Source organism: Phocoena sinus, chromosome 20 (assembly GCF_008692025.1).
Source record: "Phocoena sinus isolate mPhoSin1 chromosome 20, mPhoSin1.pri, whole genome shotgun sequence".
NCBI classification, from domain to species: Eukaryota; Metazoa; Chordata; class Mammalia; order Artiodactyla; family Phocoenidae; genus Phocoena; species Phocoena sinus.
Window position 1 is genome coordinate 56,927,901 of NC_045782.1, and position 213,218 is coordinate 57,141,118.

Sequence of the window (213,218 nt, forward strand, 5' to 3'; positions counted from 1 at the left end):
CGGACATATGAAGTCGCTAAAAGAATAAAGAAGGTCCTTGGAGCATACGTATCTTTGTATCTGGCTGATACCTGTTGTACCCTTGGGGTATATAGCTCTAGGGCTGTATGTGTAAAATACACAATGGATTTAACACATAATACAAAAAATATATAAATACCTCTAATAATTTTTATACTGATACCAGGCCGAAACTGTAATATTTTGGATATATTCGGTTAAGTATTAAGATTAATTTCCCTTTTGTTTTTTACCTTTTTAATATAGCTATTAGAAAAATTTTAATTTTCTCTATGACTCGTGTTTATAGTATTTCTGTTGGACATCACTGTCCTAACAGGCCAGCTGCTCCCCGAAATCCACCAGTATGATAAGGCCTCTGCTTATCAGAGTATTTCTTTTATTTAGTTGTGGTTATCCCTCCCCCTACCCCCCCACCCCCCCGCCACGGGCTTTCTGAAAGTCAGAGGAAGCATAGGCAACATCAGAAAGGCCAGATTAGGCCTATAAGAGGGGAATGTAGGGGGGAAGTTTCTTCTCCCACCTACGCCCCCATGGGACTTTCGCCAGGGATGGGTGGAATGGGAGATGAAAGGCACAGCCTCAGTCGTATATATGATTTCACCCTTGTCAGTACAAAGAAAGGCTAATTAAACTGAACCCTAAGCTGGCAAGCAGGAGGGGGAATTCGATAGCACTGAGCAGGCCCGGTCGCGTTCTGAGAAGAAAACACTGCGGTCGGATAAATCTGAGTTTGGTTTCAGGCTCTGCCGTCTCCGGTAATTGACTTAATCCCCGTGAGCCTCAGCTTCCTCGATCATAAAGGATGAGCAGGGCTGTGCTAAAATGAAGCAATAAAGATAATAACGGCACACAAGTCTATAGCACTTCCTGTGTTCCTGGCAGTGTTCTAAGTGCTTCACTCATACTAATTAATTGAATCTTCATAATAAACTCTAGCATCAGTATTATTATTATGTTATTGTCACGGAAGGAAGATGAGGCCTGGAGCAGTTAAGTGACTGCTGTGTTTCATACCTAGGCAGTGAGCCTAATCACTCCCCTTTGTAGCATGTATGTAAAGAAAGTGCCCAGCACAGGGCGGGACACAACAGATAAAGATTGGTTTGCTTCCCAGTTGCTCTCCCCTTCCTCAGGAGCTACCCACACTACTAGGTTAAGACTTGAGTTGCACTGTGTCCCATTCTCAGTGTTACCTTCCTAAGAGAGTCAAGACGCTTAGAATAGGGAAACCAGCAAGCTGGTGACATTGAGCCCGGTGCTTTGGGTGGCAGCTGACTCCGTGCTGAGGCCTGGCTGTGTGTCCCCATTCAGCTGCATTCAGGCACCAGTCCAGCCACGGGCCGTCGTTTCCTGTGTCCGTCGCACTCAACCTTGTTCTAGCTGCCAAATCCTCCTAGGCTGGGGCTTTGAAAGACAAAAAGGGAAATGTGCAGTAGATAGTTGAGCCTGGGGAGAGTTCACCGAGACAGCTGCTGCGAAAAGCCAAACAGCCTCGGTGGTTTCCAAACGCTGCGAATGCTCTTTCAGTGCAGACGGCCGTACCGCTGTGAGAATTTCAACTCATCAAATTCATTTCAGAAATGACAGTGGTTCCACCCTAGCTTGTGCGGTTTCCCCTTCTCCAGAGGACTTCTGCCCTGAATTCCAAGGTCTGTCAGCCCTTTTTTTTCCTTCTTTTTTTTTTTAAATCTGTGTCCTTGGAAAACTCCACAAAATGAGTTTCTACGGTAGTGGCGTCGTAAGTAAATTTTTCTCTTCAAAACAAAATTCCTTAATTGCTGTTACAATGTTTGTGAAACAAACAGCAGCAAACAATTTTAAAAGCAAAATAAACAACAGTTATGCATTTAGCAAGCAGAAGTTGAACTAAGAAAGCCAGTGTACATAAATAGAGACACAAATGTAGAGAACAAATATATGGACACCAAAGGGGGAAGGGGGTGGTGGTGGGATGAATTGGGAGATTGGGATTGACATGTATACACTAATATGTATAAAATAGATAACTAATGAGAAACGGCCGTATAGCACGGGAACTCCACTTCGCTGTACAGTAGAGACTAACACAACGTGGTAAAACAACTATACCCCAATAAAAAAATTTTTTTTAAACAAGAAAGCCAGTGTATAAAAGGAAGGAATATTTTGGCATGCCATTTCTTAGTGTTTCTTATGTTTAAAGTTTCCATTGGGTGAGGCCAGATGCACGTTATTTCAGGTTTCCAAGGAGGAGTTCTCAGACTATCACCACGTATTTGTGCTGAGTGTATATGCTTCCTGTGGAACCCAGGATTGTGGTTTCAAAGATAACCTAATTCCAGCAAGCATTCCAATGCAGAAGTCTTTCTGCTTTTCTCACTGGCAAATGTCCAGGGAGGAGCTGATGTTACAGCCTTGACTCTGAAGAGGGTCTGGAGGCCCAAATTCTTCCTCTGGGAACCTCAATCTTTTCTCTTAAGGCGTTTATGGAGGGTAATGTGCCTTACTTACAGACTACTGTTCTAAAGGTGAATCACGTCTAAAAAATACCTTCTCAACAACATCCAGACTAGTATTTGACCGAACACTGGGTACCAGGGACTCGCTAAGTTGACTCGTAAAAATTAATCATCGCAAGCGTGAGTCAACTCTAGCCCAGATATTTGTATGAATTTCTTCTGAATATTCTTCTCCCAGATATGGAGCTCCTATGCCTTTGCTAGTTTTAACTCATGCTAATCCGAAATCAGTAGTTCACAGATCTGGGGCTTTAAAAAAAATAGTGATGATAAGCAACCAGAATTTACTGTATAACACGGAGAATTCTATTTGATACCTTAAAATAACCTATAATGGAGGGCTTCCCTGGTGGTGCAGTGGTTAATAATCCGCCTGCCAATGCAGGGGACACAGGTTCGAGCCCTGGCCCGGGCAGATCCCACATGCAGATCCCACATACCGTGGAGCAATTAAGCCCGTGCGCCACAACTACTGAAGCCCGCATGCCATGCTCCGCAATAAGAGAAGCCACTGCAATGCGAAGCCCACGCGCCGCAGCAAAGACCCAACACAGACAAAAATAAAATTAAAAAAATAAATAAATAAAATAACCTATAATGGAATATAATTTTTAAAAAGCAACTGAATCACTCTGCTGTACATCTGAAACTAACACAACATCGTAAATCAAATATACTTCAATAAAAATAATTTTAGTCACGGTCTCCTCAGAGAAGCTCATGAAAACAAGGGCTTTCTTTCTCCCCAGAAAATATGCCAAGCATACACACATATGACATTTATCGTCTGATTTCAGTGGGTCCACAGATACTGACGCTCATCCATGCCTGGACGTCAGGTTCAGAAGACCTACAAGGTATTTCCTGAGCATACACAGGGCAGGCCCTAGATGCCTGGGATGCAGAGAAGGGGAAGGATGAGCTCTGGCCCCGCCCTCGAAAGCAAGGAGTACGATTGCTGTATCCTGTGGTACGAGTATGTTTACTTTTGTAAGAAACCTCCAAACTGTCTTCCGAAGTGGCTGCACTGTGTCGCGTTCCCGCCAGCAGTGACGAGAGTTCCCATTGCTCCACAGCCTCACCAGCATGTGATGTTGTCAGCGTTTTGGATTTTAGGCATTCTATCGGGTATGTAGTGGTATGTCGTTGCTGTTTTAATTTGCAGTTCTCTAATAGCCTATGATGTTCAGCTTCACTTTGTATGTTTATTTGCCATCTGTGTATCTTCTTTGATGAGGTGCCCGTTAAGATCTCTTGTCCATTTTCGAATTGGGTTGTTTGTTTTCTCATTGTTGAGTTTTAAGAGTTCTTTGTGTCTTTTGAATAAAGTTCATATAATTTTCACGTCACATTCTTTTGCTTTCTTTCGACAATTTTAAAATGTAAAAATTATTTGTAGCTTGTGAGCTGTACAAAAACATATCGTGGGCGAGTCAACCCCCAGGCCATAGTTTGGCAACCCCTACCTTAGAAGTTTGGGTTTTCTACTTGGAGCCACTGGGGAATCATACAATGGTCACATGCAGGGAAGAGACGTGGTCAAGTACACACTTTATCACTCTGCCTCTAGTGAAGTGAGGGCAGGCCCAGGGTGCATGAGGGAGCTTGGAGCAAAGACACCTGCTGGAGTTTGTTGCCAGAATCAGGTAAGGGGTGGGAATGGCTTAAACTAATAAAATTTTGATGCAAGTGAGTAGAGCCGGGCCTATTCCAGAAACACTAAAGAAATGGGAGAGACAGAACCTAGGGATTGATGTGGAGCTTCAGGAGGAGGGAGACTCGAGGATGACCCCTAGGTTTCTGTCGCAGCCAATGAATCAATGCTGCTGCCCTTCACTGAGTCAGAGAAGCCGGGAGGAGCAGCGGGGGTGGGCGGGGTGAGGGGCCGCGAGCCATCCGCGAGGGGCTGTCAGTTGTGTGCTGGTTGGAAGCTCAGGAGACAGTTAAGGGCTTTGAAATCATCAGCTTATTCATTTCAAAGCCGTGGGCATGAGTGACATCCTTCCCGGTAGCAGGTGTCGAGAGAGAAGCAAAGGGAAGCAGGAAGATGGCATGAGGAGGACCAAGAACAAAAAGATAAAGGGAAGAAGGGATGTTAGAAAGCAGGCGGCAAACCAGGAGAGAATGGGAGTCGCAGAAGCTGAGGGGGGCAAGTGTTTCGAGAAGACAGATGCTGCACAGACACAGAATAAGAAGTGAAGAGTCAGGGCAGTTCACAGCACTGGGAACCAAGATGACACTTCTGACCTGCAATCAAGGGGGAAAGGATGCTCAGAGTTGCTTTTCCACATGGACTCCTTTGCATGACCAGCCAGCAAGAGATTAGAGAATAAATAATCACGAGGCTGTTGTGCTGCTTAAAGCCGTTTGAAACCTGTATCCCTCGAAAGGCACAGGGAAAATACACAGAATGTCAAGGCTGCATTGTTTCCATTAACTGCTTTCCTACTCACATCCCGTGGATGGAATCCTGGATGGTGTTCTCACCCAACCAATCCTACACTGTGATTTCGGGTGTCGGCCCCAACTGGCACATTGCCAGAGCCTGGTTCTCCTGCCTTCCCAGAAGTGCCGTGAGTCACCCAATATACGTTCAATAAATTCCTTTTCTACTTATGTCATCAAGGGTTTGTTTCTTTGCTTACATGAAAGAGCTCTGAGTGATATGTCCCTTATCCTGTCCTGGAAAATAACAGTATAAAAATCTCTAGGCTCTTGTCGGATAATAAGGGAGTGACCTATTCGTTAATGGGCAGTCTTCATGTCAACCAAGAGGAAAAAAAAACCAAACCACTGGACAGTGACTGTGGTCACCCAGTCAAAAGTCACAACTGTGTGGAGAGTCCAGGCTGGCCGGCCACACTTTAGTCAACCCTTGATCCCACCCATGCCTGAAGGTGGCAGCCAGAGAAGCGAGCCCCGATCAGGGGCCATCACTGAACAACTCCTCACTCTATGGTGCAGGGGCCATCTCCACTGTAGAGGACGAACACAAAAAAATTCTCCTAAGATGGAGAAAAGCATGAAAAATTTTTTCAATGCCCATGCTGAGAAACCCTATGTGCCTTTTCCACTTTGAAATAAACATTCTACCTTTTTTTTTTTTTTTTTTTTTTTTTTTTTTTTTTTTGCGGTACGCGGGCCTCTCACTGTTGTGGCCTCTCCCGTTGCGGAGCACAGGCTCCGGACACGCAGGCTCAGCGGCCATGGCTCACGGGCCCAGCCGCTCCGCGGCATGTGGGATCCTCCCGGACCGGGGCACGAACCCGCATCCCCTGCCTTGGCAGGCGGACTCTCAACCACTGCGCCACCAGGGAAGCCCACATTCTACCCTCTTAGTCGTGGTTACGGGTGAGCTTTACTAAGCAGCTCTCATGGCTGGCCCTTCTGGACTGAATCCTGGCTTGCTTCCCCAGCCCCGCCTGCTCTTCGATCTGGATTCCAGGATGGAAATCGGTGCCCCACGTCTGAATGTTTTCTTATCCCTTCTTGCTGACTTGGTCGTATATCCTCAACCATCTCCTTCCTCTCTCTCCTGCCCCCATGATATGCCTGCCCCCTGCACGGAGTTCGGGATTCTGGATTTGCAGCTAGCTGGCCTCCTGGCCCATGTTCTTACAGACCCATCTTATCCTCCCACCCCCTTGATACAGTCTGAGTTCCTGTCCTGGCATTCCCTTGCTCTTCTCTATTTTTCTACCGCCCATCTCTCTTCGGCCCTAGTTGGGAGTACAAGGTGTTAGCATTTTATGCAAAGCACAAATTCCTGAAGACTGATCCTGAGGAAGGCTGCTGGGTGTTGTCGGGTACCAACTAAACTGGCACCACCAAGTGGCAATAGTATAAACAGAGCTTAGGATTCACTCCAGCTTTGAAATGCGGCAGGAACTTTAGGTCATTTTATTTAGATTTGCATCAAACTAACGCATATATTTTTGTCTCTACTATGCTTTGCCTTGACCACTCATTCAATGACAGTTTAATGTGAACCTACCCTGCCAGGAACTGTGATCGTCCTTACCTTACAAGGGTCCCAAACATGGTCCCTGGTCCCTAGGGGGAGAGACAGAAAAATACACACGGGGGCTTCCCTGGTGGTGCAGTGGTTGAGAATCCGCCTGCCAATGCAGGGGATATGGGTTCGAGCCCCGGTCTGGGAAGATCTCACATGCCGCGGAGCAACTGGGCCCGTGAGCCACGACTACTGAGCCTGCGCGTCTGGAGCCTGTGCTCCACAAAAAGAGAGGCCGCGACAGTGAGAGGCCCCCGCACCGCGATGAAGAGTGGCCGCCGCAACTGGAGAAAGCCCTCTCGCAGAAACGAAGACCCAACACAGCCAAAAATAAATAAATTTATTTTAAAAAAAAAGTGAAAGGGAGACAAGGTCATTTACATGGCTGTTATTGATAGAAAAGAGGAAGTGCACCCACCTGTCGAGAAACTTCTGTGGCCCTTGGCTAGCGAAGTTCTGACATGGGTTTTACAGCGGCCCTGCCCTCCAGGCCCTTAGCGCCCTCTGCTTTCCCAAGGCCACGCGCTGAGGTAGGTCACTGCCTACAAGCACACAGCTATCAGTCAAAATCCTGCCCAAATGTCAAAGCTCAGCGTAAGGAGTTTGGCACCCATGAGGTTGCCTCTTTCCTCCCTGGTCAGATGTTCTTCCCTCATGTAGTTCCCTGCCTTGTTTTCCCTTATTTCATAGCACTCAGCACATTCCATGTTATAATTCAATGTGTACATGTCTCATCTTACTGAGGGGCTTTGTGGTTAGAGTGACAACTTCACAGTCAACCTACCTGGGTTCTACCTTTGACACTGACAAGCCATGTAACCTCAGGCAGATCACTTCCTCTTCCTTAGCTTCGGTCTCCTCGTCTGTAAAATGGGCGTTGGAAGAACATCGTCCTTGTTCTCTTAGTAGGGTTCCTGGCACCCGATTATCGGCATCTTCATCCCCATTATTGTCTCCTCTTCTCTCAGCGCTGAGCCGTCCAACGCAGTAGCCACAGGCGGCTCTTTAAACTGAAATCAATTATAATTAAATAAAGTGTAAAAGTCAGTTCTTCACTGGCACTAGCCTCATGTCAAGTGCCACAGGTGGCTGGAGGCCACCATATTGGACAACGACAGATATAGAACATTTCCATTGTCGTAAAAGTTATATTGGATGACACGGGTCTAGAGCAAGGCTTGGCTCTCTTTCTTTTCTGTAAAGGGTCAGGCAGTAATTATTTTAGACTTTGCAGTCACATGGTCTCTGTTGCAACTACTCAACTCTGCCAATGTAGCATCAAAACAGCCACAGATAATGCGTGAGTGAACGGGCATGGCTACGTTTCAGAAAACGTTATTTATGGATGCTTAAACTGGAATCTCTGGTGTTCACACTTCACAGGATATTATTCAGATTTTTTCAACCACTTAAAAAGGGGGAAATCACTCTTAGCCTGTGAGCTGTTCACAAAGGATAGACCGTAGTTTGCTGACCCTTGCTCTAGCATGTAAGCTCCTTCTGGACAAATCTCCCATCTTTTATTTATTTTATTTATAGGTCCATATCCTGGAATACCTATTCGTGGGTGTCTCTTGGCAGCAGGCTCCTGTTCTACTTTGGAGGAGAGTCACGCAGAAGGTCACAGCCTCTGTACTGCAAGAGCTCACAGACTGTAGTCAGCAGAATAATGGCCCCCAAAGATGTCCACCTGCTACTCCCCAGAATCTATGATATTTTATATCACATGGCAAAGGGGAGTCAAGGTTCCACACGGAGTTAAGGTTGCAGATGACCTTAGGATAGGGAGACTATCCTGGATGATCTGAGTGGTCCCCATGTACTCACAAGGGTCCTTAAATACAGAAGAAGAACGCAGAGGAGCCGGTGTCAGAGAGATGCAACGTTAAGAAAGACTAGACCAGCCACTGCAGGCTTTGAAGATGGAGAAGGCTCCGAGTCAAGGAACGTGGGTAACTTCTAGACAATGTGAAATGCAAGAAACAAATTCTTCCCTGGAGCCTCCAGAAAGGAAGGCAGCCCTACCAACACCTTGATTTTAGCCTGGTGAGACCCACTCAGGACTTCTGACTTCCAGGACTCCAGATAAGTTTGCATCGTCTTAAGACACTAAGTGTGTGGTAAACTGATACAGCAGCAACAGGCACTGATACACAGACCGACAGCAGAGGAGGACCTGGGAACAGATGCGATGTGTAGACGAGCACCACCGAAGCGGGTACAGCGTACGACATTAGCACAAGCAGTCCAGGCAGATGGAAGAAAGGAGAAAAGAGGCCCAGCGTGCAAGTGGAATCATCTGGGTTTGTCCTTCGGAAACTGGCTTATTTCACTGAGCATGTAAAATGCCACTGCTAGGAGGAATCTAAACTGTCAAACTCGTAGAAGCAGAGACTAGAACGGGGAGGGGCTGGGGGAGGGGCACGTGGGGAGATGTCCTTCAATGGGTAGAAAGGGTCAGTTATGCAACACAAGTAAGTTCTTATGGAACAAAACACTGTCAGTCAACTCTACTCCAATACAAAATAAAAATTTTTTTAAAAGATGAGTAAATTCTAGAGATCTACTGTACAGCCTTGTGTCTAGTGTTAAAATATTATGCACCTAAAAATTTGTTAAGAAGGTAGAGCTCATGTTAAGCTTCCTTACCACACACGCACATACATTAAACATGTCACTTTTTTTTCTGGTATCAATTAGACGTCAATAAAGCTGTTGTGAAAAAAAAGAGAAAAAAGAGGCCCAGCATGGACAAAAGCACGGAGAGTAAAGACCATAGCGGGTCCAAGAACCTATAAGAAGTCCAAGATTAGCAGAGAGCTCAGTAGGAGGGGAAGGGAGAGAGGAGGGGAAACATAGGTGGAGCCAGATGTGGGAGGACCTCAGCCCTGCCGACCAGCTTTTCTTTGTCTTCTGGTATTCTAGTTATTGATCGCCAACGAAAGAATTAACCCAGCACTTAAAGCAACAGTCGCAGTAGGGCACCTCCTGATTTACGGATCAGGAATTCTGGCAGAATTCGGTTGCATGATTCTTCTGTCCCACGTGGTATCCACTGAGGTCGCTGGGTGGTGTTGAGCCAGAGGATGGGCGGGCCTGAAGGATTCAGATGGCCCTGCTCACAGGACGGACATCTCAAGATGCCAGACTTCTTCCACGAGGGCCCAGAGCTCCCGGAGAGAGAGTATCCCGAGAGAGCCAGGCAAAATCTGCGTGGCTTTTGATGAGCTAACCCGGAAGTCCCAGAACTTATTCCTGCCCCATGCTCTCGGTCAGACACAAGACTTCAGCCAGCCCGGTTCCAAAGGGAAGGGCGCTGAAGCCGATCTCTCAATGGAAGGCGTGTCAAAGCTCCTAGGCCATCTGTAATCTGCCACATCTAGAAACAGGGAGCTGGTAAAGGGCTTTTTTTTCTTTTTTGGGCTATGCGGGGTTTTTTAAAAGTTTTAGTGTGGAAAAATACAAAAAAGAACATTAGAAATCACCCGCAACCCCCACTACCCAGAAACGATCACGTACCATGGTGAAGAATTCCCTTTTAATATTTTTGACCCTTCATTTATTTTTTTACTTTTCCACTGAAGGACTTTAAACAGGAAAGAGACAGTATTAAATTTGCATGTTGAAATGTTACTTTGGCTTCAGTGTGGGAGGAGTCTGGCAGGGAGACAAATTGGGCTGCTTTTGACGTAATGGAGGCTATGACCCCCCAGGCTTGGCTGCAGAAAGCAGGGGAGGGGCCAGGGGAGGGCCCACTGATTCCAGGAGCTTCTCCCCACTTCGTTTTTGGGTACAGACAATATAACTTTTAAAAATGCTATACAAAGTGCTTTGCAAATGCAACTTCAGGACAAGCCCAATCCAGAAACAGCCTGGAAAAAGAGCCATATGAAAGTTTATTTCTCACTCACACTACAAATCTACCAGGTGGCCCGAAATATGGTTCCATATTATCTTCACACCAGATCTCAGTTTTTAAAAGTGGCCTCTTTCTAGAACATACTGGCAGCGGGACAGAAGCTTTAGCTCCTGAAGCTTCTGTAGAGGAAAGACCCGTATCGGTTCCTCTCGCGTTTCACTGGTCAAAGCAGATCTCAGGCCAGTGAGGTTGGAACTGGGGCAGAGAAGACTCACAGCAGCCTGCACGGCCCTCTGATCTCAGCCCTTCTGCTTTCCCGCCTGCACACCCTCCGGCCACGTCGTCGTCCTTGCTGCTGCTCAAACAAGGCAGATACTCCTCGGTGCTGGCTGTTCCGTCCACCCAAAACGCTGAGTTACACCCCCAGCCTCAGGGCTCGAGCCCCAGCTCCTTCGGGTCTGTGCTCACACGCCAGCTGACTGTCTTATTCCAAATGCAACCTTCCACCCACCTCCAACACGATGCCTATCCTACACACAATTACTCCATATTTACCACCGTATGACCTATTATATACAGTTTGCTAGTCTGTTTAGTCTCTCCCCCCTGCTTCTCTCTCTCACACACACAGAAATGTAAGTTTCACAAGAGCCAAGTTTTTGCTTTGATCCCTGTTGTGTCTCCAATACTTAGAGTAGCATCTGGTACACAAAAAGTGCTAAAAATACCTTGGAAAGAGTGTGATGAATGAATGACTACTAGAAAGATGATTAGCTCAGGAGAAAGTCAGAAAACGTTGACTAAACTGTAACTACATGCCTCTCACTACATAGCAGAGTGTCTGGTTAAATAAATATTCATTAACTCATTTGGCTGACCTTCATCTGAAAACCTTAGATGGTAAAAGTGTATCTGCAGGTAAAATGTATTTCCCAGCCATCGAATTATAGGTAGCTTTAGTTGTCTGTGTTTTTTGGATTTTTAATTAATAGCACAATATTTGGAGCTCTCACTATGTGCCTGGCACATATGTGTGAACATGAACGTCTGGTGAAATCCATATGACATCAGCTCTGGGCTGTAACTAGCCTGAGTACACCCATTAACACCCGGATAACTGGGGTGGAGCAGATGAGTGACTTCTGCAAGTTGACACAGCTCGTCAACGATGGGACCAGATTTCTAACTCAAGCTGTATCCTGGAGCAACAGCCATACCGTGTTGTTTCTTTCCACGGTGAGCGTGATTTATCCTTAGAAATGAAGAGGGAGGGGGAACTCTTATTTAAAAGAAGAAGAAAGAAAAAGAGGAGAAGGAAGAGGAGAAGGAAGAGGAGAAAGGGGGGAAGGAAGGGAGGAGAGAGGAAGAGGAAGAGAGAGAGGAAAACAGAGAATCATCATCTTAAAATCAAGGGCGTGCATCTCCTGACATCATAGCAGACTACGGCCCAGTGACCTTCACAGCACAGTCCCCTGGAAAGCCACTGACGCTCCCAAGACTCCATACTCATGAAGACATTTCAAAACCTCGCGGGGTCTTCTCTGCCCAGTCCCAACGTCAGCCTGACGAAGGTGAAATTGATTGCAAAGTTGGCTGGCTCCTGAGAGGATCTTTTCTCTCAGGCTGATCAGTTCACTGAATCACTAAATACGTCGGACTTGATCGCAGAGCTTCAAGAGTGTTTCCTGAGAATCAATGGAATAAACACAATTTTTACGAATGAAGCTCTTCTGTCTTTGCAAGAAGAATCAGAAGGTTTCTTCCTTTATCCCCACAACCTCTCATCTCCAAAAGCATGTGGATGCAAAGTGAAGTCTCTCTTTCTGTGGTTCAGGCATTATCACCATCTTACAAACACAGAGAGGAAAAAGTGGGGGAGTTGAAAAGGCCCTATATCCAGAGTAAAAGATCAAAGGGTCAAAAGAACAAGTGGTCACTAAAAAGGAAATATTTTTTAGAAGGCTTAACTCACTAGAAGTAACAGATGTCTTCTCCCTTTTACTCTGCCCCCCCTCTTTCACAAAGCGAACCCACTGCTGTATTAATACAACATAATCCACGGATATGCAGTCGCTCCGAGGTCTACGATGATATCCTGGTGCAGACGGCAATAGCTGGTTTAAGAGGTCACCCGGCATCCAACTCTTTGTGGAAATGAAGTTGGTCATGGTCTCCCACTCTCCTTCTCTGTTGAGCTTACCTTTGCCTCTAGGCAAATAGTACTGTGCGCATAAGTTACTGCTCTTCCCAGGATTTCTCCACGACGATTTGGTGGGTAAAAGAATCTAATTAGCGGAAAGGCAGCCCATCATCTGCCCATGAATCCAGCAAATCATAAAAGTTCAGTCATAAACGTTTGAGTCGTTGGCAAAACAGATGTATCTGTGATGTCTTCATATATTTCAGCAGTCTCTTACAAACTAGACCACTAATTTGTTAGTGCTTTGCTGCATTCTGGTGAAGGACACTATTCTCTTTTTTTAAAAATTTATTTTATTGAAGTAGAGAGTTGATTTACAATGTTGGGTTAATTTCTGCTGGACAGCAAAGTGATTCACTTATAATATACATACGTCCTTTTTCATATTCTTTTCCATTATGATTTATCTCAGGATATTGAATCTAGTTTCCTGTGCTCTACAACAAGTAGAACCTTGTTGTTTATCCATCCTATATATAATAGTTTGCATCTGCTAATCCCAACTCCAAATCCATCCCTCCCCCACCCCCTCTCTCTCTTGGCAACCACAAGTCTGTTCTCTATTGGAGGACACTATTCGGATGATCAGCCCTTTCTATCTAAGTTGATGAGCTTCTAAAACTGACCCAAGTAGAGCATCCTCAACCTGATAAAGCACAGTGCTGAAAAACCTATAGCTGGCACATAGTAAATGCTCAATAAATATCAACCATTATTATTTTCATATGTAAATTTTCAATTGTATGCAGTCAAAACCGTTAGTCTCTTTCATTATGGCTTCATCCTGCAAATGGCCACTCATTTTTCAAAATTCAACTTAAACATCTCCTTGAAGACCTCTTCTCTGCTCCCCTGGCAGTCTATGCCTCCCCACTGGAGCAAATGGCCCATGCCACACTGCCAGGACCTATTTCCTCAACCATCTCTGGCTCTGTCCACTCATTTAGAAAGTCGTTAAAGGTAGAGCTTCTCTCGCATTTTGTACCTCGGCACCTAGAACAGTGCCGGCCACACTGAGCACCCAATACACCTCGGTCTCTTTTCCCTTAATCTTCCCGATTCACCTTAAGTTCCGCCCCCTCCGAAAAGTTTTCTTCATCAACTCAAGCTTCTCTCGTCTCTTTTTACCCAGCTGCATTGAGGCATGATTTACAAATTTAAAAATTGCATATATTTAAGGTGTACACTGTGATGTTTTGCTGTAAGTATGCCTTATACAATGATTAAACAATCAAGCTAATTAACACAGCCATCAACTAATATAGTGACCGTGTGTGTGTGTGTGTGTGTGTGTGTGTGTGTGTGTGGTGACGCTGGGTTTTTTAAATTTATTTTTTGGCTGCATTGGGTCTTTGTTTTACTGCGCGTGGGTTTTCTCTAGTTGAGGCGAGCAGGGGCTACTCTTTGTTGCGGTGCGTGGGCTTCTCATTGCAGTGGCTTCTCTTGTTGTGGAGCACGGGCTCTAGGTGTGCGGGCTCCAGTAGTTGTGGCGCATACGCTTAGTTGCTCCGCGGCATGTGGGATCTTCCCGGACCAGGGCTCGAACCCGTGTCCCCTGCTTTGGCAGGCGGATTCTTAACCCCTGGGGTTTTATGTATTCTTGTCATCTTTGTACCGCCAGTGCCTGGCACGTATTAGGCACATGAATAAATGAATGAATGGCTGGAGGGATGAGTAACTATCGAGATGGAAGTTTATGATAAAAGGGAAAGTTTCTGATTATCATCACCCGGAAATTTTGGATCCCATATAACAACGTTTTTAATGTATGACTAAGTTCTCAATAAGGACAGGGAAACCTCAGGAGCCAAAACGTGACACAGGCAAACATGGCAAATAAAAAGTACAAACAGGGCTTCCCTGGTGGCGCAGCGGTTGAGAGTCCGCCTGCCGATGCAGGGGACACGGGCTCGTGCCCCGGTCCGGGAAGATCCCACATGCTGCGGAGCGGCTGGGCCCGTGAGCCATGGCCGCTGAGCCTGCGCGTCCGGAGCCTGTGCTCCGCAACGGGAGAGGCCACAGCAGTGAAAGGCCCGCATACCGAAAAAAAAAAGTACAAACAGAAAGAGCAGACCTGGAAGGGGGCGAGCTGATGCTATGACTGGCAGGGAGAGACAGGCTTTTAGACCTGGTAAACAGCGGGCTTAGACTGCATAGCCTACACAGAAATGGGAGGTGAAGCCTCAGACCTACATGAGGCAGGGAACTGAAACTAAGACCCCTGCATAAAAGCGAGGTCTTTGAAGGTCTACCCGCACTGTAAAAGGGAGTGAAACTATCCATTAGCTCAGAAAGACAATGCTTGTCTTCCCTGAGTTCTGGATAAAATGGAAAATTTCCCCTGAAACCTCCAGCCTCAAGTGGATTTGGGCCTCAAATGTATAGTAGCTGGGTTGTCTGGGAACTCTTGGACTGATCAATTAACCTTTTAAATAGTCCCAGAATCATGTTATCTGTGGGGTGAAGTGGTGCAGCCACTACGGAAAAGAATATGGAGCTTCCTCAAAAAATCAAAAATAGAACTACCTTATGATCCAGCAATTCCGCTTCTGAGTATATATCCAAAGGAAATGAGGACACTATCTTGAAGAGATATCTGCACCCCCATGGTCATTGCAGCATTATTTACAATAGCCAAGACATGGAAGCAACCTAAGAATCTATGCATGGATAGGTGGATAAAGAAAATAAGGAATATTAACAGAGAAAGACAAATACTGTATGATACCACTTATGTGTGGAATCTAAAAAAACGCAGCAAACTAGTGAGTATAACAAAAAAGAAACAGACTCACAGATATAGAGAACAAACTAGTGGTTACCAGTGGGGAGATTGAAGGGGGGAGGGGCAAGATAGGGATAGGGGATAAAGAGGTACAAACTATTAGGTATAAAATAAGCTATGAGACTATATTGTACAACACAGGGAATAGAGCCAATATTTTATAATAACTAGAAATGGAGTATAACCTTTAAAAATTGTGAAACACTGTATCATGCACCTGTAACTTATATAATATTACTGCACATCAACTATACTTCAATTTAAAATGTTTTTAAAAGAGGAAAACAAGGAATATTATTTAACCATAAAAAAGAAGAAAATCTTTCCATTTGCTACAACATGGATGGACCCATTATGCTGAGTGAAAAAAGTCAGACAGAAAAAGATAAATGCTGTATGATGTCACTATATGTGGAATCGAAAAAAACCAGAACAAAACACTCATCGATACCGAGCACAGATTGGTGGTTGCCCAACCAGGCAAAATGGATGGAGGGAATCAAGAGGTACAAACTTCCAGTTATAAGATAAATGCGGGGTGTACTGTCCAGCATGGCCATTATAGTGAACAGCGCTCTAGTGCACATTTGGAAGTTGCTAAGAAAGCAGGTCTTAAAAGTTCTCATCACACACAGAAAAAATTTTGTGACTCTGTGTGGTGACGGATGTTAACTAGACCTACTGTGGTGATCATTTTGTAATATATACAAATACCAAATCATGCTGTATACTTGAAACTAATATAATGTGGATATAGACCTAGAGATGATCATACTAAGTGAAGTAAGTCAGACAGAGAAAGACAAATACCATATGATACCACTTACATGTGGAATCTAAAATATGACACAAATGAATGTATCTGCAAAACAGAAACAGACTCACAGACAGAGAGAAACAGACTTGTGGTTGCCAAGGGGGAGGGGGTTGGGGGAGGGATAGAGTGGGAGTTTGGGATTAGCAGATGCTAAACTATTATATAGAGGATGGATAAACAACAAGGGCCTACTGTAGAGCACGGGGAACTATATTCAGTATCCTGGGATAAGCCATGATGGAAAAGAACATGAAAAAGAATGTACATATATATATCAGTATATAGTGTGTGTGTGTGTGTGTGTGTGTGTGTAACTGAGTCACTTTGCTGTACAGCAGAAATTAACACAACATTGTAAATCAACTATACGTTGATAAAAAAGTAAAATAAATAAAAATATATAATGTTATATCTCAATTACATCTCAATAAGAAAAAGAGGTATACCTAAAAATAACACTAAAAAGTTGAAAGCCAAAAATGGGAAAAAGATATATTAGGTAAATACTAGTCAAAGAAAACTAATACAGCTCTATTAATATTGGAGAAAAATACAGTAGTTAAGACAAAAAGATAGTATTAGAAATAGAGCTATATTACATAATGATAAAAGAGCAAAAAAAAAGAGAAGAGGTAATAATTCTGTACTGGTACATCATGAACCACATGGCCTGAAAATGTATGAAGCTGCGTGACAAAGACATGAAGGACCTGCAGATCAATTTAACAAGAAGCGTGACAGATCCACATGGAGAAAACTAGAAACACCCCTGAAGGACCCCACAGCAGCTCTGAACAAATGGAAGGCATCTCATTGTTCTCTGCAACATCACAGCAGTGTTGATGACCCTTAAATAAATTTCTAAATTTAACTAATAAAACCCACAAAGTTTTACAGTTTTGTTTTATGTCTTGATTTTGTTTTGCAAAAGTAAACAAACTAATTCTAAGGCTCATTTGGAAAAATTAACAATAGTCTAGCAAATAATGAGGGGGGACTGCCACTCCAGATATTAATTTATTACCAAGCACGGCCCATCGATACCCACACACAAACACATATCAGGGGTTCAGAATAGAAAAATATCAAAATAGACTCAAACATATAGAAATTTCACTTACAATAAAGACAGCATTTCAAATAGATGAGGGGAAAATGAACTACCCAATAAATGATGTTGAGACAATTGGCCAGTCGTCCAGAAAACCTTAAGATGATATGCTCATATCATAGAAACGCTTTCTCCAGACACACACAGGAATGACATAGGTGCAAGAATATTCATTAGAAACACTACAAAGAGCCGTTAATGGGAGATAGTTAAATAATACATATAAGGGGCTTCCCTGGTGGCACAGCGGTTGAGAGTCCGCCTGCCGATGCAGGGGACGCGGGTTCGTGTCCCGGTCTGGGAAGATCCCACATGCCGCGGAGCGGCTGGGCCCGTGAGCCATGGCCGCTGAGTCTGCGCATCTAGAGCCTGTGCTCCGCAACCGGAGAGGCCACAACAGTGAGAGGCCTGTGTACCGCAAAAAAAAAAAAAAAAAAAAAAAACATATAAGATACAAGACATATAATAACGTATATAATATATAAAAATATATTTTTTTCTCACAATGGAAAAAGCAGCCATTCAAAAGATGAGGCAAATACGGTGAGATTTTTTTTCACTGAACATCTCTAAAGGATTAAAAACAAGGTAGAGGGACTTCCCTGGTGGTGCAGTGGTTAAGATTGCACACTCTCAATGCAGGGGGCCCGGGTTCGATCCCTGGTCAGGGAACTAGGTCCCACATACTGCAACTAAGAGTTCGCATGTCACAACTAAGGAGCCTCCGAGCCTCAACTAAGACCCGGTGCAACCAAATAAATAAATAAAATAGAATAAAATTAATATAAAAAAATAAAAAATTTTTTAAAGTAATAAAAAATATAAACAAGGTAGAGAAGAGAGAACCATCTATATTGCAAGTGGTAATGACTATGTTAGACATGGAGAAAGGCAGACAGGCAATCTCTGGAAGGATTCACAAGAAATGGGTAAGACTAGATGCCCCCAGGGAGAGAGACTGGGGTTCTACATGTCTTTCTGTACTTTTAAATTCGGAACCATGTGCATATATTATCTATTCTCCCCCAAAAATCTCTCTTATAATCAAGAAGGGAGAAAACAGAGACTTCTACTTTCCCCAATGTGACAGACTAGATGTCCACAAGTCCTTTGGGTGACAGATACCTGGTAATGCTAAATGGAATGTGATGACAATTTATAGCCATAGCAAGTGATTTTTTCACATCCTGTCTCCTAGTATTTGTCGGATCAAGCAACCCAAAATATTAGCAAGAAAATACAAGGTTTGAGCAATTTCAAAGATTGATCTGATGAACATACGGAGAGATCTCTGGACCCAACAATTAGTGCACTCAGATTATTTTTAAATTTTATAAAACATTTACCAGAATTGGCCAGGCCACACACACACACACACACACACACACATACACACACGTGCGCACACACATACACAGATGCATTAAGCTAGAAGAAAACCAAGCGACCCCCAAATAAACATGACATTATCATATTCTCTGTAAAATTTGAAATCCACTTTAAAGATAGCAACAACAAATAAAAACTGGACATGCTTAGAAATTTTTTAGTATTCCTAAAATAGATATATATGTACATATATAAATACTAAAAAAGTAAAATTTTTAGCATTCCTTTAAATATTTATGTACATGTATACACACACATGCATATATATGACCATAATGGAAATGAGAACACGTTTTGACACGAGCAGGATGACAAGAATACGTATCGAAATGGCTGGGCTGAAGCTAAAGCAGAATTTAGAGGAAATGTTTCATGCTATGCCCAGGGCATGCAGGCCTGACTCCTAGGAAATTCTTGCCATGTTTATACTGTAAGTATGCTATTTGTTGGAAGTTTTTGGTAGATACTTTCTATTAGGTTAAGGAAATTCCCTTCGATTCCTAGCTAGCTGAGAATTCATATCCTGAATGAATTGGAAATTATCAATCGACCAGAAGATCTATCAAGAGGATTATGTTCCCCTACTCTGTCCGTTAATACGTTAAAATTGCATTAAGTGTATTCACTGATCTTTGAATGTGAAACCATCCTTTCATTATAGAAATAAATCCAACCTACAAAAACAAATCCCAAACAATCAACACATGGCACCAAGAACATACATTTCGATAATTACCTTAAATGTAAATGGATTAAATGCTCCAACCAAAAGACACAGATAGACTGGCTGAATGGATACAAAAACAAGACCCGTATATGGCCCACTTCTGATCTAGGGACACATACAGACTGATAGTGAGGGCAAGGAAAAAGATATTCCATGAACATGGAAATCCATAGAAATAAATCTGACTTGGATTTTGTAACTTTTTAAAAAAGACACTTTAAATGTTTTATTTATTTATTTAAGCAAATAGGAAAACTCAGGGGTTTTGAGGCAAAGAAAAGTATTCCTCTCCATTAATATTGTTCATTTGTTCTCAAAATGTGCTTCAAGGATCCCTGGGACCACTCAAGAATCTCTTGAGGCACCTGTGAACTCAAAACTATTTTCAGAATAATACCAAGGAATGACTCACCTTTTTCACTCTTGTTCTCTCATAAGTGCACAGTGGGGTTTGCTGAAGGCTACACGATATGTGATGCCACCACACGCTGAATGCAGAAGCAGCTATGATAATCCAGCTGTCTTCTATTAAACCAGACATTAAAGAGATTTGTAAAAATGTAGAACAAAGCCCCTCTTCCCCATTTTTTGTTTGTTTTGGAAACAGAAAAGAATATGGTGCTAATGTCAATATATGATGGGTTTATTATTTTGTAATGAATGAGTTAATAAATATTTTGAACTCTTCTCAGTTTTCATTTCTATTGCACCAAATAATGATAGATATAACCCACACAAACAATAGCCCTTTGGAGCCCTCAATAATTGTTGAGTGTCAAGGGAATCCAAAAATTTGAGAGCCACTAATAGAGTTAATTGACATTTGGTCATAATACCAATTAAATTTGGACAATATCATTGTTTAAGAGAGACAAGAAAAGATACTGATGATGAGTTAATGGAAAGTTTAACTTATTTATAAATTTATAAATTTAATTAATAAGTTTTATATGATTTTAAAATTATTGATTCTGTAAGTCAGTCATTCAACAAATATTTCATGAGCTCCTACTATGTGGTCAAGCATTGCTCTAGATGCTGGGAGAAGACCCTGCTCTCATGGAGCTTGCCTTCTAGATGGAGCAGATAGTAAACATGTAAACAAATAAACAAACAAGATAATTTCAGGTTGTGACAACTGCTCCGAAGGAAATACACAGGCTAATGTGATAAGAATCCCTGGGGGGTGTAAGGCATTGGGCTATGTGTTCTTGAGAAATTTCAGACCTGGGTCAAGAAGGCCTCAGAATCTATACTATGTTCATGGATTGGGAGAATAGGAGAATGGAAATGAACAGCCTACCATGCAAATCGTCCATGCATAAAAGGGTGCAAAGTAAATGACTGCTGTCCTTGGTGTGTGACAAATCTCTTTTTAAAAAACACCTCTCCCACCATTCCCTGGGAGTCGCTGAAGCAGGATTCTTTCAAGAGCTCGGGAGAAAGAGATCCCCCGTCAGGAATGCCATCGTCAGGAATGCCATCGGAGTGCATGTTGACATGCTGTGAAAATCAGAGGCAGGCAGAGCATTCCAGAGAGTGAGGTCAGACCACGGTCAACTGTAGATAGAGGCTGACTTAAACCGCCAAGTGTGGGAGCAGATCCCTGGGGAGAGACCAGAAAGGGAAGAACTGAGGACCTAGGAAATTGCCACTTTCAATATTTTAAGATACATCTTATCCACTTGATGTCTTTCCTTTAGGCTCTTAAATAGCTTCTGGAACCAAACTTCCGTAAGAAATTAGAACCCCACCAAACGATGTTTCTGGTGTCAGAGAAATCATGAAACGTCTAAAGCACACCCACTTCAGTTTTAAAAAAAACTCAGTCGTGTTTTTGGAAAACACACCAGCTTTTTATTCCCTGCGTCTATTTGCAATCCATAAGGAAAATAGGCGATCCTGCGCGGCACGTAGTTTCAGCCAAGGAGCGCTTGACAGTTCACATTTCCATTTATAACAGAGGTTCTCACTCATCAGCAATGTGTGACTTAGAGCTGCCCTGACCAGCTCAGCACGCAAGCCAGCCTCCCTCCTGATAGCGTAACTAAAATTAAAGGAATACTCCAAACATCAAACCAGGACATTTCATTCCAGTTCTTCACCAACTGACACATGTTCCATTTCACGTTACCTGATCTCATGGCTTCAGCCACTACCCCTTCACCAATGATCTGGTTCCCTCTCTCTCTCCCTCTGTCTCTCTCTCTCTCTCTCTCTCTCCATCCCATATTTCTACCCTATGCCTGGGATACAGGTAGTAGCTACCTCTAAGACGTTCCTTCTTTGATGTCACGCAGCATCTTTACAGCCAAAGGAACCAAAGGCTCTTGTTCCCAAAGCGATTTGTCCTCCTGTATCAGCTATGATTGGCACTACTTTCCACCCTAACAAGAAACCTACAGAGCAGAGATCCCCGGGCTGAACCAAAGCCGGGGTGCAACCATACCCCCCCAGCTTATCTGAGGAGTGCATCCCAGCATATCTGGAGAATCAGTGGTGCATCAAGAGGGTTTACCTGGAGAATAAAAAATCAGAATGGAAAGAATAGGCCAGAGGCGGCAGCGCAGGACCTGCTTCAGATATTGGTCCCTTGACTTGGCCCCGTGGATTCACATTTGAATTTATGTGTTGAGGCTGAACGACTTTCTATGTGACACAAAGCTTGGTTGCCCAGAGTGTGACCCAGAATAGATGTGGGAAACTTGAGAATATAGCGCAGCTTTGGCTCAGCTGGGGGATCCAGCACTACTTGGACGTCTCAGGTGTTTGCAATTGTGCAGACATGGCACAAAACTTCAGTGTTTTTCACATCCACGGGGCCTGCTACAGTAATAAAAAAAAAACAAAAAACGGAGAATAACAAGTGTTGGCAAGGACGTGGAGAAATTGGAGCCCTCGTACATTGCTATGGACTGTCAAATGGTTCCACATCTGTGGAAAATAGTTTGGCAGTTCCTCAAAATTTTAAACATAGAATTATCATATAACCCAGCAACTCCACTCCTAGGTCTATACCCAAGAGAATTCAAAACAGGTACTCAAATAATTACACGTACACACATATTCAGAGTAGCACTATTCACAATAGCCAAGAGGTGGAAACAACTCAAGTGTCCATCAGCTGATGAATGGATGAACAAATTATGGTATATCCATTCAATGGACTATCATTCAGCCATTAAAAGAAATGAAATACTGTACATGCTCCAACATGGATGAGGCTTGAAAGTATTATGCTCAGTGAAAGAGGTCAGACACAGAAGGTCACATATGGTAGGACCCCCATTTATGTGAAATATTCAGAATTGGTAATTCCATAGAAACAGAAAACAGGCTGGCAATGGCCAGGAGATGGGGGCAGGGAGGGTAGGAAGTAACTGCCTAATGGGCCCAGAGCTCTCTTTTGGAGCAGGTGGAATGTTCCAGAACTGGGTACAGGGGATGGTTGCACAGTAATGTGAATGTACTAAATGCCACTGAAATGTTCACTTTAAAAAGGTTAATTTTGGAGCTTCCAGGTTGGTGAACACGTTGAGGTGCTGGGAGCGTAGCGTGTGGAAAGGGTAGGGGAGCTCTGAGCCCCTTCCCACATGCCTCGCCTGAAGCATCTCTTCCATCTGCCTGTTCCTGAGTTACATCCTTTTCTAATAAATGGGTGACCTAACTCTTATGGCCCACTATATCTCTGATTAGATTGAAGTAATATGATGACGTAATTGAGAAGAAACAGTGAACAGCTTCATTTTTTAGACAGGACAACATGGATCAGAAATTTTCTGTGAATTCTGGGGAAAAAGTAGCTGCTATCTATGCCTCACAATAAGATGTTTCCCTCAGCCCAGAAGAGTGAGTCCATGTTCTGAGTAACCTCGGTTGTAATGTTACCATCAAAGAAAATATCACTCCAGGCCACTACTTTTTTTTGGTAATTATTTTTTTTATTGGAGTATAGTTGATTTACAATATTGTATTAGTCTCAGGTGTACAGCAAAGTGATTCAGTAATACATACATACATATATATAGATCCTGTTTCAGATTCTTTTCCATTATAGGTTATTACAAAATGTTGAGTATAGTTCCCTGTGCTCTACAGTAGGTCCTTATTAGTTATCTGTTTTATATATAGTGTGTACACGTCAATCCCAATCTCCTAATTTATCCCCTCCCTTCCTTCCCCTTTGGTAACGTTAAGTTTGTTTTCCATGTCTGTTGGGAGGGGGTGCTACTTGATGTCTGGAATAGAGATGGAGAGGATGGCATTTGTGTATTTGAAGGAAGGAAACTTGGCAAATGCCTTTGTTCTTTATAATCAATTTATTATCTTGTTTGTAGGAAGGTTTCCCAGGTATTAAGATTACCAGCAACTGTGGAGTACCTGAAAAGCAGGATATTATGAAGAAACTGAAGGAGATTGCATTCCCAAGGACAGATGAATTGAAAAGGGACCTTTTAAAGAACTATAACATGCAATATCAAGAATATTTGCAAAGCAAAACAAATAGCTGAAATTTTCAAAAAAAACTGACACCTCTGCGATTGACAGAGACAGAAAGGAAGCAAACTGCTCAGATGCGCCAGCAGGAGCTCGAATGGGAGCAGTTTGTGGTTTTTGAGGATCAACTCAAGAAGCAAGAATTAGCCCGAGGTTACAAGGGGAGCCGGGAACCGCACCCCCAAGCCCCGCACTCCCCGGACCCCGCTCTCTGAGAGCAGATTCACGAGCAGATTCATGGGACTGCTTTGTCCTGCTTTCGCCCACACCAGAACAACTCCTTGCTGAATGTATCTGCAGATCAGCGCAATAAAAGGGATGCGATCAATTCCACTACTCAGTCTCCTCCCCTAAACAGGGCCTTAAAGCAGCTGCTTGACTGAGTGCTGCACAGCCGCCAGCGTTGAAGGGCTGTGATGTGCAGTTTTATCACGAGATCTTGGCCACACATGCTGCAGCTGGCAGATCTAATGCAGCAGGAGGAACGGAAACCTGTGAAAACGGACACAAGATGAATTTACTGCTATCCATGTGGTCATGCCGGAGCAGTCTGCGGGACCAGACTATTGCAACATGGAGAAAATGGAAGAATTATTCCATGTTTAGGGTCAACAGGATGGATCCAGACACATTCCACCCAAACTGCAGTCTTGTCCCGCCCTGGTCGCCAGAGGCTATTGACGTTTGATTGTTCACCAAAGCATAAAGACAGTGACGCCTTCAGGCTCACCAGAGCAGCCAGCTGCTTGGGGTTTCTGCTTGTAAAAAGAACGGCTTTCATCCCCCGGGGACCCCAGGCTGTCCCGTCCCTGCAAACATGTTTGGTAAATGACATAAAAATAATTGGGGCCAACGCATGTGACACGTTCCAACAATTAGCACTGCCAACACCAGACACCTAGCCGTGAACATGTGGTCGCTGGATGATTCCAGAAATGGCTGGCATTTTATATGCACACATTTGTAGATCAGAAAGTTTGGTATTTATCGCTCTTGCACATTTTGAACTTTTCTTTTGGGGTTGCTCTGTCTCAAGAGAAGTCACAACGGTGTTAAATCCATGTCTAGTAACACACCCAAACGCTACGACCAGATAATAAATTGTGCTGCAAACAAACAAAAGGCTTAACCGAATGTGACTTTCACCTCAATTAAAAAAAATTAATCAATGTAGTTCACCCCATTAACCTAAGATCAGAGAAAACATAAATGACCATTTTACTAAAAGCAGAAAAAGTATGGGAAAAGAACAACGAAACTTTGGGGCTGTCACGATGGACACCAGCATCTGGTCTAATAGGCCAGTGAGTCCTGAAACTTCTACACCCCCCCCCCCCACACCCTGAGCTGTCACCTGAGTTCAGGTCTCATCACCTCAAGCTGGGATTGATGGACCAGCCTCCAGCCTGATCTCTGCCTCTGCTCCATCCTCGACTTCTGCAATGAGCTTTCTAAGGCGCAAGCCCGATTTTGCGAATCACCTTTGCGTACACTCTCCCTGTGACTCAGGTGTGGACATGGACGTGTTTGCCTAGAACCACTCTGCTCTTTCTCTGGACATCCGAGTGTTGTCTGAAAAAAGCCCCGGGTAGGAGGGGTGGGTATAGAGCCCCCAGTCAAGCCAAGAGGGTCTGTAGCACAAATATTCAGCCAAAAACGTTAGCAGCAGGAGGGACCGGACAGACAAGAGACAACTAATGAAAAGAATACCCACTCACTATTTCTAAAGTATTTGACAAAATTTTAAAATATTTGCCAGTCCTCAACCCTTTCATTGACCGCGCACTGTTTTGCAACGAGTACACAGGACATTTCAGGTGGGATGCGACGCTTCAGCTTTAGATTCGAGGAACTTCACTGTAGGAAGTAATCGTTCTGTCCAGCTCTTCTCCAACTTTACTCTACGAAACACTGGGGTCTGCTAACCGTTCGAGGTAAAGACCTCCAGGTTCGCCCAGTGTTGGTTTTATTCACTTACTGCAGCAAGGGCGGGTGTACACCAGCTGGGGTGTCTCAGTAAGAGGCTGCGTGGGAAGGGGCTTCTGTAGGACCCGGGTTTGTGCTGAGTGATTCTAAGGTGGGAAGCGCAGGGGAAACAGGAGTCAGGTCAGGGCTGGAGGTGGTCCTGAAGCGGCGTGCTTTAACCATTGGGTATCTCCAAAGTCTCTGTCCCGGGGGGTGAGAAGAACAAAGCACCGCTGGGGAAGGCGGTGATAAGAACACAGGAGCCACTCACAGGCACCTTGCAGCTGTGCTGTGGCCTCGCACTGGACGTGTTTATGACTACCGGGAACATCTGGGCTGGCTTATTGGGGCTGATTTTTACTTTCTCAAGCCCCACAAGTTAGTGAGTGTTCCTGGAAAACGAGAGATCTAACTAAGCCTGTGAAACAATGGTAAATAAACACAATACTGGGCTTTCGGGAGCTTTGAACACACTGAGGTGACTTGCGAATCTCCCAAGATACCGGCCGTTTATCTCAACACAGATGCCTGATTCTGTTCAGATGTACGTCAGAGCGTCCAGTGGTTTTTCGCACTTCTCCCACACCCCGGGCACTTCCACTCTGACCTCTTTGCCTACGGATTCTGCCCCCTCCTCTCTCTGTTCCAACCACCCTGGCCTCCACCGTGTTTCGTGAGCACTTCCCTTCCCTCTGCCCGGAATGCTTTTCCCCACGGGGCCTGCGGAAACCGTTCCCACCTCTCCTTCAGGCCTTTGTTCAAAGGGAATCTTCCAGGGAGGCCTTCCCTGCTTTCTCTCCGTGAAATCAACCCCCTCCTCAACTCTTCCAGACGCCCTTTCACTGTTTTATTTTTCTTCTCAGCACTCATGCCATCTCAGGTATTCTCCACTTTATTTTTTTCTTTGTGGTCTTTCTGCCTATGTGGGCTGAACTTTTTTAATTTTTAAAAAAAATCTTTAAAATTTTATTATTTTTTAAAATTTAATTTTTATTTTATATTGGAGTAGAGTTGATTTACAATGTTGTGTTAGTTTCAGGTGTGCAGCAAAGTGATTCAGTTACACATATACATGTATCCATTCTTTTTCAGATTCTCTTCCCATATAACTTATCACAGAATATTGAGTAGAGTTCCCTGGGCTGTACAGTAGGTCCTTGTTATCTATTTTATATCCAGTAGTGTGTATGTATGTTAATCCCAAACTCCTGATTTATTCCTCCCGCCCACCTTTCCCCTTTGGTGACCATAAACTTGTTTTCAAAGTCTGTGAGTCTGTTTCTGTTTTGTAAATAAGTTCATTTGTATCATTCTTTTTAGATTCCACATATAAGTGATGTCATATGATATTTGTTTTTCTCTGTCTGGCTTACTTCATTTAGTGTGATCATCTCTAGGTCCATCCATGTTGCTGCAAATGGCATGACTTCATCCTTTTTTAATGGCTGAGTAATATGCCATTGTATCAATACATATGTACCACACCTTTATCCATTCCTCTGTTGATGGACATTTAGGTTGCTTCCATGTCTTGGCTATTGTAAATAGTGTTGCAATGAACATTGGGGTGCATGTAACCTTTCAAATTATAATTTTTCAGGATATATGCCCACGAGTGGGATTGCTGGATCATATGGTAGTTCTATTTTTAGTTTCTTAAGGACCCTCCATACTGTTCTCCATAGTGGCTCTACCACTTTACAGCCCCACCAGCAGTGTGGGAGGGTTCCCTTTTCTCCACACCCGCTCCAGCATCTATTATTTGTAGATGGCCATTCTGACTGGTGTGAGGTGATACCTCATTGTAGTTTTGATTTGCATTTCTCTGATAATTAGTGATGTGGAGCACATTTGCATGTGCTTGTTGGCCATCTGTATGTCTTCTCTGTAGAGACGTCTATTTAGATCTTTGGGCAGGATTTTTTTTTTTTTTTTTTACGGTACGTGGGCCTCTCACTGTTGTGGCCTCTCCCGTTGCGGAGCACAGGCTCCAGACCCGCTGGCTCAGTGGCTCACGGGCCCAGCCGCTCCGCGGCATGTGGGATCTTCCCAGACCGGGGCACGAACCCGCGTCCCCTGCATCGGCAGGCCGACTGTCAACCACTGCGCCACCAGGGAAGTCCTGGGCAGGATTTTTAAGGATTTTGTCCCGTGGTGCATCCCCAGGGCCTGGAACCGTGGCAAGCACATAATAGACACCTGATAAACATTTTTCAAATGAGTGAATATGCAAACGCCTTCCAAACGTCTCCTCCAGCACAGGAAGTGGGGAGTGAGGCCTCTGTGTTTTCGATGTACAGACAGTAAAGAGGCTTTGGAAGAACACATGGGGAGCCTGGGGACTCTTCTTCCAAAGCTTTAGAATCAAATCCCCAGATCTTTCCCCTGAAGTCAGTCTTTCCTTCAAAATCCACCCACCAGCCTGGAACCGAATACTGTGGACCGCTAGATGGCGCTGTTCACCACGCATCGTTGGATTCTTAGCCGTCGCCCTGCCGTCCTAAGACCTCGCAAATCACATTTTTCCTAGGGACAAGCATTCCAGGGAATGGTTACCACTCCCTACGCCATCTCTCTAGACCAGGAAGAAACCCAGAGTCCTACAGCATCATTTATTAACTAGCCACTCCCACCCAGGAGCACAGGTTAACACTTTGCTTGAGAGCAAAAGATGTTTTTAGTGCAGTCGACCCTGGGTACCCACAGGGATTGGTTCCAGGACCCCTGCCCCATATCAAAATCAAATCCCTTACGTAAAACGGCATAGTATTTGCACATAACCTAGGCACACCCTCCTAAATACTTCAAATCGTCTCTACCTTGCTTATAATACCTAATACAAAGTAAGTGCTATGTAAATAGTTACTGACGTGGCAAATTCTAATTTTGCCTTTTGGAACCGGCATTTATTTCCTTATTTATTTAAATTTGGGGGGATATTTTCGATCAAAGTTTGGTTGAATTCACGCGTGCGGAATCCACTGATACAGAGGGCCAACTCTACTTGGAGTAGCACCCTGGCAAACGTTAAGCAAAGCTTTGGACCTTTTTGAAAAGTTGCAGGACTCCATGCCTCCCCTTTGAGCTTGACCAATGGCCTTCTTGGCACAATCCTGCCTTTTCCTCTCTGCCCTGCCTCTCTAGCCAATGAGGTAGAGCTTAAGATTCCAGCTCTGTTTCCAACCTTGAACTACAGCAATGCGAGAGGCAGCATGAAATGGTGACCCGAGAATCTAGTGGAGGGAACTGAGTGAAGACAGCATCTCCTGGGACCCTGAGAAACTTATCCAACGTCTCTCAAGATGGGTTTACACGGCCGCACGATGGGGATAAAATGTCCTGGACAGAACAGAGGTGGTGAGCATTAAATGAAGCTGTGTGAGGCTTCAAGCCAAGTTTTCCATAAAGCTTTGTTTTCCATTTCCAGATACTCTAACACTGAAGCCAGGGTGATTGGCTGATCTGATGAACCCATGTCTGTAATCTCGGCTGGTCTTCACATGTCCCAGGGAACAGAAACTCGACGGTTGAACCTCCCCACATTGTGTTGAATAATAGACCATTTGCTCAAGGTACGTCTGCAAATGCAGGCATAGAAAGCTACTGTCTTTGTAAATGTCAGTTGACCAGCAACTATCTATGGAGAACTTGTGATTTGCTTTGGTGTTTTAGGAAGATTATTCTGGAAGCCAAAATATGACAGATTGGGGAGGGGGATGAAGACAAAGACACCAGTTCTTCAGTGAAATATCATTGTTTCTTACCCTTGAGAGGAAATACGTAAGTCAAGGAATATTAGAAAGGCTGTTAGTTTTTGCTCCCTGCCCTCCCTTTTTTCAGGCAAAAAACCCAGAAATAACGGTTCCGTTTGGGGAACAAAGGCACATCCCAGGGGCTGTTCACTCACTGCAGCCGTGCTCTCCCACCCAGACGGTGCCCACGGTGAGTAAGAAGAAAGCCCAGTTGTGCTTTTGCTCAGCCAGGCCCTTGGCTGGGGACTTCCTGATTGCCAATCCCATGGGACCATCTCCTTTCCCAGAAATCACCCTTCAGCCCGTTCCCTCCTCTCCTACTTAGAACTGTGGGGCTAACTTCTTGAGCTCCCTTCACATCATAACCCATCGCCGTTCCCTCTCCGCAGCCCCTAAGGCTTACCTATTTTCTATTGCCTCTCCCCCTCTCCTCTGTCCTGCAAGGACCACCATACACCCTTCTCCGTTGTGGTTCTACTCTTCCTCAGCTCACACTCAGAGTGTTGAAACACATCAACAAGAAGAGAAAGGAGATGATTCCCTGTGACTTGATTTTATAAAAATAGAATGGATTTTATAAAAAGAAGCAGCAGCCAGGAGCGGTATGCACTCACCTAGTAGTTACTCTAATTATAGATGGTTGGGTGTCACAGGCAAGCATATTGAGTGACCGGAAGCTTGCATCAGACAGGATTTCTCACTTCCAACTTCCCCTGTGTATGCCCTCATCAGCATCTTTAAATTACAACCTGATTGTTACACAAATAGGAAGTCTTCCCATTAGCTGAATTGTGGCCTGCAATTTTATCTTACAAAGGATGTTTGATTCCCAGACCCTGGCTTGATTCTCCCAAGATTTTGCTGACTTACTGTTTCCCTAGAAAGAATGGACATTTTGCCTGGGAAAAGATGGACATGTAGGAATTCCAATTGGGAAAAAGAGAAAGAGTCAAAATCCTGTTCCCATTTCAGTAAACTGTGTGTTCTCTGCCCCTCCCCCAATATTCCTTTGCTTCTGATATTCAGCCTTGAAATCTCTGTTCCAAGAATGTGGAAGGATTAAGATGCCATAAGCCTGATGTTCAAATCAGGAGTTTCCACTCCTATAGAACCTAGACACGAGCTAGGACTTAAAAAAAAGAAAAACCAGCCTGGCATTAAATGAATTCAGCACCTCTGAATTTATTTATAACCTTTTCCTTGGCCTTTTATCCAAACGGATTTCTGGGATTTTTTTTTTTTTTTTTTTTGAGGGTGGAACCTCTCAAAGTGGCTCCTTCTGCCTCTAACAGAAGTCATACACTGGCCCTCCACAAACCACATCCAGCCAGCTGATGTATTTAGTTTGGCTCACATAGTGTTTTTTTAAAAAGAAGAATTAGTTGTCAGCGTTTAACATTTGTACGTAAAAATATAGGCTTCTATGAAATAAATATTTCTATAAATACACATTTACATAAAATACAGATTTCTGTATTGTCTTGGGAAAAATAAAACCAGATGAGGCAGCCCTGGGATGTTATTTCCACGTGGGTCCTTGGGGGATGTGAACCATTAATCCAGTAGGAAATATACAAGGGAGATCATTCATAGGAAAAAGTGGGGCTGGGAAGGTGACCTGTTTTCCTCCAGATCTACATCTCTAGGTCTGAATCTTAACTCCAATGAGCATTCAGTTCTACCACCTCAATGTGTCTGAAACTAAATGCAGCTTCCTAAATACCTGCCAGACATCTGGTTTCTGAAAGCAGCACATTGCGCCTTCTGACCGTGCAATCGGCTTTATTTAAGTCTTCCAGTCTTCTTCCCTGGCACCCCTCTTTCCCCGTCAGCCGCCATGCCCTGAGGCTTATGCTCTCAGAAGTCCACTGGGCAATAAGATAGCTACCAACCACGTGAGCACCTAAAATGTGGCCAGTGCGAATTGAGATATATACCGTAAGTGAAAAAGACACACGGGATTTTAAATATTTATGCTAAAAAATAATGATAATCCAAACTGGCTGATGAATAATTTTACGTGGATTACCGACTAAAATGATATTTTTGATGTACTGGGTTATGTTAAATAGTATTTAAATAGTTAAATATTATTAAAATTAACTTGCCCATTTCTCTTTACCCTTTTTAACATGGGGCCTAGAAAATTCTAAATGACACGTCTTGAAAAGTTTTAATCACATTTGGGGTTCACATCATCCTTCTAGTGGACAGCGCCCTTCAAAACATCTCTTCGCATGACATGATGAGGTGCTAATTATCGCTACAATGGCAGTCATGTTAAAACATATAAATGTATGAAATCAACACGTTGTACACCTTAAATTGACACAAAGTTATATGTCAAATACATTTCAAGAAAAAAGAATCTCTCTTGGGTTTGTCCTAACCTTTCTGACCTTGCTGCCAACCTATAGCCTAGTTTCTCACATGCTTTTTGCTCCTAAAATTTCACATTAGTCTAGGCTTTTCTCCCTTCTAATCTGCTCTGCACACCCTGGCCGAGTTTATCTGCCTAAAACACTACTTTTATCACAAAACTCTCCTGCTCAAAAACTAACACCAGCTCCCATCTCTACCCCATAAAGTCCAAATTCTTGGTAATAACAGCTTCCACTTTAAAAACCTATTGTGCACATTATGTAATTCTCCCAACAACCTACCACCTAGAATGTCAGACTTTTTGCTTTCTAAATAGAACAAAAAGGACTGCAGCATTTGCCTGAGCTGGGAGGGGAGAGAGAAAGCACCTCTGAGCTGAGACGTTACAAGGATAACACAGTTAAAGCATCCAGGTGGCGGCTCCTTCCCTTACGATGATTTTTACAACACCTCACAATCAACTAAAGAGCAATCGACATCTGTAGATGTGTTAGCTGAACTATTTTTACATCAGTTGAGAGGAAGAATAATAGCACTGAAAAAAGAAACTGTTATATTTGCATTTCAGAAAACCAAAACCAGGAGTCAACCAGAAAAGCTTAAGAGAAACAGTTCTCTTCACTCACCCACTGTAGGTCCAAGTTTCCTATATACATATATACAGTTTTGTCACAAAATAGAAAATTTGAATTATACCAGTCTGAAATGCAGTGGTACAACAATAAAATATCATTTCGTCTCAAAATTTGAAAAGCAGGACTTAAAAATTCGTCAGTAATTATATACATCCAAAACTAGCAGAGCTACTGATTCATTAGTTGTGTTGATAATTCTACATGGCAACATGTATTCAACTTGGGAAGAGAGACCGTTTGAATTCACCTCGAATTACATGAGGTTTTTACTGTGCTGTCTTCAAGACTTCATCCTTTTCATAAAATACAACATCCTCAAAAAAAAAAAAAAAAAAAAAAAATACAACATCCTCTACCCATTTTCTTTCATTTTTTCAGCTACAGATCAGATAGGTTTTGCCAAAAACTGTCTAGCCGCCGAGTCGTTGGTGCACGGGTTTTGAAATCAGACAAAACCACATTTTACCACTTATTGTGTTACTTCAGGCAGAATTGTCTAGCAGTTCTGTGCTTCAGTTACGGCTTCTTTAAATTGGGCATAATTACGCTTTCCTCCCAAAGTTTTGTAAGAATTCAACGAGATAATACACATTGTTAACACGGTGCTTGACCTGTGGTAAGAGTTCTCAACGGACAATGGATAAGGCGGACGTCCTACCTATCTGGCCTCAGCATCCTCCTGTTAGAAACAGTCTTCTAAGCAGCTTGAAGACTCTACGAGAGGGTGGAGCTTTGGCGTCCAACGCTCTCTACTAAACTGTAAGTTTAGTAGACGGAGTGTTACCCAGAACACGGGGCTGGGTGGGGTCGGAACGAGCGCGCCCGCCTGTGTGCTTTGCCGCGGCCGCGACGCAGACGCCGGACCGGAGCCTGCAGGCAGGGCCCAGCTGCCTGGCCCTCCCCTCTTCCCGCTCTGCCGGGCCGCTCAGGCAGTGAAAACACCGCCACGTGGCCTGCAGCCTTCGCGTCACGCGCCTTCTCCCAATGGCAAGCCGTGTCTCGGAGTTGGGGGCGGGTCGCCAGCAGGGCGGTACCGCCTACAGCCGTCGCCAATTGGCCGAGGGTGAGCCGGGGCGTGGGCTCACGACCAATGGAGGCCGGCAGTGGGAACCCCACCCTGTCGGCGTCTGGGTCCGCGGGACCCGCAGGAGGGGGCGGGGCGGGGCGGAGCTGAGCGAGGAGGGGCGGGGCGATGCGCGGCCCGGGCGGGGCCCGGGCGGGGCCGGGGGCGGGGCCGGGGGCGGAGGGGGCGGGCAACCCGGCCCGCGGGGTCGGCGCCAGCGGGCTGCTGAGGTGGCTGTCGCTCGCTCGGAGCGGCGGCTTCCCGGGTCGAGCCCCCAATGGAGGCCGGGGCCGCGGATGGCCCCTCGGGCGGGGTCGAGGAGGCGCTCAGCTGCTTCTCTTTCAACCAGGACTGCACGTAAGCCGAGGCGCCTGCCCTGCCGGGAGGTGGGGGTGAAAAGTCGCGATCGGGGGTGTCGTCCAGTTGGCAACTTGTGCAGGAGGCGCGGGCCTACGTCCCCAGAGGCCTCGGCGGACGGCCGGTGCTGCCCGGACTGGTGAGGGTCCCCGGGCCGCCCCGTCGGCCTCCCCGTCCTCCAGGAGGGGGCTGAGCACCCCCGTCGCCCGCTGCCGGCCGAGAGCCAGGAGGGCCCGGCCGGGGGGAGAAGGACGGAGTTAGCCGGGGGATTGGGGCTGAAGGAGACCAAGGAACGTGGGGGGACGGGGGGGCGGGGTAGTGACCAAATTGGGGGTCTGGGGAAGGAGGGGCAGAGGCCAAAGCAAAGGAGATGGGAGAGGACGGGGAAGTTGCAAGCTGACCCAAGGCGAGGTAGTTGGAGCCCAGGAAGATGGGAGTACAGGAAAAACTTTCCCATTTGTCCTTGAGCATCTCAACGTGGCATCTGGGCAGGGCCAATGACTCAGAGGCAGCCTATCCCTGCGGCCAGGCCAGCCCCGGTCCCAGCCCCAGCGCAGGGCACCTCGCCCGCCGGATCTGGGTGTCAGGAGCCTCTCCATTGCTCTCACTGTGTCTTCCCGTAGCCCACTGGAGAGGCCGAGCCTCCTCCTGGGAGTCCAGACGCCCTTTCCCCGCCCAGGCTGCCTTCCGGGAGAAGCATGAACTCCACTCTGTTGCCTTTTGACTGGATTTTTAACGTTTCACCTTGATGTTCCCATTGGGACTTTGACCAGAGAGCCGGGAGTTGTTGAACTGCGTTTCAGACAGCTGGAGGGTGTCCCTTAGGAGCAAACTGCTGCTCCCTTACCTCTTCTCATGGGATTGTTAGACACCAGCTCTGGGCACCATATGGAATAATCTCTTTGGAATGTGCACCCAGAGCATTAGGCAGTGATGACCTCTTCCCAGTTCCCCATTTCCTGCTGTACCAGTCTCTGTCGTGCTCCCTGTTTGGAGTCGGCTTCAGGTGTGTGTTGGCCGTCTGTGCCTGGGCTGTGCTAATATTGAACATTCAGTGGTGTAATTAAGGCCATCGTGTACCATAAGCAGCCCTGGCTTCCATTCCCTTTGTGTTTCTGTTTGAAAACACCCTCTGCCAAACAATATACCTTTTTTCGAAAAAGCTGTATGTGTAATCATGTAATCCAGTAGCTGGACAACTGGGTTAGAAGCGGGACTTTCAAGCTTCCCTTGACCACAGCCCAGAATAAGAAATACATGTTACAGCATTACCCAATATCCAGATATAGATGTGTGTCTATACACGCACACACACACACACGTATAATATCACTGAAAAGCAATTCACAACATGCTCGTAATGTGTGCAGTACCCTCTGGTATTTTGTGTTTCTTTTTTTTTTTAAGCCATTCGTGACTTACTAAATTATTTTCTCATGGGTTGACAGCCACAGTTTACAAAAATGATGGTCTAGATTCACTTCTGATGTTTTGTAAGAAACATTTTGCAAGAGAGGATGGCTGTTGAAATGCCTGGGTGTTTGCCTTCCCAGCTGAGAGCAGGTTAACGAGGGGAGCTAGGGCTAGTTTGCTTCTTAGTAGGAAATGTTCTCAATTCTGCTTTGTAGCATTGTTTATTACATTTTTTAAAAAGGGATGTTAATTTTTACTCTAGGCAAGTCCCAGCTTTCTATAGCGGTTGGATAAGAATGTTATTTTCAAAACCGTAGGGTGCTCGGGAAGATACTGTCCTTAGTCCCTACTGTCAGTTCTGTCTTCCTGGCTCTGCTGGGCAGCTCTGTCGCACCTATAAATAAAAGTTTTTGTCACAGTCAGTTGCTTTGAGCCTCAGAGGGTATGGCATTGGATTTTAAAATAAGTCAAGCCCCTTGCCGAATACATTTCGGAGTGTCAGCGTGTCTTTTTCTATAAGTATAGGCCAAATTTAGGGTCCAGGCTTCCCTGGTGGCGCAGTGGTTGAGAGTCCGCCTGCCGACGCAGGGGACGCGGGTTCGTGCCCCGGTCCGGGAAGATCCCACATGCCACAGAGCGGCTGGGCCCGTGAGCCATGGCCGCCGAGCCTGCGCGTCCGGAGCCTGTGCTCCGCAACGGGAGAGGCCACAACAGTGAGAAGCCCGCGTACCGGTAAAAAAAAAAAAAAAAAAAATTAGGGTCCAGTTTTTCTGGAGAAGGTTAGTTAGAAGACAACTAACCTTTAGCAGTCTTCACTCATCCTTCATGCTTGGCCCTGTGCCAGACAATTTGGGTGTGTTTTTTTCACTTGATTCGTGGTATGTATTTGTCGCAAATCCCATTTTCATGAGAGGTGATGAGAATTTTTTTTCTTCTTACGGAAAGGGCTTATGAATGAAATACGGTTTTAATCTGAATTCCTTGATTCAGAGTTTTTTGTGGTCATTGATCAACCATTTAAAACACAACAGTGATCACACTGCCATTTCCCATAGTTAAAATTCTTGTGGAGAAGGGCATATGTTTGAAAGTTATTTTAAGTTGCCAGTTAATATTTTGGTTAATATTATAAGACTCTAATTACAACATTTTTTCCCTTACTTGCAAGCTTTAGAAACCTTGGTTTGCAACTAACTGCACACATATTTATGTGAAAAAAGTTTATGGGAAGAAGGTTTAGAAACAGTGATCACTATGGAGTATGTATATGTTGAAGTTTTAAGATGCGGCTGGCTGGCCTTTCGAGTTTGTTGTTATTAGAAGCCAAGCCCCAGTTCTGAGCGCACTGTTGCTTGATGCAAACGTCTAATCCCCCAGGTTAGCTGCTCAGCAGGTCGGTTGGGGGCGGGGGCGGGGGGGGTGGGGAGTAAAGAAGCAGAAGCAGCCACCTTGCTGATTAAAAGTCAACTGCCATTCCAGGGAAGAACAAATGTTAGGGTAGAAAAAAAACAAAATTCCAGGGAGAATCATATGACCGTCTCTCTTTTAGGCTAGTGAAACAAGAGCCTTGGCCATCCAGGCTTGTAGCAGTAAGCTGCTTATTTTAGTCTATGTCTCCCTGTGAAGAGCTGAAGCTCGCCTTTTCATATGTTTATTTTGAATGAGGGAGTTGGACTAATTGTTAGGTCTACGTAGGACCATTTTAAGGTCCATTTCAGCCCTGGCATCCCATTTCCCAGGGGTCAGGGTCTGATGGCTTATTCTGAGGGTGCTCTGGGTAAGATTTTGGTCATCACTGAGGTGTTGAGGGCAAAGCAGGAGAGAGCTGGATAGGAATTCTCAGCTGCCGAACAAAACTGACTCGTTTGCTTTCATCCTGGGGCCAAGGAAACATGGGTGCACACTCTGTATCTATCGGTTGAAGAGTGAAAGATTAAGAAGACAAGATTCTGGACTTCCCTGGCGGTCCAGTGGTTCAAGCTCTGCACTTCCGATGCAGAGGACGTGGGTTTGATCCCTGATCAGGAAACTAAGATCCCACAGGCTGCACTGCGCGGCCAAAAAATTAAAAAAAAAAAAAAAAAAGAAGAAGAAGAAGAAGAAGACAAAATTCTTTTAGCCCCCGTTGTCCCAGATAAGGTTTCGATTTTGCTCTGTTGGTAGGGTGCAGTGCTGGCTTTGTGAAGCAGGGGATAAAGCAGAGTTCTCAACCATGGCTGCCCATGAATGGCTGCCCGTGAAAGTACTTGAACTGAAAAAAAACAAAAAGAAGAAAGAAATCCAATTAAATAAAAAGCACAGGGCCGGGGGGAGCAGGGTAGACAGTCATCAGTATTTTTCTTAAAGCTTCCCAGGTGAGTTTAACGTGCAGCAGGGATGAGAACAACTGGTATAAAGTATCTGAGATACTTTCATGGAAAGCGATGGAAGGAAGCATCTATTAAATTTTGCCTGCTAATGACCCACTGTGTCTTCTAAGATCACGTATGTCTTTTTTAAGCAAGAAAGAAGGAAAGAAAGGAGGAAGGAAGGAGGGAGGGAGGGAAGGAAGAAAGTGAAGGAAGGAGAGAAGGAAGGAAGGAAGGGAGGGAGGGAGGGAGGGAGGGAGGGAGGAAAGAAAAAAAAATAATTTACCTCTTGGTAGCACTGTGATGAATATTGTCAAACATGCCATTTTTCCCATTTCTGCCCAGCTGGGAAAGCATGGTCTCTGGTGGGTCTGACACTTCATTTGACGATAGAGCCCATTCAGTTTCAGGTCTCTTCGCCATTTCACGTTTGTATGTAGCTGTCTTTGACTTCCTTTCAACTGGACCTGCCCACCTGACAAGGCATGCTTGCTTCTCCATCTAGAAAGTGATCAAATGTCTTGACTCCTGAGGCTGTGTGTTTATCTGAGGCTAGAGGGACGGAGGGTGTCTCTCTTCAGACACACCTGTGGTTGGACCCAGTACCTGTTGTCATTCCCAGGCTGTCCTTGCCTTCACAGATCCCTCGCGATTGGAACCAAATCTGGTTATAAGCTGTTTTCTTTGAGCTCCGTGGAGCAGCTGGACCCCGTCCACGGAAGCAGTAAGTGTGTGCGTGTGAGGACCTCAGGGCACCAAATCCTCCCTCTAGACTCGAAGCCGGGGTACTGCTCAACTGTCTGCATTTCCCTCCATTAACCGCAAACTTACAGAGTCAGTGTTTTTTCAGATTTAAATATAAATCATCGTTTCCACTTGCTTTAAAAAAAAAACCCACCATGAAACACTAGTAAGATTTGGCAATAGCTGAAGTAACATTCTCTTTTTACATTAAGAAATCCTTTGAAACTGTATTGTTGACACTTTTTCGTATACTCATATGCACGGTCATCAGTTCTGATAATTGTCAAACTGAAAGTTCACTTACGATTTTTTTTTTTTTGCCCTTTTATTGGCACTGTAGAATATTGGTAACATTCATTCAGTCATGGAAGTATTTTCCTTGTTTTAATAAAGCAGTAGTCTCCCAGTCACAGAATCCATATCGAAGACATTGAAGTACTTCTAGTGAATATTAAAAACAAGTCCAGCTTAGAAATGTGCCTCTCTCATTGTCTCAGGGAAGGTTGTTGTTTATGCCACCATGATATTGACGAAAACACACTCTTCGGATTTCCTGGGAAGAAAGTGGCTTGGCAAATAATATCTTAGGCTCCCAATTGACTTGTAAGATGTTATTTTTATTATAACATTTTTGTGAAAATTCTGCTCTGTATCTGTCCTGCGTTGTTCCCTATGGGACTTGCTGGAGCCCAAGAAAGGCAGACATGTGAAAAGACTGTTCCCAGAACGACACGGAGGCCTCCTGTCTACAGGCGCTCGAGAGGCCTCCTGATTTACCTTCTTCCTGGGTACAGAAGGACTCCCCTGGTCATAAAACAGATGTCCGGGGTATTATCAACAGGAAAGGGATTCCGGAGAGAGTCAGGGAGCACAGCAAGACGGGCAGGAGGCACAGAATTCACTGTTCCTGCCCCCTCCCCTCCCCCATCATGGTGGCACCTGTACCTTTTAGCAACAGGGACCAGAAGAATTCCGAAAGCAGAGCCTCCCGACAGAGTAGTTACCCCTTTGCAACCTCCCATGGAGGAAGAGTGGATTGATCCAAACCTCCCAGATATGCTCTGCAGAGAGGACAGCGGCCCCGGGGGCGGGGCTGTGATTCCAGCCGCAGAGGGCATCAGGGGATGCTCTGGAAAGCCCGGCTTGAGGTTCTGATCTCCGGGGTCTGCCTGACTGTCCATCGTGGAAAGGGCTTGGGAACTTGGGAAACGGGTAAAAGTTCACTGTCGAGGGAAGGGGCGGGGAATCTCTGCAAGCGGGCGGCAAGGGAGGGAGGACCCCGAGGAGGCCGGCGGGCTGACGTCTGCCTGCCCTCGGCCTGCCCTCGGCCGCCTCCCCACCCCCTGCCCGCAGATGACATCCCCGACGTCTGCATCGTGGAGCGCCTCTTCTCCAGCAGCCTGGTGGTGGTGGTGAGCCACACGAAGCCTCGTCAGATGAACGTCTACCACTTCAAGAAGGGCACGGAGATCTGCAGCTACAGCTACTCCAGTAACGTCTTGTCCATCAGGCTGAACCGGCAGGTAAGGGGCTGGCGCATCCCTCCGGGTCACAAGGCTCCCGCCGCTGGGGACCAAGGAAAAAGAGGAGCATCTCTCGGGATGGTCATCTCTCTCCAGCATCCAGCTCTGTCGGGGGTTTTAAAACTCAGGCCGAGGATTACGGGGACATGGTTTGAGTCTACGCCGCACACTTGTCTCGGTGGTGAGACGGCCCGCACCGCCCCCGGGCCCCGGTCCTTCCGCCTGCCGTGATTTCTCAAACATCCGGCTAGGCGAACGCTGTCCCCCTGGAGCCAAGCTGGGTGGAACCCTGGCTCAGAATCTGTCCCATGAGCCACCGCAGGGGCACCTTAAACCAGAGGGGCGCCCTTCTGCTTTGGGCCCTAGATGGTGGCATTCCTTGCCGGCTGGTGGTCACGCCTGTCAGAATAAGCTCCTGGAGAGAAAGTGTGGTACTCCTGGGTTAGTGCTGAAGCCAGCCGGTGAAACTGCCCCTCCTCTTGCTGGGACCGAGTCCCAGGCCGCTTTTCTTTCTTCCGGCTAACCCGTGAAGATGTTTCTGGTGGTGTTTTCTTTGTTGGAGGAAGGGTTAGTCTTATCTCAAACGTGCAGTATACATTCTTTTGAAAACTATAAGTTCCTGTTAAATAAGCATTTGGGGGTACTAGCCGAGTTTCCCTTGAATTATTAGATTTTAAATCCTATGAGGGCAGCGACTGTATCCGTTTTACTTGCTCCCGTAAGGCCTGGTAGAAAAGACGGTGCCCGGTAGAAAAATGCTCAGTGAATATCTGTTTCCCGGCTGCCTATTAAATACAAAAACAAATAAATCGGTTCTTTCTGTGACCGAGCAGATCTGTGTATTCAATTAAATATTCCCAGGGTGCTGGAGGTCTTTGCCTTCACCGAGGACATCGTTTTCTCCTTTGTACCTAAACTATTAAGTGCTTACTTTTTTTTTAAACAAATGAGACGAAGTGCTGTCTTAAGTTTATGAGAAGGAAGAGATTGTTTCTTTGGGTTGATCCACTATGCTGACTGCCTACCATTCAAGTCTGTATAAAGCAGGGTGGTAGAAAATGGCCTGAGAAATAGAATACGGCGTATTCTAGAAGCAAGGAGTAGCAGGGGATAAAGAAGATAAGCCCAGTTCTTGGCAAGAGAGGGAAAGGCAGTTTGAGGGTTTTCAACTTGAAGGCTTTTAAGCACAATTCTTGGCTCCAGTGCTGTCTCTGAAATGTCTTGGTTGCACATTAAATTTCTTTGCAGGACGTTTTATCTTTGCATACGTTGATAGCCAGGGTATAAAAATTAAGACTGTTTAGGCAAATGTCCCGTAAAGGTCAGAACCCTCAAATGGTATCCACGGTATTTATTTGTATAATGTCCCTCGCTTGCTCTCTGATATTTTCATCAGCAAATGGGACTGTTAACCTTTAGGTGCCACCCTCTCCTCAATAAAACACATATTCACTTCAAAGTTCCCCGGCCGCATTTCCTAAAGAACATCACGGCACCTAGAACTTCTCCGCTGTTCACGGCCAAGCCAGCTGGACCCCCGGCCGAACAGGGCTCTCTTCCTTTAGCATGTCTTCTGCTAAGAAGATGATTTGAAACAGGTCTGGGAAGTCTTCGGGGTTTGCTTCTCTTAAAAACATTCAGATTTGGGACTCTTCACTTTTGGTTTACGGGGCTGCTGGTGTGCCCTCCCTGCCGGGCCAGGGTCCTGCCGCTCCCCGCCCCCGAGGATGTGAGAATAGAGGCTGCTCTGTCTATTTCATCAGGTCCTCAGGCTGTGCAGTTCCTTTCTGAAAAACAGGAAAAAAGTCCAAGATTTGTGTGGGGAATTAAGAAGAAAGAAAACCCCTATTATCCTCTGAATCTGTAGAGAGGAAGAATATTCAGTAATTGGGATCTGTTTCGTTTTTAGTTGCTGTTAATCCCCTTCTACTAATAGAGGAAAGGTATTCTGTGGAATAAAGACAATAAACCAGATGTATTTGGATTTGTAAATGTCCACAGTTCTTTGACCATCTGTTCCGAGGGTCCTCTTACCCAGATGGAGATTGATTGGATGGAAGCCTCCAAGGGCAGACGCCGTAAAGAATTTTCTAGTTGACAAAAGGAGTTTTTACTTCTAGGACCTAGACAAGTAGATGAGAGCCAGGGTGACAGGGAATGAGCTGAGCTGGAGGCCAGCCCAGGGTTCCGCTGAGACTGCAGACTGATTAGTAAAGGGAGCCATTGCCAGGGTTGCGCTCATCCCAGGAACGAGCCCTCATGTGAAACACAGACGAAGTGCCTCCTCTTTGCCCCTCACTGTTCTCTCTGTGTTTCCCTTGGGCTGGGTGGGGGGGGGGGGGACCTGAAATCCGGCGAGTGGACCACAGAGCAGGTGGTGCTCTAAGAGCTGGTGGGGAAAGATGCGGATGAGGCCAGAGAAGCTAGGAGTGGAGGCTGCCCCTGCAGGAAGGGGCATGGTGAAGACCCCGTATTCTGGGGTCGCACGCGGGGCTGGGGGTGGGGACACAGGAGCGAACCCGAACCCACAAACATCAACAAGCATAGAGCACTCTAGTCCAAACGGTAGTAAGTGCAGGCGAAAGGCAAAGCGGTGCAGTGAATCAGCAACTTTTTACTTTACGGAAAAGCACTGATACATGCCATCAATTTGGAGGCCCTGTTAGAATCTTTTTTGTCAGCCCTCTGCACCCAGCGCTGTGGCCACAGAGCCTTAAATAAACCTGAGAAAAGTGTTTCAGTGTTATCTTTCCGCTTGGTTCAAGTGACAGTCTCCCGAAAAATTCTGAGCTGGGAAAACAGCATCGCAGGCTTTTCCCAGAAGGGGAACCCACCGCTTCTTAGTGGTATTTTTAGGTTCCTTCCTTTCCAAGAGTTGTTCCCTGGGATGAAAGGATCTGGCCTGGGAGCAGTGGTCCTCACGTCTGGGGTCCGTGTTGAAACCCCCCTGAACGAGGGTCTCCAGGCAGAGCCCAGGCCTTGCCCAGGGATGCCAGGTGCTCATCAGAGTCTGAGAAGCGCCAGCCTGAAGGAAGCCGAGGCGGCGTCTGATGGGAAGGGGAACTGAGAAGTTTACCCGGAAGTGTCTTCACTGGCAAAGGGAGTCTGATCAGGAAGTGTCCAGGATTCCCTGGACTGAGGAGAGGGAAAAGTACAAAAACGAAAACAAAAACAAGAAGGAAATCTCAATTTCTAAATGGAATTTCCAAAGATCCTGTATTTAGTGCTTCTGTCCAGGTGGATGGTGATGTATACGCGGCTGTGCGCACATAACGTAAGCTTCAAATTGATCATGAAAATTCCTCCCCCTTTTGGCTTAGAATAGAGTTAGGGTTCCCAGGAAAGAGGCGTGATCTCGGGATGGTCGGGCCCCTTTCCGAGGAATCAGCCCCGATGGGTTGATGGGTCTGTGTGATTTCAGAGGCTGCTCGTTTGCCTGGAGGAGTCCATTTACATTCACAACATTAAAGACATGAAGCTTCTGAAGACCATCCTGGATATTCCTCCAAACCCGACAGGTGAGCGCCCCAGCCCGGACCAGGTGCCCCCAAATCTCGTGTCTGGGTGCTCCTTTTGCACCAGCTGTGTTTCCACCCAAATTGAAAACCCGAAGCAGCGTTTGTCCTTCATTGCTTTATAAATCTTCGTGGTGTTTGCCTTGAAGCTTTGTCTTAACGGCCGCAGATTCAGATTATCTTAGGCCATGCGTCCTGCAGGAGGGCCGTGTGACCTTCCCTGCAGCCTGGGAGAAACTCCTTTCCCCTGGGACCCATTCCCAGCAACCGCGTCAAAGCATTTAGGCAGACACATAAGAGATGTCCTGCATCTGACGTTGCAGGGTGCTCACCCCTAGCTATCTTTGCTGGTTGTTCAGTATAGAGCAGATGTCATAATCAGAAGTGGGTTCTACCTGACTGGGAGACAGACAATCCAAAGCGAAAAGAAACGTGTTTTCTTTCGTTGCAGACAATGCTCTCTACGTGGGTGATATGCTAGGAGGTTGGACTGTATTCAGTTCTCAGATGTAACACTTTAATACATTTTCCTGATTTAACAATGGGAGCAGCTGGGATTGGTCAGGTTGAAAAGGCAGACGATGACATTCCGTGAATCCCTGGCGGCAGAAGGAAGTTGTGTGGTTGGACAGGAGCCACCAAACCAGAACAGTGTGCGGATCTAATGATTCAGGGCAGTATTTGTAAATCACACTCCAGCTTAGTATCGTTAAATGATTGCTTCAGTTCACTGCGGTTTTCTAATTCATTGACTTTCACTGAATTTCAATATCCCTGTGGCCCGACCTCCGTCACCTAGACTCTTTGAGCCTCAGTTTCCTCACCTGTAAAATGGAATAGTAACCCCCGTCTCACAGGGGTGGCGTCTGTGGCGGTGAGCTGCTCACGGCCTGCTGGGCAGTAATTCCTCCTCTGGCCTCATTTCCTTCTCTCCATCTGAGTTATACAGATGGCCCTTGATGTTGACTTCAGTGCTTTAAAATTTCAGCCCTGACAAAACGGTACTGTATTTGAAAAGATCACAGCCATTGAGGCCGTTAGAAAGCTCTGTGGGAGAACGACTTTAAAGCCTGTTTTGCAAGTGGAGGGTGGTAAGTGAAGGAACCATGGCCGGGGACGCGGTGGGGGATTAGCTTCGTTTTGTGCTGTTTTTCAGGAATGACAGGTTGAACTAACCTGGAAAAGTGTCTATTGCAGACATGCTACGTGCCCGGGACCATCGTAGGCACTGTAGGTACAGACCACACGCCAGGAACCCCAAACCCTTGGGACATGGTGCACAAGGGCCCTGGCGTCTTTGGAAGGTTTGGGACCCAGGGGGTGACAGCTGAAAGGAAGATGTGCTCTTCTGACAGGGCGAGGGAGGTGAGTGGGGTCTGAGCAGAGCCCACTGGAGCCGCGGGCCTGGGCTGGACCCTGGCAGCTTTGGACAGAGGACATCTCAGGGGGGCAGGGGACATGCCAGGTGGGCAGAAAGTTCACAAGCTGCCTGTGACTCTCCGTTTCTTTGAAAGGCGGGGAGCCGGGCACCGTCAGCGGCCTTTCGAGCAGGCGTCCCACGGGTTAGGGCAGCCGGCAGCCCCCTCACTCCTGCGGCCACACCTCAGCCATTCAGCCCAGGGGACGGTGCTGCCCGCCTTCAGGGCCAAACCTGTTCCTCCTGCGAAAAGCCCGTCTCTTCTTTGAGCAAATGCAGCCATTTGTCTTAGCTCAGGAAACGCACGGATGGCCTCAGTTTTGCACTTTAAACAGGGAGGAAGGCGGTTTGCAGGTGTAGGGCCATCTGTGCTCCCTGTTAGGTTGTGTGCGCCTCACAGAGGGAATGATTTTATCTCAAGACAACTTAGAAATGATGGGAGGAGTCCTCAGGTAAACATTACCAGTGGGCTGGGGGAGAGATTCAGCCTTTCCTTCTGAAAGACCAGGGATGGGTTGAAAGTCCAAAACGTGTGTCTTATTACAGCTTTGACGTTCTTTGGAGAGAGAGGCCAAGACAGCCTCAAATGCTGACATTTATAATCATCCTCTCAGCTTCCCCTGAGCCCTTCCTACGTCAGTAAAATGGGGGTGAGCCTTTTTACCCCCCAGAGTTCTTACGGGGAGGACTCCCCGAGGGCAGGGAGGGGGTGAGAGCGAAGTCCCATCTGCTGGGCACACAAGGCTCGGCCAGGCTCGCCCGCCGGCCGGTTCCACGCATCCTGTCCCTCTGCAGCCAGGAGGGCAGGTTCGGGACAGGTCAGGGCTTCCCTGCAGTGACATGACCCCAGCCAGGAGGGCAGGCTCGGGACAGGTCAGGGTTTCCCTGCAGTGACATGACCCGCCCCTTGCTCAAGGACCCCCAGCAGACTCTGAACGTCCAAAACCACGTAGATGAGATCCTCAGAGGCCAGGAGTCTCCTTCATTTGTTCCCACCCTCTCATGTATTTTCTGAACAACAAACTGTAAGATGGAAACTCTGGCCCTGATGTGATGCATCTTCATGGGTCACAGGGAGACGGGGCCTCTTGGCTGACAGGCTCAGCCACACAAATTCTGAATGTCTTTTGACTTTGTGAACTACGAACACATGATAAACACAGAGTCCTGTCATTGCTTCATGCTCAGTACCGGCCGTGGCTGTAAATTTCCTTCCTTCTGTCTGTTTGTGTCATGCCCATTCCTGTTGTGTCAAAGACTGCAGGCTGCTTCCTTTAAAGGGTTTGGCCAGACGGTGCTCGAAGTTAATTTCCTGCTAGCACAGCAGTCTGTACCCTGAGCAGCTGAAGGTGGAAATCTCCATAAAAAAATCCGCCAACCGCAGAACTTGGGGATGCTGTCAGTCTTGCAGGCTTTCACGGAACATTGGGGGAGCAGTCTACACCACACAGCAATGTATATAATGCGACAGAGTAGCCGTTTATTCCCCAGCGAGCGCTCTTTCTGAAAATGTAATTCAGGTGGGGTAAATGGTAGCATAGAGCATCTGTAAGTACAGAGACGATTTCTCTCCTTTCTATTTTTAAAAACTGGAAAGCATATTCCATTAATCAACCCAGAGGGAACTGCATTTTATAAATCACTGTTAACTTGCTTTAATTTTGACACATAATACTATAAATACCGAGGTAAGAATGATTTAGAATCACAGGACTTCCTTCTAATTCCAGCCGATGGTGCCATTGGTTCTTGAATGGAAATCAGGCATTTTTCTTCTCCAGCTGCAGAAGGATTACAGCCAAACCGTTTCAGTGGAATTATAGCTGACCATGATTTATGAAAATGTGTGTCCAGTCTGAAGTCCAAAAGCCACATCAAAACCTAACTCCTTATATTTTAAAAAAAGAAAAAGGCCCGAAGAAAATATTCTCAAATATTGAGCACAGTGAAAAGGCTCTGGGTTTTAGAATTCTGCGTGCTTTTTTTTTTTCTGTTTCTTTATATTTTCTGGGCTCTACAAATTCTTTATACTATCACTTTTATATTATAAAATAATATCAAAGAAAAGGCTGGGACTTCCCTGGTAGAACAGTGGTTAAGAATCCACCTGCCAATGCAGAGGACACGGGTTCGAGCCCTGGTCCAGGAAGATCCCACATGCCGCGGAGCAACTAAGCCCGTGTGCCACAGCTACTGAGCCTGTGCTCTAGAGCCGGCGTGCCACAACTACTGAAGCCTGCACACCTAGAGCCCGTGCTCCGCAACAAGAGAAGCCACCACAATGAGAAGCCCGTGCACCACAACGAAGAGTAGCCCCCGCTCACTGCAACTAGAGAAAGCCCGCACGCAGCAATGAAGACCCAACGCAGCCAAAAATAAATAAATAAATAAATTTATTTATTTATTTAAAAAAAGAAAAGGCTCATTTCCCTTCCTATACAGGGTTTCAGGGGACATTTGTGACAGAAACAGAAGACGAGTAGAACGGGAATATCTAAGCCTATAGCAAAGTCTTCCTACTTTCCTTGGGGGCTTCACAAGAAATAAAGTGCATTCTTAGAGCTGGGTGGATTTGTCTGAGAATTGGACCACAGGAAGCTAAAGGAGCTCACGCTCAGCATTTCTGGGGACCGTCATTAAGTTGCAAAGGTTGGTACGCACGGCCCCTTGGCTACATTCAGGTGGGCTGGCCGAGGTGCAAGCCAGAGGCAGAGCTCTCAGGTACGTGGTTACGTGGCAGGGTGTACCTGCCCTCGCCACCATCCTCGGTCCCTTCTTGTCAGACTCTCGTGTCAACTCACTCTCCATTGTGTGTTACAGGAAGTTCCATGTTAGCCGAAGAAGTTTAAGCTTCCTTCCTTCCTGGAAACATTTACATTTTAACATACAACTCTGAAGGTCACCTCACACCTATTAGAATGGCTTTTATCAAAAAGACAAGAGATGGGCTTCCCTGGTGGCGCAGTGGTTGAGAGTCCGCCTGCCGATGCAGGGGACACGGGTTCGTGCCCCGGTCCGGGAAGATCCCACATGCCGCGGAGCGGCTGGGCCCGTGAGCCATGGCCGCTGAGCCTGCGCGTCCGGAGCCTGTGCTCTGCAATGGGAGGGGCCACAGCAGTGAGAGGCCCGCATACCGCAAAAAAAAAAAAAAAAAAAAAAAAGACAAGAGACAAGTGTTGGCGAGGGTGTGGAGAAAAGGGAGCCTGCGTGCACTGTCGGTGGGGATGTAAATTGGTGCCGCCACTGTGGAGAACAGTGTGGAGGATCCTCAAAACACTAAAAACTGAGCTACCTTATGATTAAGCAATCCCACTTCTGGGTATTTATCCAAAGAAAATGGAGACGCTAACTCAAAAAGATATCTGCAGCCCGATGTTCATTGCAGCAATATTTACAACAGGCAAGACATGGGAACAACCTAAGTGTCCATCGATGGATGAGTGGATAAAGAAGGTGTGGCATATAGATGTAATGGAATACTACTCAGCCATAAAAAAGGATGAAATCTTGCCACTGTAATGACGTGGATGGACCTTGAGGGCATCACACTACGTGAATTCAGTCAGGCAGAGAAAGACAAGTACCATATGATCTCACCTATATGTGGAATATTCAAACAAAACAAACAAGCTCACAGATGCAGAGGATAGACTGGTGGTTATCAGAGGCTGGGGGTCAGGGGGAAGACAGGTGTGAAATGGTTGAATGGGGTCAAAAGGTACAAACTTCCAGTTAAACAATAACTCATGGCGGGGGGGGGGCTTCCCTGGTGGCACAGTGGTTGAGAGTCCGCCTGCCGATGCAGGGGACGCGGGTTCGTGCCCCGGTCTGGGAAGATCCCACATGCCGCGGAGCAGCTGGGCCCGTGAGCTATGGCCGCTGAGCCTGCGCGTCCAGAGCCTGCGCTCCGCAATGGGAGAGGCCACGGCAGTGAGAGGCCCGCGTACCGCCAAAAAAAAAAAAAAAAAAAAAAAAGTCATGGGGGTGTAACATTCAGCAAAACTGGGAAGGCATGAGTGGTCTCTTCTGAGGCTGGGTGACCCTGTACAGGCGAGAGGGCTGCAGTGAGCCTGCAGGACAGGGCGCTGGGCTGTCACCCTCCTCCCACAGCTGCCTGGCAGGTGATAAGGGCACAGCCTGGTGGGTCCTCGGCAAAGCCCGAGCAGGAGGTCGGACCTTGGTTCCCGTCCTCGACGTTTGCTTTTGTTTTAACCTCTGCTCTGCCCCCGGCAGATGAGGGTCAGGTCCATTTTAGCCTGATCTGAAGTTTCTCTTATGCTTTTACAAGAAACCCATTTAACACACTAACTTGTAACAAAGCTACCTTTTCTATTTAAAAAGGGCCTCTCTTGCCTGATCTCCAAGTTCTTATTCTGGTAATGCTTCTGGTTCGGGTAATTCCGTGAATTCACTTCTATCACGTACACCCCTATGAATGGAAGCCATTGTTGTGAAAATCCTTTTCTTAAATGCTATTAGGATCCTCCCCCGCCCCTCCAATGCCCGTGTAAATAAAAATGGCTTTTAGGTTTGGTTCAGTGGTTTGACTTGGTGTTTACTCTTCCAGAATATTGTTGAAGCCTCTTAAATCCAACACGTCCTGTTTCTTTAGTTTGTCCCGACGGCAGACACACCATCTTCACTGCCCTCAAGTGAATTTCCCCTCTGGAGGCGCCGATTTCCCTTATCGAGGCAGGACGTTTGGCTCTGAAACAACTTCTAAATAGGTCCTCCCCTCAAGCCACCCAGCCTCCCCACCCTCCAATTTGAAATGACATTTAATTCCCTGCAGAAAGGCCACCACAAGCTGCCCTTTATTTCAGTTAGGAGCTTGTAGCCCAGAGGGTAACGGAATTGGAAGAGAAGTAGATGTTACTTCAGGGCCCTGGGGCACAGTGCGAAGAAGAACGTTTAAAATAGTCTAACTTCTGACCTCTCAGCTGTGGCGTGGAAACGGTCAGCGTCCAATCACTAGGTCGTCCCGGGAATTTACTTGATCAGGGTCCTTGGATTAGAAGAATCAAGAGTCGAGGTCTGCAGGGCCGCTCCTCCCCTCGCCAGCAGGTGGCGCTGTGGTCGTGCCGTGTCCAGATGCCCTTCCCGGGCGTGGACGCCGGCTTTTCACGTGCGGTTTGCTGTCCCCCAGGTCTGTGTGCCCTGTCCATCAACCATTCCAATTCCTACGTGGCCTATCCTGGGAGCCGGACGACAGGCGAGATCGTGCTCTACGACGGACACGCCCTGGTAAGTTGGCGGCGACCCCGCCGGCCCAGCCCCCTGCCTGGCCGCGTGGTCAGTTTCAGGTGAGGGGCGGGCTCGGTGGCCGGGGGGGCGAGGTGCAGAGGCGCAAGCAGCTCCGGCCACAGCTGTGGGGTGTGGACGGGAAGGTCATGCCCTTTGCCCTCATCGCCATCCGTCCACGTAGCCACAAGGCAGCCTGCCAGGCCCGGACAGACGCCGTGGCAGCTGGGGGCCATCGCGGGGTTGAGTGCGTCCTGCCGGGCCGTGGCGCAGCCTGCGACAGCGTGCAGCCGTGTCCTATGTCCTGCCCTCTGCTCTCCGAGCTTCACAGAGCGGGCAGGATTGCTGCAGGAAGCCGGGCCCTAGAGCCGCATCACGGAGAACACAGTCACATCACCGCACTGGCCACACGGGTGGTCGCCCATCTCCCCGAGGGCAGGAAAAGGGACAGAAACACAGCAGCCCTTGCAGCAGCGTCTAGATACACCGGGAAGCGACGTGCAGCTTCTATGCATACGGCCTGGTGGAAAGAGGGAAACAGGGAACCCAGCAGAGGAGTGAGGGTGTCTCGGAAGGAAAGAGGAGGGAGAGGAGACGAAACGCGTCCTCCCTCTGCCCCAGCATCAACCTCCGTTTTCCCTTTCTCCAACAGAAGACAGTCTGCACCATTGCTGCCCACGAGGGGGCGCTGGCCGCCATTGCCTTCAACGCCTCGGGCTCCAGACTGGCCAGCGCCTCCGAGAAAGTGAGTTCCTCAGGGGCTCGCCTCCTGCCGGGGTGGTTGGGGGGGGGGGGTTCCGAGGGCCCTGGGCCCCAAAGAGCTGGCAGAAGGGGCCCGGTGACCCCAGCGCTCAGACCTCACTCCGGAGGGAGGCCTTCCGGCCCCTGCGTGAGGCGCTGCATTTATTAACTCGGCCGACCAAGGGCCTCTGCTGTGCAGGACACAAGCCGCTTTGCCCAGAACCTTGCGGTCTGATTAAGAAACGTGCGTGCCCATCATCACAGATACAGAGAGATGCCACGTTCCATAAACACAGTAGAAACAAAATGCTTGGCTGTTCAGCAGGAGAGACTGACATCTCCTGTCTGGAAAAACCAGGGAAGGTGACCGAGTTGAATTTCAGATGCCACGAGAAACAGGTGTATCTTTGACGGGCAGAGATTGAACATCTGAGGGGGCCACAGCAGACTGACGAGCGCGCCAGCGCCTTGGGCTGGGGGGGGGAGGAGCCGGGAGACGGAGGCTGTTCAACTCACCTTTCAAGAATGGTTTATACAGCACACATACAGAAAAGCCTCTGTGCACAGCCCTCTGTGCTTCCTCTCCTGAGACAGATGCTCAAAACCAATCAAACAAGCTCGTCTCGAAAGGGACGTGTCTGCCTGAAGCTGTTCACGGTACGAAATGCCTACCTGCTTTCTCTTCCAGGGCACTGTCATCCGGGTGTTCTCGGTTCCCGATGGGCAAAAGCTCTATGAGTTTCGGAGAGGCATGAAAAGGTCTGTGCTCATCGTAAAAAGACACTGTAGAGTACGCACAGGGGTCCTGCAGTGGACGGCTGGCAGCCGTCCGGGGAGAGGACAGAGGGGCTGCGTGCGCCCCTCGCCCTGCCCGGGAGGAGGGATGATGGTCCTTTCTCAGGTGACTGACTAGAGGCCCGCTGAGCACTCAGAACACCCGAGAGCTGAGAGGGCTTTGTGACCTGGGCCTCCAGCCTGGGGAGCCCTTTCTTGACGCGCCCAAGGGCGGCCCGTCACGGAGAAGTGAGACAGGCGAGGGAGTCGCGGCCCGAAAGTAACTGCTGACCCTCCCGCGGAATAGAAAAGTGTGATGGTCTGGGTCCTATCCGCTGTAGGGCTCACAGACGGAAGACGTCCAGTGTGACGGGAAGGGGCGATGCCTGGTTTCTTCTCACCTGAGAAGCGACCCAGTGTGACTCTTTCCGATGTTAATTTCAAAGTATGAATGATACAGTGTTGAAGGGATTTTAGAAAACACAGGCAGACCTCGGAGATAGTGTGGGTTCCATCCCAGACCACCACAGTAAAGCCAGTATCACAATAAAGCGCGTCACGCACATTTCCTGGTTTCCTCGTACCTGTGAAAGTGACCTTTACACTATCCTGCAGTCTGTTAAGTGTGCAATGATGGCATGAGTCTAAAAAAAAATGCCCACGCCTTAATTTAAAAATGCTTCATTGCTAAACAATGCTGACCATCACCCGAGCCTTCAGCGAGTCGTAACTGTTTGCAGTCATCACACCAAAGGTCACTGATCACAGGTCACCACGACAAATAGAATCATCATGAAAAAGCTTGAAAAATGTTGGGGATGAACGTGACCCAGGGGCGCGAAGCGAGCAAAGGCTCTGGGGAAAACGGCCCCGACGGACTTGCTCGAGGCAGGGCTGCCACAAAGCTTCAGCTTATAAAAAAAATCGCAGTATCTGCGAAGCATCATGAAGTGAAGCCCAGTGAAACGAGGTCTGCCTGTGCTCAGACCCCTCGGGTACCTTTAGGTGTTCTTACATATGTATGTGAAGCTGATTTCTGTACTCTCAGGCTGTTACCCTCAGTCCCCGAGCTCACCCGTCCCTGTGTGGCTGTGTTTGCAGGTACGTGACAATCAGCTCTCTGGCTTTCAGTATGGACTCGCAACTCCTCTGTGCTTCGAGCAACACGGAGACCGTGCACATCTTCAAGCTGGAGCACCTCGCCAACCGGTAGGACACGAAATGCTCGTTACACTAGAAGAGTCAGATCCTGGTTGTCTGGCCGGCGCACATGACTTCTCTCTGTCAACGCCACGGACTTGGCTTTACCTGTTCTGTCCCCACCAAGTGGGGAGTGAGTGTCAGCAAAGACTAGGTGATGTGAGCTGGGGTCGCCCTCCTGAGTTTGCAGCCCGGCTCTGCCCCGTGTGAGCGGCGAGACCTCAGGCAGGTGATCTAATCTGTCTGAACTTCTGTTTCCTCGTCCGCCAAATCTAAAATATTGATGATCATGTATGCATCTTGGGCCTGTGGTGAGTGCCTGGACTGAAAGCACGCAGTGTAGTGCCGGGCACGGGGTAAACCCTTGAGAGCGTTTGCTAGCTCGCTGCAGACACCGCGATGCACAGGCCAACCTCGTGCTGTTGCTTCGAGCTTGGCTGTGCTTCGAGGGTACTGCGCTTTTTACAAACTGAAGCTTTGTGGCAGCCCTGCCTCGAGCAAGTCCGTCGGGGCCGTTTTCCCCAGAGCCTTTGCTCGCTTCAGAATTAAGGTATGCACATTTTTTTTAATCAAATTGAGTTTATTTGAGACGGGGCTCAGATACGAATCTCCGTAACCTGGCTCCGAGTACTGTACTTTGTTTTCTGGCCGTGCTGTGAGGCACGCAGGAGCCCACGCCCCCTGCGATAGAAGCACGGAGTCCTCACCACCGGACCACCGGGGAAGTCCCGCACGTTGTTCTTTAGACATCATGCCACTGCGTGCTTACCAGACTGCAGAGTAGGGTAAACATCACTTTTACATGCACGTGTGCGACATGCTTTATCGCTGCGATCTGGAGCTGACCCCGCAGCGTCTCCGGGGTCCGCGTGTATTCGTCACCCCCAGCACTGAGGGCCTGGCGGGTCCTTCCAGGGCCGCTGCCGTGCCCGTGAGAGGAGCGGAGCGGGGTCGACAGCGTAAAGCGTGTGCTGGGCCGCAGCCAGGGGTGTGCGCATGTTCCCTGTCGCTGCTGCGATAGGGCATCGTAAAGCAGCGCACGCGCGCGGCCCCATGGCGCTGCCAGTCAGGCTGGGCTGCCCCGGGGTGGCAGGGCTCGGTCTGCACTCGGGGTCGCGAGGCTGCACTGCAGGCGCTGCCCGCTGTCTGCCTGAGCTGCCCCCGTCCCGGTCGCTGGCGGGAATGCAGGCCCTCGCGCTGCAGCAGCGAAGCCCCTGCCCCCGCGATGGCCCCCAGATCCCCGTCCCTCCTCACGCGGCCTTCAAACCAGCAAGGTCGCGCCGATTCCTTCTCAAGCTCCTGATTTCTCTGAATCTCCCTCCTGCCTCTGGCTGGGCAAAGCCCCCTGCTCTTAAGGCCCGTGTGATTGGCTAAAGCCGTCCGGATCATACCCCCTCGACAGCCACCTGGGCCGTACGACATGACACAGTCACGGGGCTGCGGTCTCCTCCCTGGCACAGGCTCCGGGGACCAGGCCGTGGCACCCTGGGGCCCCTCCTAGGGACTCCGCCCACTGTCGTGTGGGCACCAGTGCAGGCGCACAGGTGTGCAGCCCCTGTTTCTCCCGGGAAAGCAGTGAAGGGTCTCCTCCACGCAGGCCTCGGCCGTGGCAGTGTCATGTCACCCAGCCTGCCCCTGGGGCCCAGACCCTGCCCCGCGCAGCCCAGGACACGGCTCACACCTTCCTAGGGGTTCTTCAGACACCGCGTGTCTCCTGACACCTCCCCCTAGGGTCGCTATAGGAAATGGAAACATGAAGTGTTAGCGATTAGCTCAGGGACACCCAGAAAGCAGCGGTGGCCTCGGCAGCACGGCCGCTTGTCCGGGTCCCGTGCTTCTCGGTCCGTGGAGCCTCCCGACACTCTCCAGCCCCTGGTTGCCCACGCGCTTCCAGAAGGCCGGCGGGCTGGGAGCCTCACGACTGAGGGAACGGGTTCAGAGGAGTTCAGTGTCTCGCCTGGAGCCGGCCTCCGTCTCCAAAGCCAGGGTCCACGTGAAAGCGCCGCGTCTCACACCCGCCAGGCGGCACCTCCAGCGACAGCTCAAATCCGTGTCCCAAGCGTGGTGTCCTCTGCTGGGCCTCGCCTGGTACCAGGAGAGACAGGCTCCTCCCCCAGAGTGGGACTTCCACGGGAAGACCCCTTCTACCCGCTCAGGGAGATACAGAACCCGGCCTCCGTTGTGTGTGCCAGTGTGTGTGCTTGTGTGTCTGTGCCTGTGTGTGTGTGTCTCTGTGTATGTGTGTCTGTGTGTGTGTCTGTCTCTGCGTGTGTGTGTGTGTGTCTCTGTGTGTGTGTCTGTGCCTGTGTGTCTCTGTGTCTGTGTGTGTCTCTGTGTCTGTGTGTGTGTGTGTCTGTGTGTGTGCCTGTGTGTGTGTATCTCTGTGTATGTGTGTCTGTGTGTGTGTGACACGGTGCCGGCCTCTGTCCCACACCGTCTGGAGCTCCCTCCCTCCCGGGGCACCCAGTGACTGTGGGGCCCTGGCTCCGGCCGCTGGCCAGGGGCTGCTCTCACGCCCTCTGAACCTTGGCCCCGCAGGGCTGTGAAACACTAGACGCTGCCCCTCCACGCTGCTCACATGCCTGGAACCCTTCCAGCACCCGACCCCGTGACCCCGTGGGCCCCAAAGCACGCTGCTTGCCCTCTAAGCTTTTAAATAGATGTCATCTGTCTTCTGGACGTTTCTATCCCTTCTCGGACAGCCTCTATACCGTAGGACCCGCTCTCTGCCGGAGCTTTAATCCGTCGTCAGTTGTGCTGGGTTCGGGCCCCCGTGGGCAGCAGAACCATCCGGGCACCCCGCCACCCCCAGGTCCCGGGATCCGGGGACCCCACGCCGCTGCCTTGGTGCTTAAGGTGGGAAGTGGCCACTTGGGCTCAGTTCCACCTCCAGGCTCACCTGCTTCTGTCCGTCTCAGGTCACCAGGAACACACCTTCCCGTCACTCTCCACATCCCCCCAGCCCACCCCGTCCGTGAAGCGGTAACTCGTACAGCACGAGATGACTCTGCCTCTGCCTCCGTCCCACCTCTCTGGCCACCGCCCTGAACCGGGCCTCCCTTCCTTGGTCTCACTCCTTGTAGCCTCTTCTGACCATCATACATCTTCTTGCTGGACTAACCCTTGGAACACGCCCCTCCGTCCTCAGACACCTTTATTCCCCTTTGCCCTCAGGAGTAAAGTCCCAGACCCTCCAGCCTGGCGTTCGAGGCCTTCCTTCCTTCCTTCCTTCCCTCCCTACCTCCCTTTTCCCAAACAACTAGAGGAATATTCCTTTGTCTTTGGCATTCACAACGTAATGGCTACAGATACAACACACTTAAAGATTTAATCTGCATTCTTGTTTTCTCAGTCACTGTAGAGATATCAAATACATGTTGAAGCATAGTGTCTTTTTGTTTGTTTTTTCGATTTTTGGCTGCATCGGGTCTTAGTTGCGGCACGCAGGATCTTTGGTTGCGGTGCGTGGGCTCCAGAACACACGGGCTCTGTAATTTGTGGCACGTGGGCTTCGTTGCCCCGCAGCATGTGGGATCTTAGTTGCCCGACCCGGGATCGAACCCGCGTCCGCTGCACTGGAAGGCAGATTCTTTACCACTGGACCACCGGGGAGGTCCCGAAGTGAGTTGCCTTACCATGCTGTGTTAGTGTCTGCTGTACAGCACGGTGATTCAGTTACACACACACACTTTCTCATACTCTTTTCCCTTCTGGTTTCTCCCAGGATGTGGAAGGCAGTTCCCTGTGCTCTACAGGCAGCCTTGCTCTTTCTCCATCCCGTATACAGAGTTTGCATCTGCTCACCCCCACTCCCACTCCATCCCGCGCCCTCCCCCGCCCTCGGCAACCGCCAGTCTCTGCTCTGTGTCTGTGAGTCTGTTTCTGTGTTGTAGATGAGTTCATCTGTGTCGCAGTTTCGATTCCTACAGATTGTCAGACTAGGCAAAGTGAGTCAGAAAGAGAACAAGTGCCGTACGACGTCGAGGCTTTTCTCGCCGCACCTTGCCTGAGCCGAGGCCTCCCTGCCTCTGCCCCTGGACCGGCCCAGCGTGGCCCTGACTCTCAGATGCTTGTCCAGAGCATCTGATGGGCCCCCCTCCTGCCCCCCTACCCCGCTCGGAGACAGACCTGCCTCGGGGCCTAGCCCGGCGACCAAGCCTCTTCAGTCCCGCCAGCCCCGGAGACGCCCTCTCATGAGACAGCACTCGCCGGGCGCCAGCCCCTGCGCCGTGCCGCCGCTTTAGTTCTCACGGGCAGGGGACCGTGATTGTCCCCGTGGCCCCCGGTGAGGACGGTGGGATATGAGGGGTGGAGGAACGCCCTCCGCCCCTCCCTCCTCTGTGGTCTTGGAGTCGCCCCGACCTGGGCCCTGTCCCGGGCACCCTGTCTGGAGTGCTCACGCGTCCTCCCTTTTACGTCTGTGCTGCGCCCCGCCTCGGATGCAGGACCGGGGTGTGGTTGGTACCTCTCGGTGACGCCCCACCCTTAGTGCAGCGCGCCAGGGCGAGCCGCGCAGGTGCGTCCCACGATGCTCAGGATGTTAGGGGGACGGCGGGAGCCTGGAAGCGCCCGTCGCCTCCAGACGAGAACCTCGAGACCCAGGGAGGTTTGTCCAGGCGGTGACAGGGAGGAATAAACCCCAGGGCTTCGGAGCCGCGGGCCGTGTCCCTCACCGGGATGCATCCCCCGGACGAGCGGCCTCTCGGCCGGGGTGCCTGGGGCGCATGCGGCCACCCTGGTCCTCGCCGGGCTGCTCGGCGCAGAGGCGAGCGTCCGCCCTGCCCACCCGCGTCTCACCACACAGCCGCCCCCCCTTGTCTGCCAGAGACCCCAGGATGCGGCGCGGGGACTGCAGGGGGCACACCAGGTCCTTTTGAATTCCCCCGACCTTTGTGCATTGCCAGCACCCACCCGGGTGGCTCGAGGGCTGTAACCAAACACCTGTCCAAGCATCTTGCCCGGAGGTTTGCTTCCCACGCAGTCTGGCTGGGAGGCCATGACGCTGAGATCGGCCTGTTCTTTTCTTCGGTGAGCCCAGAACAGGCCTGGGCTTAGGTTACAGAGCCCAGGGACTGATTCCAACTCACTCTCTGCCCAGCCCCCTTCCAGGAACCTAGAAATCAGGCTGATAGTCAGATTCAGCTTGCTTAATGCAGGAGGGCCGTCGCACTGGGAACCTCTTAACTGCCGTGCAATGGCTCTTCCGAAGGACACACGAGCCCTTGACGCCCTCTGGGTACGGCCGGAATGGCACGTCCCGAGCGTTCGGGTGGGCGGAACGTCATGCCCGGGCACAGTCCCTTCCCACTGCCGGGAGCACAGCTCCCAGCGTCGGCCGGGGATGTTGGACGGCTGCCAGGGGGGCGGCTTGGCCTCACCCTCGCCTGTGCCTTTTTCTCCCCAGCCAGCCAGAGGAGCCCTCGACCTGGACCAGCTACATGGGAAAGATGCTCATGGCTGCAACCAACTACCTCCCCACCCAGGTGTCCGACATGATGAACCAGGACAGGGCCTTTGCCACCGGGCGCCTGGGCTTCTCTGGGCACAGGAACATCTGCACCCTCTCCACGTACGTGCAGCGCCACCCCTCACCAGGCACAAACCATTACAGATTTGCTTCCCCAAAGCACAGGTTTACTTGCCCCAGACACACACGCACAGGTTTAAAAGAAAGGCAAGAGAAGGGAGCCAAGAAGGGCACGTAGGGTCAGGACCCATGGCACCCCGTGGCCGGCCAGCCGCTTTCCCGTCCGTCCGGCGGGACCCTTTCTCCGGGGGCTGAGAAGCTGAGCTGGAAGCTGGCATGGGAATTTTAACCCTCTCATTCCAGTGACACTGTCTTGAAGACAGTTCCCATTTTTACGGAATTATGTAAAAAGGCTCTAGTTCCAAAGTCTCGGTCCAGATACCTATGGGGTCGACAGGTGTTTTATCTAAGACATTAAAAAGTGTTTCTTAAAGCCGAACATTTGAAAAATTTTGTAAAACTAGCCAGCAAAGATGGGGGCCAGTTTTGCACCTGCCTCCTTCCTTCCGCTGTTAAAGGCAGAGACACACATAAGGCAGGTAGGCGGACGCTTTTGTTGGCAGGGGAACCTCACAGAGCAGCAGGGTGTATGCATATCCTTTCGTCTCACCCACACAATATGGTCAAAGACAAGAAGTCATCCTCAAGGTAGATCACTAGGACACATGCAAGGAAATCACCAGAAACCCAGACTCTGGGGTCAGCGGGCTGCGGGTTCATGGATGTCGGGACAAGATGCTGGTGATGTCCCCGGGGGTGGGGGTGGGGGGGGTGCTTCGTCCCTGGAAGCGGATCTGCCGCCCACGTACGTTTGCATCCCAGCACACGTCTTCTTGGCCCTTAGGATCCAGAAGCTGCCGAGGCTCCTGGTGGCATCATCCAGCGGACACCTTTACATCTACAACTTGGACCCTCAGGATGGAGGAGACTGCGTCTTAATCAAGACCCACAGGTGAGGAGACCGGTGTTCAGAAAGCCGGCCTTTCAGGAGCCGCCTGTGTCGTGTGCCCCTCAGCCCAGACGGCGACCAGCCTCAGCGCTCTCGCTTCCCTTCCTCCTTCAGGGGCGGGCCCAGGGGCAGAGCCAGAGGGGCCCTGCTTGGCGCTGGGCTCACGTAGGGCTCAATGACATGCAAAATGGGGTCTCCCTGCTGGGCCCTCCTCTTCCCGGGGTCCCTCAGGCATAACAGGCGCTCCAAGCCGTGTACCGAACTGAATTGAGACGTTCTCCTGACCTCTGCGGCCAAGGGCAGGGCAACCTCCTGCTGTGGACAGGATGCCCCGAGCTGCCGCTGCCCCGTCACCTGGGGCTCCCGGGTGCCCTTGCCCGCGCGTGCCAGGAGGAACACAGGCCCGATCTCGGTTTACTAAACGCCAGAGATGAGAAATCCAGTGATCGGCAGGTGAAGGTCACGCTGGTCCACGCTGACCTGGCAGGCCTTGAACCCCAGGGGCCCAGCACGGGCTTCCGGTGCTTTGCCTTTTGCAAGTGCCCTGGGCGTGAGGTGACCTTTTTGGCTCTTCCCTCCCCCCACGTTAGCTTGCTTGGCTCAGGAACTGCCGATGAGAATAAAGAAAATGACCTCAGAGCTTCATTACCTCAGTCTTACGCAGCAACTGTGGCCAGACCAAGCCCTTCTGCAGCCTCCACGGTGCCAGGTGAGCGGGCACGGGGGCCCTGTGTGACAGCGACCCTCTTCTCCCGTCACCACTGCCTGTGGACAGAGCACTCCCCCTGAACCACGTGTCTCCTCCAGACGCGGCCCTGGGCGTAGCCTTAAACGCGGGTCCCAGAGCGGGGCCGGCGGAGCCCCCAGTGGCCGCCTCCCTAACAAGTAGTGGGAACGCTTTGCCTCCTGGACGGTTTGTAATCAGGTGGAAAGCTGGAGGAGCTGGGGGCGGGCGGGTGGAGGAGACCAGCCGCCCAGGGGCTTCGGGCCGTAAACGCTGAGGATTTGCACTCGTGGGGAGCACAGTCTGTCCCGTGGGTCCCCGGACGCTCGCTTTGCTGAGGCCCGGCCCCGGGGTCGCGGCCTAGGAACAGACCCCATGGCTTCTCTCACGTCTCACTGTTGGTTTCCAGGTTATTCTGAGGATGGCGGGGCGCTCCGAGGAGAGGTCATCCCCGAACACGAGTTTGCGACGGGACCAGTGTGTCTTGATGATGAGAATGAGTTTCCCCCTGTGAGCACTGGGCACCCTTAAGAGCATCCAATCCGTGTGCTTAGACAGAACCCTCACCTGTGCACGAGGCGCAGTCCTTTCCCTGTTGTCTCGTCTGTCACAACTAATCCTCCCCTAACACCCGGGAAGCCTCAGACCCCACAGACTAGCCCACCTGACAGTGTCAGGATAACCGCGTACTTGCCCAGGGAGCCGTGGCGGCCTCCCCGCGTTCGGAGGCCCGGGCCCCTTGACTCTGCTTCCTTAGCACCCTCTGTGCTGCTCACAGGGAGAAACAGGTCCGTCTAAGCTCTTGTTTTCCTGAGGCTCCTGAGATGCTCTGAGCAGAATGTTGCCGCCCTTGTGATGCTAAAGGTGATGCTCTGACAGGGCTGGGCCCTCGCCCTCCTCCGGCTCTGACAGGACTGACCCCTGTTCGTTAACAGCCACTCGGAGAGCGGAGCGGCGGTGGGAAGCCCCCCGGGCACCTCTAGCCGGGCACCTCCCCGGCATTCTGCTTAAGCTGTCCTGGCAGCGAGGGCCCAGGCTTAGCTGGGCGCTGGGCATGGCTCCTCTCAGCATCCTGGGGTGAAGAGAAGCTTGTCCCCCTGGTTCTGGTTCTTCAAGCTTCCGTTCAGAGCAACACAGAGACCCCCTCTTATGAGCTTCAGTCAGAAAACAGCCCAGACGGTCCACTTGAAGTCGTTTCAAGATGGAAGCAGTGTTTAGGCCAAGGCTTGGAGAGTCAGGTGACTGTCCCTCCTGGAAGCAGAGAGAAGTAGCCATTGGGCATAGATCTTGGGCTGCATTGTTTTCTCTTGGTCATGATTTTGGGTCAGTTGGATTTCATTTGCCAAAGGATGGAGTGCGGGTCTGGCGTCTCTCTTGCAGAGATCCATAGGACAATCTAGTAAGTCTAGTAAAACAAAAACAAGAGCTGCTGTGGGGCCCTTCGTGCAGGACTGCAGGGCCGTGTTCCTGACTTCCCAAAAGGCTCTGTGGGTTGCAGCTTGGGATCGGCCTTTCTGGCTTTTAATAGACAGACTGTCAAATACAGTGCCAACCAGTAAAGTTTACATCTTAGGGGTGGAAAGCAGTCATTCTTAAAAATACCAATTACGCGTTTAAAAACGTCTCCCAGTAGACCCCTCCCAAGGGACCAGTTGTTTTGCTTTTGGGTTCTCCTGCCCCTACTCGCTATAGCGGGAGCTTTTCTGTGCCCCCCAAAAGTTGGTGGTCATTTATCTGAAGTCGTATCTTCCGGGAACCAGAGCAGGTCAGATGCAGTGGGCATACATGTGGAATCTAATGGAATCAGCAATTTTGGTAAAAGTCTGTGACTGCTATAAAAGATTAGATTGTTAGATACTTAACTGAAATCAGAGTAGACCTCGAAACCTCTTATATTTACAGAATTTGGATATCGGCATTCAGAAGGTGATCCCTTGCTAAAGAAAACCTGTATCAAATAATACGTACACCATGCAGATCATTTGGAGTTAAAAAAAAAAAAAAATTGGAGACGCTTAAGAACTATAGCACTAGAATGAAAGGTCTGTTTGCTTATTCGGTGCCAGGAAGCCTGGTACAAGCCATTCGTCTTGTCTCCCTCGTAAGGACCAAACGCGTGGAAGTTGGTTTAAACTGCGCCGATTTTTATTTATGTAGAAGGAAGGCTTCCTGCCCGTGACCGTGAGAGTGCCGATCACTGAATGAGCTTCCCCAGAACGGGCGCTAGGCCCTAGCAATTTCGGAGCAGCCCCCGTGTGCGGAGCCGGTGGTAGGGGTCTCGGAGACCATCAGACCCCAGCCCTGCCCTCATGCCTGCAGGCAGAGCGATGGGGTAGCAGGTGGGCTTCTGCACCTCAGTGCACAAGGATCGGGGCCTGAGTGCCCCTGGGATGTTCTTGCAAGAGGGACCATGTTAGTCGTGTCCTCATTGGCAGTGATGGTCCACTGGAGATGCTAAACAGCTTCCTCTCTCTGTCTCTGTTCTGAACGGTCATGCCTGTTGCAAACATCTGTCCAGAATCCTCCTCTCTACCCACATGCCTTCACACCTTCCAGGATCCTGACGGATCTTGGGGTCTCAGCTTCTCCCGGACACGAGCCTAGGTTTGCTCGGATAATCATCCGAGGTTTGCTGGGTCATCGCTACTGGTCTTCTTTTTTAAATATACTGACACTAACCTCGGTATGAGCCCTCTCATCTCCTTGGGATTGACTTTGCTCCAAGCACAATGAGGGAAAAGAGAATTGATCATTTCTGGTCCCTTAGAAAGATGCTGTATTCAGGAAGAGAGTAGCTTTGGTTTCGGTAACAAGCCAGCCTTGACAAGTCTGCATATATTCTGACATTCGTCTTACTCTTGGGACCAAGGGTGTTTACTGACTTTTTCATGGTGATTTAGCAGTCTGTGTTTACAAGTAAGATGAGCCTTAAAAAAAAAAAAGCAACCCGTATACATATCAATACACACATATATTTTTACAAAAAGTATTTTCTGAAACTGCCACCTCGTCTACACCTAAAGAAGACGGGTGACTCTTCCGTGACCACACGCGAGGGTCGGCCTGTGGACAGACAGGTGGGAAAGCTCTGCCGGGCCCAGCCTGCCCCCGCCGACCCCGTGTGCGCACAGGTCTGCTGACCGTGCAGCCGGCCCGTCAGCCCCTTCCCGGAAGGAGTAAGGCCGTTCTGTTTTGATTTCGGTAGATAATCTTGTGCCGTGGCGATCAGAAGGGCAGAACGAAGCAGTCATGGTGAACAGCAGGACCGCCCCTCTGTCAGGCAGTTTTGGAGACGACCAGGAAGGTGGATGCAAGGCATGCGGTTGTGTGAGCAGAATGGGGGTCAGGAACCCGGGACGCGGTTTGCTGCCCAGCAGGCTCGTCTCAGCCCCGGTGGCCGGTGGGTGCGGGAGCTGCTGCGAATCCACATCCTGCCGTTGCTGAAAGTGTGTCCCAGCCAGAGCGTCCACATGGACGAACCATCTTGGTCTATATAACCCTAATTTTATTTAACAAAGAGCATCCTTTCGAAAGCATATGCTGCGTAAAAATGTACTTATAGGAGAATCTCTCTGAACTGTATTTCTTGTATATGCGACATAGAGAGAGAGGCTATTTTAGCCAGGCAAAAGGTTTGTGCAGTGATTGGAATAAATCATTTATGACCTTTCAGTCCCATTTAGGACACTGATAATAAAACCATGGCAATGCACTTTTGAGGCTTTAAAACTTTACTTCTTTGTGGTTTCTGAAAGCAGGAAGCATCCCTAAAATCTTTAAAATACAGCCGTTTGACCTGTCGCACGGGGTGGTGGCAGGTGGGCAGGGCTGCGGGCTTCTGCGGCCTGGAAGCAGCTCTCACCTTGGCAGGTCTGCAGCCCCCTGGGGAGCTTCCCAGACACGGAGCGCCTCAGGCCCCCCCCAGCCCACCCGGTCAGAGTCCGCATGGTCACAAGCTCCCAGGTGATCTGTGCGCCTGTGAAAGACGGAGGTGCTGCTCTAGATGCCAGCCGGGATGAGCCTCTGTTCAAATGACGGGCAAAACTGGGTGCATTAAAAAAAAAAGGCAACTAGAACATATCGAGTGCCTGCTTGGTGTCACGTCGCGTGCCAGACAGGCACTTGCACGTATCACCTGTTTCCTCCTCAAGATCAGCTTGCGAGTTACGTTAAACAACTGCCCAAGTTCAAAGCTGGGGCTGGGACCTGGTCTGACTCCTGACTCCACAGCCCAGGTGCCTTTTCTTACAGCTCGGGCTCGGCATGCCCTCAAGCTGGCACGTGGAAGGGACAGCGGGGGACGCGGAGTGGTGGCTTCAAAACAAACTTCTGAGCCTTATTTTTAAAGCACACGTCACTGCGAAGTGGGCAAAACCGCAGTCGGCATGTGAACCCGCCCGTCTCGCTTCCCGGTGTTTCCGTCACGCGGCCTGGCAGCGGCAGGCGGTTTGGTGGGGATTACAGCAGGGGGTCACGGAAGGGTCCTGACTGTAATCCGCTCGGGAGGTGTTGTCGCCGGCAATGTCTTCAAGGACCTCCGAGAGAGCCGCTCTGACCTCGGGCAGCACCCTCTGGTACTCGGCACTACCCCGGTCCAGAGGCGCAGCTTCTGCGGCATCGTCATCCAGGTTGAAGATGAGGGGAGGCTCGTGGTGCCACTCGGGGCCGACGCTGCCATCACAGGCTCTGGCCCCACCTGGAGCGGGTGACAACAGAGACCCCGTCAAGCCCAGCACCGGATTACAAGTGAGTGCAAACATATCAGGACTCCAGTGTTCCAGTGACCGCTCTCCCTGCCACTGAGACACTGACTCAAGTTTCCTTCCCCTCTACCCTCTGGGAGTAAATGTGATGTGTCTTTTGAAAATTGATTTCTTGAGTCCACAGGACACTCAATTTGGCAAATTAGGCAGGGAGGCCAGGGAAGTCGTTTCACTTCGGGCTGCAGTTCAGTTTCTTGTCTGAGTCAGAATCTGCCTGAAGACGGGCGACGAAAGCGTTTGGAGCGATGGCAGCCTCCTTGGCTGTTAACGATTCAGATGACTTTTTTTTTTTGCCCCCTTTTCCGTACAAAAAGTAGTTAGGGCTTCTGACAGGAATGAACACAATATAATTATATCAACAAAAGGAATTCAGGCAGAGGACAGCCCTGGGACACACAGGCAATCCTGAACACTTCCTTTGCCTCTGGTCTCCTTAGCAGGGAAACATGAACAAGGTAGCCATTTACCAGCCACTCGGGGAAGCAGAGCCCTGAGGTGTGAGAGAATTTTTTCCACCGGCTCCTCCTACAGGATGGAACACTCGACAGCATCCTTATGAAAAGCACAGCTGTGTGATGAGGCTGGTCCAGCTGACAACTTTCTATCCCACCCTCCGCTACAAGCTGAGCGCCTGAAGCCCAAGGGCAACTCAGTAAAAGCAAATCTCCACGAAGGAGCCACAGTCACACCACGGGAGGACGCAGCTTTCATTCTGGGCCAATCTGAACAGAAACGTAAAATGTGAACCACTGAGAGGGAAGAATGGGCGGATCGCACAGCCTTTCGGAAGCCCCCTGTCGACGCTGCTCCTCCTGGGATGGATTTGTTTGTCCAACGAAAAGGAAGAGTCGTTGCCTAGTGTTTGGAGTTGAAGTTGGCTCTTCTTTGCCAATAAACAGAGGTGACGTGAGCTTTGGCAATCAGTCAAGCGAAGGTGGGGACTGACTCCTCTTATAAAAATTAAAGGCTTCCGCTTAAGGGAATAATGGAGTAGCTCACATAAAACTCATCCTCCCATAGATGACAATTTTCAGTTCTAGGCAACATACAGAAAAAAAACAACCAATTGAAGGCACCAGAAAATCATCCATGCAGGCAGAAAGGAATTTGATTTTTGAGAGCAGGAGGCCGCACGGGGTGGGGTCTGTGTTTAAGTGTTTTCCCCTGGGGACACCCCCCTACCCACCCACTCAGAGCAGCGTGGAGCAGCTAAAGCCCCAGGAGGGGGCTGTGGTCTCTTTGGCTTGAGGTGTCAGGGAACAGAGTTCAGAGCTGCCACCACAGATGCAAACTGGTGGGCAAAGTCCTGGGAAGGAGAGAGCTGGAGAGGGGAAGGCTTAAAGTCTGCAAATAAACTCCCTTCAGAACCTTGGCTGACCCCTGAACTGGGCATGCACAGATTCTAGCAACAGCTACAAGTCTGAAGAGCTCAGCACGCATGTCTGTGCTACCCAGTGCAGGGAAGGTAGAATTTAGAGTGTGAATTCTGTTAAGTTAGAAAGGCTTGGTAAACACTTCATATTTTCCATTGAAGTCCCAAAAGGTTCATGCTAGGAGTAAAGGCTGTATCCTGGAATGAAGGCGTTTACCTAAGATTAAGGATAAAATCCAACAGAGCCCAGTTCTGACAAAGCATAAAATCAAGCCTCCTCAAGTCTAAGGGGATTAGGCAGTAATTAAGTGCCCATGAGAACTGAAGTCAACACTCCTCAGACTGAAAGTCAGAATCTCTACAGTGCATCACACACAAGGTCCAGTTTTTAAAAACTACTCAGTAGGAAACTTCTAGTCTCTGGTCCAGCATTTGGAGCTCTGGAAGTCAGCCCTCCATCCTAACAAGTAAAAAGCTGAACAAACTACAAAGTCAATGACTTCTGAGATCCACCAGAGAAGTGAGGTCACAGGGCAAACCTCTGCTCCCCGAACTGGAGACAGACAGGTGAGAAGACAGAGAAGCACAACATACCAGAGCAGAAACCCACAAGCGGACATCTCTGGGAACCAGTGCCCTGGTAGGAAAACCCGAACTGTGATGAACGAACGGCGGGAGGCTCAGTGTGGATGAGTTTAAGAGTTAAAAACCCCCTGGGGGTCGGAGTCCTCTTTTAGATGAAAATCCTAAGAAAAAAGAAAAAAATAAACGCCAGTGATCAAAAGCACTGTGACAGAAATAAGAATAAGAATGCCTTTGATGGGCTCGTTCGTAGATTCCACGGCTGAGGACAGAATCTCTGAGCTTGAGGATATCTCAAAAGAAGCTTCCAAAGTTGAAAAGCAAAGAGGGAAAAAAATCTGCAAAACGCAGAGCAGAATATCCAAGAACTGTGAGGAAACTACAAAAAGTGTAACGGGAACACTAGAAAGAGAAGAATGAGTGAAAGGAATAGAAGAAATCTATGCAACTATAAGGACTGAGATTTCCTCCAAATTCATGTCAGACACCAAACCGCAGATCAAGGAAGCTCAGAGACCCCGAGAAAGACCCTGTCGAGAGAACAAGAAGTCAAGCCACGACTCAAAGAAAATATCCCACGAGGCACATCTGATAAAGGGCTGTTATCCGAAATGCACAAAGAACTCTTAAATCTCAACAATCAGGATGATGAGAATGAGAACCTGAACAGACACCTCAGCAAAGAAGATACACAGTTAGCAGACAAGCATACGAAAGGGTGCTCAATGCTGTACGTCATCAGTAGTTGCAAATTAAATCACAAGACCCCACGACACACCTAGCAGAGTGGCCAAAATGGAAAACAGTGGCAACGCCGAATGCCGGTGAGGGTGTGCAGCAGGGACTGTCATCACTGCCGGCGGGGACGCTGAACAGTGCAGCTGCTTTGGAAGACACCTTGGTGTTTTCTTACAGAATTAAATACACTCTAACCGTACGATCTAGCAGTCACACTTCTTGTTATTTATTCAAATGAGTGAATGTCCACAAAAAGACCTCCATGTGGATGTTTATAGCATAATTGTCAAAACATTTACTCCTAATTGGGAAGACTTGGAAGCAAGCAAGATTTTCTTCAGTGGGTGAATGGATAAATAAACTGTGGTACGTCCAGGCAATCGAATATTATTCAGCTTTGAAAACAAATAAGCTCAAGCCATGAAAAGAAGAGCCTTAAAGTGGTATTTTAGTCACAGCCTAGGCTGCCATAGCAAAGTACCATAGACCGGGTGGCTTAAATCGTAGAAATTTATCTTCTCACAGCTCTGGAGGCTAGAAGTCCAAGATCAAGGTTCTTGAAAATGTGGTTTCTGGCGAGGGTTCTCTTCCTTGGCTTGCAGACAATAGAGATACAAAAAACCCTCGATACGTACTAGCAAACTGATTTCAGCAGCTTATAAAAAGGATTACACACCATGTCCAAGTGGAATTTATCCCATGGATGCAAGGTTGGTTCAACATAGGAGAATCAGTCAGTGTAAAGCAATGTATATTCATAGAACAAAAGACCAAAAAATGATCATCTCAGTAGATGCAGAAAAAGCATTTGACAAAATCCCACACTCTGTCATGATATAAACACGCAAGAAACTAGGAATAAAAAGGAACTTCCTCAACCTGATAAAAATTATCTGTGAGAAACCCAGAGCTAACATCACACTTAGTGAGGAAAGACTGAAAGCTTTCCCCCTAAGATTAAGAACAAGACATGAATGTCCACTGTCACCACTTCTATTCAACATTGTACTGGAGGTTCCAGCCACAGAAATTAGTCAAGAACCAGAAACAGGAGGCATCCAGACTGGGGAGGAAAAAGTAAAACCACCTCTATTTGTTGATGAAATGATCTTATGTAGAGAAAAGCAAATAGTCAAAACTCGCCAGTTAAAAGGCAGAGCCTTATCAAACTGGATGAAAAAGCAAGATTCCTTTCCTTCCTGCCTACAGAGACGCATTTTAAATATAAAAGCAGTTGAGTTGAAAGGAACAAAATAGATATATCACACGAACAGTAAGCACAGGAAACCGGAGTGGCTATGTAACATCAGACAAAACACACTTCACGATGTGGAGTACCAAGATAACGAGGGATACTTCACGATATGGAGTACCAAGATAACGAGGGATACTTCACGATATGGAGTACCAAGATAACGAGGGATACTTCACGATATGGAGTACCAAGATAACGAGGGATACTTCACGATATGGAGTACCAAGATAACGAGGGATACTTCACGATGCGGAGTACCAAGATAACGAGGGATACTTCACGATGCGGAGTACCAAGATAACGAGGGATACTTCACGATGCGGAGTACCAAGATAACGAGGGATACTTCACGATGCGGAGTACCAAGATAACGAGGGATACTTCACGATGCGGAGTACCAAGATAACGAGGGATACTTCACGATGCGGAGTACCAAGATAACGAGGGATACTTCACGATGCGGAGTACCAAGATAACGAGGGATACTTCACGATGCGGAGTACCAAGATAACGAGGGATACTTCACGATGCGGAGTACCAAGATAACGAGGGATACTTCACGATGCGGAGTACCAAGATAACGAGGGATACTTCACGATGCGGAGTACCAAGATAACGAGGGATACTTCACGATGCGGAGTACCAAGATAACGAGGGATACTTCACGATGCGGAGTACCAAGATAACGAGGGATACTTCACGATGTGGAGTACCAAGATAACGAGGGATACTTCACGATGTGGAGTACCAAGATAACGAGGGATACTTCACGATGTGGAGTACCAAGATAACGAGGGATACTTCACGATGTGGAGTACCAAGATAACGAGGGATACTTCACGATGTGGAGTACCAAGATAACGAGGGATACTTCACGATGTGGAGTACCAAGATAACGAGGGATACTTCACGATGTGGAGTACCAAGATAACGAGGGATACTTCACAAGGATCCAGAGTCCGATTTTAAGGAAGACAAAACTAAAGGGAAAGATAGACAATCTACATCCTAAATGGAGATTTTTAAAACGCTTCTCTCAATAATTGATAGAACAACTAGACAAAAAGCCGGGAGGGATATAGGTGATCTAGACAGCTATCAACACCTCCACCTGATTGAAATTTATGGAACATTATACACAAGAACTTCAGAATACACATTTGCTTCACTTCCACATGGTGTGTTCACCAAGATAGATCATCTGCAAGGCCATAAAATAAGTCTCAATAAGTTTCAAAAGATTGAAAACTTTCAGAGTATGTTTTCTGATCACAATAAAATTAAATTAGAAATGACAAAGATAAGAGAGCTAAAAAAAGGCCCCCAAAATTTGGAAATTAAGCAACAGCTTTCTAAATGACCTATGAGTCAAGGAAGAAATTAGACAAGGTACTAGAAAATATTTCCAACTAGATAATGAAAGTAAAACATAGAATTTGGGAGATACAGATAAAGCAATGCTTAAAGGGAAAACTGTAGCTATAAACGCTTATATTTGAACATGAGAAAGGTTTAAACTTAATTATATAAATGTCCTCTTTAGTAAACTAGAATAAGGAGAGTAAAGTAAGTAAAGAAGGAATGGAAATAAAAGCAGGAATCATGACATAGAAAACGATAAAGGAAATTAACAGAGCTAAAAGTTGCTTCATTAAAGATTAATTAAAAGGATAATGAGGAAATATTATGAACAAGTTTAGGCCAGTAAATTTGACAACTCAGATGAAACGGACAAATTATTTTAACAACTTACCAAAGCTGATACAAGAGGAAATTAAAAATCTGAATAGCCCTATACCTATTAAAGAAATTAAATTGATAACCAAGAACTTTTCCATCAAGAAACCTCCAGATCCAAAGAGTTTCACAGATGAATTCAATCGACGTGAAAGAAATAATACCAATCTCCCATAGCCCCTTCCAGAAAACAGAGAAAGGAACACTTCCCAACTCATTTCCCAAGGTTAGCAAAACCCTGATACCTAACCCCGACACAGACATTGCAGGAAAGGAAAATTATAGACAAAATCTTGGCAGATCAAATCCATCAATATATAAAAAGAAGAATACATCACAATTGAGTTTATCCAGGAATGTAAAGTTGACCTAACATTTGAAAACCAATCGATGTAATTCACAGCATTAAGAGGGTCCTTATGCAAGTATATACATTTATAGGAACTCATCAGATCGTGCCGTTTAGGTCTGTGGCTTTCACTGTGTGTAAAGTTTCCCTCAATTACTCTTTTGAAAAAGGAAAAAGCAGTAAGATCACTTCATTCTAGGCCACACAGCGAAACAGACTCGCTGCCTCTTAAAGCTCCTCCTAGGACACGACCTCAGAAATCACAGCCTCATCATAGAGGGACACACACCTCTTTCTCCAATCTAATGCAGTAGATGTCAGTTCACCTCACTTATCCCAAAGCAGTTTTATGTAATTAGCATGCAGATTTTCAGGGACGGGGGTGGGGAAAAGGAGGAATCAGAGCACATCCGGGCTTCATCCTGTTTCATCCTACTTCATCCCATCTGTTGAGATTTCCATTCTTCCCTTGCTAACTTTCCTGGGAGTTTGGTGATGCCTCAGAAGAACAGACCTCCCCTGGGTATCACAATTCCTGTCTGACTGTGATCCCTTCAAACAGTCCTATCACTTCATAGTAGCGTTTATGATCCCAGCGTCACGATGACAAGGGCTTTCTGGCTGGGTTATGACTTCTGAAATTAACTCAGCCTGGAGAAACCATACCTCTGAGATAGGGTAATGTAAGGGCTGGCATCTGGACACTTTCCATCTGAAAGAATAACAAACATCTCACTGGTTTGCATTTTAGGTCTTGGAAAGTCGAAGATTCTTGTGGCGTTTTTAGTATCTTTCAAGTGATGAACTCAAAGAACTTGTTTTGGTTTTATGCCACATTTTCTTTGGGGGTCACTTATTCATCCTCAGGGCAAATAAATTTTTGTTCTTTATTATCTAATTCTTTGGAAAGCTCTAACTTTAAATAACTGAATCAGGACTTCCCTGGTGGCGCAGTGGTTAAGAATCCGCCTGCCAACGCAGGGGACACAGGTTCGAGCCCTGGTCCGGGAAGATCCCACATGCCGCGGAGCAACCAAGCCTGTGCGCCGCAACTACTGAGCCTGAGCTCTAGAGACCGAGAGCCACAACTGCTGAAGCCCATGCGCTTAGAGCCCCTGCTCCGCAACAAGAGAAGCCACCCCATGAGAAGCCCGCGCACCACAACGAAGAGTAACGCCTGCTTGCCGCAACTAGAGAAAGCCCGCGCGTAGCAATGAAGACCCAACGCAGCCAAAAATAAATAAATTAGATAAATAAATAAATTCATTTTTAAAAAAAGAAATTGAGTTAAAAAAAAATAACTGAATCAAATTGGAATCCACACCAGATCCCAGATTTGGGTGAGGGTTTTTTTTAGGGGGGGTGGCGCGTGGGGGGGAGCTTGTCTTTCATTCATTAAAAAAAAGTGTTAGGGTTCCTCAGATGCAAGATTCTGTGCCGAGCATGTCAAGACAACAACGATTAAAGAGCTTACAGAGGCTGAGCTTAGAGAGCTTAAAGCTACTAGAAGAAAGAAAAGATGCACTTAAATAACTGGCGTGTATGGCAGAATGTGGTAAGTACCGGAGTTCTCCAAGTCCTACCAGCTGGGAGGATGAGAAGCAGTTCTCAATCCAGGTGGCCTTAAGAGCCGAGAGGGAGTTTAACCTGGAGGCCCAGGAGAAGGACCATCGCTCTTGGAGAACTAAGACTAGGAAAGTACAGGGACCCAGGGTGGAGGGGGTCCGAATTCACTTGGAAGCAAAAAGCCACTGCAAGACTTTGAGAACCATGCTATCACCCTTCTAAAATATACGTTTAAGATGGTCACAGGGTGAGCCAAGTAGGAGAGAGGCTTGGTTTTGCTAAACAGACCTCTAACATCTATTTTCCGAAACAGTGTCTTGCTTGAAAATATCTCCAAGCTCCCACTGAATGTTCAGCCAGACTGGCATTGAAAGCATAACCGTGGGATGAAATGTTTTTCACGTGAAAAAGTGGACAGTGTGGATGTGCTGGACCAGCTCTGAGCTGGCTGGAGATCTAGGCGAACGGCAGAAAGGCCTTATTAGCGTACCTGCAGGTGCAGAGGGCCTGGGCAGGGCCCTCGCGTGTTAAGCCCTCCTCCTGGGCCCGGGTTTGGGGCGGCACCATCGGAGATGCTGAGAGCACCCTGAGAGGGGGCAGCCCACATCATCCTGGAAACTTGAGCGAGAGTCCGGGTGGGACAGGGCCCCTCAGTAACTCACCGGTGATGAAGAAGGCCTTGTACCGCTCCACGCGGACAGTCTGAAGGGCTCCGTCCTCTCCGGCCGCCCCACTGTTGGGGTGAAACAGCACCTGGGAAAGGGGGGCAGGGCTTACAAACAAGAAAACCATGCTAGAGGCTCCCTGGAAAGCATTCCTTCCTTTTTTCTTTTTTTTTTGGCTGTGCTGTGCGGCACGTGGGATCTTAGTTCCACTGGAAGCGCAGAGTCTTAACCACTGGACCGCCAGGGAAGTCTCAGCATTACTTTCTTTGTCGTGGTCCCTGTTCCCCATCACCCACCAAACCCACCCTCTGACACCCAGCCCAGCCCCAAACACAGACACAGGCCTGTGGTCTACACCATCCAACTCCCGGGAGCCTGTGTGAGAGAGCTCTTTTGCTGGTCAACTAATCGGAGTGGATTACAGCTCTGCTTGGATTCCTAGGCCCAGTACTAGCCATGTCATCTGCAGGGTCCAGTGCAAGATGAGAATGAGAGAAACCTTGTCCAAAAAGTAAGAATTTCAACTGTAGAGCACAAGGAATTATAATAAATATCCTGTGATAAACCAGAATGGAAAAGAACATGAAAAAGAACGTATATGTGTGTAACCGAATCCCCGTGCTGTGCAGAAGTTAACCCAACATTGTACATCAACTATCCTTCAGCAAAATAAATTTCCTTTTCTAAAAAAATTTTTCTTCATTTATTTTTGGCTGCGTTGGGTCTTCGTTGCTGCACGCGGGCTTTCTCTAGTTGCGGTGAGCGGGGGGCTACTCATCATTGCGGTGCGTGGGCTTCTCATGGCGGTGGCTTCTCTTGTTGTGGAGCACAGGCTCTAGGTGCATGGGTTTCAGTAGTTGTGGCACATGGGCTCAGTAGTCATAGCTCACGGGCTCAGTAGTTGCGGCTCGCAGGCTCTAGAGCGCGGGCTCAGTAGTTGTGGCGCACGGGCTTAGTTGCTCCACGGCATGTGAGATCTTCCCGGACCAGGGCTCGAACCCACGTCCCCTGCCTTGGCAGGAGGATTCTTAACCACTGTGCCACCGGGGAAGTCCCAAAATAAATTTCTTAAAAAGCTATTTTCTTTTAATTACTTACCCCCCCACCCACACACAAAAAATTAAGAATTTCAAGGTGGCCACAGCACATGTGCTTTAAAGCAAGCACAGGGTCCTTCTAAGTGCGGGTCCCTCTGTGACAGCAGGGGTCACCCACCCAGGAGGCTGGCCCCTGCCTGAGCCCCACCCCTCAGGGTCAAGACGGGGCCTGGGAACTGCATGTTTTAGAAATATTCCCAGGGAGCCTGACACAGATCGGTGGTGATCCTTGGATCTCTTAGAAAAACAGCTTCTTCAGCATCCAGTCAACTCTCCAACTCTCACGTGAGGGCGTCTCCGTGTGACTTCTCCAGAACCGTGCACGGCCTTCCCTCCAAACACAGACCACCTTTGACTCCATCCTACCACACTCAGACCGAGCAAGTCATCAATGAATGGAATCACCCTCCAACTCCACGCTTCCACTGCAGGGGGCACGGGTTCGATCCCTGGTCGGGGAACTAAGGTCCTGCAAGCCAAGTGGCGTGCCCCCCCACCCCCCGGCAAAAATAAAAAGAATACCCTTCAGAATGGAAACACCTAGTTCAGGGTTCCCAAGGACAAGGTTTGATAGAAAATAAATGAGCAGCATCCTTGGCAAGTTGGTGGCTTTGGGCTGGAAACGTGAGACCACCTTGGTATGAATCATGACCGATATATATCACTGGAAAGGCGCTTATGTGATTCAAAGTTTCCATGGAGCTAAAAAAAAAAAAAAAAAAATGAGAAACATCTGTTGGAGCGGTAAACAGCTGTCCCCCCAAGTTTCCCGGCTCTGAAAGGATGCCAGCGAGGGTGGGGCTCCTCCCACACCTGCTGCTTCCGTGCTCTCGTGACAGGGCCTGCCAGGTCCCCAGCCGGCGTGATGACAGCAGGCTCCTTCCAAACAGGAAGAGAAGTCGTAACTCAAAACCCTCACTTCTTCCAACCCTGAAGGAAGCCAAGCCTCTCACCACAGGAGGCTGTTTTGTTTCCTTCTGGAGAGGGCAGGAAGTGGGGGACTTGGGAAATCTATTGTCAACAGATCTAGGATGTACTCAGACATCCAGGAGAGGGGAGCCCAGGCCCGCAGGTTCGAGCCATTGACATTATGGCTCAATAACAGAAACAGAAATTCCGTAAGCGGCGGCTGCCGTGTGCAGGACATTCATTTGGTGTCACCAGGCGCCACTTCCAGAATCCAAGAGCAAGCAAAATGGCTCGCTCTCGGGAGGGCGGATGGATCTTGGAGAACTCGTATGTGCCCTGCTTTTCCCCTCTGAGCAGACTGATGATGGCGTTCTTGTTTATATCAACATAGGAAGGAGGCTGGCAAATTTACACATGAATCACAGCTGAAGACATTTCCTCTCCAGAGGACACCCGGTCCGAATTGCAAAGATAACTTTATCTTCTGCAAACACGTTGCATCTTCTTGGTTGCGTTTCTTACCTGTTTGCTTTGTTTTCTTTTGTTTTGCTTTTCCAACCAGGGAGCGTCTCCTTACCTCTCTGGAGGCTGGTGCCTGGGTAGCCTCCCCAGAAGGAGGGGTCTCCCACCCCTTCGGGTCTGGGTGCACAGACCCAGGTCTCCAAAAGCCGTCAGCCTCGCGCCAGCCGCTCCAGACAGCATCTTTTGCCACTAGGGGGCCTCCCTTATCCCTAAGAGAAGTGATCCGCGGTGCAGAGACCAAGACCCGACTTCCGTTTCTACAATGTATGGTCTCCAGGGATGGACCAAGCATTGTATGACTACACAGCCCCAGACTGGTCGTGACAGGACGGATGCAGAGCCATTAAGAAGCCTTCCCTCGGCTGACAACTTCTGGACTTGGTCATGGCAACCTGGGGCTGAGGTAGGACTTGACCAGCAGTGATGCTGCAACCTCCAAATTCCATCCGGGAAGCAGGCGAGCCTAGAGTGGGACGCTTGTCCCCAGGCCGTGCACCCTCTCCTGCCCGCTCCCCTCTCCCCCTTTGTGGTTGCCCTCGTTGCCTGGACACAGACCCCTCTAGATCAGAAGCAGAAGGGTCTGCAGGTGCAGGAATACACGGCATGGCATCAGCGACCCTAGCTGTCCATGAAGTGGGTGGTGAGACCGCTCACAGCAGGAAGACCTATAGCCCAGCATCTGCCTGTAAACCTCTCAACGCAGGACCTGGGGAGGGTGCCAGGGCTTACGTGGCCCTAGGTTGCTTCAGCTCTTCGACTTTCCGTTACTCGCTTGCAAAATAGGGAAGAACCCAACCGCTGAGACTTTTTGCATATTGTTTTGAGATGACGGTCTAGGAGTTACTTTGAGCTCCTTGAAACTGGAATGGTTTTCTAAACCAACCCCATACTCGAATCTTGTAAGCCCAGCGTATACCTAAGGGTGAACACAGCTGTGTTTATTAACATATATATGTGTATGCTGTGGGAACTAATCAATATATTCTAATTTGAGTATTAAGGAATGTTCCAAACAGGTGGCGATGTTTAAACCTAACCTTTAAGGCTGTTATACACAGTTGGATGCCCCAGAATGACACGGTGCCTTGCACGTGATAGTTACTCAGTAAATGATTACTGAATACCAAAACCAAAACAAGGGACTTCCCTGGCGGTCCAGTGGTTAAGACTGCACGCTTCAACTCTGGGGGCGCCAGGTTTGATCCCTGGTCGGGGAACTAAGATCCTGTACGCTGCACCAAAACCCAAAGGCAAAAAGCTCGCGAATACATGCACGTGTGTGTGTACCCACGTGTATATGTGCGCATAGGTATGTACATTTCTACAGTCACTCATACATTTTTCCCTCCTGGCCCTCCATCAGCAGACTCGAGACAACGTACTCCGGTCTCCGCAGCGGCTGAATCTGGGGCCAGCGGCGGCCTACGTTGAGCTCTAAGGTGTCTGGACTAACGCTGCAGGAGCCCAGCCCTCTGGGGCGCTGGGCCGGGCCCACAGGTGCCAGCGCCCGCGTGCCTCTACCCTGGAAGGTGCCACCAGAGCTCTGGGCGAACGGCGAGTGGCAGCTGTCCCCTCCCGGGACACGGGGTAGCCCACACACAGCACACGTCCCCACGAAAACCCCAGCCGGTGTTGCGGCTCGTATCTGCCTCTCCTGCCGGTCCCTGGGCCCAGCCCCCTGGGAGCCCAGACCAGCAACCGCGAAGCCCTGAAGCGGGGCCTCCGTGGGTGCGCGGAGAGCGGCAGCTTGAGAAAGGCGGCGAGCCCTCCGCCGTCTGGAAACGGAAGTTCCGCGCCCGGGAGCTCGCCTCCCCCCTGTGGACGGACAGCGTCAAGGCGCCCCCAGTCCTTGAAGCGCTTCCTGGTGACCCCGATCATTCTGTGCGCGGCCGTGGTCATAAACACGCGGGAGCATCTCTCCGCTGACGTCGTCGATAACCCCCCAGGGTCACATACTGCGAACTCCCAGCCAGAGGCGGAAGCCACCTTCCTGCTTGGCTGTCCTGCGGGAGCAGGGCTCGGCCTGGAAGGGTCTGCAGCTCCAGGGGGTCGGATAGGCCGGGAGCAGCCGTCCTGCTCTAGAGGCCACTCCGAGCATCGTCAAGAAGCCCTGGTGCCCGCTCAGGACCAGTGTGCCGGCCGTGGGGAAGGGCAGCTTCAGGAACTGCCCCAGGACATTTGACTCACTTCCGTGTGACCCGCGGTAAAGCCAGAAATAAACCCTTTTGATGTGTGGGTCCCTAACTGAGGAGCCGGGCTCACGGGGCCTTCCAGAAAGAGCTCCGGGTTCCGCCGGCCTCCTTCCTCCTCCCCCTTCCTCTTCCTTTTGGCAAAAGTAAAACACGCAGAAAGGCAGGGAAAGGCCATCCGGCCTGACATTTCCTGGCTGTCGCTGCCACCGAGTGCTTCACAGCACCCCGAAGAGGGGACCCTGGGGGCTGGAGAGCCGTGTGTGTGCTGAGCCCTCGAGGACCGGCCCTGCCACCCAGGGCATCTTTCCTTCATTTGTTTATTCATCCAGTCCTCGTTTACTGCACGCTGGCCGGACGCCAGACCCTGTGTTAGGTGTTCTGAGAATTCCATGGTGAGCTCCCTGGCCTTGGGAAGCTTCCGTTCTGGCCGGGGAACCCCACGATACACAACTCACAGACACAGGTCATGCACCCCATCCCCCCAAAGTGTGCCGCGTGCCTAGGGCATGTCAGAAAATGAAATGATGGTGAGGGGAAAAGTCATTCGGTACAGGGAATCGGCCCCAGTGCACGCCCACCCTACACCAAAACTGCTGCACAGAAGTCCGGACTGAGGAACTGGACTGACTCAGGAGGAAGAGGGGGAGAGGAAGGACAGGTTCATCTCAGAGGAATCACGCCTCGGCGGCTGACAGACTGGATCTCCAGGGGCCACTTGCAGGCGCCTTCTGACGATGGGTCTGTTCGCGCAGAGGCAGCCAGGCCCCGATGAGGGGCAGGGGTCCCACCTCTGGAGAAGCCCAGGTGGGACACGTACCACCTCCACTTACCCTGTGCCCAGCCTGCGCCCTGCCGAACAGCACCTCCGAGGCATCCAGACCGTCAAAGTGTCGGCCTTGCGGCAGGCTGGCCCCAGCCAGGGCCACCACGGTGGGGAAGATGTCCAGCACGCTGCGGGAAGATCAAGACAGTGTTGGCCCCAGCTGTCCCCAGGCTCTCTCCCTGGCCGTGCTGGGGTCAAGAGCCGCCCAGCCCAGCCCAGACCGAGCCCCGGCAGCCTCCCATACAGCCCGCCCCCTCTGCCTCCTGTCCTGCCTTCAAGCCCCACCCGGATTTCCTACAGGAGCAGCACCCAGGCTCTGCAGCCAGGTGTTGCCTGGGCTCAAATCTCAGCTCGGCCATCTACCTGTCTAGCCCTCAGTTTTCTGTTCTCTAAAATGGGCATGACAGGGGACTTCCCTGGCGGTCCAGTGGTTAGGACTCCGCACTTCCACTACAGGGGGCACGGGTTCAATCCCTGGTCAGGGAGCTAAGATCCAGCAAGCCTCGCAGTGTGGCCAAAAAACTGAAAATAAAATGGGCGTGATAGTAACAGTACCTGCCTCACTGGGTGGCAGTGTGGATGAAAGACGCAGGTGGTGCACGTAGAGGGCCTGGCACTCAGAGTGCTCGCCGGATGTCTGTTATAGTCACTCACAGGGATACCCCTGCAGACCTACCGAAGGACTAGGGGGCGCTAATAAAAAGGAATGAAATAGTGCCATTTGCAGAGACATGGATGGACCTAGAGACTGTCATACAGAATGAAGTAAGTCAGAAAGAGAAAAACAAATGTCGTACAATACTGCTTACATGTGGAATCTAGAAAAATGGTACAGATGAACTTATCGGCAAAGCAGAAATAAAGTCACAGATGTAGAGGACAAACTTATGGTTACCGAGGGGGGAAAGGGGGGGGGTGGGACGAAATGGGAGAGTGAGACTGACATATACACGCTACTACGTATAAAACAGGTGACTAACGAGAACCTGCCGTAGAGCACAGGGGACTCTACTCAGTGCTCTGTGGTGACCTGAATGCGAAAAAAATCTAAAAAGGAGTGGATATATGTATATGTATAATTGATTCACTTTGCTGTACACCTGAAACTGACACATTGTAAATCAACTCTACTCCAATATAAAATTCATTTAAAAATAAAAGTTAAAAAAAAAGAAGAACCAAGGGGCTCTACCTGTCACCACCTAGGCCACCGCCACCCGCTGAGAGGGAACAGTGTGTGACAGGTGTCTGCAAGAGAACATTTACTTCATTTTTCCCACCCTGGGTCTCCGTGTCGCAAATAGCTAGTCTTTGTCTAGAATGCCGTCATGTGTGACACGTTCCATCCGCTTTCATTTAGCTCTGTTATTCCTGTTACAAAATAGTCAGTGTTCAGGGTGGGAAAATAGGATGACATCCAGAAATACGAAGAAGCAGCACACACACAGCCCCCCGCCCGAAGGCAGCCACTGTGAACACGCTGGTGGATTTTGTGAACTTGATTTTCTTTGAAGTCACGTGGTACCACTTCCCTCTGCTCTAGGGCACATCTCCCTCCAGCCTGCTGTGCTCAGGTCAGACAAAAACTCTTCGGCAAGAACAGAGCTGTTTATCTGAGGGCCAGGCTAACGGAGAGTCGGTGGGACTCGACAGAACCGGAGGGCCAGGCCCGCATGAGGCTGGACATCTCGGGAAAGGGGGTCCACCTGAGGCTGGGCTCATGGGGAGGCCTCCAGGCCCCACCTGCTGCTTCCCCAGCCCAGAGTCCCGGAGCGGAGGCTCTCCCCCCAAGATGGGCCGCGGAAGGGAACTGCCGCGTGCCCGCCTCCCCTTCCCCTCTGCTCCAGGGCTCTGTCCACAGCCCCAAGCAGGATCTCTCTCTCGACTACGGTACAGAGCGTCTCTGGTCTGCCTCTGGCTTCCACAGTTCACAGAGCCGGTGGCTTATCTCTCGCAATGCACGCTCCAGGAGCTGGCACCCCACGTGCATGCAAGTGCAAGAAGTGCACAGTAAGCCCTTGCGGAGTACAGAACGGTCCAGAAACCTGTCCAGAGTCCAAGGTCCCTGCCAGAAATCAGGCAGCCCGGAGGACTGCAGTGCAGGCTGAAGAGGCCGGGGTGGCCGGCGCTGCTGTTTGGAGTTTTCTCTCCGTTGCACCCGTAAGAGAGGCGTGCCTCCCAGAGGAGTCAGGTCAGTGGCAGAAGAACAGGCTCTGCCTTAGATTGGGGGTGTGCGGTACATTTTCTTTTCCCGTCTTATTCCCCCCTCCGTCGTCGTGAGGCTTAGCATCCTCATTATACGGCACAGAGTCTAATGTTCATGGAGTCCTAGTGTCTCAGAATCGGGCAGGAACCTCCAGAGCACAGAGGAAAGCTCGGGTCCGCGACAAAAGCTTCTGCATCTCCAGGACTTGCCAGTCCAAGCTCAGGCTACCAAAGAGTCCTTCCTTACGTAAAGGAGGAAAACAAGCCCCCGAGGGGAGCCCTGGAGGAGGGAGATCCTCCCGGGACACAGAGCCCCAGACCCTGGGCCCCTGCGTGAACTTGGAGAAAGCATCAGTCCTGCAAAGGCTACCAAAGGGACCCCGCTACTCCAACGCCTCCCTAAGGAATTGGTCCCGGGAGTCTTGGAAACCTTGGGGAAAGAGACCAAAAAACCCCAAACCTAATTTTCAAATTTCCACAGTTCATTCTAATACCTGGGAAGGCGCATTCCGACTTTCATGGAACCTCAGTCCGTTTGCCTTTGTGGTTCCTTATTCCATATAAAATACTCAAAATTATATTTTACAATTCTGTTGACATAAAGATTATATAAATATATAAAGAGGAGATACTAAGCCATTTTTCTTCAACCTAAAAGTTTTTGTTTTCTCTTCTGGTTTCAAAGAAAATGAAAAGGTCGTGTGCCCCCAGCACTGCGCCTCCAGCCCCGATGGGCAAATCGGCCTTGGGTTCTGGAGGCCTGGGTTACGAGACGGGCTGTCGAGAGCCTGCTCGCGGACGGACAGGCACGGCAACCCAGAAGAGAGCCACCTGAGTGGGTCGGCTCCAGGGGGCACACACTGCAGGTTCTGTTGCCCATGTGAGAAGATCTTCTTCATGCGGCTTCAGCCAGCCCAAGGCGCTGAAGACTGTTCAGAGAAAGTGTGCATATTTGTGTTTTTATCCGAGGAATTGCCAACAGAACCTGCGTGTGACAGCGACTGGGCAATTGCGAGGAGGATACGGGGAGCTGCAGGGCTGCGGGGGGCTGGCCTGGATCTCAGGGCACGTGTCGATGGCACTGGGGCGCTTGCTGGGGTGCCGGGGGTGGAAGGGAGGCTGTTTCCTAGAAGCGCGGACATTACATCTGGGAAGTGGCCGGTGTGATCTGAAGACGGGAAGTGAGAAGGGCCAGGGCTGCTGGAGTGTAGGCTGGGGTGCGTGGGCCTGGACTCCGGGCCTAGAGCAAGCGAGAGGAGAGCAGAACCCCTCCAGAGCGTGGAAGAGTGGGAACGCTCCTGGATGTGGCGAGCGAGCTCTCTGGCCTCTGGCTGTAAGTTCCTTCCTGCGGGAAACTCACTCGCATTACCTCTGGGGAAAGCTAGGTGCCCACTCCTTCCTGGCCTAAGTCCCTCGGTGGAGACTGGAGAGGCTGCAGGTCCCCCTTGGAGACCAGCAGGGGCCGGCAGCAACTCTGCAGGGAGCATGGGGGGCCCACAGCACCAGAAGACCCGACACCGCAGCGCGCACGTCCGTTACACAGCAGAGCGCCGCAGCAGTGCGGGTGAGGGAGGGTCCGCTGCCCATCCCCCCCCCCCATAACCCACTGCCAGATACGGGAAGCAGTGGGGGGCAGGCCTTGAAAGCAGATGCGTGGCTGGGCCTTGCCCGGGGGGCGGTGACACCCAACCCACAGGACACCGACGTGAGCATCACCTCTTTGCAGATCCTACTTCCGGGACTCAGTTCTGTGCCTCAAGACAGCCCAGAACCAGCCGAATCCCCCTGCACATAACTGCCTGCCTTTGGGATATGGGAAGACAGCCTCGGGGTCCCCCAGCGGGTCATCCGCTCTCCGGGCGAAACAGACCTTTAGCTGTTTTTCAGATGAGATTATTGCAAGTCCTCCCCTCCCCTTCTAGTCGCTGTAGGCTTGCCCCAAGAATCTCCAAGAGAGCGTTCCTCTGTTCTGAACAGATATGGGGGCCTCCCAGCTCAGATGCAGAGCAGACACTCCCCCCCACCGCCGCTTTTTGTACATGACCAAGAGAAATCACTTGAGAGCTGTGATTCTCAACCAACATGCGTCTGTCCTCCCCAGGGGACACTTGGAGCCGCCCGGGGACATTCTGGTTGTCACAACTGGGGCTGGGGAAGCCATGGGCATCCAGTGGGTGGAGGCCAGGGGTGCTAGCAAACATCCTTAAACGCCCAGGACACGCTCCACCCCAAAGAACGGTCCAGCCCAAAATGTCAGCAGTGCCAAGGTTGAGATACCCCGCTTTAGAGTTTTAGGATCAAATCACCAGGCCCTTTTCAGACGTGCTGCCCTCCCGAAGGGAGGTCAGCTCCTCAACAACAGAAGCCTTCTGTCCGACGTGCCCGTTCTTACAGTCCCTGGAGCCATGCTTGACCCATAACTGGACCCAACAATTCATCTCCGTTGAATAAATGAATTTCCCCCATTCTGCAGTTGTGTCACTGGGCTTTGGGGTCAGGGCATCTGTAAGCCCTTTCTTTTGATCTTATCACGTCAGCTCGGTGCACACCTGATGATTAACACACCAGTTACGTCTAAAGGTAACCAATAGGCTTAGCGTGGACCCTTCTCCCCGAGCCCCTAACACACCTTTTTCTACTTTTTCCGTATTCACGTGAGTGTATCAACTTGTCTACTCTCTGGTGTCCGTGATTCCTTAGGCACTGGGCCTTGGTTTAAGGGATCCTGGCCTCAGCTCAGAGTGGCTGAAGGGAGTTATCTCTGATCTGGAAGGAGATGTATATCCTCTGGGGAAGAAAGTAGGAGACTAAGTGATAGAAGAGGTGATTAAGTACCTAATACGTGGGAGTGTCTGGCTGGGCTTCCAAGAACATGAAGCATAAGAGCCTCAGTTTCTTGAATACGCGTCGTACCACCCTTCCCCCGAGGGCCAACCCGGAGGGAGTCCTGGCAGTCAGGGCGCTCCACCCAAGTTTGCTCTCCATGGATTCACGTGAGAAAATGGCAAGAGGATGAACCGTACGGAGACAGACCGTCCTGCTGCAATCAGGACTAATTTAACACCAAAAACATCCTAAGAGGGGCTGACCCGCTGCATCGGTAGAGTGTCCCGGGAAAATTCCCAGCAAATGTTACCTCGTACCAAGGCTGGCTTCCTTTGGACACTCACCAAAGTATCCCCTGAGTCAGCTGGCACCTCTGAAGCCCGGAATTGTCAGCAAAATGACGCAATTTTATCACGGAGCCGTAGCTGACTGAAGGTGAGAACGCCATTCTCAACTGAGAAGCACGAGCTTGGTTTCCGGTGACGTCACTTGAGAGACGGCACGTCCAGCCCAGCCCGTGAACCCTTGGCCTGACTGCAGCAAGTTGGGCCCATAAAAAGCAGCCCGCCTGGCCCTCTTCCCGGCCAGCCTGACATCACAGGCTCCAGCCGGAGCTGTTGTTGTCACGCCTGCCGGCAGCACCCCGCCCCCATCCCCACCCCCGATTGTACGGGGCTGACCGGGAGTTCTCGGGGGCCCAGAGGCTGCCAGGGACAGTGCCTACTCACCCCCGACTTCGGCTGTCACCTATGTTCACCCTTCCTTTCCCCCCGGGGTTCAGTCTCCCCGCCTCCTCTCCATCACCTCCCCTCTGGGATGCTAGAGGAAACCAGTGAAGCCTGCTTTCCTCTACTGGGCTGTGTTCCCTAGGCCAGAACCCACTTGGTTAACGGTGAAGGACCTTTGGAAACAGGAAATTAGTCTTTAACCAGAATAAGGCCTCTGAGCCTGTGAGCAAGCACCTGTATCTACGGAGGGCCCCTCGTCCATGGATTCAGGGCAGAAGCACGCAGAGGACGGGCCCTCTGGGTGAGTGAGAAGCCCTCGTCATAAGTCACGGCTGCAGAGCTGCGTCGTGTTGCTTTCGGGATGGCACACCACAGCCAAGTTCTGTGCCGAGGAGATGGCCTCCTGGGCCTGCCTTCATAAGGAGATCAGAGTAATCGTGAGATGTGCTCACGTTTACAATCGTCCTTCCTTGTAGAAGCTTCTTTGCCAGAGGTAGGAAGAAGATTCTCACCCAAGGATTCATCCTTTCCTTCCCAGCCCGGTGGATCCAGCTTCCTTCTCCCTCCCCTCGGGGGCACGTCAACATCTAGACCCCTTTCTTGCGCCATCTGATGACCAATGACATGCTTGACGGAGCCATCCTCAGGACACCTGCCCTACCCCCAGAGAAGGGATCCTTCGGGCCCAATAGACCCGCTCCCGCACCCCCATCAGCTTGGCCCAGGCCACAAGTGGTGAGGACGCCCCTGGCCTTTTTGCAGCCACTGTCTCCTCAGTGCACAGCAGCACGACCCAGCACTGACGGCCACCCAGTGCCCTCTTCCCAGAGACAGCCCCCCAGAGGACGGCTTGAAAAGTGTCCCACTGCACTGTTGCTCCAGGCAGCTCCTCGCTGCTACAGTCTGAGCTCGGGAAGTATCTGGGGACACCTGGCCAGGGCAGGTGATGTGTGAGGTCTCTAGTCACGCAAGCATCCATGACTTTTTCCTACATCTCAAGGTAATTTGGGTCTCGTACCTTAGCAAAGCAGTGCTGGTGACGTTGACGGGGACCCTGCTGGGCCAGTAAGCCAGAGCTGGGACACGGTGTCCTCCTTCCCAGGTGGTCTGCTTGGCTGGACTTCCCCCTGTGAGAAGAGGGGAGACAGTTGGTTCTCTGGGAAAACAGTCCTTCTCCACGGGGACTCTCTAAGAGCTTCTGATAATTCCAACAGAGGAATGACTTCCTTTAGCAACGAGCTATTCTGATTCACGTAGCAAATCTCTTTCAATACGTTCTTTTATTTTACCGGATTCAACACGCGTAACTAGCTGTGTCCGTCCCTCTCTAGGGAATCACGTCACTTAATTTCTTCATGCCACTTTGGCCACTTCAGACCGTCTGGCTTGTTTACGGACCGGCATCAGTCCTGTGCACCCGAGACATAGTAGGCACTCAACAACTATCTGTGGAATAAATGAGTGAATGTGTCTCCTGCAGATCGCGTTTAGGATGCAAACATAAAACTATTTGAAATGAGATAAAGGCGGAAATTCCCACAGTTATTTGATCCGCCCAACAACCGATCACTCTGCTTTCCTTTTTTGTTTTCCTTTTTTTTTTTTTTTTTGAATGAATGAGCTCTTCCGATGTTGTGGTAGCTCCGACCTCCTGCCTCTCAGGGGGCGGTAAGAACAATCTACGAATTTCCACTGGGTAATTAAAGGAATTATTTTTGTAACCACCAAGTCAGAAGTGACCACCAGTGTAACGATGACCAGCAGGCTGGAAGGGATGAGGTCATGCTTTATGGAAACATCCTGAGTACGTGTTGCGTTGAATTAACCATGACCATGCCCATCCCTCCCACACACACCCCGACCTCATCCCAGCTGAGCCAGGAATTCCGCACGGTTAGCGTGTAGAGAGCCTTTCCAAGGCAAACGCTGTGTGTGTCTCACACATACCATGGTCATGCAACATCCTTATGTTTGGCTGGCGGAAACAACGATGGGGAGGGAGGGGGCGAGAAGACCAAGGCTGCCGCAGCAAACGGAAACTTTGATGTCCCTGGCCCAGCACGTGACACCAGAAATGCTCGGCATTCTTGGAATTTTCTCATAACCAGCTTTGGAGTCCCCCCAAGGGTTGAAGTCAGAAACGATACACAAAACAACTCGTGTCTATGGACCGTTTATGTTTAGGGGTGGGGCTCTCGGAACCAAGTGGAGTTGTGGGGGGTGCCGAACGGGAAACTCTCTGACTTGGCCCAAGATGTCTCACATACCTTCCTCCGGTCCAGAGCCACGCCGGCCGTAAATACCTAGAGCCCACTCCCAATTATTCACGCATATGGAACAGAGACTCCAGAGCTACAGCGAGCATAAATCGCACTCCCCCGTGGCCTTGGAATGCATGACTTACGCTTCAGCTGAAAGCGGGGAGGGAGCATCTAACACTGCATGTGCGGGAGCTCTGCAGATAATCCCCACCACCACCCACGAGGGGCGTTTCTATGGAAGCTTGGGGAATAGGTGGGTGAAAATATGGAGCCCATTTATTTGCAAGTCCACGGAGCACAAAATTCAGACGAACTTGCTTAGCCTTTGAGGCCAGATGCTAAGGAAAAGCGAAGGGTTCAATTCGAAGAAACAAGCCAATGGTTCTGAGGGTCGACCAGAAGGCCCAAGCTGGGGGCTGGCACTGTGCTAGGGCTACAGGTGGCAGAGTGCAGAGTCGGCACCAGGATTGCGTTTCCGCCTCCAGGGTGTTTCCAGAAGGGTACACTGGCCCCTGATTAATAAATCTGCTAATTGGTCTTCACCACTAGGGGTTCTGCTCATTTGCCATAATCTTTTTGTACCGTTCTTTTTTCAGACGATTAACTTTCCTAATTCGTTTTCAGAGAAAAATATGTCAATGCGTTTGCCTTATTTCAGCAGAGAGTTGAAAGCTGGAGAGGTTAGAAGGAATTCGGCCGGTTATAAAACATGTATACGTCAACAGAGTGGACAGTGCCCTGCAGAGAATCAGGAACTGGGACAAAGAGAGGAAAATGCTGGCTGAGAGAAGCGGCTCGGTGTGGACACTTGGGGTGCGGAGAGCAACCCCTCCTCTGTGTTGTCAACACTGGCCAGCTGGCACCTGGCTGTACCTTGGGCTCTGGCTTTACCAGAAAGACACAATTATATATTCCAGCCATGCCCACAAGGCTTGTACTCAAAAGAGTCCAGAGTGTGGGTAAGCAATTATAAAAAATATATCCCCCAGAGCGTGGACCTTCTCACTCCCTCTCACTCCAAATTCCAGGATCTCACGGGCACTGCTAGGGGTGGGCCAACTTTAAAAGATCCGCCCAGCATTCCCTGTGGGTCCCCAGGGTTGATGCCTGATAACCAAGCCTCTATTATCAGAAACGTCTAACAGTGTGTGCTGTGGCTTATCTGCCAGCACACACTGAAGCCCACAGCAGCTGGCCCTGGTCCCCTGATGTTCTCCAGTGATACCTGCTCCTACCGATGGAAACTCATCCTCCGTTAACCACAGTAGTAACAGTAACAATAATTTCTCCTATTGGTTGAGCCCTTCCTAAGCACCAAGCTAAGTGCACCTACCTATAATGCTAAGTGCTTCCCGGCATCATCTCCCTTAATCCTCAGGACAACTTTGTGAGCTAAGCCCTGTAATCCTCATTCTTCAGATGAGGAGGTTGAGGCTCAGAGAGGTTAAGTAATTTGCCCAAGGTCACACAGCAAAGAAACACTAGAGTCAGGATTTGAATCCAAGTCTAACCACACAGCCAGTACCCTCAGCCATTAAACCTTCTAGGACTTTTTAGGACAGTGGTTCCCATCCCCGAATGCATATTCGAATCACTAGCTTTTAAGAAATACCCACAGCCAAAGTCCCTTTCCCAGAGAATTGTGATTTAAATTGGCCGGGGGTGGGGCCTGGATACCAGTATCTTGTAAAGTTCTCCTGGTGAGTTAATGTAGAGCGCGCCCGTTCCAGGCCGAGGGTGAAGAGAGCAAGGAACAGAGTCAGAAAGTGGACACGATGCATCTTGAAACTAATTGTAGCTTATGTGCTTTTTAATGACAGGCTTTATGCGGCCCACAGCTTTATAACTTTACACCACCGGAGCGTGAATGTGACCCTACGTGTTATAGTGAGTGAGAACAATAGCTAAGTCCACAAAGTCAAACAGGCACTTTTTAATTTCAAAAGCTACTCGTTAGTTGAGAGCAACCTTCATACTTTGATCAGAGGCCCTGGCACATCAAAAGGGTCCATTGCGTTTGGCTTTCTGTTGAGAAACGCAAGTCTGATGGTCATGAAAACGCATTTCAGCGCACTTGCGGTTAGTTATGACTCTAATTAAGGCAGAACCTCTTACTTAAAGCAATAAATATTTAGCCTCAGCAACCAAAATATAAACAGAACGATGATTCATGGAACTGCTTTTGCTCGCTCTCCCCTGGCTACGGAAGAAAACGCCACTGCACGATGCAGGGAGAAAAGGGCAGCCGAGGAAGGCTCACCACGACCTACGCTTGGAACAGGGTCCTTCCCAGAAAGGACCCAAATGCGATGCCTGCCTGAGTCAGAAAGGCAGTGTGGCTAATACAGAGGTTGGCAAACTTCTCAGTACATGGAGCCGCCAGAAGGACACCCAGAGATGCTGATTTAGGAAGTCTGGGGTGGGGTCTGATTCCAAGTCATCCTGACACCAGTCTCTGAGGACCAGAAGTTGAGAAGTGTTAGTAAGGTAAATGGGAGGACGCCTTCCCAATTCTCAGTGTCACTGCACGTCCATCTCCTCAGCCGTGAAGGGGGAAATGACTGTACTGATCTCACGGGATGGTGGAAAAGTTACGCAAGATAATGTATATAAAGTTCCAAGCCAGGTCCTCTGGCGTAGTGCCTGCCACGGAAGCGCCCACTAAATGCCATCCAAAGAAACCCCTAGCAAAACAGAAACAAAACAAAATCACCTACAGATAGAAGACAGCAGAAGCTGCAACCCGGCAAAGCACACACTGAATTCAGCCCCCTGACAGTTTGGTTTGGCACAAATCGTATTTCTTTTTAAACTAAATTTGAATGTCGTTAGAGCCCTCGATCTGATTTACCGAGTCCCTAATGCTGGCCACAACGGACACAAACAAACAGTTGTTCGTTTATACTACCTGCCTGGCCCCTCAAGGCATTTACATTTGTGACTCGGATGGAACACGCGTGTTCTGAGGAGCACACGTTCTATAACCTTCTAAAGAAGCAGGCTTCGTTTCTAAATATAAACACATGCCTCTGCCAAGGCTGCCCGGAGCGCACACACTAGTTTTCTAGAAACACAGGGCAGCCAGGCCTCTGTTGGGGCGAGGGACCCTGGCTGCCCTGGGACGGCCGTGAGTGTGGGCATGGGGACTTCCAAGCCCGGCAGGGGACATCATTTGACTTCCACTGGGTCCCCAGTAGCTGGCCCTGCCCTCAGCCGGGGCCAAGAGCCCCTCCCTTGCCCCTCACTCCCTCCCCCAGTCCCCCCCAACCCCGACCCCTCTCTGTCCCACCCCCTGCCCCAAATGGACAGAAGGCCCAGGATGTAGAGCACGCTTCCCAGTGGGAAAGGTTATGTAACCACCTGATAGCATCAAGTTACAACCAAGGTCTCCTAGAAGCCAAGGATGCCAAGTTCAACAGCATGTTTCCTCATCACCAGGGGGGGAGGAAGGAACAGTTCTGCTCTTCAAATAAAACAAGAAAAGATTTTCCAGACAGAGGAGCCGTCAGTTAGGGCACAAACAAGGTGTTGGTTCTGTCCCGGAGAGGAAATAGGTCTGGAGCAGGGAAGGGAGGCCGGCGGCTGGGAACCAGGGGGGCCGCGGGCTAGGGGTCGGCAGCGGCCCTGCTGTGCCCCCTGGCCCCTGGTTCGGTCTCTCCTCACCCCTACAGGACGCAGGCCAAGCCCGGTGGAGCACCCTCACTCCAGCACGGGATGAAGGGATGACTGCAGGAGACGCTGCCTCACCCATCAGCTGAGCAGAGCGGCTCAGCCAGGAGGGGGGGTGGGGGGCGGCCCGGGGGCCCTGGGAACAGGGGAGGCAGCGTGTGGTCTGATGCGCTGGGCCAGCTGCGGGGAGAAAGCAGCAGGGCTCTGGGCACTGTTTGTCCTGCTCCATCGCGAAAACACTGACTGTCTTCTCTCTTTCACCAGCTCCCGAGGCTGGCCCCGTTTACAGCAGGATACACAGGCCTCCCGCTGACAAGGAACCTGCTCGAAGAAGAGCAGGCGGTCCAGAGGGACCCCCAGCCCCTCCCCCATGACCCGAGTCCCCTGGCCATGGCCCTTCCACCCAGGGCTCTGCCCGCCTTCCCAGAGCCCCCCGCAGTGGCCTGGGCAGTGAGGAGAGGTTGACGGGAAGCCAGTTTGGAGACTGAGGAAGGGGAAGTGTTTACCCCCCGCAAAGTGCGTCTTCAGGATCTCCTGGGAAAAGAACAAGGTAACCAGGTCCAGTCCCACCACGGATTCAGGTGCTGTGTCCCACAGATATCACATCCAGACCAGCGTTTGTGCAAGGCCCTGCCCCCCACAGAGGGTGTCGTCTCGACATGAAGGAAGTCCAGCCTCAGAGCAGTTTTCCAAACCACAGGCCCAGAACTCCTGGGAAGTGCTCCTCATGTCGCTTAAGGTGCCCGTGGGCTTCAGCAGGAAAATCCTTCTCGGGTTATTTCTTCCAATTATTCTCTTTGTGGGAACCCTCCCCCCACCCCGAGTTTGTTTCGGCTGGGAGTGAAGAGATGGAGTTGTATGGGGGTAGTAAAGGCCAGGCACCTCCCAGCCAGCGTCCCAGTTGGCCCTGCACCGTCCCGCGAGGCGGGTCTCCACTGCCCTTACTGAGGAGGACGCAGGGCTGGAAGGGGCCGCCGGGCACCAGGTCCTGAGCTGAGTCGAGAATCACGCTTCCAAAGCCCTCTCTCCATCTCTCCACTCTGCCTCCCATAGATTTAGAAAGACTCAGACTGTCACAGGGGCTAGTGAGGTTCTCTCTGACAACCATGGAGGGGGCAGAGAAGTAAGACAGGACGTTGCAGACAGCTGGGCAGTCAGTCGGGTATAACAGGGCGTGAGGATAGTGAAAACGTGGGTTGAGGAATGAGCCGGGTGGTGGTCAGAGCGTGTGGCCCCTCAGTCGATGGCCGGCCCCAGGGAAGCCCTCTGCCGCGCTCAGCCTCAGATCCCTCTTTGGCCAACAAGATAGTTGGAGTAGGGCTCGCTGGGGCCTCCCTGGCTGTTTGAACGCGGGGGTTCCTGTCACTCGCTCCCCTTTATTTATCATCTTTGACTCAGCAGAGACGTCTATATAGACATGCGCCACGTGTTCTTTATCCATTCATCTATACATGGACACTTAGGTCACCTCCATATCTTGGCTATTGTGAATAATGCTGCAATGAGCATAGGGGTGCGTGGATCTTTTGGAATTCCTGTTTTCATTTTCTTCAGATAAACAGTGGGATTGCGTGGTAGCGCTACTTTTAATTTTTGGAGGACCGCGCATACCGTTTCCCACAGTGGCTGCACCAACTTGCACTCCTTTTTGTCCACGCCTTCCCCAACTTTGCTTCGGATTCAGTAGGTCTGGGGTGAGGCCCTAGAATCTGCATTGCTAACAAGTTCTCAGGTGGTACTGATGCCGCTGGTCCTGGGACCTCACCTGATAACCCACTGGTCTAGATCTGACAGTTCTAGACTCGAAGGGCGCTAGATGTGGATATCCCAAATCGCTGGCTCTCAGAGTGGTCCCTGGACCAGCTGTATCAGCATCACCTAGGAGCTTGTTAGAAATGCAACATCTCCATCACCAACCCAGACCGACTGGGTGCAGGATCCCCAGGGGACCATCTACACGTTAAAGTCTGAGAAACGCTGCTCTAGACCGTCATTCTTTAAAGCCGGGGCTTTGTTGATCTTTGTGTCCCCAGCACTGAGCACAGTTCCTGGCACATAGTAGGTGCTCAACAAGTAGAAGGAAAGGAGGATACGCCCTGCTGATACATGTGTTTCTCATAAAGTTCTTCCCTCAAAGAATGGGCTACAGTCCACACCCGTAAACTGGTTCACTATTTTAAAACTGCCTCCTAAGGGGGAGAAGAGAAAAAAAGATAAGGCAGGTCCTCAGATAGGAGATCAGGGGTCGTCTTCTTAGGAAACAGAAAGATCCCCACAGAAGGGCCACTTACGGACAGATTTTTATCCCCTCAACCTTGGTCTCTGTGCCTTTAGGGCTTTTACTCTTGAGAGTAAAAATGATTCCAGGCTCTTCTAACTGAGCATTGAAGACGGCAGCCTGGCCCGAGGGTGCCCCAGGCTTTTCTAACTGAGCACTGAAGACGGCAGCCTGGCCCGAGGGTGCCCCAGGCTCTTCTAACTGAGCACTGAAGACGGCAGCCTGGCCCGAGGGTGCCCCAGGCTCTTCTAACTGAGCATTGAAGACGGCAGCCTGGCCCGAGGGTGCCCCAGGCTCTTCTAACTGAGCATTGAAGACGGCAGCCTGGCCCGAGGGTGCCCCAGGCTCTTCTAACTGAGCATTGAAGACGGCAGCCTGGCCCGAGGGTGCCCCAGGCTCTTCTAACTGAGCATTGAAGACGGCAGCCTGGCCCGAGGGTGCCCCAGGTACAGAGAGGAGGAATTATCATCAGCGAATGCAGAAGAACCACCCCCAGTTGGCACCATATTTCTCTAGGCTGTGGCTGCAGCTACCGGACACATTTCCACCCCTTGTGGTCCTAGCATCTTTTCCTGGTCCAGCTCTCCAGGAACCAGAACTAAATCACAGCGCTCTTGAACGAACTGGATGGGCCAAAGAGATCCACGCACAGAGGAACGCCACCGCCCAGAGGGATGAAGTGGTCTGGTCACTGGGCAGCACCCAGTTTCCCTGACTTCCACCACACATGTCCACGCACGAGATGTGGTCACAGCTCAGCAGCCACTCACCTGTAAAGTTCTCAAGGGATCTGATCCAAGGGACGCCAGGGTAAAGCACTTCCTTCTCACAGCTAGCCGTGGGACACACGAAAATTCTAGCTTCTAGGTAACTACGACTACCCTGCCAGACTCATCTGAAAGGGAATTCGTGTCTCTCCGACTTGGACACAGCTGGGGCCGCAGGTCAGAAGCCAGCCCCAGGGCGTAATCTTGCCAAGTCCACCTCTGCACCCCTCGGATACAAGCACCTTCTGAAATTTTTATTTTAATTTTTTCATTAAAAAAATTAATTAAAACAATTTTTCTAATTGGTAAGAAAAAAAAAAAAAGTGGGAATAACTACACTTAAACCCTTCCTCCCCTACCCAGAGGTAATCACTGCTAATCTTTTGTTATCAATACCTTTTGTTGCCTCTCTCAAGATTTTTCCGAGAATACATGCACTTAGTTTTATACAATAAAACCATACTTTACATGTGGTTTTGTGACCTGCTTTACTCACTGAAAAGTATTTAATGTAAGTGTTTCCAGGTCAATCATATGCGCCATTTTCAGTGGTTCCTTAGTGTTTCTTTAAATGCACGTATCATAATTTCTTTGCGCACTCCTCTCTTGCCGGACACTTGGGTTACGTCTATTTTTCTCAAGAAAAACCCACTGCAACGAGCATTCTTTTACACACAACATGGTGCACTTGGCTTATTATTTCCTGAAGACAAATTCTTTAAAAGAGGAATTAATGCATCGCCCAGCATGCACATTTTTCAAGACTTTGGTCCATACTGCCGAATTGTCCCCAGCAGGACTGCTCTTTCAGAGAGTGAGGTCCTTTTGGGGAAACCTTCCCGGCAGATGGGCGCTGAGCTGGGGGCTGAAGGGCGTTTACATAAAGAGAGGCAGTACGGTGTAGTGGGAAGATCCCCAGCTTTAACTTGGTAGCACGCCTGGCCCCGTCCTCCCAAACTGTGTGACTCTAGGCAAGTTACTTAGCCTCTCTCACTCTTCAGCTGTAAGTGCAGTGATTACTACCTGCCTTTCACTAAGGTTTAGAGCTAATGCATATAGAAACCTTGCACAGTTGTGCACGAAATATTTCTTGAATGAATGAAATGAATTAGTGTTTGGATGGGTGGAGGGATGACTTTTAAAAAAAGAAAGAAAAGAAAGCAAGGAGGAAGATTGAGGACATGAGGGTGAGGGTAGAGGCAAAGCATACTTGCTGGGCTGCCTGTCAGCGGGCCGACGCCCTGGGAGGGAAGGAAAGGGAACCCCCCGGGGTGAACACGCACTTTCTCCACTCCAAATTGTTTCTCTTCCGGGAGCTAGTGGCTGTGAGTAATCTGTCCCTATTTCACAATGATGTCCCAAGACCCAGCTATAAACTGGTCCTCCCAGAGGCCGGATCTCATGCCCCAGCCCAGACTCAGCACCCGCGGGGAGATGCCCCAACCCCAGCTGTGAGCCTCTACCTTGACGAGTTTGCCACGATCCAGTGAAGGGCCCCACGCTCCCTGCCAGCTCACACTTCTGAGCCCACGGGCCATTGTCTCCTAGAAACCAAAAAAAGCAACACGCAGCAGTCAACAGGCTGGAGGATGCTTCTGCCCGGTTCTCTCTCTCTCAGGTCCCACATCCCTGTGCACAGCAGGGGACTGGAAAGAAAAAGGACCCGTGAAAACAAATGCAACCCTACCCTTGAAGGACCTTTTAGAGGGGGCTGCCTCCGATGGGCTTTCCGGAGAGGTGGGCTCTCCTGCCCCGAGCGCGCCCCACGCTGAGGCTTCTGCCTTTGGATCTGGGCTCAGCAATTCCATTGCCACTATCTTCAGCCCAGCAACTTTTTCCTTTCTTTCCTTTTGTTTTTTGTGGGTTTCTTTTGGCCTCACGGCATGTGGAATCTTAGTTCCCCAACCAGGCATAGAACCCGTGCCCCCTGCAGTGGAAGCACGGAGACCTAACCTCTGCAGCACCAGGGAAGTGCCCAGCAACTCTCTCTTGAGCCCCTATGATGCACATATACGTTATCTCCTGATCCCCCAGTGGGCCATGGAATAGATTTCACTGTTAGCTTGATTCTGCCGATGAGGAAGGAGAGGCTTACAGAGGTTAAAGGAACTTTCCCGGCACTCCCCAGGTGGCACAGTGGTTAAAAATCCGCCTGCCAATGCAGGGGACACGGGTTCGAGCCTTGATCCGGGAAGATCCCACATGCCGCGGAGCAACTAAGCCCGTGCGCCACAACTCCTGAGCCTGCGCTCTAAAGCCCGCGAGCCACAACTACCGAGCCCACGAGCCACAACTACTGAAGCCCATGTGCCTAGAGCCCATGCTCTGCAACAAAAGAAGCCACCGCGATGAGAAGCCCATGCAACGAAGAGTAGCCCCCGCTCGCCGCAACTAGAGAAAGTCTGCGGGTAGCAACGAAGACCCAACGCAGCCAAAAATAAATAAATAAATTTATAAAAAATAAATAAAGTAACTTTCCCAAGAGTAGAGATTCAAACCCAAGTGTCCACCACTCTCGCTCCAGACAGGGCCCCGAGACCAGTGATGCCTGTGTGGGCCCTTTAAACAGCTCACTAGTCCAGCGCCACTCAGCCGGAAGATGTGACCTGCTGACCGGTGGCAACCTTTGGGATGGGGGAAGACGGTAAAGAAGCACTCTTGGAATTGCCCGAGGATTACAGAGGTCCACAATGTCAAAGTCACTCATTAACAATTAACAGCAATACCCAGATGGCCCTGATCAACACCCAAGGGGCCGGCAGGATACCCGCTCTCTCTGTGCAAAGCCTTTCCAGGGGCACAGTCCTGGAGGTCCCAACGGACAGGTGCTCGGCACGCAGGCCGACGGACGCGAGCAGGGCCCCCAGTTCAAGGCGAGCCCCCTGCCCAGCTGAAGAGGGTCACTCGCCCAGACTCTGCTCTTGTGTGGGGCGTGTGCGGGGTTATCCATTAGAGCCCAGTGAGGCTGGCTGGGTTTTACTACTTCACCTGTAAACCAAAGGAATGTGTTGTTTTTAGCTGTGAGGTCAACTTTGTCCTTGATCTGGCCCACGAGGCTGTCCATCTCCCGGAGAGCCGCGCTGTACGGCCTTCGACCCCCGGGTTCTGCTGATGGCAGGGTCCTGGACAGGGGCACGTGCATGTGGGCCAGGCCCACGTAGAGCAGGAAGGGTCTTCCGCTGGCACTGAAACGAGAGAGGCCGTGGTGACGCTCCAGAAGGGTCCCGTGGCCTCAGAGAAGAGCCCAGAACCCCTTCCACCCGGTGTGCTCAGGAAGTACACATCCGTCTACAGCCTGCAAAGGCAATGGGGGGATAAAGCTGGTTAAAGACTGAGAGTAGCTGTAATACTCGCCTCTGCCCTTTTAACATTTACCGGGAGCTTATCGAACGAGGCTCACGTTGCCTGAATTCAACCTCATGAAACCCCCAAGTTCCCTTTTCCGGATGAAGCGTCAGAGGCTCAGGGAGACTGAGACTCACCCAAGGCTAGGAAGCGACCAAGTCTGGGTTTGAACTAAGGTCTGGCTGACAGCAGAGCCCTGGCTCTTAGCAGCTTCATTCTAACGTCCAGTGCAAACGTATTTTTAAGTTCCAGCTGCTCTCTCACAGCATCCAGGCCATCGTTTCCATTCCCAGCCTTGGCTCTTTCTAGGAGATGAACGGATGACTGAAACGGACCACGGGGAATTCCAAGGCCATAGCTGGGAACGTCTAGATCAAGGTCCTGGTAGAGGCCAGGCTCCCGGCTGCCCCTACTCTGATCCTGCAGGTTCCCCTGGGAGGCCTCTGCTTCCTGCATGCCCCCCACCTGCATCCCCAGGCCAGGGGCAGGGTCAAGGGCAGCGGCAGGGACCCTCGGGGAGCCCCTTCCCACAGCCCACCCCTGTGGGGGGTCTTTCAGAGGACACAGGGAGGGCACGGGGGGGAACTTCAGGCAAGTCCATAGGCTGGCGACAGAAGTGCGGCTCTTTCACACCAGGCCACCTGGACACTCGACTTTCAAAATGGCCTGAGCGTTCTTGGCTGCCCCCGATTCACACCACCCCACATCAAGCTCTCTGAGTCCCCCAGCCTCAGCTCTGCACCAAACCTCGCCCTGGAGACGCCCCTGCGTCCCAACTCCCAAAGTCCCCTGATTGGGACTCTACTGCCCTCAGCTCTCTTTGAAGGACAGAAGATGCACGTCCCAGACGGGAGCTTCTCCTTCCCCATTCTAGTCCACAACTTCTCTGCAACATTTCACGAGCTGTATCGTCCATGTCCACAAGTCATGGGTGGCTATTCTGATTTCAATTCACGAACATGAAATAAAGCTAAGAATTCAGCGTCTCACATGCTATACCATGGATGAGGCTTGAAGACACGATGCTCAGTGAAATAAGCCAGTCACCAAAGGACAAATATGGCGCGATTCCCCTTATAGGACGTACTTGGAGTGTCTGCTTCATACAGACAGAAAGCAGCGCTGTGGAGGCCCGGGGCTGCAGGGAAGGGAAAACGGGGAACTGGTGTTTAACAGGTACAGAGCTTTCATTTGGGAGGATGAAAAAGTTCTAGAGATGGATAGTGGGGATGGTTGCGGAACAGTATGAATGTACTTAAAACCACAGAACTGTACACTTACAAAGGTAAATTTAAAAAATAGGGAGGGTGGGAAGGGAGGGAGACGCAAGAGGGAAGAGATATGGGGACATAGGTACGTGTATAACTGATTCACTTTGTTATACAGCAGAAACTAACACACCATTGTAAAGCAATTATACTCCAGTAAAGATGTTTAAAAAAAAGTGTTTTTTTAATTGAAGTAGAGTTGATTTACAAAGCTGTGTTAGTTTCAGGTGTACAGAAAAATGACTCAGTTATACATATATATATTGAAAAGGAACATTTTATGCTATGTATAGTTTACATCTATCTATCATCTATCTATTATCTATCTATTATCTATCTGTCTATCTCTCTCTCTCTCTCTCTATGTCTATCTCTTTCTCTATCCGTCCATCTGGTGTCTCAGCTGCCTGAGCCACGTCTCCAATGCTCAGGCCAGTGGCTACCATCCCGGACAGCACAGAGAGAACATGTTCTTCCTTGCAGAGAGCGCTATTGCATGGTGCTGATGTAGGGCGTCTGTTGCCTGATCTGACAAAGATGATCATGTACAGTTGTGTACGTTGTGCACAATTCCGGCATGCGGACATCCTGCTGAGAGAGCGAATGGGAGTTTAATGCCAGCCCACAATCCACTGGCCGAGCTGGGCGCTCTGGCACCGGTCAGCATACACTCAGCGGGGACGCCTTGTCGTAATCTGCAGGTGGATACCACGTGGCAGCAGCATGCTGGATGGAGCTGGCTCAGATTTCAGGAATTTTGCAAGCCAGTTGTTAAACATGGCTGCCATTAAAAATTGAATGAAATCAACTTACCGTTAAATAAATGATATTAAAAACAAAGGTGGGGGGGGAATAAATTGGGAGACCGGGGTTGACATATACACACTACTATATATAAAATAGATAACTAATAAGGACCTACTGTACAGCACAGGGAACTCTGCCCAATACTCTGTAAAAGAATCTATATGGGAAAAGAATCTAAAAAAGAGTGGATATATGTATGTGTATAACTGACTCACTTTACTGTACAACAGAAACTAACACAACATTGTAAATCAACTGGAAAAAAACCCAAAGGTAATAAACTTGCACGATTTATCACATCCTAATTATTCTACCACATTTTACTATTATCTGTGCCCTGCACTTTGTTTTGCGGCCGCTGAATCTGTGCGGTGGGAACACCGTATGATGAGGTGCTACACTGCACATCTCTCCAACCCTACGGTCAGCGACATCTCATCGGTATCTTGAATTCAGCCACGGTGAGAGTATTTACGCCACAGAAATGGGCAAATCAGAGCTTTTTCTCTGAGTGCTGGTTGTTAAACATTTATCAGCTCATAGCTACCTATGGGCTGGGGGCGTGGTCCCATCACCCACCCTCATCCCACCCCCATCATTATCCTGCAAACTCCCACCCATTATCAAAATCCTGTTAGCACCCTGGGCTGTGAAGATGAGGGAAGACGGGCATTGGAGACCCGCATCCGAATCCCTGGAATTTTATTTCGTGGTCGTGTGACCCTGGGCAATTCACTTAACCTCTGTCGTCTCCACAATGGGGACAGCTGTGCCTCCCTGATACAGCTGTGAGTATTTAATGCCATAGTAAGGTTTTCATAAGTGGTACCCTTTTATTAATAAGTATGAATAATACAAGCCTGCAGTAGTAAGCATCCATGGTACCCAGAGGAGCACCTCTCTCCCTGCATCCTGACACCATGCTAGAACTCGTAAAGATGGCATGTTGCAGGAACCGCACAAACTAGCTCCCTGGGGGCATCTATCCCCTGAACCACCCCTGTGCTGAATGGCAAATACAGAGTGGAGGATGGGCAGTTCTCTGGTGGCCTGGTGGTTAGGGTTCTGGGCTTTCACTTCCGTGGCCCGGGTTCAATCCCTGGTTGGGGAACTGAGATCCCACAAGTCACGCGGCCCAGCCAGAAAAAAAAAAAAAAAAAGTGGAGGAGACTTGGTGCTTTAAAAAAAAAAAGGCTTCCCTGGTGGCACAGTGGTTGAGAGTACGCCTGCCGATGCAGGGAACGCGGGTTCGTGCCCCGGTCTGGGAAGATCCCACATGCCAAGGAGCGGCTGGGCCCGTGAGCCATGGCCGCTGAGCCTGCGCGTCCGGAGCCTGTGCTCCACAACGGGAGAGGCCACAGCAGTGAGAGGCCCGAGAACCCGAAAAAAAAAAAAAAAAAAAAAAGGCCAGTTATAAGGCAGTATGATTTCATCTTTATTTAAATATAGATACATGCATGTGTGTGTGCGTGTGTGTGTGTTTATTCACCAGCACAGAAGGAGGCTAGAAGAACATGTTCAGATTTAACAAAAGGGGTTAAGATATCAGAGGAATTAAGACGCTGGAGGGGACATTCCAGCAGAGGGAGGGTGGGGCGTGGTGTGGAGATGCACAAAGATTGAGACCTGGGGAAGCCAAGTCTGGAGAAAATCTCCTGATCTGAAATAGAGAATGGCAAGTGAGGGATGCCCATCTCTCAGGAAATGTCCCCAGTGGGCTCCTGGCAGGAGAGCCAGGCCTGAAGGTGGCGGCAGGGCTGCCCTCGAGCCGGGCTCCCTCGGCTGCCCCTGCAGCGGCCCCCGGGGCTGACCGGTCCAGGAGGCATCGCTGCAATAGCCACTTGCCCCCGCCCCGTCCCAAATCTCACAGTCACCCTCTGGGCCTCAGCGTTACAGAGAACCTTCTGGAATCCAGACTGGACCTGACAGTTCTCAGTTCAGAAGCCCACCGGGGCTCCATGAGCCTGCGGGCAGTGCAAAGCCCTAGCCCGGCATCCGTGGCCTTCCCAGCCTTGCCGTCCTTCCGACGCCGGGGCCACCTCACGTCCTCCTGCGCCTGTTCACTCCTCTCCCGGCAGGACCCTGCCTGGTATCTTGCCTGCAAACACTTAATCCATTAATCCATTAAGATCCCACTCCAAAGCCATCAAGATCCCTCTCTGCTCCCAGCTCATAGGTGGCTTCCTCTTCCCTGGCCCCTTTTGCCCCTCCCTTAGAGAATCGATCAGTATTGACAATGCAGCCTATGCGAAAGCCAGCTTTTGAACACTATCTGTTTCCCCACTAGCCTGGGAGATGCTCGAAAACCGAAACAGATCTAATCCATGTGTGTATTCCCAACACGACACTGGCACACGTTTGGGGCCAGATCAAGCAACTCACTCTTTATTCACTCATTCAATGAATACTTATTAAGGGCTAACCAAGCCCCAGGCACTGCAGAGACAGAAGCAGGATTTCCACCTTCTTGGAGCTTCACATCCAATTGGAAACAGCAGAGGGAAAGATGCAACTAAGAAATGAATCAGGGCTTCCCTGGTGGCACAGTGGTTGAGAGTCCGCCTGCCGATGCAGGGGACACGGGTTCGTGCCCCGGTCTGGGGAGATCCCACATGCCGCAGAGTGGCTGGGCCCGTGAGCCATGGCCGCTGAGCCTGCGCGTCCGGAGCCTGTGCTCCGCAACGGGAGAGGCCACAGCAGTGAGAGGCCCGCGTACCGCAAAAAAAGAAAAAAGAAATGAATCAGATCATTATTACAAATATATAGTAGTAGGGATGATGGAGGAGAAATACAGGGTGCTGTGGAAGAGCATAACAGGGGACCCAAGCTGGGCGGGGGGGAGGGGGAGAGGGGAGACATCTCTGAGACAGTGTGGCCCGAAGGACGGGGGGGGTCCAGGGACACAGTGCATGGTCGCCCTTCAAGGCAGACAGAACAGCAGAGGGAGAGGCTGCAGGAGGAGGACGGCCGTCCCACTGCCCAGCGGTGCGTGCAATCACTCATGTCCTCACCCGTTATTCGTCAGAACACCCAAACAGGAGAAAGAAGAGAGGAGGGGTCAGGAGGACAGAATGATCTTCAGGCTGAACCCGGAGCCCTGATGTGGGTGGCAGGTGGTGTGCTTTAGGTGGGAGACGGGTGAGGACGGAGATGAGAAGGGGAAGGAGGCTTAGACCAGCAGGGGGAGAACGATGCAGGCGGAGGGGTTGAGTCAAGGAGAAGAAGGAATCAAGCCCTTGATGTGGGTCCCAGGCTCCAGCCCAGGAAGGCTGGGGCTTCTTTGTCCTCTGTGCCTCTCTAGGACCTAGTTCTAAGTGCACAATTCCCTGGAATGTGGACCATACACTCTGATTTCAAACATCCTCACACCTACCCCAATACGCTCAGCCCATCAAGCCCTGTATTCCCAACTCAGGTTCAATGTGCCGTCCTAGACCCTGTAGGGAGCAGAGGACCAGCCAGCTCCATGACCTAGAAGCCCAGACGCCCAGGCCGTCCGCTACCTCCTTTCTTTTTCTTTCTTTTTTTTTTTTTTTGCCAATTCGGAGCTTTGCCTCCTGTTTAAAAAACTCGAATCAGGAACGAGCTTTCAGGAGAAAGACAAATAACACCTGATACCACTTGTATGTGGAATCTAAAATATGGCACAAGTGAACCTGTCTATGAAACAGAAACAGACACAGAGAACAGACTGGTGGTTGCCAAGGGGGAGGGGAGGTGGGGGAGGGAGGGACTGGGAGTTTGGGATTCGCAGATGCAAACTAGTATATACAGGATGGATAGACAGCAAGGTCCCACTGCAGAGCACAGGGAACTAGATTCAATATCCTGGGACAAGCCATAATGGAAAAGAGCATGAAAAAGAATGTATATATATGTATAACGGAATCACTGTGCTGTACAGCAGAATTAAGACAACATTGTAAATCAACTCGACTTCAATTAAAAAAAATTTTTAAGTATTAGCCTTCAGCATCACTGCTAGGTCAGGGGTCTAAAATCAAGTGAAGCCCCAAGGAAAAACATTCAAAGAAGACCCTCTTGCCGAGCAGGGCAGGAAACCACGCTCCAGGGACTCCCGGTAGTTTTGACAAACAAGTCAAGGTGGCGTAAGGGCTCATGATGGAGAAAACAGCACAGATCTGGGGGCTTTTCTGCTGACACTTCAAAAATCATGGATGAACTGGCAAGGCCAGTCCTAAAGAAATCAGCATGCCTGAGGATTATTCTCTGTCAAGCAAAAAGCCAACAGGATTCATGTGACTTTTCACTTAATAACTAATTAATAAATTAGCAAACTCTTCCCCTCTTAACTATGATAAAGAGTTTGTTCGCTGATTTGTTAATCTTTCAAGTGGTTAATTAAGTGGTAGATGAACAGCACCATGTCGTCTTCAAAGTTAATCAGTGCCCAGCCGGCTGCCACCCGCTACCGTCCCCTGAGAACACTGTGCTCTCATTGCAAAAGCAGGGGTAGACCTTCCTCACCAGCCACAGACCGTCCACCTGTCGTAGGGCACCGGGGCCCGAAGCCATCCAGGGAGCATATACGTGCTCAAACCCCCAGGTGGGAGAAGGGGCTCTGTGCTTTTCATATCAACCATCTGAAAAAACGAAAATGAACAAACCAACCCAACAGTGTTTCTCAGAAAGCCCTGAGAAACTGGTCAGATGCAGTCTCTAAGCCCTAAGGGGCTGCTCTCAGAATGTGGGCCTTTAGCAGGCCGTGTGATCAAGCAGAAACGGATCTACTACATGGCTATACCTCCACCCTCCCAGCTGCCCTTCTGTCTAGAAAAGTCCAGCATGGTGGAGCGAGGGGCTGGGGGAATTCTTGCACTTTCAAGGAAATGATGAGATCCGTTATCCCAAGGTGGAGGCTATTTTTAATTCTGTGCAAGTAGACGGGTGTGCCGTACACGTTCTCCTGCCCACTTAGGCAAAGGCTGTGGAAAATACCAAAGGACCTGTTGGAAATCGTTCCCCGGCCCTTGAAGAGTTTGCAGTCTTGGGACTTCCCTGGCGGTCCAGTGGTTAAGACTCCACGCTCCCAACACACAGGTTCAATCCCTGGTTGGGGAACTAAGATCCCCGCATGCCGCATGGCGCGGCCTAAAAATAGGAGAGAGAGAGAGAGTTTGCAATCTTAGGAGAAAGGTGCACCAGTGCACATGAGAGAGGCAGCGGGTGGGGTGACCGTGTGTGTGCACACGTGTGTGTCTGAGCTTGCACCCCGCCACCTACGTACATACACCCCAAGGTCAGTAGTAGTAGCTGACTGTGGTCTCGCACAATCTACTCTCTGTGCTGATCTCTGATCTGACAGAGGCTGGAAGCAAGCAGCTCTCACACAGAGACAGCTTGCTAGAGACCCACTGTGGTATGGCTCTGGGGTTTCTGCTTTTTGTTATTTTCAATTAGTGGTTGCTAACAGTTAGAGATCAGGAGATCCACCAAGGGCCAGGTGGCCTGTCTTTCTTGAGAAATGGAAAGGCCTGACAAGCCAGGCCCCCGCTCCCACAAAGCAGCAGCAGGCGGCCTTAGATGGGACAGGTGCTCAAAATTCACCGCAGGCCCCACCACTCCCTACTGCCTCACAGTCAGCCTGCTTCCCGCTTCAGGTTACCTGGGCCCTGTAGATGCTGGACCCCTGTGTGTTATACTGAATACTGGCCCCCAAGGATGCTCAGGGTCTAATCCCTGGAATCTCTGAGTGTCCCCAAAGCGGACGTTGTAGATGCAATTAAGTTGAGGATCTTGAGATGGGGGATTATCTTGGATCGTTCCCAGTAGACCCTAAACGTAATCACAAATGTCCTTATAAAAAGGAGGCGGGGGAGATGTGACTACAGAAGAGGACAAGGCAAGTGAACCACAGAAGTGGAGATTCAAACGACGTGGCCAGGAGTTCCCTGGCGGTCCAGTGGTTGGGACTCCATGCTTCCACTGCCCAGAGTCCGCGTTCCATCCCTGGTCAGGGAACTAAGATCCCGCAAGCCCAGTGGTGCCGCCAAAAAAAAAAAAAAAGGAATGACGTAGCCATAGCCAAGGAATTCCAACAGCCACCAGAAGCTGGAAGAGGCAAGAAACAATCCTCCCTGGAGCCTCAAGAAGGAAACAGCCCTTCTGATAACCTTGATTTTAGCCCCATCAGACATATTTCAGACGTCCAGCCTCCAGATCTGTAGGAGAATAAATTGCTATTGTTTTAGCCAATAAGTTGGTGGTCAGTTGGTAACAGCAGCAATAAGAAACGAACATAGCCTGTCAACTAATGAACTCGACAAACACCTTGAATGCCCAGAAGACAGTGGATGGACCCTGCCCTCAGGGAGGTGATACGCTAGCAGGAGAGGACACCTGACAATGACGGGAGTGTGGTCTGAGCAGGGTCCCTGGGAATGTACCTGAGGCACTTGTAACCCAGGCCTGGAGACCCCAGGACAGACAGCTTTCTAGCTTTATTTCCAGGAGACATGCACGCACGCATCTTTGTCAGGTAATGGAGCTCCGCTGCGGTCTGAGCCGTGCTGGGGCCAGGGGACACGGGGGGGGGCGCTCACCTCGCCCGCTGGATGAACTGGGTGGCCTTCTCGGCATACTTCTGTGTGAGGCCGCTCAAGTTCACGGGCTGCTCCACGATGCTGAGGTTCTCATAGAGAGGAAGGGCCACGTCAGAGTGACAGTCCTTCTCAGGGTTCCTGGGTGGAAATCACAGACGGTGGAGCGTTCATTCCCACGACCTAAGTAGTCACGGAGTCAAACAAAACGCTTTGATGCAGTGATGCCCATAAATACAGAACACTTAATAGCCTGGCCTCAAGTGATTTTTCCAGTCTGCCATCTCCTCCAAGTGCAAGACCAATGTAACACCTTCTTCTATGCCCTTTGAATAGATGTGTATGCTCCTTGGACAAGCCTGGCCATTCTGTAAAGCTCATGACTTTTCTGAGCTATGGATATGATTATACCCATTTTGCTGGCAGAGAAACTGAGGTTAAACAAAGTACATTACACAGCAGAGTCCCAGAGGCAATCAGTAGCCCTGGTTTTTTCCACCGGTCCCCTTAAGTCATGACTTCCGTCCGTGGGGTACAACGCTTGGTATTTTCCCAAGTCGACAATCAGGACTTTGTGTGACAAGATGTCTGACGAGAGGACAGATGGCTAGGAACAACTTTGGAATTTCAAACCATGTTTGGAGAATTTGGGGAAACTTCAGCAATTGGAAAAAGTGGGGGTCAAACCTATTGTATCTCCTGGAAAAAAACAAACTCAGCCCTTGGTCTTACAGATGGAAATGAATCTGACATACGAATGACCCAGCAGCGCAGCTGAATCCTGACCCCGGCTGTGATCTCGGGTGAGTTACCTAAGCTCTCAGAGCTTGACTTTCCTTATGGGAAGTGCGGGGTTGCCCGGGCCCCTTACAGGGATAAGGAACGGTTAGCATTCACACTGCTTGGCACACTAGGAATGCAATAAAAACTCAAGCCCTCTGTCCTGGGGGACACAGAGAACTGGAAGAGGAGCTGAGGACAATGGAGAGAAAAGGGTGGTCACGGGGGGCCTCTTGGGCAGGGAAACTGTCCTCCTGCTGCAAGGAAGAATTTGGGAAGAAAGGAAAGCCCCCGTCACACATCTATGTGCACACAGACTTGTGCCGGAGGCTTGAGAGACACGGTCAGACTGGGGTAATCGCCAAGGACCACAGAGTTTTACAAAGAGAAAGAGAGCGCTGTCGCGGGTGTCACAACGCTAACCTCATCATTCGTGTCCAATCTTCCAGCTTTGGATGGTCTTGTGGCGGCTCTATCATCCCTAACCTTCTCCCCCTTTTCCTCCTTCAGCCAACACTTTTCTTCTATCTGATTTAACACAGACGGAAAAGGGGCCAGGCTGTGGTCATCGCACGAGATGGCAGGGGTGCCACACGTGTGAGCCCCAGGCGCCCGGCGGTGATGAGAGAGCAGTGGCCGGTTCTCACGTGGTGACGTCACTCCTCCCGCTGCCAACAGGCTCTTGCATCTCCTGGGCATCTCGTGAAAAGGCAGGCCTCTGGGAGGGGTCTGAACACCTGCATTTCTAGCAAGCGTCCAGATGATGCCTGCGCTTCTGGCCCAGCGACCACCCTCTGGGTAGTCAGGAGAGAGGGGACCTGGGCTCTAGACTCAGAGACCCAGACGGGACTCTCCATCCTTCCCTCTCATGACTCCACTGTGACCTGGGCCACCAGGTAAGCTTCCTTCCCAGGACAGTCAGGAGAAATGCTTGCCTCACTCAGAGGTCTGGTGGGTCATGGAGAAGCATGCAGAGCGCGCTTAGGATGTAACAATTTCTCAACAAATGGCCATTATGATACTAACTATTATTAATAAGCCCCCGAGACACGCTCTCCCCGGGCGGCTCAGACACCTGCAACGTTATAAACAATCCCAGTACACCGTCTGAACAGCAGGGCACCTGGTCTGGGCTGCTTTACTACCTGAATAAGGTTGATTACCTTTTCCTGATAATAAACGTACTGCATGCTCATTAGAGAATATTTGGAAAATACGAGAGAGGAAAAAACTGAAAACTCCTCAGTGCCACAACCAGAGCGAATGAACCATGGTTACCATTCTGGTGTATTTCCTTTAGGGCTCTTAGAGGCATAAATACAGAGGTAGTTCAGGTCACAGTGCTGATGATTTGTTTCCTGCTTTTTTCACTTACTATTCTATTGTGAGCATTTTCCCATTTCACTGAATACGTTTTTAAAACATCCTGTTGAGTGCCTGCACGGCATTCCAATGTCCAAACGCTAGCTTATTTCAGGGCGGGGGTAGGGCTTATAGAGAGCCCGGTGGACTTCTTCTCAGTCTAGCTCCCTCCTTATGTCTAGGGTCAGGGCCAGGTGAGTGGCCCAGGAGCAAAGCCAGCAGGCAGAGGAGGGAGGCCACCTGCGTGAGACCCTGGGTCGCACCAGCCTCTCCCCAGCTGAGCTAAACAGTCCAAGGAACCTGGAAAATGCCAATTAAAAAAATGTTCACCTCATCTTCATGAAAAGTGTTCTTGCACTCCATGCAAATAATGCACTTAAATTTTTTGCACTAAAGGTACTCGATCTTTTTTTTTTTTTTTTTTTGGCTGCATTTGGGTCTTCGTTGCTGCACACGGGCTTTCTCTAGTTGCGGCGAGCGGGGGCTAGTCTTTGCTGTGGTGCGTGGGCTTCTCATTGCGGTGGCTTCTCTTGTTGTGGAGCACGGGCTCCAGGTGCGCAGGCTTCAGTAGTTGCGGCATGCGGGCTCAGCAGATGCGACACGAGGGCCCTAGAGCACAGGGGCTTCAGTAGTTGTGGCCCATGGGCTTAGTTGCTCCACGGCATGTGGGATCTTCCCGGACCAGGGCTCGAACCCGTGTCCCCTGCATTGGCAGGCGGATTCTTAACCACTGCGCCGCCAGAGAAGTCCCAGGTACTTGATCCCTTTTTGCTATCGTAACTGTTCCCCGTGGGCCTCTCTCATTTCCTTCTGATGGACCACACCCCCAGGACTTCACCTGGCTCTGGAGCCCAGAGCCGACGCCTTGGCTAGGATTACCTTGACGGTCTACCGCCCCGTGGACATGCCGGGCAAGGGGGGTGGTTGTAGCCGGGGGTATCAGTGCAGCCCATGTCATGGCTGTACGGGATTCCAAAGTAGTAATCAAACCCTGGAAGAGAAGGAACGGGTTAGGCTATGAGCCTGCATTCTTACACCCAGGACAGAAATTTAATTTTCCATGATTTAATTCTGCAGTGTTATGGTGTATGTAATTAAAAGAGGATTTGATTAATAGCCCTTTGTAGTGTGCAAGGAAAACACTTTGCTGGGTTCTGGCTGCAAGACTAGATTTGCAAAACATCTTGTGATTAGCATTAACCCTGCGTGGAAGGAAGTGGGGAGAATGTCTTGAACACCTCCTGTTCCCAGTGCGATGATGGACACCGCTGGGAAATATCTGGTGAAAATCTACTACCTGCATGACACTCTGGGGGATAAAAGAATATACTCTGCCCTCAAGAGGGGGAGGATAAGAAGTAGAGATTTAGCTCTAAGCCCACAAGAGGGATCAGAGGATGAAGTTACCCCTGGATGCTGGGGGTGGGATGTGGTTGAGGCAGGAATCTCAAAATGCTTCTCAGAAGAGTTGGCATTTCAGCTGGACGCAGAGGGCTGGCAGGATTGGACTTGAGAGGGTGGAGGGGTATTGGAGGGAGGATGTGAGGGTCAAACTGAGACCTGAAAACCCTGTGTTGACTTTTTTCTGAGACCCTCCCATATCCCATCTCTTCTCCAGCACAAGCTTCCATGTGAAGTTTCCCACAGAATTCCCTACTCCCCGCCGAGCCCCTGCTTCAGTGAACCCATCAAACGATTTTTGCTTCTTACCACGCGGGGCCTCACGGGGGCCAAGTGTTCCCAGACACGTGAAGGACTGGGTCGAGGAGAACACTGACAGCCTCACGACGGGGGAGCCCGAAGGGTAGACAGGCACCAAAGAGGGGGGCCGGGAAAGGTGCCGGGCAAGAGGGATGTGCAAACAGAGGCAACCCTGGCACCTCAAACCCACCCAAGTGAGCCTGTGAACGAAGGTGTCCTGACTCAGGAGAGAGGTCCCTCAGGGGCAGGATGGCTTAAACATTTATAGAGTCCTTTTACACAGAGACCTTTATTTTCTGTTTCCCAGGTAACCAATCCTCCGAAGAATTCTTACCACGGAAGTTGGGGTGATAAGAGCCATGGTGTCCAAGATGCCACTTGCCTGGAGGAAAACGAGAGAGACAGAGAGAGACTTTGAGAGGAATCCCCATGGGGGCTCCCAGCCCCTTGGTGGAGCTGATCACACACTCAGGTCTCCACCAGCTTTGCCCTTTCCTGAGCACAAGCAAAGAGAGGCTCACGTGCTGTGTGACAGCCAAGCCTCGTTCTCTGGGACCGAGAGGGAGTCCCCAGGGAGACAGAAAGCAAGCAAGGATGACTCATGACCCAGGCAGGAAAGCGTGCGGGGGGTAGAGGGCGGGAAGACGAGCCATTACCGGGAGCCCAGAGAAGTTAGCAGGCTGAGCTCCTGCCCCCCAAAGAGGGTGCAGCGCCCACGGCAACGCCCCCACCCCACCCACCCCACCCCCCGCCAGGGCTCACCACACCTTCCGCTCGGCCCTCCTGCCTGGGGCCCTGCAAAGGACCCAAGGAGCAAGTGCACGGCCCAGACAGTCCCAGAGATGCCGCTCCCGCCTGCTTTCATCATGGCGCTCTGCAGAAGCTGAGCGGGGCGCCGCCTCCCTGCGCCGCCCGAGCCAGGCCCGCAACGAGGAAGCTCTGCCGCAGGGCTGCTCCTGGCGCTGTAAACGCGTTCACTGCGGGGCACGAGGCGAGGCTGGGACCCTCTGACCGGCTCATTCTCTGCTCTCCGGGTAAAGATCCCACAGGGAAGTCACCCACGAGGCAAGGGGAAGAATCAAAAACGCGGGGCAAAGACCAGGACGGCGGCAGCGTGAAACAACGCCAAGGACGGAAAGAAACAGGCAACCACAGGAGTCTGACTCAGTAAGTTGTCTCACGTGGCCTCAGTACAATACTTCCAAACCATCTTTTCAAGACACACGCCTGTGGCCAAAACGAGCAACGGTGAATCGAGGTGAAGGGTATATGGGGGTCTAGGAGTCCCTTCTTGCAACTGGTCTGTAGGTTTGAAACCAAATGTCATAAAAAGTTGAGGGAAGTGGATTAAGCTAAGTGGAATGCTTAGATTCAGCATGACGTGGAAATATAAAATTACAGTACAATTTTAAAATTGCTTCTAAAATTATAATAAGCGTGTAAAATTATATCACCAGGACATAGAAAATAATAGGAGGGGGAGAAAAGTAGGGCCGAGTGATGACATGTGCAGCTGGGGACAAACACAGAGCAAGATGAGGAGCAAACAGTGAGTGGTGTCAGTGGACTCGGTGTTCCCTCAGCGGGCTTCTCATCTGCCCTGTAAGCGCGCTGCTAGGAAGTTCACGATCTCAACAAGGAGCTACGCTTTAGTGCCCTCTCCCAGAAAAGCAAAAGGTGTCGTGAGAGGTGAACAGTCGACCTGTGATCAGTTGCCTTCCTGGGATTTAAAGGCCTGAAGAAGGAGGGGCACGTGAGATCGAACCCAGCTCGAGAAGCATCCAGTGCCCCTGATGCTGCATGAAGTGTTAGGGTCAGAGAGCCCAGGGACCAGAGCCCTCCCGCCCCCCGGGCTGGGAGTCTGACACGGATGCGGGGACAGGGCGGGTGAGGATGCTCAGCCCATAGTGAAAGCACCTCCGAGTATGGAGAGGAAGGGGTGAAAAGGAGAGCCGCTTGGGACCTTAATGGTCTCGTCCTCCCAGGACAATGAAGGCCACACTGCAGAGTCTGATCTTCTGCAAAGTTATGTCAGGCTCCTTGACCCAGAGGAGGAGCCAGGACGACACACCAGAAATGCCAGCTTCCTGAAGGTTAACGGGGAGCCCGGGGCCCCGAGGACAGCCCCACAGGGACCCTCGTTGCCACTTCACGTGGTGGAGGGAGGAGGGAACCCTGCTGGACCCAGCTCTTGGAGAGCCAGGACCCTAAGCACAGGCAGCCTGAAGATGCCGTCGGGAGGCTGGGTTGTCTTGGCCTCTGTAGGGGGCACCGGGGGAAACGAGTTCCACACATAGTTTAGTCCCCTGGCAGGTCGTTTCAGTTGCTTAGAGCTGAAAGCATTCCCAACTTCTACAGCAAGAAGTGAGCAGAAAAGCGGACACGGGCAGGAGAGGCGGTGGCTCTGCAGACACAAAGCAGCCAGCACAGAAAATGCAGGGGGGACGGGGTCCACGTTACCAATCAACCCGGTGACGTAGCCAGCCCGCTGTAGCACTTCGGCCAAGGTGGTCTCGTTGAGTGGAAGGCCCCCCACAGAGGTGACCGCAAAGTTGTGAGGGACTCCATTGCGGAGGCCAAGCCGGCCGGTGAGCAGGGCGGCCCGGGAGGGCGAGCAGGTGGACGCCGCCGCGTGGAAGTCCACAAACCTGCGCGGAGAGGAGAGCGATGGGGGTCGGCCTGGCCACAGAAAGCCGAGCCAAGAGAGGTTCAATTGCTGGGGTTCCAGCGCTGGGAAAAAGCTCCAGGATCAGCCAGTCGTGGGACAGGTAAAGAAAATGAAGCCCAGAGACGCGTTATGTGACTAACCCAAGGTCACACAGCTGATTCGAAGGGATTTAATCCAACATATGGAACGGATCCCCTTTATTTGCAGATTCCACATTTTATATTCACCTACTCACTTAATGCATCTGTAACCCCAGAAATCAACACTCGTGGCTCTGAAGGGATAGTTCACGGATATACGCAGACCTGTGAAAATTTGCACATTTCCAGCTGAGGTTGGACAAGGTGACCTTCTTGTTTGGGCTCTCACAGATTCAGTGTCCACAGGGACGTTATAGAACATCACCACTGCTGACACAAGAGCTGACTATCTATTACTCCTTACTGTAAGCCCAGCCCTTTTTCAGACACTATGGAGAAACAGAGAAGTCTAGCCATTTTCTTACCCTCAAGGAACGTGAGTAAATTGAATGTCACTAATGAAGGGGCAACCTGACTTCATGTGTCTCCTGATGGGATGCAACATGAATTCATAACACCAAGGATTCTTACCGAAAACGTTTAACCTGAATCTAGTCAGACCTAATCTCCACGTTACAGGGGAAAAAAAGCTAATGCAAGACCAAATTAAATGACCCCACAAGAAGAGACTTTACCAAACCATTCTCTAGACGTTCGATAAGACAACCAGTCCCATCTCTTCAAACAGTCAACATCTGAGGGAACAATGGGATGGACGGGGCGATACTGTGCAAAAGGGAAGACTAAAGAGAGAGAACCAAGTGCAATACATGAGTCTTACTGGATCCCAGTTCAAAAGAGCTGGCAACACACCTGAGGGCCAATTAGGGAGGGAAATTTAATATGAACTGGATATAAAATGATATTAGGGGATTATCGCTCATTTTCAGGATTATGGCCATGTGGGAGAATGTTTCTATTCTTTTCCTTCTGGTTTTAGTGAGATATAATTGACACATAACCTTGTACTAGTTTCAGGGGTACAACATCATAATTTGATATAAGTGCATATTATGAAATGATCACCACAGTAAAGTTTAGTTAACATCTGTCACCTCCCACAGTCACAAACTTTTTTCCCCGTGATGAGAACTTTTAAGATCTCCTCTCTTAGCGACTTTCAAATACACAAGACAGCATTGTCGACGCTCGTCCCCATGCTGTGCATTACGTCTCATGACTTACACCCAGAAGTCGTCACCACCTTCACCCATTCTTCCCCACCTCCGAAACCATCCTCCATACTGATGCAAATGTCCTTCCACAGTGGGAGTCGGATCACACCAGTCTCTTACTGGAAAACACAATCTCTCTCTGCCTGCTTCCCGGAGCTCAGCCGCTGCCCCCCTCCTGCCCTGAGCTGCTTCCTCACATCCTCCCAAGCCCCCACTTACTCCTGTCCGCTGTCCCTTTGCCCATGCTCTTCCCCCACTCCCCAAACCCTTCCCCTAGAGTCCCACCTTATCTTGACTGACCAGTCCCAGTCATCTTCAAGACGCCGCTCAAAGACTCAGATGTTACCCCCCCAGGTCACCCTCCCTGCCTCTCCCCCAACCCCCCAATCTGCACCTCCCCACCCCACGTGGAATCAAGGCCCCCTCTTCTCTACGTGATTATATAGCCTTTGGCATCTCCTTTACAACACTGAACTCTAATTCTTTGTTTTCCTGTTTGGGGCAGCTTCCAGATGGCCACGAATCCGTGGATAGGCCTCCCAGTGACAGGCGGGGCCTGAGGTCCCCCCGCCCTTGACGCTGTGAGTGCTTTGAGCCCCAGAGGATGTGAAGGTGACACTGCACCAGTTTCTGGGCTCAGCCCTCACGAGACTGGTAGCTTCCACCTCCTCCCTGAAAACACTCTGTGAGCCGCTGGGTGAGAAATCGACTCCCCCAGCACGGCCCAGCTGGACAGGCCATCTGTAGGTGCTCCGGCCAATGACCCCAGCTGAGGCCACTGCGTCTAAACGTCACACGTGTGCGTGAGGCCACCCTGGACCTCCCAGCGCAGCCATCTGCCTGCTGAATTTCACCAGAGCCGCCTTGGTCAACACAACAAGGTAAAGAATCACCCAACCGAGAGATGCCTGAATTCCTGACCCTCGGCATCGTGAGACGTGATAAAATGGTTGTTGTTTTGAGCTGCTGACTTTGGGGACGGCTTGTTACTCAGCAGTTCACCACCAGAGCAGCATCTGTCTCCCACTGGACCATCCTCTCCTGACCATTCAGTCCTCAGCCCAGCACGAGGTGGGCACCGCCCAGCGCATGTGGAGAGGGTGATGCCGCCGTACTCTGCTTTTGTACAACATGGTGAGTCTCTGCTAAAGAGACCTGGGCCTCAGTCCCAGAGGATGGGTGAATTCACAGAGCGGTGACACGCACCGAGAGGTCCCAGCAATGCCCGTCTGAAAGCGCTGGCCCAGCCCTGAAGCTGTGCTCTTCAAGCAGACGTGCGATGCCTCCATCTGACAGAATGAGGGCAGGGGAGCGAGGTGCTCCAACGCTCATGCTGGGTCTGCAGGTGCTGGGCGAGGCCTCCCTCCAGCCTCGGGGAGCTCCAGGGCCCCCAACTCTGGCTTCACACCCCTGCCAGCACTTCCTTCCTGTCCCTCCGTCCCCTGGGGCTGGAAGTAGCACGTGCAGCCTCCCTTCTGTCCATCGGCTGCTGGTCCCCTGGGTAATTTCCCAGGCACCGGCTTCTCTCACAGCATCCCCAGCTGCCCACATACTGGGGCCTCAGGGAGTTCAATTCCTGGGGCAAAATCCAGGATTCTGGATGTTGCATGTAGCTGGCAACCGCTACCCTTGGAATCCCAAACTGAGCTCCACTTCAATGTTCATACTTTTCTCCCAAGAAAACGTTCATTTGTACCCAGCCTCTTCTGTTCTTTTCCTCCCAAGATTAAAGCACAAACATCCTCCTAGATCACACTCCTAAATGTTCCTTATAATAATGACTACTGGGACTTCCCTGGTGGCGCAGTGGTTAAGAATCCGCCTGCTAATGCAGGGGACACGGGTTCGAGCCCTAGTCCGGGAAGATCCTACATGCCACGGAGCAACTAAGCCCGTGCGCCACAACTACTGAAGCCCACGTGCCATAGAGCCCGTGCTCCACAGCAACAGAAGCCACCTCAATGAGAAGCCTGTGCACTGCAATGAAGAGTGGTCCCCGCTCGCCGCAACTAGAGAAGGCCAGCGTGCAGCAACAAAGACCCAACGCAGCCAAAAATAAATTAAGATAATAACAATGACTATTACTATGACTAGATTACTGCTACGTTACTACACACCCGGCAGCTTTTATTACTCTCACAGCTAACGCTCAAGCTTCTAGAATCCAGGCACTTCTCTAAGTCATGAGCACCCACTGTCCCTGGACTCACTCTGGCTTGCAGGTGTAGTTCTGTGCGGGCTTATCCACAACCTCTTTATCCACAACAGTGGGAGCAGCTGCACAGTTTGCAGGCCCGGAGGAAAATGCAAATGCAAAGGCCCTGATTCAGAACCTACCAAGCATTTCAGGATGGCGACAGCAGAGCATTAAGCCACCATCCACACCGCGGTGCGGAGCTGAAGAGCACTCTACCCGCCCAGCTGCACGCGGCAGCCCTGCTCCCCATTTACATTTGCTGTCCCCAGTTCCTCCTCTCCCAGTTTTCCACGGGGCGGCCAAAGTCATCTTGAAAACTGTTTACCAGCTAACATTATTCCTGGCTGGAAACCCACACATAAGTCCTCATTGCAATTTAGGTAAACCCAAAGTCACGGTCGTGGTCTACAGGCTCTCCAGCAGAGCTTCTCAAGCAGGGAGCTGGAGCACACAGATACAGCCAAATATTGGTAGCTAGTAGGTTTTCTGAGATCCAGCTCCTCCCAGCCCCAGGGGCAGCCAGGCGGGACCCCGGGAAACGGGAGGTTCCTGGGCATCCGTGCCCTGCACAGTCCCAGGGAAGTAATCCCATTAGAGCAGAGAACGGAGAGAGCCCTGCAGGTGTGGCGCCAGGCATCCTTGTTAGAGTCCCACGCTGGCCACCTCCAACCACCAGCAGCCTGGGTGGAGCTCCTTGGAACGGGGTGCAAGGATCCTGACAGTGTGCGGAAAGGTGGGAACTCCACGCCCAGGGGATCTGGACCCAGGCATCATCATCCCTATTCCCACCCCGGTTCCCCCCAGCAGCCACACCACCCAGAGCGGCTCTACCTAGATCACCCCGAGCTTGTCCCTGCCCCAGGCCCTTTTCATGTCCCCTCCGTCTGGGAGGCTGTGTTCTGGTCTCCGCATGACGGGCCCCTTCTCTTCATCCGGGTCTCAGCTCTCATTTCACCTACTCAGGGAGGGCTTTCCTGACCTGACCCTTCCCCACTGCATCACTGTTCTATTCTGTCTTGAGCCTTTATCCACTCGGACCTCACCTTGCTCATGGACTGGTCTCCTTGCTTGCTGCCCGGCTGCCCCTCTAGAACGGAGTCCCCGAGAGCCTGGGTGTGTCTGCCTGCTCCCACCGCCGCCCCCGCCCCGGGTTCTCTGATTTGGGCAGCTGGAGTCCTGCACTCCACCAGTGAGATGGCTCTTCCCATCTTGGGGCTTCCTCGGCCGGGTTCCCTGCGGGATCCAGACTTTGAGACGCTCCCAGTGGACATTCATTCCTGCCCTCACCCATCTGTGCCTCTCGACAGATACGCACGCGCATCACCGCTCAGCCCAAACCCTTCACTCTGAGCTGCTGGTCTTAGTTCCACCAGCCATACCTGGCGGAAGGACGGCAGGGAGGGGACCACAGCCCTCTCCATCAGAGGCTTACACTTCAGCAGAGGGTCAAGACCTATGTGGGTAACCAGACAAAATAAGATGAGCCCGGCCAGAGAGACACAGTGAGTGAGGTATGGGTGGTGGAGCGGCAGGAGGGATAGAAGTGCGGGCAAACCGGCGTGGGTTCATCTCCGGCCCCGGCTCCCTCGAGTGTGAGACAAGACGGTAACTCCAGCCAGGTCTCAGTACCCTCATCTGCAAAGTGGGCACAACCGCGGCTTCACCGGGTCGTCGGAGGGACCTGACGGCGCGATACGCATCAAGCCCTTTAGCGGCGCGCCGGGGTCAGAGGAGACTTTAATTCATCGTAGTCTGCGTGATTGTTATCATAGCTAAATGGGGAGAAAGAGTGCATTTCAGGTGTGAGAGGGGAGCAAGGCATAAACGGATGGGATCCTAGGGGTGGTGGCACTTGGCTCCTGTCGGGACCACTCGGGCATCCTATGTGCTCCGCAAATCCGTACATCACAGGTCACTCCGGCCCCAACGTGCATCCTCCCCGCGAGAGCCCGCGTCCACCCGCTCCAGTCAACCTGGCATCACCTCTGAGTCCCTCTGCTGTCCCCGCACCTGAATCACTTCAGCGACCTTCCAAGAAGCCAGGTACGCTCTCTCCAGCCCGGGTTTGCCCGCGGGTGGGTCATGCCGGCCCCCGGCTCCCGGTCTTCAGTGACTTCCGGCCTTCAGTGATTCCTTCTGCTTGGCCACGGTAACTCACCACGCACAGGTCCAACCTCCCTCTCCAGCCCCTGAGCCACTGCTGCCTGCCTGCCTGCTATGGGTTGAACTGTGTCCTCCCCAAAAGATAAGCTCAAATCCTAACCCCCATACCTCAGAAGGCGACCTATTTAGAAACAGGGTCATTGCTGATGTAATTAGCTAAGATAAGGTTATACTGGAGTGGGGTGAGTCCTTAACCCAATGTAACTGGTGTCCTTAAAACAAGAGGAGAGAAACAAGGTCCTACTGTAGAGCACAGGGAACTATGTTCAATATCCTGCGACAAACCGTAATGGAGGGACTTCCCTGGTGGCACAGTGGTTAAGAATCCGCCTGCCAGTGCAGGGGACACAGGTTCCATCCCTGGTCCAGGAAGATCTCACATGCCGCGGAGCAACTAAGCCCGTGCACCACAACTACTGAGCCTGCGCTCTAGAGCCCGCGAGCCACAACTACTGAGCCCGCGAGCCACAACTACTGAAGCTCACGCGCCTAGAGCCCATGCTCTGCAACAAGAGAAGCCACTGCAATGAGAAGCCCACGCACAGCAATGAAGAGTAGCCCCCGCTCGCCTCAACTAGAGAAAGCCCGCGCGCGGCAACGAAGACCCAACACGGCCAAAAATAAATTTAAAAAATAAATAAATAAAATAAAATAATTTTAAAAAACATAATGGAAAAGAATATGAAAAAGAATATTATATATATATGTATAACTGAATCACTATACTATACGTCAATAAAATTTAAAAAAAAAGAAAAGAAAAGAGGAGAGAGACACAGCCAGGAGACCTGCAGGTCTCTCGGAGGGCAGATGGCCAAGTGACTGAGGAGACAAAGACTAGCATTGGATCCACAGGCGACGGAATGCCTGGGGCTACCAGGCGGCGGAGAGGGAAGGAGCTTCTTCTAGAGCCTCAGAGGGAGCGTGACTCAGCCAGCACCTTGACCCTAACTGCCAGCCTCCAGAACCGTGTGACAGAACATTTCTGCTTTTCAGGCCCTCCGTTTGTGCTCGGTCACGGCAGCTCCTGGAAACGAACACACCAGCCTACAAATCCCCGAAGTTCAACCCGACAGGACTCTTCTTCCTGGAACGCTTCCCATCCCCTCCCTGCCGTCCCGCACCCCACGTGCAGCGCGCCAGCCCGATGTCCCAGACTTGGCTGTATCTCAGCCTGCAGGCCCGGCCTCTCTTCCCGCCCCTCCCAATCCCTACCTAACCTTCAAAGCCTCCCATTGTCACAAAGTCTTCCCTTATTCCCCAGAAGGATGGCTCTTGACTCTGACCTCTGGAGCTCCTGAACCCTCCTGGCAGCCTGAATGCAGACACTCATCTGACAGTATCCGGGCGCCGACTAAAGGGGTTTCCGTGGGGCTGCTGACGCAGCCCCTGCCCTCACATCCACGCACCCCGACGTGGGCCCATCACAAAAGCACAGCCCTCTCCTCAATGATCGGGCCCACGACCTGAGCAGGGCTATTCAGAATAATCCAAAACTGGCATTTTCTGAACCAGGCAGAGAGGAATAGCTTTTTCTCCCCCCCTCGAATCTCAAGCTAAAATGATATAATCCCAGGAGGGCAAGGGCCTCACCTCTCACCCTGACCAGGAGCCTGAAAGAATGGGTCAACGGGCTCAGAAGGCCAGACAGAAGACCGAGTCTCTCCAGAGTTTAGTCCATGAGCCAAAGCTGTGCCCCTTTTGCGCTTAGGCTGGTAGAGCTGCGCTTCTGTTGTTTACAACCAGCCTCCTGGCTATATCTCACTGTAGCTGAAACAGGATAGGGGCCTGGAACGCAACAGGTAACAGAACAAGGTCAGTCTCTGCCCTCAAGCTGCACATGGTTCAGAGTCAGAGGTGGGTGTCCCCAGCATGTGAGAGGCCTCTGGGAATAAGTGCTCCTCAAACAAGTCACGTGTCAGCTGACACCTATAGATATATACGAAGCATAAATATCCAGTCTGTTCTCTACGTCTGTGAGTCTGTTTCTGTTTTGTAGATAGGTTCATTTATGCCATATTTTAGATTCCACGTATAAGTGATTGTAAGCCATCTATACTTCAATAAAAAAATAAATAAATACAGTATAACTATCCCTTAACTTTATGTGTGTTTGTCTTAGGATACTAAAAATAGCTACCGCTTACCACGTGGCTACCACCCTAATCATATTACAGGTATCATCTGAAACCATCAGCATTCCGTTTTACAGATCAGGAAGGTAAAGCAGAGGACGTAAGTAGCTCTCCCGAGACCACGCAGCCGACGTGAGCACGCATCTTACTCTGTCTGACCCCTGTTCAGTATCAAAGACCGTGGACCCCTACGCGTAGGAAATGACAGCGCCAGAACTTGAACCCAGGCCAGCCCGCCCCGCATACCACGTTCTTCCCAGGTCCCTTTCCATCTGGGAGAAGGCTGGCTGCAGCCGGGCTGGTCCACAGAAGGAACTACCTTAAAACTAGTCACTGGTCTCGGGCTGGGACAGTTCTGAGACTCATCCTTGCTGGTGCCAACCCTGAGAGCCTGACTCACATCCACGCAAGCCACGTGAGCTCGTGCGGGACACCGGAATGCCTGCTTCCCAGATGACGTCCAAGGGCAGACAGAGGAACCAGAGCGTCAGCAAGGTCAATGTGTCTTCTTCCTGCAGACAAAATCAGAATCCAAAGTCTGCCTTGGGGAGTGTGGAGTTAATGAACACAAAGGGAGTTCAAATGGGTCATAGAAAAAGGTTTTGTTTGCTAAGCTTAGGGGACTTCTGTTCACTGCAGCTTGACCTTTGCCAGTGGGTCTGGGATGCTCAAAGGCTGTGACCACCACTTCTTCTTGCCTGGTGCTACTGACTGAACGCTTGTGTCCTCCAAAACATACATATGTGGAAGCCCTTCTGCCCAGTATCATGGTATCTGGAGGTGGGGCCTTGGGGAGGTGATTCCCTTTATATGAAGTCCTGAGGGTTGGAGCCCCCATGATGAGATTAGTGTCCTTATAAGAAAAGGAAGCGAGACCAGAGATTTCTATCTGCCACGTGAGGATGGAGGGAGAAGATGGCCCTCTGCCAGCCAGCAAGAGGGCCTTCAGCAGAACCTGATCCAGCTGGCACCCTGATCTTGGACTTCCCAGCTTCCGGAACTGTGAGAAATAAATGTCTGTTGTTTAAGTCACCCAGACTGCTGTATTTGTTACAGCAGCCCGAGCTGACTGATACACCTGGGCAGTGCCAAAAATACCTTTCTTGGGTACCGTCATGCTTGCCTGTTTTTACCACCTGTGCTAAGCATGGTCTCTCCTTGAACATGTTAATGCCATCCTTTTGGAACAGCTATAGCATATTTCTATGGCAAGATGTAACTCTGAGTTCCTCCCTAGACTGTAGGTTCTACGAGGATGGGGCTTCGAGGGGCAACTCAGGCCCCAAACAGAATGCTTTGGTGGGACAGGGCCACCCCAGCAAAATCTGGTGAATGAACCAACAAAACGTGAAGAGAGAGGCCCCCGTCATCTGGTTGGAAAAAACACATTAGTCCATTTTCCACATAATCGCTTAAGCTGATGCTTTTAGGGCTCAGTTCCTTCCCCACTGTGAAAGTTTATAGCTTAACTCTCAGGAACAATCTTATGTCCTTTGTTTCCAAGTCTTTAGAGAGCCCTGGCTGTACCTCCTTCTCCAGAATACCGACCGACACCCCACGCAGCTCGATGCACTGACCTCCATGTCACCCTCCCCCCTTCCCAGCCCCTCCCTGCATTGGGCAGGGACTAATTCATAAGCAATAAAATAGTCTTGCTCTTTGGAAAGCTTCCTTTGTTTTTCCCCAAATCTATCTGGGTAGGCTCAGACCAGTTCACCAACAGGGGTCCTAATTAAAGTCTGAAACGACGTTGTAAAGCGAAGCTAGAAATACAGAGCCAGACATTACAGCAGCCCGTGAACAGGAAAATCAACGCAAATTAAGACACAGCCAGACAGAAACCAAAGCAACTGGCCATTGCATCAATTACGCATATTAGAATCCGGGAACGTAAGCGCAGGAAACGCCGCCCCGAAAGCCCCAGAGAGATACAACGTCGCGGAGTGAAGCGTGTCCAGCCTTCATTTATAAGGAATTTAAAACAAAGGATGAAGCCTGCTGTGGCCACTCTCTAAATTGCTATGTGACTGGAATAAAAGCTGTCTGTGCTCCATTCATAATTTAAAGGCTTGGAGGTGGAAATGGGTTTTTAAAATCATCTGAGGCCTTTGCATGCAGAGGGACACAGGTGGGTAGTGAGACCTGGAAAAGGCTGGAGTAGGACTTAGATGGACCAGCTCAGCTCAGCCTCCACGTTGCCTTCTGTTAAATGGGAAGGATGTTAAGTGAGACCATTGAGACAACCAATAGGAAGGCCCTTTGAAACTGCAAGCAGGGACCTCCCTGGTGGTCCAGTGGTTGGAACTCCACGCTTCCACTGCAGGGGGCCCGGGTTCGATTCCTGGTTGGGGAACTAGGATCCCACAAGCTGCACGTCCAAAAAAAACAAAAAAGAACCCCACAAACAGGCTTCCCTGGTGGCGCAGTGGTTGAGAGTCCGCCTGCCGATGCAGGGGACGCGGGTTCGTGCCCCGGTCCGGGAAGAGCCCACATGCCGTGGAGCGGCTGGGCCCGTGAGCCACGGCCGCCGAGCCTGCGCGTCCGGAGCCTGTGCTCCGCTACGGGAGAGGCCACAGCAGTGAGAGGCCCGCATACCGCAAAAAAAAAAAAAAACACACACAAACAAAAAAAACTGAAAGAAAATGTGGCAGCAAATAGCCAACTTGGTGTGACTTGCTGACTCATTCACTCATTCATCCATCCATCCATCCATCCATCCATCCATCCATCCATCCACTCCTACTCTTGTTCTTTTCAATAAAAGGGTTCCTGCCAGCCGAGCTTGGTATAATCCTTGGCAAGTCTCCCCTTTCCTTTCCACACTCTTGCGGTGGACATGGGTGCATTCACTCTCAAGGAAGGACACCAACAAGATATGTGACAACGAGATGGACGCACAGGCATCTCGGGGCCTCCTAGATGGGACACTTCTGCCCACTGCCACAACCCTGAGCTGAGCCCTTCCAGCCACCAGCACGGGCCTCACCTAGCGAGTGGCGCAGTCCATCCCAAATGCAGTCGATGAATTCAGCGCTCAGGGCCCCCGGATGTCTGAGGACACACAGGATGCCCTTCGCCAGCTGCTCAGTGCACGGGTCCAGCCTTAAAATGCCCCATCCCAGCCGTCCTCTCCCACTGGAATGCCAGCCAGACCCCGCAGAGCGAGGGTTGTTTACTGTTTGGATGCATCCACAGCACCTAGGACAGTGCCTGCGGGGTGGAGTCCCTCTAGGAATATTTGTGGAGTGAATGGCCACCTTTCAATGCTGGGTCTTTGCCCCTTCTTTTCCCTCTGCCTACAAGACTCTCTCGTCCCCCTTCTGGCTAATTCCTACTCATCCTTAAGGGCTCAGCGTTCAGGTCCTAACCAATAAGCTTTATGAAGTCCCTCCCGGCTTCCCTCTGGAGAAGCGGCCTTTCTTTCCTATGGTCCCACAGCACTATCTTTCACATGCTTCTTGCTGCGAGCTTTATCGCCCAAAACGTGAGAAGCCCAGCACGGACCTTTCTCGTTTGCGCCTGTGACCGATGTGTTCGTAATGTGCTAATTCTGTCCCCCCGAATGTCAATTCAATTACGTCCAACTCAGCTTATAAAAGCCCCAGGGGTGGGAGAGACAGTCAGGAGTTCCTGCTCTGCCTTCTAAAGGATGGCTTTCCTGTCTTTTTATCTGCCACCAGGGTGTAACCCTCTTAAGGGCAGAGCTGGCTGAGGTCTCCCAGTGTGACTCATGACCTGCCCTTAGTAGAGATCTGTTGTTGAATGACTGTAGTTAGGAGGCTTAAAGACAGAACAAATGGCAGCCACTGGACAGGCCATTCTGCACCGACACTTGCGAAGCAGGCTGGCGCCAAGGTCTCACTGGCGAATATCTCAGCTCCTCTTCTCTGAGATCGGCTGTGACCTAGATCGTCACATTCCTGCACGTCCCCGTCTGCTACACGAGGATAAAGCCCACGGTCCTCACCTTGCCCCAGTGGATAGGCGGGCATCATGTGACTTTTATGTCTATCTGACCTACTCACCCAAGAACCAAGAGGCAAAACCGCCCGTCCCGTGATGCTGAGCGTTTACAAGGGGAAGACAGGACGGGACGTCCCAGAGCAAACAGCTCCTCAGAGGTGAGGATCACAGACAAGAGGATTTCTCCCCAGTGAGGGTCCTGCACCCCAGACCTGAATTACTGTACGGGGTCAGGGGGTGGGGCGGACAAAGCTGTAAGGGGATGACATGGTGGGGGGAGGGCCTCTCAGAAAGTTCTTTCTGCCCTCGCCCTCGGGGCCTCTACCAGACCTCACTCCGCTGCAGTTTCCAGCGCCAGCCCGGCTCCTGCAAAATCCCAAAGGCGTCAGAACGGCTGAGAAAGTCCTGAGAGGTAACATAGTACGTGAATTTCTGCAAAAAGTCAATTCTGAAAAAAGAAGTCACACCCGGCTTTTGAGTGCACTGACAGCTCGCTTCCTTCCTCACCGGGGTCTTTTACAGAAACCGCCTCGAGCGCCTGGAGCCTCTGACCTACCGGGGTGGACACTGATCTCTGATTCCAAGCTCAGCCACTGCCTAGAACTCTCAGTGCTGCAGGGACTTGACTCAAAATTAAAATGAGGGCAGAGAAGGCGTGAAGCAGGGAGGAAGAGAAATCAAGGTACACAGTTAACAGATCACACATCAATTTACAGAAGGAAACGTATGTACAATATACTGTCACCTTCACCCCACGTTCATCGCAGCACTATTTACGATAGCCAAGATATGGAAGCAATCTGAGTGTCCATCGACAGATGAATGGATAAAGAAGATGCGGTACATACACGCCGTGGAATATTACTCAGCCATAAAAAAGAATGAAATAACGCCGTTTGCAGCAACACGGATGGACCTAGACAATATTATACTCAGTGAAGTAAGTTAGACAGAAAAAGACAATTACTGTGTGATTTTACTTATATGTGGAATATAAAAAGGAAAACAAATGAACAAGCGTAACAAAATGGAAATGGAGTCATAGATACAGAGAACAAACAGGCTGTTGCCCAAGGGGAGAGGGGATGAGTGAAATGGGTGAGGAAAATGAAGAGGGACAAACTTCCAGTTACAAAATAAATGAGTCACAGGTATGAAAGTACAGGGTGAGGAATAATCACTAGCTATGTGACACCTTTGTGTGCTGACAGAGGACAAATAGACTTTATCACGATGATCATTCTGATATAGAAAGAGCAAATCGCTGTGCTGTGCACCAGGAAATAACATAGCCTTGTAGGTGAATTACGAAAACAAGCAGGAACCTGTGGGGCACTCCTGGGCACAAAAGCCTTTCCGTGTCCCCCATATCTTGTTTGTAGGAAATAGGCTTCATCCAGCCTCCCTGACCTTCCCTGAGTTCCAAAGGTCAGATTCAAATAGCTGTTAATCAGGGAAGGGAGGGGATGCAGAAGCAAGGGAGGGGCAGTCAAGAAAGTGTAGTGCAGCCTTGGGGCAGGTCCTGGTTCCCCCTCAAAGGATACACATAACAATGTATCTTTGAGCTCTTCTGTAGGAACTCCCCCACCCAGCCAACTTCAGGCTGAGCACCAGATCCCTGGAGCCCTGCCCTGTTACCTCAACACCAACCAATCAGAAGAAAGCCACACACCTGCAGCCCTCATCCCGAATTTTGCCTATGAAAACTTCTCCCCCAGAACCATCAGGGAATTCGGGTTCTTTGAGCACGAGCCACCCGTTCTCCTTGCTTGGCCCTGCAACAAACCTTTTTCCGCTCCAAACTCTGACTCTTCCGTTGATTTGGCCTCTCTGTGTTTCAGGCATATGAACTTTTTGGTTGGTTTGGCCTCACCAGGCATCGGGCACACAAACTTGCATTCGGTAACAATTGTACTTCGAAAACAAACTCAGAGGAAAGAGATCAGATTTGTGGTTACAGGGTGGAGGGAGTGTGTGCCAAAGATTGAATGAGGGGGTCAAAAGGCACAAAATTCCAGCTACAAGATAAATAAGTGCCAGGAATATAACGTACGACGTGATCAATATAATCAGCACTGCTGTGCGTCACATACATCATGTATTTTGAGAGAGTAAAATCCTGAGTTCTCGTCACAAAGAAACAAATGTTTTTCTATTTTTTTTAATGTTGTATCTCTGCGAGATGCTGGATGTTCACTAAACTTACTGTGGTCATTTCATGATGTGTGTAAGTCAAATCGTTATGCTGTACGCCTTAAACGTATACAGTGCTGTATCTCAATAATACTGGAAGGAAAAAGAAAAAGAAAATTAAAAAAGAAACGATACACTGCCAACTTCATTTCTGAGCCAGGCTGGCAGACAATTTAAGTGAGTGGACAGTATCTGGGCTTAGCTGGTGGGGTCACTGCTGTCTCACTGTCACTGGTCATCCTCTTCCCTCCAAGACACCTATGGCTCATAACACCTCAGGTCCTCAAACCCCAGTCTGGACAGCCTAAGTCATTGCTTGAATCCAGTCACCCAGCCAGGAGACTTATTCAAGTTACTTCTCAACCCAAGAATTTTCAAGAAATACGTTGCTTGCTCATCACAGGTGAAACTGAAACCAGGCAACCTACATTGGGGCTTGGACCCACGTTCTTTCAACTGAGATCACACACCTGGTCTCAGGACTTAATGAAGCTCAGGCTCTGGATGTCTCATCGCAGAACGAGTTCAGTGAGAGACAAGGTAAGAAGTAAGAAGTGGGTTTATTCAGAGAGAAACACACTCCAAAGACAGAGTGTGGGCCATCTCAGAAGGCAAGAGCGGCCCCAGGGTATGGGGTTGTCAGGTTTTATAGGGCTGGGTAATTTCATAGGCTAATGAGAGGGAGGAGAATTCCAGCTATTTTGGGGAAGGGGTGGGGATTTCCAGGAATTGGGCCACTGCCCACTTTTTGACCTTTATGGTCAGCCTTGGAACTGTCCTGGCACCTGGGGGTGTGTCATTTAGCGTGCTGATGTGTTACAGTGAGTGTATACTGAGGCTCAAGGTCTAGTGGAAGTCGACTTGTCTGCCATCTTGGACCCATTTGGTTCTAATCAGTTTATGTCCTGTCCTCGGACTATGTCGTTCTTTCAAAGGTTTTGCCCTACCCACTTCCCTCCTATTTCAAAACTAGCACCAGCCTTTCCCTGGATGCTCTGTGGGCAAGACCCAAACTAGTGCTGCATTATCAAGCTCATCCACTGGGTTCTCGTAGAGATTTAAACATTGTTCAGACCACTTGAAATGCTGGCTGAGATGCCCGTGAAAGGTATTTGTCCTTTTCTCCTTTTAAAAGTATGAGCAATTCACTCCTCTAACCCCTATTGTGATGCAAGTTTTCTAAGTGCTTGAAAAGTTTAGGTTTTAGTCGATTACGAAGTCCCTGGCATTTTCACCGAAATTCCAACATTTTGATTTTCTTCTGGTTATCATATCATTTTTAAACTTGCAAATGTTCAACAGCACTGCCCAGCTCAGATCTGCACAGGACACTGGCAAAACGGGAGCCCACAATGTCAAAGGCAAGACATGCTGGCTGTTGAACCTACTGACAAGGGCAGGAGGCCTTGCTGCCCCGCAGTGCACATGTGGGCCATCTCTGGACATAGGGAGCCCCAAACAGCGATGCCCCCTGAGAAAGAGATGCGGCAGCTTTCATGTTTTTCACAAATAAATTGTTTACCGTTCTCTTGGTGGGAATGTAAGTTGGTGCAGCCACTATGGAAAACAGTATGAAGGTTCCTCAGAAAACTAAAAATAGAACTACCATATGATCCAGCAATCCCACTCCTGGGCATATATCCAGAGAAAACCATAATTCAAAAAGACACATGTACCCCAGTGTTCACTGCAGCACTATTTACAATAGCCAAGACACGGAAACAACCTAAATGTCCATCGAAAGATGAATGGATAAAGAAGATGTGGTACACGTATACAGTGGAATACCGCTCAGCCAAAAAACAGAACGACATAATGCCATTTGCAGCAACATGGATGCAACTGGAGATTATCATACTAAGTGAAGTCAGAAAGAGAAAGACAAATACCATATGATATCACTTATACATGGAACCTAAAATATGACACAAATGAACATATCTATGGAACAGAAACAGAATCAGGGACATAGAGAATAGGCTGGTGGTTGCCAAGGCGGGGGGGCTGGGGGGTGATGGGGGAGGGATGGATTGGGAGTTTGGGATTAGCTGGTGCAAACTATTATATACAGGATGGATAAACAAAAAGGTCCTACTGTAGAGCACAGGGAACTATATTCAGTATCCTGTGATAAGCCATAATGGAAAAGAACATGAAAAAGAATGTCTGTATATGTATAAGTGAATCACTTTGCTGTACAGCAGAAATTAGCACGACATTGTAAATCAACTATACTTCAATAAAAAATAAATTAAAAAGAAAAAAAAAAACCTCACCAAAATGTACTTCTAAAATGGGGCCATTTGGGACTTCCCCAGTGGTCCGGTGGTTAAGAATCCGCCTTGCAATGCAGGGGACGCGGGTTCGATCCCTGGTCGGGGAACTAAGATCCCACATGCTGCGGGGCAATGAAGCCCGTGCCACAACTACCGAGCCCACCCGCTTCGACTACAGAGAAGCCCGAACGCCGCACTGAAGAGCCCGAGCACCACAATGAAAGATCCCGCACGTCGCAACAAAGATCCCATGTGCCACAACTAAGACCCAACGCAGCCAAAAATAAAAAAAATTTTTTCTAAAAGAAAATAAAATGGGGGCATTTGATCATATGTAAACTAGACCTCATTAAAGTGGATCCCGAAAAATGCTGGTCAAGAAAAAGTTGTTTATCATCATCATAAATTGCAAGCTGGATAACCCGCACCCGCATGTCAGAGAGCTGTGACTGTACTAGTAGAAACACTTCATGTCTCTCTGGGCCCCAGTTTCCCCCACGTGATATGTGATGTGGACGCTCTTTGATCTGAGCTGCTGGAAATGAGTTCAAGGCCATGGGGTCTTAGGCCGCGATCCCTATTTTATCTCCATGGAACTGGAGTTTAGGAAGTCTGAAAAGGGACACCAAAATCAAGGCTCTGAAAATGTTGCTGCTTCTTTTTCCCCCGGCCGCACCAGGCACCTTGTGGGATCTTAGTTCCCGGATCAGGGATTGAACCCGGGGCCCCAGCAGTGAGAGCTCAGAGTCCTAACCACAGGACCGCCCAGGAAGTCCCAAATTTTGCTTTTCTTTCCCCAAGGATTCCTTTTTCTTGAAACCATGATGACATCATAATTATGTTGTGAATGGTGCCTCTTCTGACCACAAAATTGGCAAATTGCATCGACCATAGTCAGATGGAAAAAAACACGAATGGGGACTTCCCTGGTGGTCCAGTGGTTAGGACTCGGCGCTCTCACTGCTGGGACCCCGGGTTCGATCCCTGGTCCGGGAACTAAGATCCCACATGCCACGTGGCAGGGAGGAAGGAAGGGAAGTGACTTGGGGACTTGGTGGAGGAATGAGTAGAATCGAGCAGATTCCGAGAGGACAGTCGAGTCTCGCGGCCCAGCCTGGGGAAGGATGAGGGTCCAGCACAGACAGAGGGAGGAGCTTCCGGAACAAAAGCTGAGCCAACATGCTTGACCCTCCAGCCGAGGGAGGGGGATGGGAGGAGAGCAGGGCAGCAGAGCCAGAGGTTCAGGGGAAACACAAGAGCTCACGCCTACCAGGGACCTGCTGCTGTCTTACATGACTTAACCCATTTCCTCCTCAAAATGACCCACGATGATGCCACTACTGTCCCATCTTGGAGATGGTCAGACTGAGGCCCGGCAAAGTTTACTCACGAGCCTGGTGTCCCAGAGCTAGTAAGTGACAGAGTCCGGCAGCCTGGTTCCAAGTCCCGCTGCGGTTAACTTGCCTCTGCCTGTCCAGAAGTCCGAACCCAGACACACAGATTTTGTTGAGCAGCTACCATGCTCCAGGCATTGTTTTAAGCACTGGAGCCATGAACAAGATAGATTAGACAGCTCCTCTAGGGAGCTGACATTCCAGGATGAGAGACAGGCAATAAAGAAGTAAACAACGATCATGTCGGCGGAGATACGGGTCATGGAAACAAATCAGGAGAAAAAGTGAGAGACCCGCTTGGTGAAGGGTTAGGGAGGTCAGAGAGGCCTCCTCCAGGATGTGACATTGGAGCCGAGACTGACCGGCCACTCAGAGCCTGAGGGGAGAGCTTGACAGGAAGAGGGAAGGAACAGCCAGTGCAAAGGCCATGAGGCAGACGGAACGTGGGGAGGGGCTTGGAGATGCAGTCAGAGCCAGCACGGGGGAGATCGCAGGCGTCTGCAGCCTTGGCAACCACACATTCTCGGCCGGTGGAGCCTCCTGTCCAACAGCTGCATCGATGACTGACACCTCGACCACATCTCTCGGTTGCCTCTTCCACCTTCACGGCACAGAGGTCCTTTGTCAGCTCCAGAGGGACGAGAACTATCGAGACTCTAATCTGCACCTCCTTCGACCGCCTCCTTCCCTCTTCGTGGTAAAGCCAGCCCAGGCCTTGAAGGACACTCTTGGCAAATTCACCTCTACTTCCCAGCCCTTAACGATAAGGCTCTAGAGTGAGAGCACGTTGATTCAGCCACTCGCTAACTCTGGGCGAGTCACACCTTGATTTCCTCACCTGTGAAAGAAGAGAAGCGTCAGGTGGTGGCACGAGGTGAACGGGGCGATGCCCAGAGCCTGGTGCCTTGCAAGCACTGGTAAGGCTTAGTTACTGTCACAGCTGTGGGGTTGGTTCACATACAGCTGTTGGCCCGGCGTGCACCGGCCACGTAGAGGTTTACTGGGGTTTGTCCCTGGACCCCGTTCCTCATTCCGTGAGTTATATCACTTAGACCTTTCCGTAGGCAGAGTAGCAAATTCACACTGACAATTCAGATGGATAGTGCTTTCTCATAACAGTAACAAAAATAACCAGAGCTAACATTTATCTGCGTCTGTGGTGTGCCAGGCTCTGTGCTAATGCTTACATAGCTAATTCTTCATTTAACCCTCACAACATCCTATGAGGTGGGTGCTGCCATTGCCCCCCTGCAGAAGATGACAGCAAACCTCCGAGGAATGAGGTGGCCCGTCCCGGGCCATACAGGTGGAAATAGTAGAGCTGGGACTTGAACCCAAGCCATGCGGCACCAGAGCCTGCCCTCTTAGGCAGGATGCTTAATCTTCAAGGCAACAAGCATCTCACGAGTAGGTGCTGCGTTTCAGACTACACTAGGAGCAGAGGCACAGATATGTGTAGTAGAATGGCTAATTATAGTATTATGGGTATAGTACAAATTATATGTGTAGCAGTAATGTCTCTGGGTTGAATCGTGTCCCCCCAGATTTCATGTCATTCCAGAACCCGTGAATGTGACTTTATTTGGAAATAGGGTCTTTTCAGACGTAATCAAGTTGAGATGAGGTCATACTGGATTAAGATGGGCCTTAACGCCAATGACTGGTGTCCTTACAAGAAGAGGGAGGTTTAGACACACACGCAGGAGGTATGTGAACTGTGGAGGTGGACGGTGCAGGGCTGAGGCTGCAAACCAAGGGCTGCTGGCAGAGTCACCAGAAACAGGAGAGACGCCTGGGACGTCTCCCCTCCGGAGCCTCCAGCAGGACCAGCCCCGCCCGTGCCTCGATTTAGCACTTCCCGCCTCTCAACTCTGAGAGGATAAATATGACTAGTGGCCTATTTGAGGCCACTCATTTTTCTTATAAGTCTAGTTGATTGACTATGTTGTGCTAGTTTCAGGTGTACAGCAAAATGATTCAGTTATACATATATATATTCTTTTTCATATTCTTTTCCATCATGGTTTATCCCAGGATATTGAATACAGTTCCCTGTGCTCTACAGTAGGACCTTGCTGTCTATCCATCCTATATATAATAGTTCGCATCTGCTCATCCCAACTCCAAATCCATCCCTCCCCCACCTCCCCTCCCCCTTGGCAACCACAAGTCTGTTCTCTACGTCTGTGAGTCTGTTCATAAGTTCATTTGTGTCATATTTTCGATCCCACGTATAAGTGACAGCATATAGTATTTGTGTTTCTCTGTCTGGCTTACTTCACTTAGTATGATCATCTCTAGGTCCATCCATGTTGCTGTAAATGGCACTATTTCATTCTTTTTTTTTTTTTTTTTTCCCACACGTGGGAACTAAGATCCCACATGTGCAGCATGTGGGATCTTAGTTCCCCGACAAGGGATCGAACCCGCACCCCCTGCAGTGGGAGCACGGAATCTTAACCACTGGACCGCTAGGGAAGTCCCAATATTTCATTCTTTTTCACGCAGGCCACCTGATCTGTAGTAATTTGCTGCGGCAGCCAAGCACACTAATAAAAGGGAGACAATAGAAAAGATAGTTTCTCAAGTCACCCTTAGCCCCTGTTTGGCAATAAGCGTTCTTTCTGAAAGTCATGGTTCCCCACTGGTGGTGAGTAGGCAGCGAAAAGCCCGTGATGAATCAATCCCTGGCCTCACAGGAAGCTTGCTTTCCTGTCAACAAAGCACAGAGTGAAAAGCCGTCAACCTTGGGCCAGAGGGCTGTCTGCCTGGCCACTGTCACAAGGCTCCGAAGGAGAGAATATTTTCATCCAAGGGAGGAAAAAGTAGCAGAGCCCACCCAACTGTATTTGCCTCTGGTCCCCGAGATGCCCCTTCCACTCAGGCTGACAGCGTGCTGGCGGGGACAGCTCATAAGAAGAACCCCGAGGCTCACAAATCTCGGTTTAAATAATGGGCCAGATATTTCCCCACAAACCCTCGACACGAAAAGCAGAAGTTCTTAAGCACTTGGCAACCCAGTTCCTTTTGAGGACCTGTTAAATGCTCTGCATTAACTCTCAACCCGAGGGAGAAAAAAAAAAATCTGACATGCAAAATTTGGGGTGACATTTCAAAGCACCCTGAACTCCTGAAGCCCATTTACTGATGAACAAATACTTCTGAATGGCCCACTAGGTGCCGGGCACCGTGTTAGGAATACAAGGGTGGAAGAAGAGACAAGGCATTTTTCTTCCTGAAGCCCAGAGCTAGAAGGGCAGTGTATAATTTCCTGTGGCTGCCATAACAAACTACCAGAAGCTGGTGGCTTAACAATGATAGAAATGTATTCTCTCACAATTCAGGAGGCGAGAAGTCTGAAACCAAGATGGCAGCAGGGTTGGTTCCTTCCGGAGGCTCAGAGGAAGAGTCCGTTCCAGGCCTCCCTCCAGCTCCCGGTGGTGTCTTTGGCTTGCAGGCACACCACCCCATCCTCTGCCCCCATCTTCACGTTACCTTCTCTGCTGCATGGCCCTCTATGTCCCCTCCTCTTTTTACAAGGACACCGGTCGTTGGATTTAGGACCACTCTAAATCAGGTAGTATATCACAGAGGTCTTTAACTAATGACATTTGCAAGGACCCTATTTCCAAATAAGGTCATGTTCTGAGGCTCTGCGTAGACATGAATTTGGGGGTGACGCTACTGAACCCAACACAGGTGGTTAAGCAGTCACCATGGAGAGCAGCAAAGGTAGACCTGAGGCATCCAAGAAAGGGTTCCTGAGGACCTCATGTGGAATTAGGAACCGGATGGTGAGTAGAAACTAAAACAGGAGTAGTGGAAAGTGCATCAAGAAGAACTAATCACTATACGTATCAAGGCGATAGCTAACCAACAAGGACCTAGTGTACAGCACAGGGAACTCTGCTCACATTCTGTAAGAACCTGTGCAGGAAAAGTCTGAAAAAGAATGGCTATACGTATAACTGAATCACTTTGCTGCACACCTGAAATTAACACCACATTGTAAATCAACTATACTCTAATATAAAATAAAAATTAAACTTAAAAAAGAAGAAGAAGAAGAACTAATCACATAGGTGAGGCCCAAACAGAGGGAGGCAACCGCTGAAGAAGCGTTCAGACAGGAGGGGCCGTGCAGAGGACCGGTGCAGAGGATGGGCCAGGCTTGAACACTGCTCTTCGGAGTTTGGATTTTGTTCTTAGGGTCACCAAATGCCTCTGAAGGATTGGAAGCAGAGAAGTGCTTCTAGAAAGTTCACCTTGGCTGAGGTGAGGAGGATGGATTGGAGAGGGTGAGACCGGACGCAGGGACACCAAGGGTCACTATCTCAGGGGAAAGCTCCCGGCTTAAGGATGCAAGTGGCTGAAACTCCAGAGACACCCCATGTGTTGTCCTAACAGCTGGTTGGGATGATTCCCACGGAGCCAACAGGAGGGGTTTAACCCAGGCAGGTGGGATCTGAGCGGGCCAGTCAGATCAACGTCAGCCCAAGAAGAAAACCGATCTAAAATATTCATAAAATTTTGGCCAGTTCAGATATACACCTCCTCCCCTTTTGTGGTCCCTTAGTGTTAAGTGCACCAGTAAGTCCTGTCCGCTCACAGATAAGTAAGTCCTTTGGCCTTCATGTGCCCCACTGACTTTCAGTCACTCTTCAAGGGCACCTTCTCCCTTAAACCCCCAGGCTGGGGTCCATGCCCTCCCCACAGACTCCAAAAATTCCTGATGCAGCCTCTCGGACTCAATTGTAATCTGTACTTTCCTTTCAACCTGTCTCCACTACGAGAGCTTGAGGGCAAGGATTGTTATTTGTTCACCTTTGTGTTCCCAGCTCCTAATACACACACACACACACACACACACACACACACACACACACACACACACACAGAGACACTCACACAATAAGCAAGCGTTATCAGAATTCACTGGCAGTCCAGCAGTTAGGACTCAGCGCTCTCACTGCCGGGGCCCCAGGTTCGATCCCTGACCAGGGAACTAAGATCCCAACAAGCCGTGCAGCATGGCCAAAAAAAGAACAGTTATCGTATGGACAGATGGATGGATGGATGCATGGATGGATGGACTCCTGCACGATGCTGTACTGGCTTCAAACCAAATTCATCAATCAATTAATTAAATCAACATGGACCCATCAATTGCTCTTTAAGTGCTCTATGCGGCCCCCTCCCCCCAAAAGAGTCAGGATGAAATATCCAAAGAGATGCCGGCTTGACGTCTCAGACTCACCTCATTCCTTCTGCAGCCATCTTATCAAGGTTGGCAGTGTCCTTCGTTTCTGCCCAGTTTGCTCCCAGGTCACCCCACCCCATGTCATCTGCCAAAATGATCACGAAATTCGGTTTCTGTTCTCTTGTTTCCCCACTGAAGCTAAAATCCACGAGAGGATAAAGACATCCCAGGAAACTCACCCCCACCAACAAAACCTTTAGGAAAGGGCAGGCCATGGCGATCAGGGGAGGTTTCCAACTGTGTGCAGTGATGCAGTGGTGGAGTTTCCAAGAAGATGCTGGTGGTGATGGTGGTGGTGGTGATGCCTACAGGGATGGTGGGCGCTACAGAAATGAGGCCCGCGTCTGGAATCCTAATTCACGAGAGTCGGGAAACTCACAACCCTGAACTTGACTTTCTCCAGCGCAGCCCCGTAAGGTGACGGGTCGTGTGCAGCAATCAGACCTCAGTGTCAACAACTGCTCCCTGGCCACTTAGGAGGTGACCCCTCTGTGCTCAGAGATGTGAGAGCCGGAGCTCAAGCCTTGCATCTACTCGGGGCTCCAGCTGACGAGTGCGGGATAAGTTTTCACATCTGCAGAACACCTGGACGGTCTAGAAGCCACAGTCAGTCCCAGTCGAGTTTCTGAGTTCCAGATGGTTGAAGGCTTCATGTGTCTGTAAGGTTTCCTGAAAGAACAGAAATTGACGAGAAAACAGAGTTGAAACTGCCGGTGCAGCTGTGTTTTACTCAGTAGCTTAGGAAATAATCACTTTTCCATGCCGACAGATGTTCTCCTTCTTATTCGACTACTGAACGGGTTCATCGCTTTCTCCACCGGAGAAAGAGTGATGCTAATATTTGCAATAGACCTACAATTACAGGGTTGGAAGCAACAGTAGAGATGATCTCTCATAACCCGCTCACCGTATAGAGGAGCATATACCGAGGCCCCGTGTTCCGGGTGGAGGGGCAAAGGGACCGGCACCGCAGCACTCTGTGAAATCCCAGCGCACCCCACCTCCTGCCTCACGGTGCTTCTCTGATCCACAAGAAATTCCCAAACTAAGCGCGACCTTGTCAAAACCCACAGGGATCCTAGAAGAAAGGGTGAGACCCTTATTACCTTACTACCAAGACATGATTCTTTCTAACAGTCATGCTGTAAACTAGCATTTCTATATAAAATTCTTTTTCTTTCTTTTTGGTCGCACCTTAGTTCCCTGGCCAGGGATTGAACCTGGGCCCTCGGCAGTGAGAGTGCCGAGTCCTAACCACTGGACCGCCAGGGAATTCGTCAATAAAGGAGCAGTCTGTTTTTGTTTTTGCTTTTTTGCCACACCGTGTGGCATGAGGGATCTTAGTACCTGTACCAGGATTTGAACACAGGCCCCTTGCAGTGGGAGCTCGGAGTCTTAAACACTGGACCACCAGCGAAGTCCCTCTATATAAAATTCTTGATAGAAATTAATTGGGAAGAAAAGGAAAGAAAAAAAATCAGTTAATGGTAGAATCTAGGTGGACAGTCTAGGGAGCTCACTGCAGAACTCTTTCCATTTTGCTGTATGTTTGAAATGTTTCATAATAAAATGTTAGGGAAAAATGTCCAAAAAATGTTTAACGGAAATGTGTCCCTTTACATCTTGACAATGTAATTTTTAATAAGAAAATCTTAAGACATGCTCAACCGGTGCTTTTCACATTTAGATGTACATACAAATCAGCTGGAGATTTTATTAAAATGTAGATTCAGTAGGTGAGGCTGGGACCTGGGGTCTGTATTTCTAACGTAGCCGTGAGATCACATTTTGAGTAGCAAGATGCTTCGTTAAAAATATCCAGATTCTGGTCCGAGAAGAAAACTAACGTAACTGGAGGTGATTAACCTGACTGATACTTAACCTAACTAGAGACCTAACTAGAGATGATTCAGCTTCAGTGGAAAAACACAAAACAATAAATCAGGTTGAGTTCTGAAAGACAGAAATGGAAGTTATGCTTTCAACTGCAGGTTGCAAATGGAAACACAGAATAACTAAAACCGTATTTTACCCCCAGTTCACCTAAAAGCCCTAAACTGACTAGGCTAGTAAGGAGACAGAGACTTGAAATTCTGGATCAGATTTTAAAAACCTCCGTGGAACACCCAACCCATTAAAGGAGAACCAAGTTATTATAATATACAAAGATGCGGGACTTCCCTGGTGGTGCAGTGGTTAAGACTCCGCACTCCCAATGCAGGGGGCCCAGGTTCAATCCCCAGTCAGGGATCTAGATCCCACATGCATGCTGCAACTAAGAGTTCGCATGCCACAACTCAGGAGCCCGCCAGCCGCAACTAAGGAGCCCGCCTGCCGCAACTAAGACGCAGCACAACCAAATAAATAAATAAATGAACAGTCACATTCTTCAAAAAATAACAGTAATACTAATATATAAAGGTGCTAGTAGGGCTGGGGTTATGACAGATGCCGTTTCCAGTTGTGTATCCCTGCCCTTGAGGAAGGAATGCACAGCCGACCAAGCCGGCCAGCCAACCCAGATGGATGGGAGTGGTTGGAGGTATGTAAGTTCTGGAAGACCCAGATAAACTCAAGGATAGGCAGCTATGCACTTAATCAAAATAAAAGGAATTCCGAGTCAACAGTCATGGTCATCTGGAGGGCAATGAATCAATTGTTCAGCAACGCGAATTCTTCTGTTTTCCAAAAGGAAAGTTATTATTTCAAACTCAATTAGATTCAACTGGTATTTGTTGATCTTGAGGCCCCAAAGACTTCTCCCTTTCTAGAAGAAAGAGGCTTTGCACAAGCAGGGTGCCTAACAAACACTTGTTGACCTGCCTTATTCTACTGGCTTCTGACCATGAGCAACAGTTGCAGGAAGCTTTCCTTCCTAAAGCTACTTAGCTTGGAACACTAGAGCCTCCTCACTCTTCACCCATAATCCACTTCAGAATGACCCAACACAAAACGCCCCGGGGGGGGGAGAAGAAAACCACTTGAGAAGGAAGTTAAAATTAAGGTGGGAACATAAGTAAACAGATTGTTTTTCTTAAGAATTCTGTGGATAAAACATTCCTCTGAGGTTTTCAAAGAGAATCATTAATACTTAAAATTTTTATGGCATGGAAATAAGCTAATTTAGCCAGTACACCATTGCCCTAGCCTTCACGCCCACACCTCCAGGGAGACATTTAATCCTTTCCCCACTTATTGTTTTTAACTAAAGGGAAAAAGCAAGTCAGACATTCAAAGAATGGACTTCAAGCCACGGACCTTGATTAAGATCCAAGCTGACATTATGGAAAACAGTATGGAGGTTCCTCAAATTAAAACTAGATCAAACATATGATCCAGCAATCCCACTTCTGGGTATACATCCAAAGGAAGTGAAATTAATATCTTGAAGAGCTACTGGCACCCCCATGTTTATTGTAGCATTATTCACAATAGCCCAAGTACCCAGTAATGGGTGAATAGGTAAAGAAAATGTGCTGTGTGCATTGTACACACATAATGGAATTATTGGGCCTTTAAAAAGAAGGAAATTCTTCTCCATTCGTAACAACCTGGATGAACCTGGCGGATACTGTGTGAGGTGAAACAAGCCAGGCACAGAAAGACAAATACCACATGACCTCACTCACATGTGGAATCTAAAAAAGCAGAGCTCACAAGAGCAGAGAGGAGAACGATGGTTGCCAGGGGCTGGGGGGTGGGGGAGATGGAAGGGAGTTTGTCAACGTACAAACAACCAGTTACGTAGAATCAATCCCTTCTGGGACTTCCCTGGCGGTCCAGTGGCTAAGACGCCGCTTCCAATGCAAGGGGCCCAGGTTCGATCCCTGGTCAGGGAACTAGATCCCACATGCCTGCCACAACTAAAGATCCCACGTGTCGCAACGAAGATCTCACGCGGGGCAACAAAGATCCCACGTGCCGCAACTAAGACCTGGCACAGCCAAATAAGTAAATAAATATTAAAAAAAAAAAAGAATCAATCACTTCTGAGGATCTAATGTATAGCACAGTGACTAGAGTTTGTAAAACTGTATTACGTAGTTGAAATTTTGCAAAGAAAGCAGATCTTCAATGTTTCCACCACCAAAAAAATGTATAAGGTAACCATGTACGGTGACGGGTGTGTTAAATTAGCTTGATTGTGGTCATTTTATAATGTGTATGTATATCAAAACATCACGTTGTATATAATTTTTATTTGTCGATCCTACTTCAATAAGGCTGGGTCGTTGTGCTTTTTTTTTTAAAAGATCCAAGATCTTTTTTAAAGCTCTTTTTTTAAAGACTACCGGCTCAGTGTCTTATCTGAATTTACTCTCCCAAACTTTCTTTACACGTCACACTCCCCATCTCAGAAGGGAGAGTGGGGACTTCCCTGGGGGTCCAGTGGTTAAGAATCTGCCTTCCAATGCAGGGGACACGGGTTCGATCCCTGGTCGGGGAACTAAGATCCCACAAGCCACAGGGCGACTAGGCCCATGTGCCACAACTAGAGAGCCCGCGCGCTGCAACTAAGACCCGACACAGCCAAATAAATAAAAGAAGGGAGAGTGGACACAGGCAAGGAGCACTCCTGGGGGCTTAGGAAGAAGGGGGAGCATTTGACAAATAAAGCCTTTGCCCCTCCTTCCACTGGGCTGGAAGGTAATCAACCACCTTACTCAACGTGCACGCCCAAGGAAGGGCCATCTGAGCTGACTGGGATAGATTTTGCTGAGCACAGCACCAACCCCGCCCGTGTCCTCAGGAGCTCCGGCTGCCAATCAGCTCTGCGATGGTCTGTGCTCTTTTCCACGACCCCGCCGTAAAGCAAGGCCGCTGGGCCTGCTAACGTCTGGCCTCCCTTTGGGTTCCGGGCTTGCTGATGGGGAAGGGTACTCATCACGGAAACGACTCACAGGCGGGGCTGTGGGCCTTGGAAAGGAGGAGCTGCCCTGAAGATGTGCTCTGCAGGCTGCACACCCGGGCCGGCTGCCCATCACCTGACCCTGGCTCCCCGTGGGCCCCCCGTGGCCAAGCAGCCCGCAAGAGTGCCTTGCAAACAGCTGAAGCAACAAGACAGTCGAGCAGACCTTTCTGGCAGAGGGCTCTGTTGGTTTTCCAAAGACAAAGCTTCGGATGAGCTAAGGCCAAGAAAGACAAAGGCGCAGAGGGAGTGTGATCTCTGGTTGCAGAGTTCTGTGGTTTCACCCGCCCAGTCGGACCACGGTCACTGGGGGCGCTGGCTGCAGCCAGGAGTCACGCGGGGGTCCCAGGGCACCAGCTGCCCACGTCTGTCAGAAATGATTCCCCCCCCCCCCCACAAACCCCGTGCCTTCAGTGATCCATCCGGCGAATGGGGACCGAGGCACAGGTCTCGATCTGGGCGCTGTGCGTTCAGCAGTGAATGACACACAGACCCCACTGCCCTCCTGCCACTTACCTGCTGGGGGGAGGAGGGGAAGACGTGGACCCAGGAAACGCATCAGGGAGAAAATCACCACAGGAAGGGGACTGGGGAGAGCGAGCCAGTGAGCAGGGGCGAGTTAAAGGAGAAGGGCGGGGACCACCTCACTGACAAGGTGATCTTTCTAGGTGGATCCAGGAGAGAAGGGGAGGAAGCTCTGCGGCTCTGGGAGGTTCAGTCGGGAAGGGATGCCGCGGGCAGAGAACCCAGCAGGGCGCAGGGCTGGGGCACGTGAGGGCAGCCGAGAAGCCGCAGGAGAAGCCTCGGAGTGAGGAAGGGCGAGGATTAGTTGGAATCGGGAGGAAGACAGCCTCTCCTGAGCCAGAGGATTCAGGCAAGAGCACCAAGCTCTGACTTTCAACGTAACAGAATCCCTCTGGCTGCTCTACTGAGAGATTAAGAGTCCATTGTCACAGTCCAGGTGAGTCCAGGTGAGCCCAGGTGAGTCCAGGTGAGAGACAGTGCTGGAGTGAGGCAAGCCAAGCGCCCAGGGCGCAAAACTTAAGGAGGTGGCGCTGCAGCTCAGGTGCCCTGACCGCAAGCACAGCCCTGCCGGTGAGCACCTCCTTAAATTTTGCCTCGCCCTCATCCAAGCCCAAGGGCAGAGGAAAATCCAGTTACCTTGGCGGCCAACATCAGATGGTCATTTAACATCTATGTGTAATAAACATCCTCAAGGCCCCTTCCCTTTGCCTCTAGACCCCAACATGTCAGCTTGGGGCTGGCCCAACTCAGGAAGATTTCTTAGAGCGTACGCGCGGGGTCGCAGTCTTAGCCCAACAGGGGATGCACAGGACATCTGTTTTCTGTCATCTTTTTTCTTTTCATTTTATTGAGATATCTTTGACGTACAGCACCTGTGTAAGTCTAACGCACGCAGCGTAATGACTTGACACACATATATTGTGAAACGATGACCACAGTAAATTTAGTTACCAGCCATCATCTCATAGAGACTCAAGAAAATGAGAGACAGAGAAGAAAAACAAATGCTTTTTCCCTGTAGTGAGAACTTTGAGAATCTACTCTCCTAACAACTTGCAAATATTCCACACGGCAGGTTCACTATAGTCACCCTGTTGTACAGTACATCCCCTGACTCATTTATCTTCTAACTGGAGCAAAAGAAATCTTTCAGTACCTCCATCCAAACTGGGAGAGCAATTCCACTTAGATAATTTTTTTTAAAATGTTAAGCTTGAAGACCTATAGCCACACCCTGTTGGGAATATCAACCTCTGTGACCCCAGGGATGCCAGGAAACTCATCCACAGGAACAGATGACATCCTGCCTGGCTTTAGGCTGGAACCACTTGTTGGGACTGACCCAGAAGGAAGCCATGTGGCAAGAGCCAACTTGGGAAATCAGAGGTGACATCACACCACGCATCTAAAACTCAGTAGCCCTGCAGAAATTACATCTGGGTCCTTGAACACGGGTCAGAAAAACAGAGAGAGCAGGTGGGTCTCTGAATAACATCCTTCCTATAAAACTCCATCCTCCACTTGAGAAGAAAAATCATGAGGGGTGGGATCCAATGAAAAGGGCTTACAGTCAATTACCTGAAATCCACTCCCTTAAAGCCTGTTTGCCAAATGTCTAAGGACTTTTTACAAAGCGGTGTTTATTATTAAACTTTTTGTTATGAAAGTTGTCAAAATACAGAAGTTGAGAAACTCACACATACCTACCCAACATCTAGATTCAACAATTGTCAACACAGGGCCAGTCTGGTTTTACCCGTCTCCCCTCCTACTTGTCTTTCCCTCATCCTCCACTTATACTGGATTACTTGGAAACAAATCTCAGATATCATGCAACTTCATCAACAAACATTTCTATGTAGCTCTCTAAATTATAAGAATTATTTTAAAATATAATCACAGGGACTTCCCTGGCGGTCCAGTGGGTAAAACTTTGCCTTCCAATGCAGGGGGTGCAGTTTCAATCCCTGGTCAGGGAGCTAAGATCCCATATGCCTCGCGACCAAAAAACCAAGACATAAAGCAGAAGCAATATTGTAACAAATTCAATAAAGGCTTTAAAAAAATTCAAAAATTAAAAAATAAAATAAAGTATAATTGCAATTCTAGTAAAGCCCCCCTTTTTTAAATAAACCATCATTTGTTAGTATCATCAAAAATCTGATTGGGGCTTCTCTGGTGGCACAGTGGTCTAAGAATCTGCCTGTCAGTGCAGGGGACACGGGTTCGAGCCCTGGTCCGGGAAGATTCCACATGCCGCGGAGCAACTAAGCCCGTGCGCCACAACTACTGAAGCCCGTGTGCCTAGAGCCTGTGCTCCACAACAAGAGAAGCCACCACAAGGAGAAGCCCGTGCACCACAATGAAGGGTAGCCCCTGCTCACCGCGACTAGAGAAAGCCCACGCACAGCAACAAAGACCCAACACAGCCAAAAATAAATAAATAAATAAATTTGTGAAGAAAGAAAAAGAAGACTGATTGGGGTTCATGTGTCAAAGCTTCATTTTTTCCTGTCTCATTTTTGCATGAGAAGAGGGAAAACTTTCTCTTAAACGCTACCTACTGTCTCTTCTGTTTTTGCAGATTTATCCTTTCCCCAGATCTGTTGCACCTCTGCAATGAAATATGTCAGGTTCCATTATGGACTGAATGCTGGTGTCCTTTCCAAGTTCCTGTGTTGGAGCCTTACCCCTCAGTAGGGTAGTATTTGGAGATGGGCCTTTGGAAGACAGTCAGGGTTAGAGGAGGTCACTGAGGGGGCAGCCCTCACGATGGGATTAGTGCCCTTATTTGAAGAGACAGGGGAGAGCTCTCTCTCTTCTCTCTCTCTTCTCTCTCTCTCTCTCTCTCTCTCTCTCTCCTCCCCAAGAACCAAATCAGCCGGCATCTTGATCTTAGACTTCCCAGCCTCCAGAACTGTGAGAAACAAAGTTCTGTGTGTAAGCCCCCATTCTGTGGTATTTTGCTATGGCAGCCCAAGCCTGATAAGAGAGATTCGAACTAAGTTTGTTTTTTTTTAAATAAATTTATTTATTTGTTTATGTTTGGCTGCGTTGGGTCTTTGTTGCTGCGTGCGGGCTTTCTCTAGCTGCGGCGAGAGGGGGCTACTCTTCGTTGCGGTGCGCGGGCTTCTCATTGCAGTGGCTTCTCTTGTTGCGGAGCACAGGCCCTAGGTGTGCGGGCTTCAGTAGTTGTGGCACACGGGCTCAGCAGTTGTGGCGCACGGGCTTATTTGCTCCGCTGCATGTGGGATCTTCCCGGACCAGGGCTCGAACCTGTGTCCCTTGCACTGGTGGGTGGATTCTTAACCACTGCGCCACCAGGGAAGTCCTTGAGCTAAGTTTTATCTGAGAACCTCTGCGGCTGAAGCAGGGGCAGAAGTAAGGATAAGACCAAAACTTGGGGGAAAAAAAACGCTTAATTCAGGGAATTCCCTGGCAGTCCAGTGGTCCGGTGGTTAGGACTCTGTGCTCTCACTGCCATGGGCCGGGGTTCGATCCCCAGTTGGGGAACTAAGATCCCGCAAGCCGTGCGGTCTGGCCAAAAAAAAAAAAAAAAAGCTCAATTCAGTGAAGTAGTTACTTGGCAAATCTGCTTTTTGGAGAATTGGCTTTGGGGATGTGATGGCCTGTCTGCAGAAGAATATGTGTCCAGGATGCAGAAGAGTCATTTCCTAGCTGTGTGACTTTGGATAGGTTGTGGAATTTCTCTGGGCCTCAGTTTCCCCACTTACCTGAAAAACAGCCATAGAAAAGTTCCTCCACCCCAAACCCAGCATGAGGATGAAATAACCCAACACGAGTGCCTGCTCCCAATAAGTGCTCAGAGATGTGGACTCTTATTCTCCCCTCTCTCAACTGGCTTGAGGATAAGGAGATAACAGACATGAGAATGCTCTGAAAAAGTACCATATGCAAAGTCAGAGCGTTACTACAATTAATATTAAGCAAAACTGTTCCAAGTTAGTTGGTGAGACCAGACGCCCTCCAGCTCTTGGCTGACTCTTGGTCGTAACTGTCTGTCAGCATTCTTGGCTGTTGGATTCTGAACCCAGAAAAGGTAAAAGATACAAACACCATGGTTACAACAAGGCCAAAGGGAAGGTGAAGAGTCATCCTGATTTGCATTTTCAAAGCTCCAAACTATAGTTCCTGCTCACACAGTCCCATGGTTGTCGGTGCTGTTTTGGGAAAACCTGAGCTGGGTCCTTCTGTCCCGGGCAGACTCTGGTGACACCTAGCATGGTCCTTGGAGTACACTGCCTACCAGCAAACCTGGTTCTGGACAGCGTAGCAGTACGAGGTCAAGACGTAGAGGGGCTGTGAGGGAAACCGTCCTTTGCTGATGCTGCCAGTTGAAAGTGGGAATTACGTAACACCATTTGCAGCCACATGGACGGACCTAGAGACTGTCATCCTGCGTGAAGTAAGCCAGACAGAGCGAGACAAATACCACATGATATCGCTTATATGTGAAATCTAAAAAAAAAAAGGGGTACAAATGAACTTACCCATAACACAGAAATAGAGTCACACGCGTAGAAAACAAACTCATGGTTACCAGGGTAACAGGGGAAGGGATAAACTGGGAGATTGGGATTGACATATACACACTACTATATATAAAACAGATAACTAATAAGGACCTACTGTACGGCACCGGGAACTCTACTCAATGCTCTATAACGGCCTATATGGGAAAAGAATCCGAAAAAGCACAGATATATGTATAGGTACAACAGATTCACTTTGCTGTACATCTGAAACTAACACAACATTGTAAATCAACTATACTCCCATAAAAATTTTTTTAAGAAGAAAGTGGGAATTACATTTTAATATCAGAAACACCCAAAAGGATTACCTGTCCACGACACTGAGCTAACTGCTCCGACAAGAAAACACCACAACTCTAAGGTGTGAATTCCACGAGGGAAGGGATGTCTATCTGCTTCACACACTGTATAATCCGGTTACCCAACCCAGGAAGCGCTCAGCCCATATTTGCCAAATGAGCGCCTCTGACCTGAACCACTACGGCCGAGCCTCCATTCCACCCTGAAAACTCAGCTTCATCTCGTCACTTCCCTAAATTCAGATGACCTTTCTCAGTTCCCCTGCCTCTGAGATTCTCACTTGCAAAAGTGCCCTTGCTGACGTGCCGCTTTAGGTGACAATCACATATGTGTCCTCTCTTCTAAACTGGAGTAAACACTTTGAGAGTAAGGACCACATCCTCCGAGGTGTGGTTTTGTGGCCTGGGAAACTACTGCATTCGCCAGTGCGCATGAGTGGGCTGTGTGAGCAGAGGCTGTCCGGACAGAGGAGCAATGGACGTGGGCTGGAAGGACGGACGGATGTTGCCTGTACCCAGCCCCGACCCAGATCCCTACTAAGCATCTGAGCTCAACACAGAGGCCAGAGCCCTCCACCGACCACAGCAGGGCAGTGTCCCTCCTTGCCTCAAACGCCTAACACAGTCCTGGAGCATCCTTCTAGCTTCTTTGCCTCATCCCGCTAGCCACCTGGAAATGCATGGATGCACTGCTCTGACAGGGTTAAAATAGAAGCTTGACGGTGTGTATTGTTCCAGGGAGCAGCCGGACAGGCTGTGCGTGTTTAGACAAGATGGGGAAAGCTAGCTTCTCCCTTTAGGCAAGAAACATAGCAGGAGAGCAGGTTTTCATTCCTTGGACTTTGAGGAACATGATGGGTGGGACGTCAACAATTATCCAAAGGAAGTCTGGTTTGGTGGGGACAAAACCCAGTGGTCCCACACCCAGCACTTTCCAAAACTTCATGACTCACGACCGTGCCATGAGTCTAATATGACATGTATTTGTTCCTGAAAGCAATGTGATTAAAATTACTTGGTTCCGAGAATTTTAATTTTTGTTTTGTTCTGTTTTTAGGACTCTTGCAACAGGCTTGAGATCATTTATAGAGGCCTCCTCAAGGCCATTGTTCTCTCATTTTTTTTCTTTATAAGCAGTGAGAAGATGACAAAACTACAGGAGCAGTAAACAATGGAGACAAAAAAGGACAAATGTCAGTGTTAACATCCAAGTAAAAGTTACTCCAGAGTGAACGCAATGCACACAGTGATACATCAACACTGCCCAGAATGGTAACCAGGCGTGAGAGAATTCAGATCACCAGAGGCCCCTGGTACCCTGGGTGGGGAGGTGACCTCCCTGTCCCCGAATCCAGCATACTCTCCCCCCCCCACCACCTTCCTCTCATTCTCTTCATCCTTCTCCCCTCCGCCTTGCCAGTGCTTGCAAGAACTTTCCTACCCATTCTAGGCCCACCGAGCTCCATCTTCCTCAATGCCCCCAGCCTCTTACACAGGTTAATTCCGTTAACCTAGCAACACAGCACTAAGCTCCCCACACAACTACCCTCTGAGGGAGGTATTATTATTATTATTATTATCATCCCCCTTTCGTGGATGAGCAGACGGAGGTGGAGAGCAGTTAATTCGCCCAAGGTGACACAGCTACCAGGGCAGACCTGGGATTCCAAGTCGGGCCTTGGAGTCCATGTTCACATGCATCTTAACATTTATAGCATCTTCCACCAAACCTCTCAATTACACAGCCCCTTCCCTTGCCTTTCACAGTCCAGTGTGGTGACTCTTGGGTTTGTTTTCTCTCTCCAGGGAGATCAGGGAACCACATCTTTCTTGTCCTCATACTAATATGGATCCTCCTCATTGGCCTGCAAATGTCTCTGCTTGGGTTATCCACTGAAAGAATCTGGAAAAACAAAACACCCCTTCTGTATTAACTCAAGCTGCCATAGCAAAATACCACAGACTGGGTGGCTTAAAAAATAGGAATGTCTTTTCTCCTGGTTTTGGTGGCCAGAAGTCTGAGATCAGGGTGCCAGCAAGGTCAGGTGCTAGTGAGAGCTCCCTTCCTGGCTTGTAGATGGCTGTCTTCTCACTGCACCCTCACATGGCCTTTCCTCAGTGGGTGCTCACAGAGAGAGACACGGAGAGACAGAGAGATTTCTCTCTCTTCCTCTTCTTATAAGGGCACGAATTCCATCACATGGGCCCCACCCTCATGACCTATCTAACCCTAATTCCTCCCAAAGGCCCCATCTCCAGATACTGTCACATTGCAGGGGGGAGGGGGGAGGGGAGGGGGAGGGGCTTCAACATCTGAATGGTGAGGGGCACAAACATTCAGCCCCTAAAACCCTCACACAGGGTTAAGTTACCTTCATTGCTTCGTCACAATTCTAAATAGCTGCAAAAGTTATCACTTCGATTGTATCCATAAATGTTGACTTTTATAACAAAACGATTAAACCACGCTTTTCAATGTATCCCATGTCATATAAACACCAGAGCAATTGCGGGATCTTAGTTCCCTGACCAGGGATTGAATCCAGGCCCCAGCAGTGAAAGCGCCGAGTCCTAACCACCGGACCGTCAGGGAATTCCCACCATCATTCATTCAAAAATTACTTGAGAAGAGTTCTCATTAGGCTGGAAATTTTCTATTCTCTTTTTTTCAGAACTGTATTTCCATTCTATCTCAATATACTAGACCTTTATGTGCAGAAGTAGTGACTTACCTTATCCTACTTTTCTGGAACACAGACTTTGTGTAGAAATTGAAATTTAATTGCTTATGCTTTGCTCCAAGTGTAAAAAAAAAAAAAAAAATCCCTCCTGGGTCGAGCCACTATCCCTACTACTGTAAGTCATTGTTTCGAATCAAACAACATATATTATCAATTTTGACAAACTATTATTAAGCACAAGGTAACTTTCTTGGAAATGCATCTTTAACAAGATGCACTTGGGAGATGGGACACGTTGACTTGAAGAAAGGAGCTTTCCCTGACATAATATTTTGACCTTCCCCCCAGAGGTGTTTACAGCTAGAGCAGGGCACCCTAGTGAGATCTTGGCTCTAAGCAAGAGAAGGCCCACCAGGCAGGAATAAAGGAACAGCGGGCCTGCCCCATGCTGGATTCTCAGGCAAGTCAGCTTCAGGAAAGAGCTGATGTTCTGAAAAGCGATTCCCCCCAAACTGTGCCTCAGAACAGATCTTCCCATTGGGAAATCTTCACATTCTCCCCAAAACATGCATTTCTGTTTCCCTCAAACCGTCAAATGTCAGGGCTGGGGGAAATCCTGTAAACCTCAAGATAAACCCAGCACCTCCACCTCGAGAGTCAGGATTCCTAGAGGGAAAAGTCTGTGAAGTTCCGTGCTGTCCGGAGAAGCAGATATTAACGTTTTAAAGCGAGAGTTTGAGTTCATCGAATACTCGTGGTAAGACAGGCACATGGTGCCGAGACAGGGAAGGAGGAGAGCGGGCGGTGGGCAGGCTGTCCAGGGCTCCCCCTCTTCCTTGGCTGCTCTCAAGACCCAGCCCTTAAAAGCAGGCTTATAACTTCCCTGAGCTCCAGACAAGATTCCTTTCAGTCTACTTAGCCCAAGTTGAAGTTCTCACGGGCTGGTAAATGCAGGGAGCTTATTTGCAAGCCAGGGTCATATCTGCCTAGCAACCCAACATGCAGACTAGAAGGACTCGGAACGTCGACAGAGACCCGGCAGGCCAAGTCTGCACAAAGGAATCTGTTCTCATGCAAATGAGCCAAAACAGGAGGGCTAGAAAAGAGACAGCAGTGGGGACAGCTCTCGGGAGCCAATGCATTTCCAGAGATGTTGTGGGACTTTCTAAAGGCATCATTATAGCCTTGCCCCCTGTAAACGAAGGGCCCTAGGGGCTCTGCCGCCACTTGGGTTGCGACAGACACAACAGAAGAGGCTAAGAGGGGCGCTGAACCCTGAACTTAATTTCCTGATTTTTCTGGTTCTGTACTCCGGGTTCTAAAGGTCCTTTTGTTCGTATTTAGAACTAAACAGAGTTAGTTTTGTTTTTCTTTTTTTTTTGGGGGGGGGGAGGTAATTGATTAGCATGGTAATGCAGTGCTTTCCCTCCTTTGCTTTCCCTGGAAGAGAGAGAAAAACAGGGGTTTTCACACTTGGTCTCACTAGGATTCAGGGAACAAGGTGAAGCCAGCCTCTAATCATGGTGGGCAAATGTCACCAGTGTGTGGCTGGCAAGACTGGACAGGGGTTGGGTTTCCGGACACCTTTTGCTGTTATCCGAGCGCAGGTGGCAAATGTCATACTTGGAAGCGCTCTCAGTTGCAAAAAGAGCCAGTGTGTCTAAACCTTGGGGAAAATCCCTTCCGTGCTCTGTGCCTCAACCTTTCTCATCTGTAAAATGGAGAGGAGTGTCAACTGTAGAAGGTTGCCGATGGGCTTAAAATTAGATCACGTGAACCACACCTAATACAGGGAACAAAGCAAAAGTGCAAAACAAATACTAATAGGTATAAGTAATACTAACAAAATAGCACTACATTATTATTGTTATCATCATTACAGTCATATGCTCCTCCAACAGCTAGCCATCTCACCTGGTCATACACTCGGATGTGACCTTCCCAAACGTTCATTCACCCCTAGGGCTTTCTGCATTATTTGCCTAATTTTTAAAACCAAGAAGCTGAAGCACCAAGATCTTTGGTGACTTGCTTGGAGTCACTCAGCTATAGTTAATGGGCTGCACCCCTAGGTTCCTAAGCAGGTCTCAATACAGTATGTGCTGTGTCATGTTAAATGTGACATTTCCACACTCAGCAGGGACAGGTCCCAAGGCACCGTAAGATCCTAAGCTATATTTACAGGCATTCCTATTTTAGCATCAAGTGCTTTCATGCCGGTGGTTAAAGTCACATTCTAAATTTCATAACGTGTGGAGTCCTGGAAGAACAGCTCGAAAAAGGACCGCGTGCAGGATGTGTGCTGCAGTCAGCTGTTGGACTTGGAAAGCCACAAACAGCAGTAACAGTAAGAGCTACTGGCTAGTGAGGGCGTACCATACATAACGCCGGTCGCTGTGATCTGTCCTTCCCCGGCATCATCAATTAGATCCTTTGACTCTGGGAATACCATGATTGTCCCCAGGAAGCTAGGTTACTCGGGCAAGGTTGCGAAGCTCATCAGTGGCCCCCGGCTGTACCGTCCCGGTCGTAAGCAGGCACTCTGCGCCAACACACCTGCTCCCCGAACCCGCGCCAGAGCTTGTTAACAGCACAAAATGGCACTTAACCCAGTAGACCCGATGCCAAAATCACGGGAGAAATCAGGCAGCGACCGCAAAGGGCTTTTTATTACGATTCAGACCGCCGACTCCTCCCGGTGGCGACCCTAGGTACACGCACCCCCAAAGGAGGCTCTCCCGAGTTTCTCACATCAGAAGCACATTCTCAGAACCCAATGCGGGGAGCGGCTGGTGCCAGAGTCGGCAGGGGGACGCGGAGAATAAGGCATTCTGCTTCCGAGCAGTTCTCAAAGAGGCCCTGGGGACGTGAGGTGGACAGCAGGCGGCCGAGTCTGTGCCCCCGCGGGCTCCGAAACGCCTGGGACCCAACACACGGCTTTGTCCCCGTGATGAGCTCCTTACTGAGGCTCCCGAGCATCATCTGCTGAGCCCCCTGTGACCCTGGGGTCCGGGACTCAGGAATGAGGGGCACGCACCCCCTCGACGTCCGGGTCCCTCGCCCACCGGAGCTCCCCGCGAGTTCTGCGGCCTGGCACCTGTGTGGACGTCGCCTCCCGCTTGGCGGGGAGGATGCGCGCGCGCCCCGGGCCGGGGATGCTGACTCAGCCCGGCTGCTCGCCCACACCCCTCGCGCGCAACGCGATGCTGTCGCTTCTGCAGCAAAGGGGGGAAAGCAAAGCGCCCGTGACAGCCGGCCGCGAGCTTCCTGGGGCCCGCACACACACCCCCCCCACCAGGGGAACCGCTGGGGTGCGCGAGTTGACGAAATCGGGGGAAGCGGGCATGAGAGGAGGAACTCGGGGTCCGCGGCGCCGCGCGCGCAGCTCACACCCGAACTGGAAGGAACCTGTTCTGCCCGGGGCGGGCGCGGAGCCGCCACAGCCGGGAGCCCAAGCCCTGCGGGCGCGGGCGGGGCCGGCGGGAAGGGAGGCGGCCCGGGGACCCCGCACGTCCGGCCGGACGTGTCCGCAGAGTGGGTGCCGGCGCGCCCCGCTTACAGTGCGGCCGAGCGCCGGGGTCCGGTCGGGCCAGGCGCGCCAGGATGCGCGGGGCCGGGGCGGGTGGGGGGCGGCCCCGCAGGACCCCACAGCCGGTCTGGGGTCTGGCACGGCGAGGCCGTTACCTTCCGTGACCCACGGCCCCGGCCCTGGGCGGGCGCGGGCCCGGCACGGCCTCGTCCACGTGGGCCGGCGCGCGCACGCCGGGCCGGCCCCCTCCTTGGCGGCGCTCCGCGCTCGCAGCACATGGTCGGCGGCGCGCCCCCGAGGCCGGCGGAGACCGGCTGCAGCCGGTATAGGATAAGCAATAGGCAGCGACGCGGGGCCGGGGCGCGGGCGGCGGCACGCACGGCTCGGCGCGGCGCGGCGCGGGCGGCGGGGAGGGGGGCGGGGGGCGCGGCGCGGGGGCCCGAGGCGCGGGAGCGGGCGGGGGGCCGGAGCCGGGCGCGGCGGGGCGGGCGCCCGGGGCTCGCCCGCCGGAGCCAACTTGCCCTAGGCTCGGGCCCACGCCCTAAGGGGTTAATCCTCTCTCGTGTTCCCGAGCGGCTTATAAGGAGGGGGCGGCCTGGCCTCCGCCTTATTGGGAGCCTTTTGGGGTTTATTCTCTTCCCTTCTAACTTGGTGAGTTGGTTTTATCATTTTACATGTTTAAAAGTTTGATGGTGGGGTGTGGGTGGGTTTTTTCTTAAGCTATGTTGGGAGCTTTTGGGGGCTGGTGGTGGGGGAGGCTGGAGGGAGGAAGAGGAAACCACTTAACTGCTTAACATTTTGGAGAGGTTATTCCCCCAAATCTTCTCTGACAGTTGGGAATGCCCGGGGCCACCGGGATGGCGCGCTCTCACCATTGCGGGCAGCCGAGAGTTGCCTGTCGGTGGCCCGGGTACAGTCGGTGTCCGGAAAACACCTAAAGGCAGGTTTGGCCTTTGGGTGTCCCCCGGCCCAGGCGAGGGCCCCCAGGCTGTCGGGCGAGGGGGGCGCCGCGCTGAGCTCCCTGCACGGATTTTCCGCATGAAGTTGCCCGCGCGTCACAGGAGCGAAATGTCAGAGGTACCGTCCCCAGGCTCGCGCGCGCGCGCGCGCAGGGCGGCCCCGCAGACAGCGCCAGGGAAAGCGGGGTTCCCGGCCTCCCCCCGCCTGACACACGCACCCGGGGCGGCCGACGGGGAGGCAGGCATGTCCCCGCCGAGAGCAGCTCGTCCACCTTGACCGTCAGGGCTGTCAGCTGGTCCCGCTCAACTTGCAAGGTTCCCAGGGCTGCCAACCACGGGAAAGCGCCCGGGTAGCTGAGCGGCGCTGTAGCCAGGGAGGATGGTTTTGCAGAGGAAATGGGTTATTTCCTTCTGCTTCTTTCTTTTTCTTGTTTAAACCAGACCGCCACACTCTCCCACAGACAGATGACAGAAGTTTGTTAGGTGGCATGTAACATATCACCAAACACGGGGGGCGTCAGTCTTAGAGAAAAGCTCCCCGGAGCCAACCGGGGAAGAGCAAGCAATGACACCTTGTCATCCTGGAAGCTGGTTTTGTTTGCAGTTATAGCCACACCGTGCCAGCTCCTTCTCAAAGGAGACGGTTTCTACCTTGGGAATGGGATTTCTCGGTAATCTTACTATTTTGCAAATCATACTAAGTGGATTGGGTGGAGGGTCTTGTTTGCAAAAACAGTCCCAAGTGCTATGCAGAGATCTCTAAGTGATGCATCTACCCATGTCCAAGCACCAGTCCCTGTCATGGGTGGGGGCGGGGAGGCGATCAATGATACGTCCTGCCTGCCTGGTGGATACAGAAATACCTCTTCTCATCATTAAGAGTGTCCAAGATAGTTCCAGTATGTAAATAAACAGTGCAGCCAAGTGGAAAAGCTCCTTCTCTATGAGAACCACCAACCCTGAGTTTTCCTTCTGTGGTTTCCCAAAAAGGACTTTCCTCGGTGGAACTCCTGAGGACGACACTTAAATTAGGGGATAGTATTCTACATCACGATCTTGTAAAAGGGGGTGAATCGGTGCTCTCCAGGGATTCAGAGCAGCTGAGGCTGCCGTCCAGGTTAGGTTTGGGGGTTTTGTTTTTTTTTAAAATAGAGAATTGAAGTGAGCTTCACCTAAATACAGACTGGTTTTGACAACTAGGGCTGTAAACAACTTGTCAAAAGCTGTTCTCCAGGCTACGCCTTTAAGAAGAATGGAGATTGGCAGTGGCTCGCTGAGGCTTTGTTCACACCAGCCACACCAGCAGTTGCCACCGCTGCCCATCCAGAGCCTGCGTTTTGAACTTTGCTCTGATCTGACCCTGGACTGGCACCCTGATGGTCTATCATAGTCCAATATTTTGCATTCTTCATGCCTCCAGGGGACAGCTTTTCTCAAGAAATCAAATCGCAGTTGAGAGTCCCAGCTATAGCAGATTTCCAGGCCTTGGCAGAATTCTCATTTATTTAAGATTAGACAACCAAATGCTCACAGGAAATTACTCCAAACCACCCAGTGCATTTTGTCCGTTCTGCTTCCTTTGGGAGAACATTTGGAGGAAGGCGACATGGCTGCCAGGAACCCCCGTTCAGAATCGTAGCATTTTACCCTCCAAACCTCTGTGTCTCACCCCTGCTTTTAGAGGATGAAACTTAGGAACAAAGTCATGTCCCCATGAGCATGCAGCCAGTTAATGGTAAATAGAAATTCAACAAATAACGCACAAGGGCCTCACAGAGACAGACCTGTGGACCTTGCGCCAAAGGACTCAAAAATTAATTGAGAAAGATGAAAGGGTAACTTGGAGCAAGTGGGGGTCAAAGGCTATCAGAGAAATGTAGATTTTTAGGGCAGGAGGAGAACTGAGATCACCTCCGTCTAGTTCAACTCCCTTGTTCACCTCTTGACACTGAAAATCAAGGAGCAAGGTGATTCTCCCAAGGCCGTGGGGTCGCTCCTCGCTCGGCTCTATCCCCTACACAGTAAACGAATATCCCATCCCATCCGGTCAGAGAAATTCACATGCCCGTAAAACCAAAACATTATTTCCATGTTCTGGAATTCTTAGAGCCTTTGAAGCCACAGGCCTTTCTCTCTTTCGTTTGTAGAGGCCAACCCGTTTGTTAAGCCAGTCGTCCTGCTGAGGGGATGGTAGAAAGGAAAGAGTCCAGGGGAAGGATTGATTATGCAAGCAGGGACTTCCTCACTTGATGACTGGGCTTTAGGAGGCTAGAGCCGTGCATTGCTTCAGGAGTGCCCCAAGACGCATGCTTTGTTTAGTGAACTTTTATTGAGCACATACTAGGTGCCAGGCACACGGCCAGGCACTGGGTCTGGAAAGAGCTGCCGACTGCCCTGTGTGCAAGGCGTCCTCAACCGTATGTTACAGAAACCAGGTTATTCTATTATCATTCTGCACTGTGATCTTCAAAGCTCAATATACCAGGGCATGGGATGCTTTAGGATGATGAAGGCGTAAACTTGGGAGTATCAGTGGGTTCTGGGGTGTCACCTTTCTTTTACGATGATCCCAGGAAAAGAATAAAAAAGCTGTCCTCCCCAAACCTAAGAATGCAGGTGAGAGTTATATTTGGATCTAGCTTCAGGGGAGTAGCCCAGATGTAAAGTTTAAAGAAACAAGGGAATTGAACACCCAGAAGGAGCTCAGAGAGTAAACAGAAGGAAAGCAGCCGGACAGCCGCCGTCTTCGAGCCGGCTGTCCTAGATCAGATGTAGCCAACGTCCGGCTCCTTTACACCCACGTCTGTAAGAACCATCTGGCGCTTGCACTTTCCTCCCGGCTCCCAGGTCTCCTTGGCCACTAGGTTTCACCTGAGCAATCAGGTGGTTGAGAACTCAGTGCTGAATAACAGAAGTGTCAGCTGCCAAAGCTGGGGGAGCTTTAAGGGTTCCCAAAGCCAACCTCTTACTTGACGAGTGAGGCACTCTGGCCCAGAGAGGTGCAGTGACTTTCTCCAGGTCACACAGTGACGCGGTGAAAGAGTCCTCACAACCTCTACAGGAAATGCCCCCTCCCTGGCCTTCAGAATGCTGTTCTGCCTCCTGATACAGCGGGGCCCCGGGGAGACAGGAGATCAGATGCTGGACCATTTCGGTCCAGTCCCTTCCCCTCTCTGGGGGTCGGCTTCCCCATTTTGCAAAATGAGTGGGATTTTACAAAGAGGAGATGGACCCAGATGGGCTCCAAATCCCATTTTGGTTGTAACATTCTGTAATTCTAACTCCACCCACCCCGGGGCCTCCAGCCCCACCCATCTTGCACATTCAAACCACCGACGACGGCAACAGGCAAAGAAAGAGAGAGATGGGCACCCATCACCAGAACTGAAGCGCTGGCCTCGCCCAGAGCCTTCCCATAGTAGGTAACCTCGTCTTTCTACAAAAACTGCAGTCTAGTCTTGACCCTCTGAAATGCAACCCAACCAAAAGGTTCTGCACCTTGGTCCTGCCGTGCTTTTAGGCTAGAGAGGGCTTCCGTTTGTCTCTCTGGGGCCTTTATCAATTTTAGCCCAATGTGTTTTTATTCAAGTTGGCCCCGAGCCCTCTCTTAAAATGCTAAGATCTTATGGGCACCCTTCGTGCCAACGTGGCCTTGGACTTAGTCGCCACTGCTTGTCAGAAATGTCCTGAGCTCCGGGAGGACATGGCTGAATGGTTTTAAAATGTGATGGGATTTCAGTCTTAAGGTTCCTTATCATTATCAACAAACAATTTCATCCATGGAGGCAGAGGCCATCTCTGTATTGTCACTGTCGCCCCTAGCATAGGCCCTGGCACCCAGCAGTTACTTTGTTGGAAAGAATTAATTAAAGCTGTGTGCAAGGTACCTGGGCGGGGCGGGGGTGGGGGGCGGTGGGCGGAAGGGATGCAAAGAGAAATAGGCCCCAGATTTGTTTTCCGTGAGCTTACAATTTAACTGAGCAAATAAGATAAATGCATACAAGTGGACAGTAGCCCATTATTAAAGGGCGCCTGTCCCGTGAAGAGAGCTCCTTAGGTCGAGTGGATCAGAGGAAGCCTTATGCAGCAGGAGGATGTGGTGAAGCGGGCCCTTGCGGCGCCAGCCGTAGGAGGGCCTCCAGCCTGGGGAAGGGGCGCGCCACAGGCAAGGTGGCTGGCGAGTCAAGCAACAGAACAGGAAGAACTAAGGCTGCTGAGATCCGTGGGGGGCAGGGGCTTCCAATTAGGAAGGACTTAAAGTCAAGCTGATCTCGTGGATTTTGTCCTTCAGAAAGAGGAAAGCCACTGAAAAAGTCCAAGCAGAAAAATGTCATGACGATGAGGCATTTCAGAAAGATTAATCATACCAGACAGTTGAAAGACCAGTAAAGGAGTCTTGGGCTTCCAAGGCGAAGCTCAAAGGAGTGGCCCAGTAGGGGGGGGCGAGATGGGAGGGGGACCTGAGCTATGGACTCCCCCCCCCCCCCCGCCCCGCACTGCCCCTCCTTCCCTCCTACCCCGCTCCCTAGGGCTGAACACGGTTCCAAAGCCAACACTGGCATGTACTTTTTTTTTTTTTTTTTTCCTTCTCAATCTTAAGCCCACTACCATTGTCAGCTCCTCTGCCCCAGGTGCCTCATCTTGGGAGCAGACTTTGAAAGTCTTAACGGAGGAGGGGACTTGGGAAAACCTCAGCTGCTGGAGGGCTCGGGGTTCCCATGTTAAATCAGCTGCTTTCCACGTTGGGAACATGAATGACAAACTGGTCTGTAATTGTTAACCCTACACCCAGAGCCACTTAAGTGCTCTTCCCACCTTTGCCCTCAGCTCTCAGGCATGCCACACTGACACGCATCAAAATGCAGAGGGCTTTGCTGCAGGGAGCACAGCGTCTTAAAGCATCTTATGCCCTATTTATGCAACCAGATAGCCAACAGTAAGAGAGTAATAAGTGGGCATATAGTCCTTTCAGAGTACTAGGCCACCATGCTATCAGTAGGCTGAACAATATGAAATTAGGTCAGATTTGCTGCTTTGTAAGATTCTCAGAGCAAATTCCGAATACTGGATTCCCGTAGCAGAAACTGGGAAGTCTACTGTCGGGATGAGGTTTTGTCCTGTTATTTCTCAATTGCTCTCCATTTTCAATAAAACCTGCCTTCGTATGTGAACGTGACAACTCGTGGCTAGGCCATCCACGCATCCTGAAAATTCACCTGGCTACAACTGCATAGTTATAGAGAATTCTTAAACTCAAGGTGCGTTGCCATTAAGAGCGCAGAGACCACAGACTCATTTGTTATTTATAGGTATTAATTTTTAGTTGGGTTAAAAACACACATGACTGTTTCAAAGTGTATGTAATTGCAGAGGTTTTGAAAATGTCTGCGTTTTATGTGCTCGAGCCTGCCTCCAGTGTTAACTATAGTTTCCCCTTAGTGGTGATACGGCACAGGGATCTGATGTTCTGATGTTTGTTGCAACCTGAATGGAAAAGCATAGCAAGGTCAGGAGTAATTTGGTTTAAGTTCCCTGGCTGTCCAGACCCCACACATTGGTAGTGCCGCATTTGGTCATTATATCCTAGAGTACTGGTCCTGTGTGGAAAAATTCCATTCCTCATACACCACGTGGCGACCGACTTTGAGGACCCCGTTCACGCTACACCGGCACCGAGACGACAGAATCCCCAAATTTTAATGTGCAGTCACGTTCCGTTCACAGAGGTACAGCCATAGGGGACCCCAGACCATAATCAGAATGTTGCCGAGTAGGGGGTAGGATGGTCTGAATGACCAGGGGCACCAAGCAGAGATGCAGGATTTCTCCAGCACTTAGCTGCCCCTGCAAGGTGGCCTCTGAGCCTCTCTTTGCCGAGGCTTCATTTCTGATCCACATTCCTTACAGTCAATTCAGTCTTCCTTTACCTAACTTGTCTTCAGGTTCAAGGTCTGCACTGATTCTTGGTCTGGTGGCCATTCTTTGTCCTCCAAAGTGCCTCTAAATATTCTGCCCAGGCTCTTTATGTTTTTTTTGGTTAGTTTTTCCATTTAACTGCCATAGCTTGGAAGTCTGCCTTCCCAAAATCTTTCGCGGCTCCATATACGATACAAACACAGTTAGTTCATTAGATAGATACGACGGACAGATGATAGATGACAGAGACAGATAACGATAGATATAAATGTGATGACAGATAAAGGGTGACATAGATGTATAGATAGATAGATACTATTATTCAGAGACTTCATACTAACCGCACATGATTTAAATATTCATCAACCTAAGAAACGTAGTGAGTAGTTCTTATCTGTTGAGTGTTAGAATCGTCCACCCTCATGCCATTGCTGGTCTAATTTTTTTTTTTAACTTTTTCTTTTAGATTAAGAATGACCCAAAAGAAATCACAGCTTTGCTCCAGAGCCAATGTTTATACTCAAGTGCCTGATGGAGGATGGGGCTGGGTGGTAGCTGTTTCCTTTTTCTTCGTTGAAGTCTTCACCTATGGCATCATCAAGTCATTTGGGGTCTTCTTCAATGACTTAATGGACAGTTTTGATGAATCCAATAGCAGGATCTCATGGATAATATCCATTTGTGTGTTTGTCTTAACATTTACAGGTTAGTACATCTTCCAGCTTAAGCGCTATATAAGCATATGCCTCTTTCAGTCTGCCTAATTATGTAAGAGGCGCTGAAGGAAAAAGTCTACTTGCCAGACTTGACTGCCTTCATTTAATGCACACGTATTAAACGCCTACTGTATGCACTCTCTTAGGATACTGCAGATTATTTTGAGGACAATAGCAAACCCCGGTTCAAGGGGAATGTGGTCATTTCCTAAAGAAGCATTAAAAGTTCTTGGCATCCTGGGTCCTGGTCTCGTAAAAACATGCTGAGGAAACAGGTTGGGAACATGAAAATGTGACTACATGAAGGAGAAAGATGGCAGGTGTAAAAGGGTATATGGGAAAACTACCCATATTGCCCAGAGAGGATATTCTAAATTCCAAACACCTGTTTCCCTAAAGGACTTCACTGGCTAATCGGTCTGCCCAGCTCCCAGATCCAACAGCATCAGATGAATGGGACTGCAGTACAATTCTTAACATACTAATTTTCACTTGGTCCCATTCAGACCTAATTCAGCACATCTCTGAGGTCTCATGACTGTTCATCCATCTGTCAGGGGCCGCGCCAGGGTCGTCTGAGAAAGCAAGGCCGTTGAACTTACCGCGGACAGTTAACGGGGCTGAACTTCAGCTTCCCTAACTTTACCCTAATATCCTGTCACAGAACCATTGCCTCTGAAATTTTCTAAGCCTGTCTTTAAAGGTACTTAATTTTCAGCCCTATACTGTCTCACAAAGGTAGCTCCATTGTTCTCTGCTACCGAGTAAAGTCAGAATTTCTCCCGTTAGCCCTGATACCCTCTCCTACACGGTTCATGGAAGTACTTCTAGTTCCGGTTTGAGTATTAAGATACTTAATTTCTTAATTGGCAGGATGTTTACTTTCTTGGAAAGATAACTTACATGAATTAGAACCAAAATTTTACATTTGGTAACCAAAATAAAACGAAAATCCCAAAGCTGAACTTTTAGCCGTTTTCTAACCAAAGATAATATAGTCAACAAGAAATTCCCAGCTAATACTATTATACCAGAAGATAATTGCTCTTCATGCTGTTGTTCCAGTCATTAATGCCTTGAGTCTACACACTGCCTGAAGATGATCCTAGTGATTCCATTGTCTGCTATATTAATATATTAGTTCACATTCAGCTCACATAAGAGATAGGTATGCACCAACCCCAACACAATTTACTCCTTTTTTAGCTCTTTCTATCCAGCACGTACGATGTTGTTCTTCCTCCCCCCACTCTGGAGGGTTCCCTTATCTCGTTGTACTCAAGGCGGTATCAGTGGGAGCCTAAGTAGCATCTAACTAGGAAGCTCATCTTCCAGATTTAAATGTCCCAGAGGATACAGAGCACAGAAGCTACGCCAACTGTAATTCATCAGCCACTTTGAACCATCTATCCCATAGCTAGCCTCCTTTTGGTATGCATAACAGAATTCACCATACTTTCGTACCATTTGCAAAAAAGTCAAATGGAACTTAGCTGGAATTTGACCCTAACCGGAGCCTTTTAAAAAAGAATCCAAAGCAGTGAGTATAGAAAAAAAAAAAAAAAGTGCCTCGTACAATCATAGGAAAAGCCCATTTTTATTACAGAATAACAAATTTAATGCATATCCAATTTTATAGGGGCTCCTGGTGAGTCAAAATCTTTCATCGGAGACAAAAGATATGTTTTATACTCTGACTCTTGATTTCTCTTCAAGGAGCCCCCAAAATATATTGTCCAGCTTGTGCAAATAGTAAAATAAGTCCTGAACTGACTTAAGGAACCATTGCACAAAATGTATACTGTATCTTACATCATCACGTCCATGTTAAAGGCTTAAAAGACGGAATCTTACCACAGACTCACGTACACAGAGAACAAATGTGTGGTTCCCAGAGAACAAATGTGTGGTTCCCGACGGGGAGGGGGAGGGCGAGGGAGAGGGATGGGGTGGGTGGATGGGGTGAGCAGGTGCCAGTGAGTGTATACCGGATGGAGAAACACCAAGGCCCCACTGTGTAGCACAGGGAACTGCATTCTACATCCTGGGAGAAACCATACGGGAAAAGAATAGTTTTAAAACACGAGTGTATATACATGTACGTATCACTGAATCACTCGGCCGTACGCCTGAAACTAACACAACGTGGTAAACCAACTACACTTCACTAAACGTCAGAAAACGTAAAATTAAACAAGACAGAATCTTAGGGTATATGTAGAGCTGATTCACTCTGTTATACAGCAGAAACTAACACACCATTGTAAAGCAATTAAACTCCAATAAAGATGCTAAAAAACTTTTTAAAAGGAGTCGTCCTAGGGAGGCTAAGGCTTTTTCGCCTCTGGGAGCTGAGACCCTGTTATGCTCTTGCTGCAGCTCCTGTGTCCACCGTCCTGAGCATTGGGTTTGGACACCGTCTGGTGGTGATGGTCGGGGGGCTGCTGGTCAGCGTGGGCATGGTGATCGCCTCCTTCTCACAGAAGGTCTACCACATGTACATTGCCATCGGCATCATCTCTGGTAAGTGCTTCTCCTGGGCTCGCTCATTCTCCAGAGACTTAGCTTCTAGAACAATGCGGGGGGGGGGGGGGGCGGGTAGGGAATCAAATCCAAAGTGTGTTTCTTTCTCTCTTTCTCTCTTTTCTTTAAAATTAATAATGTCCCAGATCAGTGGTTTTGAACTGGTCTGTATGGGCTCCAGGATGTTCCCCTGGGAACCTCTCCTCAATCAATGCCCAAGACTTTTTGTCTGATTTTTTTTTTTTTAATATTTACCAATGAGAAAGAGAACTTCTCTTTTGTGATAGTTTGCAGCCCAAAGACATCATTTTCACAAAGCAAGGTTTGCGTTTCTTTAGCTGAGATTTCCCAAGTCAGGCTGTGAGGACCCTGAGCTGTAGGGGAGGGTCTGTGCCGGACTTATTCTTCGGGGTCTGAGAAAAATTTTTCCCTTTCAAAACACTTTAAATCTTTTCATATGTTTCTACACATACCAAAACTCATTTATTTCCAAATAGAAGTCTTAAATAAAAACTATATTCGATAAGAGTTCTGTCCACTGTGGATTATATAAATTGGGGGGGAAAAACATTGCAGAAAAGTACGGAAAAAAACCAGAGAACAGGTTTGTTTTTTTAACTCCTAGCTTTCCAAAACAGCTCTTGCAGTTTCTCCAGACCTCTGACGAAACCTGTTTTGTTTTTTTTTTTGCTACAGCACTATTTTCCAGAATGAATTTCTGGGCTCCCAGAACTTATCATTTTAAATATGAACACAAAAACCCCAGATCTTTGAATGCATTCTTCTGGCATCAATGAGGATGTGGTCCTTTCTATCGTTTTTGACTTTCCATCACAGGTCTGGGATACTGCTTTAGCTTTCTCCCAACTGTCACCATTCTGTCACAGTACTTTGACAGAAGACGCTCTGTGGTCACGGCTGTTGCTTCTACAGGAGAATGTTTCGCTATGTTTGCTTTTGCACCAGGTAAGTGGACAACTACAGTCTACGTGTTCACATGAACTAGCTCTTCTTGCTACACTGACTCTTGCCAACCATCAGTTAATAGACTGACAGCTTCGACTGCGTGCAGAAGGAAAGGTTAATTGTCTTCTCTTCTCCAGCACAGTTTCAGGATCTGTCTTCCCTAACCCCAATTTTAGGAATTCAAACATTTTCATACTGGTCCAAGTTTACATAAATAGGAATATACAATGGCACATATTCAGTGGTAAGGCTTGAAACAGCCATTCCAAAATAGATGATTGAATGATTTCGGATTGTTCCTATTATTCTATTTCTCTCCTTGGTCAAAAGAGCCATATTCAATGCGGATTTAAACTGTGCTAGTAAAGTCCCTTTCGTGAATGGTGTGTGGATAATCTCACAGTGTTTTTTTTGTTTTTTTTTTTTTTGCGGTACGCGGGCCTCTCACTGTTGTGGCCCTCTCCCGTTGCGGAGCACAGGCTCAGTGGCACGTGGGATCTTCCTGGACCGGGGCACGAACCCGCGTCCCCTGCATCGGCAGGTGGACCCCCAACCACTGCGCCACCAGGGAAGCCCTCAGAGGGAGATTTTTATCCCTGGTTTATTTCCCTATCTTAACGAGAACCTGTGAATTTCACTAGCCAGTGGTAGACAAATCACCTTAGAGACTTAGATTAACCTCTTACTCTGCCATTTCTTGGTGAATGTGTCAGTGGATCGTGGCGGATTTGTTCAAAGGAGATACATGTAGTAGTATTTAGGGGTGACGTGTCTTATCTGAAGCTTTTCAGATAGTTCAGAAAAATTAATGTATGCTTGCCTATAAATAGGCAGACAGAAAAATGTTAACTGTTGAAATTCGCTGAAGTGCGGGCAGGCAGATAGGTATCATTCTTCGCACTTTTCTGTCCGTTTGAAATTTTTCAGAACAAAACACTGAGGGGAGAATCAGTGGCCTGTGAACGCCCTGAAGGTAGAAACTGCATCTTGGTTGGCTTTGTTCCCTAGCCCATCCCTGGCACCTGGTAGGCAGGCACTCGAGGAATGCTGAGTTGGAGCATAGAAGAGCAGACCGATCGTTGCCAGAGGAGGGTCAAGCACTTTGAAATACCCAAGCCTGAAAGATTTTGCAATTCTGAGTTTCCCATATTAACAGGGGGAGAAGAGGTGTGAGCAAAGCATGCTACGACAGTAAATGGAGACCCCGTGCCCCGGAATTCGGGGCTGTCTTGCTAAGCTGATCTTCTTTCTCGGGAACCAACTTACCATGTCTCTTATACCTGACTGTCAGCTCTCAGAGAATGAGAATCTAGTGAAATGAAATTCTAATGAACATCATTTCACCTCTGTGGGATGATGACGGAAACTCCTGAAGGTCTCGTGGGGCCTGCATTATCCTCTTGTAACTATGGGTCCTGAAGCCCCCTTTGGCCTGACACCACCCAACCCCCAGAGGACCCCAGCCAGGGCCCAGTCCCCCCCTCCAGGCTGCCTCTGGGCTGGCAGGAAGGTAGTTAGAACGTTCCACAAAGCAAGCGGAGAACTGTAGCGATACTGCACAGGACCGTACTGTATCCACACGGTAACTGTCTTAATTCCAGGATAATCCTATGAGCTTTTAGATACTTCGTTTATCCTCTCCTTCATCTGTTACTACTAAGGGTTGAAGGAGTGGATGGAGAACGATCTAGCTCAGAGGGTGGAAATTCTGTCTTGAAGAGGCCAGAGGGGAAATATTTCAGGCGTCACGGGCAAGTCCTTGTGGGATCCAGTCCTCTCTGTGGTGACAGCACAGAAGCAGCCGTAGACGACATTAAAGAATGATCTCGGCTGTGTTCTAGTCAAGGTTTATCATCCAGTAACAGGCAGCGGGTTGGATCTGGCCCGCAGACGGCTGTCTGCCAAACCTCGATGTGGGTCACGGACTTGGTTCATCTCGAGTCTCTGCCTGGCGGAAGGCACCCACCAGAGCTCTCTCAGAGGCCTGGGCTGAAAATGTGTATCCCTGCTCATCCTTATGCACCTTCCTCCTTCTCAAGTCCTAAAAGCCCCCAAAACCTAGAAGAAAAGGGTAGTGCCTGTTGACTGCATTCGCACGGCCAAGTAACTTTTGTTTACCTGTTTCCCGGTCTGCGTTTCTTCTCGCTTCCCCCCACCCCCGCCCCCGGTCTTGAGTTCGTTTCTGACCTTGGCTTTTCTTTCTCCTTCGCTCCTGCCCACCCAAGCCATCACGGCCCTGAAGGAGACCATCGGCTGGAGGTACAGCCTCCTCTTCGTGGGTCTCCTGCAGCTCAACCTCGTGGTCTGCGGGGCACTGCTCAGACCCATCATCATCAGAGGACCCGGGACCCCCAAAACCACCGCCCACGAAAGTCGGAAAGAAGTGCAATACATGCTTGAGAACGAGAAAACCCGCACCTCGATAGATTCCATTGACTCAGGAGTAGAACTAACTACCTCACCTAAAAACGTGCCTGGTCACACGACCGTAGAGCTCGAGCCCAAGGCCGACCTGCAGCAGATCCTGGGCCAGCCCAGCTCCAAGCCCGGCTGCCAGAAGGCCCCGCTGCTGGACTTCTCCGTTTTGAAAGAGAAAAGTTTTATCTGCTACGCGTTTTTTGGTCTCTTCGTCACCCTGGGGTTCTTCGCCCCGTCCTTGTACATCATTCCCTTGGGCCTCAGTCTGGGCCTGGACCGCGACCGCGCTGCTTTCTTATTATCAGCGATGGCGATCGCAGAAGTGTTCGGGAGGATCGGGGCTGGGCTGGTCCTGAACAGAGAGCCCATCCGCAAGATCTACATCGAGCTCATCTGTGTCGTCTTACTGACCGTGTCGCTGTTTGCCTTTACTTTTGCCACTGAATTCTGGGGTCTCATGTCCTGTAGTGTATTTTCCGGGATTATGGTTGGGACGGTGGCGGGGACCCACATCCCGCTGCTCGCTGAGGACGACGTCGTGGGAATCGAGAAGATGTCTTCAGCGGCTGGCGTCTATGTCTTCTTCCAGAGCATCGCAGGACTGGCTGGACCGCCACTTGCAGGTAAGTTAAATACACAAAGTAAAACCCTTGTCTGCTATCCTTTTACAATATTTTACTTTTCCACGATGGTCTATCCCAGGATATTGAATATAGTTCCCTGTGCTCTACAGTAGCAGCTTGTTGTTTATTCACCCTGTATCTAATAGTTTGCACCTGCTAACCCCAAACTCCCACTCCATCCCTCCGTCATCCCCCTCCCCCTTGGCAACCACAAGTCTGTGAGTCTGTTTCTGTTTCGTAGATGAGTTCATCTGGGTCACAGTTTAGATTCCACCTGTAGTATACTGTCCTTTTATTAATAGTGCCAGCTTCCTATTCAAGTCGAATAGAAAATAAAACTTGATTTTTATACTTGCAGAGAATTTTAGAGGTGTCGGGATAGAGGTTACCCGAGCCACCTCTCTTGACTTAAATATGAGGAAAGTGAAAGCCAGAGAATGTCAGCGTACAGCCCAATGGTAAATCAGTGACCAAGTCAGGATTAGAACCTGGGTCTGCAGCCCAAGCTGCACGGGCTTTTTCTACCAGTTGGCCTTGAAAAATGCTCGCAGCGGGGGCGGGGAAAGCTTGGATTTCTGACCTCATTACCCTCTGACTTTTGGGATAACAGAACTAAGGGTCTTCTGTAAGCCAGCTTCCCTTCTAGGGAGGGGTTTTAGGGAACTGAACCTAGAACAGCACTCTGCAGAGCGCTTCACTAATCACTACAGAATATTTCTCTGTAGGAAGGACATGGCTTTGTTTTACATGTTAGCCCTGAAATAAGTCCTTGAGGTTATTGTGATTAGAAATCTTACCCCATGTGAAAAGATACCTGAAGTGAACTCGAGTGAAAATAAAAGAGCTCTTTCCTCTTAGGAGAGGATGTCAGCTTTCCAAAGGAGTGGGCATCTCACCATTCCCAAGTTTTAGATCAGCCCACAAAGAACATCTGAGTGACAGAATTTTCTCAGGTGCTAAGTAGGTTGTACGTTTGTCTACATCTTCTCTCCCGTCTAGAAAAGACTCCTACCTTCCACGTGCTTTTTTCTTAAAAACAAACAAACAAAAAACAGACAAAACAAGGAAGGCAAAGAGCCTGAGAAGTGGCTGAGTTTGGGGGAGCCTGGTGGGGGGGTCTTTGTGGCTAATGTGTTGACGCTCCCGCAGGGCTTCTGGTGGACCAGAGCAAGATCTACAGCAGAGCCTTCTACTCCTGCGCGGCTGGGATGCTTGTGGCCGCTGTGTGCCTCGCCCTCGTGAGACCCTGTAAAAGGGGGCTGTGCCGCCGTCCCCAAGCCGGGGAAGGGAAGGCCGAGAGTCACCGTGGGAAAGCTTTACAAGACATCCCAGAAGACTTTCTTGAAATGGACCTGGGGAAGACTGAGCACAGAGCTCCTATGAAAACGGAGCCCGTGTGACACGCTTGTCATTCACACCAGCCTCCCTGGGGGCTGGAGAGGGTGGGGGACAGGGGACCCAGGGCAGCAGAGATGTGGACCACCCACCCGCTTTCCAGACTACACTCTAAAGGGAATGTATGCGTGAACACCACTACCAACATCCTTTTTTTTTCTTGTAAGTTTTCCTTTTCGCTTGTTTTTTAAGCCAAAACAAAAACCACCGAACACCCTTTCCGTACATCAACCCGGCTGTATTCAGTAGCAATACGAAGATGCACAGGACTCTCGGGTTCGCATTCCGGTTTTAAAAGAGTGACATGAATTGGCAAAGTGGTTTTAAGAGCTCTCACATGTGATAAACTACTATCTTGGAAAAGGACATCTGGCCGAGGCCATTGCAATGAAATTGGCCATTACAAAAAAAAAAAAAAAACTTACATCATTTAAAACATTTCTCATTTTCAGAAATATGAACAAATTGTTTAAAACCCTTTGAAAAATACTGAGGTTTCCATTAACAAATTAGGGCCTCTGAATTTTCCACATAGTTCATGGAAATGAAGTACAGTTTGAGACCAAACATTTGGCTAGTAAACGGAAATTTAAAAAATATATGTAACTTGAACTTCATAAATGTGAAGATGACCACTTTTTTATGGCCAGTCACTACCAGAAGCATTTCGATACAGAACACACAGCACAGCATTCAAAAATGTGTTTCCTATTGCTTTTAATTATTCAGAAATATGTGATTGTAGTGTCTTTAATTTAAACCGCTATTTATTATTAAGTTATTCTAGAATGAATAAAGAAATCAAAAGAAAGAAAATCTGAGACATAAGCAGAATTTCTACCCCCTTTCTGCAATCCTTTACATGCCTCAAAGAATACTTCTTAACTTGTAAAGTGACTCTCGTAAAAGGCCAAGTTTAAGGATTCTTCAGTTTGATTAACGACAACGTGCGTCATTTCAAGGGGGGGGACGACGATGAGTAGCAAATCGCCTTAGCTTTTTTAAATGATTTGTTTTATCACCTAAGAATACTTGAGGATCTTCTTTGATCAGAATTATATTTCATTGAATTGTTGAAGCATTTCTGATTTTTTTTTTTAATCTCACCGTTGAAGCATTTCTGTATTTCACGTGGGATAGCAGAGACATTTATTTTACCATCATGAGTTATATCATATTAACCCTGATTGCTCTATGTTACCAGAGTTATTGGGTTAACTGGTCACTGGGTTTTTTTGGAGTTACATTACATGTATAGTATTTCTCATGTGCACATTTTTCTGTAAAAGGGCAAGTATGAGGGTAACAGGTTGGCTACGTACTCATAATGTCCTGAATCTCACTCTACAGGTGATGGTCAGTACCGCTGCTCCATCTTTATTCATTTACTGTTAATTTATGACAACTCAGGGGGAAAAAAAATATAACAAGCCTAGTTTGGTTACAGGTACACACAAGCTTGACTATTTCTCTGCACTGAAATGAAAGTGGCATAGTTCATCACCACCTGCTACGTTTCTGTACAGTGTTTGATCAGCCATAGAAATAGGACAATCTGTAAAACTTTGGGGAGGGGCTGGGGAGGAAATGACAACGTGTCTGTCAAAAACAGACACACCTAGAACAAGCTGGATGTAGCAAATCTCTGTCACTACCAGAGAAGGACTTGGAGCTTGTGGCACTTTTGCAGACTTCATGACTTCAGCACTTTACAGTCTTTTTTACTATGAATGTTCAATACAACTTAATATTTATATCTGGTTTCAGAGCGATCTGCTTAAGACGTCCATTCTGTTAATTGCATGGAAAATAAAATGTATGCCAGTTTCAGTACGTCAGTAATCAAGGGTTTAAATATTTGGCAGAAAATGAAAACAGGATTGCTGATTTGTTCTGTATTCTGTGACATTCTGGTACTTCTAGATTTGCAATAAATGTATGGCTTTTTTATTTAAAGAAAGTGATTCGGTTTTTTATTGACTCCTTGGCGTTCATTGTTGGATCCAGTTAAAGTTATAAAAGCTCAAGGAAGATTCATGTCAAATAACGTTTTTGAAAGCTTTTGTGCAAAATCTTTTAACTGCACTAGAGACACATAAACGTTTCCAAGACGTGTTAGTTGAACATCATTATTTCATAAATGAAAAATAAATGAATGGGGACTTCCCTGGTGGTCCAATGGTTAAGACTCCACACTCCCAATGCAGTGGGGCACGGGTTCAGTCTCTGGTTGGGGAACTAAGATCCCACATGCCACACAGCATGGCAAAAAATTAAAAAATAAATGAATGAAATGATATCCTGGTGGCCACAGAGAGATAGCTCAGCCTATCAAAAGTAATAAGTGAAAATAGTTAAGACTAACCATACGTAGTTACAGAACAGGCCTAAGAACTGCTCTAACCTGTAAGTAAACAGCACGGACTTTCCATGCCAGGAGTCTACAAAATCTTTTTCTGTAAAGGTCCAGATAGTAACTATTTAAGGCTTTGCATGCCACACAGGCTTGGTCACAACTATTCAGCTCCGCCTCTGTAGGGCGCAAACAGCCATAGACAAAATGTAAATGAATGAGCATGGCTGTCTCTATAAAAGTTTATTTTTGGATACTGAAATTTGAATTCCATAAAATTTTCACACACTATGAAATATTGTTGATTTTTTTCAGCCACACAAAAATGTAAAAATCATTATTAGTTTGCAGGCGGTCAAGAAAAGTCGGCAGTGAACTGGATTTGGCCTGTGGGCCCCAATGATCAGACAGGTACCACCAGTAGCAAAACTGTAAACTAGCTCTCCTGACTGATGGGAAAGGATCATCTTGGCCAAAGTGACCCTTAGATCACAGGTGCCAAAGATAGGAAAGATCAAACAGCTGCTAGCACATTATCAGGTTTCATTGCCTGTGATTAAAGAGATTTGGCTTCCACGTTACTGACGAAATAATTTCACTACAAATGTAGACCACTTCCCTTCCCAAAATAAAATCATTCCAGTTGTAAAAATGAGATAAGATCATGTGTTCTTTTAAGGCAAATGCATCCTTAACAGATACAGTGTTTCCAAGCTTTTGAACCAGGTTATCAATTTTCGACTCCAATAACGTGTAGGGTAGCTTTTGTACATTTATTTGCCTTTCCTTTCACTCAATACCTGGTGATAAAATATAGATTCTAACTCAGAGTTCCGTGGCCGAGTCATCCATTCAAGTCACTTGAGGTATTTATTACATTTAGATTTCTTTACTTCTCAAATATTATAAATCAGAAATGATCATGAATCCCTTCTTTTTTTTTTTCCTCTCTTCTTGGCCGCAACGCACTGCACAGCTTGCGGGATCCAGTTCCCCGACCAGGATTGAGCCCAGCCCACGGCAGTGATAGCACCGCATCCTAACCACTAGGCCACCAAAGAAGTCCCATGAATCCTTATTTTTAAAAGCTCCCAGATATGGGGTTCACTAATACGCCTAGAATTTAGAAGCCACTGCCCTTAAAATTTTAAATGGTTATGAGCATTCATTAAAACGACCAACTTAAAGACAATTCAGACATGGTACACGCTAAAAGATCACTCCTATAAGTATACATCGCACTGCAAAACGAGAAGCTGTCCTGGGTTTCAGGTTTATGGTTAATACAGGGGAGGCCTACAGTCTCCAACAGGTGGGCCAGACTCTGTTGCATAAGTAAGGAAACTAGCTCCCCCTGGTGTTCAGTGTCTGTCATGACCGCCTGAGGGTGCTGAACAAGAAAAGTGCCAAGGTCAGGAACTTGCAAAATTTCGTTTTTCACGTACGAAAAACTCTCACGGCCAAATCACAATGACCACAGTGACTATAGATCTCCTAGAGGGGAAATGGGACAGCAAAACTGATACCCCAGAACACTTTATCTATAAAGGCTTTTAAAATATAGTTCACCCAAGGTTATGGGAAAAAAATACAAATTGTTGTGGCCATGAATTTATATTATGTATCTACCTTTCCGGCAACTCAAGAAGAGAACAAGCTCGCTAACCATCCTAGCAACTTACTCCCCTAGACTTCGACCCAAACTCTACCTTCTCGACACTGGGGACTCTCTTGCTAAGTCCCCACTTCACTGCGGGTCTCCCGACTGTGTGAGGGCAGCAGGGCCATCCTAACCTGTCCTCAGCAGCAGAAGCCTGATCCTCTCCCCACATCCTACCGGCTCTGCTTGCTAAATATATCCAGAACCTGACTGCCTTTGCCAACTCCGCCAGCAGCCCTGATCCGAGTCAATGTCATCTTCGCTCCATCACTGCAATCGTCTTACAGCAGGTTTGCCCACTTCCCCTCTCCCCACACATGTACCCCAGCCCACCCTGGCCTTTGTTTTCCAGACAGAAGCCTTGTAACAATCCTTTTAAAGCATGAGTTGTACACGACCACATGCCCAAGTCTAGTACTTTCTGCCCGGCTCTTACTGCACCTGCTTTATTATTGTTCCTTGAAATCACACGCCTCAGGCCTTGGCATCTGTGGTTCCCTTTGCCTGGTCCCGCTTCCCTGAGATGTGCACATGACATGAGCCTTTAATTTGGTTCCCCCCGCAAAAGTCACCCCCCTGAGGAGGCATGCGTGAATATCCTATCCAAAACAGCACTTGTTTCTACCCCTTTACTCTGAGGTTATAAAAGTATTGTTTACTCACTTATTATCATTAAGGCATAGCAGTTTTTTGTTCACCGCTATATCCCCAAAGCTTTGAGCAGGGCCTGGCACATTGTAGGTGATGCTCCAAAAAAAATGGATGAGTTAATGAGTGCCTCATTTTTCATTGACATTTTCCAGAGGAAAAAAAAATGGTACCTATTTACGATTACACTCAAGAGTCTGGTGCTTCTACGAATCAGCTCGACGGCCTGAAAGCACGGTGCTCAAAACCTGCTGGTCCCAGGCTCGTCCCGCATTCTGTACCCCTCCCTCTCCCCTGCTTGAGTGAGTCAGAGCCCCTTAATCAGCTGCTTCTTTAACCCCGTCCTGTCTGAGGGAAGAACAGATGCCCTCAGGCGACCTACACGCACAGGAGAGGCCAAATCCAAAGCTGAACCCTAGGAGCTGTACGAACAAAGAAGAGAAAGGGAAATCTCTCCCAGCAGCCTCGGGAGCAGTGGATTAAATCTCCACAATCAACCTGATGTACCCTGCATCTGTGGAATGCCTGAATAGACAACGAATCAACCCAAAATTGAGTGGTGGACTTAGGGAGCAACAGTAGACTTGGGGTTTGCGTTCTGCATATGATTTGTTTCTGGTTTTATGTTTATCTTAGTTTAGTATTTAGAGTTTATTATCATTGGTAGATTTATTGATTTGGTTACACTCTTTTTTTTAATATTTATATATTTTTTTCTTTTTCTCTTTTTGTGAGTGTGTTTATGTACTCTTCTTTGTATGATTTTGTCTGTATAGCTTTGCTTTTACCATTTGTCCTAGGGGTTTTTTTTAGTATAGTTTTTAGTGCTTGTTATCATTGGTGGTTTTGTTTTGCAGTTTGGTTGCTCTCTTCCTTCTTTCTTTTATTACTTTTTAATTTTAATTTTTAAGTTTTTTTATTTTAATAACTTTATTTTATTTATTTTTTTCTTTCTTTCTTTCTCCCCTTTCTTCTGAGCCATGTGGCTGACAGGGTCTTAGTGCTCCGGCCCGGTGGCAGCCTGTACCTCTGAGGCAGGAGAGCAGAGTTCAGGACATTGGTCCACCAGAGACGTCCTGGCGCCATGTAATATCAAACAGCGAAAGCTCTCCCAGAGATCTCCATCTCAACGCTAAGACCCAGCTCCACTCAACGACCAGCAAGCTACAGGGCTGGACGCCCCATGCCAAACAACTAGCAAGACAGGAACACAACCCCACCCATCAGCAGAGAGGCTGCCTAAAATCATAATAAGGTCACAGACACCCCAAAACACACCACCAGATGTGGTCCTGCCCACCAGAAAGACAAGATCCAGCCTCATCCACCAGAACACAGGCACCAGTCCCCTCCACCAGGAAGCGTACACAACCCATTGAACCAACCTTACCCACTGGGGGCAGACACCAAAAACAACGGGAACTACGAACCTGCAGCTTGCAAAAAGGAGACCCCAAACACAGTAAGATAAGAAAAATGAGAAGACAGAGAAACACACAGCAGATGAAGGAGCAAGATAAAACCCACCAGACCAAACAAATGAAGAGGAAATAGGCAGTCTACCTGAAAAAGAATTCAGAGTAGTGACAGTAAAGATGATCCAAAATCTTGGAAATAGAATGGAGAAAATACAAGAAATGTTTGACAAGGACCTAGAAGAACTAAGGAGCAAACAAACAATGATGAACAACACAATAAGTGAGATTAAAATTCTCTACAAGGAATCAATAGCAGAATAACTGAGGCAGAAGAACAGATAAGTGACGTGGAAGATAAAATAGTGGAAATAGCTACCGCAGAGCAGAATAAAGAAAAAAGAATGAAAAGAATTGAGGACAATCTGAGACACCTCTGGGACAACATTAAACGCACCAACATTTGAATTATAGGGGTCCCAGAAGAAGAAGAGAAAAAGAAAGGGACTGAGAAGATATTTGAAGATATTATAGTTGAAAACTTCCCTAATATGGGAAAGGAAATAGTCAATCAAGTCCAGGAAGCACAGAGAGTCCCATACAGGATAAATCCAAGGAGAAACACGCCAAGACACATTTTAATCAAACAATCAAAAATTAAATACAAAGACAAAATATTAAAAGCAGCAAGGGAAAAACATCAAATAACATACAAGGGCATCTCCATAAGGTTAACAGCTGATCTTTCAGGAGAAAATCTGCAAGCCAGAAGGGAGTGGCAGGACATATTTAAAGTGATGAAAGGGAAAAACCTACAACCAGGATTACTCTACCCAGCAAGGATCTCCTTCAGATTCCACAGAGAAATTAAAATCTTGACAGACAAGCAAAAGCTAAGAGAATTCAGGACCACCAAACCAGCTTTACAACAAATGCTAAAGGAACTTCTCTAGGCAGGAAACACAAGAGAAGGAGAAGACCTACAACAACAAACCCAAAACAATTAAGAAAATGGGAATAGGAACATACATATCGATAACTGCCTTAAATGTAAATGGATTAAATGCTCCAGCCAAAAGACACAGACTGGCTGAGTGGATACAAAAACAAGACCTGGAGATTGGTTCAAGATGGCGGAGTAGAAGGACGTGCTCTCACTCCCTCTTTCGAGAACACCAGAATCACAACTAACTGCTGAAGAGTCATCGACAGGAAGACACTGGAACTCACCAAAAAAGATACCCCACATCCAAGACAAAGGAGAAGCCACAATGAGACGGTAGAAGGGGTGCTATCACAATATAACCAAATCCCATAACTGCTGGGTGGGTGACTCACAAACTGGAGAACACTTATACCACAGAAGTCCACCCACTGGAGTGAAGGTTCTGAGCCCCACGTCAGGCTTCCCAACCTGGGGGTCTGGCAGTGGGAGGAGGAATTCCTAGAGAATCAGACTTTGAAGACTAGTGGGATTTGATTTCAGGACTTCAACAGGACTGGGGGAAACAGAGACTCCACTCTTGGAGGGCACACACAAAGTAGTGTGCACATCGGGACCCAGGGGAGGGAGCAGTGAACCCAGGGGAGACTGAACCAGACCAACCTGCTAGTGTTGGAGGGTCTCCTGCAGAGGCGGGGGGTGGCTGTGGCTCACGTGGGGACAAGGATACTGGCAGCAGAAGTTCTGGGAAGTACTCCTTGCCGTGAGCCCTCCCAGAGTCCACCATTAGCCCCACCAAAGAGCCTGGGTAGGCTCCAGTGTTGGGTCGCCTCAGGCCAAACAACCAACAGGGAGGGAACCCAGCCCCACCCATCAGCAGACAAGCGGATTAAAGTTTTACTGAGCTCTGCCCACCAGAGCAACAGCCAGCTCTACCCACCACCAGTCCCTCCCATCAGGAAACTTCCACAAGCCTCTTAGATAGCCTCATGCACCAGAGGGCAGACAGCAGAAGCAAGAAGAACTACAATGCTGCAGCCTGTGGAACAAAAACCACATTCACAGCAAGACAGATAAAATGAAAAGGCAGAGGACTATGTACCAGAAGAAGGAACAAGATAAAACCCCAGAAAAACAACTAAATGAAGTGGAGATAGGCAACCTTCCAGAAAAAGAATTCAGCAGAATGATAGTGAAGATGATCCAGGACCTCGGAAAAATGATGGAGGCAAAGATCGAGAAGATGGAAGAAATGTTTAACAAAGATCTAGAAGAATTACAGAACAAACAAACAGAGATGAACAATACAATAACTGAAATGAAAACTACACTAGAAGGAATCAATAGCAGAATAACTGAGGCAGAAGAACAGATAAGTGACCTGGAAGACAGAGTGGTGGAATTCACTGCTGCGGAACAGAATAAAGAAAAAAGAATGAAAAGAAATGAAGACTGCCAGAGACCTCTGGGACAACATTAAACGCAACAACATTCGCATTATAGGGGTCCCAGAAGGAGAAGAGAGAGAGAAAGGACCCGAGAAAATATGTGAAGAGATTACAGTTGAAAACTTCCCTAACATGGGAAAGGAAATAGCCACCCAAGTCCAGGAAGTGCAGGGAGTCCCATACAGGATAAACCCAAGGAGAAACACGCCAAGACACATAGTAATCAAATTGGCAAAAATTAAAGACAAAGAAAAATTATTGAAAGCAGCAAGGGAAAAACAACAAATAACATAAAAGGGAACTCCCATGAGGTTAACAGCTGATTTCTCAGCAGAAACTCTACAAGCCAGAAGGGAGTGGCATGATATACTTAAAATGATGAAAGGGAAGAACCTACAACCAAGATTACTCTACTGGGCAAGGATCTCATTCAGATTTGATGGAGAAATCAAAAGCTTTACAAACAAACAAAAGCTAAGAGAATTCAGCACCACCAAACCAGCTCTACAAGAAATGCAAAAGGAACTTCTCTAAGTGGGAAACACAAGAGAAGAAAAGTACCTACAAAAACAAACCCAAAATAATTAAGAAAATGGTAATAGGAACATACATATCAATAATTACCTTAAACGTGAATGGATTAAATGTTCCAACCAAAAGACACAGGCTTGCTGAATGGATACAAAAACAAGACCCATATATATGCTGTCTACAAGAGACCCACTTCAGACCGAGGGACACAAACAGACTGAAACTGAGGTGATGGAAAAAGATATTCCATGCAAACGGACAACAAAAGAAAGCTGGAGTAGCAATACTCACATCAGATAAAATAGATTTTAAAATAAAGAATGTTACAAGAGACAAGGAAGGACACTACATAATGATCAAGGGATCAATCCAAGAAAAAGGTATAACAATTATAAATATATATGCACCCAACATAGGAGCACCTCAATAGATAAGGCAACTGCTAACAGCTCTAAAAGAGGAAATCGACAGTTATACAATAGTAGTGGGGGACATTAACACCTCACTTACACCAATGGACAGATAATCCAAACAGAAAATTAATAAGGAAAGACAAGCTTTAAATGGTACAACAGACCAGATAGATTTAATTGATATTTATAGGACATTCCATCCAAAAACAACAGACTACATTTTCTTCTCAAGTGTGCACAGAACATTCTCCAGGATAGATCACATCTTGGGTCACAAATCAAGCCTCAGTAAATGTAAGAAAATTGAAATCATATCAAGCATCTTTTCTGACCACAACGCTACAAGATTAGAAATGAATTACAGGGGAAAAAACATAAAAAAACACAAACACATGGAGGCTAAACAATACGTTACTAAATAACCAAGAGATCACTAAAGAAATCAAAGAGGAAATCAAACAATACCTACAGACAAATGACAATGAAAACATGACGATCCAAAACCTATGGGATGCAGCAAAAGCAGTTCTAAGAGGGAAGTTTATAGCTATACAAGCCTACCTCAAGAAACAAGAAAAATCTCAAATAAACAATCTAACCTTACACCTAAAGGAACTAGAGAAAGAAGAACAAACAAAACCCAAAGTTAGCAGAAGGAAAGAAATCATAAAGATCAGAGCAGAAATAAATGAAATAGAAACAAAGAAAACAATAGCAAAGATCAATAAAACTAAAAGCTGGTTCTTTGAGAAGATAAACAAAATTGATAAATCATTAGCTAGATTCACCAAGAAAAAGAGAGGACTCAAATCAGTAAAATTAGAAATGAAAAAGGAGAAGTTACAACAGACACCGCAGAAATACAAAGCATCCTAAGAGAATACTACAAGCAACTCTATGCCAATAAAATGGACAACCTGGAAGAAATGGAGGTATAACCTTCCAAGACTGAACCAAGAAGAAATAGAAAATATGAACACACCAATCACAAGTAACGAAATTGAAACTGTGATTAAATATCTTCCAACAAACAAAAGTCCAGGCCCAGATGGCTTCACAGGTGAATTCTATCAAACATTTAGAGAAGAGCTAACACCCAACCTCCTCAAACTCTTCCAAAAAATTGCAGAGGAAGGAAAACTCCCAAACTCATTCTATGAGGCCACCATCACCCTGATACCAAAACCAGACAAAGATACTACAAAAAAAGAAAATTACAGACCAATATCACTGGTGAACACAGATGCAAAAATCCTCAACAAAACACTACCAAACAGAATCCAACAACACATTAAAAGGATCATACACCATGATCAAGTGGGATTTATCCCAGAGATGCAAGGATTCTTCAATATAGGCAAGTCAATCAATGTGATACATCATATTAACAAACTGAAGGAGAAAAACCACATGATCATCTCGAGAGATGCAGAAAAAGCTTCTGGGGCTGCCCTGGTGGCACAGTGGTTGAGAGTCCGCCTGCCGATGCAGGGGACATGGGTTCGTGCCCCGGTCCGGGAAGATCCCACATGCCGCGGAGCAGCTGGGCCCGTGAGCCGTGGCCGCTGAGCCTGCACGTCCAGAGCCTGTGAGAGGCCAAAACAGTGAGAGGCCTGCGTACCGCACAAAAAAAAAAAAAAAGCTTCTGACAAAATTCAACACCCATTTATGATAAAAACTCTCCAGAAAGTGGGCATAGAGGGAACCTACTTCAACATGATAAAGGCCATATACGACAAACCCAGAGCAAGCATCATTCTCAATGGTGAAAAACTGAAAGCATTTCCTCTAAGATCAGAAACAAGACAAGGATGTCCACTCTCACCACTATTATTCAACATAGTTTTGGAAGTCCTAGCCACGGCAATCAGAGAAAAAAAAGAAATAAAAGGAATCCAAATTGGAAAAGAAGAAGTAAAACTGTCACTGTTTGCAGATGACATGATACTATACATAGAGAATCCTAAAGATGCCACCAGAAAACTACTAGAGCTAATCAATGAATTTGCTAAAGTTGCAGGATACAAAATTAACACACAGAAATCTCTTGCATTCCTATACACTAATGATGAAAAATCTGAAAGAAAAATTAAGGAAACACTCCCACTTACCAATGCAACAAAAAGAATAAAATACCTAGGAATAAACCTACCTAGGGAGACAAAACACCTGTATGCAGAAAACTATAAGACACTGATGAAGGAAAGTAAAGATGATACAAACAGATGGAGAGATATATCATGTTCTTGGATTGGAAGAATCAATACTGTGAAAATGACTCTACTACACAAAGCAATCTACAGATTCAATGCAATCCCTATCAAATTACCAATGGCATTTTTTACAGAACTAGAACAAAATATCTTGAAATTTGTATGGAGACACAAAAGACCCTGAATAGCCAAAGCAGTCTTGAGGGAAAAAAATGGAGCTGGAGGAATCAGACTCCCTGACTTCAGACTATACTGCAAAGCTACAGTAATCAAGACAATATGGTACTGGCACAAAAACAGAAATATAGATCTATGCAACAGGATAGAAAGTCCAGAGATAAACCCACACACCTATGCTCAACTAATCTATGACAAAGGAGGCACGGATACACAATGGAGAAAAGACAGTTTCTTCAATAAGTGATGATGGGAAAACTGGACAGCTACATGTAAAAAAATGAAATTAGAACACTCCCTAACACCATACACTATAAAAATAAACTCAAAATGGATTAGAGACCTAAATGTAAGACTGGACACTATAAAACTCTTAGAGGAAAACATAGGAAGAACACTCTCTGACATAAATCACAGCAAGATCTTTTTTGATCCACCTCCTAGAGTAATGGAAATAAAAACAAAAATAAACAAATGGGACCTAATGAAACTTAAAAGCTTTTGCACATTAAAGGAAACCATAAACAAGACGGAAAGACAACCCTCAGAATGGGAGAAAATATTTGCAAATGAATCATCAGACAAAGGATTAATCTCCAAAATATATAAACAGCTCATGCAGCTCAATATTAAAAAAACAAACAACCCAATGCAAAAATGGGCAGAAGACCTAAATAGACATTTCTCCAAAGAAGACATACAGATTGCCAACAAACACATGAAGAGCTGCTCAACATCATTAATTATTAGAGAAATGCAAATCAAAACTACAATGAGGTATCACCTCACACCAGTTAGAATGGGCATCATCAGAAAATCTACAAACAAATGCTGGAGAGGCTGTGGAGAAAAGGGAACCCTCTTGCACTGTTGGTGGGAATGTAAATTGATACAGCCACTATGGAGAACAGTATGGAGGTTCCTTTAAAAACTAAAAATAGAACTACCATAGGACCCAGCAATCCCACTATTGGGCGTATACCCTGAGAAAACCATAATTCAAAAAGACACATGCACCCCAGTGTTCACTGCAGCACTATTAACAATAGCCAGGTCATGGAAGCAACCTAAATGTCCACTGACAGATGAATGGATAAAGAAGATGTGGCAATGGAATATTACTCAGCCATAAAAAGAAATGAAATTGAGTTATTTGTGGCGAGGTGGATAGACCTAGAGTCTGTCATACAGAGTGAAGTAAGTCAGAAAGAAAAAAACAAATACCATATGCTAACACATATATATGGAATCTAAAAAAAAAAAAAAGATTATGAAGAACCTAGGGGCAGGACAGGAATAATGACGCAGATGTAGAGAATGGACTTGAGGACACAGGGAGGGGGAAGGGTAAGCTGGGACGAAGTGAGAGAGTGGCACGGACATATATACACTACCAAATGTAAAACAGATAGCTAGTGGGAAGCAGCCGCATAGCACAGGGAGATCAGCTCAGTGCTTTGTGACCACCTAGAAGGGTGGGATAGGGAGGGTGGGAGGGAGACGCAAGAGGGAGGAGATACGGGGATATACGTATACGTATAGCTGATTCATTTTGTTATATAGCAGACACACACCACTGTAAAGCAATTATACTCCAATAAAAATGTTAAAAAAAAAAAAAAAAAGCCCTGCTGGTCCAGGGACTTCCCTGGTGGCGCAGTGGTTAAGGATCCACCTGCCAATGCAGGGGACACAGGTTCGAGCCCTGGTCCGGGAAGATCCCACATGCCACAGAGCAACTAAGCCCGTGTGCCACAACTACTGAGCCCACATGCCACAGCTACTGAAGCCCACGCACCTAGAGCCCGTGCTCCATAACTAGAGAAGCCACCGCAATGAGAAGCTGGCGCACCATAACAAAGAGTAGCCCCCGCTCACCACAAGTGGAGAAAGCCCCGCACAGCAATGAAGACCCAACGCAGCCAAAAATAAATTAAACTAACTAAATAAATTTGTTCAAAAAAAAAACCCTGCTGGTCCAACATCTGAGATGGGTGTCAAAGGGCAGTAAGGTCCTATATGGGCAGGTCAGCTCTGAGGAAGAAAACATAAATCCATCAGAGACTAAACAAACAGTGGGAAGAAATCACCACTAGGGTAGGTATGTCAGTCTTCAGTATCTGCTGGTTCCACATCTGAGGAGCCACCCAACTGAGGATTGAAAACATCTGGGAAAAAAAGCTTCCAGAAAGTTCCAAAAATCAAAACTTGAATTTCCCACATGCCTGGCAACTATTTAAATAGCATTTACATTGTATTTACAATTCTTTATATTGTATCAGGTATTATAAGTGATCTAGGGATGATTTAAGGTATACTGGAGGATGTGCATAGGTAATATACAAATACTACACCATTTGGTATCAGGGACTTGAGCATCCACAGATTTTGGTATTGGGGGCCGGGGGCAGGTCCTAGAACCAATCCTCCTGCAGATACAGGGAGCCTGAATGCGAACGGAATGCTGTGAGTTTGAACATACACTGCTGGTGTAGAATTTGTTTTAACTTAACCTATTTTCCAGCAGACTTTTTTTTCATGATGCCTCCCCGCTCACCCGCAATGGACCGCACACAGCTTGTGGGATCTTAGTTCCCTGACCCCAGGCCCTTGGCGGCAAAAGCACAGTCCTAACCACTGGACCGCCAGGGACTTCCCTCACAATGCTTTTTTTTTTTTCCCCCAGTGGCTCAACTGGTAGCAAGTGCTTTTCTATATATTGAGCCTCTGTTTTTTTTTGGTGCTCAAGCAAAGCACTGTGATTTCTCTGACTTTGAGCAACCCCAGATGGCCCAACTTGAATAGAAAAGAGGTTGAAAGAAAGTTTAATCTTATAAGCTCTTCTCTAAACAATGTGAAAAAAACTGGTTAGGTGCCTGGCTTGTGGTATTTTACTTCTTATGAGGTCACACAGCACAGTGACCACAAAGCAGAACCTGAAATTGGGGAGACCTGGTCCCATTTTTGCCATCGGTGTAACTAACTACACAGGAGTTTACTTCGCTACTGCGGGCTTGTTTGCACATTAATACTTCCCAACTCTGCTTTCCAAAAGTGGAAAGGACGCACCAGGCCCTTCGCAATGGGAGGAGACAGTAAAAACTCCATCCGCCACAGGGAAAAACCGCAAGGCCCCTAGGCAAATCTACAGGGAATCCAGAGGCCCTTACAGTGTTCCCCACCTTTCAGCCTGAATGTGAACCCTCTCTGTACACACTGTCTGAAGACCCCGTGACCTTTTTCCTTTCAAAGCCTCACTCCCTTGTTACTTCAGCTTCACAGGGAGATCTTTGCATGCGGACTAGAAATCGGTCCGAACTGAGCTCCGCCCCGTCCAATACAGCAGCCAGGACCCGTGGGACCTGCTGACCACTTGAAATGCGGCCAATGGGAACTGAGAGGCGCTGCCCCAGTAAAATACACGCGGAATTTGAAGACTTAGTAGGTGAAAATAATGTGAAGTGAGGTAAGTCAGAGAAAGACTGATGCTGTATGCCATCACATACACATGGGCTTTACCAGAGCAGAACTGATACAAACAGGGAAGAGAATGGTAGTTATCAGGGGTTGGGGGAGGGCGAACAGGAGCGAAGGTTTAAGGATCCAAATTCTCAACCAGTAGATAAATAAATCCTGAAGATGAGTGCACAGTACCGGGATGACACAGACAACAATACCGTATTATAAACATCAAACCTGCCAGGAGACTAGGTCTTATTTATTCCCAGACACACACACACACATACACACACGCAAGGAATGTAAAATATGTAAGTCTTATACCCATCACCCGTTGGTAATATTCTGGACGTACTGGAGCACGCAGACTACACGATTACATTAATTTCACCTGCTTCTCTCTGCACGCGCTCACGGGGCTCCTAGAAACATGCCCTGCCACAGTGGCTCGTGTTACACCGGCGGGAGCCGCTCTGATCACCCATCTGAGCCGAAGCAAGGAATGAGGTTAAGGCTCCACAGGCCTCGGCACCGCTGGGTCCGCACGGATGCACTCACGGCTCTGCGCCCGCGTCCCTCGCCCGCCGGCCTCCAGCCCCGCCTGTGGCCCACGTGGCTGCGCTGCGCTCGGTCGTCCGGTCCCGCAGAAGGGAGGCCCGTTGCGCCCCGCGGTCCGGTCGGTCCGGACGGGGGAGCCCCGGGCGGAAGCTGCCGGGAGCTTCCTGCGGGGGAGAGGGAGGAGGAAGGAGAGGGGGAGGAGGGAGGTCGGGGGACCAGGATGGGAGCGCGCTCGTTCGCGGCGCGGGCATCTCTGCTGCGGGGCCGGGGCCGGGGCCGCGCTCGGCTTCCCGCTTTAGTCTCTGCGGCCTGAACTGAAAACGTAACCCTACCCTTGCCCCGAGAGACACTGCTGAGTCCCTGGGCACCACCGTGAACGCTCCAGATTCACTGTTTTCTAGAATGGTGTTCACCCGTGGAAAACTACTCTCTTTACTCCCAAATACCTTGTTCCTTCAGCACTTGCAGAGCAAAAGCTGCATAGGTTTCTGTTTGTCACTAAGTGAAAATCATTCTTAAAAACTACAAAGATTTACCTACAGTGTATAAATTTAGTTGCAGGAAACAAATTATCTAACTTAACCCTAAGAAATGTTCCAAAAGTAAATGCAATGCAATAATCGGTTATACATACTTCAGTGATGATTTCTGAGTTAAGCGTCCATGACCTAAAACTTCTGCTCATCCAGCTTGTGACAAGAGTGAATGATTTGTTCCAATAGACCTTTTTCCTGGTCTCACCGTGCAAAGGCGGTGCAAACAGGCTTCTATCTTGACCAAATAACTGTAACCCCCACTGACACACACAGCCAAATCTGAGTTCCTTTAGGCTTGTAACTAACGCTGACCTACACGACTAAAGCTGTGCTTACCCTGTAGGAAAAGGAAAGAAAACTGGACGGAATGGAGAAGAGTTAAAAGCGCATGACTCCAGGAAGATACACAACCCGTAATACAATCCACAAAAGTCCACGCTGCACTGGGTTCTCTCTGCAGTATTAGAATGACCAAGCGTCTGCCCTCCAGTTAGTTTTAACGGCAAACCACCATTTTCTAAATGACTCAGGGAGGTTTAATCGAGTAGGAGAGTGAATGGAAGAGAAACCGTTGGTTCGGTTCTAAAATGTGCTTTAAATCATACTGCAATAAATAATAAATGAAAGGATTTAGGCATCAAAGTTAAAAAATTACCTTTAGTTTCACCCTCAAGATTAAAGGAGAAGTGGGAATCTGCTGGGCATGCAGTCATGTGATTTGCTCTAATTTCTAGATTTCCAGGAGACTCGGATCCAGCTGAGGCAGGCTCTCCGGCTCTCAGGTCTGAGGTCTTCGCCCTGTTCCCCACGGTGGGAATCCAGCCCATGTTCCCAGCCGGACAGGCTGTCGTGGGCATTCCTAGCACACCCACGGGGAACCCCACCCGGCGCTCTCACTCAAAGAAACAATGCAACAGAAAAAGTGCAACACTCACAACCGTAAGGACCAGTATGTAAGAGGGAAGAACCAACCTGACTCCATACTGGATCTGTGTCTTTCACTTTAACCTTCCTGTTCTGCCACTTTGCTATCATTTAAGAATGTTGCCTAGAGCCTGAAATATACAGAAGAGCCCATTCTCAAGGCTCTGACCTTGAAGCGTGTAACACTTTTCCATTCATATACAGAGGAAAATATACAGAAGAGCCCATTCTCAAGGCTCTGACCTTGAAGCGTGTAACACTTCTCCATTCATATCCAGAGGAAAAGCTGCAGAAGAGAATAACATTTGTCTGGTTGGAGGTTCACAGGACCATCCTGACCTGACCTAAGGGGACAGCTGCAAGAACAAAGGATGCTGACACCAAGAAGTCTGCAACAACCAACCACGGCCGCGCCCCTTTTAGTATAAAAGCCTGAATTCTACCAACCACATCCCCGCCCCTTTTAGTTTAAAAGCCTGAATTCTAACTCCTTTGGGACACTAGTCTACCATCTTCTCGGTCTGCTGGCTTTCCGAATAAGGTCACTATTCCTTGCCCCCAAAACTTGACTTACTGGCCTGCCATGCTGGCCAGCGGGACAAGCTTGGACTCCGTGACAACTACAACAAATCATCTGCAAGACCCCTCACAAAGGGCTCTCTCTGAAAGCTGAGAACTGCAGTCCCCACAAGCATATGGTGCAGTGCAAGTGCCGCTGGCATTTTCACTGGAAAATATTCTTGAGAAGAGGACATGTTTTAAGCTGCTAAAAACTGAAGTGCGCTGTTGCTTCTTTCAGGGATGAGCTAACAACCAGCAAAGGAAAAAAAGAGGTAAGGCAGCCCCCAAGGGTGGAAAAGTTTGCAGAAAAGCAGAAGGGGTGTGTGAATGGAGAAAGTGACTTGGCCCGGTCAGCAGACGGGGAGCACCTCTTTCTAAAAACGGAACCAGAAATCATCCTCTGGAAATCATGTTCCTTGGAAACCCTTTCTCAGGACGGGGAGAGCTATTTTTACAGGACTCGTTAGTTACTAGTTAGGGCTGGCCCTGGCTCTCTCAGGAGACATAAACGTATCTGAATGGAAATGTCGTGCTTGCTGCCACACACCAGGCTACTAAGACAGAAGAGAAAGCATTTCGAATTGTTATCATTGTAAATGAGCCCCAGTTCCAAGTTCCAAGTTCCAGTGCTTTGAAAAAAAAGCCCACTGTTACTTTGACACAGCGCAGAGTCAGCGTTAACGGTTTATTCCAAGGCAGTACAGCACTCCACCCAAATGAAAGCATGGTGTGCAAACGTTTATTTGAGTTACTCCTATCTGGAGGTTCTTATGTCTGGAGAACAGCAAGGCATTTTGTTATCCACTCCTTCCATTCTTTAAAGGCTTCCACAGGTTTTGGCAAACTCAGAGGATCCTCACGGCTATGTTTTGGAGTAACTGTAGGTGTGTCGGTGGACTCAGCATCAACCCACCTCACCAGCGCCTTGAAAAACAGATTCATCTTTTAACAAATCCCAGCAAAACAGACTTAGGCAAGAGGAAAACATTAGCTTCCAAATCAAGTTATCTACATCGGTGACTTATGCTACCCCACGGAGATGTTCCATTTGACAAAGATGGTCACGAAAGTGAGACCACGCTTGTCAAAGGGCATGCACCAGAAACACGCCAGCTGTGAGCACCTAGGACAGTCATGAGGATGCACAGAAGAGAAGAATTACACTGAGTCCTCACAGTTTTCTGAAGGTGGGAGGATAATTATTTTCTTTTCTCAACTTGCTAAGTGTTCCACAAGGCATTATTATACCATGGTTGCAATTTGACGGGGATACGTATACACCTGTTAAGTGTACACATAGGCATGCCAGATATACATATGTGAAGACACACGTGTACACAGGGATTGCAGTCGCTATGTTTGTGGACACACATTCACTTGCACACCGAGATTAGATACTTTCCCTCCTTCTTAAAATCATGCCTTCCTCCTAATGAATATCATACCCTTGCCCCATATGTGGAAAGATAAATCGCTTCCACATATTCATAGTTTTGGGGGGTTTTAATGTAAATTTATTATTATTTATTAATTTATTTTTGGCTGTGTTGGGTCTTCATTGCTGTGCGCAGGCTTTCTCTAGTTGCTGCGAGCGGGGGCTACTCTTCATTGTGGTGCATGGGCTTCTCATCGCGGTGGCTTCCCTTGTTGCGGAGCATGGGCTCTAGGTGCGCGGGCTTCAGTAGTTGTGGCACGTGGGCTCAGCAGTTGTGGCTCACGGGCTCTAGAGCACAGGCTCAGTAGTTGTGGCGCACAGGCTTAGTTGCTCCACGGCATGTGGGATCTTCCCGGGCCAGGGCTGGAACCCGTGTCCCCTGCACTGGCAGGGGGATTCTTAACCACTGCACTACCAGGCAAGTCCCTTCATAGTTTTTAAACATGAACTTTCCCTCACTTATCAATATTTATTCTGCTCTGCAAAGTCAAGCTCTCTGGCCCTAAATGAACGGGAGACACAGAAACCTCTTCCACCATTTCTCATTGAATTCTAAGTGTAAGGCAAGTCAAAGTTTTTAAGGAAGATATTTCTTTGCACTTTTTTTAAACCCACAGCTTCCTGCTTACCTTTGCACTAATTTCCTCTGATAAATCACCTCCAGAGAAGGGCCTAATAGAAAATGGTAGTTTGCTACTTAAATAACCACTTCCCCCTTTATGGCTTCCCCCACTTACTTTGTATCTGTCTTTAAGGTGGAAGCCGACAGCACTCTGCAACTTGCGTAAACAGATGGGGCAAAGGTCGAGGGGACGCTGGTCAGCTTCTTCCAAGTGGTTGGAGCCTTGCATCAGGCATGCGAGCCACTGGCAGTGCCGAAGTCCAAAGATATGTCCAATCTCATGGGTTAAAGTCTGCAAGACATTCACGTGGAGGCTTACAGCGCCACGGTCATCAGCAACAAGGTACACCCCCTTCTTTGCATGCTCTTCCAAGAAACCAATTCACAGGAATGAGCTCCCTTACCATCACCACCAAAACCTCAATCTGCCCCAAGACTTAGTCCCTCATTTCCCTGAATGTCTTACTGCCTTCCTCTCTGGGCTTCAGTACTCCCCCACCCAGGGTTTCTCCACCTCGACACCACTCACACGTTGGACAGGATCATTCCTTGACGGAGTCGGGGTGGGGTGTCTTGTGCGCTGTAGGGTGTTGAGCAGCCCTGGCCTCCACCCACTAGACGCCAGTAGCATCTCCTCCCCCGCTGTGACAACCAGAAATGTCTCCAGACACGGCCAAATATTCCCTGGGTGGCAAAATCACCCCTGGTTGAGACCACTGCTCTGGACCAGTGGGATGCTTGCTAACATGTAGATTCCGAGGCCCTTCCCCCAGAGATGCCGAGCTGGTGGGCAGCAGGGGAGCAGCTTGACCTGCATGTTAACAAGCAGATCAATGCAGGGCACGTACAGCTGACCCTTGAACAAGGAGGGGTGGGGCACCGACCCCCCTGCAGTCAAGAACCTGCTCTGGCTTTACAGTCAGCCCTCTGCATCCGCAGTTCCGCGGGCCCTTGTGGTAGGGCAGTACCTATGGCACCAGTGAGGAACACTGCATGTAAGTGGACCCATGCAGTTTAAAGCCATGTCGCTTAAGGGTCGGCTGTACTCTGAACCCGTCATTCCATCAGGTGTTCTCTACCCCCGACACACAGCAGTGATGAAAGCAGAAAAGCCTGTCTGGCTATGAAGAAAGGGGGAAACGAGGAGACAGGCTTCCCACAGAGCAGGGCAGGGGGAGACACGAGGAACCAGCAGCTGCAGCAAGCAGCCTGGAGCCCAAGGGGAAGGCCCGTTCCCTGCCAGGAGCTACAGCACAGGGGTCCCGCAGGCCCCCGGGAGTTGGCCCGACTTGACGAGCACAGTGTCCCTACCTGCCCAGAATTCTGGAATTAAGCTAATGGTCAGGAGACGGGTACAGCCAAGGCCGCGTGTCACTAACAGGACAAAAAACCGTCACAGATACTGTACATTTCAGTACGAAGGTACCATTTACATTCTGGTTTTACTGATAACTTCAGTCAAGCAGTATCCACCAAAAGTATACAAATGACACAAAGTTATTTATAAACCTACCTTAAGGACTGTGGGTATATAAATGCAGGGGATCAAGATCTCTTAAAAAAACACTCCTGGTAGATTGTCTGAACAGCTCACCTTACAGGACCGAAGCAGCAAAACACTAGTCACTTCAGGAACGTAATAATTATCAAAAACCGAGTAGTCACTTGAAGACTTCTGGAGCTTCTTCAGTTTGCCTTCGTAGTGGGAGCTGTAAAAATCACTGCCGTACCTGGCAAAGCTGAATATCCCCACACCTAGGAAAAGAAGACAAGCAATGACGGAATAAGAGGAAGATTCCTGAAGACTGAAAAAGAGCCCGCCTGGGCACCTGGCTGGGGAGTGCCCGTCTGTCCTAGTGAGTGCCCGCAGCCCCAGTAAGCTTGGCTAAGGTTCACCCGGACAAAGGAGACTTCTGCCCCAGATTTCCCGATCAGAATCTTCTGCTAACCAACCTGCTCTGCTCTGTAAAACTTAATGATCTTGACGTCAAATTCTTGAGAAATTTTAAGTTCCACAAAGTTTTTTTCCCCACAAAAGAAGTCATTTTGGGGGGAATTCCCTGGCGGTACAGTGGTTAGGACTCTGCGCTTTCACTGCCGTGGGCCCGGGTTCAATTCCTAGTTGGGGAACTAAGATCCCACAAGCCAAGTGGCAAAATAAGAATAAAAAAAGAAGTCATTTTCTTAAATAGCCCAAATAAAGTACTCCAAAAGGAGCGACAGAGTGAATGAACCGCAGGCTCATGAGCTCACTCTGGAAGATCACGGTAAACAGGTCTCAGGGCCGTGCATGTCACTGAGGGTCCCGTCCTGCCCTCGTGCCCTGCTATACAGGAAGACATCCGGCCACTGCCCCACTGCCTTGGGGACCATGTTTGGACCCTGCCTTCAGACAGAAGAACCTCTCCTGTCCTCCCCGCTGTAAACTCAGCACAGCTCTCTCTGCAGCTGTGCCGGTGACCAGAACAAACCCCTGTAACTGACTTCCTGTGACATCTAGGCTAGTTTCAACCATCTCTGCACAGAGGACAGACTGACGCACCACTCGTTCTAAAGGGGACCGACTGCTTTATGATTCCGCTTGTTTACACTGTTGCTTTCACGTATGCCTCCTTCAGTTGCTCTTCGAAAGTAGTAAGGAACATTTGTGTTAAGGAAGTGAATTCGTAGTAAGTTTGTCCAACCTAATTTGATTCAAAAAGAATGCACCTCACTCCACCTTGGTATTTGAGATTTAGGGGAAGAGAGCATTCTAGAAGTTAAGAAAAAACTAAACCTACTCACATCACAAGTGACCTCCTCTGACCAAACAAGTGTGGGTATATTTCACTATAATACCTTCAGCAAGAACATTTTTTTCTTCTAATAATCCTACCAACAGATTATTTCATTTGGTAATTAAATATTTCTCAATTTTAAAATACCAATCTTTATAAACTTGGAGAGAATGAAGTCACTTGCAGTAGGATACTGTCTCACTGCACGGCAGATCAACCCTGCTCTCCTACTACATCTTCTCTTCCATCACACAATATTTAAGAAACTTACTGAGAAAAAAAAAAGAAATAGAAACATTTGGGGGGAGTGCTTCCTGACCTCCTCAAACGCATAAGATAGATTAGTTAACAATATCTAGATAAATACATTGTTTAAAATTTTTTTAATGGTTCTATCTCTATCAGGTTAATAATAAAAGGGAAAATAAAGATTTAGCTCATACAAATTTATTTCTGATAGAAAGCTCGTACAAAAGCTCAGGGGGACAGCAGTGACCCAGGTCTCTGAGAGAGTGGGTTAGTTAGTAAGGTCATGGGGGCAGGGGGAGTTGGCGCTGTAAGAATGTAAATGGAGAGTGAGGATGAAGGGGTGGGAGAGGATGAAGGTGTGGGTGGGAAGAAGAGGCTCCACAGCACCCTAGGCCCCCACCTCTAATGAACTGGGAGGAGAGGTGTGTCTCTAATAGGAAGAAACGTTTGTTAGCGAGAGCTCCCACCCCAACAAACCCTGGGGCTGATGTAACAGCCAGTCTATAACCTCTGTACTCGTACGGGCCCTGGTACTTGCTCCCCATACCTAGAACGCTAATGCACTACCATGCCCCTCAGTTTACTGGACTTTTCCCCTTGAAACCTGTTTTAGATCCTGGGGGCAAAGGGGAGAAAAATAAGAGCAAAAACGGAGGGGTGGGGAGAAGGCAAAAACAAAACCAAAATAGGCAAAAGTATGATCTGCTTCTGGGTCCTTCCCCACCCCCAGTGTTATCAAGCAGGGCTCGCAATGAGTCAAAGGTTATTTTACTTCAAGTCAAAGACTGAAACTGACCATAAATAAAATAACAAAATGTCCTGAGACACTGGATATGAAGCACACTTGTAAATCAGTCTACAGCTGCCTCATCTGTGCAAGAAGACTACTAAAAGAGCTGAAAAACGATCAGCAAGATTTTCACTTACATTAATGACAATTCAAATATCCTCATTTAATTCACCTTGCCACTGAATTACCTACACTCACCATCTGTTGTGCTGAATGCCTATATATGTGCCAGGCATACGTACACACTTTTTACAGATCAGCACTCTTATGTAAATAATCTCAAAATGACACTGCGAAATACGTATTATTAGCTTCCAGGTCACACAGGCGCTGAACAGCCAACCTGTGGAGAAACCCAGATCAAAGGGGTCTATCAGCAGCACCCTTCCCTTTACGGCAGGTGCCGCGCCAGAGATACTGTACAGTCTTAGGCAGCAACAACGTCAAAAAGGAATACCATCTGTCAAAGAGGCCTGTCCAAAGACAAAATTCCAGGAGTCTCTTGGGTAAAGATCGATCATTGTTATTCCCACAACACAAAAAGCATCTTCAGGTTTCTTCTTTTTTAAGAACTTCAGGATCTGCCCTATTTAAAAAGAAACACGCGTGTGATATATATATATATATATACACACACACACACACATACATACATATATAGCTCAATTCAAAGTGTAAAGCTGTTTAATTCACCTGCATGAATCTGTAGGTTCTGCGTGTTATCATTGATTCTAAAGGAGCACCTCGTTGCAGAGACAGGAACTGGTTCTAGGAGTTTTACTGTCAAGCCATAGAAAAATGCTTCACAGTAGCCCTTGAGCCATTTCACATATTCTTCACTGATACTTCTGGTGTTTCCTAGCAATCCTATAGCATGGAAGAAAATTTAAAGACAGACTATGAGATGATTAAAATAGCCGTTACCTCAGTCTACAATTAGAAATTTGGAATTAGACACAAACCAACTGTAAATTTTCAATACACCTTTATCGTTCACTGAGGTGGATACGAATTAGAAAGAAACAAAACATCCTCTTTTAAGGCAGTTTGGCTACAAAACTTCCACCTTGGGAATGAATGTCAAAAATGATTATAAAAACTGCCCGCTTAAATGAGATCGACACCCCAAACTATCCCTGGCCACAGCACCATTGCAAAACCAAACCAAATCCAATATATACCAATGCACTGTATATAAATACTGTGCTTCTGTGGAGAAGGTATCTTTCTGTAAGGATCACTGAAAAACTCTTCAAAGTCTTGGGGAGCCTCAGGATGGGAGGTTATCCAGTCTGACTGCGAATGCAAAGTAATGGGTCCAAAGAGATCACTGTCTGGCCGGAAGGCTTCGTCCATCAGACGCTTTTCCCCAGCATCTAACTTCTCATACTGTGACACAAGCGCTGGGTTCTTTGAGATGAGAGCTGTCCTCAGTGTGCGCTCAGAGTGCCGTACTGTTTGCATCTACCGGAAAGACACAAGTAGTCAAATATAAAATGCACATCCATACTGCTGACTCTAATCTATGTACATCCTCCACAGACATCTTTTATTTCTCCCTGGCACGGAATGACTGATCGATTGCTAATGCCTTGGAGTGATCACTCCAAATTACTGTTTGCTTTGCCCATTTCTAATCAATTTCTTGGGGAGGGTCTCTGAAAGAGTGAAAAGACAACCATGATATTCATTTCTCCATCTCTTAGGGAACCTGCTCCTATTATAAAAACTAGTGGAAACCCTAAGACATGACCTGATTTCCCATTTCCTTCTGCCATTTAGGTAATAATATTGTGAACTGACTCACTAGGGCCACAGGAGAAATACTCATCCTTTCCAGTGTGACCCAAAGATGTTCACCACCGAACGGAAAGAGAACTAATGTAAATCTCGCCGCTTCTGTAACTTAACTGCAGGCTAATAATATATCTCAGCCACTGAAGTTCATCGTCTCCGGGTCGTGTCACCCTGAGGAAGACACCAGGTGACTAAAAGCCAGACTCACAGTGACAGGCCTCTTCCATTCACATCGCGTGCCTGCGCAGAGATTTCAGCCTTCCCTTTGAACGGGGCAGACAGCTGTTCCACCGCGAGGCTGTGTTAGGGAGGAAAGGAAAAAAACTGGACGTCACTGTCTGGAACTACCATACTTTCTAATTATCTACATTTCCTCCAGTTTAATGATAGGCAATTGATGGGCAAGTTTAAGCGAATGGCTGTCCTGGCTGGACATCTGAACTCCAGCGTTCCAGCGTGTGGAAGAAGCCCCCCAAACGAAGCTCTGTCTTGTCAAAGCTCTCCTATGAGCAGAGGCTCGTCCTCACTGCTCCACAATGGGCCGAAATGCGACTTCTCCCCCAGGACAACGTCCTGTCGTTCTACCCACCTTCAGGGAGAGGACGGCTCCCTCTCAAGTTTCTGCCTCACAAGGACCGGCATGTCTGGGCCTGGGCGGGAGCGCGTGGTGCCTTCACCCTAACGGTAAAAAGGCGGTGTCAAAGGTCAGGAGGCCTCCCAGGTGGGGGTCACTTCGGGGGATGGGGGCCCGAGAGCTGCCGGCGCGCCGGGACCGGAAGCGGACGGCCACCCTGGCCGGTTGTCCATAGCAACTCGCTCCTTGGGCTCGGCCCCGCGCCAGCGCGAGCCGGCCCGGTAGGGGGCGGCCTGGGGGATCCCCGGGGACCGTCGCTTCGTCTTTTCCACCCAAGGAAGCCTGGCCTGGCTCTCCCGAGATACTCCCGCCCCCGCCGTCCTCCCCGCTTCCGCCACGGCTGCTCCTCCCACATCTTCCTCCCTCCCCACCGACCGCGACCGTCCTTATCCTCTACCAGCCGGCCGCCCGGCCAGGAGGCCCCAGCCCGGCCCCGCCACCCTCACCCCGTCACCCTCACCCCATCACCGTCATCCCGCCGGGCGTCGACGCCGCCCGCCCCGTGCCCTGCGCTGTGCCCTGTGCCCGACGCCGTGCCCCGCCCCCTCGCGCGACGCCACGCCCCACCGTAGCACGCACGCACCGTTGTGCCCCGCCCCTGACGCCCTGTCACGGCCCCGCGCACCATGCCCCGCCCTCGCTGCGCTCCACGCCCCGCCGTCGCGCTCCACGTCTGGCCGTCGCGCCCCACGCCCCGCCCACGCACCCCGCCCACGCCCCTTGGCGCCCGGTCACGGCCCCCCCACGCCGCGCTCTACGCCCCGCCCACGCGCCCCACGCTGGGCTCCGCGCTCCACGACCCGCCCGGCTGCGCGAGGCAGTCTCGGGGCCCGAGTCCTAGTGGCCGCCGTGGCCCCAGGTTCTCGGGCGAAGCGCGGTCACGAGGGGGCCACGAGGCGCTGAGATCAGCCCCGCGCTCGGCCTTTCCGCCCTGACCTCCCGGCGCGCCGCTCTCCGGGGCGCTCCCCGGCCGCGCCCGCGCCGCAGTGTTAGCTGCTCGTGCATGTGCTCGGCTGGCCGTGGGTGTGAGCAGAGCCCTCGGCGTGACAAAGTCCACCGGCGCGGAAGCGAGTCCGCGGCGGCCGCAGGTGGACTCACGGCCCGGCGCGGGTATGCGCCCACTGGCGGCCTCCGAACAAGCCCCCGCCTCCCACTCGCTCCTTTCTGTCCAGCTCCTGTCATTCTTCCCCAAGTTCGCACCGCGCTCACCAGCCTCTCTGTCCTGACGGCTTCCTAGGATGGAACCTGGGGAACACCTACCTGGCCCTTTGTAATCCTGTTTCCTCAAACCCTTATTAACGACCTCACCTAAAGGGACGCCCAGCTGCCCCCTGAGCCAGCCCCAGACATGACTCCTGCCCTCCCAGCCTTAACTCTAAGATACTCCTAAGTCCTGTTTTTCGTTCTAAGCCCCTGTCCTACTGCTGCAAAGCAACCTCTGGAAGAGGTTCTCATGTTTAGAATCATCCAAGTTATCCAAAAAGAAAATTTGTGGGCTTCCCTGGTGGCGCAGTGGTTGAGAATCTGCCTGCCTATGCAGGGGACACGGGTTCAAGCCCTGGTCTGGGAAGATCCCACATGCCGCGGAGCAACTAGGCCCATGAGCCACAACTACTGAGCCGGCGCGTCTGGAGCCTATGCTCCGCAACAAGAGAGGCCGTGATAGTGAGACGCCTGCGCACCGTGATGAAGAGTGGCCCCCACTTGCCGCAACTAGAGAAAGCCCTCGCACAGACACGAAGACCCAACACGGCCAAAAATAAATAAATAAATTTAAGAAATAATAATAATAAATAAATAATAAAAAGAAAATTAAAAAGAAAGTTTGTAACAAGATTAGAAGACTGCAGAACGGGGTAAAGAAATGCAAAGTATATGGCAGATGAAGGATTTTTAAATGACTCTAAGGAGATGGACATCATGACATGAAAACGAGCAAAGAACAGGTACTTTGAATGATCCATTAACATAAAAGGGTTCAACTTTACTCAAAATAAAATGAAAAACATTCCAATGCTTTTTTCTTATCGATCAAGTGACAAAACTGTTTACAGTTGACCCTTGAACAACAGGGGTTTGAACTGCAGAGATCCACCTCTGCACAGATTTTTTTCACTAAATACATAACAGCAGTGCTACAAGATCCTCGGTTGGTTGAATCCATGGATGTGAAGCTGAGGATACAGAGGGTTGACTGAAAAGTTATATGCAGATTTTCTGACTGCAAGGGGTCGGTGCTCCTAATGGCCCATGTTGTTCAAGGGTCAACTGTATTTTGAAAGAATTGCAAGCTTGGGACCTCCCTGGTGGCGCAGTGGTTAAGAATCCACCTTCCAATGCAGGGGACACGGGTTCGAGCCCTGGTCCGGGAAGATCCCACATGCCGGAGAGCAACAGCCTGTGTGCCACAAGTACCGAGCCTACGCTCTAGAGCCCGTGTGCCACAACTACTGAGCCCACGTGCTACAACTACTGAAGCCCACACGCCTAGAGCCCATCCTCCACAACAAGAGAAGCCACCGCAGTGAGAAGCGCACGCATCGCAATGAAGAGTAGACGCCGCTCACCCCAACTAGGGAAAGCCCGTGCGCAGCAACGAAGACCCAACGCAACCAAAAGTAAATAAAATCGATTCTTTAAAAAAAAAGAATTGTGGGCTTCCCTGGTGGCGCAGCGGTTGAGAGTCCGCCTGCCGATGCAGGGGACGCGGGTTCGTGCCCCGGTGCGGGAAGATCCCACATGCTGCAGAGCGGCTGGGCCCGTGAGCCATGGCCACTGGGCCTGCGCGTCCGGAGCCTGTGTTCCACAACGGGAGAGGCCACAGCAGTGAGAGGCCCGCGTACCACAAAAAAAAAAAAAAATTCTCGGTCTGTGATGCCGTTTTTGTCACCAAAAGGTGACACCTGAGCTCAAGGTCCCCTGAGAGAGGAGTCCTGTCGATACTGGCGGGTGGGGGGGAGGAGGGTGCCGTTCGTGAAGTTCAGCCTTATATGAATGGGACCCATGAGCACAGTACACGCGCACCCCGATCTTGCGATCAGCTGCGCACACAGGTATAAACCCGTACTACATCAGTGACCAATGACCTATAGAGTTCAGCTCTATTTTTACTATGGGCAAGCACAAAATAGGTATTTTTCCAAGTTAGCATTGTGTTCAGGCATATACTAAACATTCCTCCACGGGTGAAGGGTTTAACATTCATTTTTCGAACATTTTTAATTCAGGCAAGAGTGTATAGAAAAAACGGGGTCCCAGGTTGCCCCATCTCATTTTGGCCCCTAGAGCGTGAAAAAAGAGGAACACAGTGTGGTCTCTGCCTGAAGCTGGTTCCGTTAAGGGCCCTCCTGGGACCTGTCTCAGTAGAGAGGGCGCCCTTGCAAATCTGACTTGCCCAGGTGGGTTCGCTAGGGTGACAGGCAGCAAAATTAATTCAGGAAGGCATTTTATAAGACTATCCCCTCCAAGGGGGAGGAGGGTGGAGGAGGGACGGACTGGGAGTTTGGGATTACTGGATGCAGACTATTATGTAGAGGATGGATAAACAACAAGGTCTGACTGTAGAGACCAGGGAACTATATTCAATATCCTGTGATAAACCATCATGAAAAAAATATGAAAAAATATATAACATATATGTATAACTGAATCACTTTGCTGTACAGCAGAAATTAACACAACATTGTAAATCAACTAAACTTCAATAAAATAAATTTTAAAAAAAAGAATATCACCTCAAAAAGGAATTAAAGATGTAGCCATCTGGGAATTGTCTGGCAGTCTGGTGGTTAGGACTCCGAGCTTTCACCACTGAGGGCCTGGGTTCAATCCCCTGTCAGGGAACTCCCGCAAGCTACGTGGCATGGCCAAAAAAAGAAAAAAGACGTACACATCTGAATGCAAACATGCAAAACAAAAACTGGGGCGAATACTGCTAATTGTGTCAGTTTGCCTCTGTTTTGTGCCCTGTGAGCTACCCAGGAGGCTCGATCCACCCAGAAGAACGGAGAGTCGCTGAGGCTGCCTTAGGGGTGGGGAGTGAGGGTATGCACATCTCTTCTGGGAAAGTTTCCGGATGCAGTGTAGCTCTGGAGATTGGTTGCTCTGTCTCGTCTGTCTTTCTGTCTCTCGTCAATCCTCTCCACATTCTCCAATTCACTCCAGGGAGCTGCTCTGGTTAATCCAATTGCTCGCCCAGTAGGAGGGCACCCTGATGGGCCATCAGTCAGCCAGTGGATGGGCCCATTTTTGGCAGGCGCCCCTCACCCGTGCAATGAGTCATCCGGGAAGTGCCCAGTCCCACTTCCCTTGTACCTTCTGGGGGGCGGCAAGCATCACACCTCACGTGCCCAGAACACGTGTGTCAGGAGAGTGTGTTTGACTTCAGATCTTTGTTCTGGAGCATGGTCTTGGGTCTGCCTTAGATAGCGAGGGTCGTGTAACCAAGCCGGCATTTCTTTTCACATTTCAGCTGCTTAATTTGCTCCTAAAATATAGGGTGGGAACATTCTGAATTAGCTTCTGATTCTGGCTCTAACTTCAGGGACCAGCTTTAAGGCGGTGAACAAGCCACCGCCTCTTAGGGTCCCAGTTTGTTGCCCTGTGACATGTCTCAGGACATAGATGCTCAAAGCCCCATTACGGGACTAACAAGCTCTACGTGCAGTTGTGATACGTAGTAGCTTTATAACTTAGGGCACTGAAAGAAAAGGTACCACTTCCATCACCAGGACCTGCAAGCTTGTGTGGGTGTCACGTTTAGGCGCATGTGTTCAGCTGGGACAGAGGCCGGCGCAGTGGTTAAGAGGGTCACCCCTGGAGTCACCCACCTCTGTATAGCTCTGTCACTCGCCAGCTCTGCGACCTCTGAAGGGTTGTCCGACCTCTGTGCCTCATCTTCCTCCTTTGGGAAGTGGGGATTCTAACAGTCCCTGCCTCACAGGCTCTTCAGAGGGCTGAGAGATAACATACCCAAAGCACTTAACCTGGGGCCCAGGTGAGGGACCTGGCGGTGAGTTAAGAGTCCATGATTGAGGGGACGCCCAGTGTATTCATTTCCTGTGGCTGCTGGTAGAAATTTCCGCAAAGTCTTGGTGGCTTAAAGCAACAGAAGTCTTTCGTCTCAGAGTCCTGGAGGCTGGGTGTCTGAAAACACTGTCTCTCGGCTACACCCCCTCTGGCAGCTGCAGGGGTGAATCTGCTCTTTGCCTCTTCCAGCTCCTGGGGGCGGCCGCCGTTTCTCGGCTTGTGGCCGGCATCCCTCAATCTTCAAGGGCAGCATCTTCAAATCTCTCTCTGCTCCGTCTTCACATCACCTTCTCCTCTGGGTGTCAAATCTCCCTCCACCTGCCTGTTATAAGAACACACATGGGGCTTCCCTGATGGCGCAGTGGTTAAGAATCCGCCTGCCAATGCAGGGGACACGGGTTCGAGCCCTGGTCCGGGAAGATCCCACATGCCGCGGAGCAACTAAGCCCGTGAGCCACAACTACTGATCCCACGAGCCACAACTACTGAAGCCCACGCACCTAGTGCCCGTGCTCCACAACAAGAGAAGCCACGGCAATGAGAAGCCCGCACACCGCAACGAAGAGTAGCCCCTGCTGGCCGCAAAGACCCAGCACAGCCCAAAAAAAAAAAAAAGAGAGAGAACACACATGAGGGCATTCAGGACCTACCCGATAATCCAGCATATCTCCCATCTCAAGACCTTTACTTAATCACATCTGCAAAGACCTTTCTTCCACGTAAGGTAACCTTCACAATTTGGGGGGATTAGGACTTGGCTGTCTTTTTTTTGTTGGGTTTTTTTTTTGTTGTTTTTTTGTTGTTGTTGTTTTGCAGTACGCGGGCCTCTCACTGTTGTGGCCTCTACCATTGCGGAGCACAGGCTCTGGACGCGCAGGCTCAGCGGCCATGGCTCACGGGCCCAGCCGCTCCGCGGCATGTGGGATCTTCCCAGACCGGGGCACGAACCCGCGTCCCCTGCATCGGCAGGCGGACTCTCAACCACTGCGCCACCAGGGAAGCCCTTGGCTGTCTTTTGGGGGGCCATGGAGAGAATGGCTGTGATATTTTTGCCTCCACTGCCCATTTGAAGATGTGCCCTTGTCCCCTTTAAACTTCCCTAATGGCAAACATGTCATCTTTCCCCCCCAACCCAGCTCTCCCTTCTGACTTCCGGTTTCTGCTGACAGCTGCCTTATTTTCTCCATTCCCCGCCTCAGGACTGTCTTTGATCCTCCCATCTCCTTCCCTTCCTGACACCACCCTATCCACACTTGACATTAGTCACCAGGTCTCAGAGATACCAAGTCCCTGAGCACAGGGGAAACTTCTCCCCTAACACCTTTGATTCACGGACACAGAGCTGAGCCCTGCAGAGAGGCAGCAGCTTGCCCACGTCACCTGGCGATGTGATGCCCAGGCTGGACCAGAGCCCGTGGCCCGGGAGATGCCCTCCTACCACAGCTGCTCATCCTGGTCAGGTTCTTCCCGAGGACAATCCCCCATCCTTTCTCTGTGTCTCTATTCAGCAAACATCTATTGAGCATCTCTTGTGTGCTAGCTGCTGGACAGTCAGTGATGGGCCAGACCCAGGCCCAGCCTTGCATCGCAGTCTGGTCCCTATGCCACCTTGGCCTGGCCTGCTTGTTTTTCACCTGTCCTCCTGTCCCAGGCAGCATGTTCCTGTTTCTGCACCTTCGGGGGTGTCCCTGGGTGCAGAGCACCCTGCCCCTTCCTGACCCCGTGGAAGTGTAAGCTGCTTTCAGAGCCCCAGGCTTGCCCCTGCCCGGGAAGCCCTGGCCCCCAGTCCAGGCCCTAAATGTAGGCCCCATCCGGGTGGGTCCCCTCCTGCCACTCTCCGTCCTGCTTCCTGTCCTGGGGTGACTGAAGGAGCCCCCAGAGCTGCCTCTGCTGTTGAATAGGGTGGTTCCCCCCTCCCTCTACCCCTCCTCGCCTCCTATCTCTTTTCATTCTTGCTGCTTCCCAGGAGGTGAGGGCCCCCCGACTTGGTCCCCACCAAACCTCCCCAGAAAACAGCTCCCCGTGTCCTTGCCTCTCTGGGGGAGCACAGCGAGGGTCGAACAAAGCCGGGGTGGGTCCCTCAGCCCAGGGCTGCTGAGCGAGAGCTGAGAACCCCCCCGGGGGCTGTCACCCATTCCCAGCCCAGAGCCCAGGAACCTGCGGTCCTCAGGGAACTCCTGTTTGGTCCCCAGTAGGAAGTGCCCCTGCCTGTGGTTTAAACTGTACACATCCTTTCTTTTGACCCTGAGAAACCCGACCAGCTGGACAGCACAGATACCTGACATATTTTTGGGGGGGATGGTGTTACCTTCCTGTGAGTGTGGGATTTCATGACCCAGTGCTGTACCCAAAACATCAGAGCTGAAAATAGCGGCGATGCTATTTGCTCACAAATCTGTGGGTCGAGAATTTAAACAAGGCCATTGGGTGGCTGGTCTCTGTCTGGGTGGAACGTCTGAGGTGTTGTCTCCGCTCCTGTGTCAGGTGACCCAGAAGTGGAGGTGGGTGGGGACATGGGAGGGGTGGCAGGGTGGCCTGTAACAGGGACAAACGTCCAGCTGGGTCCTCGGTTCTCCACGGAGCCCAGGGCCTCTCCCTCTCCACGTGGCCTCTCCAACAGGATACAGGGTGCAGGCTATGTGGTAGCTCAGGTCTCCCAAGAGAGCAAAAGCAGAATCCCCCGAGCTTCCTTAAGATGTTGGCCTAGAGCCAGTCCAGAGTCACCCCTGTCCCGTTCTATTGCTTGAAGCAGCCCAGATTCAAGGATGGGTACCTTGCACATCAAGAGGCCATGAATACCAGGAGGTGTGCTCCACTGCAGGCCTGTAGTGTTCACTGTCACAAGCACTCTATGTGCCTTATCTTTCCAGGTGCATCCTAATTCTTCTGCGATGGAGGGCTGTTCTCCCCCTCAGTACACTTCCTATGGGCTGGCTTGCTCCTAGGACTTGCTTCATCTACATTGTCTTATCAAGAAGGGACTAAAGGGAACTGCAGGTGCCCTGGGGCCCTCTGAGCGGGACTGTTATCCTGCCAACCCCTCCCTCACCAAGAGCTTTCTTTTGGGTCAATTGGAGGAAAACGTAGTGATTTGGGCCACACTCCCATTTTACAGATGAGAAAACTGAGTCTCACCAGGGTTTTTAGCTCACACACTTGCTAAATTAAAGGTGACATAAGAAATGAGCAAATTAGGTTTGAGAGCCCAGGACGCTCGTTTTTTAATTGAAAAATTGGGAAATAAATTTACTTTTCAGAAATTCATTTCCTGGACAGCTTCTCTGGACTGTATCTAATCTGTCAAGCAAGCGATATCCATGTGGTCTTCCACGGCCACCTTTGCTTAGACGTCACTTGGCCAGACCTGATTCTCTCTCATACCTTTCGCTGGACCCCAGGAATGAGTTCACCCACAGAAGCAACCTTTTGTGAAAGGAACTCACTCTCAATGGGATGAAACCTTCTCCTCGAAGGACTAGGTAAGCCCCCACCTCCTCCTCTCCCAAGAGAACATTTGGGAATACTTCCTTATTTGAAAAGTATACGCACAAAAAGTTGGGGTGACTCTGGGTTCTTTCCTTGGCTTCTTTTCTGTGGTTCTTGAACCTCACCTCCTCTTTCCAGACTTACTTCCCCTTCTTTGTCTCTTGATGTCATCTACATTCTGCCCAAAGAAGCCACCAAGTATGCATGAAGTTCTCCCTCGACTTTGCATGCATTTAAGTCACTCCTTCCACTCAGTGACATCGAGGAGCATCTAAATGCCACCCCAACAAGGAGCCTTTCTCCGTATGGCCCCATCAAGCCAATGCCATGTCCTCTCCCCTGAACTGGGAAGGCGTGGAGACCTCCGCAGGGCTCTTGTGATCTGCTCTGGTTTTTGCGGTTAATTGCACTATGGTCTACTCTGCGAGCTCCCTGACGGCAAAGACTGTGATCTACCAGCCTCTTCTTTCCTGGAGCCACCCAGCAAAGCCGTGCCTCGCATGGGGAGATACTTGCTGTTTGTGTGGAAGTGTGTCTGTGCATAAAGAATGACCATGCTTACCTTTCCAGGACTGTGTATATGTTATAGAAGCATCTCCGAGGTCACCCCCTCCAAGAATTTGGAAACAGGGAAATAAGATTTTTATTTGTTTTATTTTTAATTATTTTTAGTTTTTATTTTATATTGGGGTAGAGTTGATTGACAATGTTGTGCTAGTTTCAGGTGTCCAGCAAAGTGAATCAGTTATAAATATACATGTATCCATTCTTTTTCAGATTCTTTTTCCATACAGGTTATTACAAAATATTGAGCAGAGTTCTCTGTGCTATACAGTAGGTCCTTGTTGATTATCTATTTTATATATAGATAATAACAATCTATTATTATCTGCGTATCTGTTAATCCCAAGCTTCTGATTTATCCCCCCACTTCCCCTTCCATAACCATGTGTTTGTTTTCTATGTCTGTGAGTCTGCTTCTGTTTTGTAAATAAGTTCTTTTATATCTTTGTTTTAGAGTCCACATATAAGTGATATCATGTGATATTTGTCTTTCTCTGTCTGACTTACTTCACTTAGTATGACAATCTCTAGGTCCATCCATGTTGCCGCAAATGCCATTATTTCATTCTTTTTCATGGCTGAGTAGTATTCCATTGTATATATTACCATATCTTCTTTATTTTTCATGTGTCGATGGACATTAGGTTGCTTCCATGTCTTGGCTATGGTAAATAGGGCTACATTGAACACTGGGGTGCATGTATCTTTTTGAATTATGGTTTTCTCCAGGTATATGCCCAGGAGTAAGATTGCCTACAGCCATACCACCCTGAATATGCCCAGCCCAAGCTCTTCTGATCTCAGAAGCTAAGCAGGGTCGGGCCTGGCTAGTACTTGGGTGGAAGGAAATAAGATCTCCCATGGACAGGAAGTTGCCAGATATATACAGCAAAGAAAAAGACAGGATGCCCAGTTCATTAGAATTTCAGAGCAGCAACAAATAATCTTTTAGTCTGAGTACGTCCCATCACATACTCATACATGAAAAATTATTCGTTGTTGATCTGAAATTCAAATGTAACTGGGAACCCTGTCTCGTATCTGGCAACCCTACCTGGAGAGTTAACGCATGAAACTAACACATGCAGATTCGAGCAAAGTCATCACCTTAAGAAGTCAGCGTTGGGTCCTTCAGCAAGACGATGTAACTGGAGAATACAAGAAAAGCATACTGACAAAACCACTTTAAACCTTCTCTTGTAACATAGCTTAGGAATGGGCCAGTCAGAAAGTGGAGGGTCAAAGAGACAAGCTTTGCTCACTATCTCCAAGTTTGTCCAGGAGAATCAACTTTGAGGTCCGGGGCGGCTCTGATCCCTCATGTCTCTGGGCGGCAGGGGCCACTGGGGTTGTCCAACGGATTCCCCGGGTTTCCCAGGAAGAATTGTTAGAATTTGGCTTCTTGTGCCTCGTGGGGAGTGAATACGCTGACCTGGGAACTATGACCTCTGAGGGAGGCAGCTAAATGACATTGGTTTTTCTTCCGCCCCATTCTCTCTGTGAACTTGACTCTGATCCATTCTCCACGCGCCGGGTCACCCCCATGGGACATCCAATGTCAGTAAGTCGTGTTTTACTTCAACTAGTGCCCTCTGTTTTCTGGGTCTCTGCTACAGCCGAGGGCAGCATCCGTTTCTTCAAGGTCCAAGGGCAGCATTGACGGAGTGCCTCCTTTATGCCCCGTAATCGTCACACTAACTCTCTATCCAGCTTCAGAGACAAAGAAATAGAGAGGTTTTGTAACCCCTCACAAGGGGTACAGCTGGGACTTAAACCCGTGGCTGCTTCCCATGGTTATTAACCATTATTAACATTCTGGCCAACATGTTTTTAGGACAATTTTCAAAATTTTTTATACAATTTTGAAAGGTCTTTCCATTTACAGTTATTACAAAATATTGGCTATACTCCCCGTGTTGTACATACATCCTTGAGCCTGTCTTACACCCAACAGGCTGCATCTCTCACTCCCGCACCCTTATATTGCCCCTCCTCCCAGAGCCCACTGGAAACCACTAGTTTGTTCTCTAGACCTGTGAGTCTGCTTCTTTTTTGGCAAACAACTTCTTGAAACACAGGTACACCCACGTTTTTACATAAGTAAGCTCAAGTTATATATATGTGTGTGTGTATATATATATATATATATATATATATATATATATATATATATATATACACACACACACACACTGTTTGAAACTTTAAAAGAAAATTCAGCCAGATCTTGGGGAATCTTCTACGTCTGTGCTTCTAACAGCCAGGCTACAGAATCCTGCAGAGAAGAGCCTTCAGTGTGATCCAACATCATGACAATTTGGAAAACAAGCTCAAGAAGCTTCCAGAGAGGAAATGCAAACATTTAGGAAGGAGAAATTTTCGCCCTTGAGAGAAAGTGACGTTCTCACGCCCTTTCCCACCTAGGCCCATCGACCGAAGCCTATTCCTTTCTGAGGTCCCTTCGTGGAGTCCCCTACTTTAAGTAGACTCTTCTCCCATTTGTGCTTTACAGGTGGACTGAACTTATTCGAACTGCCACTTGAAGTAATTTACCCAGGTTACCAGGCCGGATCCTGAATCAACAGAGGTGTGTACGTAAAAGAAAGGACTCCAAACGGAAGCAAATACGAGAGAAGGAAATTCAGGAAAGTCAGAGGACGGAGACCCTGGGACTTTATATTCACCACCTGGTGTTTCAGAAGGCTGTTACTTTCTGGACTGTAAATTCATCCTCCCGGATGAAAATGATTACAAACCACTGCTGTCTTTTCCCGAGAATGTACATGTCTGCAACCCATTCTTAGGAGAGACCTTGGCCTTGAGACTTAAACCACCCGGTGACTCATGTCAACAGGCTGTTTTGTCAGAGAGTTTCCATAATTAGAACCTGTGACTGACATGTCTGACCACGAGAATGTATCACAAGGACTTTTCGTGAGCGTGGGTTTTTTAGCAAAACCTGACCTGTTGAAATGTCAGGGCTTGGCGTTTTGGCCTTTGGGGTTTTTTCAGGCTGTCTGTCCTTCCTGGAATCAGCTTCTTTGGATACAACCTTCTCAGCAACCCTATGGGGTAAGGTTCTTATTGTCCCATTTTATGGATAATGACACTGAGGTTCAGAGAGGTAGTGTATTTCATCTGAGACAGGCCATGGCGGGGAGGCGGGGATGTCTCACCTTGAGCCCAAGTCCACTGACCCAGATTCTAGGTTCTCTCTCCCGTGGTGCCCAGGCCTGAGCCTCCAGGATATTATGAATGAGGTCGGTTGAATCTTCGTGCTCTCTACAGAGTCTCCGCCCGACACAACCAAGGTCAGTGTCCAGTGCCTCATTCCCTCAGGGCCCCAAGTGCCTGTATGGTTGACTGGAGCCACTGCAGCCCAGAGAAGACAGTGACCCAGAAAAGCCGGGAGGAAATTTCAGAAGGAGGGAGCGCTCCATGGTTTCAGATGCCAGGGGCGATAGGCTGACAAACGCACCTTCTTTGTTGTGACTTTGTGCCTTCCTTGGGGACGTGCTGTTCCCTCACTCCGGACTGTCCTGCACTGGCCAGTCCTCCTCCAAGACTCAGCCTGAAATACTGCCCACCCTCACAACGGAAATATCGTTATTGTTGAAGATATAACACAGTGTCATGATTTTATAAAAAAGCACCCACCATAACAAGTTTTTAAACTTGCTTTTAGGAATTTCCCTGGTGACACAGGGGTTAAGAATCCACCTGCCAATGCAGGGGACGCGGGTTCGGGCCCTGGTCTGGGAAGATCCCACATGCCACGGAACAACTAAGCCTGTGCGCCACAACTACCGAGCCTGCGCTCTAGAGCCCGCGAGCCATAGCTAATGAGACCGTGCGCCTAGAACCTGTGTTCCACAAGGAGAAGCCACCGCAATGAGAAGCCTGTGCACTGCAACGAAGACCCAACACAGCCAAAAATAAATAAATTTATTTAAAAAAAAAAAACAACTTGCTTTTATATACGTGTAAAGTGGATATGTAAATTTCATACTTAACCTTTGTAATGTATATATTTTTGTACTCGCAGATTATATATATAAAATATGCCAATTTGTGTATAGAAATGTTAAATACCAAAATGGTACCGTATTGTGTATAGGTTTTCTATCTCCTTTCACTCACTTTTATTTATTTATTTACTGGCTGTGCCGCATGGCTTGTGGGATCTCTGTTCCCTGACCAGGGATTGAACCTAGGCCCATGGCAGTGAGAGCCCCGAGTCCTAACCACTAGACCACCAGGGAATTCCCTCACTCACTTTATAGTGGATATATTTGATATCAGTAAGTATAGATTTACCTAATTTTTTTTCTCAAAATGAATAGTTTTAAAAAACACAAAACTAGTAAATGTTCCTTGCAAAAAATATGTGAATGGTACAAAAAATATATAAAGTAAACAGCCAGACAGTCCTCCTTCTGGAGGGAACCATTATTAAAATTTTGGCAAACATCCTTACACACACAGACACCCACGTTTTTATATGAATGGGCTCAAGTGATACATACTGTTTAGAAAACTTTTTAAAAAATTCAGCCAGATCTTGGCAACATCCTTCTATGTGAATCACAGCATGAGATCAATCTTTTTAATGACTGCATTCTATTTTACTGGGAGATTATAACTGCTTGACTGAAACACTGACGATGAACATTGGCTTTTCAGGTTTTCCGGATTATAAACAATGCTGTGATACACATCCTCAGAGGCAGAGAATTCTTTCTGGGAAAAGAAAGAAATGGATTGAAAAGCCAGTCTGTACCAGTTTGGAGGTCCCGGATGATTGCAATTATGTTGAAAAATGCACAGCACGAAAACGTCTGAAGGTTCAGCCAATGTTCGCCCAGGTTATTTCTGGGCAGAACCAGGAGTGATTTTCTTCCTCTGTGTACTCTCCTGTCCTTTCGAATGTTTCTATTCTAAGCACGTCTCACCACTGTCTTTCGTTACGTGGACTCCAGTAGAAATGTATTTTTACATGGCATAAGAAATGTGTGCTTTCTCACCACTCAAGCATCACCCTGGCGATGCCCTCTTTCCTGTTTCCTCTGCACCAGTCTTTGCCCTCCATCTTCACATCTGTCCTCTCCCTCAGAGGCTGTCAGTCCTCCTCTGTCCCTAAGGTAGCACCAGCTGCCCTCATGGCGGGGGGGCAGCTGTCTGACTTGGAGAGCGAGCTGGACTCGTGGTCCCCCTCGGATGGCACCTCCATGGGCACAGCCTGGTTTCCCCACGTCGGGAGCTCAGTGGATTGCAGCTCGTAGGGAAGAATCCTTGAGGGTCACACGGGGGCCAGAAGGCCTCCCCGCCTCGGGCACATCCGGCCCCAATGCCCCACGCACCCTCCCCCAGAGTTTCTTCTACCTCCAGGCAGGTGACCCCGATGACCTGGCCAGGAGGAAGCTGGTTGCTTCTGGGCAGCAGCTGCCCTCGCTCCCAGAAGGTCTAAGAGGACACAGAGGGTGTCCTCAGTATTTCCACCGAGGTCACTGGTCGAGTGGGGTGTTGGATGTCTCCTTAGTGCTGAGACACTTCCTCTTTCATTTGTGTCTCATTCATCCCCCACCCCCCCACCGTCTTGGAGACTGAAAAAGGGGAACGTGAAAGAAAAACTGTACATTTCAGATGCAGCTCCAGCACGGAGACTGTGTGACCGTCTTCAGCAGAGGCCGGGGCAGTGGGTGGGGTGGCCAGGGTGGGAGTGGGATCGCGGCATCCTCCAGGGGTCCCGAGGTCACTGGACCCGGCCTTTCTTCCTCCCCTCCTGTTCACTTTCTTAGCTCCCGCCCACGGAGTCCTCAATGCCACCCACAGGAGATCCTTGGGACCTCAATTCCTATTTTTCAGGGAGTGACGTTCTTAAAATGAAAGTCAAAGTCTGCGTTTGCTCATTTCACTGAGTTTACTATGTTCATTTGCAAGATAGATAGATATAGACACACATCTGTGTGTATACATATGCGTGCACGCGCACACACACACACACACACAGATTGTGGCAGCTTTTTGGAAACTATCTGAGGCTCAGAAAATAACTCGCCTGACAAGACATCAAAGAACTACAGAAAGAGGCCACGGCACCAGAGGCCGTGGCGACGGACTGCTTCGCAGTTCGCAGGGTGACGGATGATAAGCATCTATTCGCTCCAGCAAGCTGAAGTAGAGCTGTAACATTTTGCTTGTTCCGGGAAACAATAACCGAGTCACAAACCACAAATAATAGAAGTTAGAAAAATCCCCTTTTAACCTAATGGACTAAAAGATTTTAGCTTGCTTCTCATTTCTGCTAATGGCCTCTCTCCCTTGGCACTGCCGGAGCTGGCCCATTACAGGCAAATCAAGCCTTGGTTTGCAAGTAGGACAGGATCCAGAAGATCATTTATAAGCTGGGTGTTTGGGATGCAGGATGTGTTTCCCCTAGAAACTGTCTTCCCAGAGTGCCTGGGTTCTCAGCTTCACTACACAGCCCAACCCCCGCTGTACCTGGGCTGTGAGTTTTTTGTTTTTATTTATTTATTTATTTATTTTTGCAATACGCGGGCCTCTCACTGTTGTGGCCTCTCCCGCTGCGGAGCACAGGCTCCGGACGCGCAGGCTCAGCGGCCATGGCTCACAGGCCCAGCCGCTCCGCGGCATGTGGGATCCTCCTGGACCGGGGCACGAACCCGTGTCCCCTGCATCGGCAGGCAGACTCTCAACCACTGCGCCACCAGGGAAGCCCTGGGCTGTGAGTTTTTGAGGGCAGGTTGTCTGCAGTGCAGGAGAGAGAAAACAAGTCAGCTCCTTCTCTCTCCATAGAGCCCTGGCTCTGGGCACAGTTTAAACACAGGTTAACTTTCTTTTCCATCTTCCTAACTCCTCTGAGGCATCCAGGTCCCAGTGTCCTAATCTCCTGGATCACAGCATCCTCCCCAATCTGCCTTATCTGTTCTGGGCTGCTCTCCTGCTGGGGGGCTCTGAGACCTCAAACTCCCCACCTTTCCCCACCAATGCAGGGGACACGGGTTCGAGCCCTGGTCCGGGAAGATCCCACGTGTCACGGAGCAACTAAGCCCGTGCACCACAACTGCTGAAGCCCGCGTGCCACAACTACTGAAGCCTGCGAGCCTAGAGCCCACGCTCCACAACAAGAGAAGCCACCGCGATGAGAAGCCCACGCACCGCAACGAAGAGTAGCCCCCGCTCGCCGCAACTATAGAAAGCCCACGCCAGCAACAAAGACCCAACGCGGCCAAAAATAAATAAAATTTTTAAAAAATACAAAATAAAACAGTTATCATTGAGACTTAAGATAATGGCATGTTAATGAATCATATATAGGGAAAACAGACTAGACAGAACCATTAAAATTATTTACAGTGGCTGTGATAGCCTAGTAAGATTGGGGAGATTATTTTTCTTTTTACCAAAAGTTTTTGGTATTATATGGAGAAAGTTTATACCAAAAAAAGGTGTTAGACAGAAGATACTCAGGAGCTGCTGGATTCTTATCCCTGCACTGGTCACTGAAAACAAACAAAAAACAGGTCCTTCTTAGAGGGAAAAAAAGGCAGAAACCAAGCTGGATTGAAACCAATCCTGATGATGACTGTCATGGACTGAATATTCACATCCCCTCCAAGTTCATTTGTCAGAGCCCTAATCCCCATGTGATGGCATTTGGAGGTGAGACCTTCGGGAGGTGATTAGGTCATGAGGGTGGAGCCCTGATGAATGGATTAGTGCCCTTTGAAGAGGCCAGCTAAGTGAGGATAAGTCTGCAAACCAGAGGAGGGCTCTCCCTGGAACTTGATTCTGCTCAAACCCTGGTCTCTGACCCCCAGCCTCCCAAGCTCTAAGAAATGTATTTCTGTGGTTTGTAAGCCACTCAGTCTATGGTACTTTTTATAGCAGGCTGAACTAAGATAATGACCATAAAATGAATGAATCTGACCTTCACATATCTGAACGCTCCAGTGAGTTTTGGAGGCTATCAGATCCAGACTTTCAACACCTCAGAAAGACTAACAGCACACTCTTGAATATCTATGGCCTGTTACAAGGACATTCCCCATGAGGAAAAGAGTGCAGGAAAAAAATAACAACACACTGGGGGGGTCACTTTCCCAAAAACCTACTGAGTTCCCCTTAGGGTCCTCAAAGACATGTACTTAAAATTTTTCCCATAAAGTCCCTCTCTTTACTTTTTTTTTTTTCAGGAAAATTTGAAGACCTTATCATAGGAATTTTGTATTATCATTATTATTTTTGGCCTTGCCGAGTGGCTTGCGGGATCTTAGTTCCCCGACCGGGGATTGAACCTGCGCCCTCGACAGTGAAAGCCCCGAGTCCTAACCACTGGGTCACCAGGGAATTCCCAGAATTTTGTATTATAGACTATAATACTATATTACGCTATGAACAATTTTTGTTGCAAGTGGGAATATTCTAGAAGGCTTTCAAGAATCTGAAAGTAGTAAAGAATGTGGAAACCATTGAGCTCAAGCTCCTTATTTCCCAGATAATTGGTCTAATCTTAAACTCCTTAAGTTAGTGACCGTGCACTCAAGGGTCACTTGTCCACACAGTAGGGACACGTTCTCTCCACCCCTCCTCGGGCTGGTTCCACTCAGGCTCCCGTCACAACTGGACTGTGAGTCTCCTAAGGAGGAGACCCTGTGTTGGTGCCTCTTGGGAACAGTCAGACGTGTCAGCCGGGCCCACGGGGAGCTTAGCAAAAGCATCTGTGTAACGATGTCGGATTTGTGTCACCGTCGAGCAGAAGCATTAAGACGTGAACGTAAATCGCTCTACAGTAAGTGCCCTGGGAGAGGGGTAGGATGGGAGGTGCACACAGAGGAAGAAGCTGCTCCAGCCTCGGGGTGGTAGTCATCCTGCCATCCTCCTCAGAGCGAGGCCTTAAAGGGTGAGCAGGACTTGGCCCATGGCCAAGAGAACCAGAGAGGCGAGACGTGGGGAAGACAGCTACCTAGTTCAGCTGGCGCGAAGGAAACTGGAAGGGCAGGCTGGCTGGAGAGGGAGGTTGACGCCTTGAATGTCGGACAGGGGTTTGAACATGATTCTGTTTCATGCGCTTTGGAGAGGGCTATGCTGTCCGGTGCACCTGTGTTACGCTGACGCTCATTATTGCCACAAAGTTGGGCATCCACCCTTGGTCTGGAACGTCATCCTCCTTTACATTGATTTATAGCATCTTCCCCCAAACTATCACCGCTGCAGAAATGCGAGGGCAGCCGGGACAACGCTAGCTCGAATGTGGAATTTCATCAGGACCGCTGAGCCCTGGGTGCTGTGACGCTCTTCCTTTCGGGATAAAGTCTCGATATACTCATTCTGGCCTTAAATGAAACCAGTGATTTAAATCTCCAAGTCCACAAGCACTGGGATTTTCCATGGAGAATAAGAGAAAAAGAAAACAACTCTACTTTTCCTCTCCCGAGGTCAGTGGTGTTTGACCTCGTGGCATCTTATGAGTTAAGTCTCTCTTCTTCCACGTTTGACAGGGGAGGAAAATCAGGGCCCCAGTCTAAAGCAGCCGTGGACTTAATTACAAAAGAATGATCGACTTTTAAAAAGACTTTTTTGTTTTCCTATCATGTACCTTCATGGGGAAAAGATAAATCAACACACTCCTCCACTCAGTATAAATGTTCACTCTGGACATAACTTCCCTCTGTATCCTTGGGGCCAGCACAGAAGCTTAACCCTCTGCCCTGAAGAGTTACTCTGTATGGAACACTTGTCTGAGCCCTTCGTCATCTTGGTGGACTCGGAAAATGGATGCTCGGGAAGTGTAGGTGACAGTGTTCGGCAGATACCCCTTCCTCTAGCTGCGATGCTGTATTCCAGGGGCCCCACTCACTTCTGAGGGAAAGTTACAATATGTCTTTTAAAACAATGCCCAAGTCATTCCTTTTCTGAGGATTTGCCAAATTTCCCGTCACCAAACAAACCTCTGGTTTAACCTATGAACTGCGGGTTTCCTGCATTCTCAAGAGACCAAAGGCTCTTTTCTCTTTTAACAACCCACACTGTGGGCAACGGAACAGGTCATTTTGAGAGCATTTCATGCCAAGGCTCTGTGACGGTGCCCAGCACTTTAGCGGACAATAGTTTTTTAGCTGTTTCCGCCGACAAATCAATATTCTCTTGTTCTAACAATAGCCTAAGAAAAGTGTTTTTTTTTTTTGGTAAAGACTTCTTGGTTTCCTTTGGGGGATTCAAATGCTCAAGTGAGTTTAGTTTCCATTTTAAAAGATCTTAAGTCTAACGAAGGCTAATTTAATGACCTGTTTCCAATCTAGAAATTTGTAGGTATTTGTAGATTTGTAAATACCTCTAAGCCCCAATTTTTCTATCTCAGTTTTTCTTGGGACCAATAGTGAAATCTCACTGTAAAGGTCAGGACTTGGACACAATTTTAATTTTGCCAGAAAGGCCTGGAAGCAACCAGTCCTGGATTACAGCCATCACCACTGAACATTTATTCACACCTGCTTTGCAATTCTGATTGTGGGAAAAGGCCCTTCATTCTGCTTTGGGGAAGAGAAGTACGTGCTCAGCTTCCCGTAAACGCCACTTAAAGAAAAGGTATAAACAGACCAAAAGTTATTTAACAACTTCTAATTCGGCTGAAGTTGCAAAGGGAAAAGATGAGCGACGTGATTTCACGAGAGTGGTAATTTTACCCCTGTGGTCCCCACACAAGAGAATCCAGTCTGATCACAAGGAAAATACCAGGCTGATCCCAACGCACGGACAACCTACAAAATACCTGACCAGCATTCCTCCTTCTCAAAACAGCCGAGGTCATCAAAAACAAGGAAAGCCTGAGCAACTCTAATAGCCGAGAGGAGCTCAGACAGACAGGACAAATCAATGGAAGACGGTGTCCTGGAGGGATTCTGGAACAGAAAGGGGCAACAGGGAAAAACTAAGGAAATCTGAATACAGTATGGGCTTAAGGATAAATTATCAATGTTGGCTCATTAATTTTGAACCAATACGGTGAATTAGCATAACGTAAGATGTTAGTTAGGACGATGCGAGATGGTAAATGGGGAAACTATTGCCAACAGTGTGGAGTACAGGGAAACTACTATCTTTGCAATTTCTCTGTAAATCATCATCTCAAAGCTTCTTGA

General features: G+C 49.0%; 4 protein-coding genes, 1 non-coding gene and 1 pseudogene across 31 annotated transcripts; 3 read left to right on the top strand and 3 right to left on the bottom strand.

Annotated features, from left to right (window-relative positions):
- The first annotated feature begins 23,185 nt into the window (after window positions 1-23,185).
- On the top strand, window positions 23,186-24,747 carry LOC116746223 (annotated as a pseudogene).
- Window positions 24,748-33,904: 9,157 nt separating this feature from the next.
- WIPI1 (WD repeat domain, phosphoinositide interacting 1) lies at window positions 33,905-72,255 on the top strand. Of its 3 annotated transcripts, none has more exons than XM_032617946.1 (13): window positions 33,921-34,073; window positions 38,476-38,558; window positions 39,932-40,101; window positions 43,523-43,619; window positions 50,180-50,277; window positions 50,927-51,019; window positions 51,704-51,774; window positions 52,891-52,998; window positions 58,394-58,558; window positions 59,361-59,468; window positions 60,056-60,174; window positions 60,599-60,699; window positions 71,737-72,255. In XM_032617946.1, exons 1-13 carry the CDS (start codon window positions 33,994-33,996, stop codon window positions 71,770-71,772), a joined length of 1,329 nt encoding a protein of 442 aa, XP_032473837.1. In that variant the 5' UTR covers window positions 33,921-33,993; the 3' UTR covers window positions 71,773-72,255. The 3 variants fall into 3 exon arrangements, with proteins under 3 accessions (XP_032473835.1, XP_032473837.1, XP_032473836.1); XM_032617945.1 differs by lacking the exon at window positions 71,737-72,255 and adding an exon at window positions 63,395-63,923; XM_032617944.1 differs by lacking the exons at window positions 60,599-60,699; window positions 71,737-72,255 and adding an exon at window positions 63,395-63,923 and having other exon boundaries at window positions 33,905-34,073.
- On the bottom strand, window positions 40,108-186,953 carry ARSG (arylsulfatase G). Of its 19 annotated transcripts, none has more exons than XM_032617943.1 (12): window positions 152,497-153,056; window positions 134,818-135,489; window positions 111,777-111,964; window positions 109,651-109,698; window positions 108,495-108,606; window positions 105,477-105,614; window positions 96,482-96,678; window positions 94,957-95,037; window positions 85,537-85,645; window positions 78,767-78,887; window positions 73,214-73,304; window positions 40,108-41,888 (listed from the first exon to the last, which is right to left on the bottom strand). In XM_032617943.1, exons 2-12 carry the CDS (start codon window positions 135,033-135,035, stop codon window positions 41,869-41,871), a joined length of 1,323 nt encoding a protein of 440 aa, XP_032473834.1. In that variant the 5' UTR covers window positions 135,036-135,489; window positions 152,497-153,056; the 3' UTR covers window positions 40,108-41,868. The 19 variants fall into 19 exon arrangements, with proteins under 19 accessions (XP_032473834.1, XP_032473826.1, XP_032473815.1 ...); XM_032617935.1 differs by lacking the exon at window positions 40,108-41,888 and adding an exon at window positions 50,284-50,794 and having other exon boundaries at window positions 152,497-153,059; XM_032617924.1 differs by lacking the exons at window positions 40,108-41,888; window positions 152,497-153,056 and adding exons at window positions 63,048-64,885; window positions 186,847-186,953.
- On the bottom strand, window positions 136,020-136,092 carry TRNAE-CUC. The gene has a single exon. It is a non-coding gene; the product is annotated as a tRNA-Glu (tRNA).
- SLC16A6 (solute carrier family 16 member 6) lies at window positions 150,789-168,885 on the top strand. Of its 7 annotated transcripts, XM_032617921.1 has the most exons (7): window positions 151,772-151,970; window positions 155,584-155,696; window positions 158,661-158,899; window positions 161,290-161,433; window positions 162,271-162,399; window positions 164,625-165,440; window positions 166,590-168,885. In XM_032617921.1, the coding sequence occupies exons 3-7, from the start codon at window positions 158,668-158,670 to the stop codon at window positions 166,838-166,840; spliced, it is 1,572 nt and encodes a 523-aa protein (XP_032473812.1). In that variant the 5' UTR covers window positions 151,772-151,970; window positions 155,584-155,696; window positions 158,661-158,667; the 3' UTR covers window positions 166,841-168,885. The 7 variants fall into 7 exon arrangements, with proteins under 7 accessions (XP_032473813.1, XP_032473812.1, XP_032473811.1 ...); XM_032617920.1 differs by lacking the exon at window positions 155,584-155,696; XM_032617915.1 differs by lacking the exon at window positions 151,772-151,970 and having other exon boundaries at window positions 153,121-155,700; window positions 166,590-167,239.
- Window positions 185,341-193,529, bottom strand: AMZ2 (archaelysin family metallopeptidase 2). Its single transcript, XM_032617948.1, has 9 exons — window positions 193,439-193,529; window positions 192,934-193,022; window positions 192,553-192,642; window positions 191,729-192,011; window positions 191,241-191,414; window positions 191,005-191,133; window positions 188,326-188,486; window positions 186,847-187,023; window positions 185,341-185,598 (listed from the first exon to the last, which is right to left on the bottom strand). Exons 4-9 carry the CDS (start codon window positions 192,009-192,011, stop codon window positions 185,443-185,445), a joined length of 1,080 nt encoding a protein of 359 aa, XP_032473839.1. The 5' UTR covers window positions 192,553-192,642; window positions 192,934-193,022; window positions 193,439-193,529; the 3' UTR covers window positions 185,341-185,442.
- Between the last annotated feature and the right edge of the window lie 19,689 nt (window positions 193,530-213,218).

Bases quoted from the DNA above. Each gene is read 5' to 3' on its own strand.
- SLC16A6 (XM_032617915.1), top strand. From the start codon at position 155,366: ATGCTGTTCTGCCTCCTGATACAGCGGGGCCCCGGGGAGACAGGAGAT. The intron at 161,434-162,270 runs GTAAGTGCTTCT...TTTCCATCACAG, and splicing joins TGCCATCGGCATCATCTCTG to GTCTGGGATACTGCTTTAGC. The intron at 162,400-164,624 runs GTAAGTGGACAA...TGCCCACCCAAG, and splicing joins TATGTTTGCTTTTGCACCAG to CCATCACGGCCCTGAAGGAG.
- WIPI1 (XM_032617944.1), top strand. From the start codon at position 33,994: ATGGAGGCCGGGGCCGCGGATGGCCCCTCGGGCGGGGTCGAGGAGGCG. The intron at 38,559-39,931 runs GTAAGTGTGTGC...CCCTGCCCGCAG, and splicing joins GGACCCCGTCCACGGAAGCA to ATGACATCCCCGACGTCTGC. The intron at 43,620-50,179 runs GTGAGCGCCCCA...GCTGTCCCCCAG, and splicing joins TATTCCTCCAAACCCGACAG to GTCTGTGTGCCCTGTCCATC.
- ARSG (XM_032617924.1), bottom strand. From the start codon at position 135,035: ATGGCCTGCCCTTTCCTAAAGGTTTTGTTGGTGGGGGTGAGTTTCCTG. The intron at 78,888-85,536 runs GTACGAGACCCA...ATCTTCCCGCAG, and splicing joins ACCAGCACTGCTTTGCTAAG to CGTGCTGGACATCTTCCCCA. The intron at 73,305-78,766 runs GTAAGTGGAGGT...CCCCTTTCCCAG, and splicing joins GGGCGCAGGCTGGGCACAGG to GTGCTGTTTCACCCCAACAG.
- AMZ2 (XM_032617948.1), bottom strand. From the start codon at position 192,011: ATGCAAACAGTACGGCACTCTGAGCGCACACTGAGGACAGCTCTCATC. The intron at 191,415-191,728 runs GTATATATTGGA...TCCATGCTATAG, and splicing joins TATTTATATACAGTGCATTG to GATTGCTAGGAAACACCAGA. The intron at 191,134-191,240 runs GTGAATTAAACA...CTTTTTAAATAG, and splicing joins GAACCTACAGATTCATGCAG to GGCAGATCCTGAAGTTCTTA.